Genomic DNA, 215,747 nt, shown 5'->3' with positions numbered 1-215,747 from the left:
TCTCCGGGCCCCTTGTACTTGTAATCGTAAATTATTTTCCCAGTATATAATGTATGTTTACAATTCGAATCTCAATATCTACACTCAAACTCAACTTCTGCATGTGTAATGCTTGGGTGTTCTGTCCTTAGACCTTTCTTTAAAAGAAAAAGAAAAGGAGAAGAAGAAAAGAAAATCCACTGACCAAGGCCGGGCCCCTTGACAGCCGCGGGCCCGGGTACACCAGACCCCCTGTCCCCCTCTCGTCAGGCCTGGGAGACGTCAAGCTACATTTACATGTCCGTCCCCCCCCCCCTCATTCTCTGCTTACCCCTCATACACAACAAGTTAATGATCTTCAGAAGGTCATTTTTCAAAAGTTATTTCACGCTGTTCGTTAACTCGTAGACAACGGCTCGTAAAAGAGAGTAGATTTTTGTCTTTCACTTTTCTAGCTCTTGTCACGATAACTCGCGTGTACAGTAGTAGCAATGACTGGGTACATACTTAAAGTCTGAAGAAATAGTTCGAGTCCGTTCTCGAGATGCAAGTCTTTGAACACTACCATCGCCACCTGCGTTTTAGAAAGAGGTGAAGAGTTCATTTCCTGCGGCAACACGGAAGTTGGCTTGTGTTCTAGAAACATATTCTTCCTTTAATTAAAACACTACGATGCCTAATCAGCGAGACTTCACTGAAACTTTTACTGCTCGTCGAAGAGAATTTGTCAGCTAGAAATTAAAGACATCAGTCTTTTCAGATTTCAAGATAGTTGGGGGTGACAATTTTGACTTTATTCATCACACCCTGAAAGTTGGAGCGGAAGAAAGAATGTGTATGTGTGTGTGTAGGGGGGGGGGGGGAGAGCGCATTAGTGTATCAGCTTGTGCGTGTGTGTGTGTGCTTTCATGGACGTGTGTTTGTGCGTTTGTACAGACTGGACTGGTTGCCGAACATCACCAGTGGACATAGTTGTCTGCCCAGGAGGCAGACTCAGCCTCAGGTAACAGGAGAAGATGTCGCGTAGGACTGGGGAGGAGGGAATGGGGGTTGGGGGGTTGGGGTAGTGGACAGAAGCAGGGAGCCACAAAAACCTTCTCATAAGGTCAGGAAGAGTGTAAGCAGCACAAAGCACGCGCACAGCAGCCTGTACTGTCGCTGAGAAGCACCGGTGGTTTATACCCTGACCACGACAGAAGTGTAAAAAAGAGAGAGTGGTGGAGGTGAGAATAAACAGCCGGAAACATGATTATGGATGGAGAAGGGACGTACATGTAAATATGATATTCTGACAACGAAGTTTTATTTAAAGAGGAACTTGGCTTGAAGAATACGGTGGCCGTGGTGCTAGTTGTGGTGGACAACAACAATGAGGATGAAAAGAACAGAATGAAAGTGCGACGGTCGAACTAAAAGTAGGATAAGAAAAATAAAAGAAGAAAACATGAAGGGCTGAAGTACCACAAAGCTTTTCTGTCGATCCGTCTCTCACCCTCCCACCTTTCCCCCACCCTACCCCATCCCACGTTCCACCCACAAGCCGGTGAATGTGTTTACGGTGGTAGTCACGGCTGCAGTCCCTCTGACTGGTAAACCACGTGAGCTGCTTCAACGGTTGCGCAACTCAAATTTAATTCGGCTGAGGTTTGTAGAACAGTGCAACTTACTTTCTATCTACTCCCACCCTACTTCGCCCCCCCCCCTTTTGCCGTTATGCTGACGTCACGCATTTCGACATGCAGCCTTGTAATCGGTCGACTTACAGGCATCTGATCCCACGTCCACTGTTTTCTCTCTGTGACATTTTGTGAATCGAAAGCTAGAGTCTGCTGCTGCTACTGCTGCTGGTGTGTGGTGGCGGCGGCTTGTGCGTGCGTGTTTGTGTATGAAATGTGCATTTAATACCTCTACTGAAAGAGTGTGTACCTGTGTGTAAAGCACTTTGACGTGCATACAGGTATAAAGAATCGCAAAAATATTTGTTGTAACTGTATCCGAAGTGTTTATGAATATTACAAATAATAACTATTTATATATCTCTCAGTATGCACGCGCACGCGTTCATGTATGTTAGAGAAAATTACAGTTTATCGTTTTAATTAAATTTTATTGCAAATTTTAACGCTTTCTCGTCGAGATGGCGCCTCCAACACTGACAGGGCAACAACCAACCAAATCTCTCTCTTATGTCTTCAGTTCGTCTTTTATTTACATTCTTTTGAAATCGCACTGAAACCTGGGCTGAATTTTGGATTAGAAGTATGCATTCAAAACGACAAAAGACGGAAGAGAGAAGGGAGTAAATTACTGTCCTGCAATGGGTCTAACTGTTATGATAATTATGACAGTTTAAAACTCAGAGATTTTTATTAAAGAAAATATTAACAGACTTGCCTGTCGTAATAACAAAACAAAACAGAAAAAAGCAGCTTGCAGGCACGAAGAGATTGCTCCCATCCTTACACCCATCACTCCAGTGCGCCGCCACCGACAAACGCGAAAACACCTGCACGCGCCTCGCATCTTCTGATTAGTCTTTGGTTAGTATGCGTTGTTTATGGACATCTTTTCTTGCCACATGGCTCATTTTCTGCAAGCCGGAAGATGTGGGACATGGCAAAACATCGAAGGATGAATCCTGACGTTTCTCGTTCATGCTCTTTTTTTTTTTTTAATAGACTGACGGGCGTGTGTGTATGTGCGTGAGTGCACAGAGGTTACATTTTCTTTGTGCATGAAGATGACAGTTGATTTTACGCAGACTACAGCATTATTTCCCCTACATACTTTTTCTCCTTATCATGACAGGCGACTTTCTACCTCCCTCACATTTTCCCGAGTGAGGTCCTCGCTCGTGAAGCCAGCTACCCTTACTATAAGGCAAAGTACTCAAGGTGAACTTTGACCTCCCCAGCTCCCTGACCAAGCTATCTGAGGATAGCTGTTTGCTCTGACATCTAGAGAGATATTTAAAAATGTTATATTCAGTTTCCAATAATTTTCCCTCACAAAAGAGGATCACTTGAGTGCTCTACAGCGGTCTCTGAGATTGTACCCACCTGCTTGACAGTAAATCTTCTGAAGTTATGCCTCACTCCGATAAAATGATCTGTACAACAATTACATGCATTCTTGTAGCTATTCGTTCACATGTCTTTTAGGAGAATCATGGGGATCTCTTCTACCTCCGATGGTATAGGCTGCTAAAGGTGTATCCTTGCATTCAGTGTACTCTTTCTTTAAATCCATTTATTTTTACTATGTCCCCAAATACTACATACATCACAGAAATCCCGACAGCAGAATGGAGTTCTTTACATTCCTTGTCTGAGGTTGGGCAGGCTGGACTATTTTCCCCGTCAGAATGGAGAGATTTTCCAAACCGAAACTAAAACGTGGTCTGCTTCACGGACGGAAGCGAGAATTCCACCTGCTTCCTGCGGATACAGCGCCCCGCTCTCAGGACCATGTTTTTGGCTGTTGTTTTTTGTTGTTGTTTTAACTGAATGCTCTGCACGATAACACTGACCTTGCTCTGAGCCTTGCACATGCTGACCTTTGCTACCGTGTCCTGGATTCAAGCCTTTTCGTCATGCGACCTCTGACCTTTATTTTACGCCTTGGTTTTATTGTTGATGCTGTGCGATTATCGAGGTATTAATTGTATTAATGTCTTAAAATGTGATTTGTTCCTTTTTTTAAAACATCGCTTCTGGTAGAGAGTGATTTTAATTACTCGGCATGCTCAGCTTGTTTACCTCTGCTACTGAAGTGTCCTGGATTCAAGCCTTTTCGACACTCGACCTCTGACCTTGATGAGTTCACACCTTGTTTTTAGCGTGTGCATGCACTGAGCGCAGTCTGTAACCAGACATGACTTGCTTCATCTTTTTTCTCCAAAACATCGCTTAGTGGGGAACAGTTTCAAATTATTCGGCATTTACTGTAGAGAAAAGAGATAAAAAGTAAAGAACATTTATCTTTGAATGTGTGTTCGTGGCTGAACTGTAGAACTGGAAAATGAATCTCTCTCTCTGATTGCTTCAGGACCTCCTGTACAACGCAGGCCAGCTCATTAACTCATTACATTTTTAATTCCCCATTTTTGTACATATACTCTGATTTTCTTCTTGTTTTATTATTCATTTTTTCTCTCGTAATGATGGGAATTATATTTCTTTTATGCATGGCGTTCGAGGGCTGGACTTTAAAAAAAATATATCTTTGCTTATTCTATTACCCTCGCTAATAAAGACTTGTTTATCTTTTTCTCTCTTCTCCCACATCTCTACATGAAAATAACTCTCCAATTACTCCACAAAAAAGTAATAATACAAAATTGATACCATACTCGACTAATTTCAATTAACAGGTATATGAAGCGTAGTTTATATGCTTTATTAGCATACATAGACATCTCTCTACCTGTATATTACATAATCCTTGTATTTTGCCATAATCAGTTTATATATCTATCGCAAACCTAATATGTATACTTGTCTTAGATCTGCTGTTGCAGTAATACTTTCTCTAATCCAAAATGTTTCTATAGCAGCAGTAGCTTTTTTCCCTTCAGTTCTCACATGAAACAAAAAGATTTCTCTGGTTGTTAACAAGAACATGAGTACAGTCTGGGGTCAAGGCTACTTGCCAGACCCCCTGCAAGCTTCTTTGCGCACGAATTGTATGTTCTGCGGTAATGGTCAATAGCCCAATAGCCCAGCAAATGTTGGTGAGGAGGGAATAAGTGGTTCACTGTGTCTAGAGCAGGAAAGGAGGAAGGCAGAGCCCAACCCCATCTTTCCGTTGTCCTTACCTCCCCGGAAAAATCAGGTACCCGTTTATAAAAGGAAGACAGAGCCACAGAGGCCAGATTCCCTGCGACAAGCCTCAAGAATTCTACACACTGACCGCCAGGCTACTCCACCCCTTCGTACACATTTGTGCATTTTTTATTTTAAGAAAATCGTTTTCCACCTGTTCCCTCTCGCCCACAAACTCCTCGAAAATTTCACAGCCCCCCACCACACCCAGCGTGGCTGGGGTTGGAGCGCACATCTGCTTCCTGCCTTGTGTACTTTCTACGTCCGTCGTCTGCCGCGTCTGATTCCAAGGCAACCATTGTCTGCTTTTCACACGAACCACTCCCAGAGTCGCCAAAATTAGCGCCTGATGGGGGAGAAAAAAACACTTCTGGCTTTCAGAGGCCCCAAGGTATGCCTTCCAGATGACATATACGGCTTTACACACACACACAGCTTTTTCACATACACATACCACGCGAATATATTATTTATTTTGTTCATCTCTGTCTTACACACACACACACCCCTGACACCACATTGTACCTCCATCTTGGTCACACTACATATAATACATACTACAGACTATAGCACAGGTTACTACATATCATCAGTACCTGGTGCTGGCTTGTCATCGCTACTGAGCGAGATTGAAAGGTCTTACGGTTCAAATCTTGTCTTTGGTCGCAAATCTCTCTCTCTCTGGGTGCTGGCCAGGCTGTCAAGGTACCCTGACCTTCACTACCCAGCGCCACTGTCGCGTGAAATCATGACAAATATGAAATGTCGATTATACAACCACTCAAACCAACCAACCGACCCTGTCGCAGGTCCCAGTAATCTTATGAAAAGCCTGAGACATTCATCGTCAGTGATGCTGGTTAATCCAGGCTTCCTACACGCGTGACTGGTACGTGACTGAGACGTGACTGAGACGTGACTCGCATCGTCTTCGTTTGTTCAGGGCTGTGACCGCAGTCACACATGAGTAAACTGTCAACGATTTTCTCTGAACAAGAAAACAGCATGTGTGCATCACTTGTACATTGCCAGTATAAAATAATCTTAATAATCTAATAATGCTCGCAATGTATTGAGGGCAGCACCACAGGACCTACAGACCTCAAAAGGTGTCTTGGATGCCCTGGCCTCCACAGATGACATAAATCTACCATCTCTGGTATCGTCTGCCAGCCACATGGCGCCTGTGAGAGAAGTCAACTTGATGTTATTACACGTTCAGTACGAGGACCAACGGGAGTTCATAAAGATCATGTTGCGCCCTGACTAAAGGAGATAAGAGTTCACCTCATCAGTCTCCCTGAGGTAGATCACTTAAGGTATCGTCTTACCATCACCACTTACTTGACTGATGAGTTTGTTGTTTCTGAAATACTGTTGCTTTGCTTTGGAGTGACCCACAGACCTGATGGTGTCTAATTTTAGTTTTGTTTTTACATTTTTAAAAAAATTTTGAACGCTGTTTTCCCCTTGCCCTCACCTCTTACTCTGTCCACCAAAAAGTTTCTAAAAAACAGGGGAAGACATTGTGATTAGTCGCGGGCTGGGGACAGAATAAATACCTGATAGGTAATAAATACATGATAGGTACCTGATCATGAAGGACTTTAATTACATGCGGAGCCTTTGACATGTAATGCCTTAGACACGGTAAACCATTTACAGATGAAGAGCTAACAAGCAGACGAAGAAGACGAACGTGAGAGGTTTAGAAAAAGGAAAAGAAGTGAGGGAAAAGGTGAAGAAAAAGTAAGGGAATGGGCAAAAAAAGAATGAGGATTGAACACGAAACGTAGTGCTTCGTAATCATTGACAGACCACGGTGTGTGCTTTTTAAAGCCAGAGACCGAAGGAAGAGAGGAGAGAAGGTGGCGGGAAGAGATGACTGGGGAGGGATGAGGGAGGCAGTCGTCAGGGACAGTTCAAAGCCCGCTGGACAGAAGTGCAAGGAGGAGGTGCTGAGGTGACTGACCCCTTACTGCTGTTTACAAAGCAAACAAGCCAAGAAATCCAATCTAAAAAATAAAATTAAATACAGCCAACACACTTAGGTACTCCTTGAACCGTCGTTTGCACAAACACAAACATGGGATAACAAACAAACAAACTCAACGAGAGCAGATGATCAACTGGCACCGAGAATTGTTCAAGGACCGGTGTGCTTGCTTGCGGTAAACTCAACAGAACTTTTTAAACTCTCTTCCCTCTCTTTTTTAAATGTGCCGAACGCCATCTAGCCCTCCTCCAATATCTAATCTCATTATTCTTTTTCTTTTTCTTTTTCTTCTTCCGCTAAAATTTCTCTGATCTTTTCAAATTATAAAAATGTCGTTCAAACACTTTTCTTAATATAAACAAAATTACAAGCCCTCATGACTTGGTATGTTAGGTTTCTGTTGATTCTGCATATAGACATACGGTGTATATATAAACAACTAAAGAATGACATTTGTGCTCCTATGACTCTTTGACCCTCGGGACTTCAAAAGATAATTTTAAGTTTGCAGACTTAAGAATGGATGATGAAAAAAAATAACGGAAAGAGGACTACGATAATTAGTTTACTACAATGATATCAGCTTCCCAAACAATTCTGTAGAACTGTAAACCACTTCCCCTCCCGACATTCTGTTTAGTTACACTAACGTTTCTATGATGATAACTCACCACAAAGTAAACAAAGTAATCACAGGTCAAACTGACAAAAAACCTCTTTTGCAATCAGATGAAGCATTCTACAGAATTGACCCCTGTACCTGGATATTTACTCTTTCCCTACCTCGTAGCTCTAACTTTACATTTGTATCTACCTCTGCATGTACCTCTGTACACACAGCGCTGTCATCAAACGCATATTTTTGCGATGATTATTCTTGCTGTCACCTCTGATAGGGGCAAGGGTGAGGCCAAGCCTACGAGATGACCCAGTGGGTCATGGTCACCTGGTGACCATCAACACCTGCTTTGTTTTCTTGTTCCTAATCGACCCCCAGTGGAGCTTAGGGCCGCAACTACACCGCGCTAAGTGCTTGTGTTGTGTTTGCGGTTTGTGTTGCAGGGGTTGTTTTACAGGGTGGGTTGCTAGCCCCACGCCCAACCCTCCCCTTTCATCCGAGCTGGGACCGGCAGGTTACCCGGGGGGGTTTCCAAGCGGAGTTGACACCTGCTTTGTAGCAGCAGGAAAGCTCCTTCTCATTAAGCTCTTCGATTATCTCACTCTTCAACTCCATCTTTTGTTTCAAAGCTGCTGTTCACTTTTTTCCTATCTGGTTTGCATATTCTTTCTGATCTCTTAAACCCAGAACAGGAAACATGTATTGTGAATGTCAACAAACTTTGCTCACTCATTCAGAAATCCACTCTGTGTATGTTTGTGTGTGTGTGCTTGCAGTAAGGATGATTAGAAGACCAACAAGAGATACAAAGGCAGACTGGGAGAGTATTTTCACATTCTCTTTAATTTCCTGTATTACAAGCCATACACAGCTCTGCATTACATATCAGATACAGCATTGCATTACACATTATATCACAAAGCCCACCATTACATGTAAGGCTAAACACACAGACATACACACAAAATCCTGCATCACATGTCTGTCATGTAATATACAGCTCACTGGCACTTTCATATGACAGTCAACTAGTCTGCACAATGCGGTACTGGTCCTTTAGTCACCACTCTTTATTCAATATCTCCTTAAGGTTACTCAGGCTTCACCCAAATTCCAGTACAGTTCAAGATTCCACAGCATCTATCACATGCCAACACTGGAAACAAAACAAGTCAGTACGGAATGCTTTGCATCTACAGCTAAGCACATTGCAGACCAAAAAAAAAAAAAGAAAGAAAAAACAAAGCAAAGAAAAAGGTGAGACAGAGACAGCAGTTTGACTTTATTTCTATTGACACCATTAAATATGAGGATAGCAAGCAACATGGCAAGGCACAGTGGCGAGTGAGTGAGTGTGTGAGTGTGTGAGTGAGACTTTTAATAAAGTCATTATTCTCAGAACAAATTTTCATTTTTGCTTTTTCCCATTCCCTTCTCTTCTTTTATTGACGGTGAATAAATATGTGTTTTTCTTTGCAGTTGATTTCAGGTCTTCAAGTGGTACTTGATCAAAAAATAAATAAAATACCACAAATTGAAAAGCACTATTCATCCAACATACCTGTGTGGTGAGTTCACACAAACAGGTGAAAATGCAAGTAAGTCACTACTCTAAGTACAGGTGAGACTTGGCATCGTTGTGAACGGTAAATATACACTACTGTGAACACTAGTAAGGAAATCAAAGAATTATCTTAAAGAACAAACTCAAAGTTACAGTCGTGAGTAGTGAATCACCTACACTTTGCTGAAAGTGTTTGCAATACACCGGAGGAGACAAGATATTACAGCGCTACACCACACAGCAATGGAAGACACCAAGACGTGTTGCTAGCAATAATAATGATAAAAAGATACTGAGTGTGCAGTCAGTTGTTATTTATTTGGGGAAATAAGGTAGAGAAGAAAAGACATGGATACCCCCCTCACACAATAAAAAATAAAAACAAAGTTTGCCCAGAAGTGCAGTCTCTGCCACCTCACTCCCAAACGAGGACGGAAAGGTCACGGGATTATTTTTACCTGTATATATGCTTATTTGCAGTCAGCTTTGTTGTTAAATGAACAGAAGTTTAGACTCAAACTGCTTGAGATAAAATAGAACTTTAATGAACTCGAGACACTAAATATTTTTGATTACTCCTGGCTAACTGTGGTGAGAGCTAAGCCGAGACCGTACCTGTAGTTGGGTTGAAGCCACTGCAATACCTCTCTTACCTGTGTTGTTTAAAAAATAAATGTTGGCATCTAATCGGTGCAGAGCTCAGTGCACAGAGGTTATGACTGCGTTCACCTTGCATAATATCCTTGCGAGCTGGTATACAAAGAGATAGAGACCCTTAACAGGCTACAAAGCTTGGGAAAGCTGGTGGTAAACACCTTTCCCGCTGACAAGCTGTGGGCCACGAAACCAAACCCACCCATTCTGAAAAAAAAAAACCAAAACAACAACAACAGCACTCGTTCACTCCCATCAATTGCCGTATTCCTCCACAACACTACCCCCCCTTCATCTCGTGATGCAGCCAGGTACAAATGCGTTTCTAGCATCCGACGTGCACCTCGGTGCGGAGCGTGCCTGGCACGCGCAACTGCGGGCTGGTGTTTGCACCTGCGGTACACTTACCGCTGTGTACTTATCTGTGGATTAGGAAGCAGTGCGCAGTTTACCTCGTGGTTTCTGAACAGAACTGAGACCACTGATGTATGGCTTCTCTCACATCTACTGTCTTATCCCGGATTTGGAAAATCCTCCTACGCCGTCCCACCCTCCTGACGGCGGGATCAGCCTTTGACAATGTCCATGAATGTGAAGGATTTGCTTTTATTTGCAATAATTTTGCTGCAGGTAGAATTGTAATTAGGGCCATGTTTCCTCAATGGCAAGAAGATATCGACAGTATGCAAAATCCGCGTTAAGGTGGACAATCCCAGTTAATCCCTACTGAGGGAGGGAGGCGATTGCTGGCTTCCTAACACCTCCCCATCTGTATAAAGTATAAATCTTCTGAATGTGAGCAAATCTTCCAGTGTTTGCACCGCCAACTGGTCATGTTCACACTAACATCAACATGACAGATTTTATATTCTTTGCAAAGGATTATTCCGTCTCCACCTACATGGCCAAAAATTCTTGTCAACTTCTGTACAAGCTTTCATACAAATTTGCCAAATGAAATACTTATCGCTTAGTCTTGGGTTACTTAATAACCCCTAACATGTCTTGAGAGCTATTTTCTACCAATGTTTTGGGTCTTTTTTTTCTAAAAATTTAAAGTAGGTGTTTGTATGTGTAGGGGAGAGAGGGTCTGCACAAGTAAGAGAAGTTGTACAACAGTTGTATTTGCATGTACACCTTCACCCTCCTGATTGAGTGCAAAAAGTAAAAAATGTAAGAAAACACACACAATCCTTTCCAAATTCTGCACAGATCAGTACTGAAGCCATCAATAAGGAAATATAATTTAATTATCTCACTGCATACACAAGTCAGATTTATATATCTTTCTCAACTTTTATCACATTTTTCTTCTTCAACCTTCCACTTAGTTCTGTCACATAGCACATTCTGATTCTCACAGCAGTATGAAATACTGATTTACCTATAAAGACTCCTTAGCAAGTATATCACAACTGAAAATGATTTCCATCCCCCATCCCTAGCTCTGTAGAGTGTATCAGTTTGTACACTTACAATCAAACAGTACAGAAAATGCCCTTAAACTGAGTTCCAAATCCTGGAAAATAAGAATCTGTGATCAATAATTACTTTGCAACTGTTTCATTCAAATCAAAAATTTAATTTATTCCATTCATTTTTCGTCACTGCACTCTTACTTTATAGCAGCACCACACCCATGTTCTTGATGGGTTTCTTCCAAACAAGCTTTAAAACAGATCTTTGTATCCTTCAGTTTTTTTTTTAAGTAGCTTCTAGGATCTAGCTGAAACCTACCATTGAATTCTCTGTGAACAATATATACAAATTAAAAATATGCACTCCCTGTCAATCATATCACAGGTAGAGCATACAAATGAAATAATGCAGCCCATCAGCAGAACCTTAGGCTACTAGCTGATGATGGTCACTACACTGGTATCTGCACACTGAAAAACTTGTCAACATTTGAACAAGTCTTCACTACAATGATCGCAACAGACTGGTTGTTGATGGTGACCACCAATTACAATGCATCAACTATGCTGTAATCATTCAGACATAGGAATGCATCGAAAAGTCTGCGAATGTCTTTGCTTCCTATGGGTGAGAAAACCATTAAGGAGTTTTTAACCATAAGCTTGCCTGATGTTTGGTTGCATCAGAAAGTCCCCGCACTTGCTGTTATGCCCCAACCTGCCAAACCTCGTGCAGAATGCCTAGGATTGCCTCTGCCTAGGACTTTTTCAAACTCTGACAACGAAAACGACAGTGAATTTCAGCCATCAACCTGCTTCGTATCTATTCTGAAACAATCAGCTTGATACCACACACCTGGTGCAAATGGGTGTAAGCATGGCATGGCCTGCATGGTGACATATCCTAATGTGAGTGACTATAAAGAGGATTTGTTGACCATATGGCCCATAACAGAACAGTTATCATCAATCACCAGTAGGGCACAGATGTATCTGCATGATGCCAGGCCGCATAGTCTGTCAGTGATGAGGGACCAAACTCTGGCATGTTGCTGTTAAAGTTCAAAATCCCTGGGGCACGATCAAAAGTCTCAAATACAATGACATAGTTGTTTCCACTATTGTTGTCCCAAAACTGGCCTTGCTCTGCATTGAAGCACACAGCAAACTGAACTGAACTTGATCTGTCACATGTTGGAGGAACCTCAAAGCGAAAGGTGAAGGTGTCATATATATTGGGCAAACCACTCCCATCACTTGGTCCAGGAGTGAACAAAGCTGGAACATCAGTGTGGGTCTCCCATGCGTCACATGTAAATCGCACAAACACTCTTTTCTCAAAGGAAATGTTCTTCACCTTGATCGTGCCAACCACGTCATAGTCTTTCAGAATGACATTCTCTAAGGATACTTTGTTGTACTCCAGCTTATCCCTGAATGCCATGTATTCAGAAGCTGGCTGGGAAAAGGTGAGTTTTAGAGGTGGCTTGCCTGTTGCCCCTGCCTGAGCCCCTTGAGTCAGGTGGGCCAGTACTTCTGCTTTCAATCTTGGAGGCACATCTGATGGCTCTGACAAAATGCGCACTGTGGCCAGAGCCATCCCACTCTGATCAGCAAAAGAAACCCTCTTCCTGATCCGTCCTGGGGAGGTTGGACTGGTTGGAGTAGGTGATGATTCTTCCTCTGAAATATTTGCCAGCTGGGTGTCAGACTTGCAGATAATGGGTTTGAGGGGACCTTTGTGTCCGTTGATGGAAGGGCTATTATGAGATGTGTTGTCTACAGGCTCTTTGACCTGCCAGTTCTCATGCGGGGATACAAGCGGCATGAAATTCTGCCAGGATGGGGAAAGACTGTAACTGATGAAGTCGAAGCCAGTAGCTGGGGGACTTGCTGACAGAAGGTAGGGAGAGAAGTCGACTGGCATCCTGGCATGGGGTCTCTCTGATATGGGGGCTACTTCCAACATCTGAAAGTCTGCAACATCATCAAAAATGTCCACTAATAAGCATGCCTATGAAGCATCAAACTCACAAATTTTTTGTTCAAGAAAATCAGTTTAAATGTAAATCCATCATCCAACCATCCTATTTTCAGTAAATTCCAATTGAATTATATGTAATCAACAACAGTGACTTTTCATACAAACAGAAAGCCCTTCAATCTAATAATAATAATAAAGTTAATTTGGATAGTGCTTTTCCCCACCATTAAGAGCAGGCTCAAAGTGCTTTACTGAAAAGAAAAATCCACAAACATAATAATAATGGATGCTGGTCTCAAAAACAATAAGTTTTAGTGTTCTTATCATTATTTATGCTCACTTCTTTCCCACCAAATCCGGACTTTAAGTTGATTTTCGCAGACCAAGGTCAGTATAGGCAATGTCTTGAACATCAAGTGTAGGCCAGCAAAAAGAAAAATTCGTCAGAATACCAAATCTGAAGTTTGAGGGCAAGCCAGTTGAGAGAAGAGCACAGTCCAGGTACTAAAGAAGTGAAGGCGACAGCAATCAGTAACACGCAGGGAGCAAGATGGAAGATGACAAAAAACATATCTCATCACCAGATGACAGTGTGAAGTGCGTAGATCCACAATCTAATCAATACAACATGTAGAAACCTATGTAGTTCATCAACCAACACCGGAAATCAGCATGGTCCACAATGGTCGACAATGCCAGAGTAGTTAAAAGTATGTACAGTCAAAAATCAAAACAATATGGCAAAACGAAGAAAAGGAGACAAAAGCTGTTATTAGAAGATCACTGTTGTAACAAATGATGCAGCACAAGCGCTGAAAACAATCCACAATAGAAGTGAACAGCACCACCAAACATCACAAATGAGTAAGAGAAACCAAAAGATCCACAGATGCGACAAAACGACAAAGTGCTGGTCCCCTCCAGCCGGTTAGGCGATGGGATATCACTCCTCCCCAAACACAGATGGATTAAGAAGATATGCAAGAAACATATCACTGCCACTGTCATATGGTCTTTCCTTAAGACCATCATCAGCAACCCTATAGCCTTTCCTCTGTAGTTTTGTGTAATGTGCTATCTGTGATTATTGTGACTTACTAGGCACACAGTGCAGTGCAAGCCCTCGATCTCATATAGAGTCTGATGCTGCACTCAAGAAACTTGAGCTATATGTTGTGCTTATTTATATACATATATAACATCTTCCTTGTGACCTGTTTTATATCATAAGACTACATATAGCATACCTAGCATGCATTTATGTGTAAGCCAATATGCACGTATGCACACACCTTGGAGTGATGATAGGACTGATAATGTGACACTTTTTTCATTATTATTATTTGGTTATGACAACCATCTTTAAAGTATTTCAAAGTTCTGGCCATGTTTTCCATGAGATGAGCAGATTATAAACTATTATTCTGTGCCCCTTCATTTCCTTTTCATGCAAGCCTTTTGTTAGTCCATTCCAGAATTGTTGGCCTTAATAAAATCTATAGACCAGTGGTGCAGGAACCAGAGAGGCAAGGAGAATAAAAACTGTCTCCTCTAAAAAGATACTGTGGGGGCATGAAAGTGAATGTTGTTCACTGTCAGCATGGAGTTCCCCCCTCCTCCCGCCAAAAAAAAAAAAGCAGAACATCTTCCTATATGCCACTGCACAATTGGGGAGAAATGAGCAAGCTAGATCCCCATTCATACTTTTATATCCATATTAGGACACATAAACTGTGAATGTAATAAAACAGGACTTGGGTGGGTGGAAGTATATGCATAAACATATCAGACCCAACATTTGAACCCACTGCCTGTGATATCAATTTAAAACCTGAGCCAAGTTTTAGTTTAGCACTATACCTTACTAAACTGCGGGCAGAACTGTCAATAAATCACATTTGTAAGCGTGGATCGAGGCGCTGTACACAACAGACTACAAACGAATCGACAGACAAACATAAAAGAAGCACATGCGTCAGCAAAATAATGATTCCATGACAACTGTCCATTTTTTAAAATTTGACTAAAATAAATCTTTTCTTTTTGGGGACCTTCAGTTGTGGCGCTAACACTACTTTGCATTTAAATCTCAAGATCTGCAACCACCAATTAAAAAATTGCTCATTATCCTACACCTGCTGTGTCGGCGGGCGAACATTACAGTTCGTCCTTGACTCAAAACTTCGCTGGAGGTAGCCACGTCCGTGCTGAAGCTGATCACACCATGGACGTGTATTTAGTTCGTGATCACACGATTCACGCCTGATCATGCCAGCCGACATGTACTGATACAACCAAACCCGCGTTATTACACTGGTATAAGACATTACAATTCCATCGCCGGAATAATGAGACAACTGAGTACATAACAAGACTTCAATATGAGTACCCGAGCCGGTTCTACAACCTACATGTTGCTGATCAGAAGTGTCGTCTGCTCCAGTGAGGACGTCTGCTTACAACTCTCATCAAAGAAACGTATGATGGACTCATACAACGACAATGCTACGAGAACAATCATTCTCCGTAGATCTTTATTTTAAAATAACGCTGAACTTTGGTGACAGTAATCTCAGTGATAATTCTGTTTACCTCAGAGCGCCAAAGCCGCATAACTCTGTTCGGTAACAAACGGCTTCAGTGAGACAGACCTAAGCCATCAGCTGTGTAACATTCTACTTACTTTATGTGTTTCCAAGCAGTGCACAAGAAAACTGTGTAAAGTCCTCTTTACACTGTCAGTGTACAGGAGCCCGAAATGTTTCCTCCTTCCCCAGAGCACAAGCCAGGCGAACTGCACAATCAGTCGTCTGTTCGCCGAGGTGTACAGATGTACATCAATGATTTCAAGGTCACCTACGTCATAGCACCTCACAGCGCACGTGACGGCGAGACCTCAGCCAATCAGAATATCATTGAATAACAGACTCGACCAATGAGAAGCAAGGTCACAGTGTGGCGAGAAGCCATGGCTGTGCATGACGCCGGGAGGAAAACACGGTGCGGAGGGCTGGCTTCGCGAGGCAAGGCTTGTGGTGCAGGGTATGTACGTGAGACAGTCACCACACGCTTGTACACGCCTCAGCACAGTGTGATGACTGCATCGTGGAAAGAACAAGAAGACACGAGCAGGCTTCAGCTCTGGTGTTGACAAGGGACATGACAAGTCGTCTCTCTCGTTCAGCAGTTACAGACATGTTTATTAAAACTCTTCTAGCATTCCTAATAGCAGACTTACAAAATCTTCACGAGAACGAATATTCTGCAATAATAATGTATTAAAGGAACAGCGCAGAATTATCACAAATATGAACGAATCTTTAAAAAATTCCTTCGTTTAAAATTTGGTAGCATCATCACCACGCTGATCAGTCGATGCATGTTGCGTTGTAATTTTTTTAAAAAGAGTACTCTACCTTTTTCCAGCTGAGCTCTAGATGTTAAAATGTATGTCTGCTTATCGTGACATCCTTGTAAATAATAATATATTAAAAAAACTGCATTTCTGTTTACCACACACACAAGGAAAAAGATCCTTATCTATTATCTGTATCTGTACTTCCTAACTACGTGTTATTCAGACATATTTATTCAAACATTTATACTGCCAGCTGTATTGATAATAAAATTTGCATATGAGAAATCATGATGCGCTTCCCCAGTGGTCTGACTTCAACGTAATAACGATGACACATTCATAGAACAGACTAGGATTGGTTATGTCCTAATTAAATCTTATCTCGACAGATACTGCGTGTGTCAGTGAAAGCTCATTCATTCTCGTGTGTAAACAGCGATTCTTAGTTTTAGTTCGCCCCTAAACCACCATCCCATCACACACTTGAAAAGATTATTTCTGGCGTAAAGACGATAGAGTTGTTGCTATAGTCTCTCGGCTGAAGCATCCTATCCATCCCAGCTACCCACAGCCGAGTCGAGGAATGGAGAAGAGGAATCAAGAAATGGGGGAGTAGATTGATTTGAATTTTTTTTTCGTCCCTGGAGAGCGCCATGTGCAACAGAGGACGAGTTACAGCGAAGAGAATTGTTTGCCTTATTGTCTCGGCGACCTTCATTACACATCTTTATTTTTCGTGCTTTTTTTGCGTCTCGGTAATGCGAATTCGGCTCTTTTTTAGCCATAGTGGTGTCTGGCATCTAGGATACTTTGACTGGTTGGTTTGCTTTTTTTTTTTTTAACCGACAGATCAGCGCTGGATTTCATCCACTTCATCCTGGGGGTAGGGGAAGAGACCTCAGAAAAATCTCGCTCCACAAGGGGCGCGTTGAAGCACGACGGTGACCGCTAATGACAACACCCACACATCGTAACGACTGCTAACGGACGTCCCGTTGTCCAGACAGTTAATCTCACGACTTTGACTGGAGGTCTTCCCTCACGGTCATTCCACATGATTGGCCGTACAGACCGTTGGTGGGCGGGGCTGGCGAGTCCTCCCAGTCAAGGTAGTAGGGGGCGGACTCCTAGACGTGGGGTCAAACCCTCCTGGCCCGAGACCTTTTTATCCAGCGCCACTGTTTGCCCTTGCGTCCCAGCACGTTCACCGTAAACAAGGCAGTTAGGGACCGTGATAGGACAGTTGCCCTCAGTGAGGCCTGCCTCTGATATATCGTATCTCAAATGACCTACACCTAAAACACAGTGGTGTAGGAACCAGGGGTCAAGGGGTCAGCCGCTCCCTCAGAGAAGATACTGAGAAGGCAAGAATGTGATAACCGTTCGCTGTCAGCATGGAGTTTGTGAAACACACACATATCCCCCCCCCCCCCCCGCCAAAGCCGAGCATCTTCCTCCGCCACTACAACATCATACACCCACACGCTCACAACCAGCAATTCGTGAGCATCTGAACTGAGGAAGGTATAAATGATTTCAAGTGCCTATCACTGCAAGCAGAGTTTTGCTTTGGCATCCGTGATCGCTGTTTTGATCATCTTGAACGGCCGAGTGAACAGACCAAAGTCTTCCCAGAAACCTGGTTTGACCCGGACGACTTGGTTATCGATAAGCCTCAATTGTTTCCTGATGTGTAAAAGACAGTTCCCTGATCTTCTGGTTATTTGTAGGTGAGGCGTTAGAAATCAGATTGGTCATTTTCTCTGGGCCAGCCTTTTTTCTTTTTCTCTCTTTTTTTTTTTTTTTGGTATAGGCCATAGGGTATGGGTATCGCCTCTCTCTCGCTACCTTACCTTCTAAGGAGGCAGGTACTTCGACTAGTGAGTCTACTTGTGATGGAGGGAGAGCGCCCCAAAAAGGATCGAACCATCTAATGTGCGCACTAGTTATCCCTTTCTCCTAACGCCGTAGGTGTAATATTATAATAATTTGACCCCTCTACCTCACAGAAATTACCAGATTCGATGAATCAGAGATTCCGTGATTTAGCGTTACAACAGGACTGTGCAGTACATGAAACAATTACAAGCAATGCACGTGGCATTTCTGAAGCTAAAACATGTAGAATCCAGTTAGCAGTTTCTGCGAGCAGCACTGGCTGATGTGCAGGCAGGTAGCTACCTGTGCACAAACTGACTGAAGGTAACCGCAACGCGGTAGCCAAGGTGGCAAACATGGCATCTTTAGAGGAGCAGAGGAGGTTGTTGGGAGAGATAAAGCTACGCTTTGGGAGAGTCTGTCATGGAGGTGGTGTTGTGTGTGTAGGAGGAGGGTTCGAGGCTGGTCACATCTGCAGACCAGACTATGAAAATACCTGGGTGGCTAGATCACAGTGGAATTTATCAAGTATCCTCGTGAATACTTTCACTGACTAGCACTTCAGCTGACGCTCCTTCCGTTCCATTGGAGTTCAACGGAGATTTGTTGATAATTGTCATTCAATCGAACTGCAAAGTAAGGATAGCCACGAAGGCTAATAAAGAAAGAAATTATAACTGAAGGAAAGAAAGAAACGACAGGCAGCAAGTGACGTCGTCATCATCATCATCAATCAATTATAATCATCAATCATCATCATCAATCATCATGAATAATCATCATCAATAAGTTTTGTGCCTCCACGTACTTTATATTTATTTAGCACCTTCTCCCACTACCAAAATCAAGCACACACCCCTCTTGGCATGTGGCACCCACTATATATAAAACTGATAAGATGTGCGTCACACACGAGCAAAGGTGTTTTCACCTGTACACCTATACAGCCGGTCCAGCAACAACCCACAAATAAAACGATGCGTGAGTCAATCCAACAACATATTGCGTGTCTGCAGCTTGTGTCGTCTATTTTTCATTTCCGACACAACCTTTTCCCCTTTGTTGACACACCTATCGGTGTGCTGTACACAAAAAAATCTCGCTTAATGAGTTCTTCCAAAACAGTCTCTCCACTACAGCTGCCAAGGCTATCACTAGCAGCGATGGAAATAGTCGTAGTGATGGAATGTTAATATTGCATTAACACAGCGTCAATGATTAGGAATTCCACTAATAATACTTCTAAGCATGGCGTGCTCAGACCGTCTGCAAAACCTCTTTTCAGTGCAGCAGCGCGAAAGTCAGGAGTTCCATGGCAGAGGTCAAAGGTCTCTTTCTTCTTACGTGGCGGGGGGGGGGGGGGAGACGTAGGTCAGATGGGGGAAGGGGTCAAGAGCAGTCTGAGCAAGGATGTCCGACATCTGTCTCGCGACCTGTGTTTCATCAGTCGATACTTTAGTGTATAGTGTATACCGCCACTAGCAGCACAGCTTGTAGCCGTGAGTCACAGAAGCGAGAACTCAGCCTCACCACGTAAATAAAACGTTACCGGTCGGTGCTCACGATCTTTCTGAGTACGTCAAGTCCTAAGACATGTCGGGATTGAGGAGCCAGGATGGAGTGGCAGAAACCATTAACATTGTCACGTGCATCTAACGCTTTTTAAATTCCTTTAATAACATCGTAGACCTACAACGATCTTCGGGAAAACAACCTGTCTACCTGTCCGCGCCTCTCTCTCATGTGTGTGTGTGCGCGCGCGCGCGTGTGTATGTGTGTGTGTAGGAGTGGAGTGTGTGTGATCTTTTTTCTATTCAGCCTCATTTGACTATAAAAGAATGAAAATAAAATTTTATACCAAGAGCCCCTCCATTTTTCACTGCCATTACATGAACTCGATAAGATATTAATCTTTTAGTGCGGAAACATCAAACAATATTAAAGCTACGCCCCACAAAAGAACTGTTGAATAAAACTGCGGTAAGGCAAAGTTAATGGAGAAGGCTACTGAGAAATTATGGCCATTTTATGAGACGGTGGGATATTGCACGAAAACCTTTCAACAAAACAACAATGCGAGTCAACATTAAAATTTAGCAAAGTGTGGTACGTTGTACATATTACAAAGTTTTATTTATTTTTGTATCTATTTATTCGTGTTTACCTAATGGAGATGTTTAGCTTTGAAAGCATGCAACACCGGATGGTCGGATCGTATTCGCAAGTTCAGGGGGGGAAATTAAGGTCCGGGAGGGTGAAGAAGAACATAAAGTGTGTAGCTGATACTCGGGACAAAGCGGTTCGTTGTGAAAAAAAAGGAAACTATGCAAAATCGGACAGACAAGATTTAAACCAGGTCCAAAGAGCAGAATAAAGCATGGGCAATGGAGAAGACGCGCATGGCCAGAGTTAAAGCTTTGTGCCCCACTAACCTGCATCGTCCATTGTCACCAAGTTCCACGATCTAACTCTCGAAAAAAAATGAAGTGTTCACCTCCCCCCTCAAGTTAATTTTGAGAGATTTTCTAAAATATTATTTATTGTATTATTTATTATTTATTTGCTGTGTCAGCCATAAGTTGACTTATTTATTTTACAGCAGACCTGCAGCCTGGTCATCTGGTTCTTGCAGATTCCGCGATGATTCTGCTTGGGGTAGGGGAGGGGTAAGTGCTCAAGGCAATTACATAAAACAGAAACAAATATGCACATTGAAAACTAGGACTGACTGACTGACTAACTGACTGACTACCCTCCCCCATCCTTCTCTAACTAATACTCTAGCTCCGAGGAAATTTTAGCTTGATTGCTAGCTTCGTCACACGACGCACGCAATGTCGGAAACCTTCACCAGTTCATGAATTTAATGGGCAATATTAAGCTAGGTAAGGGTATTGTGACTATACCTGGCAAAGTCCAGTAGAACTTGATTGGTGGCAGCGGGGAGTGTAGAACTGACATTAGCCAATGCCTTCGTTATAGAAGTTAAAACACACGAGGGTCGCATCTCACGCTGCGAGCGGATCGCTGGACGCAGTAAATTACGGCTTTGGTCGCGCGCGCATTCTGTATACATATATATGGTAACTGTCAGGAGTATAAAGAGACGGAGTGAATGTCCTACTCTCTCTCGTTCTAGTACAATTTGTCAGGGAAAGCTTTTTTTAAACTACGGAATACAGCCACCAACGTCTATCTGTCGGAGGATAAAATATACTTCAGCCCGGCTACAGGGGAGAAAAGAGGTATCAAGAAAAGGGTAGTTATTCCGCTTAATTAAAACATTGAAACCGCAAATGCTTATCAAACTTTATTGTGCGACAGAATTGACAGCAGACAGGTTCATGCTCACGATTTTAAAGACAAAGGAGTATTTCTTTGCAGGTCATGATCGGCGCTAGCAAACACGAGTTCATTCGAGTTTATTCGCATAGCTGCAACACTATTAGAGCAATACTAACATGTCTTCTATACATACAGATTTCTGTCTGCTGCACAAGACGTGTGTATGGTTAGTTGTCAAAAGACAAGAAGTCGTTGCAGAAAATTAAACATTGGTGAGCTCAACAAGGCCAGGCAGAAGAACAAGAAGAAGAAGCTCTTTTTGTTTTCAAAGGCAAAAGCGTTCTTATGTTGCAATAAGCGTTTTAGGGTGAAAGAGGAGGATAATGTTCTAGGTGACCTAAGCACCTTGAGACTGAGACCGTTTTTCGTTGGTTGAGCAAGCTGATAATAAATACCATAAAAAGCGCTCGCTGAACTTTGTGAAAGTAGATTCCCCCCCCCCCCACTCTCTCTCTCTCATCAGTGCATCAGTGCAACGTATACACTCCAACCTTGTTATGTACTCCTGCAAACGGTACTAATGGCAAACCATGACGTGCTATTTCATCATTTATTTACAAGAACTATCCCATTCACTGCCCGGCGTTCCCACAGTGCTGCCTCGGCCAATCTCCTTCGCACAAGACGTAGAACGAGCGTATTTCCGGTCAAAAATCCGGCTTCGCCATTAGATTCGCTGACTTTTGACATGCACCCTGTGATTCAAACGCCCCTTTCCTGCCTTCATCCTAGTTGAAACAGCCTTGTGTGGGCAAGCTATCACTGCTGAATACTGAAATACTGAAAATGAACACACTGAAAATGTTTCTGGGACTTCGGGATTAATTCTGAGAATCGGGCGAATTGATCTGAACGATCGTCTCTTAAAAAAAAAGTTTAATTCTAAAGAGCAGGGGTGAGACCAATGTCGGTAACTCAGAAAGTTATATCACCGCAGCCCAACCCGCAAGTAGTTGATGAGACACCGGAAACAGGAACAACCGCTGAGGCGTGCACACGGGCGATAGTATGCCTCCCTCGTCTCAAAGAATGTCACTGGGGGAAATTGGGGGAGGGGATGCTGAACATCACAAAAGAGCAATTGCGGAAGGTCGCTCTTATACTTGGATGGACAACAGGCAGATATTTCCCGGACAGCACAACGAGTGTTCAGTGTTGCCTTGAGGCAACGGTTTCACCAAGTATTTACATTAAGGTTGTATTAACATACACTGTGCTAAACATGGTTAAAAGTTCGTTCATGTTTGTACGGCTAATGAGCCTTTAGAACTGCCCATTTGCGTTCTGATTTCTTGCTCTTGCATCACTGCATGTGATCTGCCCCACGTCAGAGGCAGAATGCAACGACGGAAATTTACTCAGTTCCTCATTCCTTTATCATTGCCATCCCTCTTGCTCTTCTCTCTAATCAGCAGTAATATTACTATTAATACACTATTTGTCTAATTAGCAAATTACTTTAATCAGGTATCGGTCTGCATATCATGCATTATCCTTCCGATACCTAAACCTCGGTCATTATCTGATAAAACTTGTACACCTCAGTGAAACTCGAACTCAGCAACAGCTGCCGGAAATTTTCTTGCATTGTCCTCCATTGGAACCTCGTAATGAATATGGAAAGGCTGATTTCTTTCAGTCTGGCTCTTACTTTTTAATTTGTTACCGTTATTTTCATCTTGACAATTACATGGGCTTGTGCGTGTGGACTGCTCTCTGTTGTTGTTGTTTTGTTTTTGTTTTGTTTTTGTTTTTTTGTTGTTTTTTTTTTTTTTTTTTTTTTTTTGGGGGGGGGGGTTGGAATCGTTGAAATGTTTTAATCAAAATACCATTGCGAGAACATTTCACATGTTTAATCCATGATCTTCTCGGAATAAAGAATACTTAATGACATGAAAATCAAGTGAGTCCGCTTTTTTCTTTTTAACTGTCATGAATTATCACTTGCACAGACACCAAACAATTATAGTCAGGACCATCAGGCAGCACGTGACATAAACGTACTGACTTACCCACACACACGTGACCTCGCACACGCCCCACCCCTGGAGCCTCCTAACGTGATGTACCTCATGACCTTTACACTTTTACAGCATGCACGCTGAACATCACGTAAGATCTGACAGTCCCGAGTTTCACCGGAAACGCTTCTAACGGATCATCGCGAGATCGGTAAGAGACCGGACACAGCCAATCGTGAAGATTACGTTTGCGCATGCCCAGTTGCACACTGACGTCATCAGACCCGCAATCATGGTAACTCAAGACGAAAACAAATCTGTTCCCAAAATTAAACTGCTATTGCTGTCTCTCTTTGTTATCTGCGGGTCCCAGACAGGTAACAGGCTCTCAAAGCACCTGCCCCTGGCAGGTTGTGTTGTTTCATGGCCATTTGGAGATGATAAAAGGTAAGAGAAAATTGTGAAACCATGTCAATGGGTGGTATAAAAGACATCTGCTGATGAAAGCAGGGAGGAAATATCGAGCTGAAGAAGAAATCCATCCCCATTTCCCCACAACTACAAGGCCCGTAGCTGTCCCACGGGAAATAAATCTGAATCCTTTTATAAAGTAGACATGGACCATCATTGCAGCCTACAGCAACTCTGAACTTCTCTTGCCATTACTTGCGCTTGAGTGATCTGTTTCGAATCGTCTGACTCTTACAAAATGAAAGTGATGATTTATTTTCTTCTCTTTTTTTTCCCTTAAACTAACAAACACTTTTCGCTTGTTGTGAGGATAATGACAAATTTCAGACCGAGCTTCGTCAAGGAAATTCACTCTCGTTGTTCAAACATCGCAGACCACAGACAACCCAGACTCTGATGATAGTCACAGTCGACAGCCTCAATAGCAGAAGGCAACACATAGAGTTTCTATTAAACCTAACGAAGGATACCAGGTTTCTTCAAACAAACGAGATTACATAATCCTTCGCCTGGTCCTTGTCCACGTTTTGGCTCACTGCAAACATGCATCACTTTCTGGGCTGCTGCAAGCATCCATTGCTGGACCATCGCAAATAAACGTGTTCCATTTCATAAGACATGCATCTTTTTTTCATTAAATCTGCCGACTTTTACTGACATTAGCAATAGTGTTCCCCCACATCTCTCTCTCAATTGCATTTGCGCGCATATGAAAAGAGGCAAAATAAACTTGTATTTTAAAAATACCACGCAAACACGGGTATTGTCCTGCAGTCCTCACCATTGACTCATCATAAAGCAAGTAGGCGAGAAGACATGCGAAAAAAATGAGTTTGAATAAAAAGATCACAGGCAATAGCAAAGTTAGTTCGTTAATAAAATCCCGCACAGTAATTTCTATCAAATTGGAGTGGAAAATAATGTCACACGCATCCGTGTTTTCTACAGCCTCCCTCCCCAAAACCCGTGTATACATGCATGTGCATTTTTTGGTGGAATTACAAAGAATTCTTTGTGTCTCATTAATGCATAATGTAGTAGGGCGGACTTATCACACATTTCTAAAATTCGGAGAATTTGTTCTTCGAGTAACAAGTGTATAAACTGTGTGGGAACTAGTACAAGGTTACAGTCTGTGTGTAACATCAGATAATCTGCATACGCATCCTTTTAAGTCATATTTCCGGAAAACGTGCATCAGGACACGACCACACACACATTTCCGCTTACTCGAGAACTCAATGATATTCTCTGTTAATCAGGGCTGGTTCCACTCTCAGGAAGAGACTTGAAATGATCACTCTGGGTAAAACCAGTGAGAGAAAGTACAGAAATAAACTGAGGCTGACACAAGTTCATCAATGTCATCAGGTGCTCATCTTCTGAGTGTCACTAAGTACGAAACCAAGCTACCTGCAAGAAACTATATAGGAAGCATTGGCTCTCTTGCCCCCAGCACCACTGTGACGTGTCTCACGTGTTTTCCTGTAGCCGTTCTCACCGCACTCGCTCACAGTTACGATAGAGTTCTCATTGCACCCGCACATTATTTGCCATTATTTCTGACACTAGTCGCTATTTTATAGGCTAATTAGACTGACGTTTTCAGCTAGGATAGTACAAAGGTGTTTAGTGAAGATTGTTTTAAACAAAACAGTCGAAAACTTTTAAAAAGATGACAAAAGAGACTCATATTAATGAAAAGCTTATTAACTACCAAACAAGGCAACAAACGAACTTTCTAGAACGTCACTACACCCGGTTATGCTCGATCAGCTTCAGTACTATTCATGTAAAGCAGTAATACGAGCTTTTTTTTTAACTATCGGATATTAAGACGAAAATTACGCCGATAAACTTATCAAAGTATTTGATCGGTAAGATATTTTAAAAAAAATCCCCATAAATGATGGCATCTTTTTTGCAATATGACAATAGTAAAGTAGTTTCGACATGCTAAAGCTTCTGATAAGAGTGTCAGAGGACACACAATCTCATAGGTGACCTATTAGCGGCAACGACCACTGCTCCATCACCAACACCATCGTAACAAACGTGAGATTTTCTTTTTATCATTTCTAGTGACCGGCTGCACTTGGTGACAGAATCGTACGAGATGAACTCTTAGGCCTGTTATCAGTCAGCATATGGAAGTGGAAAATTGTTCCTATTCCCAAGAGGATACTTTTAGACTTGCTGCTGAAATAGAATTCAATAAAAACTGGAAACACGGAAGGTAAAAATGAGTGTGCTTGTCAACAATTTAGGCAAGACACGGCTTGACAGACTCATAGGTACTTACAAGGGCTTTGAAACATCATTGCAGAATTCCATTATTACACTCAAGTAAATCCGGGTTACTCTTGTCAGCACATCGCAGACCTCCGTTATTTGCAAGGAGGAGGGCGAAAACGTATGGGGAGAGATGGACAGGAGGTTGCAACAATCATGCCCCGCTTGCCTGAGTTATACCTCACTTCAAAAGCACATGCTGCAGCAGCTCAACGCTTCATCTGCTTGTCGGGAAACAAAATGGAATATATTTTTTCAGTCATTTGTTCTGTCCACGTCACAGCGATGATGTCATAGTGTCTTGACGTAGTATCTCTGACGACTCATCACCCCCACCCCGCTTCCGCTATTTCAAATCAAATCAAATCAAATCAAATCAAAACAGACTTTATTGTCTGCCCAGGAGGACAGAAATTTGTCTTTGCTCACATACCCATACAGACATTTAACAAACAGTTAGGAGTAAAAGTGAGGAGTAAAATAGTGTTGATTGCACCAGTCCATCAAGGCAGTGTATGTTTATCCTAACAACAAACCTTGGGTGACCAAGGGCCTAAAAGCACTGCTGAACAAAAAGAAACATTTGTTCATCACGGGCAGAAGCCCACGACAGAAATTAGTACAGAGGACCATGATGCTATCCGTTGGGTGGGCAGAGGCTCTACGAGCATACTAGTTAGTCGCTTTCAGTAGTTTGCCGGTGACCAACGAGTGTCGACGAGATGAAACAGAGGTCGAGTTAGCTCTCGCCATAAACCCGATGTGTCAGAATGCGGCTCGTGGTTACATCTTGAGCTCGCTGGAGGGACCTGCCAGACGTCGAGTGTTGATGCTTCCGCATGACGCAAGAGATACGCCGAGAAAGATCTTGGTGTCCTAGTGGAGGCGTACGGCGAACGGAAAAATGTCGACATCAGTGCCACAGCAACGTGATGAGGTGGTCGACGAATACGCCGCGAAGCTCCAGAATTTAAGCAGGCGACACCATCTCGGAGGACTGCAGCCCGACCGGTCAGGGAAAGTGACTGCCCCCGTCGTCCGTAACAGGATGACAGGGAAATAAAGTGTAGCTGGCCTGACTGGAAGTGTCCGACGGCGGAGGTTGTCATTTATGGCAGTTGAGTGATGGCGTTGCTCGACACCGGCAGTGAGGTAACGACGGTCACTGACGAGTGGGCACGAGGGCACATACAGGACTTACAGCTAAAACAAACTCAGGAGTGGCGTGGTGACATGTTTACGGCCAGCGTCTGAGGACGTTCCTATCCTGGTGGTCAAGGACCTGGTCGATGTGGTCACAAGTGAGCGCAGGAGGCGCGTGTCGCTTCTACTAGGGAAGAACGTCCTTGATCGGATAATGGACTCTACCGCAGATGTGGCGCAGGCAGTACAGGCAGCCGTGCATGAAGCTCATCTTGAGAAGACATTGTCAACAAAAGGACTGGCTAGGCCGCTGGCAACACGCCCGTTCCAGGATGCCAATGGTCTGACGTCCACACCAGCCACTTTCCAGAGGTTAATGCAGACCACCATGCCGAACTGTTTAATTTCAGTCCTTCTAGTGTACCTAGACGATCATTTGGTATACTCCAAGATAAAGGACATTCAACTGCGGGGCGCCATACCTTCAGGATGACGACAGTGAAGAGGAAACGCCAGGGTGGTATGCTACTCTTCCAAACCATCACCACAGAACTCTTGTGACAATGCCTGTGGTGCCAGAAGTAACAGTGTCTGTGGTGTCAGATGACAGTACCAGAAATGAGTCCCTATCGTGTCCGAACCGTTTTCACTGCGCATGTGCCCGCGTCTCTGAGCGAGAAAGGAGATGAGAAAATTCTCATCAACTCACTTTTTTCTTCATTTTTTTAAATTAAACGATTTATCAACAGTTTTGACCCGCGGGGATCAAAACCGCAATTGAATTCTTTCCGTCGGCCTTAGATCAATTTTATGGGGAGCTTTTATTTTCTTAACAAGAAATAAACAAAAATATAAGTGCATATAAATGATAATCACGGTTCTAAGGAAAAGGTAATTGTCGTTTTGCTGGTGGACATGACAGATGGATAACATAAAAAGATACCCTGGAACCTCTAGGCGCTTGAATTCGCTGTCTGATCGATGGGGTGTCTTAGGGCGAGTTGAACTCCTGTGCTGTTTGCTGAGACTAAGAACTGTGTTGTAGTCGATACATCACTTTTCCTGTTAAAGCGGACTTGAGCAGCTATTCCTTCTGGAATCTTCTTCCAAGTACTCCTAATCTTGATGTCTGATGACTTCAGACTGGAAGGATTTGGCATACTTTAACGAACTACACTAAACATAATCTCTTAGCAAATTATTTATTTTGGGGAACTGGACTGAACTTTTCAAAGACATTAAGCTGAATTTTTTTGAAAGATATCCATTTCCCAACCCCCAGACTGAATTCAAAAATAAACCTAAGCGGCGATACTTGGTCTGACTACACTGAGGTAATAATTCAAATGTCCGTCCACACTAGTATTGCGGGCACTTAGTACTTAGTTTGGCTGGCACCCGACACAAGTTTGAAGCTCGCGAAAAGGGGCACAGCTTCTTAGTAAGAAAGCGAGAAAGAACAAGCAAATGAACAAAAAGGACAAACAACTTTGTGCCGACTTAAAATAATCCAGGTCTTAGGATCAAAGTGACCTGAAGTGACCTCCTGCCTAAGTCAGCTGCGCAAACATTTGAACCTCATTATTATTCAGTGGATATGTATATATTTACATAATTGCTTTCACAAAAAAAGTGTTTTAACACAATAGAGGACAAAGAATGACAGGGAGTACGCGGAGAAAAATTCGAGGGTCAGCCTTGTGAACAGGTGTCACATCCATACAAAAATACCCGTGTCTCGAGACAAGATTTGAACCCATCACTTTTCGATCATCATCGAAGAGATTGCAGGAAAACTTTTTATCGCTGGGCTATACTATCCTGTTGATCCGCCTCTCCCCATAAAATGGAAAACCTAAACAACCGCTCACACAAACTTAACATTAGAGAAACTTACTAGTCCGAGAAGTCGATTAGGAAACTTAAACTGTCCTGTTCGTCACACCCTGTGTTCTCATAGTTCCTGTTTTCTTTAAGAAAAGAGAGCATTAGCCGTGTCTTCATGCATCAACGCAATCAAAACATTATGATCAAAACAGACCTCAGGAACTTCGGGTGAGGCTAAAAGGAAATAGCCCTGCCACATGCAATCTTGAAATTAGTATCGTTTTGCTTATTTACATCGCATCAGAGGTTCTTTCAGGTGCGTTTTCTTCTACCGTGTACACAAGAGCCCAGGTGGGGATGTACTTGCGTGTGCTCCACGGTTAGACAGAAAACAGTTTTCCAGGCAGAAAGTCTCGAAGTTTCTACCCTCGCAATTGTTTTAAAAACTTATGTTTCAAGTTAATCTGTGTTTACAGAGGTAAATTAAGAGACATATTAACATGATAATAGAGTGGCAAGGTCAGTATGTCAAGTAGGAAATAGAGGACTTTTGACCTTCACTTTAACCTTACCGGCGCAGTTGTTTCGGTGTCCTGAGGTAAACAAGTCAGTGTTGGTGTGGAGTTTCACTCACACCCCGTTATAAATCTCACAGGTACTGCTTTATTATTTAATGTGACGAGAGCGAGTATTGCGTCAATGCAATAGCACTCACAATTATCTACAAATCGCCAGTCTTAGTAACATAAAGCAGAAGCTCAAATGTCAGCTGTCAGAATTGTTAGGCCACTCTAATTTATTATATTTGGCATAACGTCCACAAATGGGAGGAGGTTTAAACCTTACTTGTTTACAGTCCCGCAAACAGAAATATCCAGGAACTAAACACCGCCCTCCCCCACCCCACACCAGCCCCTCGTCACAGTGGCTGCCTCATAACGGTGCGGACGTGCTCATCTGATAGTGGACGGGAGCTTTGCACGTACCTTTCTTATTTCCGTCATGCGGTGTTGATGGTTAAACCTTTCAACGAGTCAACAACAACTGAGGTCATAGGTCGGATTCCATAGCTGTGTCCTCCCCCTCTCCCCTGGCATTTTATTGACAACAAGGGATCTACGCTGTCCGAGCACGTAGACGTTCTGGGTCAGGAGACGGTTAACCTTATACACCCAAGGATATCCGTATCTTTTATTTGTGGGTGTCGATTAGACTGACCTTAATCGCCTTGACCGCGGCTCATTGACCCTCAGACGTGAGGACCTTCACGCCGCGTGCTGGTCGTTCAGATGGACTAGGTCAAGGGTGGCGACGATGGGCTAAGATGTTGGTGACCCGAAGGTCGTTAGATTAGCCACGGTCTGCCGAAACTCAGACCACTCCCACTGTCTCGCGTTTCCGCTACTAGTGGCATAGTGCCAGAGTATTTTTTACTTCAAAAGCAAAGATTAATGTGATGAAGGTGGTAAGGAAAAAATGAATGAATTAATCTCAGTGAGAAAGAAAAGGCGAGACCGGAAAAGGAAAAGGGAGGGAAAAGACAAGTATGGCTTATTATTTTACGCTTTGATTTAATACGTTTAATCACCTAATCAGAAGAGTAGAGGAATGTAGTGTTCAATATCCGTGTGGTTCGGGGAACTCCAGTCGAACACCTGTTGACGAGATACTTCGACTCCTTACAGGTTTGGGGAGGGAATGGTAGCAAGAAAGAGGAGATGGTGATAAAGAAGGCTGATTCATGAGGGATCTCTAACACCTCATTCCAAACGATTGAATGATCTACCATTTTAGGGAATATCTAGCTAATCAAACCCACCCACCCCACCCCACCAAAAAAATGCGCGGACCAATACAAGGACAGACACAAAAACAGCTAAGATCCTCCGCCGAGAAAGAAGACCCATTAAAGCCTTTTTGTATTTGGTTAGCGTGCGTCCAGAGCCTCCCACGCTTTGTTTTTGCAACGGTTCCACGAGCTATAAACATTCTTCAGCCGCTCCTGGCATTGGTCTGCAACACACGGCAGCCCACGATAATGAATCGACAAAACCCTTTGTCCTTGACCCTGTGAGTGACCTTTCGTGCAGCGCAGCATGCTCATCCCTTCCAACCCACAGAGCGGCGCGGCAGTGCGGCTGACGGCAGCGGCAGCGGTAAAATTGCCATTGAGCAGAGAGAAACAGTATTACGGATAAGAATGCACTTAAGGTCTATTTATATAAAAATACACCGTTGTTGCCAACGTCCTGAATTTTTACAAAATAGAATAAGTAAATCTTGAGACCTCCTATCAGCCGCATCGACCGACGAACTGTAAAACATGTCCCTAGCAAGCTTTCCAGATGAATAAAAGATATTATTTAATACCGCTAAAGACTTCCCATCACAAAGTCGAGGAGTTTTCATCGCTCCACGTCCGACATCGGCAACAAATCTTTCATCAGGGTCTACGTGACATATACATAGCTTTTCCATTAGCTTATATTTTTAAACTTAGCAATGACATCATGAAGGCGGACTACTACATGCCGTTCTTCATGCAAAGATCGGAATGATCTGGAACCCTTCAAGGCTGAACGAAAAGGAGAACAAGGCACACGTCTGTGCCTTGGCACTGAAACACGTTCGCCGCCATTGTGAGGGGTGTGGCGACAAGACCAAATAAATCTCTGACTTCCGAAACTACCTCCACCCCGTTGTCTGTATAAAATCAAGATAAATAACCTTGAAGCAGAAGATAATTAGGTTTGTTTCTGTAATTTTCTTTCGATCGTTTAAGCTTTCTAAGTTAACCTACCAGACTGTGGCGTCTCTGTCGTATCTGTTGTTGTCGACATGATGGAGCCCGATGTCATCATCGTGACATCATAGATCATGGGAGGAGAGGGGATGATCTCTCAGATATGCTTTCATTCGAAGTAATATAAATCATGTTTGCTCCCTTGTTTGCATCTTGCATAATCGCGATAATCACGTTGCTTTTACAGATTTTGTTGTTATTTTTGTATTACCTGGAGCTCGCATGATGATTCGCCAAAGGTAAAAACATAGAGATCATGTTGCCTGTAGGCAGGTAGGCGGGCTGATAATAACAGTTCTCGGCAGTTTTTCAACGAGTCTTACATTGATGTGTTCTGTTCAACGTCAGCTACATCCTGAGACATGTCGGACTGGTCTCACAGCAAAAATAGCTTATGCCCTGCTCCTGAGAGTCTGTCAAGAGACGGATATTAATTATCTCCATAATTACCAAAAGGCCTTTGATATCCACATTATCTCTACATTATCTTCTATGTTCCGGTGTCTGGGCGAAAGAAGGTTCATCCCACCATGACAACTTCCTATTCATTGGGGGGAAAGTGTGTCCTAAGCAGCTTCAGTCAGAGAGACAGATCGGTCTGACCCGTCAGAGCTTATCCAGTTATTATGTTGGTTCGTCCTGGCCGTGTGCGTGCATTGGCGAGAAGAGTGAGAAGAATTCAGTTGACTAAGTACAGTATCGAAGCGAAGCATCAACGACGACAAAGAGTAAAGGATACGTTTCCCCGTTAGTAAGTGATAAATACATTCCGAAAGTCGGAAACCTTTTGCAGGACCATGCCGCTAAGTCACATGGAATGAGAGTGGTGTGCACGTGTGCGTATCGTGCGCGAGCGCAAAAAAGAGAGGTGAGGGTAGAGAGAAATGAGCCAAACCAGCGGACTAACAATACATTATAGCACCCGGTCTCATAAAGAGGTGCCACATGCAGAAAAAACAATATTCCGGACACGAGGTCTGAACCTAGAACTGTTGGAATCTGTGTATTGTTAAGGTACAACAATCGGGACTGAAATAAGTCAATACCGACGTTCGTAACCTTTGGGCGACACCGATGACTCAGTGCCTCTCTTTGCCAGCTTCATTTATGTGTCAGCATATTTTGCACCTGGAGTTCCTCTGTCTCCCCTCATCTCTCCCCCTCCCTCCCATCCACCTATTCCCTTACGTTTTCAAGCCGCAACACACACAGCTGCAGGTCCTCGTCGCAGTTGCACACGCTGCTCAACATCCGCCGGCCTTGCGCATCCGACTCACGTACCCTGATCACGTGGGTGCCATGTGGCCGAGAGCTGCTTATGAGCTCTTCTCACGCCCCCCTCCCCCAACATCTCCCACCCACCCCACATCCCCCATCCAGCTCGACCTTGCAGTTTTCCAGACTGGATTAAACACCAAACACACTCGTAAAATTACGGCAGGCTGATACAAAAGTCTAGTTGTGATGTGAGGGTCAAAGCGTCTGACTGCTAATAAATTATTTACCTGTGCATGGACAAGCTCTGAGAGATGCACAGAACACACGGCCGCCGGGTAACAGAAGGCTATTGTGTGTACAGGCAGCTTAAAGTATCGAACACCGCCGCATAATACACAAACAATCTGCAGTCATCGCGTCTGTTTGTAATGAATTTTAATCAGGAATGAGGTGTTGGTGTCAACAAAGTAATGGTGGAGCCTTCCCCGGGGTAAATGATTTCTGTGCACTTCGTCACTCTTTCTCTAGAAACTACTTCCTGTTACGCAAATATAATTCAAACTACTTTCTTCGGCTTGAAAAAGCTAGTTTAGTAACAAGCGTGTTGTATACTTAATGCACTTTGTAAGTGTGAAGTGTGGAGATCAATCGGTATTCAGTGCAGGGCAGACAGACGGCCGTAGGGTGCACTTCGACCGAGCATACCTGTACATTCAGGTGATGCCAAACACTCGGAGGATTCTCGTTCTCAATCGCAACAGGTGTTGAGGGGGACCTATGTGGCGTGGTTCAGACCCGCCATCTGCCAGCTAAGCCTCTTTTTTTTTTAATCGCCTCCTGTCGTGCATGGGAATCGCATCTTCGTAGGATGCCGAGGAGGATGTGTCCCTCTTTTCCAGCTGTTACTTGCTCTCACCATGCGGACGTTTATTCAAGATTTAAAGATACGTTAATATGACAAAAATAATTTTTTCGGAACCCGATTTTTTTTTCGTTTCTCCTCTAAGAAATACGAATGAAAGACATGAGTGGAAGAAGCGATTCCATGTCTAAGACCTCGGATTAAAGCAGCAACAACAAAAAGATGCTTCCACTTTGTGGAGAATGAAATGAGAACGGGATGAGATAGACATGAATCATAGTACAAGCAGAAAAGTAGGGAAAGGCTATGAGGGTGTACGAAGGAGGGTTGAGGGGAAAGGAGGGAAGAAGATCCTTTATGCATTTTTGTAAACATTTCTCTTACCTTGTGTATCAAAAACACCTGGGCTTCAAAACTGCCTTGACCTGAATCCCTATCAGCCAGCTCTACTGTACTGCACATCATTTACACATTTGGTCTTCCTTGTTTTCTTGCTGGTTCGTACTTGAACTCAGCTGGAAAGGTTAGAGGGTGGGGACGTGTCTTATAAAGGGAGCAGAGTCTTGGGAGGTAGGGTGTGTAGGATGTGGTTGTGAGTATGTAGTTTATTTTTCTTTCACATGTATTGTGAGGTCTTGTAACGTGAGAGGAAACGCCGTCTCCCCTCTCCATAACACACGCACAGAGTGAATAAGGAAAAATATAAGACTGATAAGAGTGTCACAACTACATGTCAAGCTGTTTACAAAAGGTTAGTCTGGACATCGCTTAAAAATACATTTCAAATGAATCATAGTCTGATTAACGAAAGTGAACAAAAAAGCTGATAAAGTCTGGATTCTGTAAGAGGTAACTGTGAAAATGTCAGAAGGCGATGAAATGTCTTAGAAATAGTTTCAAATAATATGCCATAGGGTTTCAATGTTTCAAAACAACATTTTATCTTTTGTCCCTTTCGAAATTAATTAACTTCTGTCTCTGACTGACGTAGGAGTCTGCAGTAATGTTCGTCTACTCCCCTGCTTTCCACAAATGATTCCATCCGACTTGGTGTCTGAAGTGACATTCTATCAACAAACGAGTCACGATTTTCCCCTCCCCCTCCCCATAAAACCACCAACACAGCGCCCCATCCTTTCTCTTCCGAAGTGACAACCACGTAAAGCTGTCCCCCGGCACTGATTACAGTAACCATGGAAACCAGCTTCGGCCTTTATGTGCAGCACGACACTCAAGACGGGCAGGTCACTGTGGTCACGTGCGGCGGCCGCAGACGTCATGGTGTGGTTCTCGATCTCTACAACGCCGGCCGCCAACGCGCTGAGCTGGTGCGTGGTCAGCAGACTGCTGGTGTAGTTGATGACACAGCTGTAGTGTCTTTTGAACTCGTTCACGCTCATTATCACACAAACAAACAGACAAACAGACCAACAAACAAGAGAGAGGGGAAGAGAGACACACACAGACAAAACAGAGATATGCTTCTTTAGGTAGGGTAGGGACATCGTTCACATTGTCTTTACAAACGTTTTTGCAAAGTGTAGACTTTGGAGACCTTGAACATGAGAGGGAGGTATGTGCAACCATACACTGTAGACTGGTGCCCTTTATGCACTGAGCGAAGAAAGCCAGAGGTCAAGAGTGTGACAAACATGTCTTTATGCGATAAGGAAGATAACTTGCTATAGACATATGGCAACAGTTGCTAACTTGCTAAGGACTGGGAATGGACACATTTACGAATGCACACAGGCGTTTGCCTCCCTATTTTTGACCGTTTGAACATATCCGTTTAAAAAAAATCGGCCTGAAAGATTTTATAATGTATTTAATGGAAAGACAATCGAAGGTCTGAATGTAAATGCAAAAAACACAGAAAGGTCGAAGAGTACTTCAAAACACAGCCAAAAATAACAACACAGCTTTAGGTTCATTAAAAGTTGGCTCTGTTTGCAATGTCTGATTCACAACACTTAACACGCTATCACAACTATTTGAAATACTATTTGAAGCCATCCCATGAACTGGTTTCTAGACACCTGCGTATGCTCCAGTTCTCCAAATAAACTGCGTCTCTCGGAACCTTCCCGGAGTTGCCAACAATGAACAAGGTCAGCACCTTGTTGTTGTGTCGAGCCTGGATGGAGGTATGGGCCACAATGACACGTAGCTTTGACATTTCCAGTCATTGTGCCAACGAAGGAAGAAACCTTGTCCCCCATTGAAACAAAGCTGCTTCTGTTCAAGAGACAAAAAGTTCATTACAGCAGTTAGAGTGAAAATACAAGAGTAGACCGACTTCGGCACATTAGTCCAAGACTGAAAATATTACCATCCGAGAGGAGGAGAAAGAAGGAAAGAATATCTTTAAGACACGTGGACAGCGTAATGAGTTTTTTAAAAGTTTCAAACTTGCTCGTGTACAGGCACAAGCGTGAGATCGTGATCTGGACCAGCAAGTGTATTACTGTTCATCATTATAGCAGAAAAACTTTCTTTTTGATGCACTTAGAGAATGCCCTGGCCTCATGAATCATGCATTAATATGGACCTGCCACTATAAAGAAATATTCAACAGATTCACCCCTGCTCTGAAACAGTGACCCTATGTCTCTTGTAAATGTCAAAATCCGCCACTTGGACACTGTCACCAAATGGCACCTACAGTGTCGTCTGCCTTCACTCAATGAAACAAAAAGTCCGTATCATTTGCTGAAGCTACTTCTAGAAGAACTCAAAACTAAAATCTGCCAACAACAAGTAATTGTGTAATTTTTAATAGCAATGTACGATATAAACATTAAAAGAGAGGGGAACATACAAAGCTAGGATCTCGTCGTCAGCAAGAACAACGTACTGACAACGTCCACCTCTCTGTCTCTGACTATTATCTTGTGATCCTGTCACCGACATTGGCAAGACATGCCCAGAATATTTGTCTATTAAATGCAGCCACACGACACAAACTAATTCTACAAGATGATCAGTGTCAAGCTCTACCTTAAGTTTGCTTCATCACCATATCGTGATACACTTAACTTCTAAGATGGAAGAAAAACACGATACATCTCTGATCTGAAAAGTCCCCCTTGAAACAAAACCAAGGGTTTTGCTCAATAAAGAAGTCAGAATGGAAGTCGGAGGCTTCTGACAAAGTCCGGAACACGAGCAACAAGGCCAACGGCTTCGAAATCCAACTGTAATACCTGGCTAACCTCGGACGATATCGTCTGCTCTTGTCACCGACTTCTCAGTCTTGTCATTACTGCTGATAGTAACATACCGGGATAGGGGTCGATGGGTGGGGACTCTTGCTCGTGCTGCATCTTCAGCGAGCACGTGATATGATATATGACGATAAACTCGAATGCAGCGCTACATTCTTTTCAATCCTATTGGTTCAATCCCCACAAGCTCGCAAAAGTAGCTCTGACCCTCGCCTTGTAACTGGACGAAAAAGGCCAAGGTATATAAATAAACTCAGGCTGCTCTAATTTTTTGACGCCTGTTGACCTATCAAAGTTTGCAGAACAAGCAAACAATTGAGCCTATGAAGTGAGCATGAAATGCCGTCTGCTGATTCTGAACATGTGTGTCCTATAAACAGGTCATTCAAGCGAACTGTCGCGCATTTAGTCCTACTTTCTCCTTTTAATCCCCCCCACACACACACACGTCTGCCTCCACCCTTTGTCCCATTGAACTTCCTAGTGGAAAGGCAAGTATGTGAGTTATCAAAGGGATCCTTCAGAAAGAGCGAAGTACCGCGAGTCTTGAACCATACACCAAGTTTTTGTAAACTTTAAAACTGTGCACACAGAAACTGATGGTCTTGGTTTATTTGAACTAGTGTGTGCTATGATGACACGAGAGAGGAATAACAGGAAAGCATTTCTCCTTTTGATGCGCGTAGACCCTTCGTTGTTATATTTTAGGGAGACGCCCTATAACATGTATTGTTATTATCATCGAAACATGCATCTTGTAGTTCAGTTTGATAAAAGGGAAAATAGAATATTAGTTTCTATACCTTTAACATAAGTTGTATATGCAGGTGTTCTACGAGCAACATCGTAATACACGATACTAATAGAAGATGTGTGCTATTCAATTATTTTGATTAAGATTACACTAAATGCAAACTGAACTTTGAAAAATGCGCTGTAAGTTCTGTAAGTTATATGCATATATATCTTGCACTTCCTGCAAACTCACTGCCTGTCTAAATATCTTTCCACCTGGATGCCTCCAAGGAGCCGACAGCCGGGCTTTGAATTAAGAACGCCGGTGTGAAATCTGCTGGAGTTTAGGGGGAAACGTTAGTGTCTGCCCTCCTAACGGATTATCTCTTGGTTTTTTTTCCGACCTCTTAATAAATTTCACAGAAGTGATATCACACATGGTATTTTCAGGCCATGCTTCTAACCCTGGTCTGTTCACACTCAAACAATCAAAGCTACTACAAAGCTTCAGACTCCTTTGTGCTCGCTAAGCATGCGCAACTTTCGATGATTTATTTTTTTTCTCGTTCCTCCATCTTTTACTTTTTTCTTTATCTATTTTGATCTCTCTCGCGAATGGTTGTGTGCCGTATGTCCATTGTATGCCAGGTTTGGCTGGTCGGTATATACTGTCTATATAGAAAGCAAAGCAATTATATATTGTATATATGTCGTTTTATATCGTTGATATTGGAATGAGTGATGAAAGAGTTGAACCCAATGAGTTGGGAAAATGCGCTATACAAGTCATTTCTATTATTAACCTTTATTTGTTTTTGTGCTAGTTGTATTGTTCCTCTTTGCCACGTCCAACGAAGCTCTAGAAATCCTTATATACTACTTATGGCTCTGTGCTCTATAGCAACGTGGTCTGCTGTGTTGTGCTTTCTAGCTGGAGTTTAGCAGCCTTTCTTGGTTTTTTGTTTCTATGTATGTTTATAGTCAGTATCATACTTGAGGTATCATGAGATGTCTGATGTATTATGTAATAGTAACATTGGAAAACAAACGATTTCATGAAAAGATTTAATAAAGATGTTTTGTATGTATTGTCCCTTGAGGGAACTTGCTGGCAACAGTCAAGCAATGTCAGGTAGTCTGGTCTGACCATGTGACCGGCAGGATGTGCTGTCACCCTTCAAGGTACATTGGAGCGAGATCGACATCGAGATGGTCAGAGGAAGAACTGACTTACAAACGTGAAGGAATGGACTGAGTCCCGTGCAGGACCTGATCACCATCGCACAAGACAGGTCTGAGTGGCGGGCCTTAACAACTGTGTATCCATATGCCCCACCCAACGGCTGGTATCAGACATGGACGAATGAATAAATTCCCCCATTGTTACTGTATTGAATAAATAAACGAATGAAAAAATGCAAAAATTTTTTGTCTAAGCCATCCTTTCGTTTAAGTGAGACTATTTGAATCCATTTGTCTTCAATGAGTACCTTTAGTTTGTTTTTTTTTTGTAAAAAAAAAAACATGCATTTTCGGTATTTTCTTATCTACGGGCCTTGTGCTTCGTCGTTACACCCTCCTCTAGAGTTTGGATCTGTGCGTTTACACGACCTCACTGACAAGTGTGTTTATTCTGCCTCTTGTTCCATGGATTTTCTCGACTGCTTTGTGAAAATCCATACTTCCTCTCTTCTAGAATTGATGACATTGTGTCCTTACCAATCATTCTTAATATTATCATTTTGTGCTTTGTAAAGATCTTGGGGCTCACTTAGACAAATGGCGAAGGCGATGTATATACCAACATTATATATATATGTACCAAGTGCAGTAAAGAAATCGAACTTGCCCCGTAAAAGGTCGTCCGTTTTTGTTTTTTGTTTCTTGTTTTTTTTTTTTAATTGGGCGCGTCTCTTAGTTCGGATGCCAGCTCTAACCACACGCCTATCCGCTCCCCCACCCCTTGTACTCATTAAATATGCGCGCATGTATGTGTGTGCTTGTGCGTGTTAACTATCGTATCACATTCCTAGGAGTTCAGAGAGAATGCCGTACTCCACACTTCAAACATGGCAAAACTACCAGACTGACCCCACAAGATCCCTTGTCAAGCTTAACGAGCTTTGGTCAGGGGTGGTACCATGGCCGAAGAGGTTTATCGAGTGTGTTTAACCAAGGCCTCTCACCACGACCATCATTAAAAGCAGAGCTACTACCATCACCATTTCAGTCTAACGTCTTTGTTTGCTCTTCATGATGTACTTTCCATGGCGACTGAAAAGAAAGGGCTGATCAAAGGTTTTCAGTATTGGGTTAGAGGGTTCATGCGGGGTCAGAGAGCCCAAGAACTCAGGATAAGAGCAGAGCTCTCTGAGAGACACACAAGGGCCATGAAAAAGTTTCACTCAGAAAGTCAGTAAGGAGAGATTATGTGGGCTAGAGAGTGAACACAAGTCACGCCTGTGTGTGAGAAGGTCCAGGGGTCAGACGAAAATACATTTTGTGGTCGCGCGCGCACATAAACACAAGCACGCTCGGGCGGAAAATATTCACATTTTTTGAAATAATTTTAAATGATTGGAATCCTTTTTGATCGTCTTCAAAGCAGTCTGGATCTGCAGTCATGTGAACTTTGACAACTTACCTTCTTCAAGCATAACGACGCTCATGTTTGCACGTTTGTCCTTGCCCTACACGACGAAAGGTCAAGGTCGATTCCAACGTTGGCTCTCCAGTGTGGACAGCCCTCTGGTAGGCCAGTGCTGCGTGTAATTGGGGTCTTCCTTCTTCCTGCTGCTTGGGAATCACCTCACAACAAAAACAGGAAGCAGCTGATGAAGGCGGCCTTGTGCAGCGTAAAGTTCACCAATCTGTCGGAAAATAAAGGAAACAACGCCTGATCAAGCTCTTGCAAACTGCGCATGCGTGAACAATCAACAACAAGCTACCGTTGTTTGACTGCGACGTGATTGCATCTCGCTTACTTTATTAGACAACGGTCTTGTTACTGCGGCAGTCACATCAGAGACACTGCGCCTTGTTGTGCAAGCTGGGGTCGTTTGTACCCCCAGGCTGCTGCACGGCAAGACAAGGACGAGTTCTGATATTCCCTCAGCTTGCGCTGGTTGACTCCTGCGACAAACGTGCTGCATGCGTCGCCTGACGTACAGCGCGGTGCGGCGCTGCGCTGCGCTAGTCACAACAACAGGTGACTGCGCGCGAATCCGCTGCAATGGATTGCCAGTCTCAGGAGCACATCTGCATCGCTCAACATGTTTTCAGCTTCGTCCGTAAGCTGCTCGGTTACTTGCACACTTGACGAGGGTAAGATGAGTGCACACGGATTCGAAAGCAAAGCTTTAGAGCGAGCTAAGACGAAGTGCGACTGGGATGATAGATTACTTGAGCGGCTTGGACTAGTGCTTCTTTCAATCACTTAGTATTTCAGGACCACCTACTCCTAACTCGGCTAATCGACAATCTCGAAGTCAACCTTAAGATAAATAAAAAGTAAAAAATCTTGAGGCTTAAGACCGATTTCTGATCTTTGACGGTCATTAATTTTTAAACATTTTGGCTGTGTGTGTGTATTCTATGTATTTTGTACGGGTATTAACGATAGAAGTTTTTCTGGTTCCTTCCTGAAATTATCGGTTCAATATAATGGTCTCTACCCTATTTTAGAAACGCGAAAGACAGGGATGGAAACATGCCACAAAAATGTCCATGCACAATACCTTTGAAAATTTGAAGAGTAGCGCAATGCAGGGACAGGGTGTGTGACAGACACATCAATAGACGACAGGAATGTTCTTGTCCTGTCAGTGAAACAGCATGGACTTATGGTGGTAAGTAGTCCAAGTTGAGAACTCCGCATTGTTTGAGGAGTGGGCACTATAGAAAGGTGGAATGCTGCGGCGAGATGAAGAAATTTGGGGTTATCTGTACGCACCCTTTAATCTGTCGGAGGATTCTGCGATATCTCCTCGCTGGCTGAACGGATACATTTATACAGTCACACAAAATAAAGTGAAATTTGCCTGGACACAAAATCTAGACCACCTTTCTAAGCCCTCCTTATTATCTCTGTAAAATCTTCGAAATGACAAGGTTTCTGTAAATTGTAGCGAGCGTGCGCGCGCGCACACGCACACACAGTCCCGTGGTAAACAACTCAGTGGCTACCTCACCTATAATTAGTCGAGAGGACATGCAAGCACGAAACATACATTAACTGATTGCACTTGAGTTAACGAGAAGAAAGGGGAACTTTGTCATGTTCATGTGTACCATAGAAAACACAGTTGCTTCTAATGTACTTTCTCCACTGAACTTTTATGGTGTCATAAACCTGAAATATAACAACTGGCTATCAAGTTAATGAGGAGGGCTATATTGGCTGGATACCATCTGCTGCTACTACCGGTCAGTACACAACAAATAATAAATGTTGTGCAACAAATGTGATCTCCACTACTCTGAATAGCAACTTCTCATTGCGGATATCGGATGATTATCAGATTAGAAAGTGAAGTTTATTAAAATACAGACGTATTCATGTATACACACTTAAAGTTTAAAGAAACTGTCTTGATGCATGAATATCTGATTATTAGATTAGGGAAAAGAACGCTTGATGTGGAGAAAAGCACTTACATTTAATCCTCCGAATGAACACTTCTTCCCCGTGAAGACAAGGTAGTGCGCACAATACAAGTCTCACCACCAGCAGGTGTTGTTGAATCAGCGACTCACCTGATCCCCCTACTTGGCACAGCCAGGTAGACAGCTCCTACCATGGACGTGTACAGGTGGATCGCTGTCTGTCTGCCAAGACCAACGCTTAGCCTCTTGCGAAGTTCTCCGCTGTTAGTCTCGGCGAGCCGTAACAATGTGAACAAACCGGAAGCTTTGTACACAGCTGCCTCGTTTTAGTTAACTGGAAAAAATCGTCTGCCAGCAGTCCAGTAATACAAGTTGGTGCTCCTACTGGCGCACGATGAACCATATGGGTATGGAAGTGACAGGATTAGATAGAAATATCTGTGTTCCTTACAAGTCAAGGAAAGGTATAATTGGCTGTAATCCAGAAGTGACAGATTTAACACCCGAAGCTTATGCCCTTCTGCAGCTATACTTAGCCCTATAGTCAATCCAGGTAGTGACACACCTGACTTTAATCACCCCTACCTACTTTTTCTTGTGTCCTTAGAGAAACACACCTTCGTCGAACTACTACACACATAGACTCGGACGCCCGGAAGTGTAGTGCTTAAAACACTCCCTTGTCACCACCGCAGTGAGAGACTCTGGGTTCAGGTCTCACCTTGGGACACTCTGTTTTCTCCGGTTACCTTACCCCATTCCCATTGTGCGAAATCACCTCAAAGTGGAAGATTTCATACTAAATAAACCAACCAATATATCAACTTGAGTGACTGACACACACATGAAAGATAAATACAAACGTGTAAATGCACGCACGCACGCTTATAAAGCCCTTAACACGCACGCGTGCACACCTGCTGAGGGCGATACGTCCGGGGTTCAACCATGTGGCAAGCCTGTAAGTACGATACACTAACAGTGGGCCTGGCAAATCTTTCAGTTTATTGTTGAGATCTCAAATGTCATGAGGCCGAAAGAGGGTATTATCCTCGCCCTAATACCATGTCGTGTAATTTGCTGAGGTGCCGTGGCAAAGATAAAAGTGCACTAGAATAAAAATTGTTTGAACCGGGGTACTTTGCAACTGAATGATTTTTTATAATGGATTAATGGTTTGGTTGGACAAAAGGAACGTTTCTTTTGAAAACAAAATACATGTATATCCTTTTTTTTGCTGGAGCATAACACATGTGAGCGCAAGGTGCGTTTAGTGTGCTCGTGCACAGATATATTTTGATGGGAAAAGAAACAGATAAAATGAAAGATGAGTGAGAGGCGAGAACAGGAAGTCTACAAATATCTGGACAGCAATTACACAGACAGGGAGCATTTGCGTGAGTACCCCGCCTTCTCTGGTGGATGAGGCTGGAAAAGTTTGATATGAGCGAGAGTGTTGGCTTACTCAAAGTAAAGCTGAACCTACATTTGAAATTCAGCTTAACTGAATTTATAGATCCAGCCCATAATATAAAATCAGTCAGTTGTTTAATCATCATAGCAAGATGAATTATATATATATAAGTATATAATATATATAATATGTATGTCACAAAATTAAAGTACGAACTTAATGAGGGCCAATCGCGCAAAGGACGTGTAAAAGAACTGATCGAGTGATTTAGGTACTGGCGGCTATGTCACCAGCTGTAAACAAAAATTGATGTAGTTTTGTATCTTGTTGACTAACAGACCTAGCACAAAGATACTTTTCATCACAACAACAACAACAACCACCTCCACCACCAGTGCCGATAACGTATAACTTTATTCCCATTTTTAACATAGAACTCGTTCAGATTTTGTAACACTAACTCAAAAATGTCATGTCTTAGTTTTCGATTCTCAGGAAACTGGGGGTGGGAGGTGGGGGGGGGGTTGTTTACCCCAACTAAGGGAAGTAGCTCGCAGGGGATGACGCCAACCCCTCGAGCTTCATTAATATCACAGTTCCCCTCGCTCTTCGGGTCACCTTCACATTCATTTCTAACATGTTACCCCCATTTCCAGGAGAGGGTATGTGACTGTTGTTTTGCTGTAGGCTCAAAATATCTATTGAAAAATAAAATCCCTAATCCATTCATCTTGTTTTCAGAAGCTTGCTCCACTACAAATTACTCGTGATTCATGCACTCGGACAGAATAACTCAATCATTACAGCATTAATTAGCACCGCATGATGGAAATTTGCTCATGCTTGGCGTAGACAACAACACGGAGATATACAAATTGCTGTCAGCTGTACAGCTTTTTCTTTTACTTAAAATCCAGAGACACGGCAACTAATTTAATTATCTTTTGAATGTACTGGTACAATTTTACACAAAATAACGGTTATTCCTTTCCAAAATGTCAAGATACCCGTTTATGAGTTATTTGCTTAGTTTTCTGCTGGACGTGCAGTCAAGTACCCGGGTAGAGTAAGAAAACACACGTGTACCTGAGATAACAGCATTAAGACCGGCGCACAAAGCAGTCGTAGTCTTTGTTTTAAACAAAGTTGTTGTCGACTCATTACACTCAAAACGCGACAAATCACAAAGAAAAGACAGCAGGAAGGAATGACAACCAACGCATGCTTTATGACAGTAAGAAACTGGAGCAAGAATGCAGCAGCAACAGACATGGTTGCCTCGCTTCAGATTCTGTGACTGATGCAAGAACTGGAAAGTTCACTTATCAACGATGTGGGACCAATTTCCCCCACCCATCCTATCCGTGACAGTTCATAATATATTATATCAACAGTATGTGACTGCCTCGATAGCGCAGAAAGTAGATCGTCAGTCTTACAGAACTGGACAGTCCACATATCAGCGATGTTGCTGTTTACACGAGGCCTAGGCGTGAAAACGTTGAATAGGTGATACGGTTCACGTCACAGGAAGTTCACAGACTATGGGAGCAGCGAACTCCTCGTGTCTATTCTGCACGTGATACTGTTCCTACCTCCACAAGGCACAGACTCGTCAACACACGTACGGACCAGCCAGCAAGCCGCCGTGTGCACGTGATTGCAGGCTGCGTGCGATGTAGTCCCCACGTGACGCGGGTGTTTGGGGGTTGCCCTACGACCTTGACCGCCACTGGGAAGTAACGAAAGGTGGGGAAGAGGTTCACCGGTACAATGCCGGTAATAATCTCTCACACACACACAGAATGGGTACTTGCACGCTTCAAAATAACTTATTTCTCTATTCGCTTTAAAAGAGATTTTGTTTTAACCCGAAAATGATTTCAATGCTTGACAAGAATATTGACTACGTCGATGCACGATTCTTGTAAAAAAAAGGAGAAAATTCAAAACAAGCTTCGTTACATCAGAGGGCGCCTCGCAATCTCATTTTCGGTATTACCCTCCCCTTTCAATTCATCTTCTAGAGTGCTGACACAGAATGTCACACACTAAGGAGTATGTCAACAGCCAGCATGTCATCAGCAGCACTCGCACATTGTAGTCGTGCCTCTCGCCATGTTTGCACACAAAAACTTATTAGAAACAGCAGAACAATAGCGTGCGCTGAAGCTCAATAAAGCTGCGCAAATACGGAGAAATGCGCCACAGGATTGCGTGATCAAGCCAGTCAAAAAATAATGGAAATATTGTGGCTTGTACGCATGCGCTGAATGCAAGCTGCAAACAAGTTATTTTTCCTGATGGGCGCGAGGTTCACTGGACTTGTCATATCTTTGTTCCACATTAAAACAAGGCTAGAGCTCGGCTCGCGTTCAACTTATATTTATGACGGGTAGATGCAGACCCTTGTCACGTGCTTAGTGTATGCAAGTCTGTATGGACTTCACGTCATACGTCACGTGAGATTCGTGAGTAGCGTTCGCCGTGAGCTGATGAACATGAGGAAATCACCTTCTCGTTGGGTATGTGTACACGGAAAGTTGTCGGGTACCCGATGTCCTTACCGTTAATTACATGGAGCTCTTATAGCTGATCACGGCTCTGCGCTGAGCTTTTAATTGTTGTGTTATCATGGCAATTTGTGACTGCTGCATGTCGGGATGGACGTTGATCCTAAGACAATGCTCGAGTCACCATCCAAATAAACCATTATGGTATTAAATCACACACATGCTAGTTTTAAGGTCTGGCCTGCACTTTTCTGTGATATAAATCGGGTACTCTAGATGACTAAGAAAACACACTTAGCTTGTCTAACCCTTTGTTATGGCAACATTCACATCAAGCTTCTTTCCCCCTCTACACTACAATATATGTATATAAATAAGAGACACTCAGAGCGCGTCAACTGATAATGTCTACGGTCAAGACAATGCCAAAAATAAATTAAAATAAGACAAAATAAAAGAGGAAACAACAAACAGCAGTTTCGCTATGTTCCATCATTAAAAACAAAATCTGCCAGTGTAACGGGCGTTCACCAGTTACGAGACACGCAAGCCGTGTACACGCCGTGGGTATCACGCACGGGTATCGTGGCCTCGTGGAAGATTAGGAAGAGAAGCTTGGTTGTCATGTGCAGTTAAGACAACAGTGTCCTTGACATGAGCTTATGAATGAAGTCCCAGGAGCAAGAGGTATGTAGAGATCACGTGGCCCGTCAACCGTAGCGGTATAGGTGAAGGTCACGTGAAGTTGAAAGGTCAGTGCTTCAAGCTTATTAGAATCAGCTGGTTTATGTAACATATTGAAGTCTATCACTACGGCTGTGATATGTTGTGTCTCATATACTTCCGTCACACCATGATGACAGGGGTTGTTAGTAATATCACGAATCAGGACAAAAATTAAAACAAACTCGAAAACTGAACGAAGAAGCAAGTTTGTGCATTTAGGAAAAATAGTAACTCTAACACCAATACAAAAAAAGTAATTAAGGTGGTTAAGCAATACACGTAGGAAGATGCTCGGGCCTGGAAGGGGTGGGGAGGAGTAAACTTCATGCCGACAATGAAAGACATTGACACTTTTGTCTCCTCAATATTTTTTTCAGGGGCTCGCTGCCCCCTTATTCCCCTCTCTTTGCCTACCCCACTGACAGAAGGGAGACTAAAGCGATTAGGACTTGCAAGTATCGTCTGTACAGTATATGTATGTTCCCTACTTACACTAACAATTTTAATCTCTCTCACACACACACATCTGAGGTGGAACTGCGTCACATCAATGTTCTTGATTGGCTTAAACTTGTCAACAAACAGCTGACTGCGACGGAAGTGTTAATCAGCTGGTTAGGCGGTATGTGAGACCAAAGAAAAGACCACGGATTGTACACTCTCACCTGCACACCTACTCGCACCCCACCTCTCAGGTGTAGAAGTAAGAACAAGGTCAAAACCGCTAGCTTACGTCATGCACTTCAAGATCAAGTTCACGGCCGCGGCACTTCGTCGTATTGCGTTCAACGAGAAAAAAATGCACCTGACCGGTCAGTCCTACAGTCCGCGCTGAGATGTGCTTGTAAACCTGTGGTTAGTTAGTATGGTCTGTGCTCTGCTGCTTCCGCGACCAAAAAAAAAACAAAAAACCACACAACAACAACAACAACAACAAAAAAGCGTCTGGCATGACACACTGAACTATATAGCAACTGTAAGAGATAACAGAATGAAAAGTATGTGCGTATTTACATATATACACCGTCTCACCTGGTAGTTCTTCTATCGACATAACTTGCCCAGGACAGACGAATCTGAATGTGACCACTTCAGGTAACAAGCAGTTAGTGCGGTTATTTTCGTACCGTTGCTAGGGTATAAATAGTTTAGTTCTTGTTACTCCTCAAGGAGATGAACCTCAGGGGTATAAACATGGAATGGTGTGTGTGTGGCCGGGATGGTGTGTGCTTGCGTGCGAACTCGTCCAGTTGGAGCTGGCAAGGCCCGGAGAAAACTGACTGGCTTTGCTAATATACAGAGTGTCCCGAGACGAGATATGAACCCAGAGTCTTGTGGTGACAAGCGGGTGTTTTAGTTACTACACTACCGAGCGCCGCTGTGACGCGAGGTCTACACGAGGATCCTGGAAGATGGAAAGAATGAGTGAATGATGGAAAGAATTTGTTTCCTTTTATTTTCTGTCTTTTTTTATTATTATTAAGTGTCATAAACCAACCAGTGTATATGCGTGTGTGAATACTAGATACTATTTATAAAGATAGGAATGTGTGTGAACATGGATATATTTTAATATCTCAACACCCTTTAGAAAGTGACAATATAAAGAATCTTGAATCTTGTTAAATAATAAAAATTAATCCATATTCGATTCTCCTGGACTGATGTTATTGACCACGCCGAGTGCGGTAGTCATCTCTTCTCCCTCATTGCTTGACCTCCAACGCTTTACGGAAGTAGATACCAGTTCAATAGACGGGTTTATTGGGGGGATCGAGTTCGATGATCCAGATGGGTTTCGAACAGACGCGCCTTCGGGTTCCGACGTCAGTGCTTTATCCATAGGGCTCTATTGCCACTTTTAAGGCTACATCCTTATGTGAATATTCAGGTCCTTCAAATCCGACATTAAGTGTCAATTAAATTCCAGAATCGGCATTTTGTTACTTTTATAGACCAGTTGTGTTTCCATGAAACTTATATCTTATACCAAGTTCAAGGTATCGAATACGCTGGAGGACGCTGTCAACAACAAAGACATAAACTATAAAGCGCCCAGGGTGGGGGATAGAAACGTGGTTCGTGAAATACGTGACGAAGAGGCGGGTAGAGGTAGGGTAGTTAGGTGGGGGAAGGGCATAGTCAAGTATGAGAGGTACTGCCATGTTTATGGGTACTGCTGCGTAGATCAGCACAAAGACATCACACGGGTAGGGTCAAGGTCAAACAGCACGCTTTACCCATGTGGAGTCAGTTGCATCATAATGGTAACCCTTTTCTCCAGCGACCACGACCTGAGAGAACAGTGGTGCCTGCAGAGTGAAGGAATTCCCAGAGAAAAAAGAACGAAATTTTGGAGTATTGGTGTTATATGTATTACGTTATAGACTTAGCGCATAGTAAGAAAACAGTTTGCACCCACTCACGCGCAATATTAACACAAATGACGGAAAGACTGAGTGCCGTGCCGACTGCCTTGTCTTCTTCACATCCATACACCTACAACTATAGCCTCGAAACATTCCACAATAGACTGTATTTAACCCTGTAAGACACAGGTATCGTTTTTGGTGATTAACAGAACTGAGAATATTTTATGATTTATGTAATAAACAGAGAAGACTAGGATACTGACATTTAAATTTCACGATGCACATGTTAATTAATACATTGTACATTAATATCCCATTCTTTTATTCTTTAATACACTTATAAGAACTAATATCGGTGCTATCGCAGAAGCAGCTTGATCGTTTCAACGGGTTTTTTACCTCACGGAAAGGATCAAGAAAGAGATGAGTATAGTCGTCGATGTAACTAATTCCTTATACCTCCCCACCCAACCTGACCTTCGGTATGAAAATATTTCGCACCCGTTCGCATGGCTAAGACAAGATCGAACATCGATCTGAGACCCAACGTGTCGATCTCTTTGTGTTGTACTTTGTTCTCCTAAAGAAGAAAGTCCGAAAAATAGATAAATTTATATATCATAATGTCATCATCTAAAAATAATTTACCAATCCAGAGTGTCCCGTAGATAGGAAACTTGATAGAGAGATAAGCTTCTGAGATCAATGTCTTTATGTCGGTTTTAGCCGGGTCTATTGTTCATATGAATCTGCGAGGCCGCAGTGGAGTGCGAGTGCCAACGCCCAAGAGCTTACAAGGTGCTCACAGATGTCCATGACCTTTTAGGAAGTTGCGTGACTCCTCACGAACTGTCTGCGTGACTCTTCCCTCGCACCGAGCGTGGCTAGTCTCCGAGTTGACCCGGTCCTCTTAAGTTCAGAGGTTAAAGCCACACGCATACCATGTACACTCGTTCACCGTGATCGTTCCAGCAAGTCGTGACCCCAGAAGAAAAAGACATCCACCTCTTGACACGGACAGAAAAATAAACTCAGATAAAAGTAAACACGGGGAGGTCGGTTGACCTCAAATTCACTAACGCCCATAGCAGTGTCCCGGATATACCTCCACGGCAATGCAATGTCTTTGGTGCTCCAGGATAATTTGGTTTATTAATTACTGACAGCTGTATCGTTGGGGAAACAGTTTAATGAATTCCTTTCCTGGATTTTAACATCGATATCATCTACGTTAGCAAATCTCCGAAAATAGCAAATAAAAAAAATCAGAAAGGAACAGCAAATAATGAATATTAATACGAGCTGAAGGTCTTTGTCCTCGTCTGTCTGCATAAAAATAATTTTCAAGTGTCAGCAAAATATGTCTTACCTTGCCAACGGGTTTTAAGTTAATTTATGCACTGAAAACAAAATTACAGTTTCCCAGCTTATAATAATGAGAGGTTCCAAGCTATAGACCTGATACACATGCAGGGAACAAGAAGACTAATTAAGCTGCTTAATGCAGCGTAGATACGGACATCGTTATGTGCCAAGAGCATCCCACTTAATTTCATCGTACGTCTCATATATCATCTTCGCACAAGACATCCTTGAACTGTATTCATCATCGAAAGACTGCGGTCCATTCTTTTGTTATGCAAATATTGCTCCAGCATCGCACTGTTTTAAAAGCTTTATGTAGCGTGTAGGGCAATAGCCTCTGACATGAAAGGTCAAGGCAAAGCAAACGGCATGGTCGAGGCGTGGTCTACCGGTGAGAGGGAACCAGAAAAACACCAGGCAGACTAACGGGGAATGTTGATTAGGCGATTAGCAGTCGGTTAGTGCACAGCCCATGACTATGAAGCAATTTTCCCTTCTCACCCTTTCTCTATACGAGCTCGTGTGCCGGTGCATATTTTTTAATTATACATTAATGTAACACCTCATTTTTCATTTACTCATTTTCTTTTTAGATGCTTAAACAATCTATGCTAAGATAATTGAAGTAAATAGTTTGCTTCACTAACACATCTTCTTTGGGCAGACAGACTGCAAGGCTAACCCTTTCTTATCGCATTTGTCTTCTGTTTCCGGTTATGTTTCTCTTCCACTGTTAACGGGCAATCATCAATTACGTCATGCTGGCAGATAGCCACCAAAGTTACTTGACAAGATTAACTATTGTCTCTTTTATTACTAGGTTACACAGAACAAAGCACATGATAACCTTCACGAATGGACATGAATACTAAACTCAGTGACCACGCGACAAGAGTAGATGCCTCCGATTATCAAGGGTTACCTAGGTTACGTCGCGTGGCTAGACAGACGATCCGTGCGACGATATCACGCATTGGTCACGTGGTGTAGATGTCTCTGCTGTGAGTGCCGTCGGAGATGCGTAATGTAAACACATGGTGGACGAGGCTTGGTGTTAAAGGTGACGGTGATCTAGCCTGTGATATTAGAAAACTATGGATGAAACCTGCTGCACCATCTCGCTTTGAGAGGCCGAGGCATTGTCTAGCTATCCCAAGGATGAAATCACGCGAACAGAAAAAGGCAACATGCAATAACGCACGCCAAGGCGCACACACAATACATGACATGTCCTCGACTCTTGCCCATTGCTGCCAAATATATGTGTCCAGTAACAACAACACACTCCATTCCATATGTTTGCCATTTTGCTGCTGTTGCTCTTTTAGCGTATGGTCAACAGTCGGTCTCGTTTGGGATTTCTTTCCATAGCGCATTGAGCTTGCCTCCACATGGGGAACATGTTCTATCATTATTTACTGTGACATAGCATTCCAGAAGTATCATTCTGTCATTTTTATTAACAACATTCAGATTAAATCATCACCATCTTTTTTGTGGAGCATGCTCAATTTGTCGCAGTGATAATGTAAAAAAAAAAATGCTTACGAGACGATGCAATAAGAACCAAATCACAAGGGAACAAACATTACTAGCTGAACATTGGTGGGAACTTGGAGACAAAGGGAAGACATATGGCTGTTGGCAAAGAGAAAGCCGCGAGAAAAAAAAGTACATCCAGAAAAATCGAGGGCAATCACCTCCACTTGACAGTTGACCGCAATGGTTCTTGGGAATGGATCCAACTCAAGAAGGAAGACCGTCCTATCAGCGCGTATTTCTGTCCCAGGGAAAGGAGGGGGAGGCGTAATGATAAGCCCCGCCTACTCTCAGTGTCAGTACACCATGAAGAAACACCACACGCCAGTGCTGCTCTCCTGCTATCAGGTGAAAATACACCACAATAAAACCTGACCTACATTAGATGTGTGTCAAGGCTATATCGAGGGTGACCCAAATAAAATTCGTATCTCAGTTTGCGGTCCATTTTTTATTTACATGAACCAGTTACATCTCAAAGATGTTCACGAACAATCGAATATCAGTTGGTCGGTTGAAGGACTTCACACTGAAGTGGGAGAGGGATGGTGGACGACGGTGGAAAATGGAAGATCTGAGGAAAACCCTCGACGAACATATGTCACACAGAGTGTCCCGAGTAGAGGTCAGAACGATGACCTCGCTGGAGTAGCGACAAGCCAGTTTTTAACCCCTGCACTGCCGTGGTAACGTTCCATCGACTGACAAGATGTCAGCGCGCTAATGGAGTAGATAAAAAAAAAACAAAAAAAAAACTGGGACGTAGGTAGGGGGAAGACACTGCTTCTAGTGCAGGGGAGATATTGTGATGCTGGCATGCTGCTAACCTTCACAGTCAGTTGACGACTTTTCCGTTGACAAAAGGATTTTGATTACGCTCGAACAAACGGTATAAATCTGCATAGCGGTCAACTAGATCCCTCAACAACCACATACTGTTTTACTTATAAGATTATATTTGCTTCATTATCATGGCTTTTGTCGAATAGTCCCATGACAATAGTTCGCTATTTCGGTCTGTAGCATTTGTTGTGTTTGGGGCAGTTATATGTCACGACAAAATTATTAATAGGTACTACGACTCTTATACACTGGACTATAACAGAAGTTTTTTTATAAAACATTACAAACCGTGGCCTTCTATAAACCATCATAATCATGCAACAAACTGCGTGAAATTACAGCGGTCCGTGCGTAGTACGCTCTCTTAAAATAACCGTAAACAATCGCAGATTTTGCAAGCAAGTAAACAAGCAAGGTTCTGGTGTTAAAGTACTGTACAGGTCATCGTCCAGTAACCTACAAACCTGACAGCAACGGACCTGTAAGGACAGCTTACTTGCCTAGCTCAGTTCGTAGATATTTGACATTGTAGATACAACCAGGTACCATAAGACCGCGTGTTGGAGACGTGATGTTAAGCTATTGTCGTGAGAATATGGGATGTCTGTATGGCGCCTGAGCAGCATTGCCAGCCCAACACGCGATAATTCCCTTGCCACCTATTGCTTCCCTTTTCCTTTCTAACCACCTTCATTCCCCATTCCTACCGTGATGGTCATGCTCTACTTTTAAAGTACAGCTGCCTACCTGCCCTACTTTACACATCTAGTCTACCTTTTGCTTCCTCATAACATTCTTTTTACGCAAAGTAAGTAAAGATGTTTGATATGTATGTACAACGGTACTGCAATCCGTAAGAAACTGTATTTCTGTTTTATTGCATCATAGTGACGGATGAGGAAAACATTATTTACACTGTCTTTCATCAGTTAAATGTAATTTAATTCTTTGTTGTTAACAAGCATTTATGGTACTTTTAATGTCTGAAGCTAGATACAAAACCTATAAGAACACTAGACTGAATACTAGCGCGCGATTTGTAATAACCAATACAGATATTTGCTGGTTTTAATGGTTGTCTTACAACAAATACTATTACTTGAATGCTCTTGCTTTTTAAATGGTAAGCGTTTTTCTTCTAAATGCTTTGTTTACAAAATAAACGATTTTCTCTCACAAAACGAGCGATAAAATTACATTACAATAGGTGACAGAACTGTTTCGCTTGCTCTTGGTTTTAATACAGTGATCAAACGCCTTGACCAAATCGTATTCGCTGGAGAACAAATATTTGGAACTCGAACATCCGAACGTCCGAGATGAGCCAGTTGAGCCGAATGGCGTTCATTCTGCCAGCGCGCCTTACAGTGTGAGTGCAGAGAGAGAGAGTCACGTTTTTGTGGAGAGAGTCATGAAATGTGTGCAAAATGGACAGAAATCCAAATGTTGAACAACATCATCCTGATAAAGTAGCAAAAGAGCAGTAATGACAATGTGCAAAATTTTGCAAAAGAGAAAAAAAACAGCAAACAATCACTGTGCTAGCTCCCGGTTCGTTCCACCTTGGATAAAATAAGATTAATGTTTCCACAATATGTGCAATATATGATACAAACTCCTGGGAGTTCAAAAATAGGGCCTGAACCCTTGTGATTTGATATCAGTGGACTAAACTGAAACTAAAGACATAAGGCCTCGTCAACGCTTCGAGATTTTCTCCTTCACATGGCGGAAGAATGTTGGCCCATCCTGCGAAACAAGTTTTCAGACAGCATTATCTCGTGCCGCTGTGCATTTGCATTCCTTGTGTGTGTGAGAGAGAGAGGTGGGAACCCTATTGGTAAAGTACCTCCATTTCACTGCCTACACTACCTCTAGTCTATTCTTCTACCCACCCCATCCCAATAATAGCATTGTTTTACAAATATTAAGATGATGGATACGTGGTACTGTCCGACTGTAAACTATGTGCTGGAGTGGGGGAGGGGAATGTTGTCTGTGGGTGAACAGTTTATTGAGTACCTGATTTTTGTTGTTTTTTGTTTTTTTTTTTTTTTTAGCCGATTGGTTTTAGCACCCCAGTCCCAACCGAGAGAAGTGCAGACGCGACAAATATCCCCCAGCTGACTCAGCTGTTGGAAATGTGTACCTGTCAAAGAGGCTTGTGGAAGGTAAGGCAGTAAGGGTAGAGGATAAGGACACCGTTGTGTCGTAAAGCTGCCTCCGAGATAAGTGAGGGTCTCAACACCTCACTCCCCAGTGACTGTTTTTTTAAAAATGGAGGAGGGGTAAAGGACGACCTTTACCTTTATTATTACATTTTCATTGTGAAATCAAAAACCGGTAATTTTCAACGATGCAAAGATACGAAAAAAGCTAACAGTTCAACTACACTAAATGTGTTTGAATGAATAAAAAAGGTTCAACATGCCATTCCCCCCTCCCCCCCAAAAAAAAAACAAAACAACAAACAAAAAAAAAAAAACAAAACAGGATAAACACCGCCACAGCTATTCCATAAAACACTTTTCGTGTTATATATATATAAAACCGCCTGATAGCTACAACCACCATCCGAATTTTACCTCTGACAGACATTCGGCTTCTGTGAGAATATGAAATCAGAAATAAAGCAAGATAACATGCGAAGCAGGATTGGCAATTTTGTTTTGCTGACCATTGAAGTCTAGCATGCTAGCATGGACAAACGCTTGACTAAACAGTTAAACGTTCGCTCGACTTCGAGCAAGTCTTACATCTTGTATTCTGTGCATTATGTCCAGATACGGTGTCAACTCATTCCGCCAGAATGAACTTATTTACCTTTAAAGATATGAAAAACTAATGAGGCCAATCGACAGGGTGCACACGTACTTCGTGGAGAAACGTCTGATGCTCAAACACAGCGATGGACTAACTATAGCATATATCAGGTTTGACATACTTTCGCCCGATAAGCATTTTTCCCGTGAAGAAAATTTCGTTGTCTTTTTAACAGTTGAGTACGCAGATATATTTGCGAATGCCATTGAATGTGAAAATTTGTTTCTGCACTTGCCAAAACTTTAAGGCAATATGCACGGACAGTCGAGGAATGGGGGGGAGGGGGCACAAAGCAACGGCGTTTGAAGACGGTATGCATAGTCGCCGGATACCTTGTGACTCAAGTGTCCAGCTGATGCAGCTTGGAATAGACAAACGTCTCCGTAAGAGTAATGCAGCGAGGGGAAAGAAATGGACACTCACTCCCCTTCCAACCATAAGGTCACTGGGATAACCTCTATCACGTTTTTTTTACGATACTAGAAATAATTTGAGTAGTAATAAGGAAAATCTTTAACGTTTTAATTCTTAGCGTGAAACAAGCATGTGCTGCCGTTAGTGATGAAGATGAAGACACTACACTTATCACGAACAGTCCCAGATATTTAACGAGATAATCGGCTGTTAACAATCCAAACGTGATTTGTGTCCACCCATTAACATCACGAAAATCTACATGTACGCTTAACTCTTGCTTTGACGAACTATCCTAGTTTATTCTAGAGTTCGGTGTTTTGAATCTCTTTGTGCTTGATGTTTGTATCTAAAGAATAAAAGAACATTTATTCAGACTTTTTTTTCAAACCAAGCCACTCTTTAGCAAATAATCCTGCTAAGCATACCGCAAAAAATGCGCTCGCTGCTTCCTGATCTCTCCGGGTGACACAGCTGGTAGCCAGGAAAAACAAAGCAGGCGAGGGAGGGTGCCTCTTAATGTGGTCAAATACGCAGCGCACAACTGTGTAAACAAAATATTACGAGATATATACACATAACCAGTAACTGGCACTCTATTTGCTTAACTCTGAAAAATAAGTTTCAAGAGTCGTTCTTTCCCGAACTGTTTCAAATACCAGCTTCCTAAAACAATGCGTGTCGAAATGTATGTCGATATGCATGTTTACCTGTTGTTGTTGTTGTTGTTTTGGTTTTTTTTGCTGCAAGGCTGTTAGCTTATCTTCACCCGCAAGCACAAGCATTACAACGAACAGACATTTCACTTACTAATATTTATTAACTTTTAATATGGCTGTTACACAGAAATCTATTTTAAAAATCAAGCTTATCTTCAGAATCGTTATCGTAATCGCTGCTGCGAGATTTCTGTGCAGTGCAGAAACTGATAAAGCATCCACTCTAACACTACACGCATCAAACAAAATGTTATCTCCACACACACACATGGGAGGCAATAACAGAAAGAACGAGAGGAAGGGGGAAATGGGTCAGGGAGACAGAAGAAGTGAGAGTGTGGTGAGAGGAAAAAAGTGTTTTCCCTCCCAAATCAGATAAGAGAAACAGCACCCGAGGCGACTAGGGATGCTACTGGCTTGTAACGCAGGATGTGCTGATCTCCTTTCTCCAGGTCGATTATTTCATCCCTGAAACACACATGCGACGATTAAAGCTATGGACATATCCTCAAATAACCATTTTCCATTGAGTAAAAGCGACAAAAGAGCCAATAAACGCGCGAACCATTAAAAGAAATTAATATATAAATTTTTCAACAAGATTAACTCCATCAGAAATTCCCACAAATGCTGTAAGAAACTATTACAAATCTCTCGAGATTAATTTAATATTTTTAAGTGGGAGAATAATATACCCATGTATACTTAACCACGCCCTCATTCCCGCAACTACATTAGTTTCTTCTCTCTCTACTTCCTCGAGTAATATGACTAAGCAGTAAAAAGGAACCTTTTAGTCAATGTTTGCTATATTGCTTACTACCCATACTCAAGCCGTCTGCGTGTGGCCTTGCTGCGTGAGAGCAGAACGGTGTTGCAATGGTACATTGCAAGGGAATCTTGCATATGCAAACAATGAAAACATTGCAACCCGAGAAAAGCCTTTTAATCTATGTTCAATTTAAGAAAAAAATAGCAAATTTGTTGAAATTATTAATAGGTGGGGATAAAACCCTACAATCTTTGGAAATCCTACGAGTACTTTCCAAGTACAATCTGGGGAGTTACATAACTGTTTCATTCTACTGTTCTTGAGCACCCGTGCACAGAAAGAGAGGGAAGACCGACCCATTATAAACATAAAGCTAGCTGACAACGGAAAGGTCTCGTCTCAACAGACAAAACTTTTACTTTTTGGGGGGAGAGAATGCCCCAAATCGATTCTCCTACACACGGACGGTTGGATAAATTATCCGCATGCCTTCAGCATTTGCCCACAAGGTAGACAGGACATTCCGCTTTCCCAAAAAGAACAATCAGAATACACCACACCTTTTTCAATATTTTTGTTGCCTCGGTACAACTTATAATGAAAGAGTCATGTAGCTTTTCGCATAATAAAATTATAACTAACTTTATAAGAACATTTTTAAGTTGTAAGTATTCCCATGCCAGCAGAGACGCAACAAAGCAAATTATGAATCAATCTTGAAGGAGAAAATACTGATTGGAAGCCGTCACGCCTACACACACCTGTCTAATAAACAAAGCAGAGTTGTGATATGTTGGTTCCCCCCTTCCCCACACTCCCCCCAATAATTGTTTTAAAGTTCGAGGCAATTTCGAAACACGTCATACTATCACACCGTCTAATCCTTTTCGAAGATATGCATGATTTCACTCACTGAGTTAACATATACCTCAACTCGTCTATTTTCTATGAGTGGCTCTGTGGTGCAAAGACAAAACGCTTTGTCAGCAAGACGATGATGATAGGCAGAGAGCTCAGATTATGTGTTCGGCACAGTCAGGCAGTTTCTCTGAATGTGATATCCATTTATAATGATATATAATACTTCTTCCTGACAGTATAAAACATCAAACTGCCATTTTATCGTGCACATGGCTTTGAAGTTTAAATACGGCCATCGATTTGCCCGATCGACAGATTCCTTATATCCGACAGCCAGTGACCCATCAAAGGAAGGTAGCAAATTTGAATGCAACCCTGCTGGCATTTTCCTCTTTCTGTCTCTTCGGATTTCCTCCCACTAGTCACAGTTTCCCTGTTCTGTCCATACAAACTTCCACCAAAAAAATTTCAAGGCAAAGACAACAAGCACTCGATTAAGTCAACGTGAGTAAAAAGATTCTAGTTTCTTGGTCCTTCTCCAAAAGCACCAGTGTAGCCTCTTCTGCTGACTAGTCTTCCTTTAACCTTGATTGTTAGAACTTTGCACACCTTTTAGTCTCTCTTAGTCCACATAGCCTAAATAAATCTGACAAAGTGAAGGAAAAGGTCTTAGATAACTTACAGAATACTAGTCATTAAATAGTGTTAAATTAAAGTAACGCTGTTTTTTTTTTTATTGAATTGTAGCTCTAAAAGCCAGTAACAATTTAGTTATACAAAATGACTTAGCTTTCAATCCTAGACAATGCAGTGTCATTAATATTGCTCAATAAAATAAAAATGAAGGGTATAATGTCTCACCCAGCGTCAATGTTGTCATCATCAATGAGAACGTTTTGTGTGCTCTGATTCACTCGTAGAAACACATAGCTGTCTAGATTAGGCTTGACACCTGCAACGGGATTTAGACTGAATAAATAACAACCTGAGCTACTATCTGCATCAGCTTCACCTTAGGCTTATGACTTTCAAACAGTTGTCCAGCAAATCAAATTACGCTTACAGAAAAATAAACCTGCATTGTTCCATCTTTGTTTCTGTCTTTTAAGATGTCATGAGATAAACACAAGCATGTGCACCAAAGAGAGATATGCAAATATGTCATAATTTCACACTTGATTTTTGATGATGCCTTCAGCTATGATATAAATAAAAGAATCTTCATTTCAAGCTATGTCAAAACTAAATTCAAAAATAAAATAAGAAAAATGCAGATAAAACTTTACACACAGTCCAATAAAAAAGAAGCTATGAAAATTCATCTTAAGTTACAACTTTCAATAAAATAAACATAAAAAAGGACATAAATGAAGCTAAATGCCTCCCATGGCCCTTACAAAAAATAAATGCATCTTGTAGACAGAAGGTAGCCGCAGCAACATTTTTGCAAGAAATTACTATTTCTATCTAGATATTACTAATATTATTAAATAAAACTAACTTTATATAAAATGACATAACCAAACTTCAGCTAGAGCTTTCAGCTGGTATGGTCTAACAGCATGCAAACTAAGCCAACCAGAAATTGGCTGATACAGAAGCCTGCTGATAGTAAAATAGCCTATTTACAAAAATATCTTACTGAAGTCATTCTAAATGTACCTGCCAGCTCTTTTTCCATACTCTGCATAATAGGCGGCATGTGTCTCAGTGCCAAAGTATTGAAGTGTCCCTTGATGCTTTCCAGGTACCTGCATGCAAAATTTAATAATAATAAATCTTTATCATGCATAATCACACTGTCGCTGCTTTGCTTTTAGATCCATTGCTGCAGCATACATTTAACTCTCTGATCTCCTTTTTAAAATTTCTCAATGAATTTTTGGACTGTTGATGCAATTGCAATGCCACTCCTGGTTGTGAATTTCATTGTTTCAAAAATTGACAGCCATATGTTCTGCAGTCTCATGTCTCTGTCACAGTTGGAGCATGAACTACCACTTTGAGTCTTGAATTCATAACTATGTCTGCTCTGCATTTTCTGCCAAACCCACGCACTGCCTCAAACTTCTCTTTTCCACTCTCAATGTCTGCCAGTCCTTTTTTTATGCTGAACTGCCCTGGCATGCTTTGTGTGTAGGTCTTTGTCATGTTTACAGTTGCTGCGTCTCCTGTCTGTTTCTTTGCCGAGTTGTTTTGGTATGTGTCCATATGTGTGTTGTAATATTTGTATCAGTCTTTTTTTGTGTACAAGCTTTTCTTTTGTAAAGCCCTTTAAGCCTTATGAAATGTGATATAAAAATTCCCTTATGATTATCATTATTCAAGTGAAGTGTACATGCTATACCTGTAACAACAACTAAAAAGAAAATCTAAGATAGTGGAAAAATGGATGATAAAGAACACTGAACACCTAACAAAGATAATCCAAGCAGAATTTACATAAAATTAAACAGTTAGTATATAAACTGCACCCACTAAATATTTTTTAAAAATCTCTATTTTATTTATGAATAAGCCACACCGGTTTAAAAGCTGCAAATCTAGACAACTATTTCAATGCCTATGCCAATCAACTTGAAAGCAGATGCATTTTGAGTGGACAATTAAAGGACTCACATGTGACTGTAAATGGTGGATCTGAATGGGAAGGGACTTCAAGAATTAAATGCATAAAATCAGAAACAGTGTCGTTATTAAAAGCTGTTTAACAACTGAACCAGGCAAATTCTTTCTCTAATTATCTATCATCTTTTAGAGATCCTAATGCATTTGTCTTTGGCAAAGTACAAGAAAAAGCATTTCATATATTTCTTGTGGCCAATGGGAACACTGAATTGTAAGCGGTTTCTTCTGTCCAGACGAGGCCTAATGAAAGCAGAACTCAATCTCCTTTCACTGCCTTTTTTTTTATGCCCCCTTAATAAATCATATATTTATTCCTGCTGGATAGATAAGTTTTCATGTCACAAGTCTCAGCATGCAACAGACTAGCTGCTCTGAAATTATGCAGACTAGCCATCAGGACTGGTACTTTTTCCAAGCAACTGCATGTATTCATTTATCTTTAATAGTTAATTTAATGTCATTCTAAAGGTGATGAGACAAACAAAATCAAGTGTGATTTTAGGTGTTGCACGAAGTATCTCAAGTATTTTAACTTTTCATTAGAAGTTAACATGCCTCTAAAATTCTTTGAGCTTCAGAAAAACCAATAAAATAAATAAGAAAACTTTCTTGCTTTTATGGGGTACCACCTTGGAAAATGAGAATGGTTTTCAGATCAATGCTCTACTCTAGCCATATCATGCTTTGTTTCTTAATGCAAGGGAGGTAACCAAACATGTTTTTTCCAAGTTCCTGCCTACTTCGGAGCTGCAAACGGTATATTTTCTCAACCAAACCAATTAACTAGAAATATATGAGAATTTAAATAATAGGGTAAGTTGTCAAAAGTACTGATACCGAACATAAAGTGCTCAAAATGTTTTTTAAAGCTTGTCATTGTTAAATTCAAGACCTCAGCCAGGTTGCTTCTCTCTTGTATCTATGCTATGCTTTCCCACTATACATGAGAAATACATTTATTTCACATACTACGTTCAATATGTAACTATTGACTACTGCCCATTGATTACTGATAATAGTATTCTGCAATAAAATCTCTGGATTGTGTGTTGTCTAGAGAAAGACTATGGTTTTAAGTGTTAAGGTAACAATTTAAAGCTGACCTGGCAATAAAACTGGCACAAATGGCTAATCCTTTTTTATTTGATCTTGTCCTTTTTAATCCTTTTGGTACCAGCAGCTTTGCCAGATAAATACATTCCCAACTGCTGAAATTCATACTCTTACACCTTTGTATTTCAGTTTTAAGCCCAGCATTATAAGTATTCATACCTTTTGGCAAACTCTTCTTCTGCCTCTGATAAAAGTGGTGCTTGATTTTCACCTCTCTTTTCTTCTTTTTCAAATGAATAGCTGGTGAATTTTTCTATCTGTTCCAAAAATAAAATCCTCATATAAGAATATATTTTATGTATGCCTGCATATTTGTAGTACATATGAGTATAACCATTTCACCACCTACCCACCCCTTACACAGTTGCCAGTTGACTTATTCAGTCCATAATATTACTTACAAGAGCACAATAATTTTTCACTTGAAATGTAGTTTATTAAGATTTCCAATTAAATAAATCATGAAACTGAGAAAAAATAATTAAGAAAGCAATAAACAAAATAATATATAATAATTATAAATAAAAAGTGATTGATCTTTATCAATTAAATACTTTAAAACAAAATAACTTCATACTTTACTGAGCCTCAGACGCAGATAACTGCTAATGACAAATCGCACTCTGTCAATCTGAAAAAGGCCAACCGAAATGTATTTTGAAAGCTGGCTTCCTGATATTCAGTTTTAAAAAGTGAAAAAGCAATGCCCAGGTACATCCTCAATCAACACGATTTTCTTGTTTTAATTACTCTTGTTTTGTTTTTTGTTTGAAAGCATGATACACCATACCATCTGGATTAGTGAGCAATGTTATGAAGGATAACACAATTGTGAAACTAGCAATTTTACTTCTATTAACTATTACCTTAATATGCTTTTTATTCTGATGCTTTATATTATCACTATTACAATAAAATATTTTCCTGTATTTACAAATTTTTTTTAAAAATTCTCAAACAATATACAAATTGACAAGCTCATGAGAGGTACATAACTGCTTTTAATAAATCTATTTCTGCCAAGATTGTGTTATCCCAGTAGTAAACTTGACAACAATGCTGTCCTATCTGCTTAATCTGAAATTATTTTTAAAATAACTGAAGCTGACACCAAACTAATTTTGCTTATGTCGAGTGGTGCTCTAGATGTAAAATATTTAACTGTCCCTTATACATATAAATATCAAGGGTTGACTGTAATACAGGTATATTCTTTATTAAAATAAACAGGCAGAAAAAAGATAGCTTAGATTTATGCTTCAGCAAACAATAACATACGATAAAAGTTAAAATGAAACATCAGCTATTCCAGGCTAACCAATAATTCTTTTGAAAACAGAATCAAATCATAAGACCACCTCCATGCGATGAAGACTAATTTTGAGATCACCCTTTCTGGCTAATCGGAGATTTTCTTCCATGGCATGGACTTGTTCAAGCATGCATTCTACTAAATCTGTCTTGCTCTCCAGAAGATCAGGTGAAAACTTTTCGTTCAGCCATGCCTGAAAAATTAAAACAGTGCATGTCAGTCAGTTAGGTATAACTTATCTGCAGTTTTCCTGGGAGCTAGTTTGTAACCACACTTAAATTAGTCCTACTTATACATGCCATCAATTTAAGTGCTTCCTTTTGCTGGATTTTTTTACCTCAAATTATAAGATGTTATTTACCAGTCCTGCCGGTACTTTCTAGTAATTTTACTGTAAATTATGTGATGTTATATTATGTAATAAAACTCATTAGTTTACATGCATAAGGGTGAGTCATCACCTCAATGAAAATACAACTAGGACTTTTGGCCGAATGTTTAAAGCTTAGAATATCTCTTACGTTTACTTTCCTTATTTTAGAGCAGACTACACAGTTAAGTTAAATGCTAATATTTAATAATATTTCGATGATATATTTGGAGTCAAGAAAACAAACTAAAAACTCTTGTATTTAACACCAATTAATCATAGATTTCGAGGTTGTTGTTACTGTTACTAATAATATGGAAAAAGTTATAGTATTCGTATGCAAAATGAAAATATCAATGAAATCAGTTGTTTGCTGTTGGGGTTAGTTTTGTCCCTTTACCTACGTATTCGCTGTGGGAACGTGAGAGAAGAGACACATAAAACAGATATAGTTTCTGCTACTATCAGTCGATCGAGGTCTTACAGCTGCTTGGGTTAGATATAATCGAGTGCAAGTACTGCGATTGAACATACCTCTTCTAACTTTTCTAAAACTTCAGCGGCCGTCATTTCGATGTTTTCTTCTTCATCTTCTGCTTCATCACCACTATTGTACATATCGATTTCTGACATTTTTTTGTTATCAATTTGCAAAGTTTGACTTGTCGTCTGCTCTTTCCAATTTCCCGCGGAAAGTGCATTAAAATTTGAGAGCATACAACGTACGAAATCAAAAGGTGAAATGAAAACCTTTAGTTGAATAGTAATCAGTTAAAGCTTTTAAGTTTCATCTTTCTTTTAGTGGTACAAAAATCACCACATTTCTGCATAATATTTCAATCATCGTTTTGGACGAGATTAGTGAGACGTCGCTGGGGAAATATGGCGACCGGTCGTCGAGCAGCTCTGACCAACGATACTAGTGTGCCATCGCATAATGATCCTGGTAGAGAATTATTTGAAGCATGCAGGAATGGAGACTTAAACAAAGTGAAAAAGTTAGTATCTTCCCATAACGTCAATGCAAAGGATACTGCTGGAAGAAAGTCTACTCCTCTTCACTTCGCTGCAGGTGTGTTCCACTGTCTGCATACTTCATACCACTTAAAAATACATTGTTGATGGTAGTTTACTAAGTTTTTTAATAAAGAGATATAGAATGAGCATTAATTGATTTTTCAGTCTAATAAAATAAATCTGCTTTCCTTTCTATGTCAAGTTCATTTATAGTTTGTCGAATGCAACCACTGATCTAAATTACAAAGAAAAATCAACTGTGTTTGGAAAGGCGAACAGTTGTTCATTCTTGGTGCTGTCAAAACTTAATCTCGCCAATGTGTCGATCACTAATATCACAAGGGCGTTTTAAATATTTTTGTTGCTTTGTTTTTTTCATATTTTAAAATCATCGCTTAGATGTTTTACGAAGATTCACTCGGTAACGACTCGCGAAAAACCAAAACAAAACAAAGTGCATCCGTTTGAGGATGTGATGGGAAGATCGGTTATTTAAATCAACAGTTATATGCTGATTCTATTAATATTAATGTGTGTGTTTCTGTGTAAAATAAAAGGATTATGAGACTGACAGGTTAATTTTTTTATAAATCTGAACTAACTAGAACTTGGCAGTGAAGTGACAGGTTACCAGAATTTTGGTACATCCATTAACAAATAACAGTAATTCTTTTCCTTCTCACTTCTCAGAAAGTAGGAAAAGATTTAGAAGCCATGGTGACGAAACGTTTTACTGAAATAAAATTCTTCACTCACAGTTTGGTTGGATTCTAACATTTGTCCTTGGCTACAGATATAAAAAAAAAATCAATGTAGAATTTAATAATCAAAATGTGGGTCTTTCAGGGCTCTAGGCATGTTGAAAATTGTGCTAAACTAAAAATAATGACTTATATGGCTTAGCTCAGTGTCATTGTGGAAATAATTTTCGAAGTATATATTACACTATAAGAATTATTCTGGTTTTGAAATTAGTATTTTTTTCACCCCAAGAACAAAAACTTTTCAGAATGAATATCCCATCTGTTGATCAGAAGCAGACCTACTGAAATTGGCATTTAGTCACATCAGTATTGTATTATCATACTTTACTGTTGTCTCAGATCTTAACTGCCTGCTCTCTGTTTGACTTGTAACTCAGACTTCTAATTTATAGTATTTAAGGGACTGAGCCTGCTTTCATAGGCAGGGAAATGTGCCATAAAAGTGTGCTTTTATTTATTTATACATGGATATTTCACAGGTTTCGGACGTAAAGATGTTGTGGAACATTTGCTTGAGAATGGTGCCAATGTTCATGCTCGTGATGATGGGGGTCTGATTCCTTTGCACAATGCATGTTCCTTTGGTCATGCAGAAGTTGTGCAGTTGTTGTTGCGTCATGGAGCTGACCCCAATGCTAGAGACAATTGGAATTACACACCACTTCATGAGGCAGCCATTAAGGGAAAGATTGATGTTTGCATTGGTAAGCTGGCAGACAAAATTCGTTATAATAAAATTCTTTCCCTTTATAATGGTTTATAATAATTAGTGATAATGGTCCATATGGAACTGATGTTTCTTTCTCAAAACTAAAAACATTTTGGATGCATAGATTTGTAGTACTTATCTGTGTATCGTATGTGTGGATCTTGTGGGAGTATATATTTTTGCAATATTGCATAAGTTTTTGGTTTATTAGTCGTGCAAATCATTTAGATAATAAAATCATAACAATATACAAATTAAAGGAAAGCTAACATGGTTTATTACCAGTTTTTCAGTGTCTTTTTAGCAGTAATTCACCTCCATAGTCTTCGTCCAACATTTCGAACACAGTAACACAAATTACACAAACAGCTCAGTTTCTATCTTCTTGCCACCTCTTTTCTTTAGTTTTCTCTTTCTTTTCTCATAGAATACTTTCTTAAATTAATAATAATAATAATGAGGATTTATATAGTATCTTTCCAAAGATTTTCTCATAGCGCTTTACATAATCGTACATAGACTAAATCATCAACAACCATGCACCCATATTCGCATATAACAGACAAGCTTACTTCTACAACATGTTATATACACTTTCATGGTGAGGACGGGGTTGCAGTAAAGTCATACAAAAAGATGTGTCTTTAGTTTTGACTTAAAGGAGGCAAGAATCAGAGTGAGAAAAGCTGATGGGTAATCTGTTCCAAGCTGATGGGGCCTGGTAGGAGAAAGACCTCTGTCCATACATCTTTGTCTTAGCTAGTGTGACTCAAAGAAGCCTGGTGTAAGAAGATAAGTGATGAGGTCGTGCATGTGTATAGATGGGAGTGAGTTTGGAGAGTTATTGAGGACCAGTGCGAGAAATGGTAGAGTCAGTGTCAATTATCATGTCAGAATACACAGAAGATGTGTTGAAATTTCTTTGCTTATAAGCTAACTTGCATTCTGCTTCCAGTTCTTCTTCAGCATGGTGCAGACCCTAATATCAGAAACACAGATGGGAAAACAGCACTAGATCTGGCTGATTCCTCTGCTAAAGCAGTGCTGACAGGTACTAGTTTATTGTGTAATTCTCTTCAGGCTGATCAGTATTAAGGCTATTTCTGTGGAGTAACCTTCTAAGCTAGTGTCCATGTATGTGGGTTCATGAGCTCATGTAAGTAAACCCATGGATTTTTAAGGGCAAGGAATAACCAAATTATCTGGTAAACATTTTCAGATTTAGTTGGTGCTGCTCTATTTGATCAGCTCATCTGCAAATAATAATAAGGATGTTTGTTGAACACAAAATCCCAGCATGTGTCCAGACTGACTGTGTTTCAGTTTATCAGGCAGTGCAAAAGGAGTGCAAAAATAGAAAAGAAGGCAAGGGGGGCCTTTGTCTCTCTTGGACACACACCTCTTAATTAACCTTGAGCATTTTCAAACTGCAAAGTGCTTTGGACAAAGTGGCTAAGCTTTGAAGAAGCAAATAGTTTGAGTAGTTAGTGCACTGGTATCTGAATCAGGAGGACTGCACACTAGCTAATTTAATGCAAGTGTGATGCAGCAAACTTCCCCCAGCTGTTGAATGGATATTTGGCTCCTTAGGGCAGGGATTGGGAATGTCCACATGATGGCCCCCAAAATCATTTGGTCTGGTCTGCACAAGATAGCCGCAAGTGGGACTCAAAATGCAATAAATCTAGGAGCTTTTTTCATAACAACATAAACTTATATTAATTGAATCATCATAAATTTGGAGGTACTAGCAAGGAACGTCCATTATGGGATAAGCTGGACAAGAGTTTATGACAGGATAAACATGTATGCTTCTCGTCATCTGGCCACGGCCTGTATTGGCTGGCTGAATTTTTTTGAACATGTAGCAAAATTGTTAACTGTGGAAAAAGTATGGCTTGATCAAATATAGGCTAATTTTTCAACTGATAATTTTTATGGCATGCAGCTGATGTTATAAATATCCAAATAGACCTCAGAGGGAAAAAAATAAAAGTTCCCCACCCCTGTCTTAGAGTGCCGGGGAAGGTAAGGCAGAGAGATGGGAAAAGTGTGGTCTCTTTCCAGTGACCAAGAAGTAAGTAAACTTTTTACCTAGGCTATGTGACCCTTACTGTCACCTTGAAATGTTTACAGTTAAAGTGATGGCTTTTCTTGTGCAGCTATTGTGAATATAACAATGTGTATACCATGTTCAAGGCGAATATAAAAAGGATGAACTGTTAGAGGCTGCTCGAAGTGGTAATGAAGAACAGATGATGGCTCTCCTGACACCACTTAATGTTAACTGTCATGCCAGTGATGGGAGAAAGGTACCTTATTTCTTTGTTTTTTAATTGGCCTCATATAATTTGAAGGAACATTTTTTATGTTAGAGAAAGAATTTTTTTTTTTTTTTAGTAAAGTAACTAGCTTGGAAGGGAACTACTACTTTATTAAAATTTTTGTTGACTTGCCCTGTTTCTTTCTGTCAAAACATGGGTTAGGTTGAAAATAAACTAAATCATGTTTGCAAAAGAGAAAGATGTTTCCAGATTTTAGATCAGTTGGATTAAGTTTCATGCAGTTATTTTTGCATCAATAGAATTTGTTTTGCTTTGTATTTTGAGTTCTCATACTTTTCTTCGTTAATTTTTTTTAACAGTCCACGCCTTTGCACCTAGCTGCTGGATACAACCGCACACGCATTGTCCAGTTGTTACTGCAGCATGGGGCAGATGTCCATGCAAAAGATAAAGGGTGTGTGATAAGCAGTATGTGCCAACAACATGATGATTTTACAATAAACATGAAAGCAAATATGGCATATGTAATATATACTTTATAACTTATTGTAGTTATCATATATTGGACAAATTTCCTAGCAACAATAAAAATGTCCTGAATGGAAGCAATTACAAGATTATTGATTTTTATTATTATTATTTTTACATTTTCTCTTGCAGTGGATTGGTTCCTCTACACAATGCCTGTTCATATGGGCACTTTGAAGTTACAGAAATGTTACTAAAGGTGAGCATTACTTGTTTTAGATGTCATCATTCTTTGACAATTTTTCTTGACAAGCTGTCACAGTCATTGAATTTTATCTAATTTTCTTCCTTAGACTATAGATTTCTTATATTTATATAAATGTTTTTAAAAAGTATGGTCTAAGCCTCTAAGGAACGTGTTTTGTGTGCATGTATATTTTAAATGTTAAATGCTTTGGTAGATTTTGAAAAGATACCTTCCTCGAGGCAGAATAAATGCTTCTTAGAAAGTTAATGTATATAGAGACACTGTACATATATTTTTATATTGTGGACAGGTGTCATTTATATGTTTGTGGCTTTCAAAGAAGGAATTAGTTCTAAATACATTAAGAAAGAACTATTATTTATGAATATCATAGGCAGGGGCCAGCGTTAATGCTGTGGACCTATGGCAGTTTACCCCACTGCATGAAGCAGCATCAAAGTCACGGGTTGAGGTTTGCTCACTCCTTCTGTCACATGGGGCAGACCCAAACCTTGTCAATTGTCACTCTAAATCGATCATAGATGTTGCTCCAACCCGAGAGCTTCAGGAACGCATACAGTGTGAGTGTTTGGTTTTGCTGCCAGCACAAAAATAATTCACTAAGAGTTGTAGATATGTAAACATTTTGCACCACTTTTATATGAATTTACCAACCTGTTTCACCAACTGTCACAATTATGATACACTTCATACAGAGTTTTTTGAAAGCAGTTTTATAAATATTAAGTTTTTTATGATCATTCTGTTATAAAGTAACTCAAGAGAATAGCATGATGAAAGTAAACAAAATGTCTGGCAAAAATTCTAAAGTTTAAAAATTTGTCTAGGACTTAAAAAATTTAAAAATTCTAGGGTGCATTAGATAACTGGATGAAAGAGCTAGAGATCAACAGTAGTGTGTGGATGTTTAAAAATAAGACTAGCTCAACATACATCTTCATGTTTTCTTCAGTATGGTAAATGATCTCAGTTTTTAGAGAAGATATCTTTTTTTTTTCCCCATGTAGTGTTCAGGCGTTCTCCCCACTCCCCCCACCCGTTTTACTACTGGCTGCTTCAGCTTCACTTGACATGGCGTAATGTATTGTTGTTCTGGCAGTTGAATACAAAGGTCACTCTCTGCTGGAAGGTGCCAGGCAGGCTGATCTCGCACGTGTCAAAAAATATCTGTCAGTTGATGTTGTCAACTTCAAACATCCATACAACGGTGATTCCGCTCTAGTAAGCTAGTTTTTCTGTTAATGTAGATAAATTAGTACTTTTAATAAATTTTTTTCTCATTTTAATTTTTAAAGATTCGATGGAATGTTAGATTTAGATGTTAGATGTTAGATTTAGAGCAGTCTTAATTTGAGGAAACAATATTTGAATTCCTTGTATCAGTTAGATAGGTGTGATAGTGTGGGTGAGTATAGCAGAAAATCAAGGCAGCTGCTAAAACAAGTTTACTCATGGTACCAAATAATTGCATGCAAGTATACAGGTTTCAAAAAAAGGCAGTTTACATCTTTCCTTTTACTGCCAATTAGCTGCATTGTGCTGTGTATAACTATCTTTTGTCCCTATTCTTTCTTGTGAAGGCTGCACAGTTCTGAGCCAAGAACCAAAAATTCTAAGTAAAGAGTTGCATATTTTTTGTCTTCCTAAGATTTTAAGCCACCTTTTTTTTTTTTCGTTTTCGTTGGGTTAACAGCACTGTGCTGCAGCTTCACCATTCCCCAAGCGAAAGCAAGTAGTGGAGCTCCTCATCAGAAAAGGAGCAAACCTCAATGACAAGAACAAAGAGTGAGTTGCATGATTAAGTAACCAATTCGGATTTATCAGCTGGTTTTTGCTGCTGTTTTGGGTTTCTATTTATTTCATTTTTTTTGCGGGGAGGTTAAAGTAGTTGAGTGGAAAATGAGTTATAGCTTACTGTTTCTCTTTCTGATATTCTTGTGCTGTTTATTGCTGTTTTGCTGTGATATTGTCTTGCTTGCTGGCTTAGTACAAAACACCAGTGTTTCCTCCTGCCACTCCTCTTCCCCAGGAAGAGAAAACAAGAAGTGTGCTTCTTATTTATCAATCCCAAATAATCTGATTTACAAGAAAAATACAATCCTCAGAATTTTACTGTGTAATTTTACAGTTTTGATTCTTGTTTTAATGTCAGATAATAAGATAAGAATTTGCACTGTCAGATAACCCTAAAGTAACCACTAGCATATCCACATATGGAGCACTAATGCTTTAGAGAAAAAAGTATTTAAGTAACCTTTTTAGGTAGGAGGTATAAGACACAAGACACTTCTCAGTGTGCAAGTAAATATTCATGCTTGATCAATTGTGTACAAAGATTTTCAAAATGTGATGTATATGACAGCGCAAGTCAAAACACAAGTTGAGCTAAAGTAAGATAGTCGGCTTTCATTCCAAGAACTATGACCTGTAATTTTTTTATGATTTTATGAAATCGACAGAAAATTAAAACAGAGTAAATAGTTGTCCAGAAAGCAGTCTATTTTAAAATATATCATTTTTGTTTTTTTTTTTTTTGTCTACAAAATCAAAAGCCGTAATAGAGCATAAACTGTCAATTGTAAGTCAGTTTGGGGAGGTAGTCATAATAGAGATGACATTTATAATAGCAAAACATTTTGGGGCCACAACTAAGAGGGGTCATAATAAGGAAGGTCTTAATTAGGAAGTTTTATTATAGTAGTGTGGCAGTTACAAATAGTAGAGAGTTTTAATGTAACTACTGGATGCTTCAAAATGGATATAGCTGTAGAAAAAGTTGTTGAACTAATGATTTCTGTGTGAAAGAAGAAGAATGCCATTTCAAAATTTATTGAACCTCCGTAGAGGTCACTTTTGGTGAGACATAGACTGGGATTAGAAATTTTACTGATTCTTGCTCAAAAACAAAACCAGTGTCTTGCACACGCCCTGCTTTCTGAAAGTTATAATTCAACCAAGACAAGCGTGCTGACATCATTTCTATTTCCAGTTCCTTTCCACAGATCACATGCTATACATCAATATCACATTGGGCAGTCAGCAAAACTGCTAACAGTAACCCACATCACTCAACATTTTTTTTGTCAAATGGGTCCATCACAAATGCTGTTTTATCATCACTCAACACTTTGTTTGTCCAAAGGATCTGCCTGTGTTAGAGTCAATCTGTTTTCTTTCACACGAGTACGCAGGCATGGCTACCTTAATGAATCATTCTGAGCTTGTGTTTTGGATGCAATTATAAGTAAATGATTCATTTGCAACCATAATTTGATCAATCATAATTTAGAACATAGGTATCTATCATTTAAGCCAAACTTACATTTATATTGCTTTTCCATTTAGTACAGGTTTTTAAATGTATGACTGAATTTATGTTTAGATATATATACTTTGACTAGTTCTTTTGTTAGCCTGCAAACTGTAAGTCTGCCTGTGTCGTGCCAGCATTGTGTTTTTACATGCAAGAGGAAGCCTGTTGATGTATTTTGCATATGTTGTTTCCATTGTTTACCACCTTTTAGTCATGGGAAAGAGCCTACACTGAATACAGAATGTTGAAATCAAAGATCTGTTCTTGATTTGGTTGCAGTTACCTTACAGCTTTACACATTGCTGCAGACAAGGCACATTATGATGTGATGGATGTCCTACTGAAACATGGAGCCAAGGTTAGTGGGTGATGTAATCATTTGTTTTTATTATTTGAAGCAGCTTTGTGGAAAAAGACTGTTTTAGGAAAAATTATTTATGCAGGATGGGTGTGTTGTCTTTGCTGCCTGTACTTTAAAATATCAGCTGCATAATGTAGAAGAATAACGTATACCATACTTTTTTAATCCACACATTTTTTTTTAAATCCATGAGGCATTCTAGATTTTAGGTGTCAGTGGTGTTTTATTGCAGGTCAATGGGTTGGATAGTCTAGGTCAGACAGCCCTTCATCGTGTGGCACAGCAAGGCAACATGCAGGCATGTCGCCTGCTCATGTCCTATGCGGTTGACCCTACAATTGTTTCTCATCAGGGCTACACTGCTGCCCAGTTGGCCACAGAAAATATCCAGAAGCTGCTACAAGGTCAGTTACCATGTCGACACAGTTTTCTTACACCAATGTATCCAGATTTTCTTATATTGTGGGACTAGATTGATGTGGTTGACAATAAAAATTTGCCTTCTTATAGAAAGCTTTTTTAGTTCCTTAAAAAAAACCAACCCTGTTATATGTGCTAACTCATTCAAGATATTAGTTCGCTCATCTTGACAGTTAATTGATGTCCTGGGTTCATATCATGTTCTGAGATGCTGTTTTTTTCTCTTTATGTGGCACTATTTACAGGACAAGCTGCTTTGCTGTACTATAGCCTTAGTTGTTGGCTCAGCATAAAACCCCAATCTCCCCCCTCCCTTGTAAGTGATAATCTTCGAAGTGGTTACCTGTCTAGACCTTGCTAACCAAAACTAAATGGTGTGTTGACAGAGGACCCTCCAGTGGGTGGGACAGACATTGACCTACAGCTGTTGGAAGCAGCCAAGGCAGGCGACCTAGATCTGGTCAAGGTGAGATTTCTGTTTCCCTGTTGTGGTGTTTATTTCAACTCTGTTGTCTTCCTAAGGAGCTTGCAACCTTTCCACTGGTGACATTGTACAAAGCTGACAAAAATACTTTTTTGACAACTCAGAAGACAACAATTCATCCAACTTTAAAATGTATTATTTAGTTTTTTTATAATGCTTTTTATGCATGATTACCTTTACCATTAAAATAGAGTCTTAAGTCAATCCGCAAACTAAACTGTAATCTGCAGTCTAGTTTGTCTTTCTGTAATGTGATTAGGGATAGTGGGGTTCTGAAGTGCTGGAGATCTGCACTGAAGAAAGAAAAATTGTGGGATGTCATCTTCAGTTTTCCAAATAGTTCTGCTTTTCTCAGAAACTTGTGACCACCAACGTCCATGCTGTGAATTGTCGGGATGTGGATGGTCGACATTCCACACCACTGCACTTTGCTGCAGGCTACAATCGGGTGGCAGTGGTTGAATATCTGCTCGAACATGGGGCTGATGTGCATGCCAAAGATAAAGGGTAAGTGGAGAAAGCATTCTTTACTGTGGATAGTAGTTGAATTAGCTCTTGTTTATTAGTTTTGTAACTTTAAAGACCGTACAGAATGCAAAAGCATGTCGTGATTGAAAAACTCCATTCCAAAAATGAATGATTAAATTCAAAATGGCAAAGAGAGAAACAGTTATTGAGAAATTTAATCATTCAAAAAATTAGCTTGTCATAAGAGTATAGTTGCAGATTTTCAGTAGAACTAGATTTTATTATCTATCCATCTGTGGAAGTTAAAGTGTTTCACTAAACAGCAGTTACATGTGCACATTCATCAGTGATCTTAATCCAAATTCTACTAAAAGTCTTTTTTTTTTTTTCTATGGCATTAGTGGTTTGGTTCCTCTCCACAATGCCTGCTCCTATGGACATTACGAGGTCACAGAATTACTAATCAAGGTAAGAAATTTTAGATCAAGTCTTCACACACTGTTTAGCTGCTGTCACTTTAATGCTTATTTTTATAAAAACTGTAGCTGTTGGTCATGTAAATATATTTTTAGTTCTGCAGACTTGTAGTCAATGATAATAAGCATACAATATATTAAAACCTGAAATCTGCTGATGTTAGCATTTCCAAATTATTCAGTGTGTCTGTGTTCTTTCAGCATGGAGCATGTGTCAATGTGGCAGATCTTTGGAAATTCACGCCTTTACATGAAGCAGCCTCCAAAGGAAAGTTTGAAATATGTAAACTATTACTGAAGGTATGTCTGAAATTTAAAGTTGATGCAATGCTTATAATGTAGCATGTGAGACTGTTAAAGATTTTGGTAAGTGGAATGTATATGCGTGGTTTGTTTTTTTTTCATTATAGGAGTATCATAGTGACAGACATGACATTCCTGCATTTTTATCTGAGTTGCATTAATAAATGTCTTGAAAACATTGTGACAGACCAGAATATTTCTCCAATTCCATCTTCACAAAGCAGGCTTACATTGGTTCTTTGTGTGAATGTTATTTATGGAATTTTGAAGAATTGAATTGACTATTAGTTTCTAATTCCCATTATTATGACCTGATAACAGCATGGTGCTGATCCTAACAAGAAGAACCGTGATGGCCATACTCCACTGGATCTTGTAAAGGAGGGTGATCAAGATGTAGCAGATCTTTTGAGAGGTATTCCAAGCACTATGGTGCCATTTTTTTTTAATCTTTCTTTGATCCTTTGCTGCCTGATAATTAATCCACTGTAGAGCAGAAGGTTGCTGGCTTAATTCCAGTCCAGCCAGCAGCTTTCCATTAGAAATGTATACCTGGCTTATCAGGAAGGTAAAGAAGCAGAAGAAAGGGTTTGCTCTGTGAACTACTTATGTTTTTACTGGCTTTATGCCTTTACACATACCTTTTCCTTTACTGTTTTTTGAGCTTCATGTTTTCAGTAATTTTATTTTCTCTGAGGAGTGCACTTTCTACAAAGGTAACTGATCTTTACACACTGTCCCAGATATGTTTGTAAACCCTGGTCACTTTTTGCCTGTATTTAGGATCAGCATTTACCTTTCTTATTCTTATTTCTTAGTTACCAAATAACTATAGTTCTACCTTTTACATTGTCAGTCATAAAACGCCCTCCCTCTCTAATAGTGGATGCTAAAACTAGAGAGCTTAGTTAACCTTGCTTGTTACTTTGAATTGCCTTAAATGGAGAGGCTTTGACTGAGTACTTTTCTGAGGGGTTTATGTTCAGATCATGTATTAGGAATTATGGTACCTTCACCCAACTAATATTTACAGTGTTATCTGTTCAGACTACATTTATGCCTGAGACTGTTTATGTTGGCCCATTCTGCATATTTCATGATGGTACAGTGTTAAAGGTTTTTAAGCTACAATCTGTTGTCATCATGTTTGCTTGCATCAAGCACCTTATCTAAGGTTGAGTCTTTTGGTACTATGCAAGACTTTCTAAGTGATTGATTTACAGTCTTCACATTTGCATCTTCACTGCATATACTTCTAGATTTACTGCCAGGGTTGCTGTATGCGAGACTTGGAATATCCCATTTTTATTTTTGCCAGAACTGCTTCTCATCCTTAAGCATGAGCTTAGTTTAACTTACACTGTTAGATGGAGGGAGCTCTATGGCTGATAATCAAAAAAGGTAGTAAAATTCTTGTGGTCATGTTGTCTGGTAAGTCTTGAATAAAAACAATAACATAAAAAAATGTTCATATTTTTGTAGGTGATGCAGCATTGTTAGAAGCTGCTAAAAAGGGAAATTTGGCTCGTGTTCAGAAATTGGCATCTACAGAAAATATCAACTGTCGTGATACTCAAGGACGTAACTCCACACCTCTTCACTTGGCAGGTCAGCTGTTGTGGGATATAAATTTCGTTTGCAGTTTATGTCTATCACATTTGTACTCATCCACACGGAGAGAGAGATGAAAGGTTAAGGACCTCTTACCAGCCCAATATGTAGAAAGTTGTCAGTCATATTCGAAGGCAGAAATAGTGAGGTCTGCAAGTCTGAGACTGTTCATCATTTGATTGTGATGTTTGTGTGTGCAGCTGGATATAATAATGTGGAGGTGGCGGAGTTTCTTCTGGAGAATGGTGCTGATGTGAATGCTCAGGACAAAGGGGGGTTAATTCCCTTGCACAATGCGTCTTCATATGGAGTAAGAGCTATCTTTTTGTTTATATTCACAGCAAAGTAACTTTGTCTTTTTGCATGCTGTTGTGCTGTTGACTATGGTTATTGGTTATGGGACTAATTTTTCTTTTGACTTGTTGACTATTTCATATTTTAAGTGATATACATGGTAAAATCAAGTTTCTTTTTTGAATCCAGACTTTAGAAAGGGTAAATTAAGACACATTGGCTGCTTATAAAAAAAAGGGAATGCGCTGTGCTAAAGCAATTGTTTTATTTTTTCAAATGATATAAGGTATGCTCCAATATGTTGTAATGTACCAGACACACAAGTGAAGTTAAACAGCAAAAAAAATTTTTTTTTCAGCATGTAGACATCGCAGCACTGCTCATCAAATACAACACTTGTGTTAATGCCCAAGACCGGTGGGGGTTCACACCCCTGCATGAAGCTGCCCAAAAAGGACGCACACAGTTGTGTGCCTTGCTGGTGAATTTTCAAATTTATCAAATCTTTATTTGTTCTTATTCCTCAGCTTTTCTAATTTATAATAGATAATCATAGTCCATTGTGAATGTAAAAGGAATTTATGGAATGCAAATTCAAGAACTGCAAAAAGGCATGAAGCTTAATTGAGGATGAGCGGCGTGTCATACAGGTTTTAACATGATCACTGAGTTCTGAGCAAGTGATCAAAACAGAATTTTCTCAAAAGCAGTAGTCGAGGACCGAAATGTTCAAGCACAGAGTAGTTTAAGTGCCGAGGTGCCACTGGATTGCATATGGTGAATATGTTCAGTGTGCCCTTATCTCTTTATGAACTGAGAGCTTAAGACTTGTAGTTTAATCTGGTGTTTCTTTTAGCTGGCCCATGGTGCAGACCCCACAATGAAAAATCAGGAGGGACATACTCCTTTGGACTTGGCATCAGTAAGTTTGTTATGTCTTAGACTGTGCATTTTCTCTAAATCTGGTAAAGAACGTGTTGTGTGTTTGATTCCAGCCATTACTTTAAATTGTCCTATACATTGTTTAGCTGAGGTCTAAAACATTTTTTTATTATTATCTGACTTGTCATGATTGTTGTTTTTGCCTTACTTAAATGTTGGTAAAGGATAATTTATGTGAAAACTTGACAATACTTTCGATCTGCAGGCAGACGATGTGAAAGCTCTTCTTGCAGATGCCATGCCATTACTTACACTTCCCCCATCACTTCCCAAGGGTCAGTTGGGCAGTCTTGCCTCCAGTACCTCCTCTTCAAACAAGTGAGTGATGTGGTTACTGATGTCCTCTAAATCAGACCCTTGAGCTCTTCACCTCTCTGTCAGTGACTGTGTGTGGGTGGATATGTGTTTTGTGGGGAGTGTTTCCAGGAGTTCTGTTGGGGTATCCTTTTAACTTGCAAAGTTTCAGAGAACTGATACATTTAGGTTACTGTACTTATGGTGTTTAATTATAGCAACAGTTCTGTTGGAAAAAGCATTTAAATTTTTTGGGGGTGGGAGATGGGGATGGGCCTCAAGTAAATGTTAATCTTGGCAATTGCTTTGCCTTCATTTGCAGCAGTCTTTTCAACAGCAGCACTGAGGCTGTAATGGGTGCAGTTGGTGGAACTGCCCAGGTTGGAGATGGCTGTGCTGGTGATCACTCAGTTGCTGAAGGAGAACGGTCTATAGAGAGCCTCAGTGTGGCAGGCCTCCTGGCATCTTTGGGGCTGGAGCAGCTGCGGGACATTTTTGAGCAAGAGCAGATAACTATGGATATTTTAATGGAGATGGGTCATGAAGAGTTGAAGGACATTGGTATCAATGCTTATGGCCATCGACATAAGATACTCAAGGGTGTTGAGAAACTGGTCTCCTGCCGAGGTAAAGATACTGTTGCTGGCAGGGAAATCTCAAAATGGAGTGAACAGACCTGTTTACCCTTCTGGGTTAGCTATTATCTTGACGGAAAATCTTCAGCTGAAATATTGTTAAGACCAAAAGTCATCAAAATTTCACATCTTTGTTTTATTTTATTTTTTTTTTTTTTTTTTTCTTGACATCATCAGGTTCTTTCTCTTGATTTCTTTCTGTTTTCTTGTATGCTAGTTGTCTTAACTTGATTACCAACAAAATACTTGAAAGATTTACATCATTTAAGTGACGCCAATCAAGAAATCCCTTTTTATCACTTCAGTTTATCTCTTTTCTGTTCATGCCATCATGTCAGTACTGACAGGCAGAAATTTATATTTCTATCTTCTGTGACTTTTAAGAAAATGACCGTGCAAGAAACCAGAAAAAAGTTTATTTATTTTGCAGATGTAACATTAACCATTATGAGTGTGTGAATTGTGATAGCTATGATTTAAACATCCATTAGCATATAAACTGTTTTGCAGTCTGACAAGCTTCCGTATCTCATCATAGTCCTAGTATTTGTAGCAATGGCTCATCTCTTCATGAAATGATGTCAAAATTGCAGAAGTCTTGATGACAGAAATGCTTGTTAAATTGATCTTATGATTAAAAACTGCAAGTATTCTCATGAAAATTAGTAAAGCTATCCATTTAGCTTCCACATTAAAATGAATTTCAATTATTACAGAAATAAAACAGCGGGAATAATAATAGTATGTGTACTTATGCCTTTGGCAGGGATATCTCAGTAATAATAAAATTCATTGCAGTCATAGGCACAGCAAATTTCAAGAAAGAATAGCCTTCCGTTTTCAGTTTGTTTGGTCTGCAAATAGTAAAACAAACACTTCAGAGGGATTACGGGTTTTCTTTGGAAGGACTAGAGGCTGGTCATTCAGAGGGGTAAACAGGTCTGAATAAAGGCAATGTTTGATCAGACAGCATTGTTTTCAGCAAAGTAATTTAAAAAAATGTATCCATTTTTATTTATTATTTTGTTACTTGATCATTCTTGTCTTTGTCTACAAAACACATAGATCAGATCACATACCGTTGAACATTGCTTGTATTTTGCCATAGGACAATTGCTTTGTACTTTTGTCTTTTTTTTTTTTTTGTCTCTGTGGAAGATGTCAGTAAAATGCTAAGGTAACAGAGTGAGTCTTATGTCTTATATCTTTAACACTGTTGTAATACATTAATGTCTTCTTGAAAGGTATTCGCACAGTGGTTGGCATGGCTAGCCAAGGCACAGTTCTTCTTGACTTGGGGCCTGATGATCCAGAATTGATCAGTGTTAGCGACCAGGTACTGTAAAGTTGATTTCAGCTTATTTTCCCTCAAGCACGTCTCATTTCTCCATCACTTCATATTACTAGGTAGCAGTGACTTGTTTTCCTTTCAAAGTGATTGCATTTTTCACACCTTCCTGTGCTTCTGAAGTTTTTTTTGTTTTGTTTTTCCGTTTGTTTGTTTGTTGTTTGTTTTTTTGCAGTAATAGTCATAGTTAACTCAGAAAGGAATTTTGAACACAGGAAATAAAGCCACACCAGTCCAGCCAAATTCTATTTTTGTAACTAGTATCATGCAAATGCAATTTTTGCAAATTGAGAAATACCATGTCTAGTCACCAGCATACTTAATGCCTAGTGGTAATAAAACTGATACTGAGAGTAATGAGAGATGATCGTCTCCGTACTCTTCCTGTCACCAAAACAACATATGGCCACAGGATTTTTAGTTATTGTGCAGCGAAACAATGGAATGCTCTCCCTTTCTATATCCGCCACCTACCTACTATTGAATCCTTTAAACGTGCAGTGAAAACGCACCTCTTCCGTAATTATTTCTCCTAACAACCTTCCCCATAATGCTAGTCCTTTTTCACACACTTTGTTTTGCAATATCATGTTAATCTCAGCTCTCGTTCTTGTTATTTGGTTCCTCTTTGTGTTTTCTGTATTTGATTTTATGCTTTGTTTAGTACGGTTGTTGATTCTTTTATGGTTCATATGCTATTTGTTTGTTTTCTTGTCCCTCGTATGCTGTCCATGTTTCGTTCTTGTTCTTACGCGCTAAGAGCATACTCTGTAGGAGTGTGAGTATGTACTTTACAAATTTTGTATTTATTATTATTTTACTGTTCTGCTTGTACTGATGCTTTAATTATTTCAGTTAATTTATGTCATGCATCATGATATTATATTTCTATATTATATATACTTCATTTTTTTCTACAGTTTTATTTATTTATATATGAGGAATATTTGTGCATTCAAGTCCATGTCCTAGCTCTGAGATAGCCAGTTGTCATTCCCCTGATATGTCACTACAAACATGTTGACCATTTACTGGTGATTAATTATGGTTCTTGTATCGTGTCCAAAGCTATATTGATTCAGAAAATAACCACGCACAGCTATAGCATTTTAATTCTAAGTGTATTTAGTGTAATTGTATGTGTACACATTGTATTTAGTTTTTATTTTAAATACCTGAATCTTTAGCATCAAGAAATAGATGCAGGGTGCTTTTTTGTTTAGTTAATTTAGTTCCTTGTCTGACCTGGTCTTGGAGGTATGGGAGTAGGTTGTGGGGCATGAAAAATAAAACATCTAAAAAGGCTGTCCGTCATAGTGTGTCCTCAACTAATGCAGCAGGGTTGGGTATTTATAGTCTTGTTTTGTTTTTGTTTTGTTTTTTTCAGAACGGCCTTTTTTGCCTACCCATTTTTTTGTTATGGTCAACATTTAGTAGTCTTCAACCAATTAATCCAGTGCCGTCAAAACATAAGCCGCACGTTAATAATGATGGACAATGAATGTAATTTTTTCATGAAAATTTAAAAAAAAAAAATTTATAGTTGTGTCTGAAATACTGCTTCAGACTAGTACATGGAGGCCTTGTACTGTTTATCCTGTTACAATAACATGTATACTAACTTTTGCTTTCTGTTACTGTTTATAAGATTGGCTTTTCCAGATGCAGAGTACTCTTCGAGACCACAAAGACAATGTAGGTGGAATCTTCAACAGATATGACATTTTAAAGGTTTGTGATTTGTTGACTTCAGTTTTGATGTTTCTTAAAGACATCTATCATTTTTCACAAAATCAGCCTTGACTACATAAAAAGTGTAAACTAAGGAAGAAGAAAAAATAAAGCATTTTCTTCCCAGCAATAAGCTTAGTGTGCTTTGTCCTAATCAGCTTAATAGCTCAGTGGCATAGGAACCAGGGAGGCAAATGGGGTAGATGCCTACTTGGAAAAGATACTGAGGGGGGCAAGAATATCTTTTGCCCCGCACTCCCCAATTCCAGGGTCAATGTTTGAGATGTGATTTTTCACAAAATATACAAAAAAAAGGTAGAGGAGCCTAGAGAGAGAGAGGTAGAGGAGCCTAGAGAGAAAAAAAGTGACAAATAATAAATCTTTATTTACGAGGGTAACAGTAAGCAGGAGCTATGCTTTTTGACATCTAGCCCTCAATCTAAAGAAAGAAAAAAGAAACACTACCTTAATACAAAAAGGCATTAATTAAAGAAGACGCAGGGTTGTTTTTTTGTTTTGGCACACAGACTTGGAAACCTTGAATGTGATTAATATAATTATAAAGTTTATCTTATTTTGAATATTACTTAATTTCTTGTGATTAGGATTACTGGGTATGTTGTTTTTCAATAAGTTTTGTTTCATGTTAAGTGTTGCTTTGTCGTTTGAAACTACAAGCAGCATATGTCATGATACTACCTCCATGTATCCGTGTGTCTCTATGTGTGTGTGTGCACTGACATCCACCCTCTCCTCTTTTTTTATCATAGTCGTGCAAGTGTGAACGTTGTTAGTCCACCCCCAAAAGTCGAGCATCTTCCTATGCCACTGTATCTGTCTCATACACATATACCACATACATACATAGTGTACATGCGCACAAAACACACCCAGGAGTGGAAGGTATGAAGAAAAAGAAAGCCACCAGTTACTTAAAGCATTATTGGAAAAGGTGGGTCAGGGCCAGTCTTGAAAGCATCAAAGGGGTATATGTGTAAAGTAATGATGGCAAAGCATCCCAGACAGTTGTCATGTAAAGAAGATGTTTTTCACCCTCCTTCTGTTCAACTAGTTTGCGAGCATATGTGTGTGTGTGCATTTGGTGTACATTTGGTGTGGCATGTTATAGACAAGATGGCATTTTCAGTCTGGTATTTAGTTCCCAGTTGTTTTCCTCTTTCTGTCTCGCTTATGTGGCCATGTAATGGCTCGTTGCAGGTGCAGAAAATCCGAAACAAGAAGCTACTGGAGAAATATCTTCACCGGCGAAAAGAAGTTTCAGAAGAAAACCATGGACAACCCAATGAACATCTTCTGTTTCATGGCTCTCCATTTATCAGTGCCATTGTTCACAAAGGTTTCGATGAAAGACATGCATATATTGGAGGTATGTTTGGAGCAGGTGAGTACTCAAAGAAGAAAATTATGTTATCATTTAACTTCTGTCCTATATTGGGTGGTCTAGTGGTGTAATGGTTATTGCCTGTCACCAATACAGTGAGGGTTGGCTGCAATGAGTAGAAATCTCATCTCAGGCATGCTGTTCTTTCTCTGCATGTAGCATCTGTTTACAAGACTGGCTGCCTGGCAGTGATAAAGCCTTAGCTTGTTGGCTTGGGGTAAAACACCAATCCCGCCCCCCACAACTTCCCACCCTAGTGGGAAGTGTACATGGAAATAAATACTTTAAGAAGGTTGCCTATTTTAAATAATTTTCCTGTAGAAAGGTATTCCACTCCCATTTCCCGGTTTGATAATATAATAACTTGTGTTTCTCTTTGTGATTGTGAAGGTATTTATTTTGCGGAAAACTCATCCAAGAGCAATCAGTATGTCTATGGTATTGGTGGAGGCACTGGTTGCCCAGTCCACAAAGACCGTTCCTGCTATATCTGTAACAGGTAAGTAATAAACATGTTGAATATTGTGAGCTGGGTCATTCTTAAGTCAATTGTGTGTTAGTTTTAACTTTCAGTCATTCATTTTCAGTTTTCTGCTTTTCTGGGTTTTTTCCACACATGGTAACAGTTAATTTCTCTCTCATGCTGGCTTGCAAAGAAAGAAAATTATATTAATGTAATATGACCAGTGACAGAGTTGTCCCTAAAGATTTTTTTTGTTTGTTTTTTTTTAAATTTTGGTACTGTTTTATCCCTGGTTTTGTAATGCTTTGTCATGCTGTGTGTAAATGAGTAACACGGTACTCGATCATTATTTAAAAAGCAAATTAGGAAGTATTTGGACCAAGTGCATAAAGTTATGTCTTACTATGCTCATGTTTTTTTCAGGGTGCCACATCAAGCATACACATACCTTGTGTTTTTTTTTTTGACACGTGCCTGCACACATACAATCACACATGAAGAAAAAGAAGAAGAAAAATTTATTTATTTTCTAAGTGATGGTACACTAAGAGTTTGACTTGATGGTCGCTAATGACTAATACCAATTACACTGACACCCATATTTGCAGATGCCACTGCTTGCAGTGTGGGTTACACACCCCCTTAAATTTCCTGCACATACATACTACTCCTCTTTCTCACTTGCTCTCTTCCACACTCCCTTTCTATCACATGCATAGACACTGCCCACATTGACTAGACATGAACACATTCATTTGTGACCTGCCATCACAATATGAGTCTTAAGTCACACAGAGCAGTTTCATAGTGGAGGCCCAGAAAGGTGATTGTGCCATGGGACTTGCACATTTCAAACCTTTATAACTTGTTCAGCTTAAGGACTAGGAGAACAATTTTAGTATCAAAAGAAAGATCATGTATTTTACAGATGTACAATTTGCAAAATCTCAGATAAAGATACAGAGTTTTGTCCTTTGTGGTGCAGGCAGCTGCTGCTGTGTCGAGTGACCCTGGGCAAGTCATTCTTACAGTTCTCAGCTATGAAGATGGCACACGCTCCCCCTGGTCACCATTCAGTAACTGGCCGACCATCACAGGGGGGGCTGAATTATACAGAGTATGTCATCTATCGAGGTGAACAGGTGAGGGTCTGACAAGCATTTAGCAAGAGTGATGGGCATCTGTGTCGGTGAACCAGGCTGGTATTCATGCCCTTTGTCAGTTTTAACCTTAGATAAATTGTCGAAGTTTGGTTTGTGAATCAGCAAGTAAAGTTAAGCCGACAGACAATTTGTTCCATCCCCGAGGCTATGAATTTATGATTTTAGCTAGACTGAATAAAGTAACTGGCTAGGTAAATATTTCTAATGAATATGAACACAGGTCTATTCTTGCAGGCTGTATTTAAATGCATAAAAGTTGTATATCATTCTAAACAAGCTCTATTGTAATCGGCTGGTATTACTTAGGTATTTTCTTGTATCTTGATTATTTAGTTAAGTGCAAATTATATTTTCCTGATCTCTCTCTCTCATTTTTTTCTTTTTTTTCCAGGCATATCCAGAATTCCTTATCACATTCAAGATTATTCGACCAGAACCTGTTGAGAACAAGAAGTCATAAAAAACTGAAATTTTTAAGTGAATGCTTAATTTATTCAAACTACAGTTGAACCTAGGTAGGAACAAGAGGTTCGTCAAACAAGCCAGTGATAACAGACAAAAACATTGGGTGCTTGTTAATCTTTGCAGCAACTGAACACCCACATGATTCTTAAAGTGAACATTTGCGGTGACCACTTTCTCATTTGTTGCTATTGCTGGTTCAAGTCTTGAGACTATTAAGAAATAACTCAAAGCTTGGTTTGTGAAAACAAACTTTGTAGTTATAATTCTGTCAGCAATGTTCTCCTGAAAAAGTTGTCGATAAAGTTTGCAGTACCGTATGTGATAAATGTTTTTGAAAGAAAAAAAAACAACTCGCGGATCCCTCCACCTCCTCCCCAAGGTTTGAATTTGACTCTGCAAAGACTGGTTTGTGCTTTTGTGAGATTGTATCTCAGAAAATGTGAGGCAGGGCTGGAGCAGATCATTGGCACAATGATGGGTTAGTGGCAATAATGTCTATGAACTTATTTACACTCAATCGATCCATTTATGGACAGAATGGTTCTGATGATTAACAGTGTAAAATTTCATCTTTGAATTTCACTGGTTTTTCGATATCTGATTTTGTCATTCCTTCTTACTTCTTGCCCCAGATGATGGAAAAAGTCTGAGATTTTCGTGTATGATTGTCTCAGAACTTATTAACCACTTCAGTTCATGTGTCTAAATGATCTCGTAACATCGCAAAGGGGAGAGATTTTTAAATGAAGTAACAATGGGCTTGCTTCACAGGATGCATGAGTTACAGTGCTCTAAGTCTGTAGCACCATAATTTTGAGATTCAGTATTTAGCCTTTCTTGATTTTGAGTGGTGGGTCAGCCTCGTTGTAACTGCAGCAGTATTGACGAGAGTGGAGGCAAAATGATATCAGGTAACATGCTTATGATGTCAAATCTTTCAATTGAGAATGTATGCTTGAAACCGAAGAGAAGCCCAGATTGTTTATTTACACATTGCAACCATAGTTGGACCTAATAGTGTGCTGGTATGGATAAATTGGTATATGTGCACGTGCATGTGTGCTTGTGCTGATTGTGTGCACTGCAGAGGGAAAGAAAGTTTACAGTGTATTGTAAAGTATGCTTGTGACTTTATTGACAGGTAGCTTGACATGATTTATTTCAATACCTGCAGTCCATACATCATGAGTTTCAAGTGAAAACAAAAATCTGCTCATGTTTACCACCATTTTGTAAATCAGTTAAAAACAAAAAGGCAAGTTTGTGTCAGGTGCTGATAAGATTGCACTTGGTTTTCATAAAATGTATGCAAGTACGAGGCAAAAATGTTTGTATAACACAAACTACACCAGAACAGTCTTTTTAACTGAGCAGTTTGCAGCAATTGCATTAACACTATCTGACATCTTTGCTCATTAGGCTGTTGACATGGGTGTCTGTTAGGTATGTTTGTTTTGGTTGTTCTGGAGACATTTCATGTGTGAACTCTTTCTTGTATGGCATAAAAATTAAAAGACTGTTCAGAATTATGCTAGAAAGTCGGCATTGGTCATTGTGTTTCAAGATGGCCAGTCTAAATGTTTTAGGGAAATCTGCCTGTAAAGGCTGAGATATCCTATGATAAAAAAAAAAAGCTTGGGGTGCTGAGAATAGCCTTGATCTGGTTTTCCACCACTGATCACAAGATGTGCCTGTAATACATGTGGACGGACAGACTGACATTTGAGAATAAAATTGGTGTATGTCAACAGACAAGCTAATTTGTACAGCACTTCATTTGCGTGATGAGGGTAATATATTAAGCATAAGAACTGTGCGTAGTAGACAAAGAACTACATAGGTACCCACCAACAGTAACACAAATATATTGTTAGTGTGAACATCAGTTTAACATGAAAATGGTTGAATTGTGAATTGAGATACGTATGTAGTCTGCAAACAGTGCTTCATCCTGTTCGTGATATTTGTATGTTGTATGTCAAACAGCATACAGTGGTATGTTGACATCAGCATCGTTGGCAAAATGCCCTTCAGTTTGATTCTCCTGCATGTTTCTTGTTATATAGGTACCATCGATACTGAAATATTTTTTGTCATCAGTCTAAGAGTAACATTTTTTTAATACAAACATCTCTCAACACTGGGAGGAAGGAATATTGGCTGTTGTTATAGTATGATGTAAGAACAGAAGGCATTTCCTGTGAAATATCCTACTGTTTATATTTGAGATTGTGATGGTGAAGCTATGTTACACTTTCAGTGTTGGATAAGGTGCTATTTGGGAAGGAAAGCATTTTCAGACACCACTGATATGGTAACTAGCAAGTTCTTTCCTATGTGTGCTGAACTGCATTAAACAGGGACAAAGTCTTTTTAAATCTGGACTTTTTTGCACAAGGATGAATGGTGAAAATTTTAGAGTTGTGTTGTCTTTTTAAGGGTAAAATCTTTCTGTGCAGCCCATGCTTTATATGAACTGGACTGTACTTTATCGCTGTTTGTATGAGTGAGAGAGCATATGTGCATTGATCAATGTACACTGAATTGCTTCTCACCAAACATCTTAACAACATAGTGTAGTTCACTAAAATATTGATCTTTGTAATACAGATTGTTTGTCTCAGTGATTAAAGGTGCCAATTTCACAGTGTAACAGTGTGCCTGAATTTAGATTGGTCCTTTCACTTCCAGTAGCAAGTGTAAGTTCAGCGAGCGTAAACTATTTAGTCCTTGGATACAAAAGAATGGTCTTGATACATAATACAACAGCTTTTCTCACTTAAGGCCTCATTATAATTTCTTCCAAACATTACCTTTAAACCTGTGATTTCATTGAAAGGAAAATTAATGAGCATTTCAATTTGTCTTAAAAAGCAGATACCCTTCACTTAAGCCACATGCAGAATATAAAAATAAAAATTGCATCTTAGAATCCAGCTTCTTTGACCAGTCTTATTTTTGCTTTCCCCGTCTGTCCAGGAGATAATTCTCCTGTAACTTTCTACTTAGCAGAAAGTGTTATTGAAGATGTGTGTAAAATAATCAAGTTAGGAAATGATATACTATCAAGTGCTCACAGTAATTGGGGCTCTTCAAGACAGATTTTAGCTTGGTCAAGGTGGGATTAACACAGATAAATTCAAGGGTTCTCTTTTGTTGTATCTGCTGATCACATGACTCACAAAAAGATACAATGTGGCTTTTTTTATTTCACACATTGAGAATTGCCACCATTTTCAATGTACCCTACAGAATGATACAATTTCCTACTATTGTATGCATATTTTGAAAAATTTAGTGGTTTCAATATTTGCTTTGATTTTAAATGGGCAAACAAAATTTGGACCCCTCAAAATTGATGATTTTATTTTACAGCCTTATAAAAGTTATAAGTGATGTAGGTAATACTGTGAGGATATACTGCTCGTGCATGAAATCCACTAATAAAGTGCATGAATCTTCATGAAAATTTGCATAGTCATGACATTCGTGCTATTTCCAGACAGGAAATTTTTCAGCCTCATTCTTGTACAAAGCTATCTGTGTGCCAGCAGAAATGCTTGCATCCTGTTGACAGAAAAATGCATACTTCTTACTTTCAAATGAAATCACTGTAACAAAGTAGCAAGTTAATATGAGGCAAATTACAAAACGGCGTCAACAAATATTAAAAGATACAGTATATGTATGATATCGTTCCTTGGAGGGGAAACAACAAAATTCAGGTTGAAACAGCTGCCACTACTACTCGTACACCATTGAACTCACTAAAACAGATGCATCTCGTCCAACGTTAAATAAAAAAAAAAAAGATTAGGGCGTGTTACAACATGTATGTGATGTAATTATATCTGTAATGCTGTATAAACTCGAAATCTGAACTCTTCAAACGCGGCAGGAATACTTGCTTTTCCTTTATGCAGTCACCCATTATTCTTTACGATATATTGCTTTTGATTATGATACGACTGTGTCAGTGGTTCAGCATGACAGGAGATTATTAACGCTTGTCCTATTTACAGTTATTAAACGGAGGACCCAACTGCATACAGCGATTTCTGATGATCGGTCTTTGAATCGAAGCTTTGAACCTTGTTTCGCATCTACAGTCTGAGGTCCGATAATCCCTGCCACAAGCTTCGCACTTACCTCCCCTGCTTTTTGTCCGTCTATCTGGAACTTCATCAAATCAGACTTTATTGTCTGTCGAGGAGACCCAGGACAGAAATTGTTCTCTTCCTCACAAGGGCAGGCATACATACTCATACAGACATTTAACACACAGTTACTTTAAAAACTTCAAATTTTGTTGTCAAAGAAAAAGAAACCATCAAAAGCTGTCAAACACTTTATATTTTGCGTAAATTTATTGGAACGAAGTTTCAAAAAAAGAAGGAAAAAATCGGCTTCTTAGAGCTACAGCTATCGACAGGAGGTGGGTATGGAAAACAGCTAAACGTACGACTGGATAATGAAGACAACACTGCCCCAAGGGAATGCATTATAATTTGTCGGGTGTCGTTGCGGGTCTAATGGTTGTCAAAATTCACTAGTCGCCGATCAAAGTCTAACTGTAGTTCACCTGAAGGGTCGACTCCATCTCCATGCCTTTACCTCTGTGTGCTGAGAAACTGCAAATGGATTGGTGCATGATGGCTGGTTCACAGAATGCAAATGCAATTATGAATACACTTTTAAAAAAAATCATAACTCGTAAATGTCAGCACAGCGACTGAAACAAATAGCAGAATTTTATTTTTAAAACTTGGGTGGTCATGAAATCTGCAGCTTGGTCACGTTCAATACTCGCCTTCATGCTTATTAGCACGTGTGTGTGTGTGTGTTGATCTTACTGTCTAATATTTTCCATCAAATTTCTATCCTACATGAGAGAGAGAGAGAGAACAAGAACAATATGATTCTTTTCTTGTGGTGAAATATTCTTGGGGTTTGGCTGTGAGGATGACGACTGTACGAATTTGTTGGTATGGGAAGTGATTAATATTGGCAATATTGACATATACTTTGCAATAAAACTTACAAGGCTTGCATGCAAAGAGATCAAAATAGTCTCTTAATAGATTGTTTGTGGGCTCACTGAATCATTATTTTTGTTGTGGTCTTTATGTGTATAATAATAGCTGCTTGCACTGTTAAAACCATATAGTTACTGATCCATGAACAAGTTAATGAGCAGCAAAATACTTTAAGCAAAAATATTTTAAAGTCTACAAAAATATTTAAAGACTAAATTTCTAAATTTGTCATCGGACTTTGCTAGTCTCTAATAATAAATAAATTTGTTAAATCGCCAGACCATTGGACACCTGAGACAGGTGGTTCGGCGAGACTTGTGTAAATTTCGATTTTTTTTTTCCCCTGGAAGTGCCACGCATAAGGTAAATGTCAAGAATGTAAATACCAAAAGACGTATCGAGTTTTTGCATGCAGCTTGCCATAGTTAGACTGGTAAATGAAGTCAAATGATAACACTAGTCAGCACCACCCGCAGATGGAAACCTGACCGCAGAAACATGCGGCTTCAGCCTTCACTTCTAGAGTTAGGGTTGAATTGACATTCCGACATTTCCACTTAGTCGCAAATATCGGGGCAGAGGGCCTGATGGCATTTCGTAACTGTTGATTGTGTTCTCACTGGTAGCGATTAGCGCCAGGCAAGAGCAATTAATATGTCTGGGTTAGTGTGCGTGCGCACGTAAAAAAAGGTGAAGGATTGGGAAATGTGCGAAGAAGAAATGGCGTCTTATGCTTCCTTAATGATAAAAGCACGCATGCTTATATGGAGTAAGTAGAAATAGTCTTTTTTTCATCAAGAACACCGTAACGCACAGGCCTACTGGAATGAAACGATTTGAAAAAGGAAAACTTGGAGTCCTCATCGGTCCCTTAAAAGGTGTCGATAACAATTTTTCTATATCCCGTCAATCTTTTTCATCGTGCAAACTTTATTTTATTTATTAATAATGTGTGTTCCATTGCAGGAGTTACAGGAGAAAAGTGAGAACACACACATCTACAATTGTAAATTTATATCTGGAATTTTATGCGCAATATGACTTTCTCGGCTTTAAAATTTCAAAATCTGCTTTTATTTACTTTAAAAGTAACTATTTATTTATACCTTTGCATCTAAACAGACATCTAAGTTGGGCATTTCTCAAACAAGTACCCATTTTTCTGTGTATATATATATAACTACACAAAAAAACAACAACTTTCGTATGTGCTGTTTGTTACTGAACGACTGGTATCGCAAAAAAAAAAACTTTCAGAGAAAACGAACATTAAAAACGACTACAGAGTTCAAAAAGTTTTGGAAATGCTCCCTATGAAAAATTACGTTCTGAAAATTATGTAGAATGGCAATTCTAGTGAATCATAATGTCGTTTTTTTTCAGTTTATTGATGTCTCAGAAATGAGGCAATACAATTTTTGTTTTTCGTTTTAGAGTGAAGAGACGGATTCTACACACAGTCTATAGTCAACGGTCTAAAGACTAACGCCCCTTTAGCCTCTTGTGACGACATCATGAGAATACAAAAGCTAAATTCTGATTATTACAGTCAAATTTCAAGTTATTTTCTGGGGACGAAAAGGGACATCTTCGAATTACAAACTATACACAGCCCCGGTTGTGTGAACATGCCGCCAGCAAAGAGGAATAAAGCAGCCGCGATTTTGACCCCAACCCACTTTTTTCTTAAAAATAATTTTAATCTTTTTGGTTAATCACGTGATATTTAGGTCACCACTCTTCCCACAATACTTTCCCCCACAAATACACCCACTCCCCACACACATTCGTACGCACGCGCGCGCGCACACAAACACACAAACAGCAACATTGGGAGAATTTACAATCACCCATATCACACGTCATCTGAAAAGTCTGTATTGTTAATTTTGTTTTTCAGTTACTGCACTACTCATGCAGTCCTTATTTATTTTAAAGTAAAAATCAGAAAGTTAATTTTATCGTTATGCATACGTTAAAATATTCAAAGTATAAAGAATCTTTTCTACTGTGATCATGTCCAACAAATATCACAAACTCGAAATGAATACATAGAATAATATTATTATTATTTTAAACGTTATTTTCAATATTCTTTAAGTACAAGCTGTCCTCAAAACTTAAAAAGCTTTTATATGTTTTTGTAGCATACATAAATTTCCAATGTGTTTCGAGTTACGCTAAAAAGCATAAGAATTTGTCACCGCTCACTGTCGAGAAGCGGACTTTGATTGTGTCGTCTGCTCTTCTTGTAGAAGCGGAAGAAATACTTGTTCGCGCTGCTTCCCACAATTCCTCAGTGCGCAAGCGCAGTAGTTGTTTCGCGTGTTGAGCGTCGCCATCATGCAAAATCAGGTGAGATCTACTCCTTACAAACTTAAAATATTTTGTCATTACCTTAAACAAAGCTTATACTGTGATTTATTTTTCAGGGCACAATGGAGGAGGGCCAGCCACGAACTCTGTAAGTATTATGATTTTTACCTTACTTTCTTCGCTGTAACTTAACACACCCAACCGACCGCGTTGAAACTGCTCAAACTTTCACAATCGCCGTAGCTCACATATTGTCATTTTTTTTATAGGTATGTTGGGAATCTGGACACCTCCGTCTCAGAAGCGCTTTTGATAGCGTTGTTCGGTCAGATCGGCCCGTGTAAAAGCTGCAAGATTATACACGAGGTAAGTGCCAGAGACGATCTTAAATTTTAAAAAATCTTTTTTGCAAGCATTCTTGAGTGGGCTGGTGGAAAAGTCAGGAACAATTTCATGGGCTACCGGACAGAAATGATACTAGTTTATAAAGGCGTTTTAAATGTTGTCAGAAAATTGGTATTATCAATAGCTTCTTACAATAAACATATCACATTCAATAACAACTGAATTAAAACGTTTCTTTGATTGTCATGCATCTGCTTCCGGCAGTACAACCTAGCGTAATGTTCTACATCCGGTTTTCTTTGAAAGATTGGACCAGCGCCTACAAAATCACGTGTTTATTTATTTTATTTCATCTGTTTTGTGTAAGGTGACATTTAATTTTATTTGAAAAGAATGTGAAGGATCGACTTGGCCGTTCTTTACCTTTTGGGGCTTTGAAGAATATCTAGTATATCAATCACAAAGGGACAATGCACTGATTACTGATTTGGCTTTTAAGAATTCAGTATTTGTTATTCGGCAAACGTTTGTTAGAGTTAAGGCGTACGATTTAATGTTCTAAAGATGCAGATGATTAGAGAGTTGTGTCATTGAGCATTTAGTTCTGTGCAGTTGCACAATGGAACTGCCACAAAACTTGACTGTTGAGCTTAGCACTATATTTCAGCAGTGCATGGTAGGATCAAGCTGTTGATTTTGTAGATCATCAAGGGTGGATTATTATGGTAAAAGGTCCTTGAATGACTGTATAATGCACTTACACAAGAAAAATATTAGCTCTTTGGTAGGTAATATTGAGATTCAGTAATGGCTGAATAATGGCAAAGCAAGATAGATCAAATAACAATAATGCTTAACCTTCTGAGCTTCACATAAAAGTGTAAATATTACAAACACTGGCTAATAACTGAAGACTGTGAAGATGACTGTGGGTAAAGTTTCTTTTTTGTTATTGCTGCTCTCAGGTAAACATAAGACTAAGAAACTGTACATTTTTAGAGAGGATAAAGTTTGAACTTTGCATTAAAAGTAATGACAGTCGCCATACCTGTACTTTCCCAGCAAAGCCAGGATCATGACCCATCTTGCCCAAAGGGTTACACATTGCTTGATGATTTCATTGCATATTTTTTTAGTTGTGTAAAAAATATCCAGCTTTTATTGTACCAGAAGATTGACTAATTTATTTTTTTGAAGGGTTAAAAGATTGTGCATAAAATACAGAACTAAATGATGTGGTATATGAGATATGAGTACACATGAATTGTAGAAGCCACAAGATTTTTACTACCCCACCCAAGTACAGCTACAATTAACACTGATTTGTTAATGTAATCCTGCCTGTGAATGTAACCATAGTCTTGGTCACATATTTCTTAACTCTTTCTCTCCTATAGGCTAAAGGCAGTCGGACCCCCTTGTACGCATGAATTTACTCCTTTTTCAAGAATTATTTAAACAAATTACTAAACAAGATAGACGAACAATTCAAATTTAAAAAAGACAGATCAAAGTGTGTAGCAATAGATCAGTCTCACCTAAATCTTGCTTGAGAGCTCACTTTTATGATAATCCAACCAAAAATAGGTAGATGAAATAGAGTTTTGAAAAAGTTTTATACACATTTCAAACATGGCGTGTCCCGAAATTCAAGAGCAGATGAAAACCATTTTTACACCATTCATGGTCAAATTCTCCATCTGATTCATGCATCCCCTGGAATGTTGTTTCTGTTATTTCTTCAAATTATGTCTAATCTTTTTCTTTTTCTGGTTACTAACACTTGTTTTTGTAGTTCTTGGTGAAGGAGTGAAGCACATTACTCTGCAGTTTGTGCACTTTCGCTTTGGAGCATAACTTTGAGCAAAGCAAGGTTAAGCTAGCTTGCCAGCAATTAGTAGACTTTCTTGGACTACAAAATTGAAAACTTTCTGTGAACCCAGTTGTGAATAGGTGCCTATTTCATCAGCAGGTAGATGACAGCATCTGGAGAGTATAAAGTCATTCCCTAGCCCAATGACTTATCTGTACCATACTAGTTAAATTGATGGCAGGAGTAATTGCTGATTTGCCTCATGGCTGGTACAGGTCCTTTAAGGGAGCACATGGATAGATATGGCAGCTGACAAGCCTGGCACTAATGCCTTTCTTGAGCACTCGTGATCAAGTCCTGCATGGGATGACCAAACTTTTCCTTCACATTTGTAACCCAATTCCGGCCACCTTGCACTTGACTTTCTTCTCAGGTACCTTGAAGGATAGTCTTCAGCAAAGTGTTTAGCCAGGTCACAAGGCCAGACTAGACTAGCTTACATAGCTTGACTGCTGCAAGAAGTGGTTGGAATAATTGTTTCCAGGTGAAGGTCAAAAACAAATTTTAACCATTTTCCAGATAATTTTTTCTTGTGATGGAAGTAAACACTGGAAGCATGTAGATATAGTACAATCCCTATTTTCTGCTGTATTTTTTTCCTGAAATATGGGTGGTGATGGTATTAGCATTAAAACTTGCCACATGTGGACAAGATGTATTACCTTTATTGCTTCTCAGTTTGATGCACACTACCTACAGCTTTTGAGTGTGGTTATCCATCTATGGACAATGTGTCAACGCAGTAATTGTTAGACCAACAAAATGTGCATGCTTGCATTGATGTATGTGCACATGCACGTGTTTGTTTCTTTTTGTATTATACGTCATTTTTTATTTTTTGCTTTCCTTTGTTGCACTGTGGCTGGGGTTTCCATTTTTGAAATAGATGCCTTTGAATTTAGTGTAAACAGGTTGAACGCTCCCTCTGCATACACATATATATTTACAACTTTTTTAGGGTCCTGAATTTGTTGCCAGTTGATAAGACCAGATAAAGGAGCTGTAAAATTCACAGTTCAAAATAAAAATTAGAATGCATATGGATGCCAGAAGAGAGTGGGGTCTTTGATTAATGGATGTATTCACAGTGCAAGTAAAAGTATGTTTTAAGCACAGATGTAGTCTTTCTTGGTAATAATCAGGCTAAACTTTGTTAAAGTTGTTAGTGGGGAATGTATAGTGTGATATTTCCCCTGTAAAAAGAATGTTGGAGAAAAATCGGTCGTATCTGTAAAAGATATATCCTTAATTGAAAGTAAGTGCTAGTTTGTGACTAATTTGTAGGAGGTAATGTATGAGGGCATAGACCACATCTAGGCAGGTGCAGTCATGCTGCAGAGAGCTCCTATAAGGGCAGAAAGTATCCATTAAAGTACCATTTAAGGCATGATTTGATGACATTGTTTCTTGTTGAAAAATATGCCCCATCTAAAATGCTAGGGTGATTAAAAGTTAGATGTGGCTAAAATGAACTCAAAATTAAACTTTGTTCTAGAAATAAAATTTGCTCTTTTCTGTTACATGAACTACAAAGGATTGTTGCAGAATGAAAGCCACAAATGGGGGTGGGGGTGGGGATGCAAAAAAAGAAGGCATTTAACTTCAATTATCTAGACTAGGTTTTTTTCATTATTTCTGGCAGTTGTTTCCCTTGAACATATGGGTGTTTATGTAAAATGTGACAAGTTTGTGTGAGATGCTTATGGGAAATTCTGGATTTGTAGTTGGAGGTGGAAAAAATAAGGTCTGAAAATTATTACTTTTTTGGTAGATTGCTCCTGATTAATTACTGTCAGAACCATATTAAAAGAGGTACTTAGTGCTTTTTGTTTAAAATATGATGTTACAGAGTCTAAAAAGAAAGATAGGTATCAGAATCAAGGGGCAGATAGCTGTTGCAGCAAATAAAACCTGAAAGCAAGATGTTTTCTTTATGATTGAGTTTAGTTCCTTTAAATAAATCATTTAAAAATAATTCCCAAAGTATGAGTACAAAATTTATGACTTATTTTTTAAAATATAAGCTTCAAACGTCGGCATTCTCACAGACGGTTAGAAAGGCAGAAGAAAATTGCTCTCCTATTCTGGAGAGCTTGAATGTGCGCAAGTAGCATTTGTAACAGCGATTATGGCTCAGTTCAGCAAATCTATGCATATCTTCTAGTCAAATGAAGAAACATTGCTCAGGTTGTCGTGTTCAAGGAAGCAATCTCTGTCCCCTCTAGAAAATGGAATGGCTGATTTTAGAATAGAGCCCTACAGATTTAAACTTTATTTAGAAACTTCGAACTGAAGTTAAAAAATTAAAAGGTTCAAATCGAATTAACTCAACAGAATGGTAAGTTAATCTTCTCCAGATCAAAGTTTAATGGGCAACAATCAGGGTCATTGCAGTACACATTATATTATTGATTTTTTGCTACAGTGGGCACATTTGAGCTAATTTTGTATATTATTGGCAATAAAATATAAACACATTTCAAATGTGCATTTGTTTAAGATTAATTCTTTATATTTTTTTATTTGATAGTTAATTTCCAGCATTACATTTTTACATTAATAAATGTGTATCAAATTATATATATTTTTAATGGTGATAAGTGGTGTGTGTTTTTCTTACCTCCCTTAATGTGTTGAAACATTCTGCATTCTGCCATAACTACAAAAAAGTTTGATTTTTGTGCATGGACAACAGTAGTACCAATTTTTAAATTAACTAGAAGAAATTTTCATGTAAGTCGCACCTTTTATAGTTAATCCTATCAGACCTGAGGCCCTGAACCTAACTATCCCCTATACCTATGCTTCTGAGCATTAAAAAGTATTTAAAAAAAAAACACCACCAAATGTTACATGCAAACAAGTGGTTACAATAAGATGGAACTCGGGGACATTGTAGAAAATAGATCTACCTTTCGTCAAGCGCCAATGTTCCACCATTGTTTGCCAATCCACCCAGCAGGATGAGCTTTGTTTCACACAGAGGTCCTTGCAAAGTTAGCACCAGATGTTGCTCTTCGACTTCTTGCATGGATTGTCTTTGTAAGACACTCCAGGATTTTAGTATTCATCACCTGTTGGACTGCGATAAGCCTAGACCTACTTCGCTTTCCTGTTGTGCTTGGTTCATCAGCTGCTCGTTTCGTGATGAATGTTTAAAAAATTTTCATGTCGAACCACACAAAGTCAATTCAAACACATTCTATCTATCTATTTCTCTTCGTGCATCAGGTTGCACATAAGGCCTCAACCAGAGTCCGCCATCGATGTCGATCGGATGAAACCCACTCCAGGTGACTCCCATGTCCAGCCCTTTCCTTTCTTCTCCCTTTCCACTGTTCTTCTCTTTCAAACACATTAGGGGGGCAGACATTTGCAATGGCTAGCCATGAGGTTTGATCATGATTGGTTGGCAATTTTAGTTTGTGGGGTTTTTTTTTTACCCCCCACATACTAGTAAAAGTACCGAAATTAGGTACAACGGTCTAGCGGCAGATTGGAAATTACCGAAAAATCAGCACAGCGGTCTGGTAGGGTTATAAGGAAAGTGCAGTTTGCAACATTCATGGTTAAAAGATTGGCAATACCTAGATATTGATAGGCAAGAAATAAAAGAAAATCACAATGTATCTTGGCTTTCATAAGGGTAAAGCTAGTTTTTAAAAATGCATCCCAATAGACATCAAGAACAAAAAGCATTGAGCCAAAATAAGGTATCATTTTGGACCAGCTCTTTTAAGAACATGGCAAATAAAATTATATCCCAGGTTATATCATCTTAGCAGTTCCATATATTCACTGTAGCAGACCTATGCAAACCCTTTATGAGATTTCTACTAAAGTTGTGGAAGGTTGCAGGTGGGCTAACCAGTATTTTTGTATGGCCACAAAATAAACATAAAGTTTTTGTGCTGTCTGGCTGATTGTTTAGAATCATCCTGTCCTGATACCTTCATGGAAGTCAGATGCATCTTGCATTGAGTCATTATGTAAAGCTTTGTTGATGTAATAAAGTGATGTTGAAGTGAGTGAGTTGTTGTTGGGAAACCTTTCTTTATCTTTAAGTTATATCATGGTCTGTAATAGTGAAATATGCAATGGAGGTCAAATGGACAGGATTTAAAAAAAAAAATATATATATATAGAAGGTCTCACAAAATTAAAATTTGTGTTTCTCAGATAAACAGAAGGTTTATCATGACAGGTATAAGGACAGCTATTTGAAGATTAGTTTCGTTGGTAAGTGAGGTGGTGGTGGGGAATCGTGGTGGGTGTACCCGTGTTCCAGAGCTTTAATTACAGACCTTATGTCAGTCTGCAAGAAACACTGCTTTTTGTTATGCATTTGTTTGAATTTTATTAAATATTGTAGGAACCCATCATTAAATCATCGTGAATGCTTTTGCAGTTCTGTATCTTATTTTGATGTGGTGAATTGTCCTTACCCAAAATGTGTTATATACCTTTTCACTTGTCATGGCATCCTGTTTCTATTTTGTATATATCATTGCTATGTTGCCATCAGCATTCTTAAGACCTTTAATTGGGAAATAGAAAAACCATAATTTTATAACTTTTTAAGAAGACTGGGGCATTGAGTAATGAAAGAAGCATGATATGCACATAACAATGTAGTGATATGTCCCAAAAGAAAGGATGGTGCAGATTTGGCTCAAGTTTAGTTCCAGAGCATCTTGACTAAGCTGCATGTAATTTAGAGCCCTCGTGCTCTGATAATGAGTTCGCTATTACTTCCCCAGAAAAAACATGCAGATAAAGCAAAAGAGTTAAGTGTTTGACAGTTTAACTTTGGGAAAAAATGAAAAGGATAAACATGTTGGTACCCAGCAGTGTTGATAGAGCATTAGACAAAGATAGGAGCTGATACTTTAATGTAAAACAAAAACTAATCACTAGCAGCGAAAAATTGATTTTTTTTTAATTTACATGGTCAAAGCATATTCCAGAAATAGAAACAAAACTTTGTAAACTCCATCCAGCAGTTAAGTGGTTGCAGAGATGAGTTGTTGAGATAATTGTCATCAATATTGACTCATTACATTATGAGGCTGCAGCTAAGTGAAATCTCATCTGGAAACCAGAAATAAGACGTTCTTATTAAGAAGCCATTTGAGTGAAATATCCCCTTTTAAAATTAAATTTTATCTGAGGAAATTATATAGTTTGCAATCTAAAACTGTAAGAGGCTACAAAATATGGTATTTCATAGTGCCAGTTGTGTTTATAAATGTAACTGGAGACAAATGAGGTATCTTTTCAATACAGCAGTTTCTTCCCTTATACGATTGATTATTCTCGTATTAATAATTTTTTGCAGTTATTGTAAGCCTATTTGCAGATTATTCTTAGGCAGTGTTCAGTGTTACTTTGTACACCAAGTTGTGATCATTAAGTTGAGAATGTGTTTCAAGGCAATATCTAGCAGGGTCTGGTGTTTGTATACATGCCTGCAGATTCACGCTCTGTTCTTTTCAGTTCATACAGTACTTAATTCTAAAAAAAGATGGACATATTGTATTACATATTGCACAGTCTGTGGTGGTGAAAATAATTTGAAAGGAAGAATTTATATGGTCACATTTAAAAACAAAATTCTGTGTAGATTCCATTCTAGGGCTATAGGGGTGCAAACAGTATCTGTTTGCCTCATGCTGTGTGAATATTCTTGGGAATGCTGACACTTCTCAATAAAAACATTGAATATACAAAGTGACATGAGTGGTGCATTAGATGAATTGTTTATTCCCCAGAAGAAAACTACTGAACAAATCCAAAAAGGGATTATGGTGGCACAAAAACCTAATGAATATTTATGTTATGCTCAAATTTTGTGTTGTATGCAACCTTGTAAGAATCAGCAACACTTTTAGGCTGCTAGGTGATGGAAAGTAAGGCAAGCATAAAAACAGTGGATATTTAGCTTATTCTTTTATTGCTGACCTTTCCCTCATAGCCACATCCAGTGGGTTTGGGCTTTGAATATAACAATCTCTTTTTTAGTTAATCTTTAAGGTACATTACCAGTTCATCAACATGGAGTTTTAATCTCGAAAGTGTTTACCCATTCCTGATTTATGTACTTCGATGCAACAAATGCTAAAGCAAAGGTGTAGGACCAGTCTGTTGCTCTTTAAGGCTGTTCGAAAACGTTTCGAACTGAAAAGTGGAAATAACTCGGGGTAGGGGTTCTTGCTTGTATTCTACCTCTTTCATGAGGAGTGCTTTGGCTGTAAAGTACAAAATATGTGTAATTAGTAGCATTGTTGAGCTAAGGCATACGCAGGAAAGAGCAGACACTGGAAAAAAGTTTAGTGGTAGACAACCATGCACAAAATTGTTGGTAAGTTACATAAGTAACATTATTAATGAGCTGATTAACTTAATTGATTTTTCATTACTGTTTTAACACAACATGCGGTTATTCGAGCAGTCTTTAAAAGCTGTTCTGTGTTAGTTCATTCATAGACTTCTGATTCAGTTTTGAGAAATGGGCTTGGTCCATAAATCATAGTTATAATTTTTAATGTAAGTATATTTGTGCACAATGTGGCATGTTGGAGATGTAAATCAGCTCAAGCCTAACCAGTTTCCATTGTATTTGTAATGTGAAAATAGAAAGCCTTCATATTAGTCTCATTGGCTTGCTGGAGTAATGAAGGATCAGTAAATATTTTTATAAAGTCAGCATTTATACAGTAAAAATAGTATTTGATATTTAGCATGTGTCAAACTAAGGTGTTAAAAGCTTCTGTTCTTCAGCTTCAAGAATGTACAGTCCAAATCTCCCTAGAAGATTCTTGCTGTCTCTCTGGTTTTATGTTAGTTATTGCATTTCTGTCAATAATATAAGTAACTGAGTAAAACAATTGCAGTTGATTCACAATAATAAGTACATGGTCTTATAGATTCTTTGTCAGAAATGTCAGAGATGACTAGGCTTCTATAATTTGACATGTTTAGAGCAGGGGTTGGAATCCAACGATTTTGACCTGTGTTTGTGTTCTTAGACAGCCTGCTGACAAAAGGGCATTGTTGTGTTAATAATAATAATTCAAATGTGCCATGCACTAAGAAAGTTTAATTTTAGAGAGATGTTGGCATGCACACATACTTTTCTAAATGCAAAAATATACACATCTTTGAAGAAGTTTACCAAAGTTGTATATAACTACTTGTAAAGGAATCAAGCTCAGACTTGGTCAAACATTTGCCCATATTTATCTTGTTACCACAGACTTGGTCAAACATTTATCCATATTTATCTGGTTACCAATGGCATTTAGAGGCACACATTTGTGAAGAAACATAGGTGGTTTCAGAAAAGCTTTGTGTAAGCTGAGTGTTGTGCAGTGTTTTCTGGTGTTGATTGTTTACTTGTGATCACTGAATTTATGTTCAAGCAATGTTATCTTAAAGCTTATAAATCCTAGAGTAAACAGCATGACCTGTATGGTTCAAGGCTGATCCCTTTAGAAAATAGTTTTTGAGGATTTAGCAAATATAGTTTAAAAGATTTTTCAAATACTAGTGATAAACATGATAGGTATTAAATGCCATGACATTGCAACACCTTAGGTGGAACATATTCTGCTGCATACCTTTTCCCCCGCAGGTATGAGTTCTGTAGCAGTCTTTGATGCAAAAAAACGCCCATAAAGAAAGCAGGTGTACATACGGAAACTATTTACACCTTATTGCACAGTATATGAAACAAAGGCCGAATTTTACCTTTTGGTAGGAAAGAACTGTTTGATCTCCGGGGAGAAGGTGAGGATCAAATGCGGTGCCCCAGGGATCATTCATATAGCCAATTGACTTGATCAAAGCCCTCGCTTTCCACAGTCGAATTAAATCCATTTTTTTTTAGCCGGACGTTAAAAGTACATTTAATTATACTTATGCTAATTTAGAACAAAGTTTTGTGTACTTTCGGGTAACAGGTTTTTTTTTTTAAATTTTACTATTTACATGTAACTCCACGTAAATACTAGTACTTTCATTCCTGCCTGTTATAATTGCCTCCCATACATATTTTAAGCATTTTTATCACGAGTGAATGCAATTAACCAATATGCCGTTAGGAAACTTATAGTGGTGCAGCAAAATACTTGGAGCTGGCGCCATTGCTGTGGGCAGAAGTCGACTGTCAGGAATCCGCTCTTTGCCTGGCCGCGCCCAAACTGCGGTTGCTTCCCTTGCATTTATTGCCGTTGACTACGCAGTGACGGCTCCAACGTATGTAGACTTCCAGTAAAATCGCGTCTGTACTTGCCGGTTCGTGTCCGTACGGGTTCACTGACTTATCCTATGAGCAGGGATCGAGCAGCATCTATCGTGTATTGTATGGGGCTTCCCGCTGGGAAGGAGGTGACGTAGTAGCATACATCTGTCATGCTTATATATAGGGAACTGATAAAGCAAGCACGTGACTGTAAAAACGAAAGTGGAGCAAACTAAGCTGGTGTTGTGGAATTACGAAACTGGGAAGAATTGTGACCCCAGTCTATGTAAAACACGCGTGTTTTGCTGTAAGTACTAGTGATGGGAGTGGGAGGTGAATAGCTAGAAGGGTCCAGTAGACCAAAATCAAAGAACAGTGTTCGGTTACTTCACGTTCTGGTCAGGTTAAAACTGTTCGTGTTATGAAACCTGTAAATGTTGCTGAGTGAAACACCACGGGTCCTAGTGATATCAAACTTCTGTGGTTACAACGGATTTGTCAGTTGTTTGCTTCGCGCCTTTTGTAATGTACAAACTACAATTAAGTGCATGTTAGGGAACCGACAGTGGGCCAAAGTAAAACACTTTTTGCTTGGCCGTTGCACTGCCTTGCAGCAGTTCCATCACATCACAGGTCGAATCGTTGACAGCTGTAGGGAGGGTGTAGCTGTAAAAACATCTGGTACTGCGGCAGTGATGTGGTGGTACTGTAACCCTTCCCACTGTCAGGTCCACTGCACAGTGGCGTCAGGTGCACCGCGACGACGTGCACGAAGTGGAGGTAACCGCGTGGCAGTGGAGTGAAGGGGGAAAGACGCGTGTCACCGACCGACTGGGCAGCCCCTTGACTCAATATGGGGCAATCTCTTCACGGCATTCCTCTACAACAGCTTTCATAACCTTTCGGCCAGCTGGTGCTTCCAACACCACTGTGAATACAGATTTTATTACTTTGGTGATAGGGTACTGTGGGTAACTAGAACGGGTTTGTTGGGGTGGGTAGGAGGGAGTTCGTGAGGAGGAGGGTGCTAGGACGGTGTCCACACAGGAGGTGCAGACTAACGCGTAATTGATAGACACGCAGGTGCTGATTGCCGACATCACCTGCCACGCAGTTCAGGAAGGTGACAAAAACATGGTGGTTTGTGCGCCTTTCGAGAACCTCCCCCTCCCTTGTTTGTTTTTGAAGGCATTAAGCTGATAACTATATTTACAAGTATGCCTGGCGAGAATAATGCGCACCTGCGTTCTCTGTGATGCCCTTTTCTTCCCCCACCCACCCCCATTTCCTGCAGACCCACCCTCGACTTCAGGGTTCGGTTTTTCAAGTTGGTGAAGTAAATGCTGTCGCCCAAGTCAAAAGGAAATAGCTGTGGGGAAGGTAGCAATGACGGTGACAGCGCACTATTGTGGGTTTGAGGTCGATGCATGTAATGGTAACGGGATGTATGAATCAAACTCGTACATAAAAGCGTTTGTAGATGTGAGGATTCCAGAGAGAGAATTCGAAATCCCTCCTTTCTCCTTTAAGTCCGCGAACTCGGGTGTAAAAGAGACAGAACAACTGTTGCATAGAGCGAGAAAGCTGTGCGTGTGTGGACAGGACGACGAGCAATCTCCTTTCCTAGGATATGATACGCTTCAGAGGGTTTTACTTTCTGGCGCAGTTTTGGTGTTCCTCGTTCAAACAGCTTAGTTTGTAAGCCAGGCGGTTTTTCACTACACCACAACCACTTCCTGGTACGAGGCAGTGCTGTGTCAGGACAGCGCATGTTGACTCCACTTGGCATGACAAGCTATTTTCGTTAAACAGCAACCGATCGTATGTGTAGATCGCATGATGACGATTAAGTCCAGCTCACTCCACTCTCGCTCTCTCTCTCTTGTGAAGGCTTGCCTTTATTGCTATTTGTCGGTCATGTTACCTTCTTGTCCTTCGCTTGATTTGCATCGCGAACTTGCATTACTGAGCTACTTCCAGACGATGTTTTCCAGTTAACTACTAAAATGAGGCATGTTACTACCAAGCTTCCGGTTTAGTCGCATTCTTTGTTTAGGCTCGCCGAGACTAACAGCAGAGAACTTCGCAAGAGGCTAAGCGTTGGTCTTGGCAGACAGACAGCGATCCACCTGTACACGTCCATGCTTTGCATTATTTCAGAGTCATTGGTCGTTAGTCCCAAAACTTTATTTTCCTCAAATTGCTTTGGCGGCCTTGAGCGTACGTACATACATCAGCGTAGACCGCGCTGCCCGCCAGCCATCCAGCTAGTATCACACCATGGTAGTGCGTTTGTATTTGTGAAGCTGTTTGGCACTAACATCCTGTTTGTTTTATCGCACCACGTCGACTGAGCGCGCGTGGGGGACCTGTTCGACTATGGCTGTCCGTGCTTGTGTGTGCACTAGCGATGTTCTTGTAATCCTTGCCAGATGGTACTGGCTTAGAACTAGCTCTGACTGTACCTGCTAGTTCGTAAATGGGATTAATCTTTCTTTTTTCACACGTTTGGTTTGGTTAATGATTCTGGCTTAAGGCATTAATCTGGTTCACTTCCAACCCTAGGGTTGCTGTTTGCGAACACCTTAGCTAGAGAAGAAATAATTACTGAATCCTAGACATTTTTATTGTCAGCTTGAGCTCGCTGGGGCTATTTAAAAAAAAAAAAGTAGTTACATTGTGTTGTTTCGTCCTTGGTCTTTGCAGTTATTATTATTGCTACTGCTGGTGCTAGAATGAAAGTTGCGATGTATTTCTGAAGCGTGTGCAACCCTAGATATCGTACATATAGGAAGAGATGACTGCCGCACACCCTTCGCAGTTTGACTTCACAGAAACGAACTTTTTTGTGCTTTAAAGTGAACTCTACGCGAACTTTTCCTTTGTGTTTTTATCGAACGCAGTTTTGTGAAATCGGTAGAGGTGCGTGAACACCTGACTGCTACACAAATAAGTCCCACCTGGTTCAGTTATTTAGAACCAAGTCACATGAACGTTCTTTTACGCGCAATCTGCTTAAACTTTACAGCAAATTTACAGCTGTTCCCAATCTGTTTTCATCATTTTATAGAAACTAGCGTTTCTAGGGCGCATTGAAAAGCAGGAGTACTTGGTGCCTGGAGGTGGACTTTGTGCATCCCGTGATCAGCAGTCGTAAGAAAGACCATCATGATGTTTGAAAGCTGATGTCAGGCCGTGCATCAAAGCTCCAGCAAACTGCAGCAGAACATCCCTGCTGAACCTCTGGGTGAACTCGCCTGATTGCTGGCGGGTGGGGTCGGGGTCGAGAAGAGGGTGTGTGTTCATGGAAACACTGACTAGCATGTACAACGCCATTACTGCTAATCAAGGACGTGTGGCAGTCGGCGAGTGGTTCGACACTATTAGTAGTTTTCCTCATCCGAACTAGGAGGCCACGTAATGTCTACCCCGCGAACAGGAAGATGTGTGGTTGGGAAGGGTGATGGTGGTGGTGGTGGCAGCGTCGATGGGAAAAGGACAGCTTTGGCAGTTATCTGGGTCGCTCGTTGACAGCATGTCCTCAAACTCTCTTGACGCTTCACTTTTTTTTAAACTTCCTCTTGTGCAAAAGTTGTACACGGTCGCTGTCATTCGCTCGTTTATTCGCAGGGCACACTGTCAACAACTATTGGAGGGTAAAATGGAAAAATGGGGGGTTTGAAAAGCTCTACCCCCGCCCCCCCCAAAAAAAAAAGACTTGAAACCGAGCGAACACACACCCCTTAACACACCCACACTGTTTTTCTCTCTCTCTCGCGATTCATCCCGCCTCCCTTCTGCGAGTGTGTCCCTGTCGTTGGGAAATGGGCCATGAGTCACCGCTCGGCGTGTAGTCACTCAGACACGTGTTCTGTTACACGGTGCAAGCAAGCTGATAGTTAAGACAAGGCTAAGATCGGTAGATTTGATGACCCACGCCTGTGACCCCAAGAACAACCAGGTTTTCTGCGAGTGCGTGACAGCTGCTACACTTCAACTTCCACCAACGCTTTTACTTTTGTGGATAAGCTTTGGGCGAACGCTGTGACCGTTGGTGCTTGCTGGTCTTGGGAGGGAGTGGCGTGGTCTGCGGGCTGTGCAAGACTATGGATGCCTCGCTGGATTGGATTTACCCGGTGTACAACTCCTTGAACCTGTTCATGGTAGGTTGATTGTTCCTAAGACCAGGTTGGTCTGCTAGTATACCCCGGTGTACAACGCTCTAGGGCGCGCTAAGTAGACGAGTTTCAACCTGCTGGGGCTAGGAGGAGGAGGATCTGGCGTTGTCAGGCTGTAAGAGAATTGTCCTTTACCCTATTGTGCATTGATGCCAACACTGTTCGTGGGGCCTGCTGAGACTAGCAGTACTTTTTTTGAAGGGTCTTGTAGACGTCGTTGCATTCGTGCAAATGTGTGGGTTTTTTTTAAGTCAAAGCTACTTTTTTTTTTCTTTTCACCCATGTGGCGTTAACCCCATCTTTTGCTTGGAAAGTGTCTGCCTGCCGAGATGAGTTTAGGAAAACCATTACGGATGACAGGAAGCTGTAGTTAACCTGTTGACCCATGGGAGGTAACGTTGATGCGCATGTCGCGACCGTAAGTCTGGCCTTGAGAGGATGGCAGTCTTGTAGTCCTCTAGTCTGCTGCACCCGGTGCCAGCCTGTGTGTGTGGTACTCTATTTTCCACCACCACTCCACTACTCTCTCCCCACCCCACGACTGATTCGTTAGAATTTTCTGTATTTTAGTCCTTACGGGAATTTGTAAAAGTCAATAGTGTCGTCATGTGGATAAAGCAGTTAGATATCTTGAGTGAAATCTTTCTGAAAGGGGCAAGTCTGGTCTGTCGAAAGAGAGTTGTGTACTATTTTCACCCACAGTTTAACGGTAGTTTTGATTTGTTAGATTTAGAGAGGATGTTAGTGCGAAGCTGTTTTTAGACATGTTGACGTTTGCTAGTTGTGAATGACACACGTGAGTTTCTCGGAACCGCTGGCTAATTTAGTTTGATGCCAGCTTCCTTGACAGGATTAGCGTCATTAGTGAAACCGCAGATTGTTAATTGTGGCGCTTGAAGCAAGGCGTTAAATCGCCATTATGGTCAAACACATTGTGGCCACCCATTCTCCATTACGCGATTTACTCGCTTTTTAACTGTGGGATAAAGTAGAATGATTTCGTTTTCTCATTTTTAGGTGTAATAAAGTAAGCGAATCCATAATCATTGATAATTTTAAGCGTGTTATACTTTGCCCCCCCCTCCCTTTTATTTTTTTAATTTTCGAGGTCTTCATGGTAGTAGTTTGATAGTTTAAAAATGGTCGTAAATGTGGGCGCTTGATAGAGGGAGAGAAAGAAGGAGGATTTGCAGTTTTCTGGGGTTCTTAGATAAATTTCAGTGCATATCTTTTTGTGTGTGTGGTAGTGCGGATTTGTTTCACGTGCTCGTGCCGGGTAGTCTTTGTCTTAAAGAACACAAAAGGGTCGAAGGTTAACTGTCGACGAAGACACCAGACGATGGACTGTGGCAGACGTCAGCTGTTAGCTACGACCTAATCTTACAGGCCGGCTAATCTACTCGCTGCGTGTTCATCTGCTGGCCGAGGTTATTGTACTCACTTCAAGTACTTTGACTTCTTAAACCCGACGGCTGTGTATGGAGACGGCGCGTTCTGAACATACACAGTGTCACATGGTCACACAATGGATTGACATGGGACCAGAAAGTACAATTAACGGATACCGGTGTACACATGCGCTAAAGGTCACAGGTCAGTGAGTTGAGTTTATTCCTTGTTATTCCTCGAGGACCATAGGCCGCACAGGTCAGTGAGAGACTGAACTAATAGGTATTCTTTGGAAGCCGGAAGAGATTTTAAAGTGAGGTCTAATAGAGGCATGGTCGACAGGGAAGTGGGAATTTTTATGGACTTTGTGCGGGGAACTAAACAATGCGACCGTTGGTAGCTGCTATTTGTACATGGATAATGCTTGTCTGAAGTAGAGGAGAAAATATGCAGTAAAGGAGCCAGCTTGTGAAGGAATAAAGGAATTTGATAATGGCTAATTAGTGACCGTTCATGCCTATTTTCTGCTGAGATATGTGCGTGAAATAATTCTGGGAAAGTGATGTCCATTCGCCTTGCCTTGTCGGCTTCAGGGGACCAGCGCTCCGGATTTCTTTGATTTTGTTATTTTTCTAAGTTAATTTTTACGAGTCCATTGTTTGACCTGTCGTGATCCTGGTGATGTGCTGGACTGTATTTCTCGACTGAGCCATTTTGTGTTACTTTTATGGCTTCAGCTGCTTCGTTGACTAACAGTCCTTTCTTCAGTCCAGTTTCTTGTTAGTGCACTTTGACTAGAAACTTGTGCGGTGGAGCTAAACGTCTTCACGATTTAAAGCAGCAGAACGGCCCACACCTTGCAAGACCGGCATAGGTCTATCTCAGCATTCTTCATCTGTACTTTTTTGTTAATAACTTCTCCGATGACAAGCTATTGCAGATCTAACCTCTAATCTTCAACAGTGACATTTGTCGCTTGGCCCTCAAGCAAACCTGTTCTTGCGCCAGGATTTCTTTTTTCCCATAATTTATGCATTCATGTCGTAGACTTGTTAGATAATGGAGTACTGTAGTATTCCTTCGGCTACTAATCAACACTCTTAGAATGAATCCCGTTTCCACATGTTATCCCTTTTTTTTTTCCTGTCATCTTTGTTGGTTTCTTCAATTTCTCTTTGTCGTGATTATTATTGTTGTTGTTGCTGCTTTTATTAATATTTATCAAGTGCTTCGAGTTTACTCACAGGGCTAGGATGTGGCACTATAAAAATAACCTTCATTATTATTCCTTAACTGTAACAAACCTTTTGCAATCACAATTGCTATGTATCATTGTTTTGTATTGCAATCCAAAAACAGTTTCTATTTTAGTATTATATTTTATTGTCATTAAATTTAGGCACCACTTTGGAAAGCTTTTCAGCGTTTTGTAATTTTTTAAAAACATAAAGTCACGTAAATATATTTTATATGGTGATTTTTAGCTAGGCCTAATTATTCAGCAGAAGTGGAAATAAATTGCATCTGGGGCTCGTTCAGCCTGTAAATTCTAGCCTTCTGCAAAGGAAATGTTTTATGCAAGGTATTGTTATCGTGGGCTGCAGAGGAACTTAACACCGCTTCCACCCCGTTACTCCAATGTGAGAGATTTATTAACACTAGCGATGCAAAATCACTCACCTGTGTACTTGCATCTGCCACCTATTAGTTTCAGGCGACAAGAGGTGCGCGCGCGTTCGTTTGCACACGCTTTTCTTGCTTGTATGCCGGCCAGCCGTTGCACTTTGCTTGTAGCTTTGTGATTTCCATCTGTTGCTACGAACAGCATAGGATTTGACAGTCAGGTGCCGTTTTGAGCAAGCATTGTCTCCTCCCCCTCACAAAGACAGTCACATACGGACAACAGACGTTCTCCCTTTATTGTGATAACAGTGAAACTTTCTTCCACATCATATTCGCCACTTGGACTCAAGGCTACATTCACTCAAAAAAACATATCTGTTCACAAAGTACTAACCCTGAATTATTATTAACCCTGTCATGCTATTCATTATGTAACGACTCATCATACCCTGTTTTTAGTATTTACATTCCTTCATCCATTGCCGTACGTTCCACCACAGACGTCTATAGGTGGATTGTTCTGTGTCTCTGCCGAGACCAACACTTCGTCACTTGCGAAGTTCTCCGCTGTTAGTCTCGGCAAGCCTAAACAATGAAGTTGACTAAACCGGAAGCTTTGTATACACCAACTTCGTTCTAGTATTTAAAGCTGAAATATGACTAAAGCGGAAACTATGTTATACACCAGCCTCGTTTTAGCAGTGAACTGGAAAAAATCGCCTGCAAATAGTTCATTAATACAAGTTTGTAGTTCTACTCTTGTACCTCATCTTTATATTGTTTAGTGTGCCCATACGTGCATTCACTGTCCACTGGGCGTTATCTTTCATTTATCATTGGTTTGCGCAGAGAGTTAGATCTACCTCGATCGTGATACTGCATGTTATAAGTTCCCATTATTATTAAACTGATACGACTTTCAAGATCCTAATGGTTTTATTTGAGAGCGGGGGAATAAGTACACAATATTACTGTGGGCTAAAGATTTTCATTTCCAATTGCAAGTAACTGCTTTAAAAATCATCCGTCCGGTAGAAAAGAATGGTTCGAATAGGGGAAGGAATGCTGAGGTATCTGTAAAACCAAATGAAAGCAGTTACAGAAACATACTTTCCAGCCATAAAGTGGAAGTTTGTACTGTCGTGATGTTATGCATGTAAAACTGTATCACTTATAATTGACAAGTAATGATTAAAGCTCAACATTCGCATGTCGTCAGAAGGAGTCTTATAAATGAAATATTTTGTCTCAATTCTGTTTCTAACGCCAGATCGTTTGGGCTTTAAAGCCCTCTTTGGAAACGGGTTTAAGTAATTTAGAGCACTTTTATGTTGCTCGCGCACGTTTGTACTGTTAGACTTGAAGAATAGGAGGGGTCATTTGTACAGTACGGTAATGCAAGTTCTTTCTCCCTGTTACAGGCTGGCAACGACCCCTACGCCTTCGTGGAGTTCTACGACCATCACTCCGCAGCAGCAGCTCTCGCTGCCATGAACAAGAGAATGTGCATGGGCAAGGTCAGTACTGGAGCAATACTGCGTGTGTCTTTGTCAGTCTCTAACCTTTTTCTGTGCACGGTGTGTGTGTGAGAGAGAGAATTAAGGAAAACAAAATGGGCGCTATGACACGAACAAATTTCGTCGCGTCCGGTGGCATTAGAGCTTATAAACCCGTTTGTTCCTTCTCACCTTATTGCCAGTAGTTGTTTGAAATGTTTGCAGAGGACGCCAGCCAATTTCGGTTGACCTTACGGCTCGTGTGCATGGCAATATTGGGAGCAGCTTTGAGTTATTGTAATGTTAACATCTGAAGGCGGCAATGAGGCGTCCTTCTATTGCGAATGGGATGGCTTGCACATGTTTGAAATAAATATGCCTCCCAGTGTGACGAATGCCTTGTCAGTGTGATGCCGGCTTCTTTCAAAACCGATGTCATCAGCGATGAGTACTTGTCATTCGCGCCGTTTGCATTCATACCTCACATTCCTTTCAGCCATCGGTGAGGACATGTTGAAAACAGCACGGCAAAAGGGAGAAATGGCTGCGGGCGCCCCCAATGCATGCGTTGTAGCGTGGAGCAGCAGAACGGGTTTGGTCTGAGGCCGGTTGCACAACACCTCTTTAATTTAAAACGCCTTTAGGCCTGAAATCTGTTTCGATTATCATTTACATAGAAACACTGCACAGCACAGTTTTAGAACACAGTTTTAAAGTAAAATTGTTTCAAATAAAGCCAGACTTTAGTTTTTGTATGAGCTCTTGCAACCCATCTAAAGGGCACAGCGATTTTTTTCAAATAAACGTCTCTAAATTTGTATCTAACAGTTTAATATTCTTATTAAACGTATGCAGCTAGCCCCTTGGTGTTGGCCAGTAACAAGCCTGTTTGTGCTGCGGAATATTGACGTCGCACAGAGGAAATGCTAGCAGCGAAATGGATTAATGTCGGGAGGAAACTCGTGGGCTTTGCTTTATCTGATGTCCAGAATCATTGTTTGAATGACGTCGATTTCAGTTCGTCGATGAAAAGAAATTCGACACGTATTGGTTGTTTAGGTATATGCATGTATGCATGAACCCTTTGCCTTGACCTCCACATTCTGCCAAACGGTCACAAGCGCCTCTTGCATAAACGTTTTATCAAGTAGCACACAGCGAACACCCCATTTGTTCTAGCCTTCAGGCGTGGCGATGGTTTTATTACCATTCCTTGACGGGCAATAGCGTGTGCAAACTTGGCGAAGATGATAACATTTGCTCGTGTGGCATTATGAATTTGCGCGGAAGGTCCGACAATTTCCAGTGAGAAGCATAAACTGGGCGAGAAAGAACATTGTCGTCAATTTAGCCTCGAAAATCCCCAACACGCAGCGTGGAACTTCAAAAGCCATGGTGGGGACGCAGGCAAGCATGTATGGCCCGCTGCAAGGCCCCCCATCCCATTCCCGTGGGCAGGCAAAGCGGGGGCCCACCCACAACTGCGTGTATGGCCGAGGCAGGAGTTGTGTTCGAGAGACCGGCTGAGACTGAGACCCTAGTTTGCTGCTTAGCACCAAAAATCGAGGCCTTGTGATGGGGCAGGCAGTTTGGGGACGAAAGGAGGGGGGGGGGACAAACCAAAACTGAGTAATAAAAGTTTATCAGAGCTGCGGGGGAGCAACAACTATGTTTTTCTCCTCCCAACCCCTTAGTGGATGCAGATGTACTGGCAGCTCTGGGGTTTTCGCTGATTTTAGGGGGAATGACTATTAATGGCACGTGAAATGCAGTTATCGTTTGAACAATTGCGTTTAATCATACAGTTTTGGCCTCCTTTTTGTTTGGATTTGTCCGTCGTGTAGTGTAAATGACCTTAATACAATTTTGCATGTGTATAAATTTTCATTTGCAAAAACCTGTAAGCTTGTGGCATCAACGGTCACTTTACATCAACTTAAAAGCGGAACTTCTTCGGACAGAATGAAGAGAATGGTTTCGCACGTGCAAGGAAAGGTAGGCGTACACGCGGTGCTAACAACTAGCGGTCAGCCGTCTCTAATTACTACTCCCGCGGGTATTCCAACCTTGCCTCGCCCTGGCGAAACCATTCTAAAAACCGCCCACAAGAAGTTCCGCCTTTAAACACATCGGGACCGTGTGCGCAAATGATTCGTGAAGTGGGTGAAAGGTCTCTGTAATTGGTCTGAGAGTAAAAGCGTATTCTCATTTTATTGCTGTTGGGTGTTGAGGACGAGAGGGTCGTACATTCGTTCCTTACGATTTCCTTACACACAGGTGTACAGAGATTTGCAGTAGGTGTACAGAGTCATAAGCGAACGCGCGATAACTCCTCTCTCCGGAGTTGTGTGCCCCGCAGTGTGATGTGGAGTTGCCAGCTGCTTGGCTTTGGGGGAGCGTGTGATTGGAGGATAAAGGCTGGCTCCCACGTGGTACAGGGATGTAGTTTGTAGACGCGGAAGCAGTCGCGCGCTAAAGCCACTTGTCGACCAAAGCTCGGGCATTGCCCGGCTGCCAGCAGGCCCGCTAGGTTGCCGCTGCTACACTGACTTGTCACGAGATCAGGAAATGGGGCGCGGAGATGGGGGGCTTCTTTAGCGGTAGGGAAACTACCTAGCGGGTGGGGAGGAAGTAGATCATGGTCTAGTTTTGAAAACTAATTGTTTTTCCCACTAGAGCACAAGTGCACAACTAGAGAATGGTTGGTCAACGACGCATCCAAATATTTGTCTAAATTGAAGTATTTTTTTCCAAAATGTCATTATTTTTATCGTAAATTGAAAATGTATGAGTGGATAGAACGGGGAGATGGGGACAGTAACTGAAGCGCCATTGTACATAAACATGGTTTGAACTCTCGGTGAGTTCTCTGTGTGTGTTTAGTGACGGCTTGCCTCACCAGTCGGTTTCTTTGCTTATGTCCTGCTTTAACTCCAAGATGATTTTGGATTTGAAGGTGCAGCAGAACAGCCGCTCGCACATCGATTGTCACCGCCCCATGCCTTCTGATGTGGCACACGGTCTGAGTGGTTTATTTCCATGACGACCGCTGGTGGTAGTTTGATTGTGGGGCCAGCTGTGGCCCCTCGGGACAGTCTCGGCCGGTCGTAATGGCGCCATTAGTATGGGCAGAGCCGACTCCAAAGCGACGCAGAAGTAGCATTTGCCCCTTCTTAACCCTTCTGCTCCAGCTTTCGAATTCTTCAACGTATAGTTTTGTCCTCAGCTACGTGCTTCAATATCAGACGACGACTTTTTTTTTTTTTTAAAGAAAATATTTGACAAAGCTCTATAAACAAAACTGCTCTCCTCTACAAAAGAAACTCTATTCAGCGCCGAGACAGGTGTCTTCAGCACCGTAGACCTTTTCTGTCGATGGGTTCAGGGTCGTAGCAAAGTTTGCGACCACAAAGAACAGAGAGAAAGTACTAACCTCTCAGAAGTGATGATATTCACTTTGTTTTCGTTGCTTTTCTTTTAAGAGAGAATCCGTTTTACAGTTCTCACCAGACCTGTTGGAGTAAATATACTCAAATTACATCAGATTGGCTGTCTTAGGTGGGAAAGGGGTTACCTGATGAGATTAGACCGTCGCTGAGTGTTGTCGAGTGTTCACGTTATGTCTTTAAGCTTTTACGCTCCTGTCTTTCAGTTAGTACCACAAGCCAATATGTTGGTCAATATGTTGGTGCTGCCTGCAAACTATCTTCATCTATAGCTCGTGAGAGCGAAAATCGACAGTAGAATGTAAGTCAAGTAACAGATTGTGGCTAAGGGATATTATTTTTTAAAGTACAGAATTTAAAATGGATGTTTCATAATGTCAACTTCCTAATGGGAATGGACTTTTTTTGTCTGGGAGCTGAGGCACAACCAGGGTGATTCGGTAGCTTCTTAATGAGCATCTTTGAGTTCGATATAGATGTAGAAGGAAAGCCTCTGTCTTCGTTAAAGATATTTATCTATATCAGGTGTTGCCAAAAGGCAGGAAGTCAACGCTGCCCTTAAAGTGCGGCGCTTTTAGCGGTTGGACACTCGTCTCGCTGCCGCTTTGATCAGGTGATAATCTCGTGTAACTGCCGCATCGCGGCGAGCTCAATGGCTGCCGAATGTGGGCTGCAGTGTGGGCGCCAAGGGGTTCTGATAATCCTCATGCCACTTGCCTCAGTTTTATACGTGACACTGTGCTGTTCCTCCTGAAGTGGGGGCGTTTTAGATAGCAAGCAAGCTGAAGTGGTGCTTTCAAGGCTTGGTGGGCATTGGGGGGAGGAAGAGATTCGGTGAATCTGTTCGTCTAGTTTTCATAGAGCAGAGGACAAAGACATGTGATTGGTCTGTCCTCAACACAGTCATTCCTTGGACGTTTTTTGTCTTCTCTTTATTGATTGCTTATTCCATTACGCATTTATCTACCAGATTATATAGATATATATAGAGTATACATGGGCTTACTTCAAGTGTGGGAAAAGTACGGCTCGCGAACGTCTTTGGACCGACCCGTGGGGTTTTGGTATTTTTCCGGCTGGCCGCATAGCTTACAATTTTGAGACCAGCACGCAAAAAGAAAACTTTGCCCACCCCAGGCCTGGTCAATCACTTTACTTTTTTTTTATTACTTCCTCTAAATTGTATTGATAGTGTAACCTTTTCTTGTTGCTGTGTGGCCTTCCTTGCTGACGCAACACCAATCAACCGGAAATAGGCGAGCAAAGGGCTCAGTGGGTCGCAGCAGGCAATGTTTACGAGAAGGAGGAAGACTGGATCTCGTACAGGTGAACGGCTGGTAAGGGGTGAGGTGTCGGGCACATTGAGCCTCCTTCGATCTTCGATACGTACCAGCTGGTCAGGAAAGTCGTCATTGATAGGTGGCGTTTGTTCCGGGTACTAGCTTGATACTCTTGCCTAGTGACCTTGCTCATTCCGAAGAGCCTAAAGGGCTGGCCAGCTAGTGCAGTTCGGTTCAGTGATCGAAGATTGCGTGTAGAGGCACCGCCTCGCCAGAGATGCGGCCAGCTTGATGTACGAGGTACCATTGACCTGTCTGCCTACCGGCTGCGCGACCGAGACTGCCAGAGGGGACAGAACCTTGGTGTTGTGCATGAGCCGGTGATACCATAAACGTTAGTTCTTAATACTGCTGTCTGTCTTCCTTGGCCTCATTTTCATTTTACTTCTGTGTGAGTATTAAAAGTGTGCTCTATTTATTTTTAAGCTTGCACTTTATTATCACGCAATTTCTTTCTTTGTAATTTTGTTGCTCAGTTCAAGTTTCAAATCCTAGCTGAAAGCCTTTTGATCTGTATCGAGCAAACCCTTCCTCAGGAAAAAAAATGATGGTCGTCTATGTTCTTTTGTTGAGACAAAAGACAATAAAGACAACAGTCCCGGCGTTCTAGAGACCTAGACTGTTGACACGGGCCGCCAGCTGCCAGCGCGTCATCGTGGCCTACAAACAAAACATACATCTGGACCGTGAAGGCCGCTGGGCCGAGTGCTGGCGGCAAGTTTGTCGGGCGACTGAACTAAGTACCGTGTACACGCTGAATAATGCAGGAGCAGGAAATGAAGTTGTATTTGCTCGTGCTGTGGACGTTAGGCACCGTCCGTTTTTATGACCAGGAGCCGCGTCACACCAGAGCGAGGTGCCATGAATAGTGCATTAAAGCGATAAAGCTTAGCCAGAAGCAGCCAGTGCCAAGCGTCTGCCTGCAAGGGAAGAGGAGTGGGGGTGGCAGCCAAGGCATTGTTCCTATAAGACCACCTCACGACAATTAAGGGTACGAATTGGGGGGCTGACTCTTAGGAATGTTCTGCATTTCGTTTTTTAACGGTTCGAGAAGGAGGAGACGCGTTGATCTGAGCTCGTAATGGAGGCATTTTACATCGCCGGACGCATCGACACTTGCACAGAGCGCTAGGTTTACTGCGTAAATGTGAAATGGAATTTCGTTAAAGTGAAGGGGGAGAAACAAGATGTGCGGTAATGGTTGTAATGATTGCTGTATACTTGAGCACAACGGTTTTAAACCCCAGGCCATATTGAGTAGTTCTCCGTGCGCTTAAATCGGCTACTTGCAAGTCTATCAATAATCGTCTTCTAAAACATTACGCATGCACATTTTTGATTTAAAAAAATTTGTAATCATCTGTTTTTCTGTGACAAATATTTTATAAAATGCTTTGAGCACACTTCTTGGATCTCGTTGGTGATTACTTCAGTTCACGGTTTTACGATGTTTACGCGGACACAATACTTCAAGCAGTAAGAATAAGATCGTAAATATCCTATGAAGTTTTGGGTTTATATGTATACACAAAGCCACGTGTTTACAGAGTTTAAGATTAGGAGAGGGGCTATGCGTGTAAGGGAGTTGAGGAACGTAAGCAAGCTTATATAGATGTCCAGTTGACCATAGTCAAAGATGCGCAGTCGCGTCGTCTTGGAGTGTTAGATACTGTTACACAGAGAAGGCGACGTGCGTTGCTGTACTTTAATTGGGGCTGGTTGGGGGGTAAACGTCTTCGTGGCTGTGGATGAAGATGTTTGAAGATTGATAGCAACCCTTCCTTTGCAGAACGACAATCGACGGCGTGATTCTCCCCCTGCCACCCCTTTCAAGATAAGAAATGTCAAGGTCGCGACTTGCCGCTCGTGACCCCGAGCAGGAAGCACGTACTGCTCCCCTCCATCACGTCGTCAGCGCCGTCTCTTCGGTCATGTTCCGATTTTTGTACGATCGCTTTGTTTTCCGTTTCTTTTGACGACGGCCTGCCATGGTAAGAATGAGGTTCCACTTTGCTTTTCAGCAGGCTATTGTTCCTGTCTGCATGCTCGAGTTGTGCGTAGTGCGCAGCGTCATTGTAAGAGAATCGATCCTGGGCGCACGCCTGCCGCAGTCCTCCAGGCGTAGTCAAGCGTGACGCGTTGACATGAATGTGGAATTTCAACGTCGAAATCCCTGACGCTAGGTGCCACTATAGACAATCGGGTGGGTGGGTTTAAAGCCTCCCTTATTGCGGCAGGCTGCTGTCATTTTTCGCCGTCAACGACGTTGTATCGGCCCATGCCCAGAAACTCTTGGCAGCAGATCGCTAAAGTGTGTGTGTGTCTGGAAACGTCGGTAAACAGATCGACTGTCACATACCTCCCAACATCCCACAGGACCACGATTCTTTTCGTTGGGGGCCAACTCACAGCTATAGTTTTCAGATCTTACCAACAAAGATCTCCCCCCCTCCCCATTGATAGCCCTTCTCGAATGCGCCAACATTATCTTGTCCAGTCTCTCCCACCCAACTGTGATGATGCCTTCTTCACACGAATCACCAGTTTGTATACACTCTTCTGACTTGGTAATCGCGATAAGTCATAGAAATTTAGGCCTGAAGACTACCGCTAGAGCCACCAAAGACACAAGTACTGCCTTCGAGTGACTTAGCCTGTCTGCTGCACGCCAGCAGGGCCGTTTGGTCTCAAATGAAAGATATCTTCTTTCTCCATCCCCTAATTGTGCTTGAAATGAAGAGGTATGGGGAAGATCAATCACCTAAAGAGTACAAATGATCGGTGATCAAAAGCTGCGTCTGTAAAGATGGCTGATTTCTTGTGGAAATCGCAAAGAAAGTTTTGCCCTTCATCCTTCTTTGTGTTTTTCTGTTTCGGGCTATGCCAGAGTGCAGGGTTGAGAAGGGCTTTCTTTAAAAAGTGTTTTTTAAAAAAGAGAACTGGATGACCCCGTCGAGTAAGGCGATTTAAGGAAAAATCTTAAGCCCCAAAACTGGGTCAAGGAAAGGAGGAAAAAGGGGAAACAACATTGTGGGTGCTTGTGAATGGTAACATGTTGCTATGGTTTCCCGATAATGTTAGCAGCAGTATCCGTTGATCTTTAGGATTTTCGCTCATTCATTCTTCGCGCCTGCTGTGAGAAAGGCAAGGCGGTTTTGACAAAAGCTGCAAAGCGCTGTGCGCGTGATTGGCAGGGATATTACGCATTGTTTTTCTCACGCCAACCCCTCCTCTCCTCCCATCTCCGCTCCGTTCCCTTTCCGCCATACAGGGCTGCGGGAAGCCGCCGGTGCAAGCGGCAGAGAAGAAAGTTAATTTTCTTCTCAATGATGGGGCAAGTCGACAGGTCGAACCCCGCTTCATCATTACTCTTGTCCTGGCCATTGGGTTTGTCGGTCCATCCTTGTCACAACGGCGCCTGCAGCTCTGTCATTAGGCCTGCTCGCCGCGCATCGGTCAGGGTTCAGACCTATCCTTACCTTGTCGGCCGCGTGGCAAGGGCTGATCGTGGACCGCTCGCCCCTGGCCGAGGAGACGTTAGTTAAGGAAGTGGGTTTTTCTTTTGTGTGTGGTAGGGAATGGTTGGAGAACGAGGCCGGCAACATTTGCATGTTCGTGATGTGTAGATGCATTTCACGCGCGCAACCTATAGGCCGCCACGACTATGAGATTAGGGGTTGTCTCGGATGCGGCTGCCGACGGCCCTCCCATTGGCGCTGACCTGAGCCTTGAGAAGAGCGTCTTCTGCAGGCGACAGGGGACCTCGCATGGTCTTTGCCAGCTCCAGTATCTTGCTAGGGCCCGTGCAGGCGACCCGTTTGTGCCTCTTCTCCCTCCCCCCTCCCTGCATTTCCCATCCGTTTAGCTTCCCTGATGTATGGGTATTTCGGCGTCACAGAAATTCGAGTTCAGAAGTGATAGATGGCGTGTGCAGAACCCAAGAACTAGTTAAGACTACTTGTGGATTGTCTTTCCCGTTAGTAAAAGGGGTGCCTCGTCTTGTGGGAGGCGTCGTCTTGCGCCATGTTGAATTCCTGCAGTTGCCGCCGCCTTTATTTCGTTTGAGCATCTCGACTGGCGAGTAGCACCACGCCTTCTTCTTACCACCCTCCTGTCTGTCGTACCGGAGTCGTCTTGTTCCGGTACCTGGCTGGTGGCGCTCCTAGCTAGCCGCTCAGCCCCTGCCGACACCGATTGTTTCTAGACGCCGCTGCTTTTGGGCAAACGGACAGGACACGGCGAGGGAGTTGCGTGGCCGTGACAGGTCGCGGCTGGTGCTGCTGACAGCCGTCGAGGCTGCTGCTGCTGCTGTGGCCTTGGCGCAGGGCCCGGGCTCCATTGTTGGCCAATCGCAATAGCAGACCGGGGCCAGCAGCGCCAGGGACTGTCCCCGGAGTAATACGCTATTCTTCGCTCGTTAAATAATTTAGCCTCGTTGTCATTGTGATGCCCGGCCGGCCCGAAACTCGAAATTCCCGGCTAGTGCTCCCTCCCCGCCTCTCTTGCTGCTAAGCCAGCATGGGGCCGTTCCAAAAGGCCGACAGACACTTTTGGGTTCGGGGAGAAAACGAGTCCATATGTTAATGAGTTTTTGCTGGCAGCGGCTATGGCTTGTTAGTAATGGCGGTCATTTCGCAAGCGGACGGCCATGCTGGCAAAAGTGCGAGAACTCGCCTTAGCCTGTCGACTAGAGAAGGTCAAAGTTCGGGCCAAATTAATAATATTTTATGTTCTTGTGAAGGGCGAGTGGCTGTACTGTTGAGGCGTGCTTGTGCAGGCGTATGGCAGGCATTTCTGGCATTTAAAATCAATAGGCAGTCATTGGGTACGTGTTGAAGAAGACCGCGAAGACAGCTTGCCTGTTGTAATGCTCCAGAACACACATGCAGAACGTGCGCGCAGGCACGCACACGTGCCCAGGGGAAAGGAGGGAGGGGTAGAAATGAGAGAAGTTAAAAGAAGAAAGAAAAAATGGACAGGGAGTGAGGCTGTTTCGTGCACCGTATGCATGCTTATGTTTTGCTCGTCCTGGGCAGGAGCCGGCTAGTTATTAAAGTGAAGATGAACGACGTGGCAAAACCCTAGGCTGTGGTTTGCAGCCCCCTCCCTTCCAGTCCCCATTCTCTTTCCTTACCGCCAGAACAGACTGCGAAGCATCCCTGGCCGATTTTAAGTTAAATTGTTCTCAGGATCGATGGCATGGGTCAGAAATAGACGTTCACTTGGTCCTTGTTTGCAACAACCATTTTCTTGTCTTAGATGCTTCAGTTGAATTATGTGTGAGGATCATCCAGACCATGAAAGCGTTCTTCCATTACAAGAGCGTGGTGTCACAGCGATGGTCAGGTGGGACAGACGGCAGGCTGTACGCGGCACGCCAGTGTTCTTTACTGCACGTAGGTATGCGGACCTCCTAGCCACGTCCAGCCTCAGGAGACAGGAGGTCGGCATCATGAGTTGTTGTGCATCGCGGCACGCGATCCGTGCGACAGACCGTACCGCACTGGGGCGAGCGGCTCACGCATCCAAGGGACATAAGCCAGTCACAATAACCACCAACAAAAACATTGCTGCGGCCCGCACAAATATTTAAAACATCCCAGAGTAAATGAAAAGGAATACATTTCCTCAAACTTTTTCAGCACCCTGGATGGTTGAGCAGGTTTTTCCAATAGCCAGACTATAACATCCAGCAGGCTATTTGTCGGTTTTGTGCTCGAGCAGTTGTTGTGCGATTCTTTCCCCGTACTACAGAAAAGATCTTACAACTTTTTTGGATTTACGGTTTCCTTTTTTTTCCTGAAAGATTTGGCGGACTTGTCACCTTTCTTAGACTGGTCGCGGACGAACTCTTTCCTCATGCAGGACACGTGATTGATATGCGCTGTGTCCCGAACCCGCTGTAGCCAGTACTTTTTTATGTTAAGCTGCTCGACGCTATCTTTGTGTTCGAGTCTAGACGCTCTCACACGCAAGTTTACGACTGGTGGCAGAGGCTTCTGTGTGTTTGAGTAGGTGGTGACAGTTACATTGACAGCATGCAGTCCTAAGTGAAAACGTAACACGCAGGGCTAAAGGTTACCGCGCATGCGCACGTGAACAGGGCCCACGGCCACGGAGTCGTTGTACGCTAGCTTGTGCCGGTCAGCTGACATAAGCATTAAACAGTTGGGTGCTTTCTTTCTGGCACTCACTGACTGCGCAGCGTGGTCTTGTCCACCTGACTCCTATATATATATTGTAAAGGTGGGTTAAGCGTCGTAACAGGTACAAACTTGGGGATTTAGGGTTATTGGTGAGGGGAAGGGGCTAGTATATAAACTGCTTGAATGCGTAATTACTGTAGATATGGTCTAGAGCAGGGGTGGGCAATTAATTTTCCCAAGGGGCCGTATGAGAAATTGGGATTGTTTTAGAGGGCCGGACTAATATAGTTAACTCAGTTTTACCCATTACCGAATATATAGTATATATACTATCCCTTCGCCAGCGGGCGGGCCGGTCAGAGACAGGAGGCGGGCCGGATCCGGCCCGCGGGCCGGCCTTTGCCCAGGTCTGGTCTAGAGTAAAACACTACTTCTGTTAACCACCATTTTCTTGTTTTCTTTCCCTTAATCATGACCTAGATTAATTTGTAGAATCGTACAAATTTTCCCACTGTCGGCTTCATTATAATGGTGATAATGGATCTTGTAGGGATGAAATAACGTATTAACGATGTAGTGCAAGAGTGCAAATCTTTGATAAAAGTGGCCTGTTTACAGGGCATTTCTTTCACGCATGGCCTACGTAGCGGGATATTTAGAGAAACTTTGAAAAGCTTTGTCAGTCCCCGCCCACCCACCTCTCCACCCTGGCGTCGTGCTCATTGTTAGCGTGTCTAGCCCGGTTGTTGCTGTCGGTACGTTACACATTGGTGTGTACCTACACGTCTCGTGGGAAAGTGACACACGCAACACCACTATCGGGGGCTCTGGGTGGGACTCACCTTACTTCACCACTTCCCCTCACCACCCTTTGTGCCTCTACTCCACCTGTTGGGCGCTAAGATGTCATACGTCATCGCTTGGGGCAATCAGTCGCTGTATGATCTAACGGGGAAGTGGAAAAGGGAGCAAAGACAGTGTGTAAGGCCTTCCTGGCCAAACAGGCCCGAGGACGGTTGGCCATCTGATAAGGGTGGCGAGCTTGGAACAAAAGGGAGACCCAACTATGGAGGACTAAATCCCACGTGTGCTTACGCTATGGTAACCTGTGATCTCCAGTCACCCACCCGTATACCCCTCCTGACCATGGAACGTTCTGTCGGACTTCAGCGCCGTTTTGATGGGTGTGAAGACAAAACACAGAAAATTCGAGACGAGACGGGAAATAATCCCCGCCTAGTCCCTTTCTTTTTATCTATACGCCTCTTGCTCCCATTTTAGATGGCGATGGATTTTTTAATATTGGCGCAGCATGGCTGTCAGACCTGTGTAATAAGATCGATTTCAAGCGGATCTTCACAAGGGCACAAAGTGAAAATAACTGCCGAGGAGGGGGTGGGGAAGTAAAATAGAACAACGCACCCTATTGTGAGGCAAGCCCCGAGACCGTGGTAACATGACTGAGCTCAGCCTGGTGGTGGGCACCGTGCGCTTGTTGGGCAATTAAATGCGTGGATGGAGGGTAGGGGGAACACTGGCTGTGTCATAAATGCGAAAGGGGAATAGATCGTAGTGGTTGAAGGGGTTGCCGCCAACTCTTAACCACTGACCTTTTTGGCTGTGCAGTTGAGTCTTTATGACGGCGTGCAAAGTGCGAGAGCTAACGCCAGTTGCAAAGGCTTCTACTGAACATTTGTATAAAAGCTAGAGATCGACGAGAGTAAAGAAAAAGCGAGTGGCATCATCAGGCAGGACTGAACACGTCTAGTTTATTTTTTCTTCTCGTGGCACATCAGTGGTTTGAACGCCTGTACAACCTTCACCCACGATACACTACACATCCCGACCTGAACCCCACTGTGTTTCATGTTTATGCAGAATACTTAGGTTTGCGTGTTGTCGCCCCTATAAAGAGCAACAAGCAAAAAAATAAGACGTAAGTCTGTTCAAGTTCATACACCGCCTCAGCCCCACGGCGTACTTCCTTGGCCTAGTTGCTTTCCCAGCATTCTCTTGCTTCGATCTCTGTTCCCACCCCCACCCTCTGGCGCAAGCTTCCCCTCCTCCTTGCCCTGATCGTCGGCATGAACACGAACACACGATCCCGCGACCAGCAGTCACGCCTGAGTGAGTCACAGGTGACAGGCTGTGAACACGGACCGGCCGCTTTCTCAGGTTGAGTCGGAGCACAGGTATCCCGTGTAGGTGATAGACTGATTGATAGGTGGAATTTACATAGACACACCTATCGCCTGTCGTCAGCAAGTGGAAGTGAGGTCGCAGGAGGGAAGGGAGTGTGTGGAGGGACACCCCATGGAGGGGAGCGAGCGGTGAGAACGAGGCGATCAAGCAAGTACCGGGTCTGTGTGCATGGCGGGCTAGCGGTGAGTGAGACACAACAGAAGGGGGGGCCAGCAGAACGTTGCAAGCCAGCTTTCTAGTATCCTGCCTGCCAGCTGAGAGAGAGCACACGACACATTCCCCAGTTTCGACAAGCGGCGATCAGTGGCGTGGTGTGCGACCAAGTGAACACTACTGCGGGGGAAAGGCACACGAAGGGTGGCTCGGACTAAGGCGGTCATGTTGTGAAGGCGGTGCCCGCCCTTGCCAACAAACACCCGTTTGCTGTTCGTATTGAACGGCGTGTGTGCGTGTGTGACTCGCAGGGAAACGCCGGGCGCTCTCTGGTGTTGGAAGTACGACTAGAGGCAAGCCCGGAGATCGCGGCGAGGCTGACAGCGTTGGTGTGTGTGTCGGTGTGGTGCTTGTGGTGTAGGTAGTGGAGAGTGCACGGCCAGGCGCCTTTGCGGCTCACGCTCTTTTGGACCCCGGGATCTTTTGGCCTGTCTGCCAGTCCAGCGCACCCGCCCGCTGCACGCCCGCCAGAGCAAGCGCGTGCTAGAGAGAGCCCAACGGGACCAGAGAGCGAGCGGGTGGGGGGTACCAACGGTGTGAGAGAGAGAGAGAAAAATTGAAGTAAACCACGGAGTTGCGTGAAACGGCGAGAGCGAGCCAGCGGCGAGGCGGCAGGCCGGCTTCCTCCTCCTCCTCCTGCACCTCCATCCCGTGGTGTCCCACGAGCGAGAGTGTCCCGTGCTAATAACCTATTATTATCTTTGCCACAACGATTGCCGCCCGTGCCACGAGTCCTGCATTACCAGCCACCATTGCGGTCCACAGTTACCGGCGGCTGAGGATGCACCCCTACTACTACGTGCAGTACGTCCCCATCTCTCTCAAGCAGGATTTGGTAAGTAGTAGTAAGCTGGCCGCTGTGGCTTCGCTCTTCTTGTTTTCTGGCCTTACTGCTGTGTCACTGTGGCGGGGGAGTCGGGGCTTTTCAGCTTTGCCGTAAGCGTTGACGGGTGTTCGCACTTTTGCTCCCCCACCCCATGCACCCACACCCACCTTACCGTCTGTCATGCTTCGACCTCGCATTGGCCAGAACGAACGGTGGTTGGTTCGTTCGTGTGTGCGTGCGTGCGACTGGCGGTTAGAATATTATCGGCAGATTGAATGAAGTGAGCGGCTTGTGTTTTATTTATTTCCCTTTTTTTTTTTACGCGTGCGTGAAAATTAGCCAGCGCCAGATGCGAACGTGTTTGAAAATTGATTGTGTAATGTACGAGCAGTGTGCCGTGGCGTGAGCGTGGCGGCCGACTTAATATCGCTTGATAAACGCGATTGAAGCGGGCTTCGGGAGGGAAATATGTACAGTAGGAGGACAGCGGCAGGGCACGACAGCCACCATATTGTTGCCTGCTGTTGGCGGCTGTGTGACAGTGAACTCTGCCCATGACCCGACAGGGTGTGGGTGTAAAGGGTGCGGAGGGAAACCCGGATGACACATAGCTTAATATTCACTTGCCGCCGATGTTCTGTGCACACGTAAACGTGAGAGAGCAACAGGTGCTTGAACACGCATGGCGACGGCGGGAGTCGTGCGACGAAAGCCCTCTTTTCTTGTTTGCGGCCAGTTGTTGACGTGCCAACAGTTGTTAATAAGTTTGGTCTCTTTATTGTACGCTACACAGCAGGTAAACCCTTACATGACAAGCACCGGCCACATTGTTTTGCATATTGACACAAGTGCAGGCAAAGTACGGCGATGAAACTGTTGGTAGCGTGTAAGGCGACGTGATGATGACTGTTAGCTGTTGTGATATATACTACCTGTCAGTGACATATCAGCTGTATGTAGTCACACTTTCTCTGGCAGCTTGCCCCACTGTTAAGGACCCGCTGACAACAGCTCAAACACCGTTGTGTTTAGTGTGCGTGGCGGTGACATCTGCCACAACATGCGTGGTGTGTTCAAAATCAATCCCCACCCCGAACGACTGATAACGCGATTGCTTTTTTACGTAGATGAAGGTAAATACGAGAGAGAAGTAGGGTGGGCCGCAAGCTAAGCTGCGTTGGAAGCAGCACACAGAAGCAAGAAGGAAGAAGTTGAAAAGCCTCACAGCATTGTGACCGGCGTCTTTCTAATCAGCGTGTTTCTTATTGATTCAGTCGCCAGTGAAGGGCTCAGGGTTAATGCTACAGAGCCATTATCATTAAGCGCCGCTCTTAAACATGGCACCCGCAGTTGACTTTGTATCGACTGCCAAAGCTGGCCTTGTCCACGACTGATGCAGCGGCCAGTCCTCAGCCTCCCACAGATGCACGTTGGGCGGGCACCGACACCCTGGTGCTGTGACTATGATGGTGTGCGGCTGTGCCACCAACCCTAAGTGTTCACGTGCATTTCGAAGTGGTTAACAAAGAAATTACAGAGCACAGGGCGTGTTTTTTTTTTTTTTTAATATTATTTTTAAAGTGTCCCGTAGGTGGTTTCTTTACATGAATGGACCACGTGGCAATATCCGCGACATGCGCAGATCTCTTGCCCAGCGGCTACTAGGTCGACACGCAAGGGGAACTGGGACAGACATCAGTCCTTTTGTGTATCCGCGTATTGTCTTATCTGTCTGTCGTTTCTTTGTTTCGCTGAGGTTTTTGTGACGTAGGTGGAGGAGAGGGGGGCAGTCGGTTGCGAAGTACAGTATATAAACATGGGGAAGCTGTCGGCCACTTGAGGCCAAGTGTGGAAAGGACAACATGGTCACGCAGATCGTGGTCGCTTTGATGTGGTCGTTGTGAACCATAATTAAGCGGTGTGTAGTATGTAGTCTCATAATTTTGGCGTAGGTACAGCGGGAGCTAACGGATGCATGATGAGGGGGATGAGTTTTCCTGGAAATAGGGCAAAAAAGGAAGTATCTTGCGGAAGATGACAATCAACACCTTTGTATAAGGCTACTTGTGGAATTAAGTTGATTTGTATCATAAGAAATTGCGCATACATTTTGTGGTTCGAATGTCTGGTGATAAGTGTTTACATCCTTGCTTGCTGTCATCCTCTCGTTCTTTGAGTTTACTACCAGAATTCCTTAAGAACAATATGGATAAACTATTCAAGGGAAATCTGTCAATCGCTTCTTCGCTCAGTTCAGATACATTGCAGGCGAACCTTGACAGTCATGATAGACCTTGAAGGTAGCTCGCTTCGCTGTATTCAGTTCTCCTGAGCAGTGAACTGCACTCATTCGGGTGGTGATGCTGGCACGTGGGAACTTGCACGAAATATCTTACCGAAGTCAAGGTGTTACTTTGTTATGCGCAGTGAGAAGCAGAGGCATGTTCTCATTTCTCGCACGCGCCCAGGGAAGAGGGTGGCGGTGGGTTGTACCGTGACTTTAGATAATAAAGTTGCACACAGTCAGAACATTCTTATAGCCATTATATTAAAATATATAAAATGTAGCGGTAGCAGGTTAGAAGAGATTTTTGTCTGGGACATATGTTGTCTAATATCTGTCTTACGGCATATTAATGTGATGGCCACTGTTAAAGAGACCAGGCAGCCTCGATTGTCATCCCGGTTAAGAACGACCCGTAGCGAGGGTTTTCCTGTCGGCCTTAAGTATCTGATCTGTGTTAAAAATTAGCTCTGAAGGATTATTTTACTTCCGCCACCCGCCTCCTCTCCACGTGTTGACTGGGTCTGTCAAATACCCGAGTGTCTTTCCTTATTTGCCTGTTTGAATGTTTAAGAAAGCTGCAGCACGAAAAACCAAAGTCGTTGCTCCGCAATTTTGCTCTTAGTACTATCGAGTGGTAAAATCTGATGTATTGAGCCCATGGAAAGGTGGGAATAGTGTGGGTGTCCGGTGCAAGCAACTTCGGAAGACGGTCTTCACGTGCTTCGCAGAGGTCGCGAGAGTTGTTGCTCTCATTCTGGAGAGTGAAAACTCTGTTACCAATATGTTTCTACCCAAGGATGCTGTCAGGGGGGAGGGGGAGGTATCGTGTGCTTAGGAAACGGGGGTAGGGGGTGTCACATCTATATCGGCAATGAATGTCGCAAGTTGCAGAAGAAACTGTTAGGGGTCGTCGTCTTTGTCCAACAAAAGGCACCCAGGTTGCAGCAGATGCATATACAAAGGTACACACAAGTGCTGTGGGATTAGAGGTCTTTTACATACGCATAAAATTGTTGGGGTTGTGGGTGACCTGCACTGAACGCTCCCTCTCGGCATGCTTGGACATGCTTTGACTGACTTCTTGCACGCTTTCAAGAGGACCTCGAGTGTCGCGCGGCACAGGTTGAGGACTTGGTGTGGAAGACAGGCAGTTCTTTTGTCCCGCCATAGACAGCGGCCGACGGTAACGCCACTTTCCTTACTGTCCGGTGACATGTGTGGCAGGCCGCACCATTGGCCCTGGTAACGCTGGCACTGCTAGGTGCCCGTCTTGGGCCCCAAGTGGTGCCCCTTACACTGTACAGGTGTATAGCTTCTATCTACTATCGTCGTAGTCTTTCATCTTTTTCATTTGTATGCTGGTTTCGCAATCTCTCTGTCCATGATAGGAACAGTGTCAACAGTGTTGTCCACATCTGTTCTAAGATAATTGGTATCAGAGGGATTTGGCTTCTTTCTGTGACCAGCAAACAGTAAGGATAGCTTCACGCACTTTGTCAATACCTGAACATGTACTAGCAAGAGAATTTGTAGTATTAAGCTCAGGTAAACGTTATTCCATGCGTGTATGTAAAAGTAACAGACACCTGGAATCGTTTGTGCCACCTGCGGTCCAGCTGCTTAACCCGAGATGAAATGTCAGTCTGTTTGTGTGAGATGTAGGTGCGCACAGGATTATTCTTGATGCAAGTTTGTTGTTTCCAATATTGTCTTCTTTTTTCATGGCTAATACTTTTCATGTTGACATCTTTTGACGCTGCACATGGCAACGAACTTCATTCTTACTTTTATTTCTAGCTTTTACTTTGTAACTAGAGCACCTTCCCATGTTCGAATTGCCCACTGGGGTAAATAAAGTTGATCATTGTCATTGTCAACGGGATTTTGTTTAAAAAGGAAAAAGCGTTTGTTTGTTAAACTGGCTTGTGACCAGTCCATCTGGCCCCAGAGGGCATGAGTACTCAGTAACTCGTATTTAACTGTCCGTGATGTGAGGTCTCGGCCGAATCCCTCGCACCTGCACTTGTGTGTTGTTAGGCTATGATAATGAGTGTACTGACAATGACTTCTACTTTGACATAGATCGCCTCTTGGATGCGGTTAGGGGGTTGACACTGTTGCGATAAAAACCTTTCTTTTTGTAAGACGGGGAATTTTTGTAGTGGATGGCAGGAAGATTTTTTTTTAACTTGCTGTTTCGTATGTAGATGTTCACGCCGCGACTCACCTGTACACCAGCATGGCTTGTTCGGGCTCAGTAAGCGATCAGCGAGTAGTCTTCAGTATATTGAGTGGCCGAGAACCTGGTGAAAGTGCCGCCGAAAGACGAAAACAAAAATGATCTACAGCCTATTGTATACGTTATTGTGGTGAGAAGGGAGAGCTCACATCTTTATCAAACATGCAGGTGTTCTTGTTCTCGTTGTAGCGAGGTAACCTGACATGGGACCGCAGTAAGGACTATATACACCACCAAGAGTAATGGGAAAGCCACGGCGCAGTACCTCCGATGTTTGTAACACAGGCGGTGAATAGGTGTAGTTGCCCAGCTTAGTCAGCCGTACATGCATTAACAACCCTAGCCTTGCAGGCTTAGGGCAAAGAAATTAAAGTCGCAACGCCGACTTGTTGATCAGTCCAACGTTGTGAATCGATGACAGTGGTGCCTAGAGGCAACCTTCACAGCAGTTGAGTTCCCCCATTATCCCCCTGCTCTCCTCATGCTCATGCACGCACGTTTGTACTACGGTCTACGGTCGCAAGATCATTGAACGGACGAAGGGAGCCATTGATGGTTTGTTACATTCTAATCTAGCTCTTAAAGTGCAACAGTTGACATCGGAGACTTGCAGGCTGTGTAAGTAATGGGGTGGATTTAAAATCTGAAGAATGTAACGAAGGGATAGCATAATAAAAAAAAACAAACAAAAAAAAAACAACAACGATTTTGTCGGGGCCAACAAGTCCCGCATCTACAAAACTGATAGCATTAAAAACTTTTTGTTAGACCAGTATACCTCATTCATGGATATTTGGCTTTTTCATTGCTATAAAAAGGGAAGGGTAAAAGATTGTTATTAGCCTCAGGGAATGCAAGCACAATGTAAATGTCCCGCAACAAATAGACAGGAGATGGATAAACAGTTTTAATAAGTGTACGTTGGCGGTAGGAATGACCTCGTGCCCTACATGGCGGCGTTCACTACACGGCCAGTCACTGGTCCAGAACCCCTAGTTGTGGGATATTAGAGCATGACTATGTTGACTAAGGGCATTGGGAGGGGCGCAGTTTAGTGTGGGAAAGAGTGGTTCGACCTAAGGAAGGGAGATGAGAATCACACACAGTGCCTGCTTCCCTTGTGGTCATGCTTTGCTAATTACTGTCATCTGGCCCGACAAGTACCTCACCCTCCCTCCACTAGATGGAATCTATTCTTTCCTGCCGGATAACGAAAGTTTGGCTTTTAGACACGATAGAACGATACACACATTGGTCTGTAAATAGAAGTGAGCAACTAAACGGCCTTTAGTGTCATAGGTTTTCTGTAAGTTTTTCTTTCCTCATTCAAGTTTGTTTCTCTTTGGTTGTGTGCCTTTATAGCGACTAGCATCGGGCATCTACTGAACCCAGCCTGTGTCGGGAGCGTTAGGGACATTACCAGTCGCACTGTCGTAGTTTTCATATTGACAGAGCTCTCCTCACTCCCTTGCTCATAATGTTGCAAGCATTTTGTTGTACAGGTCTGTTGGAGAGCTGAATCAACGGGGCGAGGGAGGGAGAAGAGACAGTAAGGTTTGGGAGTGGGGAGAGAAGCCGAGGTCTTTGTGAGCCAATTTGCACAAGCAATAAGTATTGCGTGTTTCTTGACATGTTCCCAACAATGCGATCGCTGTTCTGCAGTTAACTGAAAATCTTAAGCAGTTGGGAATTACCTTTTCCCCTCTCTAGAGCTCAAGTCTTCTTTCCGACTTGGTGTGTGCGTGTGTGAGAGAGCTGGGGGCCAGACTATTTTAGATATGAGAAGGATTTGGGTTGCAGATTTCTTTGTTCAAAGTGAGTTGCTAACCACTTTGCACTTTTTTCAGGTCACAGCGTGTGGTAGAATCAGGGTGGGCACTGTCTGTGGTCGCTTAGACCACTGTCATGACCAGATCGGGCACAGATACGTGCCATGGCGGGCGTTGCTTGAAGCCATCGATTGACATAAACTAAGGGGATTTATGCTACCACTTGATACACACGTGAATATTTGTGCATATGCCGGGACCCTGTTTCCCCACGTCTGCTGGCCTGCAAGATAGGGTCCTTGGTCTGACGAGTTACAACTGACAGTTTGAGTTGAAGTAGGTTTTGTGAAGTTTTAACACTGCCGACAGTTTGCGTCGAATAGAGCAGTGGCGTGGAGAAAAAAAATCTTGCTGGGGCCGACAGTATAGTGTGGCCTCTCACAAAAGTCTCTGTCTAGCGCTTGCTGTCTGCGCCAAGTATTCCGGCTTGAGCGGCGTGGTCATAAATAATATATGGTACAGGCATTGTAACAGCCTCAGCGAAATTGCTTCTCAGTAGCACGAGCTGCCCGTGCACGATCTAGTGGCGGCACATCACGCGCGTGCACACGCACGACCACAGCAAGTCCCCGCTGACCTCACCGACCATTGTGAGGAAACCGTTAAACGCTTATTGCTGTACTGGGGGAGGGGTTGCGTCGATTGTTGACCGCCATTGTTGCGTAAAGTGGGAGAGGAGCGGCGTGCTGCACCTTTGACAGGAACATGGAAGTTGGTCACGGCCTGCTGGACAGTTGTTTTGTGTCGTAGGTCTGTCGGGAAAAGGTAGGCGCTGGGGGTTGAAAGGAAACACGTTTCGTGGTATTTGGACTAAGACTTTTACAAGTCGCAAATCAACTGCTGCAGTAGGGCAGGGCGATTTTTGTAATAGCTCGATGTTTGCTGGGCAATGCCGGATCTCATTTAGCGATCAGTAGAGAGCAGGATCAACTGGTGCTGGATGTCGATGGGGGTTGGGGGAGGTTGCAAAACCCGGGAGGGTTTTAAAGATAGGGCACCCGTTAAGTGTTGCACCCCGTGAGAGTGCTTGATGTAGGGGAAAGTAATACCCCTTTCAGTGCTTCCTACTTGCCAACCACACACTGTTTTCCCCCTTTTGAAGTATTTCCCCTTTTCGGGTCTCCTTGGTGTCGCTTTCCCAGTTTAAGAAGTCACCTTCTGCTGGAAGAGGCCGGGTAACCGTTTGATTTTTTGACAACGGGATTGACGTCAGATCAATATGCCCGGCAAAAGCGTGTATCGACTGTATCTCAGCCATGGCGCGTGGTATTTCCTTTGTAGAGTATCTAGCTCTGGTCATTGAGGGAACTCGGCACCTGCACGGTAGACGGAGAAGTGACAAGCAACATAGTGTAGGTCAGCGGTTCTCAACCTTTTACTTGTGACGCCCCCCTGACGAACAAAGGTATGTCCGCGCGCCCCCCTTAGTCAGCAATGTAAGCTGATTTCACTAATACCGATACAAGAAACTTTAAAAAAAATGACCACCTTCGCTCCCCCCTTGTAAGCACATCGCGCCCCACAGGTTGAGAACCGCTGGTGTAGGTGCTTCAAGAGGACGTGGTTGCGCGCAGCAGAATTCATGGAGAGTCCGAATGATGTCTGTGGCGCCATCTCGTCAGGTGGAGAGACTGGACCAGAGAGCTGCACGATTGGAAAATGAGCTCTGCAGCTGGCGCCAGGTCGGGCTGCTGCTGGTGTGCTGATGTATTGAGAAGAGAGCAGTCATGTGTGCACACCAGAAGTTGCAGTGCATTCTTTTATTGTAGACGGCAGCATTGACGGTACGGCTATAGTCATCGATAACTCTTTGTGCCTGCTGCACGCCTTTCATGCGTACCCGTACCCTGTATCCTGCCTTCTTTTACGTGCACCGTGCCTTTCAGATTTTATTTCAGGCCAAATCTTCTTGAGATATTTAAAAACCTTATGTTACATCACCCATTTATTGTGTAACCATATAACTTTGATGAATATTGGAATCATTTTTCATATCCTGGCGGCAGATTTGTAAGCATTTTTTTCTGTGTTTGTAACACCAATGCATATTAGTATTTTTTAAATCGCCTTTTTTTATTATTTGCGGTGGAGAAGTGACGACTGCGAAATGGAGAAAATGGTACTTTTTCTAGCACAACACTTGGGAGCTAAAAAACAAGTGAGAAAGGTAATTGGTGTGTGCGTGGAGTGGTGGGTCTTAATGTGAACAATGTTTTCTAAGAATACTTTTTTTCTGACGAAAACTACAGAGAAAATGAGTGTAACGCATCACTGCCTTTTTGCTTTGTACAGGTTTTTCTTACAGCGCACTCTTTCTTTAATGCATTAATAGTGTGAGTGAATAATGCATCTCCTAATGCTAGACCAACGCAAAATTTCCCGAGTTCAAGTCGATGATGATGTTGGCAGCAGTGTTCGTGCGTGCTTATATTCATCAGCATGCTGATAGACGTTAGGCTGTTGTTGTTTACCTCGTTGGCGATAAAACGCGGCGTCCCTTTGTCACTCGTGTGATAACGTCTTTACGGCGCCGACTGCTTACATCCCACTGGGCTGCACGTGACCTGATGGTGTGTAGGGGTGACATGCGAAGCTCGGGATGTTCGAACTCCCTGTCGTGCCTTTCTTTCTCGAACACGCCTGTCCCGCATGTTTCTGAGCTTTTCGGGTACAAGTTGACAGCAGGGACGTAACTCAGAATACAACGCGAAACGCGAGGGGAATTATGCAAAGGAGAGTGCATCGCTGGCTGTTTTAATTTAGCTTAATATATCCCCATTTGCATGAATGCCGAGGTTGCATGAACAATCCATTCCCTCTCTCCCAATCGCTATAACCCCTTTAAAAATTAATGTTTTTTTTCCGAAGGCTGGAGCCAGTCCTTTCAGTTCGAGTTATATTTTTTCCAGACGCTTTATAGGTTGCTAAACTGTCGCCTCGTCTGAATTTTTTTATTTATTTTTGTGTGGTGCGGCTGCCACACGAAGCTCGTCAATTATTGATGGACCGATTTCCTTTGGGGCGCGACAGCTTAGGGACAGGCCACGACCTTTGACCCCTTGATCCTCCAAGATGGACTCTAATGCTTGATGATGGAGGAGAAGAGCGGTGGTAGGCTGAGGACAAGGATGGGGTTAAAGAGAAAGGAAATACAACTGTGGTTTTCACAGTCGTGAAACGCTCTATGATCCCGCTAAAGAGTTGCCCTAAAAGTCTGTTGTTGTTTTTTTAAATATAAAGGGATTGAAGTGATAATACATAACTGATACCCGTTAGAACTCGCTTTCACAAGGGTGGCCTTGCCAGTGAACGCAGGTGGCCCCAAGAACAACGTAAACAGATTTTTTTTTTGCCGATGAACAGTGCGGGAAATGAGCTGACATGATGGCACCAGCGCTAACAAAATGCGAGGTTGTAGAGTGTCTGCCAGTGAGAAGAATGCAGTAGCTTAGTAGCTCTGGTAAAGCCCTTAGAGTTAATTGCCGTTTAAAAGTTGCTGACTGTAATGTGATCTTGCTGCTCCCAGTTCATTTATACAAATTGTTTTACTCGAGCTCGTTTAAAATTGTTAATGATGCCTTTCACAACTGCGATTATAATTTAAAGGTTTTTGTTTAAAACAGCCAGTGCCTAGCGTGTTTCTGTGCATTTACTTTGTATGGAGATTTTTGCTGAGGTAGTTTCCCCACTACTCTCTCACATCTCCATTGAAACTTATTTGGAAATGACTCTGACCTGGTGCTTCTGTTAATCCTTGTATGTCGGGAAGTGAGGTCAAATGGAGTTACTGTAGACATGAGATTTTTTTTTTTGCGGCGGGTTTGTGTTATTTCCAGAAAGCTGGGATTGGAACGCCGAGGCTAAGGCTAGAATGGCTAAATATTGTGCACAAGAGCATGATATTGGCGAAGGATTTGGGAATAACGACAAAAGTACAGGTGTTGCGTATATACGTAAATTAAGTTTTAAAGGATAGTAATGAATTTGTTCATTCTTTTCAACTTTGGCAGTGTCCGAGAAATGTACATTCACTATGAAATTATCAACATTATCAAATTAGCAACAATACCACGCTGAATACCAATGGTGCCCGTCAGAAGAATAAAAATGTCTATTTTGATGCGTATCTCGACATTTCTGTCAGTGCTTCGCACGCTACCAACTTAATATAGTTTTATCGGATGGACCTTTCCTTCACTGTGTGCTTGCGTCTGAGATCCAATGTTTCGCTTCCCAGTTGACTGTTGGAGCAGAAATTACGCCGTCTAGCCGCGACACACTCCCTAGTAACGAAATAAAGACGACAGCGAGTGCACCTGTCTCAGCTGCTCTGGCATCGCGACAGTCGGGAAAAAGGGGCAGTTTCCGCGTTCATCCCCAAGTCTGTAATTCTGTTCAGCCTTATTGCGGTCGCCCAGTTCCCCATTCACACCTGCTGCTGTTTAGATTACAAGACAAGCCTTCCTCTGAACTGATTGAAATTCTGGATAAAGCAACTAGAAAATCATTTTATGGCGATATAAAAGCAAAATACGTCGGCAAACTTGACACTTAAACCTACAGTAGCCCCTCGCCTAATTCCCCTTATTCTCTGAAACAGTGTGTTGTGTCAACACGCGTCTGCGACGCTCCTGGCACTGCGCTTGAGACTTCTCTTTCCCGTCTTCCTAGGATGGCGATTGGTCTCTAGGCGGGCAGTGACAGAGTAGGACAGGATCAGTCCCACTGGGCATTGCTTTGTACATTGCTTTCACTTTCTCTCTCTGCCAGCCACGTCCTGATTAACGCAAGCCGCCCATCGCGCTCTGCCAGCTTAACGACGGCGATGGCCTCGCTGCAGCTGGTGGTGGCGGAGGTACCGGCGGTGGTCATCTCCTGCGAGCAGGTCCAGTCCATTTAATCACGCCCCGCACGCCAGACAATGAATTTCCAGGACCAAACGTGCTGCAGCAGCTGTCTGGTGGCCGTCGCTCTTGCGCTACCCACTTTTCGGGCTCGTTGAATAAACATGGGGAGGGCTGAACACGGAGGAAAACAAGTCGTCGGCCCAAATGATGTCCAGCCCACTGCTTGCTTCTGTCACCAGAGACGGATTTTTTGTTTTAAATAGCCTTTCTGATTTCCTGATACTTCCAAGCCAGATTGTGTCATATCTCTTTCTACAATCAGAACTTGTTAGTAACTTGTAGGGGGAAAGAAAGACACTTTGCGCGGTAGAGACCGTTGCTAAACTTAGAAATTTCGTCAAAACGATTCTTAATCCTAAAAATATTTTTTAGATGAACGGCACAAAGCAGGAATAGTTTCCAGCAAAGCCTTTGCAGCGTGTTAGCTTTAGATGAAAAGGAAAATATCTAATGTCTGAAAAAGGTGGCAGGCGTGTGCTGATTGACCAGCTAGTATGCGAGCGACACTCCCGCTCTGCCCCCTTCATCCCCATCCCCATCCCCAAATGAACGCGGCCTTGTCCAGATGAGTGGGCACGGGACGGGCAGACAGCGCCAGCTTCTTGCGAGGCGAGGTAACGCGAGAGAGATAGAGTTGCAGGCCATCAAATTCTTCCGCAAACATGGCTGGGCGAGAAGGGAAGGATCGAGTCGGCGATAAGGGTAAAAGATGCCGTTTGAAAGGTTTTATGGGTCCTTTGCGAGAAAGTCCGTACTACCCATTGATTCCGAACGGTGAGCGCAGGGCGGGCGTTAGGGGAGCACTAGTGCTGTGTTATAAATCGCCTGGCAGTCCTTAGAGCTGATCCGCGGGGCAGGTAAGCCCTTGGTGCCGCGCCTGTGAAGAATGATGTTGATGGTTTGGCTGGTCAGGCTAGGATTTAGGGAGTTGTCGTGCTCCTCCTGTCGCTTGCTTTATGTGATCAACTCGTTCACAGCAAGTAGACGAGCCGGGGCTTTTAAAGGACACTGCACGACTGGATTTATATTCTTGCACTTTCCACGTCCCTGAGTTAAACTTATTGTCAACAGCTGATGTGCTTTCGTTAATTGTACAGGAGTGGGGGAGGGGAGGCTCTACTACCCCCCCCCTACCTTACGTAGTCTTCTTGATGCTTTGTTCTTTTGTTCTCGTTAGTGGCATTGTAACACAAAGTTCAGTTTTCATCAAAGTTCGACCACTGAGCATATCGCGGCCTGGCCGCGGGCGAGGATCACATGTTTCTTCTGATTCTGTCCTACAGGGAGAACGGAGGGTGTAAGGAGTTGACTGGGTTGTGCACGAGGCGGACGGCGTTAGGCGAGGAAACGCTCGCCATCTTGTAGCCATGGCCGGCGGTGGCAGTCCTAGCTTCTTGGAGTTGCCTGTTTCCCGTTTGAATATTTATGGCATCGGGCGCCTTTTGAGGCCGGGTAGAGTTCGCTTTGTGTGCTTCGTACGCTGCCGAGCATTGATGAGCTCCTGAGTGGACGAGTCCGGACCAGGGGGAGAGTACACTCGTTGCAGGTTCTTTCAGCCAGCGCACTTAATTGTCAGAAATGTGCAAGGCAACTCCCCACCAATCAAACGACACAATTAGACAGAGATAAAAGGCTTGGCGATTTTTGTGTGTGTGTCATTGTCGTGTGCGTAAAGAAGTGTGAACGAAGTGGGGAGGGTGCGTGCAAGATGGTTATGGCGTAGCTGCTGCGGAGATGAATCACTCAGTTCAGTCCTCCCCCTCCTCCTTATTGGGGGCGTGGGGTGTTGGATGAAGACGGTCGTTTTCTGCTTCGACGGTAACGCAAATTTGAACAGTTGATTTACGAGCCTTTTAGGTTTCTTATGGATAGAATCTTGACGAGAACCATAACACCCCCACCCAGTCATCTGTAATTATGTTTGCATCTTTTGTTGTTTATTCATTTTGTTAATGCAGCTGTTTACAGGTGGTTTTTTTTTCAAAAATGGGTTAATAGCCTATCAAGAATGCCAGGTTTTTTAAATGGTGCTGAATTTTTTTTCTAAACATTCTGCTAAGTTTATTGGTTAAAGTCCCAAAGAAGTTCCGAGAAAGCCATGAAGCTGGACTGTAGCAATGCCAACGTAGGGGTGCGAAGTCTGTTCAGTCAGCACTTCAACAAGCTTCAAAACACGAGGAACAATACACAACCCTTGTTTTCATGGATCGTCCCCCAGGCCAGTCGACTCAAAAGCGCTGTCATGGGTTTAATAGTGAGCCTCGGAAGCAGGACAATGCCGAGGAGAACGTTTTGACGAGAAGACCGATGGAGGCCGGACTGCCCTTTAGGCTGTAAGCTCTTGCAAGCTGGGGGAGCTCACAACTTAGCCAGTGGTTCGATACTCTGTTGGCGGAGACAGTATTTACCTAGCTACTGCTTGGTGTGGGTTAGCGCTAGCAACGCGGACAAGACGTGTAGCTGTTTGTGACGGCAAAGTATAGCGAGATAAGAGAGGTCGGGCAGCCAGACTGTCACAAAATTCACTTAATAATAATTTGTACTGTGCGATATATCAGCCAATAGCCAAGCTCACTTCGTTGAACAAGATCGAAGAAATCAGTCTCAAAGATGAACAAACAACAGCGTGAAGACTCGTTGCGTTCCGGCGCCAGGTTTAACCGAAAGTAGGGTCAAGAGAATATCGACACTTGTGTTGAGAAGTCTTGAGAATAGCGACAAATGTATTAAATAGGCATTCAGGTGATGGGTACTTCATTCATTGCAACTCAGCCGCTGCAGACGCGAGTGAAACTCGTCAGAGTGGTAGTCTGGCCAGTTGATGCAATCAGTTTGCACTTGAAAAGATCGTATACAATCCACCTGCAAATCACGAGAGGAAAGCAATCGCAGCAGAGGTTCTTATAAACGGGAAGATCCAACACTTTTATTCAATCAAACATGAGCACATCACAGAAACAAAATCACAGAGTCGATCCCCTCAGCCTGTGAGGTGAAAAGACATAATTCCCATCCCAACCTGTCTATTTTGTGGTGGGTGTGACCGCTAAGGTAACGAAATGTCTGCTCAAAATGTACTTAGTGAAGTGACATCAAGCAGCGCATAGACACGATTTTGATTCATTTGCTCTTTCAGATTTAACCCCTGACCTCCGTCGCTCCGTGATATGCATATATAACCTTAATTGTTGGTACGGCCTGAAACTCCAACCCACCCACCCACGATCTTCCAATTCTCGCGTTGGTTTGGAGAAAATGTCGCCCGAACGAATACAGAAATGATTTGGAAGTGCGGGTAATGTCGGTACTTACTTCAAGGAGAAGTAAACATAACATCTTTTGCGACGTATGCCAGTTGGGATTTCCATAAAATAACTCAGGCAATAACTTCTTAACCAGCCGTTAGTCGGACATTCCTCCTGGCGAGATTGTGCTGGATCAGGCAGCAAGGTGTTAAGGACCAGTTGTCATAAACAATCTATTTCAGTTAATTGATGATGATAACTTTAGAGCATGATTTATCGCGCTGTGAGGTCCTCAAAATATTTTGCGTCTCTCGACTGTCGGCACGTGGGAGAGAGGGGTAAGTGGAGAGGAGGGAACCTTCTGGTGGGGAGGGGTAGTGGCGCGGGTATAAGAGACGGTGATACAAAGAACTTCTGCTGCAGTCTGGACAACATGATTTTTAGAGCGACTGGAAATGGTGGGATGATAGTGGGGAGGAGGCCGCCTCCATTGATCTGCAGAATCTAGGCGGCTTTTGACGGCATCATCGGCGACGTCGGCGGCGGGGTGTGTGGCGAGCTGTTGCCAGTCCCAGTGGCTGGCGATGACAGGCAGATTCCTTTCTCGCCACCCTCCACATCGCCTCTCAGCCTGCAACGTAGCTTGCTTTGCCGAGTCGGGTAGATCACAAAGTCTGTTGTAATAGGGATGAAATGAAACCTTTCGGAGATTAGGAGGCAAATGACTATTGAATTGCTTGCACGTGGTCTCAAATCCTACCAGCTACACACATCTCTGAGACCCAGCCCCCATCTTTCTCTGTTTTCGTGTAGTCGGCATGTCAAGATTGAAAGAAGACGACAAGAAGCGGATGTTTGTATTGATTTGGGCCGTTAAACGAATCGACAGCTTACTTTTGAAGGGGGAAGACGTACATCTCCAGGTCATGCACTGCACTCTTGACTCCATTGTAAGTGGGGAAGAAGGCATGTGTAGCCAGTACTTTTATAAAATTAAAATTTTCTGAATTAAACAGGTCATGGTTAGGAGTGAAACACTACTGTGTTACTAGTGGGCGACGCGCTGTGGTTAGTCCGTCAAGTCTGTGGCAGAAAGTCGCCACCCTTATGATCCCCGGAGCATAGACACGCTGACTCTTGCTCAGTTTATTGTCTTCCGGCGACTTTTTTTTAACAGAGTGGTTCACTTGTTGATACCACTGTTGTGCGTACCTGGACCATTGTGTTTTTCTCTAACCCATCCCAGAACTGTAATTCGTATCCCAGAGTATAACGTGAACAATCTGTGTTACTGGCTACGTTTTGTCTTTCTTTTCAACCCTTTAACCCCAGCGACAAGGACCGGCTGGGGAGTTTCAGGGACCCTGTGGCTTGACGTTTGCAACTGCATTTTTCTTGTGTGGATGTCGCTGGGGGCCAGAGCCGGAAAAGCCTCAGTCACAATCAACAATCTGCACACTTCTCGGGCGAGCAGGTCGATGACACTTTTGTGTGCTGGATCGAATAAGTCTTGATGGTCATAATTGCCGCTCTTCTGTCTCAGCTCTAGGGTAGTGTTGACGAGTGGGTGTAGGTGAAGATGACCTGGACTGTGTTGAGTGAATAGCATCAAGAGACTGTTAGTACAAGACGGCATATTTACAGTGCGATAGGCATTCAAGCATGTCAAGGACGAGCAGTAAAGAGGACTGCAGTCTTCTCTAGCCTAAATACCTTTCCTTTATAGTATGGACGAACGTTTGATCAAGTTTGGCAGAGTTTTATACGAAGTTCAAGCTGTGTCGAGATGTGTGCGATGGTGCAAGAAGTCGCAGTGCTGTAACCGACCTTATTTTTTTTTTTTTTTTTGAAGAGAGGATTATCGGGTTATGCTTAGAAAATAAACATAGACCTTTTTGGCCTTTAAAACTTGGCAAGGCCTTCAGCTTTATGGTGACCACAAAGACGTGCAATACTTAGCAGACGGTTTAGTGCTGTATACATGGAATTATCACAATCATGTGCACAAACCTTGAGGAGGTGGTCCGTAGACTTCGTCTCGGGTTTGAGCAGCCAGCAAAGCGTGTCGCCAGAACTGCAGCTACGGGTGAACGTTGCACGCTGGCATCCAAAACGCTGTGGAGGTGAGAACGAGCATACCGGCCACGAATGCTCAGATATGTTTCCCCTTCTCGCTAAATACAGTAGTCGTGTGAAATTACCTGATAGGGTCCTGAGGTCTGCCACTAGCTTTGCTCAGTCCGGAGCGCTGCTTACCTCTCCAAGCTTGCACCTGTCTGAGCCTGGTAACGGACAGCTCAGCGATCGGTTGACGATGTGCCTTAGCCTTGTGTTAGCCTCGTGTTAGCCTTGTGTTTGCCTTTGTTTTGCCTTTTCACGCAGGTGACCTTCTGTTCGGTGCATTTAACTTGAGGTCCAGGGTCGGGGCTTGGTTGGTTGGTGGCTTAGATTTCTGCGGAGGGCACGAGTGCCCATAAAGCTGTGTGCTTGCCGGCAACGGATGTGTGGGCTCAGTGTGCATGTTACGTCGTCACGCGACGGCTCCCATCTACCCTGGGTCAGCGCAACTGAGGGAGGTCTACAAATCATGCCTGTTTTACGAATCTCATCTCTATAGCAAGAAAGGATTATTGTGTTATAATGTTCAAAGACTTTCACAGGATTGTTGACATTTTGTCAGTCCCTTTTCTTTTGGCTGTTAAAGGCATTAGGTTACAATAGTTAGACCAGTGATAGTTGAAAGGTTTTTGTCTGTTTCTAGAGTTTGGTTAGTTGCGTGCGGTTGAGCTTTTGATAATCTTCCGGCAGCGGAAGACGACAGGAGTGAAGTGGGCGTAAATTATGTGCTACACTGTTCGCCTGCCTCACAGTGGCCGTGGACTGGCAGGCAGCCTCACCGAGTCCTCACCTCATTGGCTTGGTGAGGAGACTGACCGTACATATAGTATTTGCACAGCAGCAACATTCTGTGTGATTCTCTGCCTGCCGTGCAAAAGCGCCGTAAATGATGCCAATTAACTCCCGCACCGAACTGAGCACAACGGTTGGTAAATGAGTTGTTAGCGCTCGCATGAATGGCTCGTAAGTAATTGATTATTCCCTGAATGGCTCATTTAAGTGACCGGTAGGAAGAGGACCTGGTAAACATTGAGGCTTTGGTTTACCAACTACTTAGTATTTGGGAGGTGGGAAGGACCCGGTATGTGCGACCTTCTTCCTTGCCGGCTGCTCCAGTGACAGAGACTTGTTGGTCTGGAATCGTCAGCACGTATTATTTGGATGTTCCCTACCCTTCGTTTTGTGTGAAATCAAGGAACTTTCCGTTGCCTTGTGGAGATTGGACCTTTGTGAAGGCAAATTATGTTAGGGGAGGTAATGGAAAAGCTGCCTGAATCGGGTCCTTAGTTACGACTTGCCAGACGTCTTCACTTGTAATTTCGCTAATATCTGCCCTTTGCCGGGCTGCTTGCTTGAGCCCAACGTGAAGAAACTGTGAATGCTGACGCCTTCTCTCCACAGGCAGGAGGCCATTTCTCCAAACACCATCTTTTGTACTCAGTCATTCCTGTTTAAAAAAAAAAAATTCCCTGACGACGGCTCATATGGAATTATTTTCTAGTCATCGACAAAAGGATCTTTGCACAGTAGCAGAATAGCGATTCTTTAGGTATTTAATGTAACGTAACCTAAGGTTGCAAGATAACCATAGTTCGGATCCATTCGCCGCCTTTTTTGTAGCTCACCACGTGCGAGTTGAGTAGGTTTGTCAGCAGCAACAAACTAACGCCGCGCACTGCCACGCGATAAATGAAAACAAGAGGAGTAAAAAGGCTCCGTGAAGATGCTGTAGAAACATGATAGGGCACTGACGGGTGGGTGGTGGGGTGGGTCTGACTGAACGCAGGCATCGTCCTGTCACACGCGGACAACCTCCTTTTCGCGCACTCCCATTTCTTTCCTCCCCCGCTCGCTGTTTTTGCGGCGAAGAAGCGCTGCGCTTCGTGGTGAAATGAAATAAAAACACGTATTAAAATGCAGCACAGGAGTGTAAGGATAGCCCGGTGGCCGGCCTTAAGGGGCACGAGAGATGTGCTGGGGCCTCGGGGCAACCGTCGGGCAGCAAACGCCAGGGTGGCGGGGGGCAGGGATTGATTCCTACGGCCATGCGCAGGGTCGTCGTTTGTTTAGATTACTCCGCTGCTGCCTTGTTACCTAACTGGATTGCCGGCGCTCGCTCGGGGAGAGGCGCCCAGTGACACTGGAATCAATGTCTACGACGTCCCTTGCGTCGGGGATGGAGGGGGAGGGATGCAGTGTCCGTCCGTGTGTACGTGCTTACTCGCGCACGCATGCATATTCGTGATTTATAGCAAAGCTGGCCTCGTTTTAGTGACCTGCGTGACGAAGAGCCCATTTGCACAGCACACACGACAATCCTATCAGGTTAGATGATCATAAGAAATGTGTGTTTTCGATGTTTATGATGTTTTGTTGTCTCCGCCGCCCCTCTTCCAATACTCACTGTTGCCAGTTACAAGGTCGTTCTTAACAGTTCAGCTTGCGAGAGCGTCAAACCTCCGAAACGCCCCAATGACCCTTTGGCAAACATGTTTGAGCTTGGCATCTTGTTTGTTGATGAAGTTTCAGTGTCCATCCACCATACCATTGTTCCTTACGACTTACACAAACTTTGTCAAACGTTCATTTAGATGCATGCTTTACGTTACTTTTAGTGAGCACCCATCGATGTTCACTTGGCCGGAGGTGGGTGGGTATGGAGCATGAATAAATGATTTTTCCCAGCTTACAACTCATACCTGTGCTTTCTCTTTTAAAACAAAAAATGAAGAAAGGCATTTAAGCTCGTGAATAATTCTGACAGGCTTTCTTCGCTCCCAGTTAATATTTTCCCACCAAAACGAGCATGTGGTGTATTGATGGTTTTTCCCTTTCAAAACTATTCAGATGAACAAACAGCCGACGAATCGAATATTTGCAAACAGAATGCGAAACGGGTGAGGCAATGAAGTTTTCTGAATCCGGGGACATAAACCAGGTAGATGTAAAAATAGTGCGAGTTGTGAAGTGACACGTTGGTAACCCGTGGTAGTTCATTTATTTTTTTTTTGGGGGGGGGGGGAGGCTGGTGGGTTTGGATATTGCAATTTTCGAAGCTGGCGAAGCAGAATAACAATCGCTAGGTCATACCGGTTGTCCTTCTATTAAGCCGTTTAGAAAGCAGCGAAATAGCGGAAACTGCTGGTAAACGCGATTCCCGGAATCCTATCCGATGTTAAGAGGCAATTTGGACACTGTTGTGCTGGGCTTGTTTTTCAGACGTCTGTCTCCAGATTCGTGTTACCTTTTGTGTGCAGCGAGAATGTCTGCAATCGTTTATCTTGGGGTTTTCTTCCGCCTCCTTCTTGTTTCCGTGTTTTTCTCGCAATATTATAATTCACTCTTCTCCTCCCTCCCTCCAGCGGCTTGCGCAGCTAAAATTCCCTCCACCCATACCTTTTGTTCGTGCATATCAAAGAAAGATGAAAGTGGACCGCCCGAGGCTTTGGTCATTAAACGTTGTCATTTTTTACATTTAGAACTGTTTAAACCGCGTGCTAAATCAAGTTTGTAGCGAGTGTTGAAATAATTTTTGTTGAGACAAATGGTTATACTAGTGCATGACTTATGTTGAAGTCCACAGAGCAAGTTTATCTTGGCGTAACATGTATTTTCGCGGCCGCTTTGCACCAGCCAGTCAGCAGCAGCAATCACTGGGCAGCATGATGAAGTGGTAAACAAGTCAAGGTTCCTAGCACTTCTGTGCTCAGCCTTTAGGGGCCTAGGTTTACACAGAGCCTGTAGAAAACAAGACCACGATTATTAGTATTGCTGCCGAGCTCACCCTCTCTACTGCCTGTAGGACGCTTGTGGTCTGGCGCCGTGCAGAGTGAGCGAGCGGTACTAGTCCCCGCTTCCCTTTTCACAACCACCGTCACTGGCGACTGTTTGCCGTCGCAGTGCTGTGACTGCCGCACAGCGTGAACGGAGATGGATGACTGGCTCAACATCCAGGCTGCTTGGTCCGGTGAGTCGCGGTCAGCAGCCGACAGTTCGGGGGTGGGGGTTCAAAGCGAAAGCGTGATGACGGGCGTCAACGACTGATGGGCAACAGTGGCTAGCCGGCACTATTCACCTTTTCCATATCCAGCCATCCTTCCCCCACCACTTTGCCCGCACGTCCACCACCACACACCTCCACCACCACACCACCACCACCACACCTCCACACACTCCTGCTGCCGAGGGCCGGGCCGTCTGCCTGATCGATGCTGGCTTCATCAGGGAGTGGAGGCAGGCCTCGCCATGGAGAGGTCACCCTTGCTGGGGCTCCCGGTGATGTCATTATTTATTATGCATTGTCAACTATACAGACATCTCATGGCCTGTCCTTGTAGACCATGCGTACATGCAGGTCCCTTTGGTCCACGAAACACTTTATCTCCATCCGTTTATTTTGTCTGAGGAACAAAATGTATGACGACGCTTTAGGCCCAATCCGATTTCTTCGATCCCCGTTTCTCAGGAACATGATCTTTGGATCAACTTTCTTTTCTCTTGAGAGGAGGATGATAAGTGGATACTTTAGTACGGGGCATATCTGTGTTCAACATCAGCAGCCATCGTGCAGCTATGCCTGTCTCAACAGATTCATTTCTTAAGACACGTGAGTGCGCATGCCGGAAGATGCCATTGACTGAAGTACTGTTCATCCGTGCTTCACTTTTCTGCCCATCAAAAAGATGTCTACCTTAATGAACAAAGACGATTCCTGTGTCGTTTTTACGACTTGTCAACAACCATGCTTGGTGAAGTCATTGGTTAAGTTAAGACATTCATGGGAGCGCTGCTCACCCATTCCAACAACCATACTTGGTTGAGTCCTGCAATACTGCCTTTTTATGATCACGGTTAGCGATTGTGGACAAGTTAATGTAATTTGAAATTGTTTCTTCTCCAATATCTTCGCATAGAAAAATCGTCCTCCTCCAGGTTTTCCCTTCAAAACTCTATTCATGGTGAAGAATCCACGAGAGACCCGGATCACGGGCTTGCACTTGTGCACCGAGTCACATTCTGTGGCACTGTTTTGGCTCTCTTGTCAACTAAAGGTCAGGGATCAACGATGGTGTGGACTCGTGAAGCATAAAGTCGCGTTCTTTTTTAGTTTTATCCACCACTCGCGCTTACATCGTGTGCTCTCGTTCTTTGCAGGGCGTTGTTCAAGGGAATCTCCTCGATCCATTACGCTATCAGCCAATAACCGTATTCTCGCCACGTCGGAAATCCCAGATATCATTTCAGCAGGTCCAGTGAGAAATCACATCGTTAAAAAAATCTGCCAGCGAATTAAAATTTTGCGCCAGGAGAGCCCTCCTGAGGCTCCGACAATTGCTAAAATTCATTTCGGTTTCTTAGACACTGGAGTCACAAATTGTCTGGTAACTCCCCTTTGTCCTTTTTTTTTTTTTTTAAGCCTGCATTGAGTATACCACATAAAATCTTTCTTTCTTGTCCCTTTCTTTCCCCTCTTCCTCTTTCTCTCTTTGCTGCTCTCACATTCAGTTTCACAACGGGAATATTTATCCGACACTTTTTTAAACATTTCATGTTCTGAACGCGGCCATCTACTTCAAGACAAAAGAAGGCTTTAAATTTTGCAATTTTTCTTTTCTTTTCTTTTTTTTTTTTTTTTTTTTTTGGAAGAAGGGTGGTGGGGATATCTCTTCAAGTAAATTTTTGTTTTTCCGGCTCCTAGAACAGTTTTTTCCCTTCTTGCAGCTAGGCTTTAAGTGTGTTCTCGTGTTCATTTTGAACTCAGTTTTTGATGGATGTGCTGTGGTGGAGGAACGTAACAATGACCGAGTTTTTGAGCGTGGCATACTGTGGGGTGCGCGTAGTTCTGCTTGCTCCTCACCACCGCTCTTCAAGAGAATAGAAGGTGGCAGGTTGGGGATAATTTTCCTTTGCAGATTCAATTTTACGCGTGCACCCCCCTCCCCACGCTTGCAACGCGATCAGTTTTGCGAAGCAGGTCATTTATAATAGGGCAATAAACGTTTTTTTCTGGGGTTGTGGGGAGTGCTGGGGACTTGGAGAGGGGCCTCGAGAGAAGGAAGATGCTGGTGGGGAGGGTTGGTGTTGACTTCAATATTCATCGATTGTGCTGGTCAGCAGATTGTGCCGATGGGGGCAGTATATAAGCTGTGAGCCACCCACCCTCTCTCCCGTCCCATCTCTCGCTACGTGTACGAAAAAAAGTGGCGCTGGGAGCAGACAACGCTTTGTGGAGGCTGCCAACACAAAAGCCCGGAAAGACGATAAAGTGCACATTGCACGGCAAACAGTCTAGAAATTGCGGCATGACAGGATAATGTGGGAAAATTCATGCGTATTATAACAGGGAGAACATTTTTCATCTGCTGTTTATCGGCATTTGAAAGCGTGCACGACAAATCTGGGACACGTGCACACGCGCCCGCACGTGTGGGTTGAGTGCACACGCGTGTAAAGGTTGAACTTCTGAACTGTTGTCATTGGACCTTTCATTGGGGATTGCAGAACATCCGTAGTCCAGTGAGGGATAGGACTCGATAGTTGGGGCCGGGAAGAGAACCAGACCCTTTGATGTCTATAATGAACGTTTCGACGTACTGGCGACAATATCTTGCTTAAAAGAGTACTACGATACTCGTAACGACCTTCGCCACAAACAATCGGAAGCCCGCATTGCAGCTTCCGTCTGGACCGGACGCTTGTTAAGTGGTGTCCCTTTGAAAATTATGACGTCACAAAGAATGCCTACAGAAACGTCAACAGTAGCCAATTACAGTCCCGCGACAGTGGTGGCCATTTCCCCCTTTTTTGTGAGAGGTGCATAGCTCGGCAGTTGCTGAGGTACTGGTACATTTGATAAAACGCGAGTCTTCACCGACAGATGGTCATCACCATAGCAGAGCTGTTCACTGGCATCTCTTTCCTCCACCTCCACCTCCACCGTATGCTTGGGGTCTTTGGAAGGGGTCTCAGACACTCATCGATCCTTCGCACAGGTTGCGGTGGTATCAGTCGGACGGGGTCGCTAGGTGACTGCCTTTAGTGAGCGGTCGGTGTCGCTCTTGACCGCGATGGCGTCGTCGCGGTTGCAGCACGCGCGCCGCTTCCTATTCCCGCAAAGCTGGTGGCAGGAAGGGTAGGTTGCTGGTGAGGACTGCCGGCTGGCAGTGGTTAAGTACTATTCACTCCTGGCGGAAAAAAGACTACCCACCTCCACCCTACCCATTACTCACGCGCCTCGTTTAACTTGTACGTCAGTATTTTGATCGCCTTTTTTTGGGTGGTGGTGGTGGAGGATGTTGGTCCGTTTGAGAAAGAATCAGATTATTATCAACCATATGGGTGGGCTGTCTGTCAACAAAGCTATGCAGTTTCCTATGCATCCAGCATCTATTAGAAATGTATTTGCGAACAGAGTTTACTAGCAGAATAGCGTTTCGTTTTCTGTTTGTACTTTGATGATTGTGTATTATACGACTGCGAAGTGGTGCAAGTTGCCGTGGTTGCCTTGGAATAAAACCTTATAAAATGTCCTGTCTAGAGGTGGTTCAGTGTGCTGTACCCCGCACTGTGAAGGGTACGGTGTACAACCAGCAGTGCCTGGGTTTCCAGTCCTCACGCACACCGCCTTCGATTAAAACAGTTCGACATCCATTCGACCTGTGGCAGAAAAATGTGTACAGCAATGTACATTTGTTAGTAGTATCACAACCTTTTGTTTATTTCTGATGTGTTTTATGAGATGTCACTTTTCATTTCCGGTTCATTACACACGTTTTAAAAGATTCGTCGTCGCATCCCGGAGGTCGGATTTTGTATGTTCTATAACCGTTTGAAAATTTTTCTTAAGATGAGCACGTCGTTTTGGGGCGAACGGACGAAGCGCGAACGACTGTCAGCATTTGGTAATCTAGCATTTGTCATTCAACTTGATCACACATTAAGCTTCACAGTAGAGATTGAGTCAGTCTTGAAGAAATCGCCGTGACTAAAAGATCTTTTTTCGCAATGAAACAACACAAGTTTGTCGGTATGTTTTTCAGACGTGACGCCTATGAATCACCTCTGTCTCCTCTTGGCGTGCGAGCTTTACAAAGTTTTTGAGGAGGGCGAGTACGAGGGGGGAGGGGGCGGCGCATTCTCGAAGCATCCGTCACGAAAGCCAGCCAAGCGTATTATAACTCGGTTAACCTTGGCGGGCTTTATCTCGGTCCGTTCAGAGCGCTTCCGCTGCCATCATCTTCACGCGTACGAATGATAGACTGTCGCACCTAGCAGCAAGATCAATAGTGTTGGCAACGGAGAGGACAGTGATGGTGGGTGGTGTGCCCAGTCAGCATCAGCAACCTAGCAGCGCTGGGCTGCGGCAATAGGAGAGGGCGTCAAGAATAACTGGCGGCAACTGTTACAGCAGTTGTTTTTGCGTACACCCTTAAAGCCAGGGCAACTGATTACAACAAGCAAACGAAAAAGAAAAACAACAACAACAACGGATACATAGATGTATGTGAGCGCGTAAGCAAGCATGCAGTAGCATGTTATCGCGGTCATCTTCGGGATCATCCTGGTGGCACGGCGCCAGAAGAGTTTATCAGCTGCCTGGCTGTCTAGTTCGTGCAACGGGTCTGTCAGCAAGCTTTGATAGTGATGCACGTGGCAGCGATGTCCCGGTGCCGGCGGTGACAGTGCTTGGCGTTGCCATGGTGCTTGTCTCCTTGTTTGTGGCCCAGGGGAGCGAGCGAGCGGCGAGCCAGCAGCAGAGGTGTGGCGGGATGCGGTGGCCTGAGCTTGTCCCTCTCCTTCGCTTGGCCCCCTCCTGCTGCACGTACTACCCCTCCCCCTTGACCCTGCTTACATTCTCGTGCAAAAAATAAAACAAACTATCGCGTCTGTGTTTGCACACACTGCACAACACGCTTTTTTTTTTATTATTTGTTTTGTTGAAATGTTCAAATATTCCGGGGACATAATTTGGGCGGGATGACTTGCCAGTGCAGGTCAGTTGGTAATGGAGAGGTTAAAAGCAGATAATTCATGGGTGATACACGGCGTCGAAATTTAACGCTCGTACATGCGGACACGCACACACACCACCACCACCCCTCTCACACACACACGCACACTGAGCTCCAGTTTGTTGCTATTTAAGCTTCTGCTGCACGAATGGCCAGAATCCACCAGTTGACAAACAAATCTTTTAGACTGTCACAGCGTATCAGTACTTAATTTTGGTCACAGGTATCCATCCGTACCGGTAGACCTGTGGCGTGTTGAAGTGAAAACGTGTAGCAGCTGTTGCGCGTGTTTTTAGAGGCTAAAACATCCTCACCCTTTCTGTCCCTCATTTGAGCACGACCAATTAGACGGTCACCAGCAATGACATCGGTGGTCGACCTGGGACTGAGTGGAGACTGCATTGGGCAGTATAGTTGCAGGAAGCAGTTGGACTCCATTGATTTTGCAAGCTGCCGGGGCGATGGTTTGACAGTTTTGTTTACTCGTCTTCGGGCCATTCGTGCAGCAAAAATTGAGCTTTTGATGTTTAGCGGGACGGGGTAGGGATGGATGAGCAACACGCACTGCCCGCACCCACTTTAAAATTTTTTTTTTCCCCGAAAGAAAGGGCTGGCAAGAGAAACATTGACCATCATCATCACCCTAGTCCTCGGCCGATTAAGCGCAAGTCTGTTATTTTGTCTGTAATTTCTCGACCAAAGTTTTGTGCCGCAAGCTTTTAGCCACCCCACGCCCTTCTGCATATCCACGGCGTTCTGATGGCCACCTCATTAACTTTTCGGGAGGAAAAACGAAGAGGGCCTTGGTGGCTCGCAAGAGGCGGACCACTGTGGCCGAGCTTTACGCTTGAGTGGCTGCGCTGTGAGGTCAGCATTCGTTTGGTTTGCCTGGATGAAGTCCCAGCAAGTTGCTGCTCTCGCCTCCTTACACATCTGCGTCATGCATCATCCCGTGCCCGCAACTGGCAGCAGGGCGAGGGTGTACATAACTTTATGGATTTGTGCTAACGTCATCGACTGCCTAAGTGTGGGTGGGGTCTGTCATCGGGATTACTGTGTCGTTCCATTAGACAAAACTAGTGGCAGAAATTATCGAGTCATGTTAGAAGCTTATTTTGCCAGCGCTGCTGTATATCTTTAAAGAAAATAATAAAAACAAAAAGCGCCACTGCGTTGTCTCAAAAGTAAGCTTTAAAAAGGTGTTAATTCACGTGAGCAGACGTTGATCGATAAGTACATTTTATTCTATTGCGCATTTCCCCATATTTTTCCCGTCTCCATTTTTTGTTTACCTCGCCGGCCACCCCACCCACTCCACCCCATTTTGCGTGACTATCCTAGCGCGCACCCGCAGTTTACTTGCTAAAATGTTGGGTGACAGTTCGCTTTGCGGAGTGGCGGCGAAATGTTGACATGTATAAAAGTATTGACTGTTGGGAGGGTGGGGAGGACGGGATGATGATGATACGTGCATGTTATGCTGTCGCCGATGGCTGGACTCAAACGATTATCTTTTGTATTTGTTGCAGGAGATGAAGGTGAACTGGGCCTCGTCCCCAAGCCTGCAGCCGAAGATGGACACCAGCAGTGAGTAGAGCTTGGCTTTTTGTCTCGTGGTCTGATGAGTGCGAGCGGGTAGCGTTTTCAGGGCAAACAGCCAGGTGCTGGCAGCGTGCTGCAAGTAGACAGGCGATCGCCGTCAACGAGAGCTCGGGCTATTGTATTTCCAAAGTGCATTAACGGCTGGTGCAGGCCGCTGAATGAAAACAGACTGAAACGGGCGCTCTTTCCTGTTATCGACCGCGGCACACAAAAAGCCTGGTCATCTTCCAGTTGAGCTCTTTCTCTCTTGGCCGTCCTCCCTTCCATGCATTCTCATTGCTTCCCTTCCGTCTCCCACCTCTCTTTATACGTTCGCACACACGGCGACGTTCACATGTGGCGAGAGATCGTAGGTACGTGATCCTTGCAGAATTGAAAAGTAAGGTTTGATAGTTGCATGCTAAATTACTACGTTCCAACCCAATTTTTAACAACCTCTATCACCTATTACATGTGTTTGAAATATGACACCACCTAAAACTTGACACGATGCGTGATTTCGGCAAAAGTCGAGCAGCAGACAGGTAAAAGCACAAGCGTCCTGTTAAAGGTCGATGTCGGTGGGAGAAGGGTTGGGATGGGCGGTCGACCGTGTGTTCGTCCTGCCTTTTCGTGAAAGTAAAAAGAGAGCGAGAAGACTAGCGTATAAGCCTGAACCCGTCTGCAGAAATGACGCAAGTGTTATCTTCTAACTGTGTGGGTTTTTTTTTTTTCTCTCAACTCTTAAAGCCTGTTTGACGAATCAGCCGTGGGGGAAGATCGATTCCTTCGCTTGTTTTGTGGCAACCGCGTGACGGGCCTTTGAAGCTTGTTGGTGCTCCGGTAGCAAGGCAGACAAGGGTGTTATTGTTAGAACGCCGCCATAGCATCAAAGTTTAAACTGGGGCCAGTTCTTTGCCTGTGCGGGATAGCCTGGCGAATCGAACCAGCGATCACAAGCGCGCGATAGGCGACAAGAAGCGCTGCAGCCGCGTGTGCAGCCGGTCGTGGCCACAGTCACAGCAGCTTGCCTTTCGTCGCACGTGCGTGCTTTCAATAGGAGGTGAAGCGGGGGTGGGGATGGCGGTGTGTGGTATGCGTAGCGAGTGATTTATTGGCAGCAGCAAGGACTGGGCAAGCTTGACAAGTGGGTGCTGTGTCATCCACGTGACACCAGAGGGGAGAAAACGGTTACAAACTCCGTTACCCATAGTGAATTGGCCGCTGCTTGATAACAGCCATGGTCTGCTCTGACAGGAAAACCTACGAAATTTTCCGCAGCCCTCACTTCATTTCCTTCGCCAACTTATTCCACGTCTTAACCACCTACAAAAAAAGTCTGTTATTGTCATAGAAGTCATATTATTGTCTTATTTTATCGCTCACACAATTTTTTTGACTCGATAAACCAGTAAATCTTAGCTGAAAGTCTACACCAGTGTCGCGCAGCATTTACTCCTCACTATGTCGTGCTTGGATGACAGCTGCATGAGACAAGGCGCTGACTTAGCGTCCTGCACTCGGTTCCGCTCACCTTGTTGACTTATTCGTCTCACCTGCCCAAAAAACATTCCGCGAAGACTTTGTAAGGCCGAGAAGCGGTTACTACATGCAGGCGTCTGTCAGAAACTCACTACACCGAGTCGTCGAAGAATCGCTCCGTACAGTCATAGATAATATGCTTTCCACTTAATTCACCGTTTCCGGTCTGTTGTTGCCTTGTGACTTTCTGAAACTATTTTTGTCTGATGACATCGGTTTCATCCGCGCCTGGCACCATGGACCTTTTTGGAGGCGGGTGGCACTGGGTGCGACGGTACTTGCTAACGCATAATAGCAGTCGGCTCAAATGGCTATAAATTATCACTTCATCTGACTTCAAACCGTTCGCCCACCCAGCTAAGCAGGGCACCGTGCACCCGGCCTGAGGGCTACACGCGGCTACGACGATTAGACACAACTGATGCGCAAGCCAAATGAAGGACAGTGTAGCTTATCTGTATGTACCACAGCAACGTCAGTCGTGCTGGTGTACGTTAACATCCATCTTTTCTTTCATCGTTACTTTTTTAAAACCCTGTATTTGACAGTGTTGTTAAAGACTCAAGTGTAAGTTTTGGACACTCGTTTCGCAGCATGGCACCCAAGGCGACACAGGCTAACGAAGTGTTCCGTCAGGTCAGTCCTGTGTGAAACGCTTACACGACCGTTACGCATGCTCTACGATGACCAGTGTCAGCCACTTGTGTCACAGGCCGCGTTGACTTCGCTGCGATTACCTCAGGGCTGCACGCAGCTCCCAGTTTTGCTCCCTGATTCCCCTCTCCTCATCCGGTGCATTATCAGCCCTCTTGGTATTTGCCTGCTTTGTGCACTCCCTCCCCTCTTTTGCCGTCCGTGCTTGGTGCTCAACGATGGATTCACATCAGCAATGTCGTCGACGTTCCTACTCGTCAAGCTGTTATCGATGATCTCGCATCAATGATGGATGCGGGGAGATGCGGACGTACCCGGGACAAGAGATCGCCGAGGTAGGAGGTTGAGGAAAGGTGGGGGGTAGCTAGAGGTCACAGCGAGGCAAGCCTTGTAAAGGTGTGCTGCTGCAGCCTGCTGCTGATGTAACCTCCACCAGCCTCTGTGCGTGCGGCGCGCGAGCCGCTGCTGACCGTGGGGACAAAATGGAGGTTGTGACACGAAAGAGGAAGTGGGACGGAGAAACTGAGAGGTGGCTGGAGAGGGGGAAAGGACAAGGGTACGGCGGGGGGAGGGAGGAGAAGGCACAGTGGAGAACGGGGACATGCCTGTCCATGGGCTGATGTATTAGGGCCATCGCATCAAGTCCCACTGGGCGCCCCGCCACTCCTTGCTGCTGACACCTTGATGTATCGCTTGTTCCTCGTTATTATTTATTAATTAGACTCAATTCAGCTCGTTCTGTTTTCTCATTTCTCCCTTCTCACCTACTGCCATGTCTTTCTTCTCTTGCCGTAAACACTGCGTGCACATGTCTGCAAGCTGTGCACGACTGTCAGACTGTTTGCCATTCCGTTTCCACGCAAACATGTCAAATATCAAGGCTGTGTATGAACTTGCCTTGCCATAGGAGAAATATTATTACATGTATCAACACTGTCAGTAGAAGGTGGTGTTTGTTTTTAACCTGCGAACAAAGAAAAATCGGAAATACACAGCTACTTAATCTCGTAAATATTCATAAACTAAGTACCACTTAAACCAGTGCAGTATAGTGTAATGGGTCGGTCCATTCCTTGCAGATAGCGGTATTGCCTCCAGTCTCAGCTTAATGCTGAAAGGAACAAAAATATTTGTAAAGAGCACAGAAATGAATGGTTATTCTAAACACCGGAAGGGAATATCTATCAGCGGTGTCCACCATGTCAACATGCTAATTGTACAAGCCAAGCTTTCTTGGTTTCATATTTTAGTTCCATATTCTATTCGGTGATGTGTGAGTAAATTAAGCCCATGAAGCAAAATAATAATAAAATAATTTAACTTCGTTTTCCGTTATCCGCTAGATGAGGGGCGGGGTCGTCCGAGCTGCGGGCATACGGCCGCCATGGCAACAGCAGATTGCAGTAAATCTATCAGGAATTTTTTTTCATAGCAACATATATATTAAGTGAATTATTAATAAAGTAAATTTCAAGGGACAAACGGGGAACACAGGACACAAGTTCAGTACCTGACCGGGCGGATACATGTGCATCTCGTCAGCTGCCCGCGGCCTATTGGATAAGTTTGAAGAATTATGCATGCATGTGACCTAACAGCAAGCAAAGGGTAGACCACTCCCAGTGATATCGGCTGTTGATCTGTGTAACGTGTTTTGACTAAGTCGGTTCATACCGTTTAAAATGCTGTGTACCTTACAAGTGTCCATTTTTATCCTTTAATGGATTTCCAAAGCTGGTTAAAAAAAAAAGTTGTTTGCGGCTATGAGTGTAGATACTGTGTAAATGCCATAAACTCCTCAGACACAAGAAAGTACTAAATAGTCACTTTTATTAATGTACTTTCACTGCACCACCAAATTGTGCAAAGTGAAAACAGGTATTGTTACCGTATGCTCTGTCTTCACTAAGGAGTTTTCCAATTATAAGAATATTTTACAGACTTCAGACAGGTGTTTCCATGTTTTTCACAGGAATAGGAACACGCGGGTTCCGGTTACTCAGTGGACAGTAGTGCGTGGCAGGGTGGGGTTGTCTACATTGCTAAAGTGTTAACGCACTGTGGCGAAACTACACCTTGACCATATACAGCAAGCCCATTTTTAAGTAGATAATTTTGTACGGCCTGCGAATAATATAAATATCGTTGGAGGAATTCCTCACCTCTTTGCTAGATGATGCGTTTGCGTTGCTTTTATGCGTGTGCACTTTTCATCTCTAGCTGTTGACATCAGGAAGATAAAACTGGAGGGAGAGAGAGAAAATTTAGGATTTAGGTTTGCCACTATAACCTTTCATCAGAAACAGTTTCAATTATAGTACTGCGGACGTCTGAAGCTTGCGGGTCGGTCGATCGTTTACATATTTATTTATGAGCTGGGGTTGTTACATAATGTATAGTGATGAAAGCATTCCTGCTTCACTCTCCCTTCTTCCTTCGATCACACCCTCTATCCCTCCATACACACACACACTTCACCGCATGCTACTTTATTCTGTGCCGCGACCAACAGTTCAATGTTATTGGAAAATAGCATGTCATAGACCGCTCTAGAGGAAGGAGAACACGCAAGGGAAGAAGGAATTATATCGATCCAAAATAGTTTTCATCGCAGGGGTAAAAATGGAAAGCCTTTTCTCTGATTGAAAATTGTTTTCATGGCAGGGAAAAGAAAGTCCTACCACTGTCTTTTTTTTTTTTTTTGTTCTTTTTTTTCTGTTTTTTTTTTTTTTTTTTTTTTTGAGAACGTATTGCTTACAGTCTTCGTTCTGTTTCAGAGCACTACCATATTTTTGTGGGGGACCTCAGCCCGGACATAGAGCAACATCAACTGCGAGATGCCTTCAGAGTCTTTGGCGAAATATCGTAAGTATGGCTTCGTTTGTTTGGGGAGATCGTTAAATATAAGGTGGATTGTTTGTAAACGGTAAGACTGTATTGTCAAGACCAGTGTGTCATTAATCTACCCTTAGTTTTCCTGTTGCTGGCAGCCAAGGGGATCAATAATAATAAGCTATAACCAGCGCAGTGAAGCGTGGTTGAAGCAGTAGACCTGAGAGATCCGATACTCTTGTTAGCAAAATTCTATCGTAAACTGCTCGCTACAAAGTTTCTATTTTCTCGCTTCAGTCTTGTCAGATCCGCTGTGCAGCTGCAGAGTAGATTATTCAAAGCATTGGTGGCTGGGGTGACAATAGGTACCATAGGTCGATTTCCGAACTCGAGAGTTCTGGTGGATGAAAATTAATTTACACGGGCAGGGGCTATGTGTAGCAGTTCAATTGACCATCGTGCCCAGCCTTAAGTTTCACGTTTTGATTTTGCTATATATATATATTTTAAATGTTTCTAGTGGAAACTTAGTCACCGGTGCTTTTGCCACTCGGTGAAGGCGACTGTTTACAATACTGCACGCTCTTTCTTTTTTGCCATTTTCCTTTACATCGATTGTGTGATGACGACCGCAGTTTGTCGCAACCAGGTGCGTTCTAGAAGAGGGTCGGAAATCTCTGAAGTCGATAAAAGGAGAAAAAAAACTTGTCTAACTTGCTTTCCTGCTTACCTATCTCCTCGCTTTTCCACCTGCCTTCTTATGTTTCATTGTCCTGGTGCCACACAGCATCGATGTCTGGACATTTTTTTTACTCGCACGAGAGAGCGCAAGCAGCAGCGCCACCTAGTGGCTATATTGTGAAAGGCCCAAAGCGCAGAGGGACACGGACGTGCGTATGTATGCCTATTCCCCCATCCCTGGGGACCGAGAGACATGGCATAGCGAGAGACAAGTCCGGTCGGAATCAGGCTCTATGGCAGCCGACTGAAACTAGATTACACGGCAGCGTTAGTCTCCTGGGCAGGAGCGGCGAGTTAAGAGTTATGAGGACCACAAAGTGCCGGGTGCCTCGAGATAACGATTAGCCCGCTGCTTTGCAACCCCGTCCATACGAGCGCGCTTCGCATCCTGCTTACTGTGCTAATGCCGTTTGTTGGAGGAACATTAGAAGCTCGTTTCCTACTATCCTGGTCCCAAACGAACTGCTTGTGGTGCCACAGACAGCCTTGGGTTCACTGGTTTCAGCTTAATTTGAAGGCCCTTATTGCTAGGCTTGGGTCAACTGTTCTGTGCTGTTTTATGATGCACCTTTCACAAACTGCAGCATCGCCTCCATTCCCCGACCCCCATTCCAGTGAATACCCGGGAAAGTGGGCTACGTTCTTAGGAGGAACTGTAGGGTTGGGGCTCATTGGCCCTTAAACGCGTTGCCACAGAAATATTGCATATATTGTCAGCTTCAAATCACTTCACCGTAGCTTCATCCTGACGGCATGTTGAGCAAATTGTCTCGACTAGTCCTCGCTTTTGTAATAAAATCACATATGCACCTGCATCCGTTAAATATTGTTAGGCGCCCACCTTGCGAAGCGCTGCGTATGTCAGTCTTTGTCTTATACGTAAAATTCATTTCCATGTAGACAAGGCGGTTGTGGGAGTGCTGGTGGCTATCGCAGAGAATACGGACGGAATGCCAATGATCGCTTGTCTTTTCTTCATGCGACTTTGTTAACAGTAAGATGCTGCAACTTCACCATTATGAATGCTTGTTCAAGTCACCGTACTATTTCCTAGACAAATTCAAGCGTACGTGATGCTTTAGAAGGTGGGGAGAGGGGAGAATAAAGAGTTCAACACCGTGTGCGTGCAAGATATCGCTGGCCATCGCAGTCCTGAAAGTATGTATCGGTAAATCTCGATGCTGCCGCTGCTGAGGATGATGCAAGAGATGACAATAACAAGTGGTTAGCTTGAAGAAGTAAAAGGTTTAGCTGGCAGTTAAGTCGGAGGAAAGCAGAATCACCATTATTATCGTGACCATCCATCGGGGTGATGCAAGAGACCCGGTGTCGCCAGGACACAGATCCAATGACGTTTGCGGCTGGTGATGGCGGAAGAGCGAGGAAGACAGACAAGCATCTTATGGAGAGACCGATAGAGAGGACTTTTGAAGGGGGACACCGCACTCGGGCGCTTTGGAGAGACCGTTTCGCCTTGGAAATGGAGAGCCCGAGCCTGCAATTGATTGCAGGATTTGCCTGCACGTCGGAGCATTGATTGGAGAGGGGCCATCATGTCCCTTAACATGGAGTTTGTTTTCTCGGGTGCTGTGTGTGTGCTCTTGCAACTTATTAAATGGCTTGTTACGCGTTTCAAGTGCTCCTGATGGGCGTTGGGGAAGCTGGCGCCAGAATGAAGCCGACACCGCCAGAAAGGCTGCCCTTTGTGGAGCGAAGTGCACCCGCCTGCTCCACTGCTTCGGGCAAGTCTGCCCGCCACCGCAGCAAGGTTTGAGGGGAGAGCCGGATGGCCTAGACGAGGACCTGCTGGCAAAACCGCAGCCTCAGCAAGCCAGTCGTGATGTGCTGGCTCAGCCCGCTTCTGATATTGCTGTATCGTGCTGAGTGTCGGAAGCATGCACTCCTCCCTCCAGCATCTTCTCGAGACCCCTCCTCCACCTCCAGTCGGTCTTTTTCTTCTGTACTTTGCCCATCGACTGAAAAGAGCCCAGCCACCCCACCTACCCACTCCTCTCGCCCTTCCACGACACACACAAGTCGTAAGGTAGAGTGTCAACAGCTTGACGTTGTCGGTGCCTCCAGCAGGAATATTTAGGCACACACTCCAACACTCCAGTGACGCACGCCAACCGCGACCGTCCGCCTTGAACAGCGCACGCTGCTCGCTATTGACTTCGTGTAATTGTTTCTAATTACACGGGACTTTCTCTTCCTGTAGACTGTACAGGCGCTGTTCTCACAAACATTTTTCTGTAATTATATTTAGATATTGCTTCGCCTGAAAAATGATGAGTGGACATGGCTCTGGAGGTTGCAGGTAAAACCATTTCAGCGATGCTTGTCTGATGCCGAGCAGAGAATAAGGGGTAGGGAGGAACGAAGATACGAAAAAGAGGTTGAGATAGGGAGATAGATAGGGAGAAAGAGGTAGAGAGCGGGAGGCACGTGGTGGGTTGTCGCGGCTGTCTTGAGCTTGCAGGCCGAGCCAAGCGAGTTCAAAGATTACGTGGAGCGTACGAGCCTGGGGATGCTGTACCTCGTGCAGCGTTGTCGTGGTTAAGATACAGTTGCTCACTGGGGCTGAGCAAGCTCCTGTGGTCTCTTTAATTGTATTCGGAGAGTAATCAATTCGACTGGCGCGCTTGTCATAACGCAACACCTTTGGATGCGCCGTCCGGACACAAGGGAAATACAAGTTGGATGAAATTGGGATGTGTTCCCAACATTTTCCAGCCCCCTGCTTTTAGCTTGATGAAAATGGGAGGCGCCCGATCCTCTGGGGTCTGGCTTGCAGGACTTTGCTTACTTGCTGGAAAGAAATGCTTTGCTGCGACCTTTTTTCTGCCCCTCCCTCCACCCCATTCCATCTGACCCTTCCGTAGACTTTAAAGAGAGATGCAATGGTCTTCAGAGGGTCCCGCAGTCGGGGGTTAGAGTCCTGACCACGAGATAGGAGATAAGAATTATGGCAGGTCTTGGCACGGGCGAACTGGTGCATCAGGCGGTCTGGCCTAGAGACCAGTCATTCCCTGGCCCTGTCCGGGGACCAGGCGAAGCCCCAGGATGGTTCTGCTGACGTCACAAGCGGTGTTTGCCGATTGTATCGGGCAGGCGGGATCGCGCACAGTTTGAAGTGTCCGACGTGGGGCGGTGGTAGTGGTTCATGTCCCCCCTTCTAACCGTTTATTGAAAACGAGTTTTTATTTAATTTGCCGAAACTGCCTTGTTTTCCTCCGAGTGAAAACCAGACTGGTGGTTGCTGTTTATCTTTAACATTCAAATGCACTTCATCGCCCTTCAACTGCCGCTGCCAACACACCATCCGATCGGTGAAATGGACGTGGTGAATAAGAGAACCATCGTGGGGTCGCGTTTTGTGCACTAGGTTATACGAGAATGCTTCATGCCGTAATTTCTAGACGTTAAAGCCTGTCGAATAGTTAGAAAGATCGACATCTGCCAACGAGGGAGAAAATTGACGGGAAGGCGGGTGGCAGGGTGTGGGGATGGCATTATAGATGGAGAGAGCAACATAATATATGGGATGTCTGTGTGCGAGAGAGAGACTGCGGCAGCCGTGGACTCAGGTGCGCGAGACGGCTGGCTGGGCCGTCTTGTGACGTCAGTCAGGGACGATATTTCCCTGGAAAATGGTTAGTGCAGCCATCCGCGACACTTGGCTCGCCCTTACATGCAAGTGTGTCTTTTGCTGCCGCGGCACCGGCATCGGCGGCGGCTAGCGAGGTGAAAGGAGAGCTTGAAAACTTATTGATCCTTAACGAGTGCATCTACGCAGCCGCACGGCACTTGGGAGGGTGGTGGTGGGGGGAAATACCCGCAGCACCAGCCCCACCCTTTGCTGCCATGAATATTTCTCCCTTTTCTTGTCACACCTCCTTATCCGCTTCGCCCCACACCTCTTACCTGTGTCGCGAACACTTGCAGCGTCTCAGCCGCTCGCATCATCTGTATTCGCATCTTGCCATTATTCTCTTGCTACTTTGGCTTGATCAGCTTATTTCGGGGTTTCCAGACAGCAGTTGGCTTATTGTTTTCACCGCTGTTCTTGGTGCGAAATGAAAGCCTTCTCGGAATCAGTTTTTCTTGAGGGATTTTAAAGGCTCATCTGCACTCCCGTTTTTAGGTGATTAACCTTTTGTCCAAAGCTAGCCCGGAGCAAGGCTGTAGAAATGTCCTGTTTGCTGTTTTGTCGACCACACATGCCTCCTCCGCCTCCTCCGCTTTATGTGGCCCACAAGTTGGTGTGAAAGGTTCGGCAGTAAGATGCTAAATACTTCCTGTGGCAAGGCATGATAGCGTTCATCATCAGATGTTGCTGCCTGCTTAGCCAATCCGCTGCCCACATAAATTGAAAATTGCTGACCCTGTCATCGATGGCTGGTGCCGTTTCAAGATGGCCTTTAGCGATTGTTGCTAATGCCATTACAGCGTTTGGAAGTGACTAGGTGCAGTCTAAAAATATCCTCCTGTTGTAAGAGCGGTGTGGACAAGGGGTTATCGTGATGTTGTCAACGATGTTTCCTGCGCAGAGAAGCCGTTCTGCCTGTCAGATGCGCCCTGCCAACAGACGTCAAAGGTCGACAACGAAACAATGCACGCAGACAAGGCAGTGACAATTGATGGCGCAGATGTCGAGTCGACTTAGTCGACATGTTGTCGATGGTGGTGACATTGCCCCAAGAACACCCGATCTGACTCAGCGGTCAGGTCACAAGCTCACCCCTCACCACCACCACCACCTCACGTACTTCCCGCCCTTGCCTAAATTAGTGTTGGAAAGGAGGGGTGGGTGAGTCGGAACCTGATGATGCCAAATCATCACGCACTATGCATGCGTGCTAGCATGGACCAGGCAGGCCGACAGGGTGACAACCACACTTTCAGCACCGGGAGGAGTGAGGGGGTTCAAAGGTTGGTGTTCCGAAAGGGAAGTGTTGAGAGGAAGGGTCGCCGCCTGACGTGAGCTAAGTAAAACAACGTGGGCTGTAGCGTCGAGATTAGACCTCATGCGGGGCTGGGACTTTGGCGGTCCCTGGTGCTGGATAAGTCGATTGCGGCCTGTCTGGGAGATCAAGGAGTGTATCAGACCTCGAGTTGGCCGCCCTGCTTGTATGCTGGTCTCATGATGTAGTTGCTGTACTTGCCCAACTCATCGGTTTTGCGGTTTTTCAAAAGGTCTCTAGCACTAAACATAAATCAATTTAGCATAAGCTGTCATTTGCTGCAGAAAAAGCACAATTCGTTTTACTTTTTTTTTTTTTTTTTTTTGAAAGAAACGATTGCTTTTTTATTTTTTTTTTTTTTAAGGAAACTGAAAGTCGCTGCCAGTGCAAGACTAAGCATATGATGTCTAATCACTATGCAAATTCGCTGGGAAACGAGACTGAACAATTTCCATAACTCCGTAGTTGAGGACATAGATGCGCAACAGCTATTTTTTTTTTTTTCATGTGGAAGAAACTGAGTTTACTGTCATGGTTAAGTTGTTTTTTTAGTACTCGCTTTTAGGCAAGCCTAATAATTGAATGACGGGATGAACTAGAGGTTCGGTTGTTCAGTAGGGTTTGAGAGTTCCAAAAAATTTGGTGTGGCCGCTAGTAGTGAGCAAATGTTTATAATACGATCATGCACTGTGACAAAAGTGTGGAAAGGTGGCCCTGTGACGAGCAGACATTACTTGGCTGCAAGTGAAAACATTCAGCACGTGGTGTTTTGAGCATAGCTTGAATGAAGATGACAGTGTTTTCACGACAACAGGTAAACAGTCTCTAGCTCTATATCACTTCGGCGTGCTGTGCCCCAAGAGGGGAAAAAGTGAAAGAACTTCAGTTGCAACGGATGTGTTCGCTTTATATATCTCTTCTTTACCTCTCCCCCCCACAGATGGCTAATTGATAACCCTTCCTCTCACTCCAAAGAGGTGAGAGGAAGGGTTATCAATTAGCCATCTGTCAGACATACCCGACACCTTTTTTGACACCTTTTAAAAGAGGATTTTGAACATGGCCGGCTTTAGGTGCCATGAGTGCATTTAACCATATAATTGCTTCTCACCCACCCACTCAAACACCCTGTGGTCCTCACGCACACGCACAAAACGGACTCTGCAAACACATTCATTGTCTCCTAGTGACAGCTTTCTCTGCCGTAGTGTGTTCAGCCAGATTATCACAAAAAGCATTTTTCTTTTCTTTCGTCTAAATGTAATCATTGAGCGATGGGCACGATGGACGTACATGTGCGAGTGTAGGTAAATAAAGCTTTGCGCAGTCATTACCGGCTTGCTTGTGCAGCGGAAGTTCACTATGAACTTGTAATAAATCATTATGTTGCATGCTGGTTGATTTTACGTATTTTTCTAAATAAAATAATCAGTAAACGTAGCTTTTTCCTTCCTTGGACGTTTTAATAGCAGGATTAGTGGTGCATTCAGAACTAAGGTTATTGAAGGGAGGGCCTGATATTCATGTGAAACTGGTCTAAAGGATAGAGTGTTTTGATACACCTTAGTTTTTATGGCGTTGTATTGTTACACGATCTTTACAGCATTAAAAGCGCATTTTTAGCTATTGCAGCATTCCAGTCATGTTCAGTTGAATGTTGTGATGCACATTTTGTTCTGCATTTTATTTGCATCTCCCCTTCTCGTGAAACTTCTCGTCTTCCTTGGCATACAGTAACAACATTTGGTATTGATTGCCTCAAATCTTTTGATTTGATTGAAATTGTTTTCCTATGGTAATGACTGACTACGATGACAGTGAAGAAAACAGTAAACGAAGCCTTGTGTTTCTGGCGCCCAACAGGCTTGCCCAACCCTTGGCCTCCCTCCCACACGGTCAGCTCGCCGTGGTACAGATGGAAAATGAGCCCATCTGAGAATAGTATGACCTTTTCTTTACTTATTTTAATACTATATTTTCAATTTTTTTCCCTTTCTTTTCTTTTTGCGCAATAATCCAGACTGTAGATATTGCCTTAAAGTGGCTGAACGGTGAAACTTGCATACAGCTTCCATTGTCACTTAATCTTAGTGGTTTTTTGCGGGTTTTTCGTTGTTAGTTGTGACTAGATGTTATTGCAGTGAGTGGGTGAGACGCTCCCACCCTACCCTTTTGAATGGTGCTATAGAGGCATGCAAATGAAATTAACCTTTTTGCACCTGTTGTCATAATTTGTTTCCCTTCTTCCTTTTTTGTCGAATAAAACAGTATTATAAATGCTGGTGTCGTGTGAGTGGCTTTGTGTAGGTAATGCTGAACTTAAATATTAATTAAATTTTTTATATATGTACCTCTCTCGGTCGCCGTCAGTTCACCTCCCTCCCTTTCTGTCTGACACTCGAACCCACCATCCTCCACTTTTTGCTCGTCTGTTATTGCTCACTGTAGCATCTGTCACATTTCTCATTAATGCCTTTATGTAAACTGTTGTGGTCAACGTTGGTCTAACGCATGTCTTTATTTATTTTAACTTCAAAACCGTTTGACTGTACTTTGTATAGTTTTCGTTGCAGGACGATTGCTTTATTTCTTACCATCATTAGTCCTTAATCACTATTTTTCTCTTCCCTACATTCTCGATGATTTTTAGTAACTTTTTTTGTACTTCTGAAAAAAATCCTTAAGCATGACTTTGTAGACATTAAAAAATCATTTTTATAACACCATCTGTATACTTGCAGCAGTGCTTTTACTTCTAGCGTGTTCGTCCTTTTATTATTTGTAGCTTTTATTTTTATTCTTTGGATTTTTCAAATTTTTTTTTTCCTTTCTTCGTAAATTTTGACATTCTTATTTTTGCAAATGTAAACCCCCACTTTCAAGGTGTAAATGTCCAGATTTGTTTTTTCTTGGCTGTAGAGGCTGTAGGGACAGAGTGCACTAGTAACCAATTATTTCATGTCGTTTTCACCTTTAGACCTGCGAGGTTAATGTGAGGCTTAACGAATAGTAGAGGATATCGGAGAACTCACATGTTTTTTAAATCTTATAGCAAGCGACTGTGATTTTTAAAATTAGGGGCTTGTTAAGTGTTCCTGTGTGCCAATTAACGGACAGCAAACCACCAAAACGTTTATTGACGGTGCTGCAGTGGTGCACTTGCGTTTCTGCCCTCCCCTTGTGTAGTTGGCTTGTGTCTGTAGATATCTATAAATATGTTTTAATACAGAGTTTCAGTAAAGCCTCTAAAAGGTTATGATCCCCAGTTTTTTTAGGCACCGACCGAGGTCTGGCACTGTCTTGGATGCAATCTGTGTTACAGAGATTGGGGTGTCGCCTTTGACGACAGAAGGGGCAGAGAGGCCCGAGTTGCTGCCCCCTGTGCGCCTGCGCAGAAATGACGCTGTAGCCTTTTGCAGCTGAATCTGTGACTGTCATTTTGCTGCAGCTTGTTTCCTCCTCACCCGGTCAGACGATTTTCTGCGATTCGGTCTGCAGTAATCGCGGATTGCTTTGATCGTGCTTTGAATGACTACACATGCACTGGCAATAACCTGGCAGATTAATAGGCTCCCAAGCCAACACTCTTTCCCCCCACACCCATCCACCCCGCCTGCAACCCTGCCCACTGCTCTACCACATTGGTAAGCTACAGCCCCGACTTCTAGAACTAGTTTCAAAAGGTTGCTTGCGACAATCGATGTATTTGCTGTATTAAGAGATTTCGCTCCATACGGCACGCCTCTCATATCCACCACTCGTCAAGAGCGCGCGTGCGCACCCCCACACACACTAGCACACGCTGCCGAAATGGAGATGGAGGACGTTGTCATGGAAGAGCCAGCCTCGTGAAGAAGAGGCGAAGCAGGAAAACGGTGACCGGCTCCTGGAGCGGCAAGCATGGCGGAAGTTGTTGCAAGGTCTGGAGGAGAGCGAGGAGGACAAGATAAAGTGGCTGCCGCTCGGGGTCGCCTGTTCCATCGTGTTAAGAGCGTCGTGAGAACGGGTTATAAATTGCCGCTTCCTGCTGCTGCCGCAACCCAACTTCGGGCTCGGGTATAGATGGGAATAATTATGTGATTAATCGCGCCGCATTACACCTAGCAGCGCGCAGCGGGTCTCTGGGACGGCCATGGGGTTGTGTGGAAACGAAACGGAGTGATGACTTTTGTTGTCCTTACGGGCCCCACCACCATCGGCACGTTTCGTGTAGTGGATATGCACGAATTCCATTTTTACTGGTCGGCACGCGATCCGTTTGTGACCTGCATCACGCCCAGCGTCCAGCTAGGGTTCCAGCGCTTACCCGCCATCACCATCATCTCCCAGCCAAACTCCACCCACACCCGACCCTTTCCAGTGTGGAGGCATGCTGATTTAAGTACCCTATCCCTTTCAAAATCTCTTCCCCTGTGTTTAATGATTCCTGGGTCACTTAAAGGGACGTTTTTTTCCTTTTAATTTTATTTGCTTTAGGATTTGGTTACGGATTTAGAGCTTCTCCCCTTTTTATGTGAAGTTGTTGGTGAACAATGGCTGGTTTTTGTATTTAACACCAATCCACTTGTTCTCGTCAGAAACAACAATTAATCATTTTGTAATTCTTTCTTTTAATAGCAAACAAACCTTGTTTCGAGCAATTTAACTCGAAAGGTGCTTTAGAAATTTGCCAGTAGGTGACATGTAATAGCATTAGCTTTATGTAGGCAATGATCAGACAAGATTGTGTTTTAATTGATGATCAGTCGATACAAGACCTGCACATCGTGTTAAGTTTACATTGAAGACGAACAGAGCTTATATGCGCAGTATGTGGAGAAAAACGAAAGCATTTTAACGTTAACCCTATCGCCTAAGTTCACAGGTTTGCTTGGTAAGACGACACACGACTTTTGTGCAAGTTGGCCAAGTAGATAGCTTGATAATTAGAAGTAATAATGTTCATATTATGCCATGCCGTTATCACTACTTTTAAATTATTAGACTTATCATTATTTGTTATTGCCACTATTGCAAGTATAATTCATCAACAATACTATGTTTATTGTTAATAACAGCTTGCACCTGTATGTGAATACGTGACATACTGTCGCTGTTTCTCACGAATAGTTTTGTAACCCACCTTGCGCCCTGATGTCGAAAACGGACAACAATAATAAAATCGGTGTGTGCGTCGTTGTGCGCGAGTGTCTTGGTGCATGCCGTATGACTTCCCCCCACCTTTGTAGTGCTGCACGGTAACCTTTAACCACTCCCCCCCCCCAAAAAAAAAAAACTTCTCTCTGATACATTTGCATTGTTGCGCGGCAGCCTTCACCGCCGGGTGCGCGTGCGTATATGCATGCAGTTGTGTGTTTGCGTGAGGAAGCACGTCCAGGTCGGTGCACAAGTAATAGAATTGTGGTTTTTTTTTTAAAGTAGGGGGAGGCAGTATGGAATGTGAAAGTCAGAAGTGGGTGGAACGGAACAAAAAACAGATTAAAGGACTTTTCGCCAAGTAGCCAAGGGAAGTTATTGCTGTAAACATCAGAATGAAAGTATATCGGTCCCAGCGGTGTGATACGAAATTTCAGCCTTTCATTTTCCTCGCTATGCACACGTGCGTTACTCTGTTTTTGTCGGCTACATTATTGAGGCATTACTAGGAATAACGTAAGTGATTGTTGTCAGGACTGTACCGAAGGGCGTAAACAACATGCGGGACCTGCTCCATCATGACTGCTTGTTGTGAGGTTTGGTCAGTAGCCAGGCTGGGAGGGACGGGCCTCCATATGAGGGCGAGCCAGTGAGGCCCCGCACCGCCAGGTCGCCAGCACTGACGGGCAGCTCGCCAGGAACCCAGGACCAGACAGCGGAGCTGCAAGTTCGGAACACTGCTCCCGAGAGAACACTTCCCCTTCAGAATACTTCCTGAGAGAACACCTCCCCTCTCGTTGTGAACACTTCTCCCGAGAGCCGCGGCCTCGCTGTCGTTGGCCTGGTCTTTGTTTCACGCAGCAGCTGACTGTCGGGGGACACGTCCCACCTCCACTCCTTCTGCTTGCTACTCCCCCACTTCATTCGTCCCTGGCTAAACAAGCTCACCCTGCCACCCTCTCCTCGCCGCAGTCACTCCCGTTTCAGCGTTTCTGGAGGAAGGTGATGATTTTTCTTCCCCAAATTTTTTTTCCTGTTTGGCGGTTGTGTGTGTGGAGAGGGGGGATGTTGGCGTGCGAACGTCATGATGGAAGAGAAAGCGGAACTGAGCCACAGTGCCGGCCGCCTCAAGGCAGATGCGCGTTCTTCTGCACTCAGTGGTCGGCTTCCGGTCAGGTTGTGGCTCCCTCATTTCCCCCTCCATCCCTTTCCCCATTCCCCTGCTCGGCGTGCCTTGCTTTGATGCGTGGGGCTGTCCGTGCGGTGGGATTGTTGGTATGCCTCCTTGGTTAAATTTGATTGATACCCGAGAAAAATCAATGACAACTAAATGAAGTTGACTGTAGCTGGGTTCTGTCAATTACCAGGGTAGGGTAGAGGCCAGAAAAGGGGGGAGGGGAGAGGACGGTTTTGAAGTAACCTTTTTGTGTTTTGTTTTGTTCTCTTTTTCAAATTCCCTTCATCTGCCTTGTGTTGCAGGGACTGTAAGATCATCCGAGATCCACAAACGCTGAAATCCAAAGGCTACGGATTCGTGTCCTTCATCCAGAAAGTGGTGAGTATGGCGCAACATTGTGTTATAAGCTAGAGTGGTAAGGTGTATCGAGATGTGCTGTTCCCTTCTTGCTAAATCCAGGCCATGAAAGTATCTTTGTGCGCTCATCGGTGAAGCAGACACTGGAAGCAACCGCTACAACGCTTGATGAAGTCCCCGAGCTTAATGTTGGGATTAGCTACTTTATCGGTGTCCGCGCAGCGATACTCCTACGATTGTCGCTGTAGTTGGCGGTGTGTTTCCTTGATCGTCACTGCTGGGGTGGGATGGTTCAAAGAATATTTGGACGTGATACAGCATCTTAGCCACCCCACCCCCTGCCTGCTTTGTACGTGGGCGGTCGTCTGACCGTACTGTAATGTACAGCCAACATTTGTGTCAGAATTTTAACTTTCCCCCTCTCTTACTTCCCCCCATTCAAACTCCACGAGTGGCTGCCCAACACACACGGGTGCTTAGCTTGTTGTTCAGTTCACATGGCGTAGCTAAATAAAGTTTTTACATGGACATTGCATCTCACCATCTCCACTACCCCATCGGAAAGTGTACGCGATTGATAAATAGTCGAAGGGTTGGAAGGAGACTCCCATCCGTAGCCCACCATCGAGCTTCGCTTCCGGTAGAATGTACATTAAACGACCCCAAGGAGCGATTAACGGAGATTATTTAAAATGTCCAGAGAGCATTCAGCCAGGTAGAAAGATAACCGCAGATACGGCTGACAGTCTCGTATAGGTTTCATAGCTAATCCAGCGCCGGAAGTACGGAATAACTAATACACGTGTGTATGATTTCCCTCCCAAAACTTCAAGCTCCCTTTTCCATCCATTTACCTGTCGTCGTCAACTGTGGCGATGACTGATTGCCCGAAACTGTAATGCTCTACTTCAGGTTTTTAGAGACTAATTTGTTTGATGATTCTTAATGCTTGTGGCCTTTCCCTAAAGTTGTAGTAACCTACATAGAATATTACGCTTGATTGTAAACCATTTGTGTCTAGTTACTGTTGGGAGCTTTTTATCTCAACATCTACCCTTAATTCCACCCGTTACGCATGCGTTTTGGTTACACATTCTTTGCGCTCTCCCCCACGTGTTCACTTGTGGGAGTGATATATATATATTGAGATGCTACTCTCCACCACCCTTCATCAAGGATGCCCTTTCTAAAACCGGTACAAATCCCCGACTAGCAGGCTGCTGGTCCTCATCACAACACGGTGAACGCTTGGTCTACGTGTTCTTTCAGCTGCTACAAGACACTGTTCACCATTCGGCTTGATTAACCAGCCGTGTTTGGTCCGCCTAACCCCTCCTCTCCCACAAATCTCATTTCCCCCACCCAAGATTGAAATTGAGTGGACGAAGGCGCGCAGAACGTTTGAGCAGCGTTAGGAGGGGGATTGGTTTCATCCAGTTTTTGTTGTCTCAATACCTTGAAGCAGATTGGAGGAATGGAAGGAGGGAGGGTGCGGCGGAGGTTGACGTCATTACCATCGGTAACGTTATCGCCGTCGCATTACAGCGCAGAGCTGAGGTTTTGCTGTGCTGCGGTCGAGTCTTGAAGTTCGGGCCATGCTTTCGGAATGCTGCGTCTTTGAAAGGAGACAGTGACCTCGCCGCTAGGACTCCCTGCCATTCCGGGTCATACTTTTCTAAGTAAATAATCCTCTCCACTTCACTCCACCAATCCGCTTGACGTCACATGATGTCATGCCTTGCAAGTAGGAATTCTTTCACAACTGTCAACTGGTGGAGTCAGCAGCCCTGGGGTGGCGCGAGACCGAGACAGAGGCTGCTATGAAGAGAGAGGGAGGAGGCTGAGGAGAAAGTTGCAGGCGCTCGGGGGGCTGAAGGCTCTGCGTGACAGTCGCCAGTGTGGCGGCCGGACTGATTGCTCCCGTGAGAGACGTCCCGCTTGACAAAGGCTCGACCGCTGGGGTCTTGTGGCACCGGCCTGTCAGCGCTCCGGCACGCGCACAATATCCCACCACATCCATGAATCCATTTTGTTGCGCGTGCGCATGCATGCTCTCCCACCCTTCTTCCTCTCCCTCGTCGGAATGGGGTGGGTGGCTGGGGTTAATTTTGGGGGAATTGTATGCACGTAAAACAATAACGACGCATTTTGGGCTAGCTAGCAAGCGGATGTCAGTGGCTACGTGTGGGAAATGGGTGGTGATGATGGAGGAGGCTGGCCAGCGGCATTTACCTGGCTGCTGCACCAGCCACTGCCCATCTGCTTTGGTGCACATAACATTGTGCCGGCCTGAGCATTTCTGCACAGCAACACTCACAGAGAGAAGGCAGGTGGTGCTCAAGGCTGCGCAGGTGGAAAACGATTTCGTGTATTCAAATTAAAGGAATGACATCTGGGACCCGTTAATGAAGTCCCTTGATGAGCGGGCTGAGCGAGACTGGTCCCCACTCACTGGTATTTCTGGTGCGCTTCGTGTCGTCAAGCGACAGAACACATTCTAATGACAGCAGGTGTTCACGCGTGTGACTGTCCCGACTTGTTGATTTGCCTGGGACAGAGTAAGTGCTTTGCAGTAACTTTCATAAAGTTGCAAGGTTCTTGAAATTTGACCCTTTGTTATTCCATGTGCACATAGGACTTTTGTCCGTCCATGAATAAATGAAAATGGTGTCGAGCCCCAGGCCACCGTACGGGTCTTGCGGTCAGATGGCGGAAGACTAGCGGCGTCTGAAGGGAAATGGTAAAGTGGAGACACCAGACGCCTGGAGTTGTCGCGCGGCAGCACCATGCAGTTCTCGGGTTATCTCCCGGGATCCTCCTGCAGCGTGCCAGGCTAATCGCACCGGACAAGCAAGGCCTTTGGCTCGCTGCTGACGTCGGTCCCCATGCGTGCAGTAACCGCGGTATCCAGCCGGCATCCTCACCCTTCCTCCCACACCCCCTAACTGTACTGCTCTTGCTGCTCCTAAACTCTTTTGTGCTAAGCATATTTACGTACTCCCTTACATTACAAATGGTTGTGTTGTTTCCTGGGGATAGAGTGTGAGCAGTTTTCGTTGTCCGCATTGTGTGGAGTTTGCAGGATATGATCGATGCGGATTCTTTTGTGTCCGCGGTTTTTAATTAAAAAGTGTTCATCGATGTTGGGGGGGGGGGGGGGTATTGTTATTTAAATGCGAGCATCGAACGGCAGGTAACATCGAACATCCCCTGCAGGCTGGTGACAATCATGCTGAATGCACCAACACCTGTCGTGTTGTTCCGTTATCGGCGCTGGTCGTCCGTGTCCATCTACTGGCTTGCTAATGGTTTGCCTGACTGCCTCGTGGTGCGCTGCTGCAGGGTGGGGAGGGTCTTGATAAAGATAGTGTGCGGGGGAGCGAGGTGGGGTCAAGATGGATTTCAAGGGGTCGGAAAGGGAGAAAATGGCAACATCGCATCAATGCACCCCATTTTGTTTTTCTCTCTCTTTTACCCCTCTCGTATATTTTTTATATATATCTTTAGAAACATAATCGAATAGCTGCTTGTCCTGCGAGTAGACATCAGGGCATTGATACATAATTGAAGAACGCCCAGCAGACATATATTTAGTGACCAGAATTGTGGGGAATAGAGGAAGGGGAAAAGGACGGTAGGTTATTAAAATTTACAGATGAAGCGGAAGAGAACAAGACAGTTTGGGTGGAGGAGCGGAGTGTTGAGGTTAAAGGACTCTGTGGTGGTAGTGGTGTGTCGGATGATGGTTTTCTAGATACAAGGTGGTATTCCCCTAGAGTACTAATTGTGCGGGAAAGAACTGTAGGACATTTCCCCCCATCGAGGTCAATAGACTGCGTGTTTCTTGGACACTTCATTAACCCAGTCTTGCCTGGACAGAGACCACCAGCCACAATCATACTTGAGCGGAAAGAAGGGAACAGATTCGTTGGGAATATTTGACAGCGACTACACTTTGCGCGAGGGATTCTTGGTTTGATTCGTGTGATTAAAATTTCATGTTCACACTTTCCCATACTCGTTTTGAACTGAACATGTTCGGTTAAGAAGACTTATTTTGACACACACACACCGGATCCAAATCATGCTGTGGTCAGTATGCATTTCTTCCTCATCCTTTTGTAAACAGCGTTTTAGGGCAATTCCATATAGTGCCCACACCAGCAATATAAATAGGTAAATACATATACACGTTGAAATAATTGCTTTCCAAATCACACAATAGATACATACAAATTCTCAGCAACAGTAGATAAGAACACCTGAGGCCAGTACAGAATCACGGCCAGCAGAGTTGATCAACTAAATGCTGCAAGATGGCTGCTTTAAATGGCTTTTATACACAGGTGTGAATTTATATGACTATATGACGGTCACTCTTTCGGTTAGTGCCAGTTTATCAAACAAAAGGCATGAGAGAGAGAGAGATTTTCGGTAGGTGCGCTAGTTTTCTGTCATTCTACGATTCCGCTGTAATCACTGTCTGTGTGTAGGGGAGGGTCGTGCTGGCGCCTTCACTGCCCAGAGCCAACATGGCGGTCCGGCTGATAAAGGGATGCGCCGACAAGAGTTTAAAATGCATGTTGCAGTATTTTCTGAAAGAAGTCATCTTTTCATAGTCGACATTTGTGGCGACGTGGGCATGCCAGCAGACTTAAGTAAGCAGCCCTTTGACCCACCGCCCAGAAATTGGGTGGGTGAGCGGGTGGCTCGTGATGACAGGATGTGGTATGGAAGACGAAACGACTAAGTGCGCAAAAAGAATCGTGCAGCAACAGTCGCAGTAAATGGGATGGATGAGTAGAGATGTCGCCGGGTAATATGCCACCCCCAACCCCTCGATAACTCTCGTCTGGGTGCTGAGAGTTTATTGATCCCTGTGTGCTTAGATTCTAAGACTTGCAGCCATGCTAGAGGAGAGAAGGATTTGGGCGAAAGAGGGGGATGCTGCTTGAAAGGTGAGAATACGTCGGTTTCTTGCCAAAGTCTTAATGGGTTATCAGGGGTGGGGGTAGAGGTTGGAAAAGCGGCGAGCATCAGGCCATGTTGGCGATTTAATTCGTTCATCTCTCTCCTCCAGCTCGCCACTCCCCACACACACACCCACCCACAAAATGTCACTGCACGAGACTCACCATATTTGCTCGGCAACCGCTGGGACGAACGATCAGGTATTGGTGGAGAGTTGGGGAGGGGGAGTCGAGAGCGTGTGGGGGGAAGGCAACGGACACTGGGCGAGTTATGTCGGCGTCGGCGAGCGAGCAATTTGGTCTAATTTCCCGCGCGCATCAAATGCGTTGCGTTTGTCCGTCTCTTTGATAGAGCGCTCCAAATGGTTCTCGTGCCTCGTTTTGGCCCTGAAATGTCGTTTCTTGTGCCGATGTAACCACCGCTTGCAGCCACCACCACCATTATACTCCCACCTCCATTGCTCAACTCTCCGCGCCTAACAGCCTGACGAATACCTGTCCATATTGTTTTAGACCATCGACTGTTGTTTATTATAAAAAGCCTTTTTGTTGCATGCATTAACTTTTTTTCTCCCGCTCCTTAGCTTAATAACTGTACTACAGTTGCTAGAGAACCAAGTGGGGTGTCGTCGGTAGGGAAAGTTTTGGTAGTTCTGTTACTGGCGTGGCCTGGGAATGGGGGAACATCAGCAAATCCTCGTGCGCTCATTGTCGTCAAAAGCCAACTCGTCCTAAAGTGCATGCACCACTGCTGGCGCTGTGGAGTGACGAGATTTCGATACTTCTTTGTATTGTGTGTAAACAGCTAACAGAGCGGGTGAAAGAATGCGTCTTTATCATTGCAGCGTTGCCTAGCAACACTGCCGCAATGACTGCAGCACTAAAGCTAAGGGGGAGGAGAGGCGGGATGCTCAACTGGTGAATATGAAACAATCGCATTAAGGATAGAAAGAACAAGCGGAAGTTAAAGGCACTCACGGGTGCTCACTGCTCTTCACAAAACGTGCCGAAAGTGATTAAAACTTCTGGCATTGAAAGCCGTGCTGAAAACACACCGCTAATCAGGGAGACGCAATTAAGCTACAAATTAGATCATTGGCACTTCTTCCTGCTTGCCAGCTATTTCCTCATCCGCCCGGTTTTTCTCCCTCCCCTTTCCCTTCTGCACCTCCCACCACCACCACCGCATCGGAACGCGCCACACCCGCTCCGCTGGTTCCGTCGAGCCTTACTACCTCTCCCCCTCCCCTCCATCCAGTAAAACTAATCATTAGATCATTATTGCTAATGTGTGTCCGTCGGTATTGTCTGACGGAGTCTGGAGTCTCCGTGAAGCCCCTGCTGGTACTGGTGGTAATGAGAGAAAATTCGCTGAAACTTGCAGCGCTAGCACCACGTGACTCGCGAATAAAAAACACTGCGTAATTTCATTTGTGAAACAAAAGTCCGCCTCCTCAGTCACGGCCAGCTCGCGTCTCTCGCGGGCTTGCCCACCCGCTTTTATATCTGCTGCACTTTTTCTTCTTTCGCGCGACAGTTCCTGTGTTCAACCAAGTTTTTACTTACTTTTTACATTAAAGGTTTAAGTTTTTGTGTCCTTTCCGTCTCCCCGTGGCATAGAGCCTGTTTGTGCTGGTGTGTTGCCAGCGTCATCTCTTGCCGCTAACCGCCACCCCGCCATCTCTTCCCCTCCCTGTATCTCCCCTCCCGGGTCTCCATCTGTTTGTGTATGAATGCTTGCGTGCGGCTTTGTTCATGGAAACAAGTGCCGCATAGCTGAATGGGTGCATGGTTGCTGGGTACGGCAACTAATCCACAAGAGAGTAAAAATCGCGGTGGTTTCCGAGTACAGTTGCAACACCAACAGTCTCAGCCCGTCCTTGCAGCCTGGGCTGACCGGGCAACTTGTTTAGCGGGTGCGGCCATACGTTGTCTGTCTTGGGAGGAAGACGCCGACCAGAAAGTCGGGCACGGGGGTGAGGAGACCGCTTTTAAATATCGATTCTTAGGGGCAGGTGGAGCGAGACAGGAGAGAGGGAGCGATCGAAAGAAACGTTAAGAAAGCCAGAAAAACTGGTTGTGGAAAAATATTCGCTCTGCGAGAAGTGATCTTTCTTGGTTGTCGTGGAGATGGGGGGAAAAGGTCTTGGCGGAGAAGTGTTATTGAGCAAGTCCTTGGGGATTGTATTGTTCGGGCCGCACAACATTAAAATTCGGATCTTAATCATGCAGTCGTACTTAAGCTTTTTCTGCAAGGTTTCAGCGTCGTGCTACCCGGACTTAACTTTCCCGTTGATAATTAAAGGCGTTCGGCGTTAACTCCGCCGTACTTGAGCCGCAGCCATCGCAATCTAGGTTTTTTTTTTTCTTTCTGTCTTTCTTTCTTTTTATTTTTTTGGAGGGAGGGGAAGAGGTTTGAAGGAGAGCAGGGGCGCTTCACACAGAACGTGGCTTGAGTACCGCGATGGCCAGGTGTCACGTGTCCAGATCCTTGAAGACGATAAGGACGATTGTGAGGGAGGCAACTGCCGGGGTGCCGAGTGACCAGCTTAATTCTGTTCTTGCCTTCTTACCTGCAGAACTCTAGGCGCTCGGCAGTGCTTTTCTGGACAGGATTTATCCAGCACCATGCCTTTTAGCACGGAATGCAGGCACCTTGTAGCTAGCTCCTTTATAGGTTTATTTCTTTATTTTGTGGGGGAAGGGGCACCTGTCTCAATTTCCTCTGCATTCGAATATATTTGGGCTTTACACCGGCGTCTCATTGTCGCCTTGAACAGAGAGCATCGATTGACGGCGTGTTGAATGGAAGGCACACAGCCGTATATTACTAGATGAAGTAATAGAATGAATGTCGGAGGTACGTAGACAGGAGATTACGTGCCTCAGTGGATAATGTCTTTAATATCGATTGTCTGAGGTTACGGTCGGGCCGTCATAAACTTGTAAGTGCTTCCCAATGAAACCTTTCTTTTGGCGGTGTTAGTAGGCAGCAGGAGGATCCGGCCCCGAGCCTATCTCAGTGCATGGCCTTGGTGTGAACACGTGGGTTGGGTACCTCTAGTCACCTTGCTGCTATGGTCAGGTCCGGTACCCCGGCACATCTACATCCACTAAGATCAACAGCCAAGAAGGCCGCCCTGTCATCTGAGAAGGGTTTTAATGCTAATTCTAGCAATAGAAGGCCGGATCTGCTCGTGTGGGTTTAAAGAACTTGTCTGAGGCTGTGGACTTCAAACTGTTCGCTCTTCCATGTCGACCGTGACGTCAGTGCAGGGCAGCAGCTCTCCATGTCTGGCCTTCGCCAAGGGGTCGGGCTGGAGGGCAAGATGGTGGAGAATCAAGTGACCGTCTGGCGGGAGGAGAAGGCGGCTGTATATGTTCACAAAAATCACTCAGGCTGCGGAAATTGGAGGCGGCGAGTGGGGTGCACGCGATCAAAGCGAAGTGCGGTGGCTGGGGAGGGAGCGGGTGGGTGCGTGGGCACCTGTGTCATGACCTGCCCGTCAGTTGCAGGAGATCAGTAAGTTTGGATCTGGACGGTGGTCCTCACGTTTGTCTCTGTGTGGCGCCTTCTCTTCCATTATTCTGCATCCATTTTAGTTTCTTAACACTTTGTTGTATGAGCTCTGTTCATAACTGGCACTGATCTACATATGTTTTTTTTCTTAAATATATGAACGTACTCTTGGTGCTAGCTTGGCAGTGCAAGATAGAGTATATGTAGTGGAACAATTAATCCGAAAGACGTGTATGCTAGCAGCTTTCTAGTCCGTTTCAGAAATTACTGAAATGTATTTTTGTTTTGTTTCTCAGATACCATTAGTATTGTTATGATGACGACAGTGGCCTGATTTAATCTTGATAATCATCATGCTTTTCTTGTTCTTTGTGCAGGACGCTGAAACAGCCATCAACAATATGAACGGACAGTGGCTAGGGTCACGACCGATCCGGACAAACTGGGCCACGCGAAAACCGCCAGCTCCAACTCCGAAAGAAAGTAGGTCGCAAGTCAGAACGTATGTGATCGTGCGTTTGCCTGTTTGTCTGTTGAAAAAATGAAAAACGAAAGAGCTTGCAGCCTAGACAGTCACAAACCCTTACGGCAGTAATATTGGGAGGTAGTGTGTGTGCACACAGTCACTGTTCTCCGCTGTCTCGTCTTGCCCATTTGTGGTCCTCATCGGCCTGGCATTGATGGAGACATCCTCTCCCCCATCCCACCCTACCGACACACGGGGACTGTGAACACCGCCGGGAGTTGGGTTTGAGAAAAATGCCACAAAGCCCGCTGGCGATGGAACGGATTTGGTCGTGCCCGGGGATCGAGGCTGTCGAGGGAGACCACCCCGGCTCTGAGCTTTGATGCATAAGCCTATTTAAAGACTGTCTTTACTACATTCAGGGCTTCCTAGCAGAAAATTGCACAGAAATGTCTCCACGACGGCTGTGGCCTATAGTTAATAGTATTCATGTCCACTTTTTCCAAACGGTAAAGGTTTTGTGTGTGTGTGTGGCTTGGCAGAAAGCAGGGATTGATAAGTTTTGTAATACAGTGCTTTTTGCCGTCGAAACGAGAACTTGACTTCTATATAATTGTTACTGATGAGTTAATACCATTTCTGTCGCAGTGGCGTACACGTCAACCTGTTTTATTAGAATAGGATTTTATAGCCTCGAGGCTTCAGGCATTTTTTTAATGTGCTTGATGTATTTGCTGGTTTTCTTCGGGTATTCCGGTTTTCTCCACCCTGTTTATATACGCGTGTGTGTGTGTGTGAAAGAAAGTTTGAATGATGGTGAATGAATTTGTAAGACGCTTTTAATACTTACTGATGAATGGCGAGCTTGTGCTATAAGCCTGCATTTATTATTATTTGGAGATTAAGTGAGAAGACCCTGATTTTGAGGGCTAAGATATCGATACTGACAGTCGTGTTGTCTTCTACAGCAGGTGTAAAGCAGTTGTCCTATGAGGAAGTCTACAACCAGAGCAGCCCTACAAACTGTACCGTGTACTGTGGGGGCGTCACCAACGGACTGACAGGTCAGCATGCAGGAGTGGTGGTGGTGGTGGTAATCTTGAAAACGTAGATTTATTGTGCACATTTCTGTTAGACTTGTGCACTCCATCCTGTGCATGTAGGTCATTATCGTTGGTACGGAATAGTTTTTTTTTCTCTTTATATGGAGATGAGACTGAGCTTTTGTTTTGTTTTTAATTTGGCTCACAAGTAAAACCATTCCTTTTAATTTCATGAACGACAACTGTGGAGATCGCATTAGAGGAAGAACCTGGCAACATAAGTGCATTGCCACTAACAGCAATTTCACTTGATTGTTGTTGCATTAAAAAGGCAAAGGATTTCAATTTACGCTGGCGTGCCCAGGAGGGGAAGATGTCGGGCGGTTTCATTTTACCACAGTGGGCAGCTATGTGGCGACACGAACCATGCCCTCGTTCTCGCATGCGCAGGCCCTTCGCCGCGACCCTCCATCCCCATACTAACACCCCACCCCGGCTAGGGGATGGGAATGCGTCGTTTAGTTTGTTGCTGGCTGAAAGGGGGAGAAGGATGAGGCTTAGCTCCACCTGCAGCATCGTTGTTTAACTGCAAGAGAAGGGTGTTTCTAGCTAGAATTGAATTTCTTTTGAGATCTTCCCCACGGTTTTAAATCCTGTAACTCCACGGAAGTGAGTGAATTAAATGTGAGGTGCAGAATTAGCTATGTTACTTGCCAAGTGTAGGTCATTGCGTGCCACTAGTCTCATTAAAGAATCCTGCATCGTGGAGTGTCTGAAAAGCTACTTACCTGCGGGTTAACAGAATCCACCATGCACAGACTTGGTTGTAGAAAGCTCTGATCATAGTGTGCTGCAGAAAATTGACAACCAAGCATTCCAGGAACACGAACCCACCTTAAATGAAGTGGTGGGCCAAGAAGGGAAGAAGGAAATATTCCTTCCGGGACAAGGAAGCGACTTGTAAGGTTTTCGAAAATAAAAATGACATGTTAAATCCAAATTGACGTATGAAGACAAAGTTGTTTCAATACTCTGTTTCTCCGGGTTATTAATTATTCAGAAGATTAGAGCTGGGCTCCATCATAACTGGTTTTTGGTGTAGCAAGAAGCACAGCTGTAGTGAAAGAGGTTTGTTTTCATGGTAGAGGCGGTGTGTGCGTGCGGGTGCGCACGTTTTCGGGATGGGGGTGAAGGTAATCGAATAGGTGAATGCTTCCCCTTTTAACCCACGCACGCTTAGTTTAGGGTTCTGGTAGAATTCAAACTTATTGTAGTGAGGGGTTGCATACATATGTAAAAACTGGTTAACAATTGGATATATCTTGGACAAGAGGTATCTGAAAATGCCATTATTTTGGAAAGTAAGAACTATATATAATAGTGCATTCTGCCTGTTGCAACATTATTGTATATGCTGTTTAAGAGGGCGGCCCGGTTAGTGCATACCACCAGTAAGTGAGGATTAGCTTGTCTCGGGCACTCTGTTTCTTCAGTCATAGAGAGAGCATCAGTCTTCTTCATAGATGTCCAGCTTGTGACAGTAATAATTCTTTTACTGCAGGTGTATTATCTTGTTAACAAAGACATTTTACTCGTCTGCTAAGGTGGCTAGTAGCGCATTTTTTTGCAGATTATAATTTACTTTATCTGGTCATTTGTTTCTATAGGTGTTCAGCTTGGTAGTGTGTAGGTGGGGATTTGTTAATACCTTCAACACACTCTAAAAACACTTACTTTGTTTTTGCAGAGGATGCCATCCGTGAAGCATTCAAGCGGTTTGGAACTATTCAGGAAATACGTGTGTTCAAAGACAAAGGCTACGCTTTTATCAGGTAACTGGATTGGATAAGGAAAAGGCCGTCGTTGCCCAATGTTTAATGGCTGTTTGTCCACATTGTAAGCGTGAGCTCCAATCTTTGCTAAATAAGAACAAAACAATAAATTGTGCAAAAAGGGAATATTTGTCACTAAGATTTTGCCAGAGTTTAAACTACTATACAATTATTTTCACAGATTTGCAACAAAGGAGGCAGCGACCACAGCAATCTGCCAAGTCCATGGTACTACTATATTGGATCAGACTGTCAAGTGCTCTTGGGGCAAAGAGTCTAATGACCCCAGTCAGACCCCACAGCCTGCGGTTGTAAGTCTTACCATATGTTCCTTTCTTTTTCTAGCTCTCGTTCTCTTTCGGTCTCTGTACTTAATCATGTTTGCATCTAGGCACCCCTTTTAATTTAGTATTTACTGGCTTTTACACTACTCGACAATAATGTCTTATGTGGCTATTTCCTTGTGTTTTCAGCAGCAGGCTTCTTTGGGCGCCCAGCCATACGGGCAGTTCTACAACATGGGTGCTGCCACCTACTGGAATGGTGCCTACCCCAGCACCTATGGCACCATGGGGCCTGCTGCCGCTCAGGGTCAGTACCTGCAGGCGGGTGGAATGGGGCAGTGGCAGCCAACCTACCCTAGCAACTATCAGGCGGCTTACGGGTGAGATTTCATGTCTATTTCCCGCAAATTTGTTTAGACCAATTGTTTGGAAGTGCAGTTTAGAGCTGGTCAAAATCTTTCTCAACTGAACACCATATATCAGGAATACATAGGTTGTCGCTGTCGCAGGAGTAACATTACTACGCTTCAAATGTGTCAATCTATTCTTTTCCCTCACTGTAGTTTTTGTAGATTTTGTTTGATTAAAACCAATTGCACATGTAATTGGATGTTGGGCATGTCAGGTACTACCTGTTTCTTATAGCTGACTGTACAGTATTGTCTTGTACAGGAGTGTCAACATGCAGTGGGGTCAGGTGCCGCTCCAGCCCAGCCAACAGCAGTTCAGCCAGCAGCAGGGACTTGTCGCCTACCCCATGCAGCAGGGTGAGATTGACATTTGCGCCCGTGCCACGATCTAGATCAGTGAGATGACGTCCCCTTCCTTCAGACAGGCTGGCGCTGGCTTCCTTAGTTTTTGTTGCCTTTTTTGTGTGTTTAATCTCCTGTGTACTTTGGCTCCCAGTCCATGCTTAGTAGCTTACCATGGACGCAGCGTCAGCCTGTCCTGTGCCATTCCCACCACCACAACCTGTTCTCTGTCCCCCATAGCCACCTGTCAGCGAAGCTTTTTTTTTTTAAAAAAATAATAATTTTACATACATAGATCCCATCCCAAACTGAGAACCTGGACTGTCGTCCACAGTTAGTTTTTCACTAGTTTTCTTTCTCAATTTTTAACAGTTTTTTGCGTGGAGGGCTTCTGTTCACAAATTTTTTAAATTCAATTTTTGCTTTACCTGCTTGAATGAATTTTAAAATTCCTCCTGCCTTTGTTATGCCAGTAGTGAGCTGGGTGGTGTCAGGTTCTGCGAACGTTTAAGTAGTGGTCTGTTTCACAATACTGGGTTAAAATAAGGTAAATGATTATACAGCTGTGATCAGCTCCTGACCTCGCCTACTTTTGGTTTTTGAACAGGAAAGATCCTAGTTTTCAGGCTTACTATTATCATTTTAAAAAAAGTCTTTCTTTTGTTGCCCGTGACCCGTTCTTGAAGAAAAAGTGTATAAAGTAGTTATTGCAAGAGCAGTTGATAAGGGGCGCGGTAGACGATAACTTGTGACTTGGGCGGCAGGGCTGCTGGGATTGTTACCGGGGTGTTTTAGGTAGCTTTGAGGATTTTCATCAATAACCCGTTTTAGCTACATTTACTCTGAAGCATGGATATATATGAACTACTGAAACAGAGGTATGTAAAAGTGCGGGTCTTGTCAGTAATATTGTTCGAAGTCAGTAGTTAATACCTGTAAGCTCCCGCAATAGATCATAGGCTGTGTGAGTGTAATCAGACGGTACAGTCAGCTCCTATCAGTAAATTATGACATACTCAAAAGTTTTCAAGCTAAAGGTCAAGACTCTTTTTTTTTAATCGGAGCTATAGCCTTAAAGATTTTTGCTTTCGGATTTTTTTTTTTTTTTTATTGTCTTGTGTAATATTTCCCCTCCACATTTCATTGCAAAACCAACCAATAACCATAATAGTAATATTTTTGTATAGGACAGAAGTTGTAGATTGATTTGTATGGAGAAACGGCCCATACTGTTGTCAGACCCAGGAAAGGATAGAGGAGTGCAGCTCAGTCATGATCTTTTTTCTGTGAAAACACTAAATAGTAGTAGGGCTACCAAAGGGACTTGGATTCAGAAAGCCAAGTACCACTAGGGGATTAAGCGCAAAGGCAAATGCTGTTTTTATTTTTGTTTTTTTGAGAGAACACATTTTGTCAGAATGAATTTTGAGACCCAAATTTACTAGTTGCGTATGTCGGCGAAGATTCTGTATAATGTCTTTTGGGAATATCCTCTTGTGACGGGAAGCCGCCAAAGGCTGGATGGAAGCAACCTTTTGGAAGGGTGGTCCGTTGGCGTTATGGTTAGCGCCGGTCTTATATACAGTGAGGATTGGCAGTCCTTTGTTCAGAACTCGTCTCGGGCAGACTGTTCTTTCTCTTCATGTGGTATCTGCTTACAGGGCTGGATGCTTGGCCATGATAGCCTTACTTTCTGGCTCCCCGAGCTTTTGAAATAGTGTTACTGTGAGGAAGCAGCGAATATTTGAGGATTGGGGAGCACTTGCCTTATGCCTCTGTCCTTAATAGGGCACATTGTCATATATGTGACTGGTAGATGTTTAAGCGTATTTATAAAATATATACCTATAATGAAGGTAATCGTGGAGTCCTGATTAAGAATGCCTGAGAACAGTTGCTGCCTGAATGAATATATCACATTGTGATCTTCTGGGGAAGAAATGTACTCTCGTGAAGAGTCTTGGTGAGGAGAGACTGGAGCAGAAAGTAGGAGGCGGGGCAGTGGGAGGGTTTGTGAAGACTGGCGGATGGACACACCGAGACTGCCATCGCATAGATCGCTGGCACGACAGGGAGAGGAGGCGGGTCTGCAAACCTCGCTGATCAGGTTTGGATTCCGTTGTGCTGATTGAATTAGCCTAGTGGTCAAGCGAACGCCGCCCGTCCACCCCTTCCCCCCTCTTGTCGCCATAGTTTTGTTTCTGTCCGCGGAGGTGAATAGGTGTATGGCATCACGGCGTCGGTGATGGCTAGTTGTGGTCACCCAGTGTTCCCTTTCTTTCTTGGCTAGCAAGCCTCGGTGCTGAGCCTGATTTGTTCACTGGCTTGCATCTGGCTTTTCTCTCCCCGAGTAGTTGTGGCGGGCGTGCTCTGTCAGCTGGAGCGCCTTCGCGAAGGGAACTTCGCTGGTCCCGCGGTACTTGCGAGATTCACTCTTTGCTGTCTCCATTTGCTGTCTCCTATCCTTCCCTTCCTTCAGCGACATCGAGGGCATGTGACGTTGGTTTTATGCGCGGTGCATGTTTTGATTCCTGCTTGCATCACTTGAATATAGACGTTCGATGAGTGCTGTCCATGTCTTGCCCTCACCTTTCAAGGCTGGAAAGTTTGTCCTTTTCGATGAGTGCTCTGCCTTGTTCAATCTTGCGACAGTGCATTCCGACCTCGCACGCTGCACGCACACATTCACCACATCCTGTTTTAGACACTTTTTGCTGGCATACTTCAGTCAGTCACACACCTAACATTCGTGCCGCAACTCCCAGGCATCTCTAGGGTGAGAGTAGGGAGGATGATGATCCATCAATAAACGGAGATTTTTGTGTATTTATAGAAGAAAAAAACCCAGTAAAATATACACCGACTGTAGAGCTTGGTCATTCTGGAAAGTTGCCCTGCAAAAACAGTATTGATAGCTTTGAGTGTGACTTCCAACATCGCCCTCAGATTGTTTTGAATGGTGTGTGTTCTGAACGCTATTAGTGTAGACCATTTTAAACAATGATATGCATAAAAGTCTCCGAAAATTGAAAAGTGTAACACGAGCGTGCATAATTGTGTATGTATAAACAGCATCCTTTTTAATCCCTTCTTTCCTGTCGTGCAAATGTTTTTTTGTGATTTTGATTAATGATTGTTTTCAGGGCCTTTTTCACCCATGTCCTTCTGTTTGTTTTCTTTTTTCTTTTAGATGGCTCAGTTGAATATTAGCGTGTTGAAAGGGATTCCCCACACAAGGGCCACGGCCAAACGCGTTAAAGGCATTCTGTATGTATTACGTCAGAGGACGCGCGCACAACCATTGCCACTTCTCGCGTGTGTATGTGTGCGTGCGTGTGTGCGCGTGTCCATCTGTCCTTATGACACACACAACAAAAGACCATGCTATTCCATGCGTGTGCTGTGCAGTGCCTAATCTTTGCATCTTTTGACTTGTGGTGTGGGTGCAGTATTGTGCAAACCTGTATCCTATGTATCCTGATAGCCTTGTTCAGTCGTTTAACACATGTCTGTATAACCTCACCGGTCGTAGCCAGTCGCCCTCGTGTATTTTCCAGCAGTCTGTCTCACACTGTATGGCCATTGGGTGTTTAAACTCCACACTTTCCTTCGCAGGGAGCGCTCAGTGACAGACAATGTGTATGCGTTCTGGTCAAGGTGGACTGCTATCTCTTTGCCTTGCAGTGTGCAGACACTGTTGTTGTAGCAGTGCAGCAAGCCTGCAGTTGATGCTGTGTCTGTAGAGCAAATATTTAAATGTATCAGCTTTCGTAGTGCTCTTAAAAATATATTCTTAATGTTCTTTTATATAAGTCAGAACGTAGACAACAACTAGTCTTCACAACTAAGTAGGAAGGGGCATGCTACTTAACAGTTTGAATATCTTGCTAGAGCACATGGAAAAATACTTAGCAGAATCATAAATGTTCGTGTAGCAATTACAGGACAAAGCAAATACGCTCTCTGCATAATGTTAGATTTTAAAAAATGTTAGGTCCTTAGCGATTTGTGCTAGGTGGAAGTTTTAGGCAAAGGTAGGCCACCCCGAAGATTAGCTAGCGGTTATAAAGGGGAAGGGCATGGTTCTACTGAAACGGCGGCAGTAGATAGGTTCTACCCGCCATTCTCTTCCCAGCCCCATCACCTGTCGTAATTTACAGACCCACTTGTAGCATCATCCCCTTATTTGATTATTACCCGGCGTTGGATACCAAGCGCCACCCGCCTCCCTCCCTCACCTGTTTTCAACCTCCCTCGCTCACTGATTTGGACTGGCATAGGGCCTTGCTTTTTCTTATCATTGTGTTTTGTGTGCAGGATGCGAATGAACTTTTCTTTGTGTGCATGAGCGCGTGCAAATTTGTTTTCTTAGTCTGCTACCACTGGTGTGATCTTGACACGTGCATGACGGTGTGTATTTAACTATCACTTGTATGCATCGAGCAGTCGCAACTACTAAACTAGTGACTATCTGCATCGTCGTGTTCTGTATGTGTCTTGCTGCTATGGAACGTTCAGTAAACGTTTGAGCAGGTCACATCTTTTGAAAGTGGCTTTATCTCTTTGGACTAACTTGACTGACTGCCCTCTTTATGTAATAATATGTAGTCTTGAGGCTTGTGTGCATGGACTTAACGTGAAGAAAAACATCAGGAGACTGACTGACATTCTTTAGCAGAATACTCTGTAGCAGTGTTTGTCGTGGAAGTGGTGCGTGAGGAACAGACAGGCAGACATAACGAAAGGGAAATGCCACTTGTGGAAGTTGAAGCAGCAGAGTATTGCTTAGAAGTTGTGCAGTCCCAGCTGATGCCAATATTTCTGCACACGTTACATATTCAAAAATTGTGAAGCCTAAAAGTTAGCTGCAGAGATCATTTTCGGACATACAGAAGTTTCATCAGTTTTAGCTCTTGCTTGTCATGTGTGCACTTACTTATTCTGGTCACCTTTTTCATGTTTTTCTTATTTATATTTCACTCACACAAAGTTACTTACCTTATTATTTACTTTAGGTACTTGCACGAGACGTAAGCTAATGTGTTAACTACAAATGACTGAACAGAGGAGTGAAACTTGTATGTTCGCGGCGTCAAACATGAAAAACTTGCAGCCATTGAGTAGTGTGTAGGCATCGAGCAATGTCTGGAAACTAAGACGATGCGTGTCCAGGAGATTTCTAGTGGCGATCACAGCAAACATGTGGTCAGGGGCTCAGCCATTGAGACATCGTATCGCTCGCCAAGAGCAGACCACGTGAGCAGCAGCAGCAACTTGTAGTCCTGCGTGACACGCAGAGCTGGGACCTGTACAGATACAGCCGAGGACTGTTACCAACCATTTTGAGAGCAAATTGAGATTAAGAAAAAGGGGAAAGGGGGTCCATTTCATCACCTGGACTAACAGAATGTGAGGTGTACAGAGAGAACGAATGTGCGTTGAGCATGAGTAGTGACGGTAAGCTAGTCGTGCGACTGACCTAAACGTTTGGCATGTTAGAGGGACGCACGGCGTCGGCCAGAAGACCACGTGACGCGGGCAGGAGAGGTAAGCTGAACGTGGCCACGTTGACGTTCTGCTAGGCCATTCTTTTTCTGCATGATTTGCTCTTGGTTAACTACCCTCTCTCCGCCTACACCCCGTCATGTTCTAACCCCAAGTGTTTTCATATTTCTGTTTCTTTGATGCAAAACATTGCAGCTTTTGCTTGTTTGGTATTTTATTGCTATTTCATGTGTGCGAGTTGGAGAGAATCCTATACTGAGCAAATATTACATCAATATTTAAATGCGTTTTTACGAAGCAGTGGCATCGTAAAACGCATGTTTTTTTTTTATATTCTTGTTATTTTCGTGCTGTTTGACCACAATTTTCTGCATGTTGTAATTCCAGTTTAAAATGCTTCCTCAGTCTTTTAAGCTAATCTTGCAAGCGTTTTTTTTTTTTCTTTTTAAGTTTTACTAGTTTTGATTTTAAATGTCTTTCTCGCCCACCCTTACTTTCTTAGGAGTTTGTTTTGCACGACCACTTTTATGTCATTTATCACAGTTAACTTATGTTGATAACTCTTCCTGTATATATGTTAAACGTTTTCTTGTCTTCAGTGCATGTGGGAATTTATTGAAGAACCAGATTGCCAATTAAGAACTTAACCATTGCCATTGTTTATTCTGTTTGGTTGTAGGAATTGAAAATGGTTTTTAGTTGAGTAACGGGGGCCATTTGTTGAACAAATGAGTTCTGATTAGTTGTCACTTCCCTATCTCCCCGTATCCACATCCCCCCCCCCCACCTTTTTTTTTAAATATCCGGCATAGTGCCCTTATCCAACGTTCGACAAATACTCATCTCTATTTTCAACGTCGGCCAAACGGTCCGTTTAAAATCATTTCTTTCTTGACACGTACGCCGTAGTGAGCAAGACCCAGACGGTCTGCTTTGTTCGATCCGTGCTTGAAGACCTCCTACGAGACAAAAGCTTAGTGCGCTGCTAGCTCCCCGCGTGGACAGTTCGCCGTCCACGTGCAGGTTTGAAGGACAGGTCCCGTGATCATCGGCGGGGGCTTAGGATTGTTCTCAACTGTTGCATTTTTCTTTTCTTTTGGGGTTTTTAAAGGTGCAGTTTAGTCGGGGTGTCCGCGTGAGCGTTTACTTCGGACGTTCTTGCGCCACAGATGTGGATGCAACGCTGATAGGTGCGAAGCCAATGAAATTTTAGTCTGACAAGGCCTCTGGTGCTTGCGTCTGCCGTAAAACCATCTCGTCCATGTAGTTGTCCACTTCGACCATTAGATCACCTCAACTTTGCGGTATACTTTGACAAGCCTTCACGGTCATCCTCCGCCATGCCTCTCCAGCGTGACGTTGCAAAACTTGCAGTCTTCCCGTCGTCCTTCGGTTTTTAGTCGCTGAAAGCTTTAAACGCAACCATCTTTAATGAAGAGCAATCGGTTTTTTTTTTTTTTACTGCCAGCAGAGGATTGTAGCATGATGGGAGGAGAAAAAAAATAAATATGCAACATAGTGCATGTACACTAAGCTATGTAGAGGCACTGTTCTCTCGGGAGGCACCGTTCTCTCGGGGAACATGAACTGGAAAATCCAAGGGAGAAGTGCATGGCGAAAGTGTAGCGAGGCATTCTGAAAGCACAAGGAAGCGACGAGAGCACTCCTAGTGTTTCCAGGGTTGACGGGAAGTTGAGAGTAGGCCTTTCTTGGCCATGGGCGGGTGCAGTGACGTTGATCGATCCTGCATAACGGCGGGTTCTTGCGCCTGTCTTGGGCGGCATACATCTCAAAAAAGGCGTGACGAATGACCTTTCTCCTCTCCCTCCCCTTCAGCAACTTGCCACGTACTCGAACGCCCGTGCCTTGTTTTTCAGTGTTCTGCTTTCTAGGCGGTCGGTTTTTCTTTCACCCCTCTCACACACACCCCCAACCCCCCTTTTTTGAAAACACTTTTGATCGTCGTGTTCAGGGACATCTCCTGAAAGCTCCCTTTCTGTGGATGATAGCGGGACAACCTCCATTGCGGATGACTACAGTTGACGGAAACCCACTTATGCAATTAATAATATGGCGGTAAGACAAAGGCTGGAGAAATTTAGCTTGCAACACCCAGAAATTCTCTCGGTTATCCAGAGGACGTAGTCGTCATTGACGACAAGCTGACATCGTGGCCATCTGGAGATCACACTGTCCGGCAGCTCGAGGTAGCACCGAGCATCGTGTAGCACGCTGAGCGCGACAACCTGTTACAAGATACACTCGTGCTGACAGCTCGGGGTCAGTAGTAGGAGGCAGGGATCAAGACAGTCGTGGATGCACAAGATCCGTGGAGCTGACACAGTCAGGGTTATCTCGCCTGCCTATTTCCTCCCCGTGACCCTTGTTCGTATTCCGCCTTTCCAGCCCGCCAGCATCCTGCCTTCCATTTGCACGACGGCCAGACCCCTCCGAGGGATTGATGATGAAGATTTATTGACGATGATGACCAGAGCACGACACGGGGGAGAGGGGAAGAACCAGCAGAGGTTTCTGCTCCGACTTTCTTTTCCATAATGTCGCTTACCGAGGGCAGACATCACAAGGAGAATCTCTCGTGTTTTACTGCTACTGTCATTGGCAACGGCTGAAACACACAGTTTGTTGTGGCGCTCTAAGGGGGGCAAGGAGAGTAGTACACGACAATGCAAGAACCTTCTGGCCACATTTATTGCTTTCAACCTCTACACGGACACCACCTCCCTTAAACTGATCTGTACAGCTCCTATAAAGACGTCGCCCCAGAAAGAAGATATTCTAGTCGACAAAGTATTTTACGTGAGTCCGTGTGTTGGCCTGCTCTTCATTACCTTTTTTGGACCATGCCTTGGGCTTCGCAAATAAGGTCGACAGGTGCTGTGCCTTGTCCCTTGAACCACTTAGCCTGCGGTTCTTGGCTCGATGTGACATCAGTCGTCGCTAGTAGGCTGGCGAGCAGGAGCAAGGCGACATCGGTTGAGCGACAAGAGGGCGCAGTAACTGCGAGCAGTCAATGTCTTTTGTGTTCAGTATTAGCCAGGCGCGTGGACGACTGGTGTTCTAACAACCGTTCACACGTAAAACGTTGGAAGTAGTCGCGCTTCTTTTGTTTTCCTGTATTTACATACCTCGGTTGGACGCTGAGCTAACGGAATACTAACCTCCCCTTCCTGCCTTCCCTGTCTCTTGCCGCGATCAGCCCCACCCGTCTCTCAACCTTTTCTTCATTATTCGAGTGCAGAGAGGAAAGCGATATGCTTGTGAACAACCGAGAGTTAAGATAACACTATCAGCTGCTTCATTGCACGGAACTTCTATGTCCGTCTCTTTCCTCTCGAACGGTGGGGCCGCGAAGGGACGTGATAGATGGTGCTTAAGGTAGGTCTAGATGTAAGCCCTGGGGATATCTCTCACTTTCGCGTGGTACCTTGGCCAGACATTGACAGAAGACTAGAAATCCCTTGCGGCACACCCATAGAAGACGTCCAGATATAAGATGAAAGCTTCAGGAAAATTTAGGAAAGAAGTTGTCTGGTTCAGGTGATGAGTAGGATAGAACTGTATGATTTTAAAAGTGGCGTGTTCATGTGAATGCCTTTTAACTATGTATACAAATTTATACTCTGCTTTTGCTGGTGTGTCTATGTATATACAAGACTGTCATGGGGGTGGAGGTAAATCTCACTAACAACAACTCTTTATGTAAAGCCCAGTGACGAGCGGCCTTAAACTTTGAGATGATTTGTTGCAGGGTTCCTGGGACAGTGACCTTCATGTAGACTAGCTAGCGACATGGGCTCAACACAGCGCGGCCACGCCCCTCCCCTCTTCTCTCCGTGCCCTTTCCCTGGCCTCGGTACCTGCAGCCGTGGCGACAGAGAGCGAGTGCGGACGGCCAGCGAGGTTGCGGGTGGCCAGCATGGAAACAGCATGTGCAGGATCCGACTGACCTTGTGTGTACATAAACCATCTGTCGTATCTAATGTCACTTTTCTGAAGCATGGAGTTGTGGACTTCACATGATGATGCTGTGTTTGGGGCTTGGGTTGGGTGGTGGGGGCTTGCAGAAAGTTTATATCTGATGTGGGGTGGGGTGGGAACGGCGAATCGTTTGGGGTGCGAGGGTGTTGTATTATATAATGACATTTATAATGATGATTGTTTCTGTGTCTCGACTGGCGGTGAGGGGCTGGTTAAATGCAAGCACTTTTCCCATTCTGTACATACAAATCCAGATGTGTAGCTAGTGTTTAGATGTATGACGACCATGTGGCTCTCGGAAAAAAATGTATGTGGATAAATGACGTGTTACAAACTATTAAAAAAACTGACAAAATTTCAAAAAAAATTAATCTGGAAATGTGTTTGTGTGTGACTTCATGGTTTAGCCATATGACAATGTCCAGTGTGTAGACTTTAGAGGACTGTTGTCGGGCAACACCGAATGTTTTTGAAATGTATTTTGTCACGGACGGTGTGGCTGTAACTCGCAGTGACCAACGCGAGAATCCACCATGCCAACGCAGCGGCCTGGACACGCACGGACGATCAGAGGGAAGGGAAGCTACTCCATAGTCATTTTTCTTTAAATTACTGTCGTTGCAATCCTTTAAGCCTCCTCGCGGCCATAGAAATCTCGTAATCCTTTTAGGACCATATAAACGCCCCTTTCAATTTTTTAGAAAATAAATCTTAACTGCACTTCTGAAACTGTTACCTCTAACATTTGCATTCCAGGACAGTCGCGATTTTAGTGCGACCTTTTTTGGTTTAGGGGTGGGGATGTAGGCCTGCTGAAAATTAAAAGGCAAGACCGTTCTTAGCCAGACAAATACGACTAAAATGTTGCGAGTTCAGCAAGTTTTTTGAAATTAACAAAACGTTACCAAACATGCTTGAATGTTTGTCTTTATTTGTCCGCTAAGAAGGGTCTTCATGGAGTAGCGAGTGAACCTTGTGCATGGTCTGCAAGAAGAGTTGTGCTTGCAGGAGAGTAAAGGCGTCGGACAAATGGAGTTTTTCTGGGTAGCACTAGAACTAACCAACCACCATCAGCAGGCACCTGACTTCTTCTCTGTGGTGCGTCCAGGTTGCAAGTTGGCCAGATTTTTTTAAATATATATATATGAAATGTACTGCACACAAGTTCCTTCACTGTAAATTATGGCTCATTGCAGCGAGGTGCATATTGGTTACATTTGTTTTTGTCTGTCCTTTGTTTTCTCTCCCCCTCAACCCCGTTTGTAACAATTTAAATGAAAGCAGCTGTCTGCGTGATGTACGATAGAGAAACTATATTTGATACGCCCATGATGCGTCGAAGTGCATGCATGATCTGTGTATGATAAGGACATGTCAGGCTAAAATCCTGTTGGTCTGTGGCGCAGCGTTAAATGGAGTCTGTCCATGTGTGAGGTCCTTGCATAGCCATTATCTCGGACGTTATATTGCGGTTCCTGTTCGAATACGTACAATTAATTATCTTTGCAATGGCATATGTATGGTGGCGTTTTCTTTTTAATATGTGCGAAAGGTGAAAACTGCTCAGACGGATCAGGAACTGAGATGGTTGTCGCCAGCTGGATAGGGCTTGTCCTGCTGGAAACGGTTGCCCATCGTCAGGGAGAGCTAATGCCAGCCTTGTCCAAACATTATTGGACAACCGACATTGTGCATTTCAGAAAGCAGGTCCGTGCTACGCGCCCACAGCTTGTGCCGAGGCTAACTGGGTTAGGATGGGATCCTTGACAGTTAACTTGGACCAAGTTATGGACGACTACATGCTCTAGGATAAAACCCATAGGAGGATCGACAATTGTTTGCAGTTGTTAGAGGGATGTCGCGGTAATAGGCGAAAGGCAAGCTCGCTCGGTAGAACTTCCTTTGCCAACTTGGGAAGAGTGGCGAGGTAGAGAAAAGCGGTTAATTCAGTGTCTGGCTCCCAGGGAGAGGGGGTGGGAACAGTGTCACCCTATTAACTTTGACGAATTCACAGGTATTGATAAATTATCAAATAATCACCTGACTGGGCTTGGAACGACACGCTGGCCCCGATTCTTGTTGTTGCATGTGTGCGAGTGTACAGACAAATGGTTCATTATATGGATATTTGTGTTGACTATAATGTTGATGATGATGCATTCGTTGTGTGCGATGTTTATTATTACTATTGAAGGTATTTCTATGCGGAAGTTGCCTGCACCTGTAGATATGTCATCTTTCGCTCGCACGCTCTCTCGTTCACACACACACACAGCATGGTAGAGTAGTTGATCATTACTGTAGTCTAGTAAACATGTCAACCTGGATCCAGTGCCCATCGGTTCTTGGCTCGTTATACAGTCGTCTCGCTGGTGGGCAATGGCACCACTGAAGGTAACCATGGTTGCGCGGTGACACGAAGGACCCTGGTCGTGCTCGGCGACTGCAGTTTGGGGGAGGGGAGGGAGAACTGGTTGTAGGTGGTAGGTTTTAGTGCTCATCGCTCCAGCATTGAATGTGTGTGCCTCTGTATATACGTGTGACCATGGGTAAAATGCCACATTTGTTTTTGTATCCATGCCAACGCTATTGTCAGAACGAATTCTCGCTGAAGAACGCGAGTACACTCTGGCTGTAGTCGTGAACCGAGAGCTACTCGTTGTCCCGGGGACAAGCGTCTTAGTTTCATGCAGGCGTCCAGACTTGACCCCTGAGTTAGAAAGCAGTGACACTGGGGTAACAGCAAACTTTGTTCGGACATTGTGTCCCAGCTATGAAGACAAGTTTCTTTTCTTCCAGCGTTGACAACGACTTGCCCACGGGAGCCCGTAGTCACAAGCGAGAGTACCTATCTGGCTTTCTCCACCTTTTTAGCAACCAGACTTCTGTACCGCGGAATGTTCATCAACAGGCGACTCGCGTTCACTTACAAAGAAACATGCAAATGTATGTATACCATGGTCACACTTCCCTTACTTTCAGTTTTCATGTTTCAGTGGGAAACTGTAACTGCTGAGTGCTGCAATCTCTGTATACGTACGGAAGCTGTGGCTTCTCTGTTTTTTCCTCCAAGACCGAGAATATGTTTGGGCGTGATGATTTTCTTTGTCTGGTCATAGGACAAGTGTTTCTCTCTCTCTGAGTGCAGTATGTCGTATTTGTATTTGCAACTCCTGTTGTGGTCTAACCAACAAAAATGCAGTTTAAACGGATGCTATTCTTTTGTCTCAGGTCTGTGTGCACACATCAATGACTTTTGTAACTTTGGCACACTGTTTACTACTCACGGCTGTCTTCAGGCGTCTCGCCCTTCTTTACCTCCTGGTCAACACCTCCAAACTAGGAGCGAGGTTGAACGCTGCACCGACCTCGCTGTTACGGTCGTGTGTAAATCCCACTGTAAACAAATGGTAGGGGTTGTGGAAGATTCCCAGTGGGTTGGGAAGATTTGCCAATTTTTGAGACAGAACTGAGGTCCTGCACACAGGAGAAGAGCGGCTAGTGCAGCGGAAAGTTTATTAATCGGACTAGTGACCGCTCCTAAACATCTGTGACTAGGTACCAAGTGTTTATTGGGATGTAATTGCTCTCCCTATCTCCACCTACCCACTTTGACACGTCGACGTTTTTCTCGCGAGATATGGGTGGAGAGGAGGAGTGGTTGACCGGTTTTACTTAGCATCTAATGTTGCCCGCAGGATTTTCTGGCCCAGTCGTTGACAGTTGGGTTGTCGATGCTGGTGCATGGCGGGATCATACTGACATCAACTAAGGAGACAGGTGCTGAGAGAGATGGGTGGTGACAGCCACTCGCGGTATAAAGTGCAGAGGGAGTATGAAGGTTGCAATAACCTAGTATCTCCTCCCCACCCCCAGTCCCCAAATTAAAGTGTGAAGTCTCTACGCTCCTGTTGGTACAACAGCTGTCGTAGTGTCGCTGTGGCCTTGCGTTTATATGGCTGGCTGCTTACACCCAGGCCTGTTGATGAGTTCACGGGACATGTTTGGCTTCCCCACCCTCTCTTCTCACCCTCTTGCAGTAACCGACCTCACCCGCCGTGCCCAGTTTCTTTTTTTGGCCGCGGTCATCGGCACGGCTTTTCCAATATAACAAAGGTTTGAGGATTAAGGGAAATTGCGACAAAATTCCACGCGAGCGCTGAACTCGGGTCTGTTTGATGCTTGTGCACGTGAACGGCCACTAGGTGTCCTCATGGAGCACCTTGAATGCCTTTTCTGTAGGCTGTCAAACCGTTTTGCATCGGGGTTGTTTTTGTTTTGTTTTTTCCTACAGCGTAGACCTCTGGGCAGAGTCACTTTGTTCTGAAGAAAATGAGGGGTTGGGGTGGTCTTAGAAGCGATTTTTTTTCTTGTTTGCTCATTCTTGCATAACCAACCCAGATACCTTTAAGTTCATCGTTTGGCCGCAGTAACATAAGCAGTTTTCTGTATCACCACCTTCACCATCACCTGCTGCTTTGACCGCCCAACAGCCTCACATGTCTTACCTGGCAGGTTTTGGTCCCCTCCCCCGTGCTGTGAGGTTGACGGGAAACTAAAGTTGTGGAGAGAAGTTAGAACACCTTCCTTGCGGCGTTTTCTCAGTAGTCTCTGTATCTGTACTAGCCGTTATGTTTTGTTCATTTGGCACGTTGCTGGTAAGCCAACCCTCTCCCCTCTTGTTTCCAAGTGACTGTGCCAAGACAAGGTTGTATATATACTAGGAGCAAAAGGGAAAAAAGAGACGATGAAAATGATAATCTGTTTGGCGTTGGAGATTAAAAACCAGATTTCTACCATGGCACTCGGAGTTGTGTGTGTGTATGGCTGTGTGCACGTGCAGCAGAATAGCAGATTATGGTGCTAATGTGTGTCCGATTATTGTCTGATCAATGGAGAGACGCTTGCCCGACACGCGACTCCCAAGAGCCATGCGACCACCGTCAATAATTTTTACTGTTTCCCGCATTCGTATTGATGATTCAACCGGAACGCTGCTGCAAATACCATCCACAGGATTGTGATGACGAGGTCTATGTAGAACTGGTGCGTTGCTAAGCAACGGCTGTTCCCAGAGATAGAACTGGTGCGAGGGCTAACGAGGGTCGTTTTCCTCTTAGTACAGTCGTCTGGACAGACTTGTAGGATTGGAATCATCAAGCATTTATTGCACCAAATACGCTACAAGGATCATTACAGACCACGATAACATACCGAGACAGACTGACAGCACCATGACCACACTAAAAGCAGGAGAAAATTATGAAAAGGCGAGGAAAGGTGGAGGCTTGAAAAAAAAATAAATAAGCGTGCGAAACGATGAGCGTGTGTAAAAACTAAAGCATAACTTGATATGAAAGTGTTGAGTGTAACCCAAAGTAACCACAGAATAGACAATTTCTTCCCCGGCCCACACTTGTGTGGAAACTTGACCCGCTAGGGTTCGTAACACCTCTTGGGCCTGTGGGAGACTCGACATCCGGGTCGCAGATTTCTAAGAACTGCTGGCACCGTTACAACAGTCAAAGTTGATGTGGCCAATTCTGCTGCTTCTTGGGCGCAAACTAAGACGTTTTGTTGGCTTCAGCTTGCATCCTGAGGGCAGAACAATTCCTTGGAGGACTGGGTCATGGCTGGCACCAGAGGAACAAGTGCTAGAATGTAAAACTGATGGCCTCCCTTGTGTCTCCAAGAAATTTTAATTATGCTTGAGGGGATTGTCCAGTGGCGTTATATCCATCTGTGCTCCATGCGCAGGATTTAAAGACAACAATTAGAAGCTTTGGAGGACGGGTATCCCCATTAGCAAAATTAGAGAAGACGTGGTGAACTGCTGATTCGCCGCTAAACTTGACAAAGAACCAACCGTCCGCAGGCTGACATGTAGTCGGACACACAAGCGCTATGCACAACGGCTTCACCTCTTCCTCCCGAGGACACTGCTCAATGGAGGTTAGCATCCAGCGACTGGAAGACGACTGCAGTTTGCCATTTCTAATGTATCCTGCAAACTGTCGGCAAAATGATTGGAGATTCACAGAAAGTTGAAGAAATAAGTACGATCTTTTGTGTTCAGAAGGTCTGAGCTAGCACAGAGTGTTATCCCATGCAGGTGGATCGAAATCAGTCATCTGCAATGAGTCCGGGGAGGGAGTGGGGAGATGACGGTGCCCTCAACACCAGTAATATCCGGTTCGCTCGGTGTTGCAGCCACATCGAACATTTTATCGGTTGGAACTGTTGTCATCGGGCCCTGTCTCCATTTCAGTAACAAAATCCTGAACAGCATAAATCACATTTTATTTTTTTCAAACCTTGTGGAAGTGCTGTTCTTCAACCAAGTGTTATTGAACCTCGTGATAAGATTGTGTCGCGGTCGGAACTTAACTGACAAAATGCATAATTTACTGCCTTTTGATGTGAACAGTTCAGGGTCCCCTGACCTAGCAGTTGTGAGGGGGAGTGGCTCAGTGTGTCTAAGACACATCGTGTAGAAGGCAGATCGCAACCCTCGCCTTTGACATCGCTGGCTAAATCAGGCGACGATGTTCTGAATGAGCAGGCACCGGCCCAGACAGGCCTTGAGCCAGTAAATCTCCGACTACAAGGTTAAGCGCTACCCGGGCTCAGTACCCGTAACTGAATGCTGAGATTGCGTGCTCCACGGAGTTATCTCGCACTGGCGCATTCGCTATCGTGTTGTTTGGCGACCTGTCCGCAGGCTTACCTTTAGGACATATGTTGACACGAACACATTGAGGGATGTAACAGGATGTGTTATTTCTGTGATTGGAAACTGTGGGTGTGGAGTGCAGGGACTGGGAGGGACCGTGACAGGTGTCTGCCTCCCGGGTGGGTGTGTGTGTCACCATCCTGTCTCCTGTCAGCGCTGCGCCAGGTCAGACCAACCTGCCGGTGATGCTATCATCATTTCCCTCCCCGTTGCTGACAAATCCTCAGCCGACGCTCAACATTCTTTGCTGGCTTCCTCTTTGTGATTACTGTGACAAGGACTTGCCAACGCCTTTTGTAAATGTCGCCTGAACTACTCTCTCGCTCGCATAATGTGTGTGTGTGTGCGTTCGCGCGCGCGTTTACACGTGGCACAGAATATGCCATATAGGAAAAGTGACATGGCAAACAAAATTCAGGGAGACAGAGAGGTTTCATCTTCACATCTTTTCAAAAGACCTTCAGTAATTAGACAACATCTTGGTAGTCCAGCTGTCCTAAAAAAATAGTAATCAAGCATGACTACTGCTGTGCTTTATACTTACACCACATCGCTTGTGCCTAAAGGCATTAGAAATCAAGGTTTGGCATAACAAAGGAATTAATTATACAACGGTTATCACCTACCAAGATGTCTGGTAGGAAGTGAACTCCTCTGTACCATGGTGCTGCTGACTGATCTTGTTCGTGCCCGTGATATGTATCTGCCCCGTCCTGCAGTTTTGCCGGACATCCTATCTCTGTCTCTTGCTGAGCCTGTATGTTGACCTCCCAAGCTATCATCGAGAGAGGAGCAACCTGAGGGTCAAACTGTGCTCTTGCACGGTCGTTGGACTCACTGCATCTCTGTAGAGGCCATCGCGCACCCTAATCCATTCTCCAGCGATTTGTCTCTTCACGCATGCGCACAAATCTTTTATTTTGTTTGACACATTTCAGAAAAGAACTTTGTGTCCGTTTGTCAGCTCAATCGGTCTGTCTTAAATACAACTCCACACTCAACGCTACTATATATAGTTTAAAGCACACCTGTCAAGCTAACAGGTTACCTCATGCTCGCGCGCCTGCTGTCAATAACAAAGTAAACAAAATGTATATATATCAAAGAAAAAAAAATCCATAAACGGACAACGGTCTAGGGAACCCACAACGCTACGACTAGCTGAACTACTTGAAGTACTACATTTTATTTGAACATCAAACTACAAACATAAAGCCGATAGCGCATGCGTGGCGCCAAAGGGCATGAAGATATAGTCTCCATCCACCATAAAACGGGGATAGCCGGTTCAACACCCGTGTCGCGCATACGAACTCGCAGGCTCAACGGTTGAGCATCTGATTCTATTTTGGGAAGGTGAGGGGAAGAGGGAGATGGGCACCACCCTCACAGGAAGTGGACACCCCACACACACACCTCCCCTCCAAGCCCAACGACCGTTGCGTCAGACGCAGCGCGTGACCAGCAGCCATGCGAGCAGTTGTGCGTCTGGCCAGCATCCAACAGTTCAGTCGCACGATGGGGAAACACAAGCCCCGACAATTATGACTCCTCACAACATGGTGAATGAGAGTGGAGACAGGCCGACAGTTGTCGACTTGAAAACAACAACAAATGCTGCAGTCGTGTTGTCGTACACCAGAACAAGAATTAGATATGCAGGGTCAAGCGAAGCTTTAGGAATAACTTGCAAAATATAAAAATAAATAAATAATACCGGTCCTATTAATGAAGAGTCAAATGTTAAGAATAAAGTCTTAGTCAAGGGTCAAGAGAAACAGTCCGAATCATGGGGAGCCATCAAATCAACCAACAACCCTTGTGAACGGAACTAGTCACCCTGGTAGGCAAAGCTTGCTTTTTTTTCCAGACAACTACACTGTCAAATAAATTGTACACACAGTCTTGGCTAGACGTAAACAATGTCACGCAGATATTATCTGGAGTCTTGGTAGGACATCATCTGCCACATAAATACAGTCCTCAGTCTCGACATTACCTCCAAGATTGACCGAGCTTCCTCTCTACCCCCCCAGGTGAGATCAAGATCGACCTTTTTATAAAATACGAGGCAACTTGTCGCAAGAAATTTCTTCATCTGCTTGAAGTGTAATATCCCGTAACCGTAAATATTAAAAGCTTCATATGATTCATTGGCAAGAGGAGATTTGGTATTCTTCGCACGTGCACGGGAATCGATGGAGGGTTTCTCTTGATTCGCTGGCAGGAGATGGCAGATAGTGGCTGGTGGGACTTGGCCACGAACAACCACAACTGACCGTCCAGCCAGGACCACCATCTCCCCCCCCCCCCCCCCCGCGCGACCAAAGCAAATTACGGTAGGTTTGCACACAACTGCGCTGTTTGGTCTCCTTTCATCCCTAGGGGCACAGATGATCACCGATGTAAACCCTATCCCGTCCTACTAGTTTGATGCCCTAGATCCTGACATTTTACGTCCATTGACCCTCGCATTATCCGCACGTTACTAGTCAGCCAGCAGTGGGGTAGGAAGCTGGGGGTAGAGCAGGAGCAGTCGCCTCCCCCCTTGAAAAAAGATAGCGAGGAGGCAAACATGTGAACATCGTTCATTGTCAGCAGCATTCCCAGAGCTGAGCATATTTACGCCACTGGCGACTAAAACGATATTAGTGTATTTGCAAATAAAAAAAACACAACCCATCAGGGTCAGGTCCACTTATCACCTCGTGGTTAATGTTGTCAGTGCACTGAGAAATAAGAAAAACAAATATTCATTGTCATGATTTATGTGTGTGTTGGTCAGGGGAAGGGGATCAGCAAGATATCACTAGTCAATTGTTAACATTGTAATTAACTTGTAAGATTTATACATTTTAAGTTAAGCTGATTAATTTTCTCACCTTTGTACAGCAACATATCTTTTGATGAGAAAAGTCCAGTGTTATGTTTACGGTCTGGGAATGGCTATATTAATACAAGCTATGATTTGATGCTTGTGCCAAGAATCCTAGTGTGGCAGGGGAGAAAACAGCGTCTGTGGTCAACTGTTAGAGTGAAACAAGGGCCAAGAAAGACTAGATGATACGGAATTATTTGAATAAAGCGATTATTTATTACACGGTCCAACCACGAACTTGTATTACTGGACTGCTGGCAGACGATTTTTTTTCCGGTTAACTACTAAAACGAGGCAGTTGTGTACAAACCTTCCGGTTTAGTCACATTCATTGTTACGGCTCGCCGAGACTGACAGCAAGAGGCTAAGCGTTGGTCTCGGCAGACCCCATTTCACGAGAACCACATTTTAAAAAAAATCGCTTAACTGTTTACTCAGATTAGGTTTTAGGAGGTTTTGAAATAATATTTCAGTGATACAAACATTTTTAGCCTCAAATATTTTAGTTATTTCAACAGTAGTTGGCCAATAACATTCCATCTACTCATGAATAAAAGATGTCTACACTTTCACATAAAGCTAGTTGTATAATCTTAACAATACAGTGTGAACCTCTGTACATCCGATAACACAGGCTAATAGTCATGTACGACTAGTTATATAATTTCACTAAACTATATTACACAGATTTCTTCATTACAACCTTTTGCAGAAGTCACGTTCTCATACAAACAATGTTTTCCTTAGCGATTGTTTCCCTCTGTTGTGACTTGCAGAAATCCTGTAGGAGAGAACCTTTGTCTCACGGTACAGGTGTTGATGTCGATTGCTCTTACCTGGCTGTAGTTAGCTCCCTTATAAATCTTCAGCCAAGCGTGACAGTTGTGGAATCGATAAGCATAACCAACCAAACGTGGTAACGACAAAGAAAAGCATCATAATATGGTTTATACAGCTTTGTTTTGCAACATTTAAATAAATAAACTTGGATTTATAAGGGTTTGAATTCATTGTTTGTGAAGCAGACTGGTCGCTCTCCCTACTATGACCTGACCTGAAGGATTTTAGCAAGTCGATAGAAGGTGTATTCAGAATAATTATTTTCTAACACTGCAAGAATATACCACCCAGATTTGAGAGCACACAGGCATGAAATATTTCCCCCACTAGTGTGTGCAAACAGTGGGGTAGAGAGGAGCAGGCCACAAACACAAACATCACTGAGATTAATACACGCTGACCCACTTCCTGCAAAGCCCAGCGCCCTAGTTTGTTCAGTCCACGTCATTACTGCTCCATGTAACGGTTATTGTCTGACAGAGCACCCTGCACGAGCAGGTACCCGATGTGGAGATAATGTGGAGGCATTCAGTGCCGATGACGACGACACACACACAGAGCAAGGGACGGGACGGGAGAGTAGATGGGCGACACAGAAACACACCTTCTGACCTGAACTCACAATAACGATCGCCTGGCGATGAGAGACAAAGAGGAAAAGCGGCGGAGGGTTACTTAGTGCTTTGCCGGAAACGTGGTATGTAACAAAGGTTTTGATTGGAGCGTGTAGTGACACTATTGCTGACGTGGACTTAAAATATTCGTGTGCGGTGCCAGACGGTGAAAGAACACTCACGTACATGTGCTGGACATTAACAACCTTTGACCTGCGAGAATCGTTTGTCGATTTGCTGCTGAGACGAGAAAACACGCACACATACACATAACCACAAATAACACCGAGGGGGGCCGGGAGGATGGAAGTGAAAGCGGACGATACCAGGGAAGTAATTTTCCACTAGCAATTTTTTCTCCATCATAGCTATGGCCTTGGGTCGGTAAAGGATTGGAATCGAAGAAAGCATTATTATTACTCACGTTGTCATCACAACAACATGTTCGTGCGTGGACTATCCTCACCATCCTCACCATCCTCACCCTAGATGCACTCGCTGTTAAGGTGAAAAATGTTTACACTCGATTTTTCACTGCATGACTTGTGGTTCAGTCCCTCAGCCTCGCCTTGAAACGCTCGCGCTCTGTCTTTCCCTCCTTCGTCTGTTCCCCTGTGTCTGTTACCCCACCCACCCCGACCTTCGCGAGCAACATCAGTTGCAGCGCCATCTGTATTCTTCTGCGACAGCTGCTCTTCGTGGGTCAACAGCCTTGGAGGGTCGAAGGTCCTTGATGTCCAACACGCACATCCATGATCTGAAGTCGCCATGTTGCGCCGACTGCGATGGCAGGAAAAGGATGGGGGCTCGTGGTTGGGCAACGAAGGAGAGCAGGCGGGTGCTGTGCGATTATCTTCCAAAACAGCTGCCCACCCACACCCAGAAGCTTCGACACACCCATTCTTACCCACCTCCCAGCCATCTTACTCCTCCTCCAGACATCATCCCCCTTCTCCCACCTTACCACAACTTCCTGCGAGTTGCATGATAGGACAACCAGCTCTGGACTGAGCCAACATTCCGTAATCTTTGAGCAAAATCGATGCCAGGAAGGAAGAAGAAGAAGGGGGAAAAAAAACTTGATTGACAACTCAACGTCTTCGGGTCCGATGAGAAATAAGAGGGTGCGTCTGCTAACACACAAACACCGACAACATCGCCATTGGCAGGTATTGTCCCCTTTACCCGCTCTGAGGAGCAAAAGGTGATCTTCGATAACAGTTCAAAGTGCGGACCGGGTGAGCGGTCGGCACCCGACACAGGGAGGGTTGTGCCGCGCGACGTGGGTTCGAATCGACGGCGACCTCGTCATCGCCACTTATCGTCTTCACATCGAGGTCTTACCCGATCACTGCGACGAGGAGTGCGAGATAAATTTCTTTGATGAAACGCATTCCTGTAAATAAACTTTAGGCTATACATGTCTAGGAAGATGAACGTGATTTGGCATTCCGCGAGGCAGCTTAGACCCGATGCAAAGGTCACCCGGGTTATCGTGAAGTGAGTTCATCCTATTGCAGGTGCCAGAGAGGAAGGGACGCGTGTGGTTGTCAAAGCACGAACATTAGTTGTGACCATCTTCGTTTTTATTTTTATTTTATTGACAAGTCATGTCAACTTGTCATCATCGAATCAGGTCAATCTACATTTGTCAAATGAAGTCGATTTGTGGTCGTCCACTTAAGAAAGGGAAGTCATTCCTCACAAAGGGCGGTAACCGTAGTCTACTGTACAAAGTCAGTGATCCATCACACAAAAGTTTAGCGACATTCCGACAATTGGCAATCGCAATGATTTGCCTGTGTACCAGACTTACATCCATTGACAAGGTCCAGTGAAAGTGGTAGTCAGGAACTTGTTGAAAGAATCTAATGGTTATGTAGTTTAATAATGACCTTTGCACCAAAGTTCACTCACAAACTGGGTCTGGCCTACATGACACTTTCTTGTGGACGGTTGGACTACACTTTTAACCCTTTTAACCGCACACTTCCTTCAATTCAGCCGCTCCTTCTGTCTCCGGTTAAATAGGCGATTACTGGTCGGCCATTTCCTATGTCAGCAGCAGTTTAAAAGATGTCAGCGAGATGAAAACACCATTCCAACGGCTTTTCTCCTAATCCTGATTCCCCCGCCCCCTTCTCTCTCTCCTTCACTCTCGCTCTCACATCCTGCCCCCCCCCCCCCACACACACACACACACACTTCCCACTCCGACACACGTGTGTGCACGCTCGCATGCTGGTTAAAGGGAAAGGAAAGTAGTAAGCTGGCCTGAGTGATAGATAATGATGGAATTATAGTAGGATTTATAGAGCGCATCTCCCCACACGAAGACGACTAAAGATGTACAGGTGTACAGGTGGTGATGGTGTATAACACCACAATCAAGCAATCATACACTCAAGAACACAGTAAACATTGTCAGGAACATGAAAGAACACAGAGAGGAGGAAGTAGCAGTCATAGTAAACCGATTACACCAGGTAGAAGTTCTAACCAGCGATAAGTTCTGAGTCATTTCTGCTCGTGAGTTATTTTAAAAAATCGTTTACTTACGATGATGTTCAGCACAGCTCTGTGCGGTACAAAGAAGCCGCCATGTTTTATTGTCCACTGATGCCACTGACACCCTTGGGACAAGAGTTAACTTTTAGTTTCTTAACTGTGGTCGTGGAAAGAATGGCACTAGGGATTTGGGGCTATTTCCTTGCAATTTTCTTCCCTGTGCGCAGGTTAAAATTGCAGGAACTGAACGAAGTGAACAAGACTGGAATGACAGAGGAGGAAGTTATGAACAGCAAGATGGAGTGAAGAAGGCTGGTATGACAGAGGATGAAGTTATGAACAGCAAGATGGAGTGTCAGTGCGTCAGCAACATATTCAATATGCCAGTCGATGCGGAAAAGAAAAAAGCCAGCAATATCTTTTTCATAAAATTGGATGAATATCAGTGCATGACGGAGCACCAAGTCTTCAAAGCTGTCAAATCGTTTGAATCCAATATTTCCTGCAGTATCATGTATACATCTTTTTCCTTGCAAAAAGAACCAGCGCATCTCATCCACTGTTTTCTCAAAGGTTCAACTGTCTCATATTGCTTTATCGCAGATTTTTCAGTTTCAATGGCCAGCACAAGCTATAAATGTGTATGGTGTGAAGAAGAATGCATAGTGTGTAAACACATTATATAAACACATATATCACATATCGCAACACGTGAATCAAAAACAATATTGTCACATCACAGTTATTCAATGGAACACAGAGAGAGATGAAGAGCGAGGTGTATGTGTGTGTGTGAGAGTGAGAAAGCCTTTCTTGTCAAGTTGAGCTTCACATCATGAGTTGTGATCAGCTTGTTTTCATTTGAAAAAATATTACAGAAACAGTGGCGTGGATGAATCAGTTCGTTGCTATGTTCCAGACACGATTCTTTTGAAATCTGAAACATTTCAGAATATCAACTAAACAATGCAGAATGTCAAGAAAACAATTCTGTATCATGAGAACATTAGCATAAATTCAGAGCCCCAGCATCATTTAAGCCCAACTCGCTACTTTACTTGCTTTTTCCTTTAAACTTACATTTACGAAACACTATCTGTACAGACTGTTTGAAAAGAATGAGACTAGAGTAGGCTGGAGGTACGGAAGTCGAACCAGAGGTCTGTGACACTACAACTCGCTTGTAGTTCTGTTCTCTTGTAACATTGCAACTATTTGATGTAACTGTCTTTTGAAATGTTTGAGTTTTCACCATACGCCGGGCCACAATGTCTCCATAACACGATTATATTCTGGACAACAGACTACCAGTCGCTGAGAGAGACAATGACAATTCTTTATTAACGAGAGCTAAAGTAAGAAATACATGCTTTTAGAGAGAAAGAAGGAGGAGGTAAAAAAAAAAAAAGAAGAAATCCACATGCACACCTTGGACAGTTTTAGGTTGCTTGATGCTGCACACAATTAAAAGAAAATGGTGGAGAGCATCCAACACCAGCAAAGGATGCTTGCCTGGCAAGTACAGTCTTATTTGTCTGCAGCCATATCTTCGGTGCAGACTAGCTTTTAAAAGGCAAGTTTATCAAGAAGATGAATGGCGCTGTCCTTTCCTGCTTCTGCCATCGGCCAAAGTCCTGTCCTTGGAGTGATCTCCCTTACCAGCCGATGGACAGATTACCTTCAGAGTGTGTCTGCCACTGTTTCTCACTTACGTAGTCACTTAAATGCGGGGAGAGCCCCCGGGGGCAGTCTGTCATACAGTTTTCTCAGCCGGCCAACACTCAGGGTCCCACTAGAGCTGTCCGAGTGTTAACGAGACTGTGTGTGTGTGTGCGCGCGCATGCGCTCTTACGTTCTAAAGAGATAAAGAAGAGAGGGAGAGAAAAAGTGATGGGGTGAGGGTATGATTTCTCTGCTGCACAGGGAATCACAATGCCTTTTCTTGACAAATCTGCTTTTATGTGAGTGCCAGCAGCCGGCATTATCCTGTTCACCTCGCTGTCCGGGCGGTTCTATTTCCTCCCGGCCACGGGAGGTCGGTGTTCACCGCAGACTGAAGCATCTCTCTCCTCCCACAGTCGTGCGGAAGACCAACGGCTTCTTGTCACCGTCGTCAAGAGCGTAAAAGGTCGAGACGTCGTTGTACATCGTCGTCGGTTCCACTTCCACACCCAGTCATCTGATCATGTGATTTGACGAATGGTCTACAGAGAGATTTAGTTTCTTTCTTTATCTGCGGGTCTCTTTTCATTTTTCCATTTTTATTCTTTGTATGTAATCGCTTTTGAAACAAACAGCGGCGGTGAAGTATCAAAGAATACAAAGAAAAAGAATTAAAAAAGGAAAATGATGATTATAGTGAGAATGAGCAGCAGGAAAAAAGAAGAATGCAGCAAATATAAAAAAAAATTAAAAGCAGCAAAATAGCAAGAAGATGAGATGATGGAGTTGAAGATTGCATCCAATCTTTTTAGTGCCTTACCCGGAAGGAAGTTCTTATCGATATTACACTTTTGTCAAAAAAATAACTCCGTGTTTTCTGTGATGCGGCGTAGCGGGATCATGAATGCCAATTGCCTGATGGGATTGTTTAATTGTTTTTACTTGCAAGTCACCCGAGCTGTGGCGAGAACGACTCGCAGGTCCGACACAGCACGTGGTGTCAAGGTGTCGAGAAGAGTTTGCTGCTCGAATGTTTGCTGGCTTTTTGTGATGCAACTCACGGACTCGCTTACAGGTTGACAAGGCGTGTTAACTGTAAAAAATTGATAGGTTTATAGGATGCGACAGTCAATTGATCTTGTAAAATAGTTTTTAAAATATCCCATTTTCTCTCTCTTTCACTCTTTTTCTTACTCTGAAACACACGCACACACACCACCTTGGACATGTATATATAAAACCAGAGAAGAGAGAGAGATGGAGGACAAAGAGGAGAGAGACAGAGACACACTGAGGGAGATAACTGTAGTATTGGGAAGAGGTTAGCCAAGTGATTCAACCACTGGCATCCGAACTGAGAGCGCGCTGGTTCGATTCCCAAGTAGCGCAGATAACTTTTCCCCAGTAGATCCAGCAGGAGGATAGCTGACTTCATAGAGGTTTGTGGAAGGTAAGACAGAGAGGGAGAGAAGATAGACACCGCCCTCACATAAAGCTTGTCCCGAGAAACATGAGTTTTTTTACACCCCACTCCCAACCACCAAAAAGCCTGAAACTTAGCTGCTGGGTGCTGTATGTTTCAACACTTAGCTTACTACAATACCCTGTTTATGTCGTCATGCCCTCGGCTTTGCCTTGAACGAGAGAAACTCAATCCCACTGTTGTATTTTGTTCCTTTAGTCCGGCTTGTCATGGCGGCAGCACGTCAGGGCTGGAACCCAACATGAGGAAGAATGAAAGGACAGGTGATATGACCACAAAAGCGAGATACCTCAACATCCGGGACATGTACCCCAACGACAGTTTGATAAAGCACGCATAGAACTCACCATCATATACCTTGCCTGGCTGGCCAGGCTGCCACGACACAAGCATCTCACGTGACCCTCCTGTTGGTCATCAACTAAACATTGTAGACACATGAGCGCTAAAGCAACAACAAACATTTACTGTGAGCTTCACTTTTGTAAGAGTTAATAAAATAAATACTATTATCCTCCATTAGCGATAGGCTTCGAATATTACGACCTGTCCCCGTGTCTGCATGTTGCTTTATTCTTCACACCTGCAACATCAGGGGACACAATTCATGGTTGATTGAGCTGAGGTGTGTTGAGTGCAGCCTGTCTGTTGTTATTCTAAAAATCAATGGCGCTCATTTTGCGTGAAATAAAATGTGTAAACAGATAGAAGCATCTAAGGTTTCTGTCACGGTTTGACACTAAAACACTTTGAACTAATGAAAATGATTTTAAAGTTACAGAGCTTGTTTTAACATCTCCACAGCTGTCATTAAGTGGTCATCAGACAATATTTAATATTACCCAAGACCCCCTGCAATAAAGCTGCATCGTGATTTAATACAACAGGATGAGTTTTTTTTTTCTAAATAGCTTTATTTTCACTTATTAATAATATTAATGAACAGTGGAGTAAATAGAAAAATTACAATAACTCCTTTCACTTTAAAAATAGCATTGTGTCCACATTTAAAGACCTGAAGAGGGCGTTCAGTTTTAAGTCAAGCCTGCACTCAATTGTATTAATAATATATCTGTACCTTATGTACTCTGTCATTATTAAATAATCATTCTGGGCTGTTTATATTTTCTTCTTCTTTCTAGAGCATACAGGTTTGCATTTTCTATTTCTCTGTAAACCACATTCTAAAAAGTATTAGCCTTTAGAGTACACGTATGTGATACTTCTAAGGTGCGTATGATGTATGGCTTCTGAACTTTTAACAACTGAAGCTTTTAGTTCTGTCAGCTAATTAAGCTGAAGTCGATGTGGCACATCGTAGTATGTAAGCCAAAGTTTAGAAACAAAACATTTTGTAAAGTATTGGTCATTTCGCTGTCCTACGTATTTGTTAATAAAATATGAGCAAACTGTTTTCCTAGAATTTCACATTTTACATTTATATGTATACACAGGTCAAGCATAAACACTGAAAGTATACGCCGAGAAGAAAACCAAACTGTACAGGTACAACAATTAAATACTATTCTTAATGTTCGGACCACTACCAACGAGCCAGAATGTAAACGCATGACCCTTGACCCTCAATTCAATAGTCCTCAAAGTTTCTTTTTGCTACAAAAACAAAACTCTGTTCACTTGTCTGATTAATTAAGATAATTACGAAACTGGCAGTGATTAAAAACCTGACACTTAATGGATGTACTTAGACAAGGTAAATTATTCAAAATGTCGCTAGAATTCGAAATATAAAAATTTTTGTTATTATAACAAAATATGTGCAGGCCAACAGGTAGGATTAATTCGCTGAATAGTATTCACAATACAATTGTAAAAATACATCCACACTGGTAGAGGTAAAAAAGAAAGATCCTCAATCATCTCTCCTTCACCTCTTGCCAACATCAGGAAGCTGGTCAGAAACTGGATGCAGGCGTCGAACACATTGCGAATGGAATACACTGGACTAAGAAAAACAACTGATGTCTGGCTTTTGTCTTCCCTGAAGTGAAATCAAGGAAACGGACTGACGAGGAAAAAACATCTCAACATTTTGTCAAAAAAAGGATGAATTTTTAGGCACAAGTACATGACGATAATGTTGATTATATTTTATTCTTTTGCTGAAGCTTCGCCCGCCCTTTCATAATTTAATTCTTTGGATCACTGCATCATTGTCTCTATCTGCAATTAATCAGTATCTTTTTCTCATCAGAAACTCTGTAAATAAAACTTTTCAATTAAAAAAAATGTTTACACATTAACAGCCCTGAGAGAAAAAAAAAAACCGTTAAAAAAAAGGAACTCACGCAAATTTGGAATTTCGACTTCCGGAAGATAATGGCATATGGGAGAGCTGAAATCTCATCATGATTGTGTTGACAGCAGGCTGGACAGTAAATTAAAACTGTCAGTTGTGAAAACACCTGTCAGCCCCAGGTGTCAGAGCGGACAGCGAACCCGTTACATTTACAGGAGCTGCTACATGGCAGCAATGTCTGGAACTCAAAGGTTGATTATTACAGAAATGACAGTACATGGACAGCCGAGCTATTTTCTGTTTTCCTTTTTCTTTTTTATATATTGTTTTCATTGCTGTTAAGAAACCCTGCTAATAAATATATATTTGGAATTTGATGCGTTGGTTGACTGGATATTTTCTTGGCTGCTAGCAGAATGGAAAGAGTTTATTTCTAACTCTGATAAACACCAGCTGGATGTAAAGATATAATGAACTCAAATTTAAATAACCTCGTTCGTCCACATTGCAAACGAGAATGGATGTGTCAAGGTTTTGTCTTCTTGAGAAATTATTTCAAAAAAAAAAAAAAGAGCTGTAAGTTTACTCTAGAAGAGAAAGCGCTGATACTGAAGTTGATGAAGGAAATAATAATAATAAAAAAAAAATAAAAAAACACGTGACTAAACGAGTTCTGCAATATGCGAGCCCCGATGTCAACGATTCTCGAAGAAAGCAGGAAAAAACAAACAAACAAACAAAAAACCAACTACCCTTGAAACAAATCTTCGGGTGAGCAGCATGCGACCACAGAGAAAGAAGATGAATACTACACTTGATGAATACTTGGTTTCAAGATGCGCAGTCACGGAACATTCTTGTAAATGACTATCCTGCCCCCCCCCAAAAAAAAAAAAGAGAGAGAGAGAAAAAAAGAAAAAGCTCGAGAGCTTGCAGAATCTCTCAAACAAAAGGACTTCAAAGCCAGTATCGCCTGGTTGAGCCACTTCCGTGATGGGGACATCATTTCGGGTAAGTAGCGAGGTAGAGAGTGTCGCACGAGAAATGAATAAATAATTTTGAGTTGAAATTAAAATGATGTTTTCATTGTACGGCTAAAAGGACATTTTTCTACCAGCTGCCTTCCTCATCGGCCTTTGGCTGTAAGAGGGAATCTTAGTCGGAGAGGGAGGGTAAGGGGGAGATTTTGTTGCTCTACGATATTCAGAAACTAAAACCTTTTGTGATGGGAATGTCAGCAAATCTTCGTTGTTTTGAGAACGTGCAGCACGAGCACGAGGCGAGCAGAAAAGTTCAGATGAGCAATCAGTTGCTCTTTCACAAGTCTTTGCTGAACTTTGACACCTCAAGCAAGAAAAAGAAACGAATTAATTCTCCTGAAGACCGCCAGCTGCTGCTCACAACCTTCTACAACCTCATCTACATTGCTGCCACCCAGCCACTGGATCCTGGTGTCATCAGAACCACGAGGACCAGGAAGAAGGTCTTTGTTCACATCTCCAGTAGATATTTTCAGACGAAGTCAGGGAAGACATGGACATGACCTGTGGTGCCTGGGACATGGTTCAATCCTCCACGACTGCCAAGTGTTCGGCTAAGACTGGAATCTCGATATAACAAATGATTCGATATAACGATTTTGTTCTCGTGCCTGAATGCTTTTGTTAAACAGTAGAATTATGCATGCAATCTGCTGAATCTCAACATTTAGAAAAAAATTCGAAAAAAATATTAACAACATCGTAGGTCTCTATAGTTTTTTTTTTAATGGACATAGCTGGATCTCAGTACCATGCTTGACAGATGTTGCAGCAGATTTTTCTGTTTAATATGGAAATTCAATGAGGGAACTGAAAGAACAGCTAGGACCGATTTGAAAAAAAAAAATAAACTTGAAAAACTGGATAGTCCACTTGATTTTATCCAGGCCCGAATAAAAATGGACGTAAGGGAATATAAATGTCAGGGCCAAGTCTAGACTTGATGAAGAACGAAAAAGTTGTGTACAGAAAAATCTACTGAAGATAAGGAGGAAGTCAACAAACAAACAAAAAGAGAAGAGGAACCACGAGACAAGGCTGCCCCTAGAAGAAATATCAGTTTTGACATAAAGCTTTTTGGGGTAAAAAGTCGGCTTTTCATGTAGGTATGGTTTTTTTTTTTTTTTTTTTACTTGGCATACAATATTAAAAAAGTTTAAATTCAGAAGAAAATACTCATTACGATTTTCTTCGAAAAAGCTTTTACAATGGTAAGAGGAAATATCTTGAGACAACTGACATAGTGTTAGACACCTACTTATTCAAATGTATGGGAAAACAGGATTAGCAAGATCTAGATTTTGGGGGGAAGGTATGTGGGTGTCAGGTGGTGTAGCGGTTAAAATACTCGATTGTCGTGAAAGGTATTGGGGAAAACATCACCTCCACACCTCATTCCTGTCCTTATAGTACAGACTTACCTCTTGATGGAACCACTTTCCAACTAAACCAACCATCTAAAGATATGCTGATGATAGGATCGAAAACCGTCTTAACGATGAACGATGAAACTTCGACAAGACGTTTCAAACATTTATTAATAATATAAACCTAAAATAATAACAGCATAATAAAACAACCGCCGTCAGTAGCGGATCAAAGTGAAATGTGATGTGGATGACTCACAACACACACAAGGAGAACGATAACAACATTTCCTCAAGCGATGACAGCTCGGCAGTAAATTTTCTTTTTTTTTTAATATTTATGTTAAGATGCGCAGCTGAGTCATTGCATCACAGTCAACAAAGAAGACCAACAAATTCATTTATCGACTCTTTCTAGATGATTCGTTGCAGTGCCCGTGTGTGGTGACAGCCTGTGGGGGAGATGCTGG

General features: G+C 43.4%; 4 protein-coding genes and 1 long non-coding RNA gene across 17 annotated transcripts; 2 read left to right on the top strand and 3 right to left on the bottom strand.

Annotated features, from left to right (window-relative positions):
• Window positions 1–8,244: 8,244 nt before the first annotated feature.
• On the bottom strand, window positions 8,245–42,945 carry LOC112564070 (protein phosphatase 1 regulatory subunit 3B-like). 5 transcript variants are annotated; one of them, XM_025238648.1, is made up of 3 exons: window positions 42,814–42,945; window positions 40,802–41,027; window positions 8,245–13,030 (listed from the first exon to the last, which is right to left on the bottom strand). In XM_025238648.1, the coding sequence occupies exons 2-3, from the start codon at window positions 40,824–40,826 to the stop codon at window positions 12,024–12,026; spliced, it is 1,032 nt and encodes a 343-aa protein (XP_025094433.1). In that variant the 5' UTR covers window positions 40,827–41,027; window positions 42,814–42,945; the 3' UTR covers window positions 8,245–12,023. The 5 variants fall into 5 exon arrangements, with proteins under 5 accessions (XP_025094433.1, XP_025094432.1, XP_025094434.1 ...); XM_025238647.1 differs by lacking the exon at window positions 42,814–42,945 and adding an exon at window positions 41,142–41,297; XM_025238649.1 differs by lacking the exons at window positions 40,802–41,027; window positions 42,814–42,945 and adding an exon at window positions 26,353–26,613.
• Window positions 42,946–57,504: 14,559 nt separating this feature from the next.
• Window positions 57,505–65,286, bottom strand: LOC112564271 (DNA replication complex GINS protein SLD5-like). Its single transcript, XM_025238970.1, has 7 exons — window positions 65,081–65,286; window positions 64,223–64,369; window positions 63,442–63,495; window positions 63,024–63,121; window positions 60,786–60,874; window positions 59,985–60,075; window positions 57,505–57,958 (listed from the first exon to the last, which is right to left on the bottom strand). Exons 1-7 carry the CDS (start codon window positions 65,261–65,263, stop codon window positions 57,862–57,864), a joined length of 759 nt encoding a protein of 252 aa, XP_025094755.1. The 5' UTR covers window positions 65,264–65,286; the 3' UTR covers window positions 57,505–57,861.
• Window positions 65,287–65,397: 111 nt separating this feature from the next.
• LOC112564270 (tankyrase-1-like) lies at window positions 65,398–88,608 on the top strand. 3 transcript variants are annotated; one of them, XM_025238968.1, is made up of 28 exons: window positions 65,398–65,618; window positions 66,807–67,031; window positions 67,992–68,087; window positions 69,236–69,348; window positions 69,681–69,775; window positions 69,982–70,048; window positions 70,431–70,617; window positions 71,157–71,278; window positions 71,751–71,842; window positions 73,650–73,728; window positions 73,964–74,135; window positions 74,538–74,617; window positions 74,991–75,142; window positions 75,505–75,571; window positions 75,781–75,879; window positions 76,204–76,297; window positions 77,365–77,490; window positions 77,694–77,803; window positions 78,146–78,268; window positions 78,644–78,709; window positions 78,935–79,047; window positions 79,349–79,650; window positions 80,903–80,994; window positions 82,669–82,737; window positions 83,956–84,139; window positions 84,530–84,638; window positions 85,588–85,744; window positions 86,157–88,608. In XM_025238968.1, exons 1-28 carry the CDS (start codon window positions 65,429–65,431, stop codon window positions 86,223–86,225), a joined length of 3,450 nt encoding a protein of 1,149 aa, XP_025094753.1. In that variant the 5' UTR covers window positions 65,398–65,428; the 3' UTR covers window positions 86,226–88,608. The 3 variants fall into 3 exon arrangements, with proteins under 3 accessions (XP_025094753.1, XP_025094754.1, XP_025094752.1); XM_025238969.1 differs by having other exon boundaries at window positions 79,346–79,650; window positions 83,956–84,124; XM_025238967.1 differs by having other exon boundaries at window positions 79,346–79,650.
• Window positions 88,200–90,503, bottom strand: LOC112564272. The gene is made up of 2 exons (XR_003099189.1): window positions 90,281–90,503; window positions 88,200–89,797 (listed from the first exon to the last, which is right to left on the bottom strand). It is a non-coding gene; the product is annotated as an uncharacterized LOC112564272 (long non-coding RNA).
• Window positions 90,504–93,555: 3,052 nt separating this feature from the next.
• Window positions 93,556–198,693, top strand: LOC112565022 (nucleolysin TIAR-like). Of its 7 annotated transcripts, none has more exons than XR_003099322.1 (15): window positions 93,556–93,621; window positions 93,699–93,730; window positions 93,852–93,948; window positions 112,654–112,749; window positions 154,067–154,124; window positions 159,092–159,179; window positions 171,467–171,542; window positions 180,389–180,494; window positions 181,446–181,541; window positions 183,268–183,352; window positions 183,534–183,663; window positions 183,826–184,016; window positions 184,309–184,403; window positions 187,579–187,655; window positions 193,663–198,693. XR_003099322.1 is itself a non-coding variant. In XM_025240241.1 (15 exons), exons 1-15 carry the CDS (start codon window positions 93,610–93,612, stop codon window positions 193,677–193,679), a joined length of 1,224 nt encoding a protein of 407 aa, XP_025096026.1. In that variant the 5' UTR covers window positions 93,556–93,609; the 3' UTR covers window positions 193,680–198,693. The 7 variants fall into 7 exon arrangements, 6 of the variants coding, with proteins under 6 accessions (XP_025096026.1, XP_025096025.1, XP_025096027.1 ...); XM_025240241.1 differs by lacking the exon at window positions 187,579–187,655 and adding an exon at window positions 189,888–189,935 and having other exon boundaries at window positions 183,829–184,016; XM_025240240.1 differs by lacking the exon at window positions 187,579–187,655 and adding an exon at window positions 189,888–189,935.
• Window positions 198,694–215,747: the final 17,054 nt, after the last annotated feature.

This window comes from Pomacea canaliculata, linkage group LG5 (genome assembly GCF_003073045.1).
Source record: "Pomacea canaliculata isolate SZHN2017 linkage group LG5, ASM307304v1, whole genome shotgun sequence".
Classification (NCBI taxonomy): Eukaryota; Metazoa; Mollusca; class Gastropoda; order Architaenioglossa; family Ampullariidae; genus Pomacea; species Pomacea canaliculata.
This window is presented reverse-complemented; position numbering and strand designations above follow the sequence as displayed.

Bases quoted from the DNA above. Each gene is read 5' to 3' on its own strand.
- LOC112564270 (XM_025238967.1), top strand. From the start codon at position 65,429: ATGGCGACCGGTCGTCGAGCAGCTCTGACCAACGATACTAGTGTGCCA. The intron at 71,843-73,649 runs GTGAGTTGCATG...ATTTGGTTGCAG, and splicing joins CTCAATGACAAGAACAAAGA to TTACCTTACAGCTTTACACA. The intron at 75,880-76,203 runs GTATGTCTGAAA...ACCTGATAACAG, and splicing joins TATGTAAACTATTACTGAAG to CATGGTGCTGATCCTAACAA.
- LOC112565022 (XM_025240240.1), top strand. The intron at 154,125-159,091 runs GTGAGTAGAGCT...GTTCTGTTTCAG, and splicing joins GCCGAAGATGGACACCAGCA to AGCACTACCATATTTTTGTG. The intron at 181,542-183,267 runs GTCAGCATGCAG...TTGTTTTTGCAG, and splicing joins CGTCACCAACGGACTGACAG to AGGATGCCATCCGTGAAGCA.
- LOC112564271 (XM_025238970.1), bottom strand. From the start codon at position 65,263: ATGCTCTCAAATTTTAATGCACTTTCCGCGGGAAATTGGAAAGAGCAG. The intron at 63,122-63,441 runs GTATGAAGTTAT...TTTTTGGAACAG, and splicing joins TGCGTCTGAGGCTCAGTAAA to ATAGAAAAATTCACCAGCTA. The intron at 57,959-59,984 runs GTGAGACATTAT...TGTGTGTTTCAG, and splicing joins GATGACAACATTGACGCTGG to GGATGAAATAATCGACCTGG.
- LOC112564070 (XM_025238646.1), bottom strand. From the start codon at position 21,234: ATGTCAGTTCTACACTCCCCGCTGCCACCAATCAAGTTCTACTGGACT. The intron at 13,031-21,179 runs GTATAGTCACAA...ATGATGTTGCAG, and splicing joins GTTCTACTGGACTTTGCCAG to ACTTTCAGATGTTGGAAGTA.